The 288,358-nt window shown below is 36.0% G+C and overlaps 1 protein-coding gene and 1 long non-coding RNA gene across 2 annotated transcripts; both read left to right on the forward strand.

The window, feature by feature from the left end:
• The first annotated feature begins 21,256 nt into the window (after positions 1-21,256).
• Positions 21,257-113,981, forward strand: LOC138709943 (uncharacterized). Its single transcript, XM_069840630.1, has 4 exons — positions 21,257-21,401; positions 27,870-28,094; positions 64,533-64,670; positions 112,854-113,981. The coding sequence occupies exons 1-4, from the start codon at positions 21,294-21,296 to the stop codon at positions 113,979-113,981; spliced, it is 1,599 nt and encodes a 532-aa protein (XP_069696731.1). The 5' UTR covers positions 21,257-21,293.
• Positions 113,982-123,996: 10,015 nt separating this feature from the next.
• Positions 123,997-157,543, forward strand: LOC138710209 (uncharacterized). Its single transcript, XR_011335173.1, has 5 exons — positions 123,997-124,080; positions 130,866-131,061; positions 139,391-139,526; positions 152,489-152,561; positions 157,319-157,543. It is a non-coding gene; the product is annotated as an uncharacterized lncRNA (long non-coding RNA).
• The last annotated feature ends 130,815 nt before the right edge of the window (positions 157,544-288,358 follow it).

The raw sequence follows: 288,358 nt of genomic DNA on the forward strand, positions 1-288,358 counted from the left end.
ACTCGTAATGAGTGTACCTCTGTACATAGTGCATTGGAAATTGTGCCACTGTCATACAGTACATGAGGGTAGGCACCAAAGGTAAAACTGAGAGACAGAACTTAAACTGAGGGGATTCGACCTGGCATTGGAACTAGAATCCGGTGTGGCTTAGTGGATAAAGTGTCAGCACGTAGAGCTGAAAACCTGGGTTCGAGTCATGGTGCTGAAGAGAATTTTTCTCTGTTCCATCCTCCTTCATCGATACCATGAGACAATTGCATTGACGTATGCACAGATGAAGCAAAGACCATGGTAGGTCCTGTTGCTGGCACTGTTACAAGGGTCAAGAAAGTTTGAAAAAACTGTACAAGTAGTCATTGTGCACTACACCGACACGCCCTCGCAACGAAAAAAAAAAATACCAACATTATTAAAGCGAGTACTAGACGTCGTCTAAATTATCAACTTTGTTAAGGCATGACCTTTGCAGTGTAGGCTACTCAAAATCCTGTAGGAAGATATGGGAAGTATACACAAGTCATTGTTATTAGTTATTTATTACACACAGAGGTGCACTGGTTGTCGCTTGATAAGCATTGTCTTCACTTTTGAATGACCTAAAGTGTTTGCTAGCAGATTATTTGAATGATTAGGAATGGTTGTGCAAATTATGTTACTTGACACACATTAAAAAAAAAAATAACGAATTCAGCACATCCATACATGGGAAACAGAAGACTATATTCAATGCTAATGACAAATTTGCCGCATTGAAGACAAAAATAACGTTCTACATTGAAAGAGTCTAGAATAAGGATCTGACATGTTTCTCATTGACTTCAAACTTTATAGAAGAAAATAACATAAAATTAATAACTCATTCATAGCAATAATAAAATAGCACCTTGATAATTTGCTTCAAAATATGAATTCATACTTTCCAAGGGACACTTAGGAATCGTTTCGAAACAAATATGAGTGGATAGTAGATCCATTTCCAGTGAAGTCAAAACTATCAGCCCTCAATGCGGCAGAAAATGAGGTCCTTATAGACATGGTTTCGGACAGCCACTGTCAGGCATCATTTAAAAGCAAACCACTTCCCGAATTTTGGGCTGTTAGGGGAGGAACTTTCCATATTAAGTTCAAAAGCTAAATTGTTTGGATGCAGAAGACGATATGCATCTTCAACTGACTTCTTTGACACCAGACATTGTTGTAAGAAACAGGCACATTCTTCACATTAATTCGGGTTTAAATGTAACATTGTAACATTTTCTAAATATTGTAACGTTTTATTTACTAACAACAATGTAACTTTGTTCTCTCAACAATAGGATTTGCTCTCCGCACAGCAACACAGCGTTCGTTATTGCACTCCACAAACGACAATGACAATTTACTTGGACTATTACGAACAACAATGAACTGTTAATCTTAACTAATATTTACAAGGCACTATTTACAAATCAGAACTGTCAGTTCTCAGTTCACAGTTCTTCTAGCTCAGTCACTCGAGTTCACAGTATCTCAAACCACAGACCTTCAGAGACAGTTCACTGCACTCGAACTCAGGTCCCTCCAACTGCGGTCCACTGCACTCAAACTCAGGCCTTCGGATGCTGACACAGTTGCGGACGCACACTCAAGTCGTACTCCGGTACACAAGACTGGCTGGCTTGCTCTGTTCACTGGCTTACTGACTGAACTAATCATGAATCACACTGAAACTGCTCAAGTTCGCTCGCGTTTCTTCTTTTATAACCACAGCGACGTAGCCTGGAAAGTTCGACGCGTGTCCTCTCGAATTATCTGGATATCTCCACTTCGGACGGACTTCTCTGGAAGATTCGGGAGTTTCCGTTCCCCCTTCACTCCGTAAGTAGCAGCTGCGCGCGCAGCCTCCCTCGCCGCGTAGGCCCTTTCCCCTCTCTTCTCTCCGCAGCGCGCCGTCCCTCAGTGCTCCGTGGAGCCCGTGTCGGCTCACGCGCGACCTGCTCTCTTGCGGGACGCTGGTCGTGAGTTCGAATCTCATGTCGCTGTTACAATATCTTAACTACCGGTACTACTTATAATTATCATTTTATAGATTTAAATAATATTATCTCCAGTTCGTTTTCACTATTGTTTCCTTTATATATATATATATATATATATATATATATATATATTAGGGTGTATCGAATTTTTTTTTTTTTTTTTTTTTTTTGAAAAATGAAAGTGGCTAGTGCGGAAAAGTTGCGACTTGTAGCAGAAAGAACGTAGAAAAAAAGAAAATGGTAATTCGACAATATCCTATGTCTCTGCATCAGCTCTAAAGTTTCGCGAGCCTAATGCTCTATGTCTGTTTTCAGTTTTTTTTTTTTTCTGTAGTGCAGCTCTTCGCTTATTTATTTAAATTTACACTCAGAAATAACCCAGGACTCACTACGAGAAGGTGGCTGCACTTCCAGACCCATCCCTCCACCACCCTCAGTAATATACTCTGGTATCAAATGTTAGTTTACGCTGCATAGTCAGACTTCGTTCTGAATCATGGTATTTCTTAGCTATGCACACTGAATTATGTGAAGGATTCCTACAGCTCACACAAGCGGAGAATCCTACAAGCAGTTGTAAGTCATCGAGATTGAACAACTGGCCCTGATTTCATCCTTTCAAGCTCTATCGGACAATGGCCAGAATGAACGGCTTGGGAGATCCCCAGAAGATACTCCTGATCAGTAAGCCTACTAAGATCGGAGATCTGTTCCTCGTTAATTTTGTTGATCCAGGGTACTTTAATGACTTTGAAATTCGCCACTGATTTTGCCTCATAATGGAGTAACTCTGTCCAGAACGTGTGCCTGGACCTTTAGTGATACCAGCGAAATGTTTCATGAGATAGTGCAGTGGAAGCTCATTTCCATGGAGAAGACAAATTAATCGTTGAAGTGATATGCCGATTTTCTTTTCGATTTCCAATCTGGTCTCCATGTTCAGAGGAAGGGGATAGGGAATATAGTTCTTCTAATAAAGTTATAATTATGCTTCTCTTCTTTCTCTTGGCGATATAATCGGCTGTCCTTTTTCTCCTGTGTTTGTGCCTTGTCCTTTCGACCAACAAAATATACCGCTCAAATGAACTTATTTTTAGGTGTTTCTTCTTTTTGAATTTTATCTCCAATCTTCATTTCTCTCACGATCATCTATTATAAGACCCTTATTCCTAGTAGATATTATTCTCGCGTCTTGTAACAGCTATCGCAATTAGAGCCACATCTCTCCTCGAGGCGCCTGTCCTGAAGGCTGCTGAAGATAATTTTGGTACAGACAAGCGAGCCTGAGCGGCAGAGGGCTTAGATTCGAAGTCAGAATCCGCACTGGTTCATTGCTGTTCCAAGCGGTGCGAAGGCGAAGACTCAGAGCTTGTAACTGATGTCTGTTATCTCTTCCTTGGAATCCAAGTCGCACTTCTTCAGATCGATGGCGAATGGGCCTCTTTGCTTTTCTCTCTTCACTCTTAAATGGTGTCTTGGTCGTCATAATGTCGATATTATCAATAATATTTCGTTAATTCCTCTGGCCTATTAGAAAGGATAGTTCTATCGATGCAACTTTTCTACTTAACTCACATTCTCAGAGGCTTTCCGGGTCCGGGCACTTACAAGTGCATATATCAAACAATTTTCAACCTTTATTAATAAAACCTGCTCATGCGCCCTTGAGATTGGCCTACTTCGTTAATGCGACTTCAGAATATTCTGATATTTACTATGATACAATTTCATCTTTTCCACTACTCTACGTTTGCTGATGGTAGGAAGGCTTGCTGTTTTTCAAACCTCGATAAGTTTTTCGGTAGTAACATGAGCGATATCTTATATTGAAAGGTATTTTCCACCTAGTTCGTTTGTCTTTAACTTTCTGATCTAAAGAAATTGTGTTATCACATTCTTATAGGTTGGAAGTTGCGACTCTCTTATCAGTCCTTATGTACCGAACAAAGGACTGTCAGCAGTACGGCGAGTACTGAATTATGTTTTCCATCATGACAACACGATGCATAAGAACTATTGCATTTACCACTAAACCACTGATATGATACACTATTTCACAGGAACAACAGCGTTACAAATCTGGCCAGCGTAGCTTACCAAATACGACTGCTGGGCAGACGCTACCCTGACTGCCAGCATCCCTCGCTTCTCTCATCCCACAGAAGATACTGGTGCCAGAGCTTTTCTTCTTCTTGTACTATCTTCGCTAACTTTTAAAAGATCTGATTGATGGGGGGTAGCTGTGTAGGTATGCAGACTGTCGTTATAATAATTTTTACAAGTATGCGTTATAAATTCGAATCTTCAGTATGGATGCGGAGACACAAGATATTGATTAAATTTAATTTTCTTTCTCCTGCAGTCTTTCTGCCACTAGTCGCAACTTTTCCGCACTAGCCACCTTCGTTAAAAAAAAAATATATTTTTTTTTTTCGATACACCCTAATATATATATATATATATATATATATATATATATATACACACACACACACCTTATTATTCATACTTTCGTATATATATCATGTGTATTATGTTTCATAGAACATATACATACAGAACTAAACACTAAACATTTCTTGGGGCTCCACGAGAAACTTTTGCTTGAAAAAGCGCTCCGTGGCTCAAAAAGTTTGGGAACCGCTGCTTTAAACAATGAGGAAAGTTTTCTTAAAAAGGTACAGAGGGTGCGGTAATGACAAGATGAAGTTCAGTCTAATCATATCCTAACACTTGGCATTCTGGATATGAATTAAAAAAGAGTTTATAATTATTGAGGATACATCATACTGTTGCCCTGATCGGCACAGTTGGTATGGCGCTGGCCTTTCTGTCTGAAACTACGAGATCGATCCCGGCCCAGGTCGATGGAATTTAATTGTGCTTAAATGCGACAGGCTCATGTCACTAGACTTACTGACATGTTAAAGAACTCCTGTGGAACAAAATTCTGGCACATCGGCGACGCTGATATAACCTCGGCAGTTGCGAGCGTCGTTAAATAAAACACAGTAATTTACAAAAATCATAATTGATTTTTTAGAGTGTAATAATTGAAGTAAATCCGATTTGAAATATCAGTGTTGTTCTATTCCACATCTGAACTTCACCCAAGCCTTTCATATATGAACAATTGTTGGGTCTGCATTACCGTGTCAGTACGAGTTCCAACTTTAATGTTATAGATGGAAGCTAAAGAATAATTTGTATGCATATTCAATTACTTAATTCTCTCCAGATTACATATCATACTTGAAAGCACGAAATATCAAGGAAATAATATACAAATTATTCCAGGGAAGAGGAAAGTACCCCACTGAAATGTCAACACACAGCACTATATCAGTAGCTAATATTAAATTTGGTCGCATTGACGTTTGAACCGAGCCTCTAGAGTGGAAATTCAAATAAAAATAATTTCCTAACTAAATCTAAATGCTGCTCGTATATATCAATATTATCCTTGTATTTATATTAGGTTTACTATAAATTCACGATAATATTGAACGTGGCTGAGATAGGGAGTGTAGGATGAATTTCTAGGCGAAGTAGAAATACTCGGAAAAATTGATCCAGAATACGCTGATCACCTCAAACATCATTCTTGTAACTTTAAAATAATAATGGATTTATTTTAAAATAAGCATTAATTATGAGACACTGTGTGGGCATTCAATTACAACTATTATTTTATTATAAAAAACACACAACATTTAAGCACACGAAGAGAGGTATAGCTTGACGCTGGGGGACCGGGTGCTGTATAACCCAAGTGACATTTTTATATTTTGTCATTCTGAAGATGATCGGAGAGAGTAACGAAAATCAGGTAAGTAAATTCAGTAAATATATTTAAAGGATAATTATATAATTCTTTTTTGGTACAATGTCCATGCTCCTCCCTGACCGTATTATCAATGGCAGCAGCAGTAGTACTTTTTTTTTATTGGGTTATTTTACGACGCTGTATCAACATCTAGGTTATATAGCGTCTGAATGGTATGAAGGTGATAATGCCGGTGAAATGAGTCCGGGGTCCAGCACTGAAAGTTACCCAGCAGCAGTAGTACTACTACTGACGATATAGCAGTAATATTAGTGAAGCAGTGGGGAGCGCGGTACCATTGCAATTAATAACTAATGCTGCAAGCCATAAGGTCACGGACTCGATTCCCGACGGGGTCATAGACTTTTTCCATTGGTCTAACCCTTCCAGCTGCACTATGGCCCTGGGGTCTACTCACGTCTCACAGGAATGAGTGCCAAGGCTGTTTCTAAATTCTCTCATTGCAATGTTGTTAACTCTCTGCTTTTCTGATTTCTTGGCTGATCCATGGGTTACATCTTGGAGGAAAGTGGATCGACAGTATAGAAAAAGCCTCCATGAAGAACTGCAGGCAACATTGTTCCTCCGCCCTATGAGCTACATACGTCGCAGATGAGGAGTGTGTACGTATGAATGGTAGTCTCTTAAGGGACGTCCTTTTCAGAAATAAATGGCAGACTATGAATTTTATGATCTCATGTATGTCACTCTGAACAATAAATTCCTAGTTAATGAGCTGTTCATATAGCTTATAGCCATCCGTTCCTCAGCCGGACTCGTCCAGTACAAGAGGGGAAACTGCGAGCATCTGGAAATAGAACTTACACGTGCAAATATAAACTTCATCAAGAGATGTCGGGAATGCATGAACGCAGATGGGAGCCACTTGAACAACTCCTGTGACGCAGTTTAGTACTCATTATTATTAAATAAAAAAATAATTATGATCATGCTATTATTAACCAAAGTTATATGAGTAAAAATGCGCGGAAGTTACAGATAGATAATGACGCAATCAACGCCGACCATGCGCATGATGACTGTGGGCACAGCAGAACATTTTTTTATTATTTTAAGGATATGCTGTAGGAACCAAAATGAAATCACTTTTTCTTTCTTATAAGGAGGAGGGACTTGAAGGCTTACACTGCACCCTGAGGTTTATTGTGCTTATCTCTGAACGACTGTGCAGCGCTCTTCTACAGAAATGTTGAGCGGCTCGAGTATTTTTCTAAGTCAAAGAATGCCACACTGCGCATGCTCTGGTTCATACCATGAACAGATATTCGTCTCCCCTTTCTGTTTATGTATTACATATCTATGGTGAGGAGAAATTAAAACATGGGGGGGGTTACTACATTTTTAATACGTATACAAATATATTGCCGTAAAATTCTGTAGATTTTAGAAAAAGAAAAAAAAAACAAATCTGAAATACGCAGAAGAGCCGGAAGAATTTCACCACGTTATGAAAACAACTAATGCTACCAGGCGAGTGAAGTGGTCTAAAGCGTATGCGTCTGCAGTGCTGATCAATGGTTCCAATCCCAACACGATCCATTATGTGTTATATTTATAAAAATATAGGCCTTCATATTAACCCATTATATGAGAGATTTTTTTCGATTTTTTTTGTGAAAACTCTCAGAGATTATTATTATATACTAAATAACAATATAAAATATAAAATAATTCGAAATAGTGTTATTTAGGCCCTTTTATTCTATGTTTGATATATCAAACGCTGGGCGTTGGTGTATAGCAATGTTATTTGGAAGGTTGGAATTATGTGGGATGTGACAGGGTAAATAACTGTTTTGGGTTATGGGGATGTTTGGAAAGGTTTCAAGCATATGTAAAGTGCACTGAGATAAGTGGAACCCATAGTTTTCTACGGTGAAAGTGGAACCTAACGTATGACAGTGCCAGAGAATCAAATATGAAAATGAAATTTAATGCATATAAATTCCAATTTCCTTTTTGAGTTCATTATTACCTAATAGTTTCACCAGCCTTTAATAGTTTTAACGTAACAGCTATAGGTTCCACTTTTCCCAAGTTTCCACTTACCCCATTGTACCTTATGTAAAATAATTTACACTGAATTTTGCAAGAAACTAAATTATTATTATCATAAATCATAATGGAATAAATTGTAACATAAATAGTCAGAAATTGTGAACATTTATAGTTGTATTTTGCATTTTTCTTGCATACTCCACAGCACCTTTGAGTGTCCTGACATTGCACCAAATGATTTTTTCCATCATACCGCAATTCAGTTGGTATCAGTGATGGTTTCTTTGGCAAAACAGACGTCCTTGGGGAGCTCAGATTTGGTGTTTAAAGTGTTACCAATGTTATCCTCCTTATGAATTCCAACAAAGGATACCCTGGAACATTTTTTCTGTACAGTAACCACATGTTTACTACCGTCCCATTCAAACAGAACCTGAAAAGTGCCACCATCATTTTTTTGACCTGATTCGAATTCGATACAATCCTCGGTGTTGATCGATCAAATCAACACCCCTCATATACTTGTTGTAATGTTTGATGATTGTCGGTTCAGTAACAGCAACACGTTTCTTTTCACTTGCATTCCATCGTTGACAAGTTCCGTAAGCAAGTGTCACATTTTCATCTTGAAAATTAGGGCCCATAGTCACTTCATTGTTATCTTGCCATTTGATGAACATTACTTTCTTGTCTTTTGATTGAAGGGTGTGAGTTGCACCTCTTGACTGTTTTCCTAGGTCTTTTAATGGTGCATTTCCAGTCCTATCAGCTCGAATTGTTCCTATTACATTTAAGTTATTTTGTAACATTGTGTTGAGGAGTTCTAAAGAATTGAAATAATTGTCAATGAAGACAACTGTTAACAGGAATAAATCCAATATAAATACTTTGAACAACTGACAACCCCAATGATTCACCTTGAATCCCACCTTTTTTCCCTGCTTAAAACTATTATTCACAGTCGAGGGACCATTATTACCTATAGTATTCTGGCAACAAATATTTCTTCGCAGTTGAAACCAGTAGCAAGTTATCCCTAACATTCATGCTCTTTCATTAAGAATTACATTTTTATTGTTTTCCTGCTACTTATTGGCATGAGGAGTGGATAAGCAGGATGGGGGAACTATATGCTACACTCTGACTTAAAAACTTAAGTGGCTTACCTAAAACTTCAGTCCACTTACCTGGCTATAGGAGAACGAAGTCAGATATGAAAGATTCTGCTTCTTTGGTGTTGCTGTTGCTATGACTATCATTATCACTACTCCCATCACTATAGACCTGAAAATTTCGCATTTGCGAAATCTACGAATTTTTAAATTGTGAGGTAGAAAGTATTTTTCTTCATCTGTAAGGTGATTTAGCATGAATTTTTATCAGAACTGAAAGTGCGAAAAAATACGAATTTCCTGTCGAATTTCGAAATCACGAAGAAAAATGCTATTTAATCAGTCAAATACTGTTTTTCAAGCGAAAAGCTCATTTTATATACATACACACAAAAATTAAAGGCACTTTTTAAATCCATTGATGAAGCTACAAGCAAAGATATGTTTTCCAAAGCTGCTCAATCAGCAAAGAATAAACTGTCAATTTTGAAGAAAAAAAAGGACTCTGGCTGGCCAAAAGAACTTTGAGGCTATAGTGAAGACATTCTACCCGAAGAATATAGTTCTGTTGAACAATGTTGACAAATCAAATATTGACATGTTTCCAGGATTTTTTATTATAATGAAACAAGAATTTCGAAGTGCATACAATTCATTTAAGAAGCTTATTTGAACAGCAGGTGAAAAATTAAAAATGTGACATAGTGAAAATATTTAATGCTTTAAGAACAGAGAATAAAGCATTTTCATAATGTTGTTTGCAAATATTGTGGACACCAACAAACAATGTTGACAGTGAACATGTTTTATTACAGTATGGTGCTGTTGTTTCAGACAGACGATGTAATTTGAAGGAGGAAAACGCTGAACTTTGCACAGTGTTATCTTTTGAGAAATGAAAGGTAGAATGCACAAAGTTTTCTTTGGAAAAAATAGATGCTAATTTCAGAAAAATAGATGCTAAAAATTCAGGTCCCTACCCATCACTCATGTCATTGTCATTGATGTCCAGATTGTTTACATTTTATGAAGTTGTCTATAACGCCTTTCAGTATTGCATCTTTCTCTCTATAGTAGTTTTTAATGTTAATCACATGTTTGCAGTATGCAGTCCATTCTTCTTTAATTACAGACTTTAGTCCTTCTGGCACAAGTACTTGAAGTCTTGTCAGAGACATATATATATATATCACCTGTAGTGTTGTGTGACCTTACACAGTACTTCAGGCTAATTCAATAGGATGAGCTTCGGTACATCATAGTAATTCAATAGGACTTATGTGACACATATGAGGCTGTAACCTGATGACAGTGTGACCATCAATCAATCTTCTTAATGTATCCAGCTGTTTGCTGACAACATAAAGTCCACTATAGTCCACTGTAGTCTATTCAGTTGTTGTTTTTCACGAGAAATGAGGGGAATTTTGGTCGGTGTTCATTATAGATGCCTGTTGCTAGTAGCCAGAGGTGGGGTGTAGTCAATATATACTGCAGGGCTGTGTCTTCTGCAACTGGTACTGATGATTTTAATTTACTTCTTTTGTGGTTATTGATGGACAGTATAGAAGAATGTGTTCCAGATCTTCATCATGATTATTACACCACAGACAAGTAGGATTATCAGAAATGTGAAATCGGTGTAGGTACAATTGAGTCACAAGATCTTAAATGGATCAAACCATTACTGGGACCAGATAATCAATGAGGTAATAGAGATTAAACAGGAGAAGAAAAACTTCAACAGGGATGGCAGATCACAACTGAGTCAGGCTTGGACTCACACCTTGAACCGACTAAAACCTAATGGTCACCTTTCACTGATTTTCAAATATTGTGTCGATTTGGTACACTATTTCCTTGGAACAAATTTATTCTTTCAATGAAAAAAGAGCGAACTTCCTCATATTTTCTTCACATGGCACTCTATGCTTTCGAAAGCAGTCCAACATTTCTTATCTGCCTTATCTAATAATTGAGTAGCTTAATATCAAAGATGGACATCTGACCTCAATCGAAATTTAGATAGCAGTGGCTTTTTATACAATTTTTCATGCTCTTTCCAGTTATAGTGAAACCATATGTAAACTCTAACACTACATTTATAAAATAAGTTGTGTTAAATATTACAAAGAACACTGTGAATTAAAAAATTGCCTCTAGATCAAAACTATGGAGACGACAGATGTCCATCTTTGATATTAAACTACTCAATTGTTTCCTATGATAAAGCGCATTGTCCATGACGATTCCATATGGAGCAGAAAAATTGGGAATAACTGAACCTTTACTTCGAAATTATTTGAGTTCATCTGTCTATGATAATCGCCATGTTGCTGTTCCCACTTTGTATGCTACATCGCATCCCTCAACAAAGCCATTAGCCTCCATCCAGACGAATAACATTAAGTCTCTTTGATGGTTTCACAGGCTATCAGCCGAGTCGAATTGTTGATATCTTTCAAGCTTTCGGCTACTATCTCTGCAGCCATCTTCAGGGATACTGATGGTTGTGACAAGAAAGTCATGTCTTTACTAAAATGTAAAAGTCAGATGGATAATTTAAACCAATCAGAGGTAAGCAGATTACTGCTGTAAGATTGTTGGTGGGCGACAAGCCATGTCTCACTGGTAGAAGTTGATCACCAGTCTCAGTCCACGGCTTCCCTGTGTTTACTGCAATAGAATCAAAGGACCTGTACCTCTGTCTCACCAATGAAAGGTGACCATTAGATTTTAGTCGGTTCAAGGTGTGAGTCCAAGCCTGACTCAGTTGTAATCTGCCATCCCTATTGAAGTTTTTTTCTCCTGTTTAATCTCTGTTACCTCATTGATTATCTGGTCCCAGTAATGGTTTGATCCATATAAGATCTTGGTCTGATCAAACATAATTTTGTGTCCTTTGTCAATACTGTGTTGCACCACAGCAGATTTTTGGGATAATGGAGCCTGAGATTTTGATGTTCTTTGATTCTGTCCTCCTCCATGTGGCCAGTTTGTCCAATATACATTTCACCACATTCACAAGGCATCTGTAAATACCTGGTGTTTTCACTCCTTGGCTACCTTTTACCTGGCATAGATGATGTTTGATGGCTCTTGATGTTTTAATTTCCAGTTTCTGTAGGATTTGGATTATCTTGTGTGAGATTGTTTCTATAATATGGAATGAAAGCTTTCTTTGTTGGTTGGTTCTTGACTACTAGACATTTCTCTTTGATTTCTTTTTGAACTGACTTATTTCAGGGCTTTATTGATTTCCTTTCTGCTGTAGTTATTTTATTATTATGAAGTACCGAAGTACATATATTTCCGTGCAGGAATTCTGCATTATCATATGATGAAGGATGGGTGGAGCAGAGAAAAATTCTCTCGTAATGAGTGCACCCTTACACTTAGTGTGTTGGACATTGTGCCACTATCACACATCTGTGACACAGTGCATGAGGGTTGGCCACAAAAGGGAAACTGAGAGGTGGAACTTTAAACTGAGACGATTCAATCTGAGATTGGAACTGGAATCCAATGTGGCTTAGTGGTTGAAGCATCAGAATGTAGAGCTGAAAACCCAGTTTCGAATCCCGGTGCCAGAGACAATTTTTCTCCGCTTCACCCATCCTTCATCATGTTGTTGCTGTTGTTTTCTAATGCCAGGCGTTTGACAATAAAGTCATTTGACCTCTTGCACTCCAATATTTTTCAAAGATATTATCATGACCAGCCACTGAAGCACAGATTTTGAGGTGTTCCGAATCCATTTCTTGGTTTGAATTGCACAATGGGCAATTACTATAGTAGTATCATGTAGTATAGAAGATCTGTTTCTGTGGGCAAGTTTTTAATATCCGATATGATGTAATAAGCTAGTTAAAACTAACTTTTTCTGCGGAGGATGGTGATGGCTGTGTGTATTTAGATAAAGATCTATATACGTCGGCTTCCTATAGGCACTGTGCAAGCTCCTCTGGTGGCGACTGTTGTTACTAACTGCAGGACAGCAGCGATAGAGTTGTGCTTGAAGCGTATGAATATACTTAACATCTCAGGTTAAATGATTAGAAATATGGATGATCCTAAAAAGCGGAATGGTAACGCAAATTGCTGTGTTCTTGAGTGTAGTAATGCTTATAGGAACACACCAACCGATATTGTTTTTATTCATTCCCAAAACAGGAAACTGAAGCGCAGCGACAATAATTGTGGATCCAAGCAGTACGCAGACGAAAGTAAATAAGGCTACACTGCTTGTAATCATAGTATTATTATATATTAGGCCTAATATAAAAAAAGAATGTATATAGTATTATGTTTATAAATAACCATTAAGTTATCAACGACAGGAATTTATAATTTAAATTTCAAAAAGTACATAATTACTGAGTTCTTTACATATATATTATGTATAATATTAGCAATAATAAATAATACACTTATTTTTAAATGTATTCATATCGATATTTAATTCTTGATTTCAAGTGTTGAAACCAACACCTGCAACAAGAATTTGCAGTATTCATTTTATTGGGAACGAGATCAGGACACCCCCAAAACTAGCATACCGTTCCCAGTATTTTTCTAAAAGATTACGAGAAAAAGACTGCCTCATCTCAACTAGCTCCCCAAAGATACGAAAGAGACGCAAAAAGAAGAAGAAAAGATGAAAATTTAAGTTTTATGGAAGGCGAATGCTCAACAAGTGTTATTTATAAAAATTAAGTAAACATACAGGCAGAAGTAAATGAAACCATTCTTAGTGATTTTGTTTTTTTTTTTTTCACAATTGAATTGTGAGAATTGTCTACTCAAGTGTCTATTCCATTACATGCAGAACTGAAGTCACATAAGAAATGTTATGACAAGAGTTCAGGAACAGATGATATGTTTAATGAAATGCAAGTTTTCCGAGATTATTCTACAATAAAATATGAGAGAGAAGTACCAGACTTAATGGAGAGTGACATTTGTGGTTTTGAATATATTGTTAAAATGTCTGCCAATTGAAACACAATCATACCTGTAGAATTATAATAAGAAATATTTCCAATTCTATCATTTAACCCAAAAATAGCTACCATAGATAGTCGAAACGCCCCAAGATGTAGACCATACATATTCTTTTTTTCCATTTTTATTAGTGGATTTCACATCGAAAGCTTTCGAAAAATTCTGTCCAAGAGTAAGATTAGTAAAGAAAATCGTCTACTCATATTTTCAAATTAAAATGAAAACTGGATTGTCGTATTCTGCTATGAGGGTAATGTTTGGAGTTAATCGTACAATTATAATTAGGATGTATTTTTACCGCCACTGTAATGTTGTTGACATCCACAATGGTTACTGTAATTTTTGGTTTTGGCCTAGCAGAGAAAGTATTCAGGAAACAATGCCTGCAATATTGAAAAATGTAGAGTGACAATTAATTGTTCAAAAGTGGAACAGCCACCCAATGTGGATCAGATGGTGGCCTTCAAATCTAAATGCTACTGTGGCAGATCGAGTGACACATTCATAACAACTGATTGCGGATTATTGACGTTATTAGAAGGTGGTGATGAAGTCAGGTTTTCCCGGAATAATAACAAAACTCTCGGAAAAAAGGGATCATTGTTGTTATTCCATCGTATCTGCATGATGGTAAATTAACAGCTGAAGAAGTCGAAACTACTTACAGCGTTGCCAGTGTTCGAATTCATGTTGAAAGGTGCATTCAGCGAATTAAAATATACCGGTACAGTATAACATTTTACACAAACTATCAATTGAACTGCTTCAGCATGATGATCTTGTTGTTTATTCAACTGTCCAAATAGAAGTCTGAACCTCACAAGTGATACCAACAAGGCACCACTTATGAGGCAACTAGGCCAGAATATCATGGGATAGAGTGGCCAGTTCCCTTTCCCTTCCATTGCATATATCGCCGACTAGCTACAAATTACACTAGTCAGACTTCATATGCATACAAACAATATTGTTCTTCCTCTGACACATATTGTCAAGTGAGATATACAGCCTGATAATAGATGTACATATCAGTCAGAACCTCAATCAGAGGTAGTATGTTGATGATATTGTTCATATGTGTTGTGTTTTAGAGAATTTGCAGTCGCCCATTATTCAGGAAGTGTAATTAAGACTATTTTTAGAATTAAATCACATTAAAATACGTAATTTATAGACACATTATACACACATAAATATTACACACGTCATGACATCAAATATAGCTAAGTATATCAATGTTTTCGTAATATGATTGTTCACCCTCATTCAATGGTCTGAAATCTGATTTAAATGCCAAACAACTATACTGATATTTCAGGAACTTTGTAGTTAACATTTTACACTCCTCTAGCAGTACTGAACTTTTCACTGAGTCTATTAAATAATTAAAGACTGGAGATTGCTAGGTTTGCAGTGAAAGACCTGCCTTTGGGCAGAACACTATGAATCAATGAACCCATTCTTACTAATATTACAACTTCTTATCGGCAGAAAGCTGCATGTAACTTCTACATCACACATGACTAGTGAATGACTGCGAGCCTGTAGTTAATTAGGAATTGAGACACTTTGCGGCACTACCAGTACGATTTTGAGACCCATGCACAGTGCCTATATACTGTACATCATGTTCAAGAGTACCATCTAATTTGTTATAAATATGAATATTCAAGAATGAAAATGAACTATTGGACTCCACCTCCATGGTAAACTGAAATCTTGTCCATGTGGCCAGACCACGAAGGTGTCGTCTATGTAACAGAAGAAATAGCTGAGTCTGGTGTTCAAAATGCTGCAGGTACAGTTTGGCAATAATAGGAAACAGCAGAGTCCATTGCTACATTGTTGATTTGTTGATGTAGTTCCTTCTTTTTTTGCTTTCATTTTTTATTGATTGACTTTAAAAAAAATATTCCTCCACATGGGTTGTCTTCTTATACATTACTCTAAAATGTGGCTATTCTTTTGTCTGTAGAAACTGTGTGAGCAAGTATGCTCTTGTAGTGCTGCAGCATTCAATACTTCTTAATTATTGTTGTTTCCCATGGCTTGATAGGTTTTACTCTATTTTGCTTCGGGTGTCCCAGTATAATACTTCCTAATTATTTTGCCACATATGAAGCAGCTTACTATTTCTTTATGAGGTGCATTTGAAAAATCCGTGATTTGACACGCAGATGACATTGAAAACATGTTAACAATGCCGCCATTGTTAGTGACCATTTTACATTAGTTGAAGCACTGAAAATCATGATTTTCTGTTGACTACATTTTGTGTAGTTTAATTTTGAAATAAGTACACCGAACAGATTGGCAAAAACGGAAAATGTCGAGCTTTGTGCTGTCATTAAATATTTCGTAAAAAGGGAATGAATTTGACAGAAATTAAAGCAGACATGGATGTTATACTAGGGAATCTGCTGCAGCATTTTCGACTGCGAAAAGATGGGTGGCACTATTTAAACATGGTCGAAAGAATGTGGAAGACGACCCCTGCAGTGGTCGACCAGTAACAGCAAGAAGTGGAGAAATTGCAGAAAAATCCACGATATACAGTAGTGTTGGATGACCATCAACTGAAAGTGCGGGAATTTAGTGAGATTATGCGTATCTCAATTGAATGAATGGGTGTGCCACATCTTAGTCAATGTCTTCGGAATGTCCAAGTTCTCCACAAGTTGGGTTTCGTGTTTGTTAATCCTGGAACAAAGCATGTCCTCTGTCTAATTTCGAGGGATTGTCTGGTTCGATTTGAAAAAAATTAGCCTGATTTTTGCTATTATTATAATAATTTTTGATAATATAATTATGATAATGGAATAACTGATACTCCAGCATGTGCAATACCTCTTGCTAATGATGGATACACTGTTAACCTGCACCTCTTTCTACTATACTACTAGCTAGTAATAAAGTTAATGAGGGTGGTAATAATCAGAATCTCATATTGTTCATTCGTGGAAATGCTATATCTGGAGCTCCTAATATGTTGTTGTTTTCTAATGCCAGGCATTTGACAATAAAGTCATTTGACCTCTTGCACTACAATATTTTTCAAAGATATTATGGCCAGCCACTGAAGCACAGATTTTGAGGTGTTCCGAATCCATTTCTTGGTTTGAGTTGCACAATGGGCAGTTAGGGGACTGATATATTCAAATTCTATGCAGGTGTTTGGCCAAACAGTCATGGCCTGTTGCCAATCTAAATGCAGCTACAGACGATTTTCGTGATAAATCGGAAATTAACTGTGGATTATGATGCAGAGAGTTCCATTTTTTCCCTTGAGATTGTATTATCAAATTTTGTTTGTTGAAGTCTAGGAGCTCCTAATATTAGTGGTACTAATCAATTGCCAAACCCTCCAATTATAATTGGCATTACTATAAAGAAAATTATAATGAATGCATGAGCAGTAACAGTTTGTGACGACTGATGAAACCTGGATCCATTTCTACATAACAGAGACAAAACAGCAGTTAGAACAACGAAAGCACAGTGATTTCTGCCTCCAAAGAAAGCAAAAGCTGTTCAATTGATTGAGAAAGTCAAGAAACATGAAACATGAACTGGACAAGGCTGAACCTAGTGTTTTCGAGAAACCAAAACCAAAGTACATTAAATATGACGAGAGGTATTTGGACTTCGGTTTCATCTGTACTACTGTTGGTAATGAAGAAAGACCTCAATGTGGCATTTGTCTTAAAGTTTTGGCAGCAGACAGTATGCTATCTAATAAGCTGAGGCGACATTTTGAGACTGTACACAGCAGTTTGTGAGGTAAGGATCGACAGTACTTTTCCTGTAAAGGAACGGAAATAAAATGACATAAAAGTTTATTTTCTCAAGAAGTGTCTGTGTCAAAAAGATCATTATTACTTTCGTACAAGTAGCGTATTGTATGGCACATTGCAAGAAACCCCATACCATAGCCGAAGAACTGATTCTGCCTTCAGCAATTGATATGGTCTCGATTATGATTGGTGAATCTGCTGCTAAACAACTGAGAAGTATCTTTGTCCGATAGCATGATCAGTCATAGAATAGCTGACCTGGCTGTTGATATACAGGAGCAATTAATTAAAGAACTTGGGCGGGGGGAAGGAATTTGCTCTCCAATTGGATGAGGCAACTGTTAGCAACAGTGATGTGTACTTGATCTGGTATGCGAGATTCATAACCGAAAACAATACATTTTTTTAAGATCTTCTATTTTGTGAAAGTATAACACTCGGCACAACAGCAGACGAGTTGTTTGGAATTGTCGACAAGTTCATGGAAAAAAAAGTTCATTTGGTAAAAAAAAAACGCAAGTCTTTTACAAGACAGATCTCTCAAATATGTTACAAACACATTTCTTCGTTTAGTTATGTTTTAGGGAATAAGGGTCATGTTTAAAACTCCTTTTTACTTAATGTTGAGAAATTCATGAATTGACAAGGGAAAAGCATGTCTAATATTTTGTAAACCTCCACGACCCTTCTACAGAACCACGACAAATTAGGTCTTTATAATAGATATGGTTACAGCCTTTTAGTAAACTCTTCACCCACACTGTACTTTCGATTATTACTGACGAACAATATTGCCTGTTGAAAAACCGACACAGGAATAAAAGTTTCCTTTATGGCACTGCTATAAATTTTCTTCTCATGCATATTACAAATGGAACAAATGTGTTGAAATACGTATGTACAAATGGTGCTCGTGCCATGTCAGGATGTTATAGCTCTTATCTGTAAGAAAGCGCCTGATGCATTGTGGACCCACTTCATTATTCACAGGGAGTCCCTTGCTGCAAGGAACCTCAGGAATGAGTTACATGACGTATTGTCAGTCGCAATAACAATTGTAAACTGCATCAAAAGTCGGGCCCAAAAAAGTTAGATTTTTTTCACAAATGTGTGTTGATATGGGAGCTGAGTACACTTCTCTTCTGTATTATTGCAACTCATGTTGGTTGTCCCGTGGTAATGTAATCTCCCGTGTTTTTTAACTGAAACAGGAACTGCACTCATACCTTACAGAAGAAAATCATGCCTATGCCGAAAAATTAATTGATAATGACTTCATCCACTAGTTGGCATACCTTTCTGATATTTTTCAGAAACTAAATATCCTGAATGTATCTCTAAAAGGGAATGAAACAACATTCTACATCTTTCAGAAAACGTGTCAGCTTTCAAAAGGAAGTTATTGCTTTGGAAGAGGAAGAGTGAAGAAGAACACATTGCTGATTGTTTTCCTACATTGAGCGTGTTATTAGAAGAAACAGAACTACAATTATTAAATAAAGAAATCAAATCTGTGCTTGTACAGCATTTGTCTCAACTTCATGTCCACTTCGAAAAGTATTTTCCACAGGACACAGAGCACAACTGGATTAGGGATCCATTCAACACAGATCCTCCATCACATTTCACCACAGCAGAAGAGGAGAAGCTTATTGAGCTTTTATTAGACAACACAGTGAAGGTGATATTTTTTTCTCCAAAACTACTTGAATTTTGGAGCTCCGTGATGAATGAATAACTCCAGGATTAAGTAAGAAGGTCCTGCACATTCTGCTGCCTTTCGCAACGTCTTATCTTTGTGAAACTGGATTTTCACCCATGACAGTGATCGAGTCCAAATGTAGATCAAGAATAAATCTTCAGAATGAGATTCACCTTGCCATTTCAAAATTTGAACCCAGATTTGATAAACTGTGTGAAACCAAGCAAGCTCATACATCCCACTGACTTGGCTGAACATTATGCCAGTAATGACATCTGTTTTTACTGTGGTTTGTGATTCTTCCATCGTTAAGTGAATTAACAGCAAGTGATAAATATTAAAAATTTATATTTTTTAAAATTTAATAACTCATATTTCATATTTCTGTGTATCAACAGTAAATAAGCTTGATTATACATCTTGATTACACAACTTTTAACACTATATCACTTCGGAATATGTATTATATGTCTTTTTTGTGTTAAATTCTATAATATCTGGTTAACAGACCGAAAAATGTTAACCAGGTACTATAGAATTTAACACAAGAAAGAACTATAATACATATTCCGAAGTAAATAAGCACATGAAAGACATTTTTGTCTCTCATTATTGCATATTAAAAGTTAATTGTCGAGAGGGGAGGCGTGAGCTGCTTTCCTAAACTCAGGAGATCCATGACAGCAAAAGTTTGAAAACCCCTGGTCTATATACTTACTTACTGGCTTTTAAGGAACCCGAAGGTTCATTGCCGCCCTCACATAAGCCCGCCATTGGTCCCTATCCTGAGCAAGATTAATCCATTCTCTATCATCATATCCCCGTCCACACCTGTGGAGTAACGGTTAGTGCGTCTAGCCGCGAAACCAGGTGGCCCGAGATTGATTCCCGGTCGGGGCAAGTTACCTGGTTGAGGTTTTTTCCGGGATTTTCCCTCAACCAAGATGAGCAAATGCTGGGTAACTTTCGGTGCTGGACCCCGGACTTATTTCACTGGCATTATCACCTTCATCTCATTCAGACGCTAAATAATCTGAGATGTTGATAAAGAGTCGTAAAATAACCTACTAAAAAAAATCATCATATCCCACCTCCTTCAAATCCATTTTAATATTATCTTCCCATCTACATCTCGACCTCCCTAAAGGTCTTTTTCCCTCCGGCCTCCCAACTAACACTCTATATGCATTTCTGGATTCACCCATACGTGCTACATGCCCTGCCCATCTCAAACGTCTGGCTATAATGTTCCTTAGTAAGACTGACAGTATACAAGTGGTGTATGAAAAATTTGTATATGGGCGTAGAAACAGTCCATACATTAATTTTAAAGTGTTTTTTCAGGAGTTGAGTTGAGTTTTAAATATTGTCACACTTCCAAAGCACTGAAAAGTTTGAAAACTATGGGAATAAAATTTGTTAACATCTTGCCTCTTAATGCCTCTTAATACCAGTGTCAAAATTTTCGATTTTTTCTTTTTAGTCTCATATGAAAGAACACACCTTTCTGAACATAACCCTAAATTTTTATACTGAAATTCGGTCATATATTGGAGATATAGAAGTTTAAATGCCAGTATGTGCATCAGGTGGGCGTGGCGTTAGCTGTCAGAATCAGTAGTTTTTTGTTCTTAACATTTTATCAATTCTCTGCTATTATGAGAATGAAAATGGCTGCTTGCCATGTTCTAGATGCCATGGAGATACTCTAGTAACCATGGAATTGAAGTTCATAAGTTGGTATACTCTGTTTATATTACTTTTGTTTGTATACATTCCCACGTGCTTCGAAATTGTGTTATTGTGTGGTGTAAAATGGGCAAAAAGGGAAGCGTTGCACGACGTAAAAAGAGGCATTTCCAAGGAAATCAATTCACAATAAAGAAGAAAGAAGAAAATACTATTCAGAATTCTGAATCCCCTGTAAGTTCTTCTGCTAAGAAACTTCGATTGGACTTGGAGGTTATGTCAAATACAGATGCACAAGTTCATTCCGTAAATAATGTAGCTGTGGGTTATAGAATTATTCATATTCCTACACTTATAAGTGCAATTAGTGATAATGTGTCTTGTAAAATATGCCATGGTGAAATAACATTAGTAGAAACTTCAATTCAGGGTTTAGCCAGCACTTTTAAATTTGAATGCAGTGTTTGTGTTGATAAACGACAATTCTATAGTAGTCCTAATAGAAACAATAATGTTTCTGAAATTAATAGAAGGATAGTGTATGCCATGAGATGTCTTGGACAAGGCTTGACTAGTATTCAGTTATTTTGTGGCCTCATGGACCTGCCTCCACCAGTCAAACAGACTACGTATGCTCTAATTGTGAACAGAATTCTAAGCGCTTCTAAGTTAGTGGCAAAACAGTCAATGAAGAGGGCTGTAGAAGATGAAATTAAGCTTACATCAGAACCTGAAAAGCGTGAAATCTCCATCTCTGGAGATGGGTCATGGGAAACCCGTGGTCATTTGTCACGTTATGGTATTGTGTCTGTAATTGGGGCAGAGTCAGGGAAAGTAATCGATGTGAAGGTGAAGTCATCATATTGCAGAACTTGTAAGAAATGGGAAGGTCCAAAGAAAGGTCCTCAGTATGAAGATTGGATGAAAAAACATGCCCCCCTGTGTACAGCAAATCACCAAGGTAGTGCTGCCAGTATGGAGTGTTGTGGATTGCAAGATATTTTCAATCGCTCTGAGAGAAAATATGATGTAAAGTATGTTGAATACATAGGGGATGGTGATACAAAAAGTTTTAAAGCTGTACATGACTCCATGCCCTATGGACCACAAGTAGATATCCAGAAGGTGGAATGCGTGGGCCATGTACAGAAAAGAATGGGCACCAGACTTAGAAATTTAAAGAAAAAGTTGTTAGGAAAAAGATTAGCTGATGGGAAAGGTATTGGTGGTGCTGGTCGTCTCACTGATTCTGTTATAGATAAGCTGCAAGTTTATTATGGCAATGCCATAAGGGGAAATAAGGGGAATATTGAAGACATGAGGAAGTCAATATGGGCTATTTGGTACCACGAATTATCAACGGATTCTGAACCTTTACATTCTATGTGCCCTTCAGGAAGAGAATCATGGTGTGGATATCGTCGAGCACAAGCAGGTGTTGAAAAAACCTACAGACATCCCCATCCTATTCCAATGGCTGTCATGACAGAAATTAAGCCTATATTCAAAGATTTAGTAGCCACAGACCTTCTAAAAGGTGTCTCAAAGGTCATACGCAAAATCCAAATGAATCTTTTAACAATAAAGTGTGGTCTATTTGCCCTAAAAACACAAACTGTGGGTACAAAGTGGTGAAAGTAGCTGCTGCTGATGCTGTGGCTACATTTAATGAAGGAAATATCAGCAGATTACAAGTGCTTAAGCACTTGGATGTGACAGTGGAAAAGTTTGCAGAGACTGCTCTCAGACAACATGACATCCTTCGTGTAAAATATGCTGAAAAGTGGCTTCGTGAATCCACTAAGGAGGCAAGAAGGACCAGGAGGAGGCTAATGCTTGAAGAACATGGCAAAAACATCACAAAGGAGGGTACAACATACGCTGCAGGAGCTTTTTAAACTTATATGTAAGTTGGAATGCATGTTGAATTTTCAAAGTCATTTTTCCATAACTTAATATTTTCAACACAAAAAACACAATATCTCTGAAAGTAATGGTCCAAACTGCATGAAATTTTGCACACACATAGTTTTTTGTGTGTTCTAGAGGATAAACCCAAATAGTCAGATGTATTTGCAACACAAGATCATTTCACTTGTGAACATGATGTGAAAAAATGAAAATAATTTGATACTAAAATTTTAAAATCCCTGAAAATGATATCAGGCTTACCACAATATTCATTGATGGTTTATCCTCTAGTTTATAGTGTCAGCTATGAATAAAAAAAAAGATTACACTAATCTTTGCAAGAAATCATGTTTCTTAGAACAACCGGCATACTGAAAAATAAACAATTTTAATTTTTTAATATCAACCTTCATATTTGCCATATTACAATAACTTTTACGCACATTTCAAGCCCAAAGTGTATACGTCTTATGTCCAAAATTTCACATTGTTATTGCAAATAGTGTTGGAGATATTGAACTTATGCTACAATGCATGCCCGATCATGGTTTCTTGGTGTATGAGCCCCCTTAAAGTGGTTAACCTATATAGCTTTTTATACTGTTGACATGTTCTTTAATTTAATGTGGTGGGGAATGATTTGTATTTTAATTTGTAATGTTTCCTTTTAACGAGCTATTGTAATTTATATTATTTAATGACCAATATTTTCCAGTACTCTGCAACAGTATGGACACAGGTTCTATGCTTTTCAAATTGACTGTTTAATTAAACATAGCCGCTACAGTGATCTAGTGACTAGAGCACTGGACTTATAATCCTGTAGACCTGGGTTCGATTTCCGATGTACCGGTACCCTTGATTTATAACTTATGTTAGGCAAGTCTGTTGTCCAGTAACACAGGGGTTTTCTCCAGGAGCTCCGGTTCCCCTGTGGCATTCCAACAGATCATCACCTCATCTCATCACGTAGGATGATCCAAAACAATGCCTATTAACTCTATGGAAATTGAAATAAATGTTGAATCTCTTATCTACCACATAAAAAAAAGAATATTCATAAAATTACAAAAAAAACTAATTAACATCACCACATCATCCACTACATGCGTTGAATCCAGACCCCAAAGCTCCAAAGCAGTCCTTCAAATATGCAACCAGTCAAGCACCCACCATAATGAACACAAACAGCATAGCAAAGATCCCAGTGACTCATGACATACCTCCCTCAGAATGGAAGAAACCAAGAGCCTTTCTATCTCTACCAAGCAACAATACAAAACGAACCATCTGTGAAATATTAAAGACAGAAGTACTTGAAATAATTGATCACGAAATATGAAGGGTACACAGGAATAACGATCAAGGTCCATTTTAGAAAGTTTCGAGAAAAACGAATTTTAAAGTTTAAGCATTTAATACTTTCTTATGTGTGTATTTAATAGAAATTGACGTAGTGGAATGTCAAGAACGATTATTTCTTATTACTAGCTAGACCACATGATAGTACTTCCTTTCCACTATAATATGGTATTATTAACTCAATTTCGATTTTTGATGGACCTTAATCGTTTTTCCTGTGTACCCTTCATATATGATGATCACTTTCGTATATATATATATATATATATATATATATATATATATATATATACACAGGGTACACAGGGTATATATATATATATATATATATATATATATATATATACATTTATTTTTGCTATTTGAGATGAAGGTGTGTGTCTAGAGACTATTGATAGAATAGCTGCTTTGGAGTCTGACAATATAACTGCATTTTTAAATTTATTGATGTGGCAGAGAAGATTCTTGAGACTTTCACTTATTGCAGTGATTTCTCCATCAAAACTTGTTGTTCCATATCCAAGAGATCTATAAAGTGAGAAGAGACAACACGTAACACCTGCACCGGCATCTTGCTCCCTGGAGATCAAGGATCCATCGGTGTATAAATGAAGCCATTTTTGTGGAGGATACCTAATATTAATTGTCTCTAAAGACAATTGTTTCATTATTTCAGTGTTTACTTCTGATTTCAGTATTTCTTGTGTTAAATTTAGATTATACTCTATATTTAATTGTGTTAAAGGGTTTGGTTTAATTCGTAAGTTTTCTTTTAAATTTGGGATATTGATTTTCTGTTTTAATGCTTGAACCATGGATATGAAACTTTTTTGAGTTTTTAATCTATGGAGAGGACTGTATGAATGCCAATTGTTTCCTGGTAATCTGATAAGTTTTTCATATTGAATCAGTGCTTTTTCTTCTATCATCATTTTGATGCTTTTAATATTAGTGAGGAATCTCATAGAATCTATTGGAGTTGTTTTGATTCAACCAGTAATGAGTCTGAGAGCTTGGTTTTGAACATATTCTATTTCGTTTATGAAAGGTGAAGTAATTAAAATTTCTCCACAGTACGTCAGCACTGGCTGTATAAACATTTTGTATGTAGTGTTCAAAGTATTTCTAGAGCAACCCCATTTCTTTCCTGCTAGTCTTTTCAGAAGGGAGAATCTTTTACGAGCTTTTTCAGAAATATATTTCAAATGGTTGTTCCATGTTAACTTACTATCGAAAATAACTCCAAGATATTTGGATTCATAAGTCCTAGGGAGGTGTTGGCCATTGTTATTTTGGCTAGTTCAGTCTTCTTAGATGATGTTATACCACCAGCATTCCATTGTAAGATGTTTAGTTGATTCTGTACCATTAAAGTAGTCCCCTCCCGGAGATCCGTTGGGAGACTATTTTACCTCCGGATAATTTTACCTTAATGGTACTCATTTCATATTGGAGTGAAAATGGCAAGTTGTAGCCGATTTAAGTGAACACTATATTTTAATGTTTTGGTGGCTACTTCGTTCACACACAACCCCCAGAATGTCTGGAGGACCACACCTGCTGTTGGTTGACGGGTCCACTGGACCTAGTTAGGAGATCTTGTTGATCACCAACTTTACCTCCTTAAGCCACTGGAGGACGATTTTAGTGCCATAGCAGGTCAGCACTAGGAAGAGAAAAGTAGGAAGGGTAGGAAGGAAAGGGAAATGAACCCCTAGCCTCGAAGCTAATGACACTCAATAAAAGAATTGTATTCCAATGGATACCATCCCATTGTGGAATCCTTGAAAACAAGAATGCGGATGCTTTAGGAAAGAAGGGCAGCACTGCTACTTACAGACCTGTTACTAAATCTACGAATTCCTCTGTGAAAAGATTTATTAAATCTACATACTTAGACTTCAACAAACAAAATTTGATAACACAATCTCAAGGGAAAAAATGGAACTCTCTACATCATAATCGACAGTTAATTCCCGATTTACCACGCAAATCGTCTGTAGCTGCATTTAGATTGGCAACAGGCCATGACTGTTTGGCCAAGCATCTACATAGAATTGGAATATATCAGTCTCCTAACTGTCCATTGTGCAACTCAAATCAAGAAATGGATTCGGAACATCTCAAAATCTGTGCGTCAGTGGCTAACCATGACAATATCTTTGAAAAATATTGGAGTGCAAGAGGTCAAATGACTTTATTGTCAAATGCCTGGCATTAGAAAACAACATATATACTTACAGATGGATCATTATCTGAAGAAGGCAAGTCTGGAGCTGGATTCTACATCCCATCAACACACGAAAAATACGTCATCCGATGCTCTTCTGTTTCAAGCCTTGACACAGAGTTACTTGCTATTGATGCACCTCTCCAATACTGCATAGCTTCTCATTATAGACAGATCTGCATATTTACAGACTCAAAAACAGCCCGTCAAACAATAACCAAATATACACCAACTGCTTATGCTTTCATAGTTATACCTATTGTGCAATTAATAAATATGCTTTCTAAAAATGGTAAATATATAACCTGTCAATGGATACCAGGTCACTGTGGAGTGCAAGGTAATGAGATAGCAGTTGAAATAGCAAAATCTGCAACATACCTTTTACCAATATCACAATCTACAGTTTCCCTTGACAGAACAATAAATAATATTCATAACATGTAAATAAGCAATAGACAGAAGATTGGTAAAGTGGACAAACAGGAAGAGCACTATGGAAAATTTTGAAACAACCCAACAATATTAAAATCTACTGTGATTTTTCCAGACAGGTACTAACTTTTGCTGCACGGACTAGAATTGGACACCTTGTTAAGGAAACTTATCTGTATCACTTTAAATTATCAGAATCATCATTGTGTAAAAGAATGTTTAACAGAAGAAGAAACAATAGAACACATCCTACTTCAATGTAATAACACCAACAATAAACTGCAGGAAAGAATGAAAAACCACTCGTTATATGAAATTCTCACCAATCCACAGCTCTGGAAAATTGCATATTAGATTTACAGTGGACATTGTGTAATTAGCTTATAGTTGGACGTATTAAGAAGTAAGAAGTAGGTATCTTATCTCATCACAGGAGTAGTGTAGACCAGCCTCCTATGGTGCACCCTGTGCAACGACTCTGTCTGTAAATTGGTCTATACAACTAGTTTCATATGAATGAATGAAGAACAGTCAAATACCTGCCATTTAGTAAAAAAGAAAGCTAATTAAAAGACGCGTTGTTGATTAAACTTAAATTAAGAAATAGTACATTTGTGACATTTCCATATCACATTGTTATATTTTTGTAATAAAATCTTGCTTTTGATATACAAGCATTGTAACTTCTCTCCCTCCACCCCAGAGGCCTATCACTAAATTATATCTTTTCTTGTAAAATTAGAATGATTTCTCTTCCTTTTCAGGTGCTATTTGTTGATTATGGAACAACAAGCAGAGTAAAAAAGAAAGATTTGCGTTTTATGCACCAGGACTTCGGATCGTTTCCAATGCAGGCAATCCAGGCTAGTTTGGCAAATTTAATACCAGCTGGTGATGGGAAAAAATGGCCCTGTGCAGTCAATAAGCGGTTTCTTGAAATGGTGTCAGAAAAGACTCTCATTGCTGTTGTCTCATCTGTAGATCATGAGGTAAGTCATTGAATTTTTTATGCTTTTAACTACTACAATAACTGCTTGAATAATAAACGTTTCTTGGCCTTATAGAACTAAATTGCATGTGTTTATACCCATTTGCACGTTTTCAAGCCATCCTTGCACCTCACCCACCTAAGACCTGCTGTCTCTCAGCTGTGGATGCACTGCATATTGCGCAACTTTGTTTATACTAAACCATTTCAAAATTCTGTATTCAATGTTAAGGTGACACAAATTCTTGATTGGATTACTGCTAACCTGTTGCGTTTGTTTAAACATGTAAATCTTTTTTTAATGTAATTCAGCACTGCCTTATTTATAATGTAGTGGGATTACACATTACTTGTTCATTGGTAATAACTAATATTAAGTCTCTTAATGAGGCTAGGAAATATCTTGTGCAAGTCTTATTTTTGTTGGGATCATCATTACAAGAAATTGTCTTGCCCAAAGATGTTCTTGTGATGTGACATTGACCTGATCCAAAACTCACCTGGTAGAGTTACATATAATTTTAGTATTACACTGAATTACAATTTTCCCTTTATTTTATATGAAGTAATTTGCTATTATGTTATCTTAAATTGAATTTCTTTATCTCTCCTCTTTTGATACCTTTCTTTCTTCTCCTTTCCTCCCCACCTCACTCTCTCAAAAGGTATACGGTATGCAGTAAAACAGAGCATTTTTGAACATCAGTCATTAATTTGAATTTACCACTCCCAACTATTTTGAACTGTGCAATAACTTTACATTACACAGTTGTTGCATCATATTGGAAACTTAAATAGAAACTGTTTTTCTTATTAATATGCTGTGAAATAATCAAATTGAATCAATTATTTCATTATTTTAGGATCTTGTTTTAATATAGTAGTAGCACAAATACTGAAATGTCTTCTGTGTTAATATATTAATATGTTCTTATTACATAGTAGATTTGAATTATGTTTATGAATTAATGCAGTTGTACTTTTATTAATATTGTCGACTGTGTGTGTAGAAAGTTCATTATATAAAACTTCATTTTCTTAAAAACTGATTTCAAGCATGTGTGAGGAAGCTATGCTCGAGATTGGGCTGTAATGCTATTATAGTAGTAGTAGTGGTGGTGGCAATGGCAGGGGCGGTGGCGGTGGCAGTGGTGGTGGTCGTTTTTGCTTAAAATCTCTTTCCATTTAATTCAGTCTGTTATAGATAATTATTTCAACAACTTAGAAATTTCAGTTCACGTATCACAAAATAAAAATAGTCGGTTTTAATTGTCAAAACAAATGTGTAATGTGTTCCTTAAAAAAGAGAGAAATCAATTGAAGAGAAGTATTATTATTCTGGCACTTAGTGGAGCAGGTATTTGCAGAATTTTCCTTGCTCTGTTGCCTACAGATCCAACAAATTGTGAAATTAGTAATATTGAAAAAAGCATTTCCAATTTGTAAATTTGCTTGCTGCAAGGCAGGAAACAGATACAAGGCAATAGATGATTGGATGTTGGTTTTTCATTATTTACCTTCCCAGTGCAAAAAAGAAGGGGGTGGAGTGGGGGGACTTTGAATCAGGTAGAAAGCAATGGTGAATTTACAGAAGTATTATGTATGCTTCTTCCATTGTTGGTGTTGAATATAGGGCTTCTAAATATTTTGAAGGCTGGGTCTACCTTCGTCTTCAGCTGAACAAAATATTGGAAGGGTAGGAAGGATCCCCTACTTGGTGGGCTCATTTTACACAACCAAATCCACTCGACACTGATCAGCATTAGCAGCAGCTGTGATGATGGAGGTAAAGGTAAAGGTATCCCTGTAACATGCCATGAAGGCACTTGGGGGGGGGGGGGCATGGAGATAGAGCCCCATGCTTTCCATGACCTCGGCACTAGAATGAGGTGGTGTGGTCGGCACCACGCTCTGACCGCCTTTTACCCCCGGGAAAGACCCGGTACTCAATTTTATAGGAGGCTGAGTGAATCTCGGGGTCGTTCTGAAAGTTTGGAAACGAGAAAAAAATCCGTCACCACCTGGGATCGAACCCCGGAGCAGGAACATTTTTGTTACACTAGGGGATATCTGGGAACGTTAACAATTATTTTTGGTGTATTTCTGTGGTTAGCTTTCGAATCTGATGCATAAAATTGTTCATTTGATCCCAAATGTTTCATGTGGTGAATTCCAAAATGTAGCTTTGAATTGTTTCAATACAAAGAGAAAATAAAATGTGTTACTGTATTTAGTTGTGTAGTATTTAGTATTGCAACATTAGTTAAGTGTAAGACATTTGTACTTTTTTAGATACGAGTTTTTGCCATGAAAAACGAAATATCCCTTTGTATTGTTATTGATAGCCTGCCTGGTGGACGAAGTAGAGATCCATAACAATCATAGCAAGTGGTGATTATTCAGTGATTTGTGAACATTAACTTTGAAAACAGTGTTGCTTCTCAAAGGCAATATGATATTCCGTTCAATCCTGTTACTTGATTTGTGGGTTAAAAAAAAACATATTGAGTGTTATACTTCTTAAGCTCACAAATTACAAACAGTTTGTATCTGGAGAGCTTCCAGTATTTGTAGATCCATCATGACAGAAAAAAATGTTTGTGTGAAATATAGCGAAAAGAGAGGGAAGCTCACCCCATTGATAAAGCAACATAAATTATATTCCATTAGTAGATTCTGTAAAGATTCTTCTGCCCACATGGCACTAAAAAGAGAAATGTACAAATTTAAGGTGCTGGATGTAGAGAAAAGTGGTTTTAGTTACTGTACTTTAGTTAAGATACGCTATCCTTGGACTTTGCATTCATAAAATTGAATTTAATAGTATTCACACCAATAGATGGAATTTTGTGAAAATGTTCGTCATTTCATATGAAACTTGGTAATGACCTCTTCTCTATAATAATAAGCAACAAAGTGATTTGCGAAGGAAGTCTCTCTATTGGGTTATTTTACGACGCTGTATCAACATCTAGGTTATTTAGTGTCTGAATGATATGAAGGTGATAATGCCGGTGAAATGAGTCCGGGGTCCAGCACCGAAAGTTACCCAGCATTTGCTCGTATTGGGTTGAGGAAAAACCCCGGAAAAAACCTCAACCAGGTAACTTGCCCCGACCGGGATTCGAACCCGGGCCACCTGGTTTCGCAGCCAGACGCGCTGACCGTTACTCCACAGGTGTGGACGCGAAGGAAGTTATTTGTGACAAATAATGATGAATTTTCTGATAAGAGCTCTGCTGAAGAGGTTTACAATGTTAATAGTGAATCTTTACCAAGGAAAGATGATGTACAAACCGATAGTACCGTGAATGATATAGATCATGTGATGGTACAGGTAAGTAATGACATAAGTGATGGAGACTTGTATTATATGGATATATTATTTTGGATTTAAATTGCAAGTATGAAAATACATCAATAACTGATATTAACCTATTATTTTTAGGTTTTAGAACCAGAGTTAGGAACTAATAATTCTGAGGAACAAGAAAGGAATTTTTTTTTGTCTCAGAAAGAAAAATATGTGATTCTGATAGTATTTTTTCTCCTGAATTCAAATATGATATTCCCCCCCCCCCCCCATCACGCAAGGTTTCTGAGAGACAGGCGTTTATAACTTCAAACATTTTAATATTTTCTACACTCTTAACTACACAATATTCAAACATTCTGACTCACCTAGAAAGTAAGAAATGACAATTTTCGGGAAAAACGTAATACGGCAAAGCTCCGCCCACGTCCCCTTTCCACTTTTCCCCTACAAGCTCACCATACACCCTAGCGGGAAAGAGTGGAAATAGGGGTTTAGGGTGGGGTGACATCTAGTGTAGGGAAGTGGAACAAAAAGAGTAACGACATCTACGAAGCAAAAGAGGAACTTTGTCCTGTCTGTCTCTCCTCTCTCTCCCTCTCTCTCCAGCCTCTCCTTCTTTGTTCCTTCCTTCATGTCTCTCTCTTTTTTTTTTCTTACGACTTCGCAGGGGGGGAGATTCGATCCGAGAAAGTTCGTAACTAAACCTAAACGCACGCTTTTTGTTCACGCTTTAGACCTCTCGGCTACCGAGACGAGTTGGGGGTAGAAGGGAAAATGAATCTATTTATGTTTAAGGCAACTGCCATAACGTATTGTAGAAATGCAATGTGTGTCGTTGGATATGTCTTAATATGTATTTTGTTGCCCTGAAAAGGGCAGTTTGGTGTTGGAGCATGATGTACTCCTAAACTTCATCTCTCAAACTTACGACTCTATGCAAAATCAAGTCGAAAGTGTAATAGCGAGATCTGAATTCCGCATCAGTTTCCAGTCTCGCGTAGAGGGAAATGTAATGCCTCTCGTGTTTCGGTTGTAATGCTTTAGTGAATCTGAGAGTCTGGAGTAATAGGGGAAGTGAAGTGCCATTCGCGAAAGTGAAAAGGGCAAGTTTGAACCTTTGCTTATAGTGCAAGTTTTTCGTCCAAAATAACTTTCGTATCCATTTCGGCCACGTGTTAGCAGGGCCTATAACATCTTACAGTATTGTCCAAGGATTGTTGCAAGGATTCATAACGGGAGACAATGATGGAATGGCGCGGGGGGACAATGACCGAATGGCGTGGGTAGAAACTGGCGGGCTTGTGAATGTAGCTTGGTAGGGGTTGACTACGGGGGTGTCATAAGTGTTAACGGAGCTTCATTGTATCCGTGTCCAGCTTCGGGTACAGACGTAACCACGTATAGTGATGAGCCATACCAAAGACGTGTACTTCTTCCTGAAATTGTCCAGGTTACTTCGAGGACAGTGCAAAGTTAACAGGTGAGTGTTGTTTAATGAAAACCACATTACATTGTGTTGTGTTGTGTTGTGTTAATAGTACATGTTGTGGACAGTTGTCTAATGCGTATTGTCTAATGCGTATTGCATTGTGGTTGTGGACAGTTGTCTAATGCGTATTGCATTGTGGTTGTGGACAGTTGTCTAATGCATATTGTCTAATGCGTATTGTCTAATGCGTATTGAATTGCGGTAGGCAGTGATCCATCGGAGCGGGGCAAATAGTAGAGAGAGACAGTAGAGAGAGAGAGCATGCGAGCGAGGTGCCGAGCGGCGCGGGTGGGGATAATTTCCCCTACTGGCATTCGCCGTAATACGTTTTTGCCCAATTTTCTGCTATATTTCACCTGTGGAACATCCCTCTTGATGGTCCAACAATAATTGGCCAGCATATTAGGATTCCATTTGCCTTGATATCCCTTTTCCATAGCTGAAATCTCCTGATGAAAGTGTTCCCCATGCTCATTGCTCACTGCGCCAAGATTTTCCGGGAAGAAATCTAGATGCGAGTGCAGGAAGTGTACTTTTAAGGACATATTACAACCCAAATGTTTATAAGATGTTATAAGATTGTTGACAATATCACGGTAATTTTCTGCCTTTCGATTTCCCAAAAAACTGTGAGTAACTTTTTTGAATACTTGCCACGCTGCTTTCTCCAGTGGATTCAATAGTTCCTCAAACTTTTCATCATGCATTAGTGATCGTATTTGTGGACCCACAAATATCCCTTCTTTAATTTTTGCTTCACTAATTTTAGGAAACTTCTGTTTTAAGTACATGAAACCAGGAGCATTGTCCATGGCTTTGATGAAATTCTTTATTAATCCTATTTGATATGTAACGGAGGTAGATACACATTTTTAGGATTACACAATGCGTCATGTTTCGCATTTTTTTGTCTAGGAGTGAATGATTCGCATTTAGGCCACTTTTTTCTAATGTAATGGTTTTTTCTGTCCCTACTATCCCAGTGACAAAAAACAACAGTACCTTGTGTAACCAAGCTGCAAACCAAGAATAAGTGCAGTTACCTTCAAATCACCATAAATATTCCATTCATACACTACATATTGAAGCTTTTCCAATATGTTGTTGTTGTCTAGTGCCTTGCATCTGGCAATGAAGCCATTAGCAGTCGTGCTTTCCAATACTTTTGAACTGTAGTTTCTTCTGATCTTAATGCTTCACAGGTCTTCAAGTGATCTTCATTAATTTCTGCTGGATCATTACACAGGACACATATTGGTGAAGCTGAGATACCTATTCTGTAGAGATGACTTACTAGACAGTCATGATTTGTCAATAGTCTGAAAGCTGTAACTGCTGTTTTCCTTGGTCTCTGGGGGATTATATCTGGGTTAGAAAGTAGTGTAATCCATTTTTTGTCTTTAGCATTTGATTCTATTTCTTGTAGATATGAATGAGAAAATTTTGTAGTGATCAAGTGTTTTATTGAGGAATATGAGAAATTAAATTTAGGCTTTTGTTTTATTGTTGTGCAAAGCTTTTCCAATATAAATTTAAAGTTTTGATATGTTTCTTTCATACTAGCAGAGTGAGCCATAGGTTCTGATGGGAATTTAATACCATTATGCAGAAGCACAGCTTTTAAACTAACTTTAGAGGAATCAATGAACAAGTTTTAGAGGAATCAATGAACAAGTGCCATTTTGTTAGGTTATGTTCAATACCAAATGTCTCCATAAGAGAAGAATTGTCATTACAAAACACTAAGCCATTTTCTTCAGAAAAAATGGTCTTTAAATTGAGAATGACGATTATGATACATACATATCTTTGTATTCTTTTGAAGAAGATTCCATCCTTTTAGCCGGGAAGCAAGTATTTCAGACTGTGTTTTGGATAACATTAAATCTCATATGAGATCGTAAGATCTTCTTGAGTCAATAAATGAAGCTCAGATGAACAGCTTTGTTCAAAAGTTGTATCACCAAACTCTGTTTCTTTTTCTTCCTTACTTCCATCAGAATCTGAGTTCTCTTCATCTAATGTCGCATGTTCTGGAGGCTTTGATATGGGCAATTCTTCGCAGTATGGAGCTGGTTTCATTGCAGATTGCAAGTTACGATACACCACTGTAAGTTTTGATTTTGACGTAATCCTTTTAATGTTGTTGTTGTTGTTGTTTTCTAATGCCTGGCATTTGACAATAAAGTCATTTGACCTCTTACACGCCAATATTTTTCGAAGATATGTTTGTTAAGCAGAAATAACAGTCAGAGGAGTGATCTGGGTTCCCTCCAAATCATAGGGATAGCAAATGGCATGTGACGTGTGCCACAGTGAGAAGCCTAGAACATGATAAACAACAGATATGTGGGGCCCAGGCCCTTGTTTGATACCCCACTTTACACCCAAAATAAAGTTCATAACGCTTTTTCGTTAATGGAGTAAGGTTTCGCCTTTGAGACTTGAGCGTCACTTCACTACATATTATATAACAAAAGTTGTTAGAATGATTTAAACAAACTCTAGGCATTTTGTAACTAGCGACTAATTAAAAGAAATAAATTTGTAAATATTGTGGCGCCATTTTGGAAGATCTGGTTGCCTCGGAAGTTGTGCACACATCTAGTGCAAGGGAAGGCGCAGGGCAACGCAGAGCAGAGGAAGCGGGGGTGGGGGGGACATCTAGAAACGTGTCCCTCTGGAAGTTTCGCAAAGCCACATGAACCGAACCAAAGGTTCGAGAACGTGCGATTTAATAAATAAAAGGGGTGAGTGTGTGTGAGTAGTTAGTCAGTGAGCTGCAAGAGAGCTAGTTAGCGGAGACGTATCCAGTGGATCTGAGTTCGAGGTGCAGTGAACTTGAGTGAGTAACTGTGGCAGCGTCCTGGCGAAGGCAACGCATGTGGAAGTCTTGGGTTCGAAGTACAGTGAACTTTATCTGGAAGGCTTGGGGTTCGATGTACCGTGAACTTGAGTGAGTGAGCTAGAGGAACTAGCCAAGGCAAACGAACTGTGAACTGAGAACTGACAGTTTTGTTTTGTACATAGTGCTTTGGGAACATTAGTTGAAATTAGGAGTACATTGTTGTTCTTCTCAATAATACACGGAATTGTCATTGCCGTTCTGTGGAGTGCAGTAACGATTACTGTGTTACTGTTTTGAGTGGATACCCATTGTTGACAGGTGTGTGGTTAAAGTTAGAAATAAGAAGTCACATATTGTTGAATTAAATTTGCAATATGTAATACACAATAATTCGAACACACAAAGCATTCACAATGACGTGTTTACTGGTACACTGCTATCTCACAACTAGCATCATTCTGATGAATATGTGCTACACCAGTTCACGTTTGTGCATGTCTGTACATGTCTGAGGATGCGTATTCAGCAGGTGGTGGTCTGTACATGTGTGAACCTGTACAACAGTAGCAATGGTACCATTGGTTCCAATAATGCTCTAGGAGCTTTTATTTGACAATGGACAAATTGACGAAGAAACATTTATTTTATAAAAATTGAAGTTGAAATTAAAAAAAAAACTGTGGGTGATGGAGAAATTCCGAATACATATTTGAAAACAAGATAAAAAAACTGAATTAAGTACAACTATTGGTACTCATGAGACAAAAATCATGTTGACCAGTGAATGTGCAATCTGATATGGGGATGAGAAGTAGGAAATGTAAATGTAATGGAAGCAAACATCATCTAGTGAAAAAATAGTAAAGATAATACAAAGAAAAAGGTGAAATAATTAAAAACAAAGAAGCGGGTCTAGATTTCAGATGTCCAGTGAAATGTTCTGACAAATATAGTGAGAAAAAAAGGAAAATAATATTTATTAAATTTTGGAAATTGGGTTCTTATGATGAACAGAATACTTACATTGTTGGACTTATTTGTGTTTCTCCAAATAAAAGAAGGTGTACAACGCCTATTCAAGGAAAGCAGTCAAACTTAGGGTAACCAGATGTCCCCTTTTGTCCGAATATGTCCTCCTTTTTAGGTCTTTTGCTGGGTAACTTTCGGTGCTGGACCCCGGACTCATTTCACTGGCATTATCACCTTCATCTCATTCAGATGCTAAATAACCTAAGATGTTGATAAAGCATCGTAAAATAACCTAATAAAAAACATTTTAGGCCTTTGTCCGGGGTATGGGTGGATTTTTAAAAAATCAAGAAATGTCCTCCTTTTCATAATTTGTATGCCTGATATTTTGAAATTATCTGATTTGATGCCTTTCTCAAGTAATTTTCCTGTAGATGTTTACAGCATCGACAAAATATACTCTTTATCAATTATCATAACTCTCTTTGCTCCAACTTGTTATGGTCATTGCTTTCATATGTAAGCTTACTGTAAAATCATTCTGTATTATTTTATATTATTAAGTTTTATAAGTATGCTGTAATAAAATAGATATTGACATAATTTTAAGTATAATATAGGTCTAAATCTAAATCTAAATAGATATGTCGTCTTTAATATTTGTAGTTCCCTTGACTTTCATATGTAGCTAACTGTAAAATCATAATTATTAAGTTTTTTCATAGTTATTTTGTAATAAAGTAGATATTAATATACTTTTTAAGTATGATTTAAGCCTAAATCTGTACTGTAAATATTTTGTAATAAAATAGATATTGACGTAATTTAAAGTATAATAAACCTAAACACATTTTTGTGTCCTTCTTTTTTTTTCGAACAATGTCCTCCTTTTTGAAGCTTTGTCTACTCTTTTTATTGATGTGAATCTGGTCACCCTAGTCCAGCGTTTCTCAAACTATGGTCCGCGGATCACGTATGGTCCTCGAGATCTGCCCTTGTGGTCCTTCAAAAAAGGCAGAAGAAAAAATAAAATTCAAACGAATTGTGTATCACTCTATAGCTGAAAATCTCAGAGTTTGGAAATGACACATGGCAATTGCCTTTCACTTTTTCTCTCAGTACTGATATTTTATGAAATTTATTACCCTATTAGTATTATTAGTATTAGTATTATTATTTAAAGTACTATGAACGTGGTGTTTCTCGCCATCTTTTCACTGAACATCTGGCGCCGCCCCTGTAATTCAGCCAGGGATCACCCGAATTCATAAGAGGACCAAACCCTTTTCATGTGTTTATGACTTTCTTAATAGTTTTGCCGACACTCAGTCTGCACATTGAAATGGTCGCATACTGTACACAATTTTAAACTTATTTTCCAAGTAAATATGACGAATTTTCATGGGTTTGTGATCACTTTCTTTGCGATATTGAAACTAAGAAACTTTCATTGAGTGAAAGAGAACAAGTAATTGAACTCTCAAATGAGACCAGACTTAAAATGAAATTCCAAGCGGAAGGTATGGTTAATTTCTGGACCTCATCATAAGTGGAAAGAGAATATAGTGAACTGTACAATGGTGCTTTAGAGATTATAATTCAGTTTGCTTCTACATATCTGTGTGAGAAAGGGTTTTCATCACTAACTCTAATAAAAGCAAAGTACCAAAATCGACTCGATGTATGTGATGATCTCTGACTTAAGCTTACCAGCATACATCCAAATATAGAACAACTGTACAAGAATCGGAAGGCTCATCCATCTGATTAATATGAGTACCAACATTTATTTATTTTTTTTGATTAATAAGTTAAAGATTATCCTAACTCTAATAGCCTTATTAAAGAAACAAAAATGAATTTTCTTCGATTAACATAAGCTTAATTAGTTAATAATAATATATAATTAATTAAATTCATTTTAATTAATTAATTCTATTTTAAAATATAACTATATTGATATTAAAATATGCTACAAAAATGATAAATTTGCTTTCGAAGGGAACAAGAGTAAGGTGGTCTGCAGAACTGTTCTGACTTAAAAAAGTGGTCCCCACTTCAAAAAAGTTTGAGAAACGCTGCCCTAGTCAAACTGTAAAATACTGCTTAAATCTGGAATGTGGAAGCGAAGTAATTGATGTCTGAAAGACATTGTTTCTTACTATTCATGGACTTAATAGGGATAATGTTGAACAACTTGTAATGAAAAGAGTGGTATCAGCACACCATTTCCTGATGAAAAGGGAAAACATAAGAATTACTTCAATAAATTTTGTGAGTCCGTGACAGCAGTGAATGAACATATTTTCTTCCTTCCTCGGAACAAGAGCTGCTACAGGCATAAGGACAACCCTAATAAAGAATATCTGTTACTGAAATACTCAGTAACAACTTGATATGAACACTATTGTGACTACTATTGCAACAAAAGGAATATTGCACCTGTTTCTAGTAACAAATATGGAAGAACACAATATTTCAAATCCTCCAAAATGGACAAATGCAAAGCATGAAAATTGAAGAGCATGCTTAAGAAGCCCATGTATTGTGGGTCCGTATCACCACGGCATGGCGCGTTACATTAAGTTTTGGTTCTCCAATGAGAAGTTTGGTCTGTCTCATAGCTGGTTTAGATCTCCATGCTCCTAATAAATCCTTCGTTAGGTTGTTCTTTAGAGCCCGTTTATACTTTGAGATGCCATAGCATTGGATAGTAGTTCCATGCTTGGCCAGTAGGTCGTCTTATTCATTGTCTTGCACTTCACAAAATATACTTGGACTTCTCCAGATGGATTGACACACAACCAAATAGATCACATCTTGATAGATAAACGGAGACATACTAGTATAGTAGATATTCGAACTTGCAGAAGTGCAGACTGTAATTCTGACCATTATTTGGTGATTGGAGAATTAAGAGAAAGATTATCAGTAGCCAAGCTAGTAGAGCAACAAGTTAATATTACTAAATTCAATATTTTGAAATTAAAGGACGAGGAAGCTAAGCAAAATTATCAGGTCGAAATTTCGAATAGGTTTGCCACTTTAGAAAGTTCTGACGAAGTTGAGAAAGAATTAGATGTTAATAGCGTGTGGGAAAATATCAGAGATAGTATCAAAATTGCAGCTGAGCAGAGCATAGGTTATTATGAAACTAAGAAAAAGAAACCGTGGTTTGATGAAGATTGTTGCATGGTAGTAGAAAGAAGGAAACAGGCAAAATTGAAATTCTTACAGGATCCAGTTGAGGAGAAGAGAGATAATTATTTCAATGAAAGACGGGAAGCAAGTCGTACACGTAGGAATAAAAAGAGAGGTTACTTGAAGGAAAAACTGAATGAGGTAGAAACAAATAGTAAGAATAAAAACATTCGAGATTTATATAAGGGTATAAAGGAATTTAAGAACGGATATCAGCCAAGAGTAAACGTGATCAAGGATGAGAATGGCGACTTGCTTGCAGACTCTCCATCAATCCTAAACAGATGGAAAAACTAATTTGCGCAAGTACTAAATGTACATAGGCCAAATAGAAATGATCGGGACGAAATTGAAATACAAACTGCTGAGCCATTTATACCCGAACCCACGCTTTCAGAAGTCGAAATTGCGATAGAAAATCAGAAAAAGTACAAGTCTCCAGGTATCGATCAAATTCCAGCAGAATTAATACAAGAGGGTGGAAGTGCATTATATAGCGAAATTTATAAACTTGTACTTGCTATTTGGGAAAAGAAAATTGTACCAGAACAATGGAAGGAGTCCATAATTGTACCTATTTTTAAAAAGGGGGACAAAACCAACTGTGGTAACTTTCGAGGAATGTCACTTTTGTTGACGTCGTACAAAATTTTGTCCAATATCCTTTTGAGAATATTAACTCCGTATGTAGATGAAGTTATTGGGGATCATCAGTGCGGTTTTCAGCGTAATAGATCGACTATTGATCAGATTTTTTGTATTCGACAGATAATGGAGAAAAAATGGGAGTATAAGGGTACAGTACATCAGTTATTCATAGACTTCAAAAAGGCGTATGACTTGGTTAAGAGGGAAATATTATATGTTATTCTTATTGAATTTGGTATTCCCAAGAAACTAGTTCGATTAATTAAAATGTGTCTCAGTGAAACATACAGCAGAGTCCGTATGGGCCAGTTTCTATCTGATGCTTTTCCAATTCACTGCGGGCTAAAGCAGGGAGATGCACTATCACCTTTCCTTTTTAACTTCGCTTTAGAATATGCCATTAGGAAAGTTCAGGATAACAGGCAGGGTTTGGAATTGAACGGGTTACATCAGCTGCTTGTCTATGCGGATGACGTGAATATGTTAGGAGAAAATACACAAACGATTAGGGAAAACACGGAAATTTTACTTGAAGCAAGTAAAGCGATCGATTTGGAAGTAAATCCCGAAAAGACAAAGTATATGATTATGTCTCGTGACCAGAATATTGTACGAAATGGAAATATAAAAATTGGAGATTTATCCTTCGAAAAGGTGGAAAAATTCAAATATCTTGGAGCAACAATAACAAATATAAATGACACTCGGGAGGAAATTAAACGCAGAATAAATATGGGAAATGCGTGTTATTATTCAGTTGAGAAGCTCTTATCATCCAGTCTGCTGTCCAAAAATCTGAAAGTTAGAATTTATAAAACAGTTATATTACCGGTTGTTCTGTATGGTTGTGAAACTTAGACTCTCACTCTGAGAGAGGAACATAGGTTAAGGGTGTTTGAAAATAAGGTGCTTAGGAAAATATTTGGAGCTAAGAGGGATGAAGTTACAGGAGAATGGAGAAAGTTACACAACACAGAACTGCACGCATTGTATTCTTCACCTGACATAATTAGGAACATTAAATCCAGGCGTTTGAGATGGGCAGGGCATGTAGCACGCATGGGCGAATCCAGAAATGCATATAGAGTGTTAGTTGGGAGACCGGAGGGAAAAAGACCTTTAGGGAGGCCGAGACGTAGATGGGAGGATAATATTAAAATGGATTTGAGGGAGGTGGGATATGATGATAGAGACTGGATTAATCTTGCACAGGATAGGGACCGATGGCGGGCTTATGTGAGGGCGGCAATGAACCTTCGGGTTCCTTAAAAGCCATTTGTAAGTAAGTAAGTATGCTTAAGAAGCAATGGTAGTTGCGTCAAAGAAGGGCAGAATCTGGTCAGGAAGCCATTTCTGACTATAAAGAGGAAGCCATGCAAGATCCGGATCTACACAGCAGTGTTACATACTCCTAAACTTTTAGCAGGTTCAGAATTTTATTGTAGTAAATATTTTACATACAATCTTAATATACATGATTGTGGTGATACTGGGACATGTTTTCTTCGGGACGAAACAACAGCTAGTAGGGGCTCAGAAGAGATTGGAAGCTGTTAAAAGAAGTACTTCAAAGAAATCTCTCTTCAGGTTAAAAATTATTGTTTTTAGTGGCAATTGCTGCTGCCAAAACAAAAATTGGACAGTAGTTTCTTTCTGGCTGTATCTAAGAAAGGGCCACTTCGATTCAGTTCAGCACATATTCTACAGATTGGTCACACCATGTTACTATCTGATACGAATTTTGGATTAATTGAAAATAATGTTCAGCGTTACTATCAAAATGTATATTGTCTAGAACAGTGGGCAGAGGTAATTGTCAAAAGTTCGAAATGTGGAAAGTTGCAGGTGGTAGAATTGGGAATAAATGATTTTTTTTAAAATGGAGCTATTCAGTTACATTAAGTTTTGGTTCTCCAATGAGAAGTTTGGTCTGTCTCATGGCTGGTTTAGATCTCCATGCTCCTAATAAATCCTTCGTTAGGTTGTTCTTTAGAGCCCGTTTATACTTTGAGATGGCATAGCCTTGGATAGTAGTTCCATGCTTGGCCAGTAGGTCGTCTTATTCATTGTCTTGCACTCCACTGTGTCCTGGGACTCAAGTTATACTTTATTTCTTCTGAATAAGCTTTCCAGGGTAATTCTACGTTCTTCAACCAGCCTTCAATCAACTCTGTGTGCACCAGAGGTCTGTATCAAATGTTTTCGCTCGAGCGCCAAGTAGTTCATAGCATAATCTGTAGGTAGCGTACATGCATGATGGGTAAAATTGTCACGAGTGATAAATCCTCGAACGGTGTAAGCCGAGTGTTAGACATTCGTTCTTGTTACAGTGATGAACTGTGTAGTAACATCATAGATGTTTATCATTTCAAAACTTTGCAGTGTTTAACTAACCTCTCAATAGTACAGCTACAAAACTTGCTTTAAAATGTAATATAAATGTTGTAGGTAAATGTTCCCTCCCCCCCCCCCCCCCCACACACACACAGGAGTGATTTTGTTTTTGCCACATCTGTTAGATGTTATTGGATGTAAATGTAATTATTATAAACGGAGAAGACACTCACAATAATGCAAGAACCGTATCAAGTTTTCTAGTAATAATAATAATCTCTAATAATTAATGTATCAATCTTTGCGTCTGTAACAGTTGTGCAGCATGATTATTCGTTTTATTATATTTCCTGTGACGTCTCTGTACTAATATTGCTATTAATCTACTGCTATATCAGTAATATTTTGTGAAACGTTTCTACATTGTCGCAGTATATAGGCGGAACACTGTGTGTGGACCTGTCATATTATATATGTGGTAAATCAAATATTGAATAATTATTAATTAGAAATAATAACTGTATATCCAAGTTTTTCACACTATGTTATTTATAACTTCATGTTACTGTTTTGGTACATTCCATTAGACTGTTCCATTAGACGTTTGTCATAAATGCAGGAAATAAAGCCTTATTTTTACCATATGAGCAAAACATATGTGCATCTTATCTGTCGCCTTCCATACAAGATAAGACATTAGTTATATATAATAAAAGTAATATAATACAGTTATATGAAAAAAAAAGTGTTCATATAACTGTATTATATTACTTTTATTATATATAACTATCTTATTCATGAACACTGTTGCATCTGACCTAACTTATGTAATTTAAGATAAGACATGTCGGTGAGATGACCTTGTACTGTGCTTCTATTTATTACGAGCGTATCACGATCAATCTTACCTCACTCTAGAGTGCGACATTCGACCGAGTTCAAGCGAGCGATTTAACTCCAATGCAGCACTCTGGTGTGCACCCAATGCAGCCTGACTATCAGAGCAGATGTAGATATTCATGTCTTTACATGATCTATTTAAATAGGTTTCCCTGAACACAAGCTAATATCGCAAACACTTCAGCTTGGAAAACAGTAGTATATTGATCAAGTGGGATAAATATTCTAGCCCTTGATAGATTTTTATTGAAAACATCAGACCAACGAATTTTGTAGACCACAAGGTCTTGAATTTTTAAAAACAGAATATTCTGAATAAGAAATATAATACGAAATTATAATTGAAAGAATAAAATAGAAACTCAGCATTTTGAATCAACATAATAAAATATTTAGTAAATATGTATAAACCTAGAAAGTAGTTTATTTAATAATGTTCACGTATATAAAACAAGAGGTAACAAATCAAGAATTGAAATAAAGGTGGTGATTCAAAATGCTTAAGGAGTCTTTGATGATGCCAAAGATACATACATCATAGAGATCTGCTCCAGCACTACTGTTAGTTCTGTGAACTTTATCTAGGATTATCATATGTCTACATTTTAGGTTCAAATACAATTTTACAATTCCTGTTTTTAGTCCACATTTTCAAGTTTTCTATTTTTCTCTATTGCTGACATCTAGTGTTAAATTTGGAAGGCAGGCATTGGCTTTCTGGGAATGTGAATTCAGTATTGAGATGTATCACGGAAATGGTAGTATTTAGGAAAGGAGGCAGGCTCACCGAAGGAGAACAAGTAAAATGCAACGATAAATTCCTAAAGAGAGTAAACAACTTCAAATACTTAGGTCTTACAATACACACAACAGGGAAGAGTTTCAGAATCCACATTAGAACGAGAACGGTGGCTGCAATCAGGGCCATGAACGAGATCAGGAACATCAGACTGCTATCAATGGACACCGCTATGGACCTATCCAGGCTGAAGATAGTACCTGTTCTTACGTATGAAATCGATCTGGTATGGGAACATCTCACATATAAGCAGCTGGAAGAGATAGAAAGAGTAAAAGCCAGATACCTCAAGAGGGTGGTAGGAGTATCGCAAAGTACAAGATCGAGACTGGTGTACGAGCTCACCAGGGAGACCTTCCTCATAGAAGATCTGCGAACTACACTACTGCTGCCATGTAGTGAAGCTTACAGAACCTACGTGAAAAGAAAAGGGACATACCACCGGAATTCTATGCAACCTGTGCGATGCAAGACAGAAGCTGGACTCAGACGAACTACGAAATGCGACATGTGACTACAAGACTGGCAATCTATGGTTTCCACCACAAGCTGTGCTCCAATAAGACATTCAACGATCTGGATGATATGTGCATATGTGTTTTGTGCTCAGAAAAATGTGAAAAGTACCATATATTAAAGTGCAAGAAATGCTGCAGATCTATCGCTCCTTATAGCAAGGACAATTAAGATTATATTTACATCTACTCTTTGCACAGTAACACAAGCCCTTTTAACCTATGAAAAATTAAGAAGGCTTCCAAATTGGGATAAATGGAGTAAATACAAAGATTTTAAATTTACATTGAGGACCCAAAATGGATACATGCAAGAGGTAGAAAAGCTTGAGCAAATTCTAGAAATACCAAGTGAAAAGGAAAACTTGATGTCTCGATATAATCCACTTAATAACTTCAAAGTAGATTGCTGCCTTGATCTTGATGAAGTCTTCAACAAAAAAGATATAAATCCAGAAATAGGAAAAGCCATTGCCCTACAAACAATTAATAGAAAATATCCACAAAAGGACTGGTTGTACATTTACACTGATGGATCTCTCATGGATCAAAATGAAGGAGCTGGAGCAGAAGCTACTTGCCAATATTTTTCTCTTTATAAAAATGTTGGCAAGTACACAACAAATTTTGATGGCGAAGTTGAAGCCATTTATACATCACTTCAAAATGTATTTGTGTGGCTAAACCAGTGCAAAAACAGTCATCCTGTCTAACTCCAAAACTGCAATCCAGTCCATCAGCTCAACTACATCCCCTAAAATGGAAAAAGTAAAAGAAATTCATTGCATGGTAAAACAAATTCAAATGCTAAATAAAAAAGTGGTCTTCCAAAGGATCCTGGCCCACTGCAGACTGAACGGTAATGAGTAAGCAGATATGTTAGCAAAGAAAGGAACTTATATCAACTTAAAAAAAAATTTCAAGTTCCCATATAAATCAATAAAGCGAGTCATAAAAAGAATAAGTTACAGCGAACAGGCAAAACATCAAAATTCAAAATGGAAAGAATCATTCAAAGATCCAAAACTAATTCCTGATCTACCTCGAAAATCTGCCGTGGCCATGTTTAGATTGATTACTGGTCATGATTGCCTCAGTAAACACCTCCATCGTATTGGAGTACTGAATTCACCTAAATGCTTACTGTGCACCAGAGAAGAGGACATGGAGATGGAGCAGCTGGCTAATTGTGAAACTCTTAGGACATTTGTGGACCTTCCATCAAAATATTGGGAAGCAAGAAGGATGATGACTTCATTGTTAAATCCAGAGCATTAGACACACACACACTCTTTGCACAGTTTGTGCGCAGTTCTCGTTTATTATAGATGTATCACATACAGTATATCAATGAGACTAGCGAGAGTACAAAGATATATTACTTAAAATCAATTTATGAGACTAGCGACGGAGCTTTTCATTTGCTGTTTGTGTGTGTTACTAGCATGTTCGGAACTGGTTTCCAAGTGCTGTTATTCATCCAGCTGCATCTTATTAAATTACGTGCTCTCTTCTCGTCTTATTAGGTAAGTTGAAATAACATTTTAATAATCATTAAAATATGAATTACGGACTTTTTTTTAATAGGTTTATGTTTTTTATATAGATGAATAAAACATGTTTTATCTTGTGTTTTTAAGGTGATTTCTCATCATGACGAAGAGACATGACATTTACAGATAAACTCCGAGAAAAATATCCATGTTTTCATCCCAGAAGATTATAATGGGAAGCAGAATGTATGACTTGCTGCCCAGACACCTATGCTTTAATTGCAAATCATGCCACCAGTGATTTGAACTCAACATTAAAACAGAGAAATATATTATGAAGTGTGTTAGGAGTGCAAATTCATCGGTTAAAGTGACAATAAATTTTTTATTTGTGAAGCCCAATTGCGAACTGGAAGATAATATAAGTGCTGCTGAAAGCACACTTATTGTATTGTATTGTATTATATTTATTAACATTCCATGGTATTCATACATGCTTACAGCTAGAATATGGAACAAGTCAAAAAACTTAATACTATTATAAAGTCTTAATTTATAGTCACAGTCTAAATGAAATATATACAGACGAGATTTACAACATAGTCTACTAATACAACACAAAGTTTTAGTATCAATTTCATGAAGCGTTATTGAATGTCATGAATTCCCCTACAGAATAGAAGGCGTGAGAAATTAGGTACTTCTTTAATTTGGCCCTAAATAATTTTATGTTTTGAGTTTCATTTTTTATATCGATAGGGAGGCTATTAAAAATTTTTACTGCCATATAACGCACTCCTTTTTGATAGCATGATAGACTTGCCGATGGAGTATGAAAGTCATTTTTTTGACGTGTATTTATGCTATGAACTGTTGAATTAGTTACAAAGTTTTCACGATTACATATGAGGAAGATTATTAATGAAAGAATATATTGACAAGCCATGGGCATTATTTGTAGTTTTTTTTAAATAGTCCTACACGATTCCCTAGATTTGGCACCTACTATTATTCTAATTACTCTTTTTTGTAATAGAAATATATTCTTCATCTTACGATGTTTGGTGACGTATACACGTCCGTTGATGTTAAATTCAGAAATATATTGTTACTATCTGTGGAATTTCCCCAGAATATTATTCCAAAACTCATTACCGAGTGGAAGTATGCAAAGTATATTGTTTTTATAGTATTGATATTTACTATCTTTTGCATAGATCTAATAGCAAAACAAGCTGAATTTAGTTTGTGGGTAATTTATTTAATATGATTTTTCCAATTTAACACATTATCGATTTTTAAGCCAAGAAATTTCCATATCGTGGCATACTATGGATTGTACTCCTAAGACGAATTTTCCCTGACTTCAAAATATCTACAAAAATATTTTATGGGCGAATCAAAACTGAAGCTATAGTAAACTCAGTTTTTGCTCCTCATGCAGTAGAATGTGTAGTTAAAGATCTCAAAGACATTCCCTTTGTTCGTGTAGATTGACAGATGCAATCAACCATGACAATTTGAAGATCTTCCCCATTATGAGTCCGCCGCTGTGAAGTAACGGTTAGCATGTCGGACCGTGAAAGAAATGGGAATGGGTTCAAATACTGGTCGAGGTTATTTCCAGGGTTTTCCCTTCAATTCATTTAGAACGAATTCTGGGTAACTTTCGGTGTTGAACTTGGGACTCATTTCGCTGGCATTATCACCTTCATTTCACTCAGATGCTAGATAATCATCACAGTTAATAAAACATCGGGGGGGGGGGGAGAACAATTTAACCCACTATTGTTCACTATTTTTATCACAAGAATTGAATTTGAAATTAAAGTAGTCAGTATTTGAAAGTAGGTCGAATCAAACGGCAGAAACAATTCTGTGGCCAGGAGGAAAAAGGTCTTAAGTAAAAATTTTATACTTTTCAGGAAAGCAGTAGAAAGATTGAAATTTGTGTCAATTATAGAGTTTTTTTAATTAAGAGGTGTTTCCTCGATATTATTTGTTTATATTTCTTCTAAAATAGATAATGTTGCTCATTTAATAATTTTCTTGATTATTTCCAAAAATAGCCACACTTAAGCCCTTTGAAGACTAGAAGCCAAACTGAGCAGAAGGGACTATTAAACATAAGACCTTTTTCATGTCAAAATAAATGAGAAATATAAATTATTAGGAATGCAAAATGGGTCTTAAACAATTATAGGACTGTTTACCCTGGTGCTTAAAGTTTTAAAAGGAAAGGGCATCAGTATGTGATAAAATGGCTAAAATACAAGTTAGACCTTTGTAATAGGGAAGCATGGAAAGTAAACATGTGATGGTTTGTAAGGAATAAAGTATTAAATATACTTAAGTCATTAATCTGTGTGTGCTCGATTCAAAAAGTACTTAGGACATTTGGTAACACTCTATAAATCCAGTCTTATTTGACTTTAGCCATTTTATCAGATTGTAGAGAATTGTTTCCGTTTTCAGAATATATAAAAATCTAATTTTCACAAAAAATTGACTGAACACCTTTTTCCTCCCAGCCACAGAATTGCAACTTACATCAATGAGACTCTTAACAATTTGGAAATACAGAACAAGTGCGTGGCTTTTGGGGGTGATAACTGTACCACAATGTTTGGTGGTCTTACAAGAGGTGTTGGCAATGATGTTTTTGCTACAGTACCTGAAGATGTTGATTAACAGGTCATTAATTGGTGTGGTATGGCCTGGTGATATACCGAAAAACTGCATCCAGCATGGAACTGACGTACTTCGTATTGACTTACAAAGAATAGTGAATTGCTTTTCAATTTATGCTGTCCATATTGAGTTCCTAAAGAATTTTGTGAATTTGGTGGAATAGAGTATTAGCAACTTCTCTGTCGCATCGACAGGATGGTTGTTCGTATTTTCAGTTGTTCAGAGACTTAACAGAAATGTTTCCTGCTCTTGAGTCCTTCCTATCTCAGAACAAACCTCCAGCAGTCCTAACAATTTTTTGTGGACCATTTTAGTGAGATACATTTATGTTATGTTCAGTCCTTAGTATATTTCATTTGTGTATCAGTCAGATATTAATGATCTTCAAGAAAGAAAAGCAGGTAATCTCAAGTCTTTGAGAATAAAAGAGAGGTTGAACCAAATGGAATTTTTTAAGTGCAATGTTGAAATCCTCTATGAAGGATGTCGAGAATATGTGGATGCAACCTTTAAATGAATTTTCTTGTTTTAACTGACTAGAAGATGTACCTTGGGAAAATGTGGGATGATCTATGAAGTTGTTGGGTAAAGGTGTTCTTGAAATTTGAAGAAATTCATAGTCACATACGGTGGGAAATCTATATTGAACCAGAAGAAATGGTGCCAGTACATTGACTAATGTAGGAGTGAAGAACAGTTCAATGAGATTGTTAAGATAGTGCAGTTCTTTTTTCAGTGTCAGCTCATAATGCTTCTTCTGTTGAAAGATTATTTGATTATTCTCTGTAATACAGGCACAATGGACAAAGGAGAGGAATAGACTGACTGTTGATTTTGTGAAAGTAAAATTTAACTTCAGGCATTTGATGTGCAGAACATTTTTTGACTATTTGTGCCAATACAAGGAATTGTTAAAAAAAATTCAATCCAGTGAGAAATATACTTGGCTCTAAAATAATGCAATATTGTAAAAATTATCTTTCTAATGTTTGAGTCATATGTGTCTTCATATGTTTTAGCTCACATTCATTCCATACTAAAATGTTTGTCCAGGATTTTTTAAATTATTGTAAGAAGCTTTCAGTTCATTGAACTAAAATGTATCAGAAATAAAATATACTGTCAATTGGATAATGTATAATATATTACAGTTTCTTTCATTCAGTATTCAGAAAAATAAGTTGGTTGGTGCCGTTGGAGAAGGTGGTCCTCATTTCGGGATTTCAGAATAGGGTAATCATAACCATACCATACAAATAGATGGGAATTGATTAAGATAATCTCCTTTTAATTCTTCTATATCAGGAATAATACAAACAGGAGGATTTACATATTGAGCAGGGGTAATACTATCCTGTCTCATGCCTTCAACGGGATTGATACTTGTTGCCATTTTCCAAATATGTTTATGGCCTAGTTCTCCATCCTGCCCTACCCATTGGTCTAGGCCTTGGAGTCCAGAGGCAGCTAATATGGCTTCGTTTTGAATTACCAGATTCAGAGGAGGCAAACACAACAGGGATTTGAGGGCCCTGGTCGTGTAGTCCCAATGGTTCCTGTGATGCCTAACACACAAGCCATTGTATGGGATTCAACAAGTTCTCAGACCACCATACAACTGTTGCGTCATCTCCTCCCGAAGGAGGAATTTCATTCATGATTTCATGATATAGAACATATGGAATTAGGTTTTAAGAATTTCATAGCCTAGTGGTGGGAAAAGTAGCTCTTTTTCCAGAGTTGTTTCGAGTATCCAGGTTCAAAGACAGTACTATTTCCAAAGAACAGTTCCGAAATAACAGCAAGTTTCTGACAGAATGTAATAATTACCAAAATGTTATGTTGTTTTGGAAGTAGTTCAGTTTCCAAAATCCCAGATCGTAATACAATTCGAACCACGACACTGTTACAGTCAGATTTGTGTGCAGTAAATTATAGAAGCTAGAAAACTTTCTAATTTTTTTTATCATTCCTTCTGTTAAATAAAGAATGTTAATATTCTGTGATATTAGTCTTTTAATTTTATTTATAATAAACATTGAGGCTAGTTGAGCTACATTTGTACTCTTATGTTATTGCCATATACATTTTTATAATTTTTTCTTCATTAGATATAGTAAAACAATGACTTTGGAATAATAACAGACAGAATCTTACAGTTTAAAGGGATTTTCCCTCAACTCAATATGAGCAAATGCTGGGTAACTTTCGGTGCTAGACCCCGGACTTATTTCACCGGCATCACCTTCATCTCACTCAGATGCTAAATAACCTAAGATGTTGATAAAGCGTCGTAAAATAACCTACTAAAATAAATACAGTTTAAAATTTTATTTATTCTTGTTGCTACGTATATTAATAGCAGACCATGTAAAGGAAGCTGACTGGCCAATTGGAGTGATTGTTTAATATTGAAACGCACCCTGCCAGTTCATTGGAATTAAAGATTTCCGTGCTCTCCCCATCATACTCACCTGTGAAGCAACTACTGTACATCCAAGGAAAACACTTTGGCTGGAACAGTAAAATTATGGTCTCTGAGAAAGTATTTGGAGCATTCCAGATAAAGTGGTTGGAAGGTATGTTAAATAGTGCTCAGTTTGCATGAGGAACAGTCCGTCAGAAACTCCTACTGTTATTTTTTATTTTATTTATTTATTGGAGCTTCCTCAATTTAGAGGCTGCCATTAGACAAAGGATACAAAACAATACAGAACAAATAGATGATGAGAGCTAAAAGAGTAAGAAAAAGGGCAAACAAATACACAAACAAACAATGGCAGTTTACAGAAGAAAAAAAATTTCAAGTAAAGAATCAATGAAAGCTAAGAAGGAAAAAGAAAAATGATAATGGTGCGTCAATTTTTTCCATACACTGAATTAGAGTCCATATAGGCGGTTCCGTAAAAGTTTGACTGACTCTTTAATTATGAGGAGGGCCAGTTCATTCAGAAAAGATTTGTGCAGTCCCAGGGTCTTACAGAATTTAGAAGAGAAGTTGGATATCGTTCCTCTTGCTCCAAACATCAATCCCGTAACACTGATATTGTGAAGTTGGTATTTATCTTTATAATACGGGATGGTTGGAACGTAGATTGCTCGTTTCTCCTCATGTACGTCTTCGGGCTGTCCTTTGTACGTTTCAAACCTGATGGTGGGGTCGATTATCATACCCTGAGACAGGGATTCGCTAATGGTGATTATGTCAATTCGTCTGTTACTGCCATTGTCGGTGGTTCCGTGGACTTCTTCATAGACGGTGTATTTTAGTTTTCTGAGGGCATCAGCCAATTTAGTTCTAATTGCATGGTGCCTATGTATACGCAATGTTTCGCCATAAGGGCAGGCTCCCAGGACATGTCGACCTGCTCTTCCTTTTTTGGAACTGTTTTTTTTTCTCGGAACTGTTCCGAAATTACTGTTATATTATTTTACCCTATCTCTATCATATACCGATTCATTGTGAATGAAGACTGTGCTCCTGCTGAGCGTCAGCTAAAAATTACAGAGTTAAAGTTACGTGGTACCTGCATACTGTACATGTTTGGATCCACCTACATATGCGAACAGTTGTTTTTGTTAATGAAAATAAGGAAATCTTAACACAGAAGTAATTCATCTGACTACAGTATACAAGGTTTCCTCAGTTCATGCACTACCCTGATCATAATGCCTAATATTGAGCAATTAATATGCAAGAAAGGGCCCAACAATCCCGCAAAACTAGCATTACAAATGATCAGTAAATATTTTCACTAAATGGTCCATTACTGCATTTGTGTTTGTTTTATTTTAAGTATTATATAAATATCATTTAATGAAAGATGGAGTGCAGTTCACCGGTAACAGAGTTCAATAATATGTTTATTTATTTACTAGAGCTTCCTCAAATTAGAGGCTGCCATTAGACAAAGCATACAAAACAATACAAGAACAAATAGATGATGAAAGATAACAGAGTAAGAAAAAAATAAACAAGTACACAAACAAACAAACAATGGCAGTATACAGAATAAAAAAAAAAGTTACATGTAAAGAAGCGATGAAAGCTAATAAGAGAAACAAAAAAGATAATGTTGCGCTAGTTTTTTCAGTACACTGAATTAGAGTCCATATAGATGGTTCCGTAAAAGTTTGACTGACTCTTTAATTATGAGGAGGGCCAGTTCATTCAGAAACGATTTGTGCAGTCCTATGGTCTTACAGAATTGGGAAGAGAAGTTAGGTATCATTCCTCTTGCTCCAAACATCAATTCCGTAACACTGATATCGTGAAGTTGGGATAGACTTTCATTTGCCATGTTTTGTAACTTTTTCTATCACATATTTTGCAATGAAGCACACATATGTAAAATACATAAACTAATATATGTTTTTTGTATTTTATGATGTAACAGTATAAAAGAAAAAGTGGAAATCTAAAATGCAGTATTTAGTTTTATTCGACTTTCATTTCGTTCCTAAAGTAACAGTCTATTGATTTCATACATGTAAATACTTGTTTTAGGCGTTTACATTACTTTTAGTTTAAAGTGATAAATTTGAGAAACAATTATCACAAAAAAGGAGCTGCCACTGCAAACCGCCCATGTCCAGCTTATCAGCACAGAGCCCGCTGCAGCGAAGCATCAGTGTAGCAGGCGGCACGGCACACTGTGGTGATGTAAACCAAAGCCAGGTTCTGGCAAATGTCAAGTGACTGACTGCATAATGTAGCTTATTTTATATTTGTTTCTATATTTTAATGGAATGTACATTTTAAATTAAATCTTGTAAAAAGTTTCTTTAGTTTCAGTATGAATCTATTGCTTTGATAACGAAATAACTTCTTCTGAATGTTTTTTAATGTACTAAACTCCTAACCCTCTTTCGTAGACAAAACAAGGCCGATTGTGCAGCATGAAGCCTCTGGTTGCTATTGTACTTGCAGTGGATTTTAAGGTAATTCGAGAGTTAGTACAAGATGTGCTCTATATGTATGTATTTCATGTTTCATTTTTTGTTTGTTATTAATTGTCTAAAGTTATGCGCTGCTTCTGAAAAGATGAAGTGGAGAATAACATTTTCTTATTCTAACAAGATATGAATATTTGATTGTACAGACCCAGAAACAAAATTTGTCCACCTGAATTTTCCAAGTTCCAGTTATAACATACTGCGCATGCTCAGCTCAGTAAGCAGTGCTCTGTAACTGGAACTTGGAAAATTCAGGTGGCTCAAATTTTGTTTCTGGGTCTGTATCTTTGAACAAGATATTTCGTGACTGTCAAAAATGTCGTTCACATGCATTCTGACAAATTTACTACGATTTTTTTGTACTTCATTTAATGAAAATGCTGTTTTGGTGATTGTGTTAAAAGCATAAGTAACAGTGTGATATAAATTGCATATATTTTATCATCATAAATGCTACTAAGTATAAACCTACTAGTATTGAAGGAAATTTTATGAAAAATTATGGGACATCTGATGTATCTGGGAAGAAATGTATTTTTTTCATGTTAGACATCAATTACAGAAACAGTGAATTAGTGTGCACCAAACTGACAGAAAGCGTACTTCAGAAACAAAACACTGAACATTATATCATTTAATTTGTTAATGCTATAATGATTAACACACAACATTGGTGCAAAGTTGATTGCCACTATTTCAGTATGATTTTGAAAAATGCACCACTTTTTGCCTTATCTTCTAGATTGCTAACATTGGACATATGCTGCTTTTTGCTCTGTCGTATAATACTAATTTTCTGAAAAATAATTCATGTAGATAGTTGTAAATATATTAATTGTGTGTGAGGAATGTTTTATTGGACTCCTCATTTTGTAGATGGTAACTTATTTCTGTGACGAAATATGTTCAGAATGTTGTTGGAGAGGTTAAATAGCATGTTGTAGCCGATTTAAGTGAACATCATATTTTAACGTTTTGGTGGCTACTTCATTCACACACAACCCCCAGTATGTCTGGAGGACCACATCTGCTTTTGGTCGACGGGTCTACTAGACCTAGTTGGGAGATCTTGTTGATCACCAGCTTTCCCTCCTTAAGCCACTGGAGGACGATTTTAGTGCCATAACAGGTCAGATGTTCAGAATTTTTTATTTATATTGCGTCATTTAACATATCTTATGTACGAAAACAGCTTGAAAAGAAAATTGTCCAAGCCAATTTTGAGTAGAATAACATTTTGTGCAAATGTAACATTTGCTCAGTGATGTAGAAGGAAATTCTGTATACAGATCGACAAAATGTCCGTAGCTTTATCAGCTGTCAATGTCTCCTTTGTTTATTGTTTATCCAGTTTATAATTCAGTTCACCCTGAAGGAAGTATCTCATTACAGGAATAGTCATTGGTGTATAAGAAGTGCCATAATTAACTTGAAATTACATTCGTGATCTACATTCTAAGTAATATTTTACTTTACTGAAGAAAAAAAATGTAAACCCATTAAATATTCTATTTCATTTGTCACTTTGCCTTATCAAAGAAATCTAACTATAAATTATGTTATAGTCAGTTTGGAGTAAATTGTCATTCTGTATTATCTTTAAAAAAAACTATAATTTTGTAGTAAAATAGATTGTTTATCTTCTATAATATTAGTCCCTGACTCTTGAATACTGGTACGTACTGTGAACAGAACCTGCCCAGTAATTTAGGATTAATGATTGCACATCGCATGCTAAAGTCTCATTCTAGATATCAGGAATACTGAAGACACGTGTTCCCATGAAAATTTCGAAGTATTTTTTACGCCATGATTCTTCACCCCTTCTTCAGAATATAAAAAATATTAAATAAAAATCTTTCTTCATTACATAGGGTTTAAATCAGGCCTGTCCAGTCTTTGAGCCCCAGGTGCGCTATTTAGCTGTGCCAGTGCGCCGACAAGCACTGCAGCATGCCGAGGCTCCACCACGCAACTATCAGAGTAGTAGTGGGGACAACCACAAACTCCAAAAATGGCTTGACTGATTTGGCGATTTTTAAAGATATTTTGTAGTTCGTATGGAGAGAGGCTCATCATTTCAGATTCCTGCAAAAGCAAACTCACTACAAGAGTGTCAAGCTGCCATGAGGGTGGTTGCACGCACAAAATGGACACAATTTAAAACCACTTACCTCTATGTGTGCTGTCAACTGTAAACCTGCTTAAGTTCGCTCAGCATCATTTCATGATCAACACCTACCAGAATGCCGTAAGCAGTGGCATATGCAGAATATTGTGAAGGGGGTGTGGTCATTAATAAAATTGTTAACAACGGAAATTTTAATGCACTAGTTTCCGAAATAAATGACTTACAGGTGATCTGAATCACCCATTGTCTTTTCGTACGTTTTCTCATTGAAAGAGTAGTAATTAATAAAAACGTATCTTATGAAAGTTGTTTGTTTTGAAGAGCTCTATCAAATGATACCATATTTGACCACGACTCTCATTTGAAATTTTAAAGTAATACGCCACTGACTCTACTGCCTGTTAAGGCTGATTGATGAAATCAAGCTCAAGTGAAAGTTCACATGTGCTTTAGTAATAAATATTTTTATCTCGAAAATTTTAATGCATTAGTTTCTGAAATAAATTACTATTACATGTGGTCTGAATCACCCTGCATATTTCTACTTTATATGTGTATGTTATAAATAGTAACCAATCAATTAGTGGAAAAGTGCATTGAAACAGATGGCCATCATTTCCAACACGGGTTACCACTTTTTACTTTTCAGAAATAGAAACAAAATTTATGGATTCTCCCTCCCAAGTTTTTTTAACTTAATAGCTGCGTACTGCTTTACACAAAACATCAAATTACTTCTTGTCTTAATAGGTAATGCAAAGAATTTTATGAGACACATTAATCTCTGCCTCTGTGCAGTGTCACAGTTTGTGGTGAGGGGATGAGAGATAGCAAAAGGTTGTACTAATCTGCGAGAAAAAGTATGTCTAAACTCTCACCTTACACTCAGGCAATCAGTGACCAGAGCATTGGAATGAAGGAACCAGGTATTTTTTGTTTTGCTTTTAGTACTATGACATCTACGACCAAAATAAGCTACTTGAAACTCAACAGCCAGTTGCTGGCAGAGATATAATGCAACATCTGTACTTTCATTTAACAGTGCTTCCACTTATTTTTTTATTTATTTATTTATTTTTTTGCTTCTAGCAGATTCCAACAGTTTTTTCTCAGTTTTTAACTTGTGTATGAAGTCTGAACAAGTCATATTAGTGTTCGCGTAGGCTTCCGGAGCTGGTGTACAGGTCTCTGGATAAACTTCGGGGCTTATACCGCGTTGTCTTGGTGTTGGTGGCTGATGTTTTGACCATTGTGTTGTGGTCATCTTCAGAGCTGTGCGAGCTTGTATATATATATATATATATATATATATATATACACAAGCTCGCACACTATTTCTTTATCCAACTTGCTCAGCTCTGAAAGATGACACAACACAGCAGTCGAAACGTCAGTCACGAACACCAAGACAATGCGGTATAAGCCCCGAAGTTTATCCAGAGACCAAGTCATATTAATGTTTGTATTGATGAGAAGTTCTGCTTTGATCGAATCAACAGAACACTTGTTCCTAACATTTGTTCACTTTAAAGTCTTATGAAAGAAAACCCTCTCTACATAGGCATTGGAGGGTGGTAAGGCAAGACACATGACACCACCTCTACCAAAGCAGGCAGGTGGCACTGCTTAAAATTCTCCATCCACTTCAAGCCCACATTGTTGCCCCCTTTGCCTTCTAAAACGTTTGACAGTACGTTTTTAAGACACTATAGTTTACACAAACAGGGCTTTCATATTGACACTAATTCGCAGTTCAGTAGCTGCTGCTTGAACGTTTTTAAAGAAATTCGATAGTTTCCTTTTAATGATAATGGTTCAAGTTTGTGTAGGGAGTTGTTTTCAGAAAAATCGAAGTTCTTCTGAAGATAGAAGATAGCATTTTCATTAGGCCTAAACTTACAAAATCACTTTCTGGTGATTTTATAACATTGGAGTCAGCTTTACTTCTTATGAGTAGGTCTATATATGCCCTATAAAGAACAGTATTCATGTATTAAAACAAATTACATGTAATAAAATGGGGGAAATTATTTTAGTGAATTAAATTATAAAAGTCCCAGAAATAGGGGCATTTAGTGTCCTGAATGACGTTCTGGTGGGCTCCAGACAATGAAGTCAAAATCGGTATGAGTGGCAAGCCTGTTTTCAACATATGCTGCAGCTGTCTATTGCAGATCATCTTTTAAATTGACCACTGTATTTAGCCATGCTTTGAATTATAAAAATAGCAATATTGACTGTTATTAATTTTTGCTGCTGCTGCTGTTGCTTCTGCTTTTGCTTGATATAAGGAACCCACCAAAGATACTGGTAGAACAAAAATTATTATTATTATTTTATAATTGAAAATATTCGAATGGAATTAGAAACTAATAGCATAATGGAAAACCATTGATAATAATTAATATTTCAGAATGGTATACGCACTTACAGAGAATGGGTCAAAGCTCTATGTCTTTAAAGCTGCTTCATTATCAACTCATTGGAACTACAAGAGTAGAAAGACCAAAGAAATTCTGTCAGGAATAACTGACGACGATGATGAGTATACTACTACTCCTACTACTACTACTACTACTACTACTACTACTACTACTACTACTACTACTACTACTACTACTGCTACTGCTACTGCTTTCAATATCAAATGATTAGTGAAAACACGGAAATTTTACTTGAAGCAAGTAAAGAGATAGGTTTGGAAGTAAATCCTGAAAAGTCAAAGTATATTTTTTTATTAGATTATTTTACGACGCTTTATCAACATCTTAGGTTATTTAGTGTCTGAGTGAGATTAAGGTGAAAATGGTGGTGAAATGAGTCTGGGGTCCAGCACCGAAAGTTACCCAGCATTTGCTCATATTGAATTGAGGGAAAACCCCCGAAAAAAACCTCAACCAAGTAACTTACCCCGACCAGGAATCAAACCCGGGCCATCTGGTTTTGCGACCAGACACGTTAATCATTACTCCAGAGGTGTGGACTCAAAGTATATGATTGTCTCGTGACAAGAATATTGTACAAAATGGAAATATAAAAATTGGAGATTTATCCTTTGAAGAGGTGGAAAAATTCAAATATCGGGAGGAAGTTAAATGCAGAATAAGTATGGGAAATGCCTGTTATTAATCGATTGAGAAGCTTTTATCATCCAGTCTGCTCTTAAAAAAGCTGAAAGTTAGAATTTATAAAACAATTATATTACCAGTTGTTCTGTATGGTTGTGAAACTTGGACTCTCACTTTGAAAGAGGAACAGAGGTTAAAGGTGTTTGAGAATAAGGTGCTTAGGAAAATATTTGGGGCTAAGAGGGATGAAGTTACAGGAGAATGGAGAAAGTTACACAATGCAGAACTGCACTCATTGTATTCTTCGCCTGACATAATTAGGAACATTAAATCCAGACGTTTGAAATGGGCAGGGTATGTAGCACATATGGGCGAATCCAGAAATTTATATAGAGTGTTAGTTGAGAGGCCAGAGGGAAAAAGTTCTTTGGGGTGGCTGAGACGTAGACGAGTGGATAATATTAAAATGGATTTGAGGGAGATGGGATATGATGATAGGAATTAATCTTGCTCAGGATAGAGACTGATAGCAGGCTTATGTGAATGTGGCAATGAACCTGCGGGCAGGTTCCTTAAAAGCCATTTGTAAGTAAGTTATGTTCAATATAATGGGACCTTTACAGTTGTGAAATCTTCTGGAAAAATATGCATATGTCAGAACTATAAGAAAATCAAGTACACTCATTGGCATAAGGTGAAATACCATACTAAAAGAAAAAAAGTTCGTATCATAATGATAAGTGAATTGTGGGTTTCATATTATTTTTGTGTTTACCAGCTATATTTAAATGGAGGGGGGAAGTCCTTTTATAAACAGATATATCCATTTAATTGTTGTAATGGTTTCATTTGTTTTCCCATGGTTTTTATGGATACTGCACATAAAGCAGTAACAATAAACATTTGTGATGGAGAACCTTAATTGTTGTATGAATTGCATCACACAGAATGTAAGGAAGTCGTAGGTTATTGTTAATACTGTCTTGTCATTTTGTCACAGATTCAGCCAATTTAAAGTGATCACTTCCTTGAAATAATTCTACGTCCTGAAGATGCTGCAAAAACAGTTGCATTAATTGAGGATGGAAGGAGCTTCAGATATGTCGCTCATACACTTGGTGCATCATTAGATTCCATCCAGTGGACTCTAAAACAGTATTGGGAACTTCAGGTCAATTGCAGAAGGCATGTTGAGATGGTAGTAGAGCACTACAGTGACAGATGATAGGTTATTCAACTGCAGGCTTTGGAGGATCGAAATACAACTCAGTAGTTGAATTGCAAAATTGTCTCCAAGTGTCAGAAGTCAGTGTAAGTGAATGAACAATAAGACGAAGATTATATGAATGGCGTTTGAAGGCCTGAAGACCTAATACAGGTTCGCAATTGACAAGACATCACGTTGCATGACTTGGATTTACAGATCAACAGCAGGACGGACATTGGTGCACTGGAATGATCTATTATTCACTCTTGAATCAAGATTCTGCTTAAGATTGCCAGATACGAGGGCGAGAGTTTGAAGGAGGACATGCAAATGATTTTCACCATGCACAATGTTGGACAAGATAGCCCACAATGCAGGTTTAGTTATGGTGTGGGATGAGTCAAATTCAGAGGCAAATAAGAGCTTGCCATCATTAAAAATGGCTCCTTTTCTGAGCATCTACTGTAGATCCTGAGTGAGCAAGTTGTGTGTATTTGTTTTTGGATGAAGTTGGTATTCGCTGTATGAATTGTCTTGCACATAATCCCTATTTCAATGTCACTGAGCACATACAGTACATGTTGGAAAGAGAATCCGTCATCGAAATTGTGTCCTTGAAAACTGGCTTATCTTAGAGTCGTACTACTGCAACAATGACAGGATATCTCATAGTGGACAGCATGAAATGCTTTAATGAATTTGATCAAGCAGAATGGAGGCTGTAATTAGAGCAAGAGGGGTGAACACTCATAATTGACTGAGTATGTCATCCAAAAAATCACTGCACATTTGAACAATTATGGAAGAGGTTGTCTAATTTGTGAAATACATTGAAAATGAACTATGTTTTCAGTAACAACAACTTACAAAGAACTCTCAGAAGTGAAAACAATCAGTAAGGAAAAAATCATGAAATTTGTTTGTTCATATTGTAAGCATAATAAAACAATATTATGGATTTATTAATTTGTCCTACAGAATAATATCTGTAATATTGACAATTAATATTAGAGGAGAAAAATTCGCTCCGGCACCGGGGATCGAACCCGGGTCCTTGGTTCTACATACCAAGCGCTCTGACCACTGAGCTACGCCGAATTCAATCCACAGCACCGGGTTCGATCCCTGGCGCCGGAGCGAATTTTTCTCCTCTAATGTTAATAATCAAACAAGTTCACAAAAAAGTATTTAAGTATTTTTTTTGGTGATAGTATAAAAATAAAGTAGTTGAAAATTGGAAGAACAACATCGGTTGAATAATGTAAATATAGATCACATGCTGCTGCATAAAATTTACATATTTAAACGCTCTTTATGGTAATTTTACAACTTCGTTTGTAATTTGCTGAAGCTAATAGCATGGCATTGTTCCTTGTTCAAAAAAGCCGAAAATACTCTTGTCAACATTTTGATCTAATGTAATTTTCCTGAATATTAACATTTCCTTTTTAATCAATGTGTTAATGTGTCTCAATCTAACCACTAGGGAATGTGACTTGAAATTTCTAATGCAGAAGTAAATAATCTTAATTTAGAAGAATTGTGTGCACTTGAAAAATTGAAAGTAGAAATTCGAGAGTTTGAAGCCAGGATGCTCTTTTTTAATACTATTTACTGCATTCTTATAGTGTATTTTATTGAAATTTCAAATAGATTTATTGTACTATATTTTGTAGGCTACAATTACTGTACATATTTAATCCCAGTTACTCTATTGACCTGAATATAAGATGATCTCACATACAAGACAACCCTGAATTTTTTTAAGGGTATCTTAACAGTGTTTTAAATGTTAGGCTGCATTTTAAGACGAGTATAATTTTTATAAGTACCGGTATATTTTAAGGTAAAAAACCTTGTATTATATTCAGGCCCTTATGGTGCATCAATTTTCTTTTTCCTTTCAATTTCACATAACAATTCAATTAAACTACAATCTTATTCAGAACATAAGAAAATTTATAACTTTTTATTAAATAACAAATACATACAGGAACTGTAGATGACAAAATACAGTACAATATTTACTTTGAATTTTAATAGGAAATATTACATGGACACAGTGAATAGTATAAAAGAGGATATCGTAGTTTCGAACTTACGCTTTCAATTCTTCAAGCACACATACTTCCACTTGGCCAAGCTTACCTATCTTCTGCACTAGTGTTATTAGTCTCAAGTTTGTTAACTGTTTCATTAGACAGTGATGTCATGTCACTCAAAGTTAAAGTCTCTTTTTAACAAAAGTAAGTCTCTGGCTTTTTTTTTTTTAACTAATGGCAGGTATTTGACTGATCATCATACACCCATGTGAAGGCAGTTGTATAGACCAATTTACCAGCAGAATTATTGCCCAGGGTGCACCATAGGACATTGATCTGTGCTACACCGTGATGAGATGAGATGATGATGGAGATTTGTTGGGATGTCACTGGGTAACCAGAACCAAAATATTGATTACAGTATTTTCGAATTGATTTTAGGCAAGGAATAACATTGTGCTGCTCTCTTGCACGAATTACGGACCTCTTATCTAGTAACAAACAATGTGTATGTCGCGAATTTTTTATATCCTTAAGGTTTTTTTTAAATTTACTGTAACTCATTTGGGTGCTTTTTCGAGCTGACATTAAATGGACACTTTGTGGGACTCTGTGACCTGTGGCCTGCATGATGCACAGCCTCCCATTAAGAAGGTACTATGTATATTGACAATAGAAGAAAACATTTTTATCCTAGGTAGAGTAAACGCAAGAAGAGCTTGCCACGGAAAGCTGCACGAACTTCTGGAAATGTTCGGGTACACTCGACCTCGCTTCGATTTGATTGGCAAACTGTCGACAGTTCTCAGTCGTCTGCTGGCTTGATGTTTCGAGTGAGATTTATCACAGCGCATGTAATGGAACCTAAACCTTGTTGTAGAGTAGCTAATAACATAACATTGTTGAAAATACAGAAGCACGAATTCTTTTACATATAAAATCACTGAATGAAATTACAAAGGTGTTATAAGAAATATGTGATCGTGTAATAATTGATATTTGACATTGTAATAAAATACTAATAACTAATACTATGTGATTTTATTAAAATGTTCCGATAACTAGCGTGGTACTATGGTCGATTTATTTTAATCTGTATATACTCCTTACGTTATGAGCGGTGCCTGTTTCGTTTTTCATACATTTATAAACGTTATAAATAATTCCCTAGTTTGTGTAACGTTTTATTAGCACTTCCTAATTTAGAGCCAACGGGGGGCATTGTTAAGTACATAGAATGTTATACAGAACTCTTTTATTTTACAAACACACTTTAAACTATATAAAAATCCTGATATGAGGGATAAAATGCAGAATATGTAACGCATACGCTGGCTTCTACCCGCTCTGCACAATACATTTCACGATACAAACAGCTCAAGATCGCGCTTTCAAATGTGCCCTGTAATCAGTATTACGTCATTCATAGCAGCCCTGTGACAAGCATGACGGCATGAGGACCGAATATCGTTCTCTGTGCATCAGTCAAATGGGCAAGCTTTCTTTGCACTTCCTCTAGGAAGGTTGTCGTGAAACACTGAAACTGCATATCGTAACTGTTGTATATGCTTCAGCAAGTTATTAACAGTACTAAATTGGTGGTGCAAGTATGAGCTATTCACAGCTGGAAAACCTTTTATCTGTCTCCATGCTTTTATATACTTTCTTGATATCTTTTGCCTGTTTAAGTTAATGCATTATTGTGGATGCACTTGACTTTCCTTAGTTTGTTATATATTTTCCTTGGTGAAGTCTTAAAGCAGAAAGTATTAAACCATTAGATTTTCTCCACTTTAAATAGATTAACTGTAAATGTGCATGTTTATTTTCAGGCACATAAGGTGGAAGTAGCTCTGGTAGATACTAGTGGTCCAGAAGATATCCACATCAATGATATGTTAGAACGTGAAGGACTGGCACAGTTTATGACAAGCAGACAGCCACAGCCACCACCACCCCCAGTCCAAAGGGTAACTCTCTTGCAACAAATTCTGAAGTTTCGTAATAAGTAGAATTTTAATGATTTTTAACAATTATTGCCGTTTAATTTTTTTGAAGTTGCTGACTTTCTAACAGAGAAAGAATTTAGAATTATGTAACTCCATCACTAAACAATTAACACATTCTTTCTCTTACATTTTATTCAGTTTTCTGGAATAGTGATTTTCAGAATGATTGACTGCTCTTCACATGCAGAATTATACAGTTGTTGTGAATATAATGTTGAATTGACATTCTGTATGTTTATTTTCAATCATGTTATATAATCTATTATTAAAACAGCTCCAGTGTCTACTTTAGTTTTCTAGAACCTTTCACACTACAGCAGAAAGAAGAAACTACAAAATCAGAATTTATGCAGCATATGATTATCTAGCGCATCACATATACTATATCAGAATTCTTCGCTCCTATAACTCTTATGAATGCTCAAAACTTATTATTAAATATATCGATTTAAAGAAAAAAAAATTTGAGCTAGGCAAGTTCATACCAAGAAAGAAGGGAAATTACGTAAAAGTGAACTACTACGTATTATTCAAAACACACAGACTATTGGAATATTGACGATCAGAATAACTCTGTACCAATCCATAATGATATCAAGTGGCATACAAATAGAATTGGTACAACAGTCCTTAAAAATAAGAACTCACTTCCTTTCATATCTGGTCTGTACTTATAGTATTATGTCCACTAAACGTTCTTCCTCATTATCATTGCAGAGTTTGCATTTATAATTGAATAGCTAAATGGAAAAATGTCGGAAGCACCAAATTAAAATTTTACAGTAACAGAAAAAGAAATATTTATGCTTAGCATTGTAACGTTTTCTTACAACCTCCTAGATTTTACAGCCTATATTTAAGGTTGCATTTCAATTTTCAATCAACAGAGTTCACACAGTATAATATAGAGTACATGCAACATGTTTATATTAAAATATTGCAGTAGGAAATAAATTGTCTCTTGCAACATCTTTCTGTTTAGCCATTCAATTATTAATAAAATGCTGTGCAGAAAGTTGGAATATTTTCTTAAAGGAAAGGATTGCCTTAGATACTAACATAGACAATACTTGCTGGGTGTATTCTACATATTATTCATAGAAAATTTCCATTAAATTGCATATTTTTACATATTAGCAGTAGCTTTGCTTCATACTAATAAAATGAATCATTTGTTAAGTTCTGAAATTTAAATTTTGGCATTCTTATTGAATATTGTATTGTAGTGTTCTACTTCTGGTGAAGCATTAACAGTGTATTCTCAAGTTGAACAACTTCGTAACACATTTATTGAAATAATTATACCTAATGATCTGTTAAGTTATTTAAATAAACAACTTTTAAACTTGATTATGTTAATATTAAACTGAGATCATATTTCACATAGTAGCAGTAGTAATATATTTTATATCTTCGGCAGTTGGATGATCTCCATTTGTTGTTGAGCATCCTAGTAATATTTTGTCATTTTCAAATTGTTGATCCTTCTATCTTTCTTATATTAGGGTAGAAAGAAAGGTGGACCTTGTCGTGTTGCTTTATAGCTGACGTCTCAATAGGGCCTCCTCGGAGCACTTCCTCCTCCTCTCTCTCTCTCTTTTTTAATGTAAGAATGGAACAAGATGCGGGAGCAGTTCATGTATCTCCGGATGACATCATTGACTGCGACGTTTGAATAGACATCTACCACTACGATGTTGTCTCCATCTCCGAGGAAAGAATGTCTTTATTACCGCAAATGTATGAAGAATTAAAAGCTTTATTAGACAAAGTGAAATTGCGGGAGTCCCAAGTTTCAGTGGGTAAACTGTTACCGCTTTATTAATCTAAAATTGTTACCTATTTTGAATCAAGACCAGTGTAGCAAATATAATGAAGTACAGAAGGACTTGAGAAAATAATTTGAGACCAGATTTAAGATTTGGATAGTTCTAATTTAAAATAATTGTGAATTTCTAAGATGTTTTGGTTATTGTTAATTATTGAAAACATTACGAAACATATTATTTAACTATTACTGTAATTAATATATTAATATTGACGTATCGTAAGAATACGTACCTTAACCAACAAGTTTAATTGTAATTTAATTATTATTCTTTAATTGAATTTTATTTTATTAGATATAGTATAAACTTACTACGCTATCTACATTTGCTCTCTGTAACAACTTTTATGTGTTGGCCTTGAGACGCCTGCTTTATAGTATGCAATGTGGAGATATAAATATGAATACTTTATGCAGATGGGCTGCCAAACAATCATGTCCTATATGCAACAGGAGAGGGCTACTGCTTCACTGCGTGGGAATTCAGGAATTATGACACTGTCATTGACTATATTCTGCTATGATTTACCTGCACTGGCAAGTTATAGGGATTCTTGTAAATGAATTTTTTTTGCTGTTTTTAATCAATCTCTTAGCTGAATAGAAGGAAATTTTACGACTAGTTGTATGTTTTATTCTTGGGTCTTTTTTTTTTCTAGGATATCTGTCCTCACATTTCCTTCCAATCTACAATGTGAAGTGTCGACTGCAAAGCAATTTGTTTTTGTAGTTGTGGTAATAGTTTTAATGACTGATGAATTTCACATAGTTTTAAAGAGCTGGCTGACTGCTGTTTGATAGTTTGAATGGCTGACAATGAGTTAATACAGATCTACGGCTTTCTTCAAATACTAGATTCGATATAGTAACTCATTGATTAAAGTTCTCGTTAACACTTTGTTAAAAACATAAAATTTACTTTGTCATACGTTAAAAGTGTTAAAATTGTTAAAAAAGGTATATACCTTCGACAGACGGCCCGTTTCGACGAAAAGTGTTAAAATTGTTAAAAAAGGTATATACCTTTGACAGACGGCCCGTTTCGACGCTATGTGTCGTCGTCTTCAGTGTCTCTTGAACCACTAGTGATTTTGACTCTGCGATGTGCAGTTGTCGATGGTGGGGGTGGGGGTGTGTTGCTCCTATGGTGGGGGTTGGCTGTTTGTATGTTATGATGTATTATGACGTCAAATAATGTGTGCGTATCGAACTGTAGTTGTGTGTTAAGTATATATTGTGGGTGTGCTATTGTATTTTTATATATTTCGTACTGTTCTAGGATGTTTAACTGTGAACTTTTTGGTGTGATGTGTAAAATTTCCATATCTGTTTCTATATTATTGTAGTCATGATTATTGTTGATAATGTGATCTGCATAATTTGATGTGATGTAAGGTTTGGTTATAGCTTTAATATGTTCATTATATCTTGTGTGAAAGGATCTTCCTGTCTGTCCTATGTAAAAATGTGGGCAACTATTGCATTTTGATTTGTAAACTCCAGTTGAATTATATTTATTTGAATGTTTAGTGTGGTTATTTAAGTATTTCTGTGTTGTATTATTTGTTTTGTATGCAATTTTGTACTTTAGTTTTCTGAATGAAGTTGCAATTTTGTGGGTATTGGTATTGTGATATGTTAATGTTACGTATTTATTCTCGCGTGCTGTTTGTGTTGGTTTGTTCTGTTTTTGTTTTGCCTTTTTTATTAGTGTGTCTATTATGTTAGGGTTGTATCCATTGTCTTGTGCTATATATTTTATTGTGTTTAATTCTTCAGTGTAGTTGTCATTGTCCATTGGTATATTAATTAATCTGTGTGTCATTGTACGGAAAGCTGCATGTTTTTATTGTATGGGATGATTTGATGAATTGTGTATATGTGTTGTGGTTGTGATGGGTTTCCTGTATATTTTGAATTCGTGTCTGTTATTTGTTTTGGTTATGGCGATGTCTAAGAAGTTTATAGCTTGCTTATGTTCCATTTCTACTGTATACTTTAATTTAGGATGTATTTTGTTGAGTTGTCGATGTAGGTTTTCTATTTGTCTTTTGTTTCCATTATATAGGACTATTATGTCATCTACATATCGATGCCAGTACATTATTCTCTCTGCGTGTTTGTTGTTGTCGGTGTTTAGTATGTGTGTCTGTTCTATGTTGTAAATAAAGATTTCAGCTAATATACTTGATATAGGTGAACCCATTGGTAATCCTTCAGTTTGTGTATAATATTTATTGTTATGTGTGAAATAATTTTGTTTAGTAATAATTTCTGTGATGTGTATAATTTCGTTAATGTGAGTCTGTGGTATGTTATTTTTGATAAGCATTTTCCGAAGTATTTCTAGTGTTTCTGTTACTGGTATGTTTGTATATAGATTTACGATGTCAAATGATGCTAATGTTGTATTGTGTGGAATGTGTTTGTGTTTTATTTTGTTAACTAGGTCTATGGTGTTGATTATTGTTGTTGTGTTTTCAAATTGTATACTATTTCTTATAATGTTGTCTATATATTTCGCTAATTTGTATGCTGGTGCATTTTTGTAGTTAACAAACCAACACAAACAACACGCGAGAATAAATACGTAACATTAACATATCACAATACCAATACCCACAAAATTGCAACTTCATTCAGAAAACTAAAGTACAAAATTGCATACAAAACAAATAATACAACACAGAAATACTTAAATAACCACACTAAACATTCAAATAAATATAATTCAACTGGAGTTTACAAATTAAAATGCAATAGTTGCCCACATTTTTACATAGGACAGACAGGAAGATCCTTTCACACAAGATATAATGAACATATTAAAGCTATAACCAAACCTTACATCACATCAAATTATGCAGATCACATTATCAACAATAATCATGACTACAATAATATAGAAACAGATATGGAAATTTTACACATCACACCAAAAAGTTCACAGTTAAACATCCTAGAACAGTACGAAATATATAAAAATACAATAGCACACCCACAATATATACTTAACACACAACTACAGTTCGATACGCACACATTATTTGACGTCATAATACATCATAACATACAAACAGCCAACCTCCACCATAGGAGCAACACACCCCCACCCCCACCATCGACAACTGCACATTGCAGAGTCAAAATCACCAGTGGTTCAAGAGACACTGAAGACGACGACACATAGCGTCGAAACAGGCCGTCTGTCGAAGGTAAACACTTTTTTAACAATTTTAACTCTTTTAACGTATGACAAAGTAAATTTTATATAGTGACTGTTTCAATGCTGATACTTTACCTTAACTAACTACTTTCGACGTGGTGTTCATCATCTTCTGAATTCTAGTAGGGTTCCACACTATCTTCCGGTCTCTTGTGTGGTATGTTTATGATTAGTAATGTTGTGTTGAAAAAGATGTTTGTTCTGAAATTCAATTGAGTATTGAGGGTGTTGTATGTGTTTTTGTATGTCTACAACACATCACAACCATACTAAATCACACAAAAATAATTCAACCTACACAGAACACATCACAAACTCCATCACAACTATGGCAGTGTAGAAACAGACATACAAATCCTACACATTGAACCAAGAAAAGCCAGGAACTCAACACACTAGAACAGTGGTCGTCACACTCACTGAAATGGGTAAAGTGTATGCGGTGCAAGGAATTATGCTCCATAGTGCAGAAGGGATAGGGAGACAGCATACCGCCAGCAGCCACGGTTGCACGCTGGTGCTGTAAGAGACTTGCAGGTAAGAGACACTAGCCCGAAAGTGCAGTGTGCTGATGACCGTTGCACTAGAACAAAATGAAATTTATAGATATACAAAAACACACACAACACGTCCTCAATACTCAACTGAATTTCAGAATACACCCTTTTCGACACACTATTATCAATCATAAACATATCCCACTAAGAAACCGGAAGATAATGTGGGGACATCCATTAGAATTCAGAAGATGATGAACATCACTTCGAAACTATTCAATGAAGGTAAAATACCTTTATAGTTTAATATGAACAGAGTGAAATTTATAAGTCATTTATTGAAATAACTTTATGGATCATTAGCGATAAATAAGTGCTTTAAAAGAATGTAGTCTGAAATGAAGAATCAAGGAAAATACACTGACTGGCAAAAAAGTGGGTCATATCATAAAAACTGAATCATTGTCAATAAACCACCAATTTAGACAGAATATTATTAAATTTAATAAGTTTTATGGCTAGAGAAAGAAGTATTCAACATTTTTGGAGTTGAATACGATGTTAAGATGTCATAAAATGCCTTGCTACCCTTACGCATCAGACTATGTGCATTATGGTTTTACAAGACAGACCAATAATGAAACCTTTCAAGTTTTACAATTGTGCAGTGGCTGCTATTGATGAATTAGCACATTTTCTGTCATATCTCTTATTCTCTTATTCAAGAAGACATGGCAAAAGCTCTTGCATTAGTTGAGGGTGTATGAATCATTTGTTTTGTGACTAATGCCATCACTGTGTCTTTTGGAAGCATCCAACATGCTCTATGGCGATTCTGTGAGCTGGGTACCTACTACAGACATTGGAATCATGCCATGATAGGTCCACATTCACCAGAGATAACAGGTTTCAGGTTCTTCATATCTTACGATATTTCCACACGACCACAGTCCAAGCCAGAAATCGTCTCGAAACAGTGAGGAAGAGGAATGTTAGACCAAGACTCTGGGAAGCCAGTTCGACCTCAAGAAGACCTGCAGTTTCTCCATAGCTCACCCCCAGCACCAGGCAGCAAGATTATAGTTTGGGCATCAACACCAGAATTGGACTGTGGACTAGTGTCAACAGTGCTGTTCACGAATGAGTCGCTGTTTTGCTTCCCCTCACCTGATGACAGAGATAGAGTATGGAGAAAGTATGGGGAGCGATATTCAGCTTGCAACTTCTCCAGACGAATGCTGTTTGGAGATGGCTGTGTCATGATATGGGGAGATATCAGTTTTGGAGCCCAAACAGAGCTTGTTTTCGTCGATGATGACACTCTGAATGCACACTGATACATGCAGACAATGTAATACCCTTCCTCAGTGAAAATTTCATCCTTATGCACGACACTGCCCAACCCTATGCTGCTCGCTGCATGACTGACTACCTTCGCAACATCAGGACTGACCAGCACGCAGCCCAGATTTAAATTCTGTTGAAAACCTGTGAGATATGCTCATCCAAAGTGTCCGACATTGCAACTTCGATGTCCTGAACGAAATGCAGGTAGCATTGTAGAAGTGGAATCTCATCCATCAGGAAACATTGCAAGACCTGGTGGTCAGCATGGCATGATGGAAAACATCATCGCCACTAGAGGTGGTTGTTTAGTCAACTGTCCGAAGACAGGTTTGGACCTCACATGTGATATCAAGAAGGCACCACTTATGAGGTAACTAGGCCAGGAGTTCCTTTCCCCTTCCATTGCATACATCTCTGACTAGCTACAAATTACATTAGTCAGATTTCAGATGCATACAAACAATATTATTGTTCTTCCTCTGATACATATTGTCAAATGAGGTGTACTGGCTGATAACAGATGTACATATCAGCCAGAATCTTAATCAGAAGACACTAGGAATGATAACTCACAATATTAGGGCAAGATACGCGCACAGTGGCAGTTTCAGTGGCATACTCAAGTGCTAATGCAAGTCATTGCCTCAATAACTTCATGAAATGCATTACTTGAAATTTTGCATAAATTACAATACTTTAGAACTTCAAAATAAATTGCAAACAAAAAGCATTTTCATGATGGGAATGAAGTGCACAGGGTATATGTTTACTTCATTTTATAATATGCCTTTGTCAGAATGTAGAAAAATAAAGTAGAAGCTATAAAATTATTATAATTCTTTAAAATATTAGGTGATCCACTTTTTTTGCCGACGAGTGTAATTATAATTCGTTAATTATATTTATTTTAATTCTAACATTCGACACTAAACAGATCACTTAAGTTATATTAGATATGACTATTGTGATTATGGTTATTCCTAATAGAACATCATGATACATGTATAATTTTATTTCTATTATGTATTAAAAGTATCTATTATATTTCAGTAACTGGAAAATTGTATAGAATTTGACGTTATGTATAAGTTAAAAGATCACGATATATTGATTTATACTGTATATTTCAACTTTATGTTAGAGGATATTTGTATCTGTAAAATTCATACCTTAAAATTTTCGTTGTTTTTTTTTTTTTTATATATAAAACTGTGAACTTCAAGTACGGTAATACTGGACTATTGACATTTTTAATGTATTAATTTTCTTTCGTGATTTGAGGAAGTAATGTGCATATATGTGTCAATTAATGTGACACTTTATTATGAGTGGAACTCACAAATGATTAGTTGAAAGTGCCAAGTTTGACTTAAGGTTGTGGCAGAATCTTCCAATTATTACAATGCAGTCACTTATGAATGGATCGCACAGTCTGTGGAATAGTGTCATGCTTTTTGTTAGGAGCCCTGCATGTTTGCATCAGATGTTGGCTTTCATTTATTCAGTGCCTCACAGTAATATTATGCACTGTTAAGTTCATTAGAGCAGCGTTTCTCAAACTTTTTTTAAGTCAGAACAGTTCCGCTGACCACCTTGCTCTAGTTCCCTTCAAAAGCAAATTTATCATTTTTGTAGCATATTTTAATACCAGTATACTTATGTTTTGAAATATAATTAATTAAAATTGATTTAATTCAATTGATTTTATATTAGTGTTAACTAATTAAGTTAATGTTAATAGAAGAAAATTCATTTTCGTTTTTTTAATAATTGAAGGCTATTAGAGTTTGGATAATCTTTAACTTAGATTAATGAGATGGATGAGCCTGCTGATTCTTGCACAGTTCTGTATTTGAATGTATGCTGGTAAGCTTAAGTCGGAGATTGTCACATACATCGAGTCGATTTCGGTACTTTGTTTTTATTAGAGTTAGTGATGAAAACCCTTTCTCACTGAAGCGAACTGAATTATAATCTCTAAAGCACCATTGTACAGTTCACTATATTCTCTTTTCACTTATAATGAGGTCTAGAAATTAACCATACCTTCCGCTTGGAATTTCATTTTAAGTCCGGTGTCACTCGAGACTTCAATTAAGTTAACTGTTCTCTGTTTCACTAAATGAAAGTTTGTTATTTTAATATCGCAATGAAATGGATCACGAACCCATAAAAATTCGTCATATTTACTTGGAAAATAAATGTTATATTGTGACATGAGTTGTATTATTGGTGTGTGACGCACAGTCCGTGACCATTTCAATGTGCAGACTGGGTATTGGCAAAACTATTAAGAAAGTTATAACTACATGAAAAGGTTTGGTACTTTGATCCTCTGTTATGAATTCGGATGGTCCCTGGCTGGGTAACAAGCATGGCACTTAGATGTGCAGGGAAAAGATGGCGAGAAACACTATGTTCATAGTGCTTTAAATCTCTCTTTTGTTACTGAGAGTAGAGTGGGGTAATAAAATTCATAAAATGTCAGTACTGCGAGGAAAAAGTGAAAGGCGATTGCCATGTGTCATTTCTAAACTCTGAGATTTTCAGCTATAGCGTGATACGCAATTCGTTTGAATTTTATTTTTTCTAACGTTTTTTTTAAGGACCACAAGGGCAGACTTCGAGGACCACAGGTGGTCCGCGGACCATAGTTTGAGAAACACTGCATTAGAGGATGTAGTGTTGGTTAGTAGATTTGGATACAGACTTTTTCAATAGTGCTGTTAGCAAACTGACCGACTGTTGAAAAAAGTGCACAAAAATATTTAATTATGAGGAAACATAGTTCATGTTCACTTTTTATTGATATAATTTCAATATTTTTAGAAATAGATGGTGCTAAGATGATTAAGTGGTTGATTCTCGATGTCTTAGACTTTTTCTGTCATTTATGACTTTTTTTTATTTCCATTACTGAATTTCATTTCTGAACTGTAAGTGCAGTATTCTTTACCCCAAAGATAGGATAAGTAAAGATTGATGAAAAGCAGAATCTAATTTTGATTTGTGTGTGAAACAGTTGGTTAATTTTTACTGAAACCATCTCATTTAGGGGTAAGATTATTTTGTGTGCTATAGACTTACAAACTCTTCCAAATGAAGTTATGGTAAGGATTTGTGCAGTTTTCAGTCAGGTTTGAGCTCTTGTGGCAAGCATGGTAACTAAGCACTAGTTCAGTTAAAAATTGAAGACGCTAGTGCAGATAAGTAACATTATGGTAAGATGGGATGTGTTGCCATGATTCAAGTTCTTATGTTCTGTTTGGTGAAATGGGTGATAAAATTCTGTGTTACTTGACGGATTATTTAAGAAATCATACAAATTCTCAATTCCTTTAATAGTGAGTCTTTGACAATATTGTAGTAAATAAATATAACGATAGAAGGTTTATTACTGTAAGCAGAAGTGGTAGTGGTAGTGGTAGTAGTAGTAGTAGTAGTAGTAGTAGTAGTAGTAGTAGTATCTATATATATAATTTGAACTGGTAATGGAAATTGCGGGAAAACGGCTGAATGGATTTTAATAAATGACCCATCATTTTGAAGCTTGGAACCCAAAGTTTTTCAGAAAATAGTAGTTTTCAGTGAAATATCAATTTTCCTACATTATTTTCCTGTTTTCCAAAATCCATCTTTCTTCAGTTTTGAGAACTAATTGCATTTCAGCATGGCCGTGATTTCAGAATAAAACAAAACACACACTACAATAAACAATAGCTATTACACGAACGCCATGACCTGCAGGATTGCTGACATATTTAGAGTTCAAATTCAATTGGTTATTAAAAACTTCAAGACTTGATAAAAGTAATTTACATGTCTGATTCTGTGGTGTGTAATTTTCTGAGTATAGCTGTGTATTGGATATTGAAATCTACAAAACTTGAGATGGTTTGATGACATTATTACCATTAGAAATGAAATTGCATTACAGTTAATGCCATGATGTGACTATTTTTCATTAATTATACATACTAATGCTATACTGATGATATAAAAGTGAAACATTTTGGGAATATATAAGTACGATATAGAGAATGTGTTAAATTAGATCTTCATTTCTGTAATTTACTGAGTGGCAGCTATTATATATATAAAACTACAAAACTTACGTAAGATAATAATATTGTTATTAAAAATCAAATATTTTTATAGTTATTAATCAAGTGGGGCTGGTGTAGATACTTCTATCCATCATTCTCTTCAATATTGGCTCGAGAGAGCGCAAAAATTACAGTTCCCAAGGAAAGAAGGTATTACTTACTGATAAAACAAGAGGCCTACAAAATGTTGTAGTCTCGCGATCATTTCAGCAAGATATCTTAGCAGGATAAAATGATTTTACCCTCTACATTTCAAGCTCTACATGCAGCAGCTATACCAAAATGCTATGTCTATTGTTCGAAAGCATAGCAAACTTGACTTTTACAATCCACAATGACCTGAAATAGCATTGCTTTACTCCCACATGAAAAACCCATTGATCGCTCTGACATTGTTACTTGCGTTTTCGCGTTGAAACTCAAGATACATAGGATACATTTGGTTCAAGAAAAAGTATTTGGCATAAAAACCATTGAGAGGGAGTATGTTTCATTATTATAGAAACAAATAACTTTCAAAATGTCTGGTATTTTTCATTGAAAATAAATCTGAAAAATTTTTATTTGAACTTATAATGAACTTAGTTTGCAGCATTTGCTGCACAAGCCACTAGTTATTATTATTATTATTATTATTATTATTATTATTATTATTATCATCATCATTATTATTATTACTAAGAATTAGAAATTAAGTCTATTTTAGGAAGGTAAGAAATTACAAACAAATCTGGATACAGCATAATATAGGCTATACTAAGAATGGATGGGAAAAGAATCTCTCTACACATTTCTAATTACTGACTCAGTGTAAAAAAAAATTAAAAAGACATTTAAAACATTTGATGATTTCATTTTGTATGCCGATATTGACCAGTTTGTCTAGAATAATGAAGGATAATGATTACTACTACTGTTACTACTATGCTGCTACTACTACTATTACTACTGCTACTGCTGCTGATGCTGCTGCCGCCATCACTGCCACCGCCACCAAAGCTACCACTTCTAACCACAACCTTCAGTAATTTTTTTTCTGTGTACCGAATTTGGAAATATAATATACTAAATCCTCCACTACAGTTGTTTTAAATATACATATAGGTAGTAGAATTTCTATTGTGAATGTTTTTGTGACTTTTGTGACCTAAAATCGGAATTCACATGTCTAATCCATTGTTTTTTCTCCACATTATAAAATTTAAGGATTTGTAATAAATATTTGATTTTGCTAAAACTTAATTGCATGGATGAATGTAATAATGATTAGAGACAGGCAAAATATGAATTTTCATATTCTAAACTATTCCTCCTAGCAGGTTGAAAACCAGTTATTTTTCAAGATTCACGATGTGTATAACGTAATTAACGCCAAAGTAATTGTCATATTTTTTTTAATATTCTCACAAAATGTTCATATTTAACAAAATTCTTAATATATATATATATATTCGTATTTTGCATGTTCGTTCCCCTAACAGGTTGCTGATAGAGGAAACAGCCTCCAGATATGAAGAGTAGCTGCGACTATATTGAATAAGCAATCGCAGACAGCCAATAAGGGGTGGTCCTCCAGCTTGGGGGTTGGGCGAAGGGCTAACAACCCATCACTGTAAAAAGAGCTTGTTACGAAACTCCAACATAAGTCACTTAATGGAACTGATTTTTTGTTAACCTTTGGGGAGGCTGAGACGTATATGGGAGAATAATATTAAAATGGATTTGAGGGAGATGAGATATGATGCTAGGGATTGGATTAATCATGCTCAGGATAAGGACTGATGACGCCCTTGTGTGAGTGTGAAAATGAACCTTCGGGTTCTATAAAAGCCATCTAAGTAAGTAGTACTTACTTAAATGGCTTTCTAGATATTATGAGATAATAGAGATGTTATCCAGAGAACACTTGAAAAACCCAAGCCAGACATTCCACCAACATTCCGGAATCCCCAAGGGCAAGAAAAATCTCCAAATTCTCTTTTAGAGTCGTTTAACTTCTAGCTTCAGTGAATTCGAGAAGCCAAAATAAAATGAATGATTGCATTTACACCTCTGCTCATTCTTTAAAATCCAGTGAGAGTGTTTTTAGATTAGATTAGATTAGATTAGATTAGATTAGATTAGATTTATTTATTTAACCTGGTAGAGATAAGGCCATCAGGCCTTCTCTGCCCCTCTACCAGGGGATTACAACTATAACATGAACAATAAGATTACAATTAATATTAAATTTACAATGACAATTACAATAAAAATTAAAGTACGACAAGAATACCTGATTAATGAAAGCTAGACATTTTATCATAGAAGTTAAGAACACCTACTTTTATACGTGTAAATTAATGTTTTAAACAGGTTTCAACCATCAGCTTTGCTATCTATTTAATTTCTCCTCTTTTTCCAACTACATGGTCTTTCTATTGTACAAAACAAATATTAACTGACAGGAGATGTAATCTTTTGCCAGAAAATATAGAAAAGTTATTTGTGTTGTATGTAACAAGTGTTGAGTAGAGCCAGTGTAAAGACTTTTTTTCTCACTCTCTTCAGTGTAAAAAATTGAGTTACCCAGTCCTTGTATTCGGGTAAGGATTTGATGATGCTGAAAAACTCGGTAATTATGCAGATTTTTTGTATTTTTTTTTTTGGTAGCATATTAAATATAGATAAAACTATCACTTAATATCTAAAGATTTATTTTGTAAATAATTGTGTAAACCTGTTCCAAATGGTTTAGGAACAAAGATATTTTAACAGTGAAATATTTATTTCATATTTTGGAAAAATTTTCTTCATATTGTGCTAGTCTCTAGCATTATTTTTCTATTACGTTTAGTGGACAGTAATATTGACATATAGATTTGACATTTCAGTAGGCACATATTTTCAGTAGTCTTTATTTTACTTGACAACTTTTCACAGGACAAATGGAAGAAAACTCAGGAATAGTACAGTAAAACCTCTATTATCCGTGGTAATGAAGGAGATGAGCTGAACGGTTAATCTGTACCACAAAAGATTTTCGTAAATTTAGTGAATAATGCTTTCACTTTGGTAATTTTCTCTATGGCCTTGTATTGAACACGCTAAGTAGTGGATCAGAAGTTCACTGATATAAGTCTGATTGCTAACAATTAGATGTTAGGGAATAAGGAAATTTCTTGTAATGGCCATCTGTGGAAAGATAGGAATAGTGGAGGTCTCATATTGTAGATTTACATAATTTATATACTTCATCCTTGATTTTTATTAAATTGCACACAGTTGTGACTCCAGTCTTGTATTCTGAGATGAACCACAGTTTCTCGTTTCCCGAAACCACCCATTTATGTGCACTATTTTATACTTAGCACAACACAATTTCTTTGATACTCGTGGAAGACATTTTATATAGAAGTTATACAATATGACAACTCGAACAGTAGACTATACTGTGTAAGGATAAAGTCTTGTAATAACCCTCTCTAGAAAAAATAACGTGCTGATATAATGTACAGTACATACTCCTTATTTTTGTATGAAAAAAAGCGAGAGATAGACAGTTGGATAATCCACTGATCGGTTAATAGGGTGACGGATAATTAGGATTCTACTGTATTAGTAATAAAAAATGTTGCTAGAATTTATTAAATGTTATGCCTGGTTATGTACGTGACTAATATCGTATTGATATTGTACTCGTAAATACATTAGTTTATATCATTCTTTTCCTTAAAAATTCTGCATTTGTTTACACACACTTGCTTCGATTGCAGTCTCTTGAATAACAGCTGAAAATCAAAATCAGTATTAAGAAGTCTTCATTTCTTTTTCGCTTTTCTACCAGTTGGCATATAAATGATATGTTGAAAAAGGATTGTAACTCCTTGTTGCAAGTTTCCCTACATTTAAAAACAATTTATATTTAGAGATGGTTGTTAATGCATTGATTTAACCAGCGAGTTCTTTATTGTTTAGTATTATAGAAATGCTACATTTTTAGGCAAAAATAGTATTGTGAATTTTATTAGTAACAACAATATAATTTATTCGTCACAACAATAATTCCTTTCTACAATTCACCTTAAACGCTCTTGTCAACAATTGGATCTTCACTCAACACAGTATTCGTTATAGCACTCCACCGACGACAATGACAATTTACTTGGACTATTACGCACAACAATGAACTGTTAATCTTAACTAATATTTACAAAGCACTATTTACAAATCAGAACTACCAGTTCTCAGTTCACAGTTCTTCTATCTCAGTCACTCGAGTTCACGGTATCTCGAACCACAGACCTTCAGAGACAGTTCACTGTACTCGAACTCGGGTCCCTCCAACTGCGGTCCACTGCACTCGAACTCAGGTCCCTCCAACTGCGGTCCACTGCACTCGAACTCAGGCCTTCGGATGCTGACGCAGATGCGGACGCACACTCGAGTCGAACTCCGGCTGGCTTGCTTGCTCTGGCTTTCTCACTGACTGAATAACTGAAAACTGAAAACTCTAAAACTGCTGTCGTTCCTTCGCGACCGTAATTTATAACTACAGCGACGTAGCCTCGTAGGTTCCACCCGTCTCTAGAGATGGCATTCCAGAGAAATCCAGAGCCCTCTCCTCTCTACCAGCACCAGATGCGCGCGCAAACTCGTCGCGTGACGTAATACACCCTCTCTCTTCTCTCCACCGCGCGACGTCACTCAATGTTCCGTGCAGCCTGTGCGATCTGCTTTCATGCGGGACGCTAGTCGTGAGTTCGAATCTCACGTCGCTGTCACAGTATAATAAATTTATTCTGTTATTTAATTTTGTTCTTTCACTTGTAAAGCAAATAATTTAGAAAACACCTAAGTTTGAAGGTTGTATGAGATTTTTCAATACAAAACTGGAAAATAATATTGTATATGAAGAGTTTGCAGGAAAAACGATGAATGTCACAGTTTTCTTAAGGTTGTCGTCATTATCTAATTCAATGGATCACTGCGAAATTTAATGTTGTTCTTATGAAAAATGGTAAAAAGGAGAATTATCACCACGAATACAGCAATCCTTTCCTTTATTTCCTATAAAAACAGCACTACATCTTGCAGTTATAGACTCAATTAGATCATTATCTAATCCTTAATAGAAATGTGACATTCATCGTTTTTCCCGCAAGCTCTTCATTTTGTATTATTGACTCTTTTGGTCATTACCTTGGAGGTAAATTTTACATAAATCTACTATCATACTTGAATTCTAATTATTTCTGAAAAGATGTAGAGAGAAACATTGAGGGAGTACTATATATATATTGTGAATTTTATTAGTAACAACAATGTAATTTATTCGTCACAACAATAATTCCTTTCTACAATTCACCTTAAACGCTCTCGTCAACAATTGGATCTTCACTCAACACAGTATTTGTTATAGCACTCCACCGACGACAATGACAATTTACTTGGACTATTACGCACAACAATGAACTGTTAATCTTAACTAATATTTACAAAGCACTATTTACAAATCAGAACTACCAGTTCTCAGTTCACAGTTCTTCTATCTCAGTCACTCGAGTTCACAGTATCTCGAACCACAGACCTTCAGAGACAGTTCACTGTACTCGAACTCGGGTCCCTCCAACTGCGGTCCACTGCACTCGAACTCAGGTCCCTCCAACTGCGGTCCACTGCACTCGAACTCAGGCCTTCGGATGCTGATAGAGTTGCGGACGCACACTCGAGTCGAACTCCGGTACACAAGACTGGCTTGCTTGCTCTGGCTTTCTCACTGACTGGCTGACTAATCAACTGAAAACTGCTGTCGTTCCTACGCGACCGTAATTTATAACCACAGCGACGTAGCCTCGAAAGTTCGAATTCGCGAGTCTTCCATTTCGACGGATTTCTCGTCCTCTCTAGGCAAGCAGAAGATGCGCGCGCAAACTCTCTCCACTCTCTCGCCGCGTTGGCCCTTTCCCCTCTCAGCCGCGCGCCATTCCAAAGTGCTCCGCGCGATTTTCTCTCTTGCGGGACGCTGGTCGTGAGTTCGAATCTCACGTCGCTGTCACATTGCTCCCTCCTTAGGGCTGCTCGTCCCGGGCAGTCCCTTGGTAGGCTGCTAATCGGTCCAGATGCATCACCATCATCTTCCCTCGAGGTTGTCGCTGGATGCGGTACACCACGTCGTTGATCCGGGTCACCACGCGGTATGGTCCATCCCAGGCACGCTGCAGCTTTGGTGATTTCCCTTTGGTCCTGGTAGGTCGATACAGCCACACCAGGTCGCCCTCATGGAATCCTGCAGAGTTGGCTAATCTGTCGTAGCGCACTTTCATCCTGTCGCTAGCCATCTTGAGGTGTTCTCTGGCCAGTTGGTGAATTCCATTCAACTTCTCGGTGAGTTCTGCCACATAGTCAGTCGCTGGCTGGTCGGCGCTGGGTGGCGTGCCAAACAGCAGATCACAGGGCAGGCGCAGCTCTCTCCCGAAGACCATGTTTGCCGGTGTCATCCCTGTTGTATCGTGGACCGAAGCTCTGTAGGCCAAGAGGAACAGTGGGACTCTGGCATCCCAGTCTCGCTGATGGTTGGACACCACCTTCCGCAGGTGCTCCTCCACGGTTTTGATGTATCGTTCCACCATGCCGTCGGACTGTGGGTGGAGGGGAGTGGTCCTGGTTTTATGCACCCCCAGACGCTCGAGCAATTCTCCCATCAGGTTGGATTCGAAGTTGCGCCCCTGATCACTATGCAATTCTCGGGGCACCCCGAATCGGCAGATGAAGTTGTCAAGCAGCGTGTCGGCCACCGTCGAAGCCTCTTGGTTGGGAATCGCGTACACCTCTGGCCATTTTGTGAAGTAATCCATGGCGACTAGCAGGTAGCGGTTCCCGCGATCCGTGACCGGGAACGGTCCAGCAACGTCGATGGCGATCCTCTCAAAAGGAGCTCCCACGTTGTACTGCTGCATGGCTCCCCTGCTGCGTGTCCTTGGTCCGTGACTGGCAGCACAGGTGTCGCATCTTCGGCACCATTGTTCCATGTCGGTTCTCTGATGCAACCAGTAGAACCTCTGTCTTAACTTGTCTAGCGTCTTGTTGGCTCCCAGGTGGCCTCCAGTCACTCCAGCATGAGTCTCCTCCAGCACTTCCTTCACCTTGCTCCTAGGCAGAACAAGTTGTTCTATGCGGGTCCTTCCATCGGCCGACTCCCAAATCCTCTTCAGGATACCGTCCTTGACAGTGAAGGATTCCCACTGGGCCCAGTAGCTCTTGTAAGTGGTGCTACGGTTTGCGATATCGGCCCACACTGGTCTCTGGCCGGACTGCACATCACGCAGTAGCTTTCCAATGTTTGGGTCCTCCAGCTGCTCCCTCCTTATGGCGGCGTTATCCCATCCTGGGCTCGGCTGGGCGGCAATTACTCGGACTGCGTGGGCGCTATCCCGCTCTTCTACTTTCAGGCAGTGTTTGCAGCCATCCGGGCACGGACGTCGTGATAGGGCATCAGCGTTGTAATGTTTCTTCCCTTGTCGGTGTTCAGAGGTGAAGTTGTACTCCTGCAGACGTTGAACCCAACGGGCGGTCTGCCCCTCCAGATTCTTGAAGCCCAATAGCCAGGTTAGTGCAGAATGGTCTGTCCTCAGATGGAATTCCTGGCCATACAAATACTTGTGGAAATGCTTCAGGGCTTCCACAATGGCAAGAAGTTCTCTACGCGTCACACAGTAGTTTCTCTCAGCCTTGGATAGTGTTCGGCTGAAGTAGGCAATCACCCTCTCTTGCCCGTCCTGTTCCTGAGAGAGTACTCCACCGATGCCTACGTTGCTAGCGTCCGTGTCGAGCGTGAACTTCCTTCCAGGGATGGGATATCCCAGTACAGGAGCAGTGCAGAGCGCCTCTTTCAGCGACTGGAAGGATGACTCCGCCTCGTCTGTCCACTGGAATTGTCGTTTCTCCTCGGTCAGCTGAGTTAGAGGCTTAGCGATGTTGGCTTACCCAGCTACGAACCTTCTGTAATAAGTGCAGAGGCCGAGAAAGCGGCGCAGCTCCTGCTTGTCCCTCGGTCTCGGCCATCCTCTGACGGCTTGTAGCTTCTCCGGGTCCGTGGCCACTCCGTTGGTCCCTACTACGTGTCCCAAGTAGTTGACCTTCTTCTGGAATAGATGACATTTCTTCGGGTTCAACTTCAGTCTGGCTTGTCGCAGTCTCTGGAACACTTTCCTCAGGTTCAACAGCTGTTCGCCGAAAGTCTTGCCCACCACGATGACGTCATCAAGGTAGAGCAAACAGGTGTCGTATGTCAGGCCTCTCATTACGGACTCCATTAGTCTCTGGAATGTAGCCGAATGTTGCAGAGGCCGAACGGCATAACGGTGAACTGCCATAGTCCCTGGCCTGTAGAGAATGCCGTTTTCTCCTTGTCCTCAGGATGTAGCGCCACCTGCCAGTATCCTGACTTGAGATCCAACGTCGAGAACCACTCTGCTCCGGCCAGAGTGTCCAAGGTGTCGTCAATTCGTGGAAGGGGAAAGCAGTCTTTCCTGGTGACGTCATTCAGTCTTCTGTAGTCCACGCAGAAACGCAGGTCCCCATTCTTCTTCTTCACCAGCACTACAGGTGATGACCAAGGGTTGTCGGATTCCTCGATGACCCCTCTTGCTTTCATGCCCTCCAGTTGGCTGTCAATCTCCCTCTGTTTAGCTAGAGGGACGCGTCGAGGAGGTTGTCTGATTGGGCGAGCGTTTCCGGTGTCGATGCGGTGCTGAACTTTCTCCGTTCTCCCGTAGTCATTTTCAGACAGACTGAACACGTCTTGAAATTCTGTCAGTAGATCGTGGACTTGTCTTCTTTCTCTTTTGCTTAAATTCTCCGCCAATTCTCGAGCCAGCTCTTTCAGTGATGGGTCTAGATCTGGACGTGGTCGATGACACTCCTCGTTATCTGTCAACGACGTCACAGACACAACCGGCTCGACGTTACCTAGTACAGTTCCACTAGGCACCTCCTTGTCCCGATTGGTGACATTCAGGACCCTCACCGGTACCACCTTCTGATTCGGGAGTAGGGATCTGGCCACATAAACCCCATCTATCGGAGTTGTTTGCGAATCAAGGAGCAGGTTTCTCTTAGGTTGTCCGTCCAGTCTTGCCGTCACCACCATCTCGCAGCCTGCCGGGATTGTCACATGATCCTCCAAGGTGAGTCTGCTGGCCATGGGTTGGTCTTCGACGTCCCTCAGGAACACTTCATCCTGACCAAAACGGAGGATACGGCGCCGGACGTCCACCGTTGCATCGAAGATCCGCATGGCGTCGAGTCCCAGGATGACGTCTTCAGTGATGTTAGCGACGAACACCCACATCTCCAGTCTCCTCTTTCCCAATATCAGATCCAGGAAAACCTCCTTTTGGATGGGCAGGTTCTCGCCTGAGGCAGTACGTAGCTCATACCGGCGTAGCGGCGTCCTCCCAGGTAGTCCACGCACGACTTCCGGTCTGGCGATAGTGAGCGACGCCCCGGTGTCTACCAGTACTCTGCATGGGCGGCCTCTTATCCATCCGTCAGCAATCAGCCCATCGTCGCATCTTCTGTTAACCGTCTTCAAGATCAGCCGAGGGGATGGTGATGACGGCGCCGACGTGCCCCTCGTCGCATCGGCCCCTTTTAGTTTTCCTGTTTGTGACCAGATCGGTCACAGTCCCTCCTCAGGTGTCCAGGCTCGCCGCAGGACCAGCAGGTGGGCACTCCTCGTCTTCGTCGCTCGGGTGATTTCGGTTGACGTTCCTCGACGTCGGCCGCCGCGACGCTCCTAATCCGGTGCGATGCCGAGACGTTCGCCGTCAACTTGGCTGCCTCCATCCTGAGGGCCGCCGCCAGAGCTGCATTGATGGTGCGATGCTCTGCCAAGAGTAGCTGTTGCTTTATTTCCGGGTCTCGAACTCCGCTGCCGAAGGTGTAGGCCGCCTCTCCAGCGATGAAGTCATTAGGTAGGCCCCTGAGCGCCTTATGGGCCAGTTGTTCCACCGCCATCGCGAATTCTTGCAGGGACTCGCCTGACTGTTGGACCCTCGTTTTCAGTTGGGTCCTGAATGCTGCAGCAAGTTGATGGTCACCATAACGTCCCTCCAAGGCCGCCATTATCTCAGCGGCTGTCCCATCTTCTGGAACGCTGTGAAGAATCTCCGACGCCTGTCCCTGAAGCGCGGCCAGCAGCTGAGTAGTTTTCTCTGCCGGCGTCCACCCATTGTGCTCTGCGATGGCCTCGAACTGGCGACGGAATATCGCCCAAGACGTCGTACCGTCGAACTTCGGCGTCTTGACGTTGTAATGCCTGGCTGAGGGCGATGGTTCCACATGGCCACTACATGAGGTCCTCAATTCTGACGTCGATCTTTCCACGGCCCGTTGAACTTCCTCGGCAATTATCTGTTTCTGTTCTCTAACCTGGCGATCCACCAACGCGAGGATGTGCTTGTTTTCTTCAGCATGTCGGTCCATCAACGTGAGTATGTGCTTGTTTTCTTCGGCGTGTTTGTCCATCACCTCACTCGTCTTGTCCAGCAACTCGCTCGTCTGCTCTTGACGACGCTCGAGATCGCGGATTTTGCCGTCGAAATGGTCTACCTCCTGTCTCAGTTCGGCTACTGTCTCGTTTATGGTTGTAAAATTCTTGTTTAGGTTGTCAAGATCGGCTTTGAGTTCTTCTTTCACGATGGCGACAATTCCATCTACGTGGGCCGAAACGCTTTCAATTTGCGAAGTGACGTCATCTTTCACTCCGCTTATGTCACTTTTCATCACCGTTTTCACTTCACTTATGTCGCCTTTCACTTCACTTATGTCACTTTTCATCTCCGTTTTCACTTCACTTATGTCGTTCTTGACCTCACTGATATCGTTCTTCATTTCTGCTTTTACTGCACTTAAGTCGTTTTTCAGTTCCGCGATGGCTTGCAGGATCAGCTGTAGGTTTTCCATTGTCGATAATGTCCCGGTTCTGACACCAATGTGAATTTTATTAGTAACAACAATGTAATTTATTCGTCACAACAATAATTCCTTTCTACAATTCACCTTAAACGCTCTCGTCAACAATTGGATCTTCACTCAACACAGTATTTGTTATAGCACTCCACCGACGACAATGACAATTTACTTGGACTATTACGCACAACAATGAACTGTTAATCTTAACTAATATTTACAAAGCACTATTTACAAATCAGAACTACCAGTTCTCAGTTCACAGTTCTTCTATCTCAGTCACTCGAGTTCACAGTATCTTGAACCACAGACCTTCAGAGACAGTTCACTGTACTCGAACTCGGGTCCCTCCAACTGCGGTCCACTGCACTCGAACTCAGGTCCCTCCAACTGCGGTCCACTGCACTCGAACTCAGGCCTTCGGATGCTGATACAGTTGCGGACGCACACTCGAGTCGAACTCCGGTACACAAGACTGGCTTGCTTGCTCTGGCTTTCTCACTGACTGGCTGACTAATCAACTGAAAACTGCTGTCGTTCCTTCGCGACCGTAATTTATAACCACAGCGACGTAGCCTCGAAAGTTCGAATTCGCGAGTCTTCCATTTCGACGGATTTCTCGTCCTCTCTAGGCAAGCAGAAGATGCGCGCGCAAACTCTCTCCACTCTCTCACCGCGTTGGCCCTTTCCCCTCTCAGCCGCGCGCCATTCCAAAGTGCTCCACGCGATTTTCTCTCTTGCGGGACGCTGGTCCTGAGTTCGAATCTCACGTCGCTGTCACAATATATATATATATATATATATATATATATATATATATATATATATATAGACACATAATGTAGAAAAACTACGGACATCAACTTAAGGTAGTTTATCACGCAAATAGGGCAAAATGAAGTAAGGATAATATTCACTCCACAATCAAGTTACTCCTTAATGATTTTCTGTATTTCACAATTTATGCATGTGTAATGTTAATCTATTCAGCTTCTATTTCCTAAGCAGGAGGTAAAATGGTGTCTGTTTGCTATTGTATAGCTAAAATTAAATTATGTTGTACGAGTCAAATTTAGAAGCAAACAAAATAAAACCAAATGAAATAATTTCACGACCAAATAAGTAAACTAAAATTTGGAATAAGAAACCAGTTCCATGGTATTGTTCTGATATGTCAAGCATTCGGTGTGTGCAGTCAACTTTCTGTTATCCAGGTATGGAATAACAAATTTGTGGACTAACCATGAAGGTTCCCTTGCCCCTCCTTCTGGAGATATTTAGATGAGAAAGGAGACAGTTTGGTAGGAGATAAGTTAATGTTACACATGCTTTGCTCTGTTTGCTCCAGTGTCCGTAAGGAAGTGAAATCGGTCAAAAAGAAAAGATAAAGTGTCAGTGGACTATTTGTAGGGTATAACTCTCCTTGAAAGTGACAAAATTAAATTAAATTGTTGGTAGTTTTGTTATTGTGGTAAAACAATTTATAACCTCTGATTGTGAATGATTCTAGTGCTGCAATTTTAAATAAGTCTCAATTTTATGACATTTCATATTAACCGTGTTTTTGATTTTCCATGAAATGACTCCCACCCATTACTACAGTTAATCAAGAGTTGACTGTATATGGTATGTGATATGATATATGGTATAGATTGCAGGTGAAGGATGGGTCAAGCCTATGCACTCTTAGACCACTGATATGATTCCATTGTGCCACCTCCAAATTTTGACATGGGCAAGAAATGGCCAAAAATTTTGTCTGAAGTTCTCTGTCAGAAGTAGGGTCCTTTCGTATGCTTTACGTCTCTCCTAAGCTAGCCCTAGACAGGTTTAAACACACGAATCTCAGATTCATTTGCAAGCATTGTGACCACTAGACTATATTTAAATGTGAGGACTGGGCAGTATTTGAAATACATTTGTATTTTGTAATTTGTAAGGATTTTCGAAAGTATTTTGTATTTTATATTTAAATACATAACATTGATGTATTTTGTATTTCAAATACTCAATATATTTTTTTCTTCTTCTTCTTGTCCTTCAAGTTTTGGATTTGGATTCGAAGAATGAACTTTTGTCTTATTTGCCTACCCATTTCAGATGTGCTAGCCATACATTTAGTTTTCTTGCCACAACTGATTTCCTTAATGCCAAAAAGAAATCTCCAACAGCATCAAGGATCCATCACCCACCACTTGCTAAATGTTCAGCATTATGGAATGTGTCTAGGAGACCCAAATCCTCAGAAATTAGATCAGATGTCTTGAAATATTCATTAAAGTTTCCTTGCCCAACTCGATGGAATTCTCTTTATGACTCAATCTCGCAAATATTGCAATTCAAACATGATATAAACAGTATATGTGAAAAACTGGGATTGCCAACCTTCAAAGATGTTGAGTTTGAGTACCTTGAAGAATATTGTGCAGTTCTGAAACCCATTGCCGTAGCCCTTGATTTAATGCAAAATGAGAAGACATGCTATTACGGCCAACTTTTGTCCACATTAATTTCCCTCAAAAACAGATTACATATTCTGTTATCTAGCAATCTACACCATCATTTCAAGTAACTCCAATCCTAATAAGTTCGCTTTCATCAAGATTTAAAGTGATATTTGATCTGACCCCAGAAGTAAATTGAGCTATTTTGGCAGCTTGCTTCCATCCATCATTTAAGATGGATGGCTACCTGACACTGCCTCACCAAATGATAAGAGGATATAGAATATGTATGTGAAACCAGCTGAGCAGTTCTCTGCTACACCTTTCGTCAGTTCAGACAATGAATATGATAAAAACAATTCTTATGTTTTCAACTCAAGTACAACAGACTTTGAAAAGAACTTGTCTATTGCGGAGTATGAGCTCATACAATTCTTCAATGGCAAAGGGACAATCCTGTGCACTCTAGAGAATTACCCAACTGTGAAACAAGCTTTTATAAAGAATAATACAAGTTTGTGTTCCTCTGCTCCTGCAGAAAGACTGTTCTGTTTTGCAGGATTTATTATTTATTCATTCACAAGCAAGGGGATTCTTATCTGATAAACTTCTTGAAAAACTGTTTTTTTTTTTTTTAAGGGAACAGTAATTATTCATATGTAGCATAATTTCATTGCTGACTGGGTAAAGGAAGAATGTTCAGTTATAGTGTTTATATAAAACTTCGAAGTAAAATACTTTTAATGTTAATATAATATTTTAGATTTTCAGTAATATTCTTATTTCTTTAGGCCTATATATTGTATCGAGTATTTGAAATACAAATGTATTTTGGTTAATTTTTTAAAGTATTTTGTATTTGTATTTCAAATACAATTTTTTGAAGTATTTTGTATTTGTATTTGAAATACTTGGATGTCAGTATTTTGCCCAGCCTTGTGTGTAATAAATAGTGACGGATGGTAACATACAACAATGTAACTTTATACATATAGGACATTGTATTGTATATCCGTTCTTTGTGGTTATGTTACAAGTAAGCAAGAAACATGAACCACATATATTGGAGATTGTTAAATTCCTAGAATCTTAGTCAAAACCTTAGTCTTGTCATCTAACTATCTTTCTGCTGTTAGAATAGTTCTAATGTAAACACAAGCAAGTGGCTGTCATACCCGTGATTGGCTACTAGTCGAAACACTCACACAATGCAGGAAAATATAGTTCAGTATTTGAGGGCCATAACCTTGCATTTATTTTAAAAGAAAATTTGAATTTCAGCAGGTAAATATGGTAAAACATATAACTGGATTCATATGTACAATGTTATGTAAAAGAATAGGTACTTTTATATTTGTTATTTACTAAGAATTTCCCAATGAAGCAGCTGAATACAAAGATTAATACCAAGATAATCTGTTCTTGTAACAAGCTGGTGTCACTTGACCTTGAGCCTGCTGTCTGCGTCAGCATGTGGTATTATGGCTTCTACATCCTCAGTGAAGTATAGTTAAATACAAGAAAAGAATAATACATTAGTCCAACAGCTATTGATCTTAAATGAAAGTTTAAAATAATTTAATTAAATAGAAAGTTTCCTAAGCAAACAGATGCATAGTAGTGACATCAGGCCTACTTTGGCGAGTAACAGGAAATGTTTAATGTGAAACAGAATATACAGCAGTGGGCGGGATCACACACTGAGAATCGGCGCCAAGCAAGCCTCATTTCAGTCACATGCTATTGTTTACTCTAGGATTATCCTAACAGCAAAAAGATTATATTTGAGACGATCATTCTCCCATGATCTACTTTCAAGGGAAGATTGAGCCTTTCAAATGTTTCCTTCTCAATCGTGTAAGAACTGTGAACCAACATTAGATATTCACAAGGAGAAGGATTTCCTGGTCATTTGGTCAGAATTGCGCAAGGCCACCACATAACACAAGACAAGGTACATACACGCATTATTATTGGAATGAAACTGTCTTGGAAATCAAACCTGAGTTGCCGAATTTGTAGCTTTGGATACTACTATACAGAGTGTTTAAAATAGATTGTAAGAACTTTCATGGGATTGCAGAGCAGGACATTTGGAGCTACTTAAATAGGGAATGCATATCTGCTGAATCTCTTTTCAGAGCTACTTCATTGTAAAAGTTCTAACCCCTGCAGATAGGCAAGTTGCTTGAAATTAAATACTCTTTTGGTGCCTGGTAATTGTGTCTGTGCAGAAAATAACAAGCAAACATTAGTGTCTCTAGCTTCTGATTATATTATTGGGAGGGACACTCAGATTTACTCCAAACCTTATCTGAGAGACCAGACAGTCATCCTCATCAGACTTGTTCTGCATTACACTTAATTGAAATCAAATATATACCAATAAGTATTTTTCTGTCCTTATTTATTTTTATTTTGTCATTATTTTAGGATCTCCATTGGTTCACCTAAATTAGAATTCGGATTTTGTATGAAAATAAAGATAATTCACAAGTACTAATTAACTACATTAATAACTGCAATTTATTTGCAATGAGTAGACATGCTATTACACTGATCAAAAACTTCGTTGTTAACTTGTAAATACAATACGAGGTGTGATCATTAAATTTCGAGACTGTGTCTGCTGAGGGCGAGGGGATCATGTGATTGGCACACGCGCACAGCAGTGACACTAGACAGTCTTGAAGAGACGCGACACAAAGTTTCAAAGCCCTATCTTTATTGAGACCAGTGTTACACAAGGTTTTGTTAGCACATGCATCTGCGCATTTGCGAAATCATGATGGACTCGAAACTAGAGCAGAGAGTCAACATCAAATTATTCGGGAAATCGGTAATTGAAACCCAAGGAATATTGAAGAAAGCCTACGGGAATGAAGCATGAGTCAGGCAAGGTGTTTTGAGTGACATCGCGTTCCAGAAATGGCAGAACATCGCTGGAGGACGACAGAGGCCAGGTCAACCACACATGTGCAACAGTGCCGAAAATGTCGAAAAAATTCGACAAATTATGCATAATGATCCTCACGTCCATTTTGAACATGAACGACCACAACTGTGGACAGAGAACAAATGGATGCTTCATGACGACAATGTGCCAGCTCACAGAGCTCTCGCAACACTTCAGTTTTGCACCCATAACAAGATTGTCGTCATTCCTCATCCCCGTATTCACCAGATTTGGCCCCCTGCGATTTTTTTTGTTTCTGAAGATGAAATTGAAGCTAAAGGGTCACCATTTTGACGTGGTGGAGGAGAGCCAACTCGAATCGCAGAAGGTGCTTGACAGGCTTCAAGAACGCGACTTCCAGGAGGCATTCCAAAAATCGTAGAAACATTGGGATCAGTGTATAGCTGCCAAGGGGACTACATTGAAGAAGATGGCAGCAAAATTTAAATCAGGTAATTTTATTTCCATTTATGGGAATTTAATGATCACACCTCGTAGTAACATTGCCCTGTTTAATAGTAAAAGGAAAAATACTGTTTTCAGTCCCGAATATTTCCAAACACATATTTCCTTGCATCATTCTTGGAAACTAAAATGTTGCAATCTTCCAATGCGTGTTTGTGATGTGACACGCTGTTGCATGGTTAAGAATTTTTTTTCAGTCATAATTGACTGCAGGTAAGTCCTGAGTCTGCGTAGTGTACTGATGCTTCTTTCTGTCTTACAGATAGATATATCTGTAAAAGCCGGACAAGATTTTTCCATATTTCTGAATGACACCTGACTCTTTCATCATTGACCTCAAAGTTTCTCTAGCATCATTTAAGCAAAAATTGTTGTTCTTTCGTTGGAACATCTGTATTTCCACTTTTAATTATGATGCGTTAGCACCTTATCCTGAAATAAACATATCGAAATTTTTCCCTTTTATCAGAACATTTTGTGGAAGAACTTTCGTTATACCATTTTGATTGAAAAATCGGTTTTGAAGTCCCACCACAGCAGTGTCTATTACTTCAAAGTATTGTTGTTGATAGTATTCTTCATACGATTGATATGCATGTGACTCAGACTGTTCCATAAAATTTTTGTTGGCTTCTTATGCCTTGGAAATGTTAACGGTTTCCAACCAAAATACTTAATCTTCTCATTGCAACTTTTTAAAATAGACTGCAACTTTGCATTAGACCTGAGTTCGTTTAAACCATCAACAGATGCAGTAAGACCTGCCATAGTATTTTTCTTCCCCTGGAAAGACTTGTTCAGAAGTTCAAGTATATCAATTACCTGCTTCCCCATCAACAAACCAAGATATGTCACTCCATTTTCAAACACACTGAGTAGATCTCTGGCTCCCTCGTAACTTTCTTCTGACACTCATTGTTTTAAAGACCAAAATTCATACTTTGTCAGAATGTCCTCTATGTGATCTTTGGTAGATCTATCATGTGTGACAGAGGTGTGATCCTGGCAGTATTTTCAACTGGTCCTTGGACTGCTTCTCATGGATGTGGGTGATTACAGATTTAATTTTTTTGTTAGAAAATAGAATTCTCAACCGATGCCCATTTCATAGCACATTTTACTGTTCTAAATGAATTACAGCTCTCTTTCATAACGAAGTTACAACAATGAGCAGCACAATGCACATAACTAACTAAGGACTATTAATGTACTTACTGGCTTTTAAGGAACCCGGAGGTTCATTGCCACCCTCACATAAGCCCGCCATTGGTTCCGATCCTGAGCAAGATTAATCCATTCTCTATCATCATATCCCACCTCCCTCAAATCCATTTTAATATTATCTTCCCATCTACGTCTCGGCCTCCCTAAAGGTCTTTTTCCCTCCGGCCTCCCAACTAGGACTATTAACGTATAAAATTAATAATCAAAGGCTGTCAATATTATGATGATGATAATAATAATAATAATAATAATAATAATAATAATGATTTATTTAATCTGGCAGAGTTAGTCTGAACACCTTTATTGATCCCACTCATGTTTTCAACTCCATCATAAGGCTGTAATCCCAAGATTTGCCAATGGTAGTTGTATCTAACGACAGCATCACAAATGAGTGATGCTATTGCTTCACCAGTGGTTAAAACAGTTTGTAAAATTCCACAAAACAAAGTTGGGATGCACTATGCATGCCTCCAATTCAAAACATATTTTTCGTCTTCTTTACTGAGTAAATAGGTTTCTCTCAGAACTACCTATTTTTCGGAAGATTATTGGGTGGGGGGTTCCTTTGCTCCCCCCCCCCCAGGTGTGATGCCTATGCAAAGGAAGAATGTGTAAGCTAGAATTAGATACATTTGGAGTGTTGTTGTTTGCAATAGTGCTCGAAAGTGGTGGTAATACATCCGCATTGTCTCTTACACTGAGTTTAGACTGTGTTGACAGTGCACATTGAATATGTCATCATTGCTCATTCCTACTTCAGGCCAATAAGTACTGCATCTTTGTTGTTTAGTAGTACAGTCATGGAAAATAATAATTTTAATCTTTTTGGTATTACTGTGGACAGCACACTTACTTGGGCAGACCCAGAGCCTTCTTTAGTTACAAGCCGGGGCCATACGTCGGCAACACTGTAATTAACTGTCACCCGGAGGCTGACCGTACAGTACACGTGTTTGTGCTAATGCCGATTTCCAATGCAAATTAATGTTACAATATAAGTGTGTGTCGATGGAATTATGTTTGCGGTCGTACCAAACGTTAATTGTTGATGTATTATAAACTAAATGCGTGTTGGTGATAAAAAAAAACAAGACAATAAATGAAAATAAAATGGTTGCAGTCTTTGGGAATTTTTACGGTTATGGATGACAAAGTAATTGACTATTCTATTAAATATTGTATAACCACATTTTTATATTCTTATTTGTGATTTGTGTGTATCAGAATTCTAGTCAAATTGTTGGGTCTCGCCTGCTATATCAATAAAGTTACGCCGTTGGTTTTCAAAGTCATTGTAAACAGCTGTTTTGTGATCCCATAAATATTGCAGTTTTGTTGAAGATTCGGAATGCCTGCTATATGTCAGAACTATATAATTTGTACATGCATATAATCGCTTTGTTGGTTTGGTCAATGTTACTTATGTCCCGCCCACTATAGAGACATAGGCCAATTTTACACATATTTAGTATAACTTGTTGCTTCTTTGACAGGTTAGGTTTGGTTAGTTTAGGTTTTTGTTATAGCCTACCTTGCATATACGATTATAGCGCAACATTGGCAGTGATAAAAGTGAAATATTCGTTCAGTGGACGTTGGATACTCTACATTCACCCACTTGATATTTACAGGATTTAAAGTCCACTGAGTTTACGCTAATTGATACGTACATGTACTTAATAGATAATGTTGCGTTTTGTTACGTATTATGTTGAAGGGATGTGTTTTCATTTTTTCATAGATTGTTTTACTTGGCTTAACTGTATTTACATCCTCATACTTTTATTATAATAGGAATGTCAATAGTTTCTTCTGTTTACATTTTATTTTAGGCCTATTTGCATAATTCACATTCTTAGCTTGTTTTCTGTAGTTATATTTATTTAAAATTATATTTTAAAAAGTTTATAACAAATAATTTAGGATAACAGTATTGTTATGGTGACTGGCCAGGTTCAAACTAAAACTGGCTTCCTGGACATCTGAAATATTTATAGAAAAGCACGACATAATCACATGAAATTAAAATGCATATGATATCCTACACCTTTCATGTGAGAGGTGAAATAACATTAAGCGGCAAAACATTGTCAATTTACTAGCCATATAATGGTTAATTGATTGGAATAGGGTATTGCGAAAGTACGTCATTATTTTATTTATTTTTGGTACAAGTAACATTTCTTTAAGTATTTATTTATTTTCCCTTGTACCATCAATAAAAAAACAAGTATGTTTTTATTATTTTTTTAATTATAAGTGTAGTTGCTACGACACATGGGCACACAGCACTTTCTAGGCATCTGAAATATTTGTAGAAAAACACGATAGATAATCGCAGAAGATAATATTAAAATATATCCTAAACCTTTCACAGATGAAACACCATTAAGTCGCAAAACATTGTCAATTTGCTAGCCACAAATTTGTTAACTGAATGGAACTTAAGAATACTACGTCTTTATTGCATTATTGATTCTATTATTTTCGATGCAAGGAATATCTTTTTTATTTATTTATCTATTTATCTTCGTACTATCAATAAAAACATGTTTTTTTTGTAATTATTTTAAGTGGCAGCCTTTGTATGTAAGTAGCCTACTTACGCCGTATTCTGAAGTATAGCTAATTGATTGCAATAAAACACTATTTTCGAACACATAATAATTTACATCACTACTCTGAATCTTGATCTTACCTTTGAGCATGAAGTAATATTGAAAAAAATACGTGTTACGTATAACGAAAGCAATGAGCAAACTCAATATCACTCTAAAATCTCCCGCCTCCACTCTGCGTTGCCAAACCTACCCATGCCCCGGCTTGTAACTAAAGAAGGTTCTGGCGGACCATGTTGATTCTGTTTGTAAAAAATTGTCAAGAGTAATATTTCTTCTGCGAAATTTGAAAATGTATGTTCCGAAGAATTACATTAGAGTTGTCTATTTTTCTTATTTTCATAGTATACTTTCTTATGGACTACTTTTATGGGGTAATAGTTCTCACACTAATAAGGTACCTATGTTACAAAAAAAAAGCTATTAGAATTATAACTAATTCATCAATGAAGGCATTTATCAAGCCCTAAATTTCTTCAAAGAAAATTCACATATGTTGACACATAGGAATGATGTTCATATATGTTGTTGTTTAGTGCCTTGCATCTGGCAATGAAGCCATTAGCAGTCGTGCTTTCCAATACTTTTGAACTGTAGTTTCTTCTGATCTTAATGCTTCACAGGTCTTCAAGTGATCTTCATTCATTTCTGCTGGATCGTTACACAGGACACATATTGGTGAAGCTGAGATACCTATTCTGTAGAGATGACTTGCTAGACAGTCATGATTTGTCAATAGTCTGAAGGCTGCAACTGCTGTTTTCCTTGGTCTCTGGGGGATTATATCTGGGTTGGAAAGTAGTGTAATCCATTTTTTGTCTTTAGCATTTGATTCTATTTCTTGTAGGTATGAATGAGAAAATTTTGTAGTGATCAAGTGTTTTATTGAGGAATATGAGAAATTAAATTTAGACTTTAGTTTTATTGTTGTGCCTTTCTTTGCAAGTGTGTCTGCGGTTTCATTCCCCATGACTCCACAGTGTGCTGGAATCCATTGGAGATGGACAATGTTATTAACTTTTTGGAGTTGTGTTAGCATTTTGTAGCATTCTCTTATTTTTGTTGACTTCTTTGTTGCATTTGAGCATATTCCCTGAATTGCAGCTTTAGAATCTGAAAGAATTACTGCCTTGTTATATTTATTTAAGGGAAGATTTAATAATTGTCGGAGAGCAATGTGTATAGCCTCTATTTCACCATCATAATTTGTTGTGTCTCTGCCAACAGAATGATAAAAGGAAAAATGTGTACATGTAACTCCAGCTCCAATAAGGTTTTCTGTGATGTTCATATATACAACACCAGAAACTGTGACCTTTTTGACATACCTAAGTGTAGGCTAACTAAAACAATGAATAATTATCTTATTATGTCTTTAGTCTTTAAAAATAGCAAATAAATTTCCGACATATCTTTTTAATCGGGAAAGGAAGTCTTTTAACTGACTTGTCTCTGGTTGGTTAATCAACAAACCATTTTATGAAATTAATGAGTTTTTTAATGTCAATGCTGTTGAGAGTTTTTGAATTAATTTTATCGTTTTGTTGTTTACTTTTTATTACTGACTTTGTCAATTGCACTATGTTGTGTGCTCTGACTGTAAAAAAAAAAAACGGAGTAGGGACAGGAGAAAACTGTTACATTTCATTTGTTACGAACTGAGACAGTTTAAATGTATTTCAAATCAGAAATGTTAGTTTATAACACAAAACAAACAATGTACAGTATTTTATGCACAACAGATGCATATTCTGAAACATGGGCCTCTAAACCATGGCTCTGAACATTTGTTCCTTCAGGTCAATAAGTATGTGGAGCAGTGACAAGAGAAGAGCACAACATGTGAGTTGTTTACATTTCATTTATTATGAACTGAGATATTTTAAGTGTCTGTGATGCTCTACCATAATAGAGAAATACTGGACAGCAAGAGTGCTAATGGCTTCACTGCCAGGGACCAAGCATTAGACAAAAACAATAACATAATAGAGAGTGATTTATATAGAACTGACACATTTCTTTCATTAATTGTTTCAAAACGAATTGTGCTAGCGACAACTTATTATACCTAAAATGTAGAGGAATTTTGGGAGATTATTTACCTCTATAGCAAATGTTGAAAATGTCCTCCATCCTGCATAAGGCACAACTCAACACGTCGTTCCATGTTACTGGCCACTCGTTGGAGGACTCTGTTGTTAACTTGAATCTCCTGTGTGATGTTGTGCTTCAGATCATCCAATGTCTGGGGACGTGTGGCGTAAACCCTGTCTTTTAAGTAACCCCATAGAAAGAAGTCCGGCGTTGTCAAATCCGGAGATCTCGGTGGCCACAGGTTCCTGGAAATTATTTGGTCGTCACATAACCGGATAAATGGAACCATGCTTCATCTGTGAACCATGTGATGGACAATATGGCAGGATTTTGCACAATGAACGACTGAAACCAACGACAATAATTCAATCTTTTATCCTTATCTGGTTCCTGTAGCTGATGAACAACCGTAACCCTATATGGCTTTAGGCTCTCTGACACATTGAGTAGGTGTATCCTGTCTCCTGTGACAAACGTCTTAATGATTTTTTGGGTGACTGCTCCAGTCGTGCTCTTACGTCAACAACAACCGTGGGAAGCCTAGATGAACGATGCTTGCCCTTTTCACTCACCAGAGATCCAGTTGTTTCCAATTTGTTTACCAGTCCCAGTATTATGTTTCTTTTGGGAGGATTGCGAACACCAAATTCTCTCTGGTATGCCCTTTGAGTAGCTGTAATTGAATTCGTAATCCAGTATTGCTTCACAAGGAAGAATTGTTGATTTAATGTGTACTGCATTTTCACGTTGACACAAAATGTCGAAAACAGCTGCCAACAATAGGAATAAAACATAAACATCTGCGCATCTAGTGACAAGGAATCGAAACTCCGGAACATTCTGCTTAATTTGGTGCTAAAATTGGGTCATTGAATGAATTTCCAACGGAATAATTAAAGAAAGAAATGTGTCAGTTCTATATAAATCACTCTGTATTTTAAGTGTGTTACAAATGCACGACCGTAAAATATGGGCCTCAAAGCAAATACAAGAATTGCTCTGAACATTTAGTTTGTACAAAATACTGTACATTGTGTTGTGTTGTAAAACCAATATTTCCGATTTGAAGCACATTTAAAGTGTTTCAGTTCGTAATAAACGAAATGTAAACAGCTCACTGTGTTGTGCTCTTCTCTTGTTGCTATTCATACTTATTGGTCTAAAGGAGAAACTAGCAATGATGCACTGTCAACACAGACTACAACTCAGGATAAGAGATAATGTGGATGTACTACCCCTACCAGAAGCACTATTGCCTACTACATTAACTTAAATGTAATGTACCTAATTCTCGCCTACAGTATTGTTTGTTGTTTCTGTACGAACACAGTTATCAAGCACCAAAAGGACCTTTAATTTCAAGCAAGTTGCCTATCTGCAGGGGTTAGTACTTTGTTGCCGTAGCTCTGATAGACATATATTCCCTATCTCAAATGGCTCCAAATGTCCTGCCCAATAACCCGATGAAGATTTTTACAATCTTTTTGAAAAACACTGTATAGAAGGAAGATAATTTCAAATAAAGGTAATGGGACAAACTGTTTTAAAGGTTTAAGATTTGATTATAAATGTTATATCTTAATTATTAATATGTTGTCTTGTTAAATCTGAGGTACATTTCTTGAATAGTCTTACAATTAGATAAATTTTTCATTCCATCAGATCACTTCATTGTTTGATATTTCTGACATTATGAGGCTTCCATCTTTAGGATTGTGTTGTTCATGACTCAGAAGGATTGTCTGTAATACTTTATTGGGTTCAAACATAATAGACCGAACAGGTTTTCAGCAATAAACCCCTAATTATGAACACTAAAGTAGTTCTGAAATATTAAAAGTACTAAATTCCAACATATAGTTGAATAACCCAAATTCTAAGTATGATCTATTGACATATGAGAAATTAAGATAGTATTATGGCTCAACAATATTGTTGCCATACAGTAACTTCTTGATTGAGAAATTTAAAATAATTCAAAGTAGGTACAGTATATGAATTGTATGATGCATAATTTTTATGTTGGAAGATAGAGCATTTTTGTAATTTTAAAACATGAAGCAACCAACAAAACTGTGTTGGCCATCTTTGCCAAAAAGAAAGAATGAGTGTTGAATTTTCAGTACGGTAGAAATGCTCTGCAACGATTTATTTAAGTGGTTAGGGCCAGTACATTATTTTCTACCATTGTAAATGTTCACACTCGTAATTTCAAACCAGACTCAGTTTTGTGTTGGGAAAAAGTGTTTAATCATAGTATAGTGTTATAAATTTAGATTGTAAATTATAAAAGTTGTGCTTTGTACAATAATTAGAATGAAATAAAAATATGTTTTTGGAATTTTTGTTTTTTATTTATATATCATCTTTTTTCCTTCTATATTCTTAAATAAACATTTTTTCCCAACAACAGTTGCAGTAAAATTCTCATGTATGTTTTAAGTGTGTTCGTAATCACCCATTGTCTCTTAAATTATGGAAATCATATTCAGTACAAAAATATACTATTGAGGATGACATTTATTTGTGCTATTCTTAATAATTTAAAGGCAAAAAAAATAGCTTTTCTACTTTTTTGTCGTTCCCCTTTAGTCATTTAGATAAATATTCCAACAACTTCAGTAGGACAATCTTGCAATATGTCCTAATTTGTTGCAAATTACTTATTAAAAGTTTTACAGTCACACTGCAGATTTATACTCAAATTTTTAGCTGTATTTATATAGTACATAATTGCTTTAATGTAAACTTGTTTTGACGTCTTATCGTTGGGAAAAGAGAAAAACACTTTTTCAAACACCTTGAAACTACATAAGAAAATATTTTTTTCTACTCATATCTTATCTGTAATTTTGAAAGTGGTGCAATTTATTTTGATAGCTGACATCCTTATAACCTCTTTGTCCTGAATTTGATACAGAAATTGTAATTCTCAGGCTTTTCGTTTTACAGTAGAATGATTCTGGAGATTTTAGGTCCAGTAACTTAGTTATACACTACGTAGAGATTGATGGATGTGATAAAAGTATACGGATAAATTTTGTTTTTGTGTAAAACTTCAAATTCCGGTGCTGGAGAGAATTTTTCTCCATTCCACCCATCCTTCAAAACATGCATTTGCATATACTATAAATCCGATGTCTGCCCATTAGCTGTTCATCATCACTTCTCATCTATAAACCTATAATCTCCCTGCAATAGATTGCCACCTGTCTGATAGAGTAGTGCACTCAGCAAACCTGCACCTGGTAGGTACGACAGTAAACCACTTTAATGTGGAAAATGCCGGAAAATATTATTATTATTATTATTCTGCTACGAACTGTCATGCGGAGTAGACGTGTTTGCTCGTAGCTGCGCTGGTAACAGTGTTTATAGTTGCGTCAATCGGCCTACATATTGTTATACGGTGAAAATCAGTATGCCGGCAAGCAAGGATACCTGCCCGGCTTGTAGTGCTGCGTTCTTCGGAAGGCAGAAATTCTTGAAGTGTGCGGGGCCTTGTGGCTTTAGATATCATCTTGACTGCACAATTTGGGAGATGCAGAGTATGACTTATACATGGAGAGAGGCAACTCATCCTATAATTGTGAGCGTTGTATTAGTGCTTCGAAGACGTCGCGTGGTGATGAAACTCCTGTGGGTTCTAAAAAACTAGTTTCTCCTGTGAAGAAGGTTATCTCGCCTACAAGAGAACTCAAGCTGCCTTCTCTGCCTTCTGTGGATTCTCTATCTGTCCAGGTAGAGACTGTAAGGTTGAATAGTGTGACCATATTGGATGCTCTTAGTGACATATTGGACTATGTTAAAAGTCTTCATAATGAAATGTTAGAAATTAAGAATGAGAATGTGGCACTGAAAATTCAGATGGCCGAAATTTTGGACAAAAGAATTTGCTCTACAAATTCGGATCAATCAAATCCGAAAGTAGTTCAGCAGGTTAATGCTAGTTGCATCAGAAAATCATACAGTCAGGTGTTGTCTCAATCAGCACCTGCGTCATCAAAACAAAGTAATCCAGGTACTGCTAAGTCAGCGTCTGCTTCAAATGTTGTGACTACGCAACTTACGGCTAATGAGGTCGGATCCCCTATTGACGGTGAGGGATTTCAAGTTGTAGCAAAAAAGCGCAAAGTTCGTAAAGTCACTCAGGGTGTAACATCTAGTGCGCTGGAAACAGTTCCAGTTAGAGCTAAAATGAAATCTCTTTTTGTTTCTAGATTCAGTCCGAAAGTTAATGGTAAAAGTATTGAGGATTCTCTAAAGAACCAACTTACGCTAAGTTCTCTGGTAGTAACCAAATTAAAGACAAAATATGAAACTTATTCCTCTTTCCATATCTCGGTTGAGGAAAAAGATTTCCACTTAATTAACAACACTGGTGTCTGGCCAGTCGGGTATCTTATCGCACCTTTCTATGGTAAATTGAAACCGGAGCAACACTATGCTTCTACTGCTAGAGAACCTGAGGGATCCAACGGGAATGCCTCTTAGTTTTACCATTGATATACAATGTATAGTTCAAGCAACCATCTTGAAATATATTATCAAAACGTCAGAGGTTTAAACACTAAAATTGATGAATTTTTCGGTAATGTTGTTAGTAATGCTGACACTATTATCTGTTTGACAGAAACATGGCTTCAAGAGCTTGTTGAGTATAATAATTTATTCCCTAATTATTATACCATTTTTCGTGGTGATAGAAAATTTGAGGATACCAATAAAACCCGTGGTGGTGGTGTCTTAATAGCTGTCAACAATCAAATACCTGTAGTATACCGGAGACATGACTTAGAATTCATTAGCGAGTGTGTATGGGTTCAGATTCCTATGGAAGACGGACTCAATTTGTTAATTGGTAATCATTACTTTCCACCTGATACTGATCCAAAGTTTCTAAAATCTTATCTAAATTTTCTTGAAAATCATCTCGATACACACAATAATAGAGTAGTTTTTCTCGGCGATTTTAATACTCCTGGTATGAATTGGTTATCTGGTTGTTGTGCTAATAACATCCATTACTACTCCAAAATTAAGGCTCAAGAGTTATTTTCATCTTCTTGCTTTCTTGGATTGAAACAAGTAAATTCAACAGTTAATAACAAAAACTTACTTGATCTTATATTTACAAATTTAACCGAGACTGAGGTCAATCTGGCCACTCACTCACTAGTCTTACAGGATGACTATCATCCTCCCTTAACAATAACTCTTGAAGTCACACTAAATTTTTCTCCCCAGAATCAACAAAATTCTTTCCCAAATTATTCTCAAGGTGATTACTTGAATTTATATTGGAGTCTATATAATTACGATTGGTCCTGTGTTTACCAAGCTGTCGATGTTAACGATGCAGCTAGCTCACTATGTTCAGTAGTTAATAGTGTCATATCCCAGGCAGTTCCTGTCACTCGAGTCAAAAGGTCTAGTTATCCACAATGGTTTTCTAACACCTTACGTAAACTTATTAGAAAGAAAGACCATGCACATAAAAAATATAAAAAATTCAAAACTGAATTTTATTATCAAACATTTTCCTACTATAGAAAACTTGTGAAATCTAAAATTAAATCGGATAAATTATCATGGCTTCAAAATATTAATGAAAATCTTAAAACGGAACCAAAAAAGTTTTGGAAATATGTTGAATCATTTCGGAAGACTGATAATTATCCCTCTGAATTAATTCTTAACGATAAACACATCACAGATCAGTTAGACATTGTCAATGCTTTTGCTGATCACTTCAAATCTGTTCAGACTAAACACAGCCATACATATGAAAACATTATTACGAATATAACAGACTCATTACCTATACCTAAAGTAACACATGATGACGTTCGTAAAGCAATTAAAAAACTTAAACCAACAAAAACAACTGGCACTGACGGTATTCCAAATTTTATAATTAAAGGATGCTCTAATATATTTATTCCTCTTTTAGCCCACATATTTAATATTAGTTTGAAAAATGGTGAATTTCCCTCACTATGGAAACAAGCTGCAATTATTCCTATATTTAAAAACGGAAAAAGAAATGATGTCAGAAACTACAGACCTATCTCGATCCTAAATAACTTTTCAAAAATTTTTGAAACCATTATTCACAGACATATATCGTTTTATGTAAAAACAAGCTCAATTCTTCACAACATGGATTTACTAAAACTAAATCCACTGTCACTAACCTGGTCACATATCTAAATCAAATTGTACCAATAATTGAAACGCAGGGACAAACTGATTCAATATATTTTGATTTCAGTAAAGCTTTTGATGTAGTTCCGCACTATATCCTTCTTCATAAGTTAGGAAATATTGGCCTTTCTGTAAGCTACGTAAAGTGGTTCGAAAATTATTTAAGTAATAGAGTTTCATGTGTAAGACTGTTTAATATACACTCTTATTCTTATAATATAAATTGCGGAGTCCCGCAGGGATCTACTTTAGGACCTCTCCTATTTATTATATTCATAGATGATATATGTAAAAGAATAAGTTCTGACTGTTTATTATTTGCAGACGATTTAAAAATTTTTCGTACAATCAAAAGTAGTACTGACTGTCAATCACTTCAGTGTGACATTAATTCAGTCGCTAAATGGTCGGAAGACAATGGTATGAAAATTAACGTATCCAAAACTAATGTAATAACCTTTTCTAGAAAAACTTCTTCACTGAAATGTAATTATTATCTAAATAATGTACTAATTAACAGAACGGATTGCGTAAAAGATTTGGGAATATTCTTTGACAGTAAATTGTATTTTCATAGTCACGTTGATTACATTTACAATCACGCAATCAGAATGCTAGGAATAATACGGTCAATAACTTATTCTTTTTCCACGCCCGATTCTCTCTTAATGCTATACTATACATTGGTGCGATCGAAACTCGAATATGCATCTGTAGTTTGGAACTCGATTACAACTACAGACTCGGGGCTAAATTAGAAAATATACAAAGAAAATTTATATCCTTATGTTCATTCAGATTTTTACCCATTAATTCCGGGTATAGTTATGAGAGAAAATGTGAATATTTTAATTGTCAAAATCTATATGCTAGACGCCATGAGCTAGATTATCTGTTCTTTTGTAAAGTCCTCAAAGGTGATATATTCTGTGACTCTTTCTTAAACAATATTACCTTATGTATTCCAACAAAAGATATGAGAGCCCACAAACTTTTCTATATTAGAAATTCGAAATTTCTTTCACCAGTCTCCAGATGCATTAAAAATGCCAACATGCATGGCTGCGAATTCGATCCCTTCAATGTATAGACTTTGTTTGCTCTTGGCAACGATTTATCATTTATGTATTATTTTAGGCATTATACTCAATTAACATTGTCTCATAGTATTCTTAGTTATCCATTCATCGTCATTATTGTAATTAATTGTAATTATATTTATGTGTAATAATTATTTTTGTTTTATGTTTTTTGTTATATTTGTGCTGAACTGTAATTGGCCACTGGCTGTTGTACAGCACATTAAATAAATAAATAAATAATAATAATAATTATTATTATTATTATTGTTATTTTTATTATTATTACTGTTATTATTATTATTACCATTATTATTATTATTATTATTATTATTATTGTTATTTTTATTGTTATTGTTATTGTTAAATTCTGACATAAACATTTTCATGCTAAAACATATCTGACCTATAGTCATGAAAAAAAAAAAAGAATAACTTGCTTTTGGAGTTCATATTCCAATTCCTTGTAAAGTAGGTCCCTTTTCACTTCACACATTTGTCTTAGAAGTTCCTTACTGTCCAGAAACACTTTTCAAAGATTTCTAGCAAGACCTTCGTCACATAGATCTTGATTACGTCAAAGCGTTCAAATCTCGAACCTTTCAGTGACCTCAATAGTCTGAGGAACAGGTAAATTCGCAAGAAGTCATGTCTGGACAATATGAGGCCTGTAGGGTTGGGTGTTTGGCAAGAAAGTTCGCAATAAGATGTCCAGAATGGACGAGAGTGAGTTATAATGAAGCTGCCAGCCAGCCTTCAACAATAGTTCTGGTCTCTTACAGTGAACATCATCTCATACGTGAAAGAGAACTTATAAGTAGTACACATTTTTTTTAATATTTGACCATAAGCTACTCATGATGAATCAAACTGTGATGGTCGTAAAGCAATGCTAGACATTCGTCACTCTTAACTGACTTTCCTTGGAGCAGTGATACTACTTAATTTGTGTTTTTCCCATAGCAATATAACAAAAAGCCTTCTTAATATTTTTCAATGGTCTCTACTTGTACTGTACATCACTGAGTTAATGGCAAAATTTGGTGCAGATTCTCTGATTAACGTGTTTGTAACAAAATGTATGCTTATTTTCTGATTACTGCACACAGTCATGGCTGTACGAAACAAGAATACGACCATATAACAATAAATGCTGACTGTCTACCAGTGACTAGGTTGGATGTCAGGCGTGCTAAAATTCTGTTATGCAGAGAAATGTTCAAGGTGACATGCCACAAACTTTCACTGTCATATTGAAAGTAGTTTAGGAGTAAATGAAGTCTGATAAGTCTGTTCCAAGTCAGAAGGAAAGTTCTGGCATGTAAGCTGTGTGATAGGGGAAAGAATGAGCTATCAAAAAGAGAGTTTGTTTCATGATGTTTAATATTATACGAATCTACTAACACGAGAAAGTTCATCTCAGACCAAAATCCTATCTTCCTCCATACCCATTGGTCATACAACCACAGCACCTAAGGTTGCAGAACAGGTCTTGCCTCCTCTACTGTACCTTTTGATCAGACTCATAAGATGTTTAGCTTCTATTTCTTGTTTATGCCGAAACTTAAAAACATTTCACTCAAGCTGTGACCCAGAAGTCAGATTCATAATTTCTTCTTGTTACATGTTTCCAGTAAACCAAAGGTAGATAATACTTAGGAATATTCAGAAGCAGTCACTTTTTTTAAATGCAGGGTAAGAAAATCATAGATTAATCTAAGATAAACTTCGAATGCCATATCAGCTAAATGTGTTGGATTTTTTTCTCCATTAGACTACACAGAATTCATTGTGTGCTGATTGTACATTTTAATGGCCTGCCCTGAATACTGAATTGTTGAGACTTTTTTTGTGTTAAAGTGATGTAGTTTTTCCATAGCATGACCATGCTTCCTAAAAGGGATGTGTTTTAAGATTAAAATGATTGTGATATTATTCTTCTGTAGTTAGATGGCCTTTTATTGCATATGGTGCAAGGATTTCGGTGTGTCATTAATTTCTTTGGATATGTACAAATGTGCGTGTGCTTTCGAAGTTTATTTCGAGTTGCAGTTACACACAAGCTGAATGGCATGGGTCTTCATTTTAAATAAAAAAAAAAAAAACACGAAATGGTGATGAACTCGAAATCAGCTGAAACAGTTGTCTTTTAAGTCCTGTTTCTTGCATAAGATGAAATAAATTAAATGATCAGCCCCAGACCACTATGTTTCAGAGAAATTAATTATTATGTAAAGAATTAGGCCTATGTGTATTTTCGTTGCGAATTGTTTTTAAATCCAACAGTGAACAGTTATGAAAATTGGAAGTCATTATTAGAGAAATTTCTGCTCGATTGTGAAAACATTTGTTGCACATTGTTACATAACATAGAAAAATGTTAAAGGTGGAATGAAGAGATGAATCAGTCTTTTAAACTTTTTTTTTTTTTAATTGTGCATTACTTAATGATCCATCCTCATATTTTAGTAAATTCTCTGGTTTAGAAGTAATACACAGTACACTTAGAGTGTCATCTACATCAGTTTAATTCAAGAGAAAATGGGTATGATTCTCTGGATGTAGAAACTATGCAGGTTGGTCATATTCCAGTGTGTGTTCGTATTCGTAATAAAAGATAACTGAAACATAACATAGAACTTTTTAAATTCAAAACGAATTAAATAACATGCTTTCAACATTCTGTGCCATTGTTAAGATGTAAAGGTTGTATTCTAATGAATTCTGTAGTCCTATTTCCTGTGGTGTTAATTGGATGCCTATTAAAAGAGAAATTGTTTTGTTCCCACTTTCAGTGTTTCTGTAACATTTATATGTGATACATCTTCACGATTCTTAAGTAGATAAGGTAAAGGTGTTAACCTTGAGACACCATGAGAGCATAATGGTGACATTAACGTGGAGTTCCAGGTTTTCATGACCTCGGTACTAAACTTGAGGTGGTGTGGTCATCAACACCATGCTCTGACTGCTTTTTATCCCCGAGAAAGACCCAATACTCAATTTGACAGGAGGCTGAGTAAAGCCTGAATCCATGTTGGAAGTTTGTTAGTGAGAAAATCTGCCACCTAGGATTGGAACCAAGACCTTGCAGTCCCTGGAACTTGTGTGTATCTGTTATTCAAAATAAACTTCGAAAGTTATACAGATTCGAACATCCCATTTGTAAACAAGAACTGGAGAAAGTATCACAGTTCACATTTTTGTTTTCATTTTAAGAAATCAAAGCATCTTCTTTTAAAACATTACAAATGTCGTAATTTTATTTGCAAATAACTTGTCACTTGTGTTTTGTGTTTCGTAATAACAGTATTAAATACCTGTTTGGTTGTATGAATATAATTTAGATTGTATCATGAAAGTACCAACTTATTTGATCAATAAACTTTTGTGGCATTTTATAAACAATAGTGGTTATATTTCAAATTCTTGAGGCAATTTTATTTCCAGTTGAGTTGCACACCTATATGAATTGAATTAAAATTACGTTATGAGAGCTGTAAAAAGTTCTTACTCCACATGCAAAAAAAAAAAAAAAAATTCCAAGAGTAATTCATTTCATGTTCTTGCTTCTGAAAATATTTACCTTATTTGCAGTGAATTCTACAGTGGAAATATAAAATTACAATTCATGTAGATGTTATTGTCGTTGTTGTTTTCTAATGCCAGGTGTTTGACAATAAAGTCATTTGAGTTGCACAATGGGCAGTTAGGGGACTATTCATGTAGATGTGGAACTCAACTACAATTAAACAAAATTCCCTGAAGAATATGCAATAACAACTACTATTGAAGACTCCAATCTTGGAACTTGCGAGGTGAGGTAGCGGGGAATCAAAAACAACAGATAATGTACTGAGACTTTTGTATCATCATTGCATGTGTTCAATATTACAAGACGTTCTGAAAATAATTTCACCCATCGTAGACTGGAGATCGAGGTACTATCTGATGCAAATGAATTCCGGAGCAAGGGACAATCAGTTTTTTATATAGACGAGATCTGGGTGAATATCAATATGATATTTCGAAAATTTGGTAAAATGGGAGTGTAAGTGTCCACATGAACTGAGAAGAATTCTGTAGACACATTGAAAATGTAGGAAAATAATGGGGTACCGTGAAGATCATGGACTCCAATCATATATGATTAATAAAATTATTAGGCTTGTAATGTTGGGGACCGATTATACAAGTTGACTGCAGTATTGTACATAGACCGAGGACGTGAGCTAGTACAAGGACATTGACTTGATTCTGCAATCGATTACACGAATAACAAGGTGCACATAAACAAATCTGGACAGGTCTGAAAGTAAATATACACTACATAGCATTACAAAGATATATTTTTACGTACCTTTCGTTATGTGCAGAAGAACTATCATAGAATTATTCGTGGGTTTGAGTTTTCTCCTTTATTTTCTTGTGCTACAATGTCTTGTATACAGTATAATATCGCTTGTAACCTCGTAAATTTGTATTGCATAATTTACGTATAATATTCCCGTCATTCATTTCAAAACTCTCACCAAATTCCACTGCAAAATATGCGCCTGAGAACCTTCAACCTTTTGCATTATTATTCAGCAGGTACACTGTTTATGCATGCTACTGTAGTGACTGGCAAATGGAGTATTCAGCAGGTACATTGTTTATGCACTAGAGTACTGACTGATGAATGGATAGTCAACTTGAAACCACGTAACGCATCCTATTGGTCCCCAACATTACAAGCCTAATTATTATAAATTTAAGGGGGCTTACGACAGTGGTAGTGATAGTGATAACATTAGTAATACTGATGACGGTGATGGCAATAGGGGTAGTGAGAAAAGTGACACTGCATCTGAATGTGATGCAGACATGACTTGCTCAACAGCTTCCGCTTGAGGTAGGAACAGAACACAATTTTTAGACATCTGGTTGCAGGCTAGCATTACTAATAGGGGTCACTATCGCGAACTGTAGGGTCGCGTCGCATTCCTGTCAGGTTCCAAGATTAGAGCCTTCAACATTGTTTACAAGGTGTTATTATAGAGCAAATATGGATATATTATTTGTTACAGATAAACCTAGTTTTGATGTGGTCACTGTTGTAACGTCTTATTCAAAAGTATGATTATTAATCTCTAGAAAGATCTTCTACACTTCGTACTAAATGTCTTTAAGTATATCACAGATAACATTCAGATTAGTTTTATGTTACTGCCTTCACTTATATTTGAAAATCAGTTAATTGAAACTCATCAGCAGCAGTATCGGTGATTACATCAAATTGATCCATTTTACTTTTAGATAAAATAAGTCATTCCAGTATCTTACTGGGCATACTGATATTCTTTATTCTTTTGGTCAATGTTCTTGGGCTATTTTCTGTAGTCAAATGTTTACCATTCGTAAAATATGATCTTTGCAATTCTGTGATGTTTGATCAGAACATGTTAACTCCTAAAAAGCTGTTTTCAGATAAAAGCACTTTTATTTTCACCTTTCCTTTAAAAGTCAGAATTCTAGTTTACTTACAAATGCGAATGAAAATAACATAGATTAGGGCACTATTTAATTGTTATATGCACATGCTCATGCTTTTCTATAGCTTCTAAGTAGGTGTGAATAGCAGAAAATGGCCATTTTTGGAGTTAAGTTTTGACCAAACACCACAGAATTATTCTTGTTTTTCTGAATGATGATAGCTCAGTTGTCAGTATCTGATTTTTGTCTTACATGTTAATTTCGTTTTCTATACAATAGTTTTAGTTGTGCTACTGGTCTCTCAATTATGAATCATATTTCTGCTACTTCCATGTTTTTATTAATTTATTTATTTATTTATTTTGCGTCTTTCACAACCATTAGAGAAACTTTGTAATTACTATAATTTTAAAAAGTGTAAGAGTTATTTCCAGTTTAATTTATTTTTGTATGTTTTAGTGCCCCACCATTTTGCCTGAATCTATTTATTTTAACATATTGGTAACCATCTTTGCCATCTCTGTAAGCTATCTCAGACTAATGTAGTTATTTGTTGAGATTATTTTCGTTATACAGTAGACTCCCTCTATCTGGCAAATATGAATCAATGCCAGCCTGTATAACCGATTTTGCCAGTTAATTGGAAAACAGTTTTATAGATTATTTAAAGACATACTGGTACAGTCCTGTTGAGGTGCTGCCATTTTGCAACTGATGTTGCTACCCAGTTCACTAATTGGCTACCTCAAAAGCTTTAGGACTGAGGCCTTTGAATTAGCTGTTCTGCCACTTATGAACAGGCAAGAAAGTACGTATTACTCACGTAATAGCTGTTCGTGCAACCAAAATCATCACATAACATTGACATTTTGTGATAACATCACACTCAGTATATATAAGACTTACTGCACATCATATAACAGAAATCTGAGAACCCAACACAGGTTCTTGCCTGTTTTAAAGATGGCGGTTTTCGACCTCACTTCCTCATGTGTAGTTAGTGATCTAGATGGCTGTTTCTTAGTTTCACTTGTGTGCACTTCGATAATATTGCCATCTAGTAGTGATAGCTTCAGGTACCTCATTAAAAATGTAGGACACTTTTATTTTGTAACTTATTTACTGACTGTCCCTCGTATTTTCAGTTTTCTACTTTTTATTTAAAAGTGCCATTGTTTTGAAATTGCTGATTATTTGGGTGCCAGATACGAGGAATTCTACTGTAATTACTATGGGTTTCATTTCATTTAGTGTCCTGACTAAGGGCAGGTCTTTCATTGCAAACCCAGCTTTTTCCAATCTTTCCTATTTTCTGCCTTCCTCTTCGTTTCCTCATATGATCCATATATCTCAATGTCATCTATCACCTGATATCTTCTTCTACCCTGAACTCTTCTCCCGTACATTATTCCTTCCAGTGCATCCTTCAGTAGGCAGTCTCAATCAGTAACCCAATCAATTCCTTTTCCTCTTCCTGATCAGTTTCAGCATTATTCTTTTTTCACCCACTCTTTTCTTGCTATGGATGTATACATTGTAAAAAGTGTCAGAGAGATTAATTAAGAAGTGGAAAAAGCATTGTCAATAACAAATTTATAAATCTGTATGTTTTGTATTTTCAGACTGGCGTAGATCTTACACTACCTACTGTCACAGTTACCAGACCACCACCAGGTTTCACTTCAGACACTAGTGTTACGAACAAGCAGCCTTTACCAGCCGAAGGACCATCAGCTTCAATCCAGAAGGCTGCAGATTTTCGAGATGTACAAAACCCGACATTTCCCCAATTACAAACTCCACATTCCAACATCAATCAGCCAAATTACTTAGTGCCCCAAACACCATGTGTGAACCCAGTACAGATGTTCCCAGGCTCTTATTTTCCGCAGACAGTACCTGTTCAGCAGCCTATGTTTTTCTCTGAACAACTTCTACAGCAACAAATATTACAAATAATCATGTTTAGTAACCCTGCATTGGCGATGTTAGTCTCTTCCCAGATGGCTGCTAATCATATCAAAGCTGTAGCAGCTATGAATACTGCTCTTGCATTTCCAGTACTTAATCCTCCAGTGATGTTCAACCCAGCCCCAGTTAACCCTAGAACCACTGTTACTGAAAGGGCAGCAAATTTAGGACAATCAGAGGTAGATATTTCAGAGATTTCCACTGCCTTATGTAAAGATTCTACAAGTCAATATCAGCCAAATCAACCAGTGGTTTCAGAACCATGTACCCCAGAACCAATAGTAAATTATCCTGCTTCTCCAGAAGAGACAATGACACATTCCAGCATCCAGAATAGAACAGCAACCACTAACACAAGGGAATCTCGAACTTTTTTTACCAAACCTAAAAGTGATAAAGTTGATCAAGTAACTCAACACATGTCACAGTTGTCGGCTGGTGTCCAAACAACTAAAGACTCTACCTTATTGAGAAAAGAAGTGGAAACAATAAAGATGGTCGAAAATAGTCCTTTGATTCCACCTACCTTATTGAGAAAAGAAGTGGAAACAATAAAGACAGTCGAAAATAGTCCTTTGATTCCACCTTCGATTTCTGTCAAACCTGATTGTGATAAAAGTGACCAAAAAACTCAACACATGTCACAGTTCTCGTCTAGTTTTGAAGCATCTTTTAACCTTTCTTTAACAAAGGACTTGAAAACAGTAAATCCAGTTCCCAGTAATGACTCAATGGAAAGTGCTTCAAGCTGTTCAGAAATCATAAACAATGTACGTTAAACCAAAGGTCCCGGGTTCGATACCCAGCTCCGGAACAATTTTTCCCTCGAAATTATTCAAATCAACTTTACAGGGAGTTATACCTGAAAATCTTGATTTGCATAATACACGTCACTGTTCGTTAACAGAAAACCACCATTTAAGTCACACGGAGTTAGTGTGCACTCGAAGTTGGTTGCTTGACAGTTGTCAGCCCACTTTGAGGTCTGTGGATATGGAGGGAAAAATTGGATCGGTGTCGGTTAGAGTTCCCGAGTAGCTCAGTGGTAGAGCGTTGGTACGTTAAACCAAAGGTCCCGGGTTCGATACCCGGCTCCGGAACAATTTTTCCCTCGAAATTATTCAAATCAACTTTACAGGGAGTTATACCTGAAAATCTTGATTTGTGTAGGTAGTGTTTGCTTTTCAAATGCAAATTCAAATGAACACTCTCAACCATTATTTACAAATTAGAAAGCATGCTTCCACTAGATTCATTCTCCAGTCTTTGTGTTAAAGTTCTGAATGATGTGAATAGGGCCTCAGAATTGTTCTGTTCTATGTCACATACATTCAAGTATGTGTATGTGTGTGTGTATCTAATGCTCTGGATTTAACAATGAAGTCATCATCCTTCTTGCTTCCCAGTATTTTGATGGAAGGTCCACAAATGTCCTAAGAGTTTCACAATTAGCCAGGTGCTCCATCTCCATGTCCTCTTCAACATTCAAGTATACTTGGTGTAATTTTTAACTTTTAATATCTAAGAATCCGGTTTCTATTCATCACGTAGCATGTTAGATTTAGATTATCACTGGGAATGTTAACTTTTTTAACAATATACATCTCTTGGTTATTCATACACTTCTGAATAGCTAATGTTGTTATCTCAGTAATGTTTCTTATACAATTTCAGGACTTTCATAGTAATACGTGAAGTCTTTTACTTGTTGGGAGAATGACTTCCAAAGAGTATCCATCTTCATTCTTGAGTGCTTCACTCTCCAGTCTTGTATTACTTTCTTCCTGCTTGAAAATAAGAAAAATGTTTCATACATATCCTAGACTGGCCATGTCCAGTTTTTAGTTCAGTAGCTCTTATAACATGTGTCAGTTTGGACAAGAGATCTCTAAGAGAGGGATCATCTATCTAACACAGTGTATAAAGAACAAGAGATATTTTTAATAATCTAGTGTTGTTGTAATGTAAAATATAACAAATTGCAAACAAGATAGCTATAAGAGTAAAGGTTTTCTCTTTAGATGCCATGAAGGTGCATGGGAGACATGGGAGTAGAGCTCCATAATTTCAAGACCTTTGCATTAGAATGAGGTAATATAGTCAGCGCTGTATTTTAACCACTTTTTTACCTTTCGGAAACATCCAGTGCCCAATTTTACAGAAGACAGAGTGGATCCTGACTGAGTGTAAGTTTGGCAGTTACTCTACCAACTGAGCTGCTGGGACGTATTTTTGTTTTCTGTGAAGAGAGTACCAACCTCTTACACTACCCTTAACGTGGAAGACCAGGGAATTAAATAAAAAATTTCAATAACAGTAGCTCCATATAACATAACTATTAAAGAAATTTCTGAGACTCTGAAAACATAAATCTTTGTCTTGGTTCCTTGTATGCCATACCTGTGTAGGAAAGCATGCCAATACAATCCCTATGGAATTTACAGTCAATCTGCTTTCTAGAACATTCACTGAAAACATTCCAGATGACCTCCTGGATAGCAGTTTTTCATTACTGCTGCACCAGTGATAAATACGATTATGAATTATGGAGAAATATCTTGGACATTTCATGTTGCGTATTTTAGTATATTTTCGGGTTTCCATATCTTCTTCATATCCCATAACATGTGAGGGTTACATCAGTCTGGCGATTTCGATTGTGAGGGATATAGGGAGCAAGTCTAGTGGTAGGGCTGCTATCTCTAAGTCTCTAGACTGAATTGAACAGTATTTCCTATGTTCTGGATGTCACAGTTATACTGCTGATGCTTGGTTCATCAGGGCCTCGTTTGTAAGAACAGGGAATCGGAGAGGCTATGTTTTTGTCTCAATAATAAATTATTAGGAAGAGTGAACATTGTCAACTACCTTGGATTTTTATCATCATTTACACATGACCTTGACATACAAAATATAATTATCGAATTTATTAAAACGTTATGCATAATAAATTCAGTTTTGAAACTATCATTAGTTCAGAGGAATACATGAATCAAAATTTATAAAACTCTTGCCCGACCAGTTTTATCTTATGGATGCAAAACTTGGACCATAAAACACGTGACTCCTCAAGAATAACTGCTGCTCAGATGAAGTTCGTGAGACGCTCTGCAGGAGTCACAAAATGGAACCTCAAAAGAAAAGATGATATCCTGAAAGAACTCACAACCAAACCAATATTACAAGTTGTAAACAATCAAAGGAAAAATTTGGAAAATCATGTCAGAAGGATGGACAGAACATGCATCCCAAAACAAATCCTGCAGTATGCTCCTTATGGAAGATCTGTTGGTCGCCTAGATAAAAGATGGACTGATGTGAAACTGTAACAGACCACCTGGTCTAATATATGTTTTGGATGATGATGATTATTGAGAAATAGGATACGGCAGTGATTACAAAATTACCCTGAGGAAACATGTCCCATTACATCGTGGACTCAAATCTCCAGTGTGGAAAATTGATGCTCCAACTGTTTGGCTAAGTGTGCACAAGACCTTAACATAAAATTAGCTCCTTACTTGTAATGGGACCATTATCTGAAAGAAATTGAATCTGGCAGATTGCTGACTTCATCTGCGTGAATACATGCATAATGGAATGTAATTGGATGCAAATTAATTTTGTAAGTCTTGAATGTGAAAATAAGACTTATTTTCACTTGAAGATGGATGGAAAAATTCCATTTGTGACCCACAAGGATATATTTTGTCTGTCCTCTAGTATGTAAATATTATTGATTGTAATTGATGACTTAGTTTAATATATGAGTTTAATTCATAATTTTCCCCAGCTTTGCCTACACCCCTTTTTCGTACTTTTTTTTTTTTTTTTTTTTTTTTTTTTTTTTTTTTTTTTTTTTTTTTTTTAGGAAATGAACTTTATCACTGAATATTATAATGAATTTACAGTATTTCAAATATAAAATAATATGTAGGTATACTGTCAGCAAATACCTAATCCAATTAGAAAGTGTACCTTTTCATTTTCTTCATCAAAATCCGGAAATTTATCTCCAGAGCTAAAGTCACTTGAAACCTCTTCTAAATCAGAATCTGAGTTAATACAACAAATTGTCTTGTGCATTAGTCAGTGCATTACTAATGCTACAATTCTTCAATGATTTAACCAGTCTCAGTTTTCACATGATTCTTTGACTCATTCACAAACTCAGTATCAGTGTATAAGAGGCACCCTATTTTTCAGACCTATTTTTTTAAGAAAAAAAAATGTGTCTTATATTCCAGGAAATACTCTTTTTTTGAGCCATAGACTTATGACATAAAAATATCATATGCTTGTACAGACACACTCTTTCAAGCATATGTGATGTTTGGACTTAAATGTGTATATTGAAGTGATCAAGTGCTGTGAGGAGCATAATAGTAAACAGACATATGCGTGTTTGAAATGCTGACGACAGATGAAACATGTCACTTGTCCAATATGAATGGCAGTGTTGCACTGTAATCCACAAGTGGTTGATGGAAGTGTATGATCAGGACATGTCAGAGGAAAGATTGCAGGAATGATATCATGCTTTCTATGATGAACATGAGAGTTTGAAAGACGAGCAGTGTTCTGGACATCTATTAACATGCACTGGAGAGAAAAACACTGCACAAGTGGATGCCTTGATTTGCCCTAAAGCTTGGTTCAGATGCAACAGCTTACTTGATGTTTTACTTGCACATGCAAAAAGATGCAAGTAAGGAATGTGTGGACTGTAACACTGAGCAATTTTTAGAACTAAACAAAGACTGAACACTAAGTTGGAGGCATTCAGTTCTAAAAATTGCTCAGTCCACACGGTTCTTCTTACTTACAACGTTTTGCATGTGCAAGTAAAATGCCAAGTAAACTGTTGCATCTGGACCGGGCTTAACACAAGAGTGTTTGTCAATGAAATTATTGCAGAATTGGGTCTCAATCATATGCAATAATACTGCACCATCTTTCAGAACTCCATGAAATTCAGAACAAATAAACCATGCAACGGATACCAAATTTTATTATACTGAAATAGAGGTAAACTCATCGAGTTTTTTTTTCTTCACGGATGCTCAATCTTTCCATCTCTGCTGATATGGCAGACATCTATGTGATAACTGATAATCCATAATAATTCCATGTGTGTGTCAGCCTGATCGGATTGAAGACTCAACAGACTTACAAACAGAAGTTTCCTCTGAGTGACTCGGAGGAAATTTCAGTGGTGAAATAGTGAAAAGTGATCATCTTGGTAAGAGTTTAAATGTCTTACAATATAATGTACAAAGTTTCAAGAAAAAGACGGAAGAGATGGAGGTATATTTAATTTCTAAATGCATTGATGTGTTAAGTGTTTGTGAGCATTGGATGTCAAGAGATGAAATTGAACTTGTGCATATGGACAGTTACAAACTTGCTAACAAATATTGTAGAGTTAATTCATTACAGGGTGGTGTTTGTTTGTTTCTTAGAACAGATATTGATTTTAATATCATAGATTTAGGAAACATATGTCATGAAAAACATTTTGAGGTAACTGCAGTAGTGTTACCTACATATAGATTAGTAGTTATTTCAATATATAGAACACCTGAAAGTGATTTTAAAATCTTTCTTGAATGCATTGAGCACTGCTTACAAATTCTGTCTTATCAGTGGTTAGGATATAATATAATAATAGGTGGTGATATTAACATAGATATAAGAATGAACACTAAAAATTCTAGAGATTTGCTTAATGTGCTGAGATCCTATGGATGCTACTGTACAGTTTTTAGTTCAACAAGAGAAGCTGCATGCTTAGACAATATTATAACTAATATAAACTCTAAATCTGAAGTAGAAATAGTAGAACCCGGGTTATCTGACCATGTGGCAATCCTGTGGAAACTTAATCTGCCTGACAACCAAGATCAAAATATCTCAAACAGTTATATTTATAGAAGAGTATTCTCTCAAAAAGGTATTGAGTTTTTCGTTAGGGAAGTGAAGCATAAAGATTGGATTGCCAGTTTAGAATCTCACTATAGAAATTGCAGAGGCGGTGATTTGTTTGATGTTTTTTTTTTTTTTTTTTCATATTTTTATTGACCTTTTTAACTTTTATTTTCCGGAAGAAGTGAGGAAGATTAAAAGAACAGAAGTACGACACGACAAAAGCAAATGGTTTACAAAGGAACTGGAATATATGAAAAATAGGATGATACTACTGTCGTCCATATATAAATTTTCTGGGAAGGAAGAAGACAGAGTTGAATATAAGAAAGCAAGGAAAACTTACAAAGATTCATTAATAGAAACAAAAAAACAGAGAAATGCTATTTTCATTGAATCATCCAACAACAAATGTAGAGCTGCATGGAACTTGATAAAGACAGAATGTAACAAAGGTGTCAAAAATCAAAATATACCAATTGAACTCAATGAAATGAACAGGTATTTTCTTGAATCTGTGGAGCATATCATTTCAGAGATCAGTTCTTCACATATAACAGCAGAAGTTCTTCTAACAAGCACACCTGTGCAAGTGCCAGAGATGGGTTTCAAATGGCAGTATACATCATGTGAGGATATAGTTAATATTGTGAACAAAATGAAAGCATCAAACAGCAAAGATATTTATGGAATATCCAATAATTTCCTGAAGCAAGTGATTAATTATATCGTATATCCATTGACAGTGTGCATCAACGATTGCCTGGAAATGGGGATATTTCCAAATAGTCAAAAATACTCGAGGATTTGCCCAATATACAAGAAAGGTGAGAAAGAGAATCCAACTAGTTATAGGCCGGTACCGTATCTATTATTCCTATTTTCGGAAAAGTGTTAGAATGTGTAATGAAGACTCAATTGGCAAATTATTTTGAAGGAAATGACTTATTGTGTCATACGCTGTTTGGTTTTCGTAAAGGTAGAACAACAGTTGATGCTATTTTATCACTGCTGGAATCAGCATACAATGGTTTTGAAGATAAAATGTACTCTGAGATCACGTTATGCGACCTAACAAAAGCTTTTGATTGCGTTTCAGATGACATTTTAAGACTTAAGCTACAATACTATGGTATAAATGGAAGGGAGTTGGATCTCCTCTCATCATATCTGTCTGGTAGAAAACAAATAGTAGAAATTCAAGGGATCAGGTCTTTTGAAGGAGAAGTGCAACATGGTGTCCCACAGGGTTCCATCTTAGGACCTTTCTTATTCCTAATTATTGTAAATGATTTAAGTTACAACATTATGGCCAAATCAACATTATATGAGTAGCTTAATATCAAAGACGGACATCTGACTTCAATAAAAATTTAGATAGCTGTGGTTTTTTTATACAAATTTCCATGCTGTTGCCAGTTATAGTGAAACCATATGCAAACTCTAACATTATATTTATAAAATAAATTGCCTTAAATATTACAAAGAACACTGTGAATTAAAAAATTGCCTCTAGATCAAAACTATGGAGAAGACAGATGTCCGTCTTTGATATTAAGCTACTCATATGCAGATGACACTTCTTTTATAACATGTTCGACTAGTGCAGCAGAACTGCGTCAGCTAACCTCAAATACAGTTTTGGAAGCAGCAGAATGGTTCAGAGCAAATAAGTTAATTTTAAACGAGGAGAAGACTCAAAAATTAATTTTGTCATTGAAAAAAGAAGAAGGGTCTGAAGAAAAGGCAGTAAAGTTACTTGGTATCCATCTTGATACAAAACTAACCTGGGATTGTCACATTGAATACATCTCTCGGAGACTGTCCAGAGTCCTGTACCTCTTAAGAGTAATTAGAGATAAAATACCCGGGCAGTACCTAAGAAGTGTTTATTTTGCTTTTTTTCATAGCATATTGAAGTATGCAATCCTGGTGTGGGGAAACAGCAATAAACTTATTGAAGTCCTACTCATTCAGAAGAAAGCAATAAGAATTATCACAGAAGTACCAAGCAAAGCACATTGTAAACCACTGTTCATACAGGAGTTCATCTTAACAGTTGTTAATGAATATATTCTGGAACTCCTTCTTTACATCAAGAAAAATCTTTATGGCTTCACCAGTAGGATGGATAAACATGAGTATAATACTCGGAATAAAGAAAAACTGGACATACCATTTTGCAGGCTATCCAAAGTTAAAAGTAGTCCTAACATGTTGGGCTGTAAAATGTTCAACATGTTACCACAGGAAGCACAGGAAGTGTCACTTGACATATTCAAAGTCAAAGTGAAAACGTGGCTTCTTAGAAACCCATTCTATTCTGTACAAGAATATTTTGAATCAGAAAATCAAGCTGTTGATATTTTTTAGGTTTCTTTCTCTGAATTGTATTATTATTTTGTAATATATTAGGAAATTCTCATAAATTGTTAATTAAATCAAATAATATTTGTGATCAGTGTGTTACAATTTTCATCTAGATATTAGCCTATTTTTGATGATCTTGACTCTCAATTGTAAACTCTAAGGAGTATTTCTGATCATTTTGTTTTATGTTTAGTGTTGTAATAGAATAATTTTCTTTTTTGCACTATAATTTCACACGTGTAATTTGACAATGTCATTAGCTTTTGCTATAACGACAGCTAATAAATACTATACTACAGAGTCGACCAGAGCCACAGCAGTAGTAATACAGTTGAAAATTAGTACGGAGCAGAGGCACAAAGACAGTGTCCTTCACAAACCTCTGAGATACCCTTGTAGGTGTCTGTAGTAATGAGCCAGACAGCCGACTTGTTGAAAGATTTAATCATTACCCCTGTCTTCAATCAGCTGTGGCATCAGCCACGTTTCAAACATGTTTATACAGCCGGTGCTGACATACTGCGGAGAAATTTTAATTACTTCATCTTTCGTAAACGAAATAGAACATGTTCAAAACCAAGCTCTCATGCTCATTACTGGTGGAATCAAAACAACTCCAATAGATTCTATGAGATTCCTCACTAACATTAACAGCATCAAAATGACAATAGAAGAAAAAGCACTGATTCAACATGAAAAACTTACCAGATTACCAGGAAACAATTGGCATTCATACAGTCCTCTCTGTAGATTAAAAACTCAAAAGGTTTTATATCCATGGTTCAAGAATTAAAACAGAAAATCAACATCCCGAATTTAAAAGAAAACTTACAAATTAAACCAAACCCTTTAATTCTATTAAATATAGAGTATAATCTAAATTTAACAGAAGAAATACTGAAATCAGAAGTAAACACTGAAATAATGAAACAATTGTCTTTAGAGACAATTAATATTAGGTACCCTCCACAAAACTGGCTTCATTTATACACCAGCGGATCCTTGATTTCCAGGGAACAAGGTAGCTGTGCAGGTGTTACGTGCTGTCTCTTCTCACTTTATAGATCTCTTGGATATGAAACAACAAGTTTTGATGGAGAAATCATTGCAATAAATGAAAGTCTCAGGAATCTTCAGTAAATTTTTAAGAATGCAGTTATATTGTCAGACTCCAAAGCAGCTATTCTATCAATAGTCTCGAGACACACACCTTCATCTCAAACAGCAGAAATATCTAACATGCTCTCTCAATTAATATCACTCAATAAAAGAATTGTATTCCAATGGATACCATCCCATTGTGGAATCCTGGGAAACGAGAATGCTGATGCTTTAGCAAAGAAGGACAGCACTGCTACTTACAGACCTGTTACTAAATCTACATATTACTCTGTGAAAAGATTTATTAAATCTACATACTTAGACTTCAACAAACAAAATTTGATAACACAATCTCAAGGGAAATAAATGGAACTCTCTGCATCATAATTCACAGTTAATTCCTGATTTACCACGCAAATCATCTGTAGCTGCATTTAGATTGGCAACAGGCCATGACTGTTTGGCCAAACACCTGCATAGAATTGGAATATATCAGTTCCCTAACTGCCCATTGTCATTGTACAACTCAAACCAAGAAATGGATTCGGAACACCTCAAAATCTGTGCTTCAGCGGCTGACCATGACAATGTCTTTGAAAAATATTGGAGTGCATGAGGTCAAATGACTTTACTGTCAAATGCCTGGCATTAGAAAACAACAACAACATAATTGAAAGAGAAAAATTCTATCCTGCCAAAATGGTTCTATTTGTGAAGTTTTCTAGAAAAAGGAATTGTGAATGCTGACAGATGTTACAGCACTGACATGGATGAAAGCCGCCATTTCAATGAAAGAGGTCATGCCTTCTCAATTCAGACATCATCCCCTTTGATGTCAATGTAAGACTCTGCACAACAGCAAACATCTTGTCAAATTCGGTCACTCCACTATAGTCCCAACATCATGCCCAGCACCTTCCCCCATCTTCCCAGTTATGCAAAAGTTAATGAGAGGGTAGCATTTCATCAGCAATTAAGAAGTTAAAGAATTAGTTCGAAAGTTAGTACATGTGCAGGGCACAAACTTTTAGGAGAAGAGCTTCTTATACTTCGTGAAGTGGTGTGATAGCTGGTGACTTATTTACAAATGGCTTTTAGAGAACCCAGAGGTTCATTACCACCCTCACATAAGCCTGCCATCGGTCCCTATCCTGGGCAAGATTAATCTAGTTTGTGGTGACTGTGTCGAAAAATAAATGAAGAATTTCACCTCCAATCCATAATGTATTTGGTCTCCAAAATGAAAATTCCTATTGATGGCAAACCTGTGAAACTTATTTTCGGACTACTCTTCATATTTTTGACGAATTATTGTGCATTCAGTTTAAGTAGTTCGTTGCAAATCCATATGCATTTAATCTCTCTCTCTCTCCTTTTTTTTTTTTTTTTTTTTTTTTTTTTTCAGGAGCGATGATAGTGAAGAGATTTCAGATACTCCACCACCTAAAGTAAAGCTAGAGCCACACTATGTTAAGAAAATAGGTACATTATTGTCAGTATATATTTGCTTATTTTTAATAATTTATAGTGGTTACAGGCAAAGTAAATCTCTTCAATATTTCCTGAGCACATGGTTATATATCCATTTGATTAGACTTGAGCTATAATGTGCCCAAAAGAGGTGAAACTGTGATTATAATATTTGACCAATGTTTTTAAATTGCAACTACAGTATTATCTTTTAACTGCTTCGTTACTTGACACACAACTGACAGATTTCTTCTCCTTCCCTGTGTAATGTGATTGTGTGCCACTGCGCAACCAAAAGCCAGAGCTCAGGTCCTAATGAACAGCCTGTAAAATTACGTCCATATTGTACACAGCCAAACTTTGCTACTGCTTTTGTTTGTGTTTGGATAACAACCCCGCCCTGCTATCAAGTCCCTAAGTTTGTATAACATTTCCAAGTTGTTTTTATGCCTTTCAACATAAGCTTGCTTCTAAAAAAAAGCAAGGGTGGCTAAAAATTTGGAGGTTTACTTTTATAAAATCAGTAATTATACAGACAGCCCCAACAAAATATGAACGAATTTATTTTGTTAATATTGAGAAGCTATTAGTTATTTGTTCATGATACTGTTGGAGAACACAAAGCAGGCTTGGGAGTTTATGTTAAAATGGTTTTGACAGTTTTGCAGAGAATAAAGATTGTTTTATTCTATGTTGAAACAAAGTCTTTGATTCAGATGAAGTGCCAGTACCGTCGATTTTTTAACTGTAGAAAGGCACCAACTTCTGGATCAATTCTCCAAGTAGTGAGAAAATTCAAAGAAAATGGAAGTGTTCTTAACTTAAACAGCGAATTCAGGTACACCAAGAACTGTTACAACAGTAGAAAATATTGAAGCTGTGCTGCAGTTACTGGCTCGGAGTGCTCGTAAAGGATGACACAGATGTGCACTAGAAGTTGAAAATGAGACCGATGTCTCTGAGAAGAATTAAAAAAATTGAGTGAAACACATGTTAACAGCAAATGACAAACATATCTGCAACATCATGTGCAGTAACTTCATTTTCAAGATGGAAGAAAATGAGGACTGGATTCAGAATGTTTGATTCATGGATGAAGTGCATTTTCATCTCAATGGTGTCGTGAATCATCAAAACTGGAGATTCTTGGGTTCACACCCACCAGAAGAAATGTGGAACAACCACTTCATAGTCCGAAATGCACTGCTTAGTGCGCTCTAAGCACGAAAAGCATTATTGGTCCCTTCTGGTTTTCAGATGAAAACAGGAATATGCTGACCGTCAACAAGGAACAATATCAACATATCATAAGAAGATTCATAGAAACATTAGATGATTTCGGGATCCAACAGGATGGTGCAACATCACATACTGCAGACTCTATAATTGTAGTCTTGAAAGAACATTTTCAAGACTGGATGATTTAAAAGAAAGGGACTTTTTTTGGGCTCCTCACTCATCAGACTTAAGCCCTCTTGATTTCTTTTTATGGGGATATACAAAGGACAATGTTTATGTGCAGAAGCTTAGAATCATCTGTGAGCTGAAGAGAAACGTGAAGAACTTCATTGAATCTATATCTGACGACATATGGCAGAGAGTTATTGACAATTTTAAAGAATGTTTAAATCATTGTATTGCCATTCATGGTGGTCATTTTGAAAATGTTATTCATCGTGCATGAATCTCCCATGTCCTGTTTTTAACATGTGCAGTAATAATTGAAATATATAAAATAAGTTCAAGATTGTTCATTATTAAAATCGTTCATATTTTATTGGTGCTCTGGTATTATAGATCCTATCTAGCCAGAAATTATACCATTATTGCATGAAATTTCAGATTTTTCTTCCAAAGTGCGTGCTGAAAATGACAGAATAAACACTGTATAATATTAATCTTCATTAACTAAAACACGAAAGTCACCTTCAATCATTTGTCTTCCACAATATAGTAATTAGCTCTAATTAAATATTTCCACGTGATGAAAATTATAGTCACTTCGTACCTACTGTATAGGCCCAAAAATAAGCCGCACGTTATATCCAAATTTTAACTGTGAAAAGCTGAGGTGCTGCGTATATTCGCGATTCTGGTAGTGAGCACAATGGGAGGAGGTCCGCATTTTAATAAACAGAATGCCCATAGAAGCGAATAGATGATGTTAATATTGGTTTTGTGTTTCATTCTTTCGGGTTTACCAACCTTTTGTTATTTTTATATTGTAGGAAGAGCTGTGACATCATATCTCCGATGCCATTAAGTCATTCTAGTAAATATGTTGGAGTGCATATGACATGAGTGGAATGTCACCTTGATGTCTGCTGTGTGCAAACCTCTGTGATTGTAAACAGATTTAGTGTTGCTGTTGTAGTTGTATGTTAAAATGGAAAAGCTCAAAAATATTTAGTGCATACCTCACAGACATTACTATTTCCCTCCTCTGTATTAAGAAAAAAGTTTACTTATTACTAGACATCGGATTTTTAGGCACTAAAAATTGCAGTTTTAGACGCCTAAAATAAGCTCAAAATTTGTCAAATTAGGCTCTATTTTAATGAAAATAGGCATTTTAGGCACATCAAGGTATCATACTTATTTCTTTCACTGAAATTTTTAGTTATACAGTAAAATACGCACAAAAAAGTATGTTTAAACATTAAAAAAGAATATTATATTATATTTATAAACAGAGCTGCACAAATTTAATATATTGAAACTAATGAAATAATGATTATTGATATCAAGATTACTCATTTTAAGTTATTGAAATTCAGTTACATGCTCAGACTTTATTATAATTATCTGCACAGTACACCACCAGAATTTTTTCTAAATTCTCCACAGTTAACCTTTGCCTTTTGTCACTGAGAATCATTTTGAAAGCAGAAAAACTTCTTTCAACCGAAACTGATGTGAGAGGCGCAAATTTTAATTTAGGTACAATAGAAACATCAATACTTACTGGAACATTTACACTTTCCCCCGATATCACTCTTGATACTTTTTCCAACAATGAAAATCCTACATTCTTATTTAATACGTTGTCCCACTTATTTTTAACTTTTTTCCCAGTTTCGCCCAAAGCAGAATGTATGTTCACTTGAGCTTCCTTTACTATTGCTATTTGGCTACAAAGAGATTGTTTTTCACGTTCTAATTGTTCAATGCTTGCAGGTATGAAAGAAAAGTTTGATGTTATGTAGGCAATATCGTTTTTCACTCGTGAGTCATTCAGACAATCTTTCACTGCTTTCACACACGCTGCACTATCAGTTTCAGGTAATTTATCAATAACTGTGACCACTTCTTTAAAATACTTAGAATAATACACCACTGACTGAATCCAGGTTCCCCATCGTGTAACAACCGGCTGAGGTGGGAGTGGGATATCTGGAAAGTTCTCTCTGAATATTGAAATCCTGGATGGGGCTTTACAAAAACATTTTTTTGTGTTAGAAATAAACGAATTGACAAGAGGAAATTCATTCCAGATTGTTTCAGAAACCCTGTGAAGGCCATGTGCTAGACAGGTTACATGCGTGAGGTTAGGATAAAATGTTTTAAGAAGTGGAGCTGCAGCAACCATGTATGAGGCAACATCAGTACAAAACAACAGAACTTTAGAATCGTCTATATTACCTGAGTATAAAGACTGTAGGCCTTTATTTACAAAATAAGCAATGGCTTGGCTATTCACTTTCGAAAGTTCCTTAACACATACGAGGTGTGGAAACGAAGGTCCATCAGGACTAAGTTTTCCTACTACCATATTTGCTATATACTGTACCTATTCATAGGATCTGAGGTTTCATCCACAGAGAATCACCTATATCCTCCCGAATGGAAGCTAAAGTTTCATTGTATATTCTGTCTAAGTAATTTTTTCTTAGGGTCGACTCAGATGGGATATTTTGTTTGCAGTATTTTTGTAAAAACTGTCTTAAAACCGGATTTTCAATTGCATTCCAGGGAATGTTAGCAGCAACAAACGCTCTGGTTAAATCAGCATAGAAATTGCTGCTGAGATTGGATGAAGTAGGCTGTGTTAGTAAAGTTTGTTGCAGTTGATTTTTCTGCTGAGCTTTAGCCTTATGAGCCGCTCCTTGCACATGCTGCTTTAGGTGGCACTTCTTTTCTTGCGAAATCTAAAAATGTAAAGTAAACTGAATTAAAATAAAATCCTAATTGTTGTATTACCGTATTTCTATCACAAAGTTAGTGGGTTCGAACAATCAAAATTTTAATGACCTGCAAATACTTTAACTATCGGAATTTAAAAGGTTAAAGTGTAGTGGTCTTAAAAAGAATTATACCTCAGGATAGCTCAGTCAATGTATAAATATTATAGGCCTACTCATTAAAATTAATAGAATTTATATATTTCAACTATTGTTACATACCTGTTTGCTACAAATCTTGCAGAATATTATTTTTCCATCATAAGTGAATTCTGAATATTCTGTTAGCCATTGCCGGATCAATGTAGATTTTGCACTTATATTTTTCGGCATTATCGCGTTAAACTTCACAGGAAAACATCCTACCGCTCAAAACTTCTCAACACAAATAAGGTGAGGGAAAGAGCAACTGTTAACGAGCATTCAAATGAACCGTTGTTATTGAGATTCAATTGGACAAAACTACAAAGTTCCACTTATTGTTGCATTTCCTGGTAGTGTTAACACTAGGAGGGCCATTCTTTTAAATATTTTGTAACGGTTTACCCTACTAATTCGCAGTTTTATGACTTTTCATAAATATTTCAAAAACACTCTTTCTCCAAAAATTGTGATTTTATGACACTCTGAAGGGCAGTACAGCTAATCGGTTTCAGACCGAAAACAGTCATTATTATAGTACCAGTATAGTATATCTCTGAATCGGTAGCAGCACATGTTGTGATTTTTGCCTGCTTCAAAACTAAGGTTGGTTCTTTGTCGGCATTTATGCCTCCAAACATGTTAAATTCGGTGAAATCTATTGTGGGTGTCGTGAGATTCAAAACATTTTGTTTCCTTTATCAATGGTTTCATGGCCGGTGTGAAGCAAACTTTCTACTTTTTAAATGCCTTAAATTTCGCAGTGAATGCATGTATAAATTATAAAAAGAAGAGTAAAATGCGAAACTTTACAGTGAGTTAGGCATTTTTAGGCGAATATTAACAAATTAGGCTCTAATAACCGTTTTAGGGCATTTTAGGGCACTATAAAACTCTTTGAATACCTTTCAATTTCCATGAGACACAAATATTAATAATTATTTTTACTTTTCTCCTAAAGAAACAAAATAGGTATTTGCCCTAGAATCCGATGTCTGCTTATTACTATTACAGTTAATAGTGATTGATACCATGCCTAATAAGAAAAGAAATCTGTTGAAGGTAAATTCTGTTGTATTGTTTTTCAACCAGAAGGAGCAGCAATGAATCAAACTATTTTAAAAATGTTATCAAGAGTGAATGATTAGATTTATTTACCTTTACCACAGAAAAGCACAAAGTATACATGTTAGCATTTAGCCCTGTCACAGTTACAGCCTTTTCCCTCTCATCGTCAAAGAAGTACGGACTTACAATTGCAAAAGAAGATATTGCGCACCATACTGTTACTTTCATACTGTGAAGTGGTTTCTCATTAATTTCTTGTGGCTTTGTGGCAGACCAATAACGGAAATTTTGTTTGTTAATAAACCTAATAAATGAAAATGGGCTTCATCGCTCATCAGTAAGTTGTTACTCATTAACTCATTCTGATTTTCATTAATTAACTGCAGAAGAGTCTGACAGAATTGAAGTCTGTTTCCATGGCCCTGTTCCTGTAGTGCATGAATAATTTGAATCCCATGAGGGTGGAACTGAAGATCATTGTTGTTGTTTAGTGCCTTGCATCTGGCAATGAAGCCATTAGCATCATTATGTAAAATCCGACAAATGCTGCGATGGAAAGCCCAAGTGACACAGAAGGACGACACGCAGACTGGCATGGACTCTGTTCAATGGCCTCACTCACTGCCACTATGTTGTCAGGTGTACATACTGTTTTCACACTACCACCTTTTTTTCTTTTGTATAGAACCAGTAGCCTCAAAGTTACGAACCCAGATCTTCCAGATCTTGATGGCATTAGCTGATGAAACAGCATCATTGCGATGAACCCCAAACACTCTCTGAAATTCATGCTGAGTGATTACGTAACTGTCACCATTGTAACTGAAATGCTTTAAAGTGTTCTACCAGATGGCAGTAGCGTCATTCTCCCCACTCAAGCCAAATCAAAATAAGTGTTGTTGCAAAATTGCTCGATTCATTGCCGCACCTTTTACTACCCTAGATAGGTTGGATGAAATAAAATTGCATATCAGTAATTTTTCTTCCCCTCAGTCTCTCTGATTATTGTCTTTTTTATTTTTCTCCCTCGACGAATTTTAAGGGTGTGGCCTATTTTTGGGCCAATATGGTACATTAAAATTCAGATGTTAGTAATCATCTTATCACTGAGAAAAATGAATTCCTTATCACAGGCTGTATCCAACAGAAAAGAGATTCCACACTGTTGACTAGCAGAGTAGAGTAAAATCTAATCTACTGTATGTGGAACCTTTGGAAACCAAGCTTTATTTTTAAGAAGTATTTCATAATACAGTATTGTAGACAGCTTATCCTATCAGCAGCTATATCTTTTCAAACAATATGTTTTAAAACAGGAAAGGCATTTTCACAGGAATTGTATAGTTTTTCTATTAACGCATTCAGTTATATAACTACATCTGATGTTCTTAATTCCTAATATTTCAGAAATGGCAAACAAGATCGTTCACTTGATTAACTTTTCCAATAGAGCGTACTTAAGTGTTGACGAAATAGTGCGAGCCTTCACAGACTTCAGTGGACGTCACGTAATTATAAAAATATTGGATGCAAAGGGTATTCGACTACCATTCTCTGAAATAGAATGAAGAAAGGAATCCACTATCTTCGAGCCTCTTGATGGGTAAGTATTTTTATTTCAATTATCTCTCAGATTTACCAGTACATCCACATATGCTGTAAAGTATAGAAATTATCGAAATGAAGGCATACACTTTAGAAGTCCAGTTCATTATGACTTTTCACTTTTTCACTATACAAAGGATCGAGAGAAATCATTGTAATGCTGCAAAATGTATGTTTCGAGATTTAAATATTTTCAGCATCTCTGATACTGAAAAGGTGATTTTTTGGCATTCTGCTTGCTTCTTTGTCCATCCATTTGTGTACAGAAATTTTTCATAAATTATTGGACAGATTTTGTTAATATTCAGTATGTAGGCTGTCAGTTCATCGACGAATAATGCATATGGGCTATTCCATCTCAAATCGACCGAAATATAGAGAAAATTGACCTTGCAATTTTTAAATACAATGACACTTTTTCTGTCCGTTGACAACTGTGATACAATGCTTTGTGCAAAGTTTGAGGCATCAGAACTTCATAGTTTTTAAATTAAAAATATTTAAATTTATTGTATTTTCATAAAATTAGCAACTTTAAACTGTTGTGGCTCCGAAACCCTTTCACCCAATGATCAAAATCATGGTTTATTTTGATGCTGAGAAATTAAAGTTTATATTGACATGTAAACAGTTTTTCTTGCTTTTTATGGAAATGGAGAAATTTAGATTTTTCTTCATTAAGACGTCTTTGCCCACGAAAAAATATTTTTAAAATATATGGTTATATTCCGCTTTGAAGGTACAAATAAACACATATTTTTTACTGGTGCACCGTTGATAAGAAAGTATTGAAAATATCAAATAAAGAAAATAAATAGTATGCGCGTGAACTAACAGCTGACTGTGAGGCGGGAGTTACCCTAGGCAAGCAAGGCCAGGAGACAAACACGTGATGTTTTGTCTAGTAGCGCATAGCTGGGCTAGCTTTATCACAAGTTTTCATAAACACAGGAGTAAAATGGCGCCCAACGCTCGCTTATCTCAGCTCTCGGCCAGTTCATGCGGTATTGCATCGTTCAAGTCTAAGCATGTGAAAATAATTTATTTAATACCCTCGAAACTTATTGCCGAGCCACTAAGCAAACAATGCCGAATCCCTCTTAATAATGCAAGGTTTTTTCTCAATATTTTTTACATTTTTACAAATGGGCAAAAAGCCTAAAAGTAAGTAAAATCAGATTATCTGTCACTCTGTATACAATAAAAATAAGGATTACTTCTTAACATAACCTACCAAATGTCTGCTTCAAAATGAGCTCTCGTTCAATGTTCTGCATTAAATGGTTCCAGAGTTCTGAGTGCTGAAAGAGGCTTGTTTTTATAAAATACGCTAAATTTGTCGCTCAATAGTATGAAAACCGTTTGACTTTCGATAGTATATTTTTGAAAATGCACTCGCCTCAGCACCTTGTATAAATAGGGAAAAAATTAGAGTATTAAAAAAATGCGAGGTTTTTTGCTGATCGATTTCATATGGAATAGCCCATATAAATTATGGTAATTTTTGTTTTAAAAATTAATGTTTTTAACAAATAATGTAAAAAAGTGCATTTCTGAAAATCACCTCTTTGATTTTCCAATTTTATTTATACAGAAGATAAAATGACAAATGAAACAGTATAGACTGTAGCCTATTTCTTTTAAATAGTTGTTTCAGAGAAATTATGTATATAACCTTGAGTGATGGCATAAGTAATATTTACTGATGACTTTCCTTTTTAATAAATCTACCAGCTTTTGGGTGAATATGTTGGAGGCAGTATTGAATTGTGACTTTGTTAGCAATGATGCAGAATTATCTCTCATCCACTTGAAAGTGGATAAATAATTTTTATGTCGAAAATAACAGAACAGCTATAAATCTTGAAGATGCATGGGTAAGAGAGTCCAATCCATGATGATGATGATGATAAAAAGTAAAAGCAGCAATCCCATACTTTTTCCCCGAATTTTAAATGCATACAAATCTTAAGCAGGGTGACCAGGAGTCTGGTTTTTGAAGGACATGTCCACCTTTTTTGACCTTGTCCTCCTGTCTACCAGGCATTTTAAAATTGACTTTTGTCTGGCATTTTTTAAAACATGACTTGAATATTTAGTTCTTTATAATTCGTGTTATTGATTGTTATAATGTCCTGTAACCAATGACAAGAGTATTAATAAATAAAAGAGAAAAGCACACACTCCACATGTTTCAGAGACAGAATATATAATGTTTGCAATCAGTACTCTTTAGTTCTTCGTTTGGTTTGTGTTTTCACTGAACTTTCGTTTTTACAGCATGGATAATGGATATAACCAATGCCACAGTCAAGTCAGCCATTTTTAATAGCATCACAGCCAAAATAGTATGTGGTTACAATTTGTAGGATATCTGTGTTTACGACCATGTTGCAAAAACGAAAATGTAAATGTACTGATAATTTGAGAGTGAAGTATCCATGCTTTATTAAAGAACGGATCATCCATGAAGCAAAGTGTGAAGTGTATGAATGTTTTATTGCTATAGTATTGGTGATTTGGATTCCTATGTGGGAAGTAGGTAAGCACAAATCTAACATTCACAATGCAGTGGAATCTTCAAGAGTCACATCCAGTAGCAGCCTGCAGTTACAAAGGTTGGCAGTTCTGCATGAAAAAATAGTGTAATTAGCAAACGCATGCTGTTCATTGCATCTAAATCGTATAATGCGTGTATTTACAGCCCCTTCTCGAAGTTGAGTGTGCACTCGAAATTGAACTCCAACAATCCATGTGCTTTACCCATTCCATAGGCTACACCTCTCCCACCCGATAGTCATGTAGTGGAGATATGCCCCACATGTTGATAACATGAATGAACAACTATCAAGAACTTTCTATCATTCGAACACTTTTAACTCCTACCGAATTTCGTCACGTCAACTTTTATAGCCTACACCCGTTCTGGCAGATGGAATTAGGCCTATAAGACATTATCACGTCTTAAATGGAAAGAATCATTCAAAGATCCAAAACTAATTCCCGATCTACCTCGAAAATCTGCCGTGGCCATGTTTAGATTGATTACTGGTCATGATTGCCTCAGTAAACACCTCCATCGTATTGGAGTACTGAATTCACCTAAATGCTTACTGTGCACCAGAGAAGAGGACATGGAGATGGAGCACCTGGCTAATTGTGAAACTCTTAGGACATTTGTGGACCTTCCATCAAAATATTGGGAAGCAAGAAGGATGATGACTTCATTGTTAAATCCAGAGCATTAGATACACACACACACACACACACACACGCACACGCACACGCACACACACACACACACACACATTATCACGTCAGAGAGCTGGGAGTTCCTACAGATTTGCAATAAAGTATCATAACTTGAATAGTTTGTGAACATGTTTGCTGCATTATTAAATTTAATTCTTTGGCATAACAGTGCAAGAAATCAACTGTGGAACACACAATACAAATTCTCCGTGTTTCCCACTCATTACGTTAGCCCCGCCATTAACCAGCACAATTAATTTATGTGGTTCAATTATGACTGAATTTCCGTTAAGCCTATATTCCATTAAGATAGTTTGCACTAAACTTTCAGTGTCATGTTTTGATGGCAATGAAGATAAATTTCCAATCATTTTATTGCTATCCAGCAATTCATTTTGAATTGTTTTCGTAGTTCCTTTGAATTGTGACGAGCCTTATAAATGATCTTTGAAAGTTTAATCTAAATGTGGAGTAAAATCAGTCAAACCCCGAAATATACCGCAGTTTGTTAAATCATCTGATTCGGCAAGTCCTTGCATCATTAATTCAAATGCAGCACAGAATTTCACACAGTTAATTAATTTAGATAGACCATATCTATTTTTATGAAAATTTTCATCTTGTTTCTGAATGTTAATCCAATATGCAGAATCAAGCTGTGTTAGAATATTTTAATATCTGTAGCAGTAACAATTTTTGTTCGACTTGAAATGAGTTTTCGAATTTTTATGCTTTCTATTTTTTTAAGTCAAATTAACTAAATTCTTCATTCTGGTCTTTGTCCATGTATTGTCTCCTCTAAACAGAAGACACGGGTGGGGGAGAAAGCGTTTTCATGAGCGCAGCAAAAAACCAATCGTTTCCATTACACATTTCGGTATTAAAATGACTAGTAGGCTACACGATTTCCTCGACTTTTTCCAGAAATTTCAATATTTAAATTTAGTGTAGGACGTCCTAATTTCTTAAGTTAACGTGTAATTTCTCTTTTAATTTCGAAAAGGGTTGGTCGATTAGGTTTTCATTTCATTCATTTTTAATATAAAATATTTTCTTAGACACACCGATTAATCACATCACACCACCCACAGTACTGTATAACACACTGAAACTGTAATGATATACAGCAAGTCCAGAAGCCTATGTGTTCTCCTAACGCAGAGATGAGGATGTTGGCAGTTCTTTTGTATATTTGGAGAGAGCTGCTTCGGTTACAGCTCTAATGCAGTCTTATGGGACAGTCAAGAAAACCAATTTTCTGCAGCCGACTATCCTACATTGAGCTCGAGGACTGCCAATCACAGATCCGAAAAGTACACTACAGATAAAATTCTCGAGCAGTTCAAGGTTCCTACAGATAGTAAATTCTCGAATCGAAGGAGAATGAATTGGAAAAATAAATGAAACAATGAACTAGATTACATAAAAGCACGTTGTACATTTTTATTTTACTTGTCCATGTAAATGGCGGTTCTGCAGCTCTGCAGTTCTTATTGTAGAGTCGCCCCTGGTCACATCTTTCTTTGCTGTTAAGGAAACAAAACTAAATGAAAAGTGAGTGCTGCAGAAGGTGCCCTAGCATTTCATACTGTTAAACATCATAATAGCTACTGGCTACTGATCAAGTAACTGCACTTCTAGTCTTAACCAGAAATTGTTTGATGATTCTGAAGTTGCAAAAAAGTTTCCTTGTGCTAAGACAAAAATGTAAGTGGTAGTGAATCAGGTTCTGGCTCCACATGCTACAAATATTGTAATTCAAGCGTTAGGTGGAATTTCGTGTTTTGAGCTTGCAACAGATGGTAGCAATCATAGAAACTTAAAAGATCTTTCCTATTCTTGTTCAGTGTTTTGATTATAATGCTGGAGGATTCAAACAAAGATTTTAGAACTCAACATCAAACAAAATAGTTGAAACTATTAGCAATTGCATATTAGTCATTAAATATACTAAATCAGTATGGTTTACAATAAAAACTTGTGCATTTTCAGGAGACAATGAAAATGTGAATTTTGGTGGTTGAAGAGAAAACCGGGGAATAATGTATTTAGTATTTGCAGGGAGACTTGCAGAATAAAAGATTGTTGGAGATGGATGTCCTGTTCACATATTTCATAATTGTTTACATCATGGGTCTGATCTTTTCCTTTGATGATGAAGCAATAATAATTAAGATATTCAACTTTTTTTTTTCAATTTACACAGTTCGTACAGAGGAACTTAATGAGTTTGCAAGTTTGTAGATATTGAATACCGAAGTTTCTTGGTCAATGTAAAACACGTTAACTCTTTTCCCTGCTGTGGATACAATTGAAGCACTGTGTGCTAAAAGTTGTTGTTGTTGTCTGCTAATGCTGAATTTCTGACAATGAAATCATTAATTCTCTCGCTCTCCAGTATTTTTCACTCAAGGACGCCAAATTGATAGTAGTTGGGCAGTGTTGAAGATTATTTTGATCCATTTCCTCTTGAAGATCATATAAGGGGCAGAGTGGTAAAGGAGATATTCCAATCCTGTTGAGATGCTTGGCCAAGTAGTTGTGGCCCTTGAACAGTCTAAAAATTGCAACTGCATTCTTCCTTGGGTATCCAGGGATATTTTGGGTTGAGACAGATTCCCATCTTTTATTTTTGGAAATTTGGAGATGATGATTTGTTATAATTTTGTGACATTGTGAAATAAATATTCTTTTTGTTGTATAATAGGATAATTGTGTAGCAGGTTTTTGAATAGTACCACAGCCCTTTTTTGGCAAGATAATCAGCAGCGTCGTTGTGAGTCAATACGCAATGTGCTGGTATCCATTGAAAAACTATTTTTTTCTTTAGGTTGTTGAGGTGAAATAGCATTTCCAGTACTCAAGAATTTGTTGACTTTTTGGTGTTAAAATGGATGTTATAGCTAAAATGGCTGCTTTTGAGTCAGAAAGAATTATTGCTTGCTGGAATTGAGCTATTCTGTATAGAAGATTTTGAAGTGTCGTACATATGGCCTCGACTTCTCCATCAAAATTTGTAGTACCAAATCCAAGGGGTTTGTAAAAGGAGAACAAGACGGCATGTAGCTCCAGCACCTGCTCATTTGATTTGTTAGCAAGGAGCCGTCAGTAAAAATATGGAGCCATTGTTGTTCTGGGAATCTTGTATGGATTGTTTCTAAGGCTAATGATTTCAGTACATCTTTTGGAGTGTCATCTTTTTTGACATCCTCCAGTAGATCTGTATAATGTTCAATATCTAGCATTTGTAACAGGTTTACTTTAAGGCAGGCCTGCAGAACTCGCAAGTAGGGGAACTATGACGTCAGCCTCACTCCACTTCTATTGGGGATGATCGACTTCCGCCGCAAGAATGAATGTTGATGCAGCCGAGCGTAACTAGAACACCATGACCACACAGGTAGAAAAGGGGGGTAGGGTAAGAAAGGGGAGGAAAGAAGTCGCTCTCAGGAGCTACAGTTCTGCAGGTCTGCTTTAAGGAGTAGATTTTCTTTGTTAGGAAGAAGAGTTATCTGTTTTTTTATACCGGTATCGCAAACTTTAGAGAGAAAACTTTCCTATGTTTCCTGCGTGCTGAAAGTTGATAAGTCCATTTTCGATGATTTTGAAATTGGCAGTGCAATGTGTTGTTTTACCCATGTACTATGTATGGGGAAAAAGTTGTGTGAATTAAACGTTGATAAGTCCAGTTTCTAGACTGTCTTGGATGAGACATGCATATCAATGTGCGGATCAGATGTTATAAGTCCATGCCTTGCGAGCTATATGTTGATAAGTCCATACTTGACAGCCATGTTTTTGTACGTTTCACAAAGCATTGTTACCAGTTATTAATGCTAAAGTGTTTTCCATTATATCTAGTGGCTTTAGATCTCCATCAATGGTAAAATTGAATTTTCGGGGTTAAAATTCTCTGAGTAACAACCATGCTGTCAGCATTGTGGGTCAGTTGAGTGGTGATTGTACGGACTTAATGCTTGACCGTATTATCTTATTGTTTGTCATTTTCTGTATTGAAGTTCTCACAACATTAACACACAAAAATCGCGTACCTACTAGAAAGGAATGATACCTGTACAGATCGTATGTTGCACAACCCTCGAAGAAATCAGGTTTCTGATTATCAACCTCACCCACGCAATTTGACAGCGACAATGTGGATAGAACATTTTGTAGCATTTCCGGGGTGACTTTAGCACAGGCTTCAATGATACGGTTCTTTAAATGTTTCACATTTTCAATTTTCTCTTCATCCTATCAAGCCCTTTATATAACCCCAAAAGAGAAAATCAAGAGGTGTTAAATCTGGAGACCTGGCCAGTCATTCTACCGGTCCATGTCAACCAACCCAATGTTCAGGGAACTGTTCGTCCAGTCTGCTGCAATATTTCTGTGGCTTAACCTACCAGAATGAAGAATGATATCAATTCTTACCTCTTTCGATAATGTCATCACGAAAATCAAGAAATTTGTTATAGGAAAGCTTCAAATAATCACAACAATGCATTGAAACTGTCACAGGTTAACCATACAGTAAAGCAGGAAAAGTTGATTACCAGAATTGCATAAAAATACCTTTTCCAAAGCCTTCTTAGTACTGTACAAAATATCTGTAGATGCAGTAACTAATGTTTGTGTCATTATTACAGTTATCTTTAAATAACTTTAAAACAATTAGAGATACTCAAAACGGATTGCACCATTGTTTTTCTCAGAAAATTTCACATGATTTTCAGTACCTACATTGACCCCCTTTCCATTTAAAATTTCAAAGTTGGATTCAAAATAGCGGCCTTTGAGATAGCTGAGGGATAGAATCGAATGTGTCACTGGTAGAGCATTTGGTCTTACAGATACTGTTAACACCAATAGTAATCGAAAATCAAGCATAAGGAAGATATTTATATGGTTCCAGACTTTTGATTCACTCTGTATTTTGCTGCCAATACTCCGAAAAGTAACAGGATGTGTTACTCAGGAAGAATCGAGATATGAAGGCTGTCTGTTAAGTATTTCATTGCTCCAAAATAATCAAGTAAGGTGTAAATATTTACAATTTGTTTTCCTTCTTGTAGGTGCAACATTATTGGGCTTCCAAGGAATGCTAATGGATATATAGTAGGAAACGTCAGTCTCATTCCACTGCAGTCGGTGACTCAGTTGCGGTCATTGCTCAGTGTACGGAATAAAAGTTTATTTCAAGCCCTGCAAGTAAGTCATTTATAATTTCTTACATAAAGATAAATTTCCTGCTTGTGTTTTTGATGCATTGTGTAGATCACTAAATTATAGCTGTCTTGTATGCTGGTAAAAACTCGAGTATCAGTCTCTACTTCAGGAATCCTCGTGGTTGCTTGCTGTATTAAATGTTTAGTGTGTTATGATGTCCTGAGGAAGATGATACAGTGGAGTAGTTTTCCAGAACTGTTGCACCATTGGTGATTGTGAATTACCATATAGCCTCCTGAGTCCTGAGACATTTGTTGTTTAATTTTAAGGTTCATTATAATCCTGCACTTCAAAAAAAGTCACTGACATGAGGAAAAATGCTGAAATAATTCTGCAGGTTAGTTAGGACACAAATGCAGGTATATTATACCATACTTCGGGTCTCTGCACATACATCTTATATCATAATCATGTAAGAAGTATGGTAAATAGTACACTATACTCTTAGGACTCAGGAGGATAGAAAAATACTGGAATGTTGCGAATACCCTAAGTAAATCAGCCCCCAACATTGTTTTTGTACACCACTTACGTTTCTGACATGCATAACTGACATTCTTGGATAATGATACACAAGATTAAAGTCTATCCAAAACTAGAAAAGTATTGAAGTTCAGCTGCTTCAAGGTATCACTGCTTGAACCAGCCAATCAGAGTCCATGGCGACAGGTTGGCATTGCCGACTGTTTCACAGTGAACATATTGTAGCCAGTTGTTTTGTTTATTCGGAAGTGTTGGATCTTCATTGCTGTGTTACAGCGAGTATTGGGTTCTGTCGTGACTATTGTTTTTGTAGTTGTTTTGTTGGAGGTAGAATTACGAGTATTTTGATTTTAATTTTAAATTTAATTTAGTTGTGAGTGTATTTGTAACCTGATTTATGATGTCCGTGCACTTAATTTGTAAAGAGTGCGGCATCCTTCGTAGCCCATTTTTAACCTCATAGCATAAGTGAACAACTGCCATTTATTGATTCTGGTTCACGTTAACACTTTGTTTAAAAAACTTAAAATTTTAATACTTTTAACGTGTCGTTAAACAATTTTAAGTTTTTTGACTGCCATTTATTTAGTTCTCTTAGTGTCAAATACAAGAGAAAAGAATGCCATTTACGTGCCAGTGCTTGAATATGACCACTGGCAAATACTCACCACACCATACATTCTTCCAAGCAATGTTGGAAGTTGTCAATTACTCCTTTCGTATATATAGCCAGGGATAGTGTTGACTGCAGCTCTGATAAGGTTCTTCAATTCCAAGCTGGTGATAGGACGTGTTTGGAAGACTTCTTGCTTGAGGCACCCCCAAACCCCATGAGAAGAAGTTGACAGATGTCAGATCCGGGACCGGAATGGTCAAAAGATGTCATCATATCGAGAAATTACTTACTGGAAAAGGTCTTTTGTACTGTCCTTTCCCTCCGCCCTGTTTTATGATTACAGGCAGATGCTGTGTTTCTAAAGGAACTAACTCACATTGCAATGGTGCAAGCATCTGGCACTTTTCCATGGTGACCAAAGTTGAAGTGTCGTCTGAATATATGCTGTGTAGCAGTTTAAAAATCATTCTTGAAATAGTTCTCTATTGTGAAAGCACATTGCTCTGCCATCTACACTTGCATATTATAGATTTATTAATTTGTCCTACAGAATAATATCTGCGATATTGACAATTAATATTTGAGGAGAAAAATTCGTTCCGGCGCTAGGGATCGAACCCGGATCCTTGGTTCTACGTACCAACCGCTCTGACCACTGAGCTACGCCGAATTCAATCCAATTTTGTAATATTCGTTACAAAATAAGGTGAAACTTCGATATCTTCCCACACCACACACGGAAGGAAAAACATACTGAAATAATGGATAATAATATCAAATAGTTGGTTTTTATTTTCAGTCAATCACTTATCAGGTTAAGGCAGCAGAAGTAGATTCTGTTACATCAAATTACAATATATTAATAAGCATCACGAATATTTTCGACTTTTTTTATAGTTTACTAATAAACAAGTACAATTGAACGTAGGTGAAAAAGATATAAAGATACAAAACACATATAAGACACAAGTAAAAGTTTAATCTTGCTTGCTTTTTTTAGAAGTTAAATGGCGTACATAGTATTAAAATAACATTCAAATAAAAAACATTCCAGTAAATATAGTTATAATGTAAACAATATATTAAAATGGCAAGCAATGTGCCAAAGTTGTAAGATTAAAATAGTTTAAAAATTATGTTAAACTGAAGGCTAAGGCTTGTTCATTATGATGTTCAACATGTTGGAAATCTGTAGGAATAGATGTGAAAACTATTTTCGGTCTATTTGCTGCAGTGAGAGACATTAATACGAAAGGTGTGCAGTAGAGGTTTTCAGAGGTTGTGGCCTTCTCATCTTGGCGTTACATGGTACCATGGTATCGTTTTTATGCACGAATAATTCTTTTAACATGTTTCTAATTTAGTCTTGAATACATTCCTTAATAAATCAATTCAAACCAATATGAATATAGCTTGGATTGTGTGTGAAGGAAATTTTTTTCTGTTGGTCCCATTGCACATCTTTGTTTACATAAATAAAAAGACATTAAAGTTGACATGATACACAAATATTATTTTTTAAGAACCATAGGAAACAAATGTGGGTAAATGATGATCACAAGAACACCATTTCTTGATAGTTTGTAAAATGACATTGATGATCTAGAAAATGAACAGCTCCAGTGAGCTCCAAGGTAAAATACTGTTTTTTACTCCTTTGTATTTTAATTTTGATCCAGGGAAAATACTCGTCTTTTACGACAACATTTGTAAAATTTCGATTATGTTCCATGGACAAAAAAATAAAATGCAGTAAAAATTAATCTTTGATGTGGACCAAATAAAGTTTAAGTATACATTATCGTAGTTCACTCAAGTGTGTAATTAAGCAATAAAAATATGTACCGGTATCTTACTGAATAATTAATACTAAATATGTGCCGTGTGTGTATTTGTAAAATTATTTCATCTCTGACTTTCATTTGTTCATAAACACAATGCAAATCAGACATCAAATTTTATTTCCTTCAAATAGCATTAGATTTAACTACATATCGCTCATTCACCTTTAGTTTCAACAGTATATAAAGTTTTCTGTGCTTAAAAATCTCTTTTAGTCCTTCCTTATGATGCGTTTGTGCCCTGTCCTCAATTCACTTCTCTAATGAATAAAGCCTATGTCCATCTAAAGGAACTATACTTTCCAATGATGAAAAAACTTTCCAGATCGGTTAAATAGTTTTCTAAGATTGCCTCATACAAAAACACAAACGCCCTCTTTTTATAATTGAATTTAGTATAGATAATAGTTATTTATGGTACTTGTGAGGTAAGTGCATCTTTATTGCGCGAATGGAAAGATTTAAGCACGAGGCGTCAGCCGAGCGCTTAAATTACACGAGCGCAATAAAGATCACGCTCACAAGTACCATACGTAATTTTGTCCATGACCATAACGAAAAATTATGTTTTATAAAAGAAAATATGTTGAAAATAAGTCCTCATATAATCACGTATCATTGCATGGATTTTAGAATCGATATGTGTACTAGATAGGTTATGATGTAGGAGGCCATGATTAGTGAAGAATGGTATCTAAGGCGTTGGATAATAGTTATTTATGGTACTTGTGAGGTAAGTGCATCTTTATTGCGCGAGTGGAAAGATTTAAGCACGAGGCATTAGCCAAGTGCTTAAGTTACATGACTGCAATAAAGATCACGCTCACAAGTACCATACGTAATTTTATTCATGACCATAACGAAAAATTATGTTTTATAAAAGAAAATATGTTGAAAATAAGTTCTCATATAATCACATATCATGGCATGGATTTTAAAATCGATACGTGTACTAGGTAGGTTATGATGTAGGAGGCCATGATTAGTGAAGAATGATATCTAAGGCGTTGGATAAATAACAAATTATAATTAACTATATAATTTTAATATATAGATATATATATATATTTTTTTTTTCATTTTAAACGTGTATTTTTGTCTTTTTGAAGTTTCAGGTATTATTTAGAAGTGTTCATGGGACTAATGTGGTTAAAATAATTTCTTATTTTACTTCTGTAAACTTAAGAGGCATATTAAAACGTGGTTTATCATCATGTCTATTTAGCTCAGTTGGCTAACGCGTGTTGTTTTAAAATTTTAAAATCCTGTAAACCCAACTTCGCAGGTTCGAGTTTCCTCGCATCCCAAAAGGTAAATTATTACAAAAAAAAAAAAAAAAAAACATATTAGATATGAATGCAATGCACAAATTACGACGTAATAGAGATTGAGTGTAAGTATATTTAAGAAATGGTAATAAAGAAGTAGAGGTAGTGACATCTAGTAACTAATATATTAACTTCTTGAATAATAGTTGAATGGAAATTATACATGTGTGACCGGGTACTAGCAAAATACTAGTGAACTGTGAGCTAAAGTTCAAACTGTGAGGTAAAGTCTTTATCTCACTAGTGGAATAAAGTAATATTGAATAAAAGCCTACTTTACAAACGCGAAAGGATTTAGTAAAGGCATGTTTTTCGTTATGGTCATGGATAAATAACAAATTATAATTAATTATATAATTTTAATATATATATTTTTTTCATTTTAAACGTGTACTGTCGTCTTTTTGAAATTTCAGGGATTATTTAGAAGTGTTCACGGGACTAATGTGATTAAAATAATGTCACATTTTACTTCTGTAAACTTAAGAGGAATATTAAAACGTAATTAATCATCATGTCTGTTTAGCTTAGTTGACTAACGCGTGTTGTTATAAAATTCTATAAACGCAACTTCGTAGGTTCAAGTCTCCTCACCTCCCAGAAGGTAAATTATTACAAATTAAAAAAAAAATACGTATTAGATAAGAATGCAGTGCACAAATTACGACGTAGTAGATAGAGAAAAGAGAAGGAGATTGAGTGTATGTATATTTAAAAAATGGTAATAAAGAAGTAGAGGTAGTGACATCTAGTAACTAATATATTAACTTCTTGGGTAATAGTTGCCCAGGTACTAGGAAAATACTAATGAACTGTGGGATAAAGTTCAAACTGTGAGGTAAAGTCTTTATCTCACTAGTGGAATAAAGTAATGTTGAATAAAAGCCTACTTTACAAACGCAAAAGTATTTAGTAAAGGCATGTTTTTCGTTATGGTCATGGATAAACACATGAATGTCATAGAATACAATGAGATCTGTATAAAAAGGGTTGTTAAATTAATATTTTCCAATTGTTGTGCAAGGCCGCCTTAGATAAATACAAAGTCATTTGTTTTATCTTTATTACTCGTATATTAGTCTGACAGGTGGTACTGACATAAAAAGCATTATTATTTTAAAACTCATATATCTCGTTATATATTGTATCAAAATTTTGCACAGAACAAAAGTTATCGGTAAGATCTTTGTAGCAACTTTTGTTATGTAACATCCTAAAAATCAATAATAAGCTAGATAATCAATTTATTTACTTCAGGCCTCCTTATAACCCCCATTTTAAGAGAGTATTTTGAATAACATTATGCCTAAAATCTAAGTGGGAACTAACTTACCTTACATACCAATTTTCATAGAAATCGGTTCAGCCATTTTTTGAGTGAAAAGGTAACAAATACATAGATATACAAACGAAAATTAAAAAAATGCGATTTTCTGTCTCAGAATAGTTAATTATACTCGTTTACACAAATTATTTTTGCAAAAGCGATAATTACCAGAAAATTTTTGGTTATAATTTTATTATTAGTAGAGATATTGTTATACATTTCTAATGAACCCATGAACTTAGAATGTTTAGGAAGATATAGAACCCTGCAAAAAGAAGATTCTATACCTCAAAAATACTGGAGTGCAAGAGGACTAAGGACTTCGTTGACAAATGTCTAGGCATTTGAACGACAACATATTTTTATTACTGATGGAAGGAGCATCTTATTTTAAAAAGCTAGCTGCGAACTTTGCTACGAGATGTGGATCTCTTCCATGGCAGTGTTTCTTCCCTGCTCACTGTCATATAGAATTTATGTTTTAAATGTAAAAAAAGCAATGGTCATGTGTTATTGGAGAGAACTTACATTGTTACCTGGTGATGTGAATTTTTGAGAGGCATGATGCAGAAGGATTTTTCTACTGTTGTATGGCTGGATGAAACACAGTTGAATGACAGCCACACTCTAAGTAAAGGTGGGACAGATGACACACTGGAAAGTACCTATTGGAAAGGAGGGGAGAATTATTGTACTGCATTCAGAAACATCAAAAGGGTTAGTTGAAAACTGCCTTCATGTTTTTAGATAACAAAAACTGTCGACTACCATGAGGAGATGAACATATAAAATTCGAAGAATGGTTCGAAAGGTGCTTATTGAAGAACATAGAGAGACCGTTGGCAGTAGTAATGGACAATGTTCCACATCATTCCATGACTATGGCCAGTAGAAAGGAATCACCCATTGGTTTGCCTCACACAAAATATCTGTCAACAAGCACATGAAGAAAGCATAACTCCTACATTTAGCAGGACAACACAAACCACAGTGTCCAAAGTATGTAGCGGACGAAGTGATGAAGAAATACGGTCATAATGTTAGCCAGTTGCCACCATACCATTGTCACTTCAATTGTATTGAAATCATATGGGCCAAATTAAAAGACATGTTGCTACGAGCAATGTTCGTTGTACAGTGAAAGAAGTGGAAAAACTATTACTAGATGATGTGGAAAATGTCAGTTCAGAAGACTTGAATAAAGTAGTGAACCGCATGGAACATGTTATAAAAGAAGCATGGGAAATGGAGGGATTAATTGAAAACTGTGTGAAAGAGATTAACATTTCTCTTAGTGATAGTGAGAGTTGTGTGGACAGTGGCAGTATATCAGACATCAGCGCCATATGTTCATTACAATAGGGAACACTTCTCCATGAAGCATTATTGGCTGATTATGTGTGGTGCACGAAGAGTTTTAAATTTATTAGCATGAAATCCTGATTACGGTTTGTATTATATATATATCACTTGCACATTATGTACCATATTCACATTCATTCTTCATTTATTATTATTATAATATTATTATTATTATTATTATTATTATTATTATTATTATTATTATTATTATTGATCTAGATTCATTTTCCGGGCTGAGAGGCTGTGGTCTGATGGTTGGTTTTCTACCAGATGTTTTGTCTGCAACTGCGGCAGACGTCTTCAGTGGAGTGGTATCTGAGGTCGCAAAACTCTTCTCGGCATACCTGAGGCAACTGATCCTGTGGCTGGTTGTGCGGGCATATTTATAGTGCAACTAGCAGACCGAGGCCTGTTGTCGCTGCAGTCCGCGCCGCTTTGTTCACTGCTCCTGTTCTGGGTTCCGTCCTTCTGTTGTAGTGGCTTATCTGTTCTATGTAGGACCGGGTACCAACATTTGTTTACCTTTACGCCTTCTTCCTTGCGATTAAAGTTGTTGTCATGTTTATAGATTTCGATCGCTTCTCTATGTAGATGGGAGAAGAAGTGTGTCGTCGTGCTCAAGATGTCCATGTCCTTAAATCGTATATTGTGATCGCCCTCTTGATAGGCATGTGCTGCCACTGCCGATTTGTCGATATGTCCTAAGCGGCAATTCCTATTGTGTTCTGACAGTCTCGTCCTGACGCTCCGCTGTGTAGTACCGATGTAGACCTTCCCACACGAACATGGAATCCTGTAAACTCCGGCAGACAGCAGCTTATCTCGTTTGTCCTTGGATGACCTCAGCATGCTCTGGATTTGCTTACTCGGCAGGAAGGTCGTTTCCACTTCATGTCGTTTCAGTACCCTGCTGATACAGTCTGTCACATTCTTTAAATACGGTAGGAAGACCGTGCCCTTCTTAGTCGCTCATTCTTGTGACCACATAGATGGTGTTACTCTGGGTCGTATGGCTCTCTTTATCTCCGGCCTTGAGTAGCCATTTGCCATGAGTGCTGTCGATACATGACTCAGCTCCTGTTGGATGTGTTGTGGCTCAGCTACCCACCTGGCCCTGTTGATCAGAGTTTTCATTGGCCATGATGGGCCACAGGATCAGTTGCCTCAGGTATGCCGAGAAGAGTTTTGCGACCTCGGATACCACTCCACTGAAGATGTCTGCCGCAGTTGCAGACGAAACGTCTGGTAGAAAACCAACCAACAGACCACGGCCTCTCAGCCCGGAAAATGAATCTAGATCTATAGACTCCGGCCGTGAAAGCCTACACTACAAGATTATTATTATTATTTATATTAGTCCAGTCAAAGAGTACTGCATGATACAAATTTATGAATTTACGAGTTCATATCAGCTGCTCAGTTTCAACATAACAGGCAGGCTGCATAATCAGCCACACTGCACAGCTTCACAATGTTGTTCCTCTTCCATGTCTGAGAGAGAGAACTGTCAATATCCTTCTAGTTTTGTATAGTCTGTATACAGGAAAATCGTTGTTCAAGAAAACCAAGAATCTTGGTTACCAGCATAGGCTTTCTTTTTTTTCTGGCAAACCAAAGGATTGTCTTCATAGTCACATGTAATATTTCTACCACTTGTTGATATGTAACACAAATTTGTTACTTTGAAGTTTACTATAAACATCATGTCCACTCCAGTAATTGAAGAATAATCGGAAATGGAATAGAAAAAAGTCTGTATTTTACTCTTTCTTCGTGAACAAAATACAGAATTACTTTGACCGAAGATTGCCCTTTGTAATGTTTCAGTTGTTTACAATATAGGCTCTTCCACTAATTTAATATTAATCTGTCATGAAATAATGAAAATTGTATGTCTTCAAAAAAATACAAGATCATATTGCATAAAATGTAATCATATTGGTGTAAAGGTATTCGGTATTTTCCTTAGCTGTAAACATTATACTGATACAGTAAAACCTCATTTTAACATTCCCCTTTTAAGGAGTGATTTCGAAAGTCCTGGGAGAACTACCATAAGATAATATAATTGATTCCTCCTTTAAAGAAAATTCTTCTAAGAAGAATACATTTGAATGTATTTGCTAATACATAACTTGTTTTAGAAAAATTCCCACCTATTCTAAATGTTTGTAATCAATCTTTTTTACAAGGTATGATCATACCAGTGTGGCACTAGCAGTAGTACTGGTATATGCGATATTTATTAGATACAGTAGTATACATTTTATATCTGAATTGAAAGTAAGTTTGTAGAAAGTTGTTGTGTGTTCAAATTGTAAATTTAATTACAATACTTAAACAATATTATAGTTGTGAAAATATATTGTGTGTTTGAGAAAGTTTATTGTTAATGTGTTTGCTAATACCAAATTTAATGGGTATATGAGGGGCAGTCAAATGAAAATGAGTCAGATGCCAAAAAGTATAATAGAACCTTTATTGCCTCAAAAGTAATCTTCAAAACTGTTTATACATTTTTCCCACTGCGAGACAAGACGATCAATCCCATTACTGAAAAAGCTTGTGGGCTGTCTACTGAACCAGTTCTTTACCCAGTCACACACGTTTTCGTCCAATGCAAAAAGAAATCCATGAATGTCTTTCTTCAGCTCTCCAAAGATGTGAAAATCGCATGGGAAGTGATCTGGGCTGTAGGGAAGTGGGGGGGGGGGGGGTGTTGAAGCATTTCCCAACCAAATGTTTGAATTGTATTTCTCACGGAGTTGGCAGTATGTGGGCGAGCATTATCATGAAGAATAACGCTGTTCAATAGCATTCCAGGGCATTTAGACTTAATGGCATGGCTAGTTTCTGTAAAGTTTCTTCATAACACTGTACATTGATTTTGACCTCATGCTCGAGAAATTCAACAAGAGAGACCCCCTAGAATCGAAGAAGAATGTCAACATGATTTTTGCCGGGATTTGTGTGTATTGCTTTGAACTTTTTCTGTGGAGGAGAATTCATGTGTTTTCATTCTTGACTCTGCTGTTTGCTCTCCGGTTCAAATTAGCGGTAGCATGATTTGTCCCCAGTGACAATACGGGACAGAAATGCATACTCTTCCTCGTTCCTCGTGGTATCATTGCAAGTAACTCAGTGAAGCAGCCATTCTGTTTGTTTTTTGTTCCTCCGTCAACTGATGTGGAACCCATTGCACGCAGATTTTCAATAATGCAGGTGCTTCGTAGCAATGACATGTATGGAACCGTGACTTATTCCCACCATACAACGAAGTTCTTCCACAGTGATCTGTCGATTTCCCAATATCAGACCATCACCTCAGCAATAACAGCAGGAGTAATGGCACGATGAGCCTGTCCTGGGTGACCATTGTCTTGCAGTGACATGCATCCCTCTTGGAATCTCTTGTGCCATTCCAGTACACGCGAACATGACATGCTGTGTTGGCCATAAACAGCAGACATGTGATGGTGGATTTCTCGTCCTCTTACTCCTTTAGCAGTAAAAAATCGCACTAGATCTTGCTGTTCTTCTTTACCTGCCTCCATTAGTGATGCTGGACGAACACACGTATCTCTAACCTCACTTCCAGCAGTATAAACGAACGACTAGTGTGTAAACAGAGGTTGTAACTGTGCTTTCGCGAGTCACTACCAGATGTCAGTTCAGCAATCAAATTCCAGTGGTACCAACTTACCCGCCATGAGATATACGGATGATTACCCATTTTCATTTGACTGCCCCTCATATATTCAGAATTAGATTATATATTTATTAAACCTCCATTGTTATACAGAAGCAAAGCACTTACTACATCTGCAACATGGTTGCAAGAATTAGAAACTGTCCAAGATCAAAGAATAATCACTGGACAGTAAGTCATGCAAATTATTACAGAAAATGATCCTATTTTATATGAAAATAAAAAACAAATGGATTAAAATACTACATCTATTCCAAAAAAATTGTTAACACCACGATCCTCACTTGAATACATTTATTTGGAATATAATCTTGAACTGTCGTAAAATATAAAGAAAAAGGAATATGAATACAGAAATAATGAAATTGCAAGCATTAGAAACTATAGATATCCAAAATCATAGTGGTTACACATTTGCACACATGAATCTCTGCAGCAAAATAATATTGCTGGAGGGGATACTTATTGTGATATTTTTTTCTTCACCTTACAGCAGGAAAACACACTATACACTACGATTGTGAATTAGAAGCTATTGATACCAGTGTACATTAATTAATTTACAGAACAAATTCATTTTTCAAAGTAGCATGTTTTGTGATTCAAAATATGCAATTCAGGCTAATGTTTCATTAACAGAGTGAGAGAAATCTATACCAAAATTATGTTTCTACAAAAACAGACAAAATAGTTGCTTCACAGTGGACACCTTCTTGTGTATTGAAAGGAATTGAAAATGCAGACTTTTTTTTACAAGGAAAGGAACCATAATCCAAAAAAGATTTCATTCTGAAATTTTGCATTATTCAGAAACCACGGACTAGGATTCAACAGATGCTGAAAATAACATCGAAACTAGTCATTCGGATACAATGACATCATTATTTAAAATGTTAACACAGTGAAGTCGTTATTTATTAATTTAAATAACTTAATAGCTAATCAGTGATTAAATGATAATGATAGTGACAATAAATCTCTTTGCAAATTTTTAAAACTATAAATTTGATTCCTAATTCTCCAAAAAGAACAGTAGGGGCCGTCTTCAGACTAGTAATTGGATATGATTGTTTGGCAGCGCATCTCTTTAGAATTGGAATTTATATGTCACCAGAATGTATTCTCTGCAGAGAAGAAGATTCAGCTATGAACTTGCAGCAGATACTACACTACAACATTTCAAATAAAAGTGTCAATAACATCACATATACTAGGGAGGATTGGAAAGTAACGCACAACAATTTCTTTATAATATATTATTTTGGTTAGGATGTTCAAAGTTGGCAGTTAGCCTAGTTAGTTTGAATCTTGCACTACAGACAGCAATGGCTTGAGTAGGTGTCACCCTGGCGGAACGAGCGGTAACTACTGAGTGAAGATGGAATGTATGCTAGCATCGTCTACTTGTGAAGAACAGTGAAGTGTAGTCCGTTTTTTCTGAGCAAAACAAAAAAGCTCAAGTGAAATCCTCAGGGAAATGTTGAAGGTGTATGATGCTGATTGTCTGGACCATAGCAACATCTCCAGGTGGTGCAGATTCTTCGAAGAGGTCCAAGTAAATCTTACTGACAAAACACGTTCCGGCCAACCAATGACCGCTGCAACTCCACCCAATGCCAGAGGCATTAAGGTGGCAGTCATCCACCCTACAGTCCAGACCTCACACTGTCTGAGTTTCGCCTCTTTGGCCCAATGAAAAAAGTCCTAGGTGGCTAATGCTTTGGTTCGGATGAAGAAGTGAAATCAGTCATGTACAAGTGGTTATACACCCAGAAAAGGAAGTTTTATGAACAAGATGTACTGAATCTGGTGTCACGATGGGGGAAATGTGTTCAGAGACTTGGTTCCTATGTTGAAAAATAGGTAAAACCTGTAGCTTTTTTCTGATTATTTCGTTTTGCTTACCTATTAAATACATTGCCACACAAAGTTGTTGTGTATTACTTTTTGATCCCCCCCTCATATTTACTGACATATCAGAAAACAAATGGAGAACTCCAATGTTCTGAGCATTTGATTAATTAATTCATTTAATGGGTATGAAGAAACTGTAAATATAAAATAGTTAAATGGTCTAAGGATGTTTCAATTTCTGCTTTTAGCGCTTCCTTGCTTACATTAAGTGAAAACTCCCTTTTAAGAAAAATAACATTTAAGGAAAAATAATTAGTTCCATAGAGATTTGTTGAAAAGGGGTTTTATTATATTTTCTGTGTCATAAATTACTAATTAGTAGTATTTTGATAAAGATCTTTACCATTATATGTAACTTTTTTAGGAGGAGATCGAGAAGTTTAATCCATTAGATGAATATTGGACAGGCAATTAGTGAGGTGTGGAGCCTCGGCCAAGTAAGTATGACAAGAGTTATATAATCATTCAATATTGAAGTTGGTAATTGAAAATCATCCTTTTTATCTCTACATACACGTCCACATACGCACGCGCGCACACACACACATAGAGGAGGATAGACAAAACACAATTTTCAGGTGCTAGCCCCTTTTTCTTCAGGAGCCATCATCACATTTTAAACCATTCGAGCTAAGATAAGGATACATTTACCAAAATATATTAAACAATGTTATAATTAATTAATAGAACACATGACACAATCGAACTTCTTAAGACTGCTTTTGTTAACATTATATATTAGTGAGATAGAAGAAATTGAAGTCTCGAAAGAATTTGAACTCAGAAAACTCAGGTGCCACCTACAAGGTTTTTGGTGCCATAGGGTGACCTGGTGCCCGGGATTTGCCTACCCCTGTGCATGTATATATGTATATATTTTAACTTTCTACCTTCCTTGAGTGTAGAAAGATAAAATGTACACACACACACACACACACACACACACACACACACACACACACACGCACACACACACACACACACACACACACTATATATCGGGTGTTTCATAATTCCTATTACAAACTTCTAGAGGTTGTAGAGGGGACTAAATAGATAAAGTTTTGTTTGGGAACCCATGTCCGGAAATGTATAATTTCGATGCAAAATAAGTTTGAAGATCGATTCGATTTAAAATCTCCCGCTTCACGGTACGCAACAAGATGGGCTGAGGGCGACTTCTGCAGTCCCCTGATATGTGTGTCTTCTGTTTATAATCAGTTCTACGAAGTCGGCTTTCACATGATTGTGATTCAGTCATTGAGCAGTACAGGACGAGCAGAAGATATCAGGGGACTACTGTCTCATCCTGTACTGCTCAATGACTGAATCACAACACACAGCATCCGATGGCTGCTTATACTGCCTGCTTATTCAGTGGTCAAACATAACATGAATAGGAAAAAATTGCCACTAGATCAGCGGAAGACAGTTTCAGACTGTGTGACGTTCGTGGAGGAAGAGCACATCCCTCATTTCGTGTGATGTCAGGTGAGAGCATCGTAATGCAAAGTTGCCTACATAAACGGCGTTTCTTTGAGTTAAGAGAAGAAATAGCATTATTCATGACTAGTCTAAATCAGCCTGTCCCCGAGTTGCAAGAAAAAACCTGAATTTGTGACTTGGCTTTCCATGCGGATTTAATAGATCAGTTAAATGATTTAAATACCTTACTTCAGGGCAAGGATCTCATCATAACAGATATATATTATAAAGTTGAAGCGTTGAAATTGTCATTGGCTCTATGGATAAATCAACTGCTGGCTGGAAACTGTGCATTTTTCAAAATTATCGCAAGTGCATGATCCGGACATTAGTCTTTCATAAGAATATGCTCAAATTCTACAAGATCTTCTTCGCCAGTTGAGTCGAAGTTTCAAGATGTAGAACCGTTTCTACTATATTTCAGCTCTTTGCAACCCCTTATTCCCCAGATGTCAAAGATGTTCCTAGCAGGTACCAATTGGAACTGTTAAATTTACAATGTGACGATTTGTTGAAGGACAAATATAAACACAAGGACTTGGTTGACTTTAACAGGAATTTCTACCAAGCCAAATTCCCGTGATTGTATGCATTTGCTGCACAGGTATTATGTATGTTTGGTTCGTATGGTTGTATGCGAACAATTTTTTCTGTTATGAAACTTGCTAAATCTAAATCAAGAAGTATCTTGTCAGATCACAACCTAACATACAGTCTTAATTATATATTGCCCAGACATTGTGTTCCAATATTGATAAATTAGTTAAAGAAAAAAGAAACAAAAAATGCAGAAAAAATGTCAACATAATTAATCATTCTGTGCCATCTTCCAAATTACAGAGAAAAGAAAATGTAGTTTGTATGTATTTTTTCATAAAATACAGCAAAGGTTTCATTATTTCTAATTATTTTTAAACACGTTGTGTGATTGCAGTCATTGTAAATAAATAATATCTTGACGTACAAATGAACGTGCATAATAAAAACTTGTATTATTTTAGTATATATTTGTTTCGCCAAATTAACTGAAATGAAATACTACGTGACTATTAGATACAGGAAAGTGTCCAGCATATGAGACTGTCTTTGCTACAGATTGATTTTCGCATAATAGAGCAGAAATTTAATTATTTATAATCAGTACACAAGGTGTGCAATTGAGTTAACATTACCATTGGGATATCCAGGCATTAAACTGTGTTATGAACGCAGATCACTTTTATTTATCGCCTATATCACGGCTACCTGCACGCCAAATACCCTCTCCACCCTCCCTGCAAACTGCTGACCACATTTCACAGACCCTGCACAGATGTCGAATGCGAGACGGCAGAGCGGAGAGAGGTGATGTCACAGTGCTGTATCCTGTCCTGGTCTGCACTAGATGGTAGCTCCTAACAGCCTTTGAAGTCGCTTGTGGACATAGGTCTTATGCTTTAAATTTGTATTGTGTAATTAAAATATTACTTTGTTTTGCAACTCTAATAGCATCGTTAATCCATTATATTTCTTGCTCTTGAAACAAAAGGAAATACAACTAGACGTGCATAAACAAAATTTAAAATATGAAAGCCAATGAGCTGGTCAGTTATAAAACTCGTATGTGGCAGAATTAAGAACAGTTTTCAAACTAAACTTGCAAATTAACTACTAGGAGGACATTTTATGGGACTTGTAAGGTTAATTAAATATTTTTGTTTTTAAAAAAACTGCAGGAGACCATGATCTGTTCATGTGCTGCCAGTTTTTGGTGATTTACAAATAAATGTATGAACTTTTCAGTTAGGGACTCTTCCAACTAAGCAGTTCAATAAAAAAAAATGAATGAGTGCCCCAGAAAATTACAGCTTCAGTACTTTCCAAAAAAGGGGTTTCTTCAAACAAGAAAACTGGACAACTTTTTTCTGTGTAGAACTTTCTACATTACTAAGTCGAGGTTTCACGAATTTATTCACAAGATTTCTAACACAAGTTTCTGATGATTATTATTTGTAACCCACTTCATTATGTCACACTGACACAAAGTAGGTAGAACAACGTTTTTTTTATAGTTTGAAGCACACATACAGATGAGCTGGTTGGTGCTGCACCTACCATTGGAATTTGGATATACACTATTTCAGTGAAAGCATTGTTAAAATGGTCTTATGAGCAGGCAGTAAAAGCAGCCATCGGGTGCGTTTGAGCAGGTGGCAGGTGAAACTAAAACTGTAAAATTACAATCAATATTTCACATGTGTCCACACCCCATATATGAATTGCTTCATAAAGAAAGGGCATCAGTCCACTTTAGCTAAGTTGTGGGAGATGTCCGAACCGATGCCCTTCCTTTACAAAATGCTCACATTCCAATCACAATATAACAATGAAGGAAACGTTGAACTGACTTCCTTTCTTGATAAAACGATGCGTTGAACATTCAAGATGGGAAATTCAATGTTAATTCAATTTCGAAAAAAATGTGACTGATGCCCTTTCTTTATGAAGCAATTCCTATTTAATCTTGTTTGTAAAAGCTATTCCTACACTTATAACAAAAACTGAAACTTGTACATGGAAAAATTATTTGAAAAATGATCCCCAAAACATAGACATTGATTATAGTGAAAACTTGGAACTATTCACACTTCCTTGAATTATCAAATAACCTGAACTTGACAAACATAAATGGCTCTCCATTCCTGATTCCCGATAAAGGAACTCCGAAGAACAATGCTGGACAACCAACAACTGATTAATTGATGTTTTGTAATTTTCTAGTATATTCGTGTTTAGTGTTTTCCAGTGGTGGCTTCTCAAAGGGGTTGCAGGTTTGTACACTCCCCAGTAATGTTCCTAATCTTCCGGCTTTGTTACTATTAAAAATGTAATTTTATTTTACAATTTTAATTCATGACTGTCTGCAGCTGGCATCTTGTTTTGTATGTCTGCAGGAGCCTCCGAGCCTCTTGGTTTGCAAAGATGTTGAAAACCTAGGAAAGGTAGTTTATAGAGATGTTCGGTTAATGCGGGGACAGGGGGGTTAGAGGCGTGGTCTATTGCTTTCCTCATTGAGAACGGTTTGTCGCACTCCCTGGCATGGACATCAACGTCAGTGCAGAAGAAACTAAATTCACTGGGAAAGTATCTGTTTCAACTAGACATTTGTCCGAAGTAATGAGCATGAAAAATGTATTCATTCGGCTTGTGCAACGAACAGTCGCATATTTCGCATATTACTCTCTCAATCTACATGCACACAAATGGCACAATACATAAAGGAGCTTGTATTTTTCTTTAAAGTTCTAAGAGTTATCGTTCTGACAATAAGTGCTGCTAACTCCCGACAGTCTACGAAAGCTGCATTTGAATTTTATGAACGAAAACGTTGCACTTGGTACTTGGTAGCATTCTGATGACGATTCTGTACTCAAATGTTTTTCATGAGGGTAAATTGCAATATAGAGAGTTCTGCCCACAACCCTTCCACTTTTGGACTTCCTGTATAAATAGGTATGCTTGTATTTAGTAATTTTACTTATTAATTGCATATAAATTAGCTTTATATGTATACGCCCTCAGGTATACACGGTTTTAAACTTTGAAGTATGTTTAACTTCTCTTGGATATCCATTGTGCACCACCATATTTTCAAATCACGAGCCGCCACTGGTGTTTCCTGAATCAATTATTTTTACTCCAATAATGTCTGTATTTTTCTCTGTTCCAGGTAAACTGAAAATTTTTCTCAGGAAGCAAGACTAATTTTGTACTTGATAGCAAATGAGAGAATATGTGTGAGAAAAATTAATACCACAGGAACATAGTGGCAAGTGAAGCGAATGATATAAGCGTGAGTTTTTAGTTGCATATTATGTTTAGAATGTTATGCTGTTTAGAGTTTCGGGTTGTTAATATTAATTAGCACTGAGAGGAAATTTGATTTGAGTATCTTGTTCTTCATTCTTCAATAAATTGATAGCAGTAGTGTTATATTTTTATAATAAACAAAAACATAGTAAAATATATATAGTTTTCATTAAACCCATGTATTTTTTAAGATAGTAAATACACTTAAATTATTTCCGTTTTTCCCTTTATTATATTTATTAAACTCTACTATTATCCTTGCCACATAAGAATGCATGCGACTGTGAGTATGCCATAGCAACAAAGTAGTCACGTGCTCCATAAGAACCAATCATATTCAGTCCAACTTCTATTCTTCCACTGGAAAGTTCACTCGTGCAGCGGTTTATTCTATTGTTTTTCTATTTTCCTATTATATTATAGTTAGTTTTGTGTTAAGTTATGACAGTATCATACTGTTAGTGTTATGCAGTAATAGTTTAATGGTGGCTGAAGGAAATTTCAAGAGAGAAGTCCTGAAAAGTCAAACGAGGAGGCTTGTGTGCCATGTGGCAGAAACTGGTCTACCAGTGATCAACATTGCCAAGTGTCCAGAAGAACAGCAGCCTGTAGTATCAGTATTCGGACTGTGTAGCAGATTGCAGGTGAAGTGGATAAGAGTGATGAATATTCCGGTATTGTCAAATTCTTATCCCGGCAATTAAGCAAAATGAGAGAAAATATGTCTCCAATTTAGATGATTTCGACAAAAATGTATTGGGGCGCAAGATATTTTAAAGGTATGAGACAGTAAATATCCAGCTGCAGAGAAAACGATGATGGAAGGACTCGGTCTGAATAATGAATATAATGGATATGGGATTCAGGTATCAGAAATGCAATGACAGAAGAAAGTTTTTGGTGGAATGAATCATATCACAGCTGCTCAAGTCAAGTTTTTCAGGACAGTGCATACCATTTGACAGAATAATAATGTGCAGATTACTACGTCACACTACTTTTGACCAATAAAACGGTATGAAAGGACGTCTTTCAACCAATCATGGCTGCTTATCGCACAATTTTATCGCGTCCCTAGCATTTGTTTAATTTTATCGCATCCCTAGCATTTGTTTATTTTTATCACTACCCTAGCATTTGTTTCTTTGTTTGCCAACATTTCAAACTGGACTGGTCTGAACGTCAAAAAACAGAAAATTACAAACCACTCCAGTCGATGCACAGCACTTTCAAATATGACTCGCATTGGCATTCAAGAACAAGAATTAATAAAGATCACTGGTCATAGCTATGCATCTTCCCTGAAACCCTGTTTACAAATAAATGAAGAGCACCATTCGGAAATTCTGAATAATTTGAGGGATACACCATGTACAGTTATCCTTAAAAAGAATGAGACGATTCTTGCTCGTCGGAAGTTAAAGTTCTACAGCGCAGTTCACTCGATATCGACGTAACAATACATACCATGATAAATAGTACAAGAATTGTTACAAGGACCACAACAAGGACAAGGACCAGAATAAGGATCACGAAGAAGACTGCCATTTAAGGCCAGGATTTCACAACATAGCTCGAGTCACAAAATATCATTGCTTCACTGTACCGAATGGCAAATGTCTGCTAAGGGATCTACATTCTGGACTGCTGCTGTCACTGTCTTGTCTTGGTAGCTCATATAGTAGCGTGTTGGTTCCACTGTATAACCAAAACGTCTCGTGTTCGATCCCGGGTAAAACTTTTTTTTATTGAGGTGTAATTAATATGTTCAGAGTTCCTCGACTGTCTAATTTGTCGAAAAATATGGAATAATTTATGCCCAATTTCTGGGTTTTACAAGTTGGCCGAACCTCGTCAAAAAAAATAAAACTTACTTGGAAGTTAAAAGTATTCTTCCTCAAACAAAAATCATAAGAAACAAAAAGAGGCATGTTAACTTAAAATCTTGTCCACATGCCATCAGCTTCTAGTACAGCTCTAAGTCGATCCGGCATGGATGTCACGAGATTGTGGAATAAGTTCTGATCCCCGGCGAGATCTTCCCAGGTGTCAACAACTTGATCCCACAATTCGTCTCGATTTCGAGGGCTTTGGTGGGCATAGGAGCTATCCTTCTCTTTTTCAATTCCGCCCATAAATTTTCGATGACATTCAAATCAGGTGACTTCGGAGGCCAATTAATGATTTCGATCTCGGGTCCCCTTTGAAACCATCTTTGAATGCTTGCAGCATAGGGCACGGGATGGTTATCCTGCTGGAAGAGCAATGTTCCTTCGGGAAAACGTTCTTGGGCGGAGGGAAGGAATATATTTTCCAGAATGTGCTTGTAAGTTCCCGCATTAAACCGGCCATAGATGCGTTCTATAACGCCAGGTCCATTGTAAGACATCCACCCCCAACACGATATGCTAAAGCGCCCCGATCTTTCACGTCGGTGCACATAGCGCTGGTCATGTCGGAGACCATCCTCACGATAGACATGGACAGGACCTTCATAATCACTCGAGATGGTTGTTTCGTTGGAGAAAATTACATTTCTCCAATCGAAATCCACTCAATTGGTAGCAAAGGCAAGACGGTCGACAGCTTGTACTTCCCCCAATATTTCCATTTGCGCAGCCCTCCAGCTCCTAATACCGCGGTTCCTCAACCTGCTGATCATAGTCTGTGAAGAGCCGGGAAAGTTAGATACTACTCTTATTTCGTTAGCAATCAGAAAGGGGTCCTGTCGAACTGTCTCAAATAAGAGAACATCCTCTTCCAATGAAGAAATCCGCGGACGCCCATGAATAGGGCGATTTTCGACCTCCCCTAAATTTTGGTAACGATAACCCACCTCGCGGCTGTACTTCCAGGAACACCAATCAAATGGCCAGCAGATCTAGCCCCATATCCAGCCTCAACTAGAGCTATAACTCACTGTCTCATGTCACGTCGGTTCGCCATTACGATGAGAAATGAGGGCTGACGATAATACTTTAGTGTAGACAATGACTATTTAACGTGATATAGAATTATTGAAATAAGAGGCATCTTGCATAGGAAGAGTTAATAAATCAACCCTAAATTAAATATCTAAATAACAGGATATAACAGGAAGTCCAATTGTTGCGAAACTAATCAAATTAAATTTAAGCTGAAGTAGCACAGCCATTGATAAATGTTTCGTACACAGAATTAGACTGAATTCCTATTCGACAGAACCTATAATCAATAGCTTGTCTGAACATGATAAACAAATCCTAAATGTTTCCAATGTCACTGAACAATTTCAAAATATTAATTTAAAAACTATGAAAGGATCGTAAATGCTGTATCTAGTGATTATTTACATTTATGTCTACAAAATGAATCTTGGAAAAACGTATATGATACTGGTACTACTGATATTAAGAGTTAATGTATTGCATTTTTCACTTAATTTCATAATTACTTCAGTGTATGTTCTCCACTCAATGTTGTGAAAAAATTCAAAAGTAAAAACATGTAGATAACGCAAGGACTTCAAAATCTCATGTATTAAAAGGAAGAATCTATATGTAATGAGTTGCAATGTAATGATCCTCATGTTCTTAAATACTGCAAGGAGTACAGTGTAATTTATAAAAAATTATGAAAGCGGGAAATAGAATATATTTGAATAGAAAAGTACAAAATTCAGATAATGCAATTAAACCTATTCGGAATATTATTAAATTTAAACTTGTAGATATCCTAAGAAAGAAAATATTTTTTCATTAAAACCAATGATTATAAAGTAGAGGATCCCAAATCTATTGCAAATTCTTTTAACGTATTATAGTATATAGTACAGAAATATTATTGACAACTTAAACATTCAAGATTTTGCAAAAGATACTGCAGTTGGTTACTTAACAGATGCATTTAATAATTAGTATTAATATATGTAATTAGTCAATAACTGCAACAGTGCTTTTCCATTCAATCATAACATAAATAAAATTGAATGCATACTAAATTAAACACTATTGCAAACACGTAGATAAAATAGTTAAAATTAACTGAAGGTGTGAGAATGAAATAATCCAAAGCCATACTTTTAACAAAAATTGTTTTGTGCGAGTGCATTTCTTACACATATGGGAAAGCTATTAATAAAATATTGTAATAATTACTCAACAAATGACACAGCCTAAGGACTCTAAACTTTGTAAAAGTTTGTCTATTATTATATATATTTTTTTAATTTCATTTTAATTGTTAGTTTTTAATATATATGCATTTACATTGTATATGTGTGTGTATAAATGCATTCATTAGATTAACGTTTATAATATTATAACTTGTAATTTTGTATTGTTTGCGATCATTAACACTTAATCTCAGGACTTTGTAAAACTCTATTTCAACGTTACTTAGCTATTTCAACGTTATTTAGACAAAAAAAAATCGTTGTGTAGACTAAGAATCGAACTCGCACTCTTCTACACAACACGCAGAAGTCTCACCGTCTGAGCTATTGAAACGACATGAAAGCTTTCCTTTCTGTGTGGAGTGTCGATCTAGTCATGAAGGTCCGTTGTCGATTTAACTACACGATTTATGTATATATTTATCTTTCATTTACGTAATATTATCAAATTTTTTGCAGTTTTTGAAGTGAATTTCGGAACGATGCTAGTAACAAACCAAATAGCCTGAATTTAAGTAACTCAATATTCGTTATCTTGTGTATCAGTGCTCTGGTCTCCGATCATGCGCAGTGTCTTACATCTGAGACTTAGGAATATTCAATCGTCTCATCCTTTTTCAGGGAAACTGTACATCAACGAGTTCACTTTTTTTACACACACGTCCGATATAACATCAACTGAACCACCAACCACTAAAACATTCAAATGTGAAAATTATACTTTCAATAATTGTTTCTTTTAAAATTATTCATGTTTATTTTTTATTTCATCATCATTAATTAAAACGTTTCTTGTTTATTTCATCATCCCTAATTAAAACTTTTCTAACACTTGTTTATACGATTTAGATTATGTTATAGCCTCTGCTATATGATATTATGAATAGTCACGTATCAGAGATTGTTTAATACTAAGATTTATTGAAAATCATCTATCAAGTGACATTGATTACTGGGATCTGGATAATTGAAGTGGAATGCAACTGTTTTAATGAAAATGAAACTGAATCAACAAAGCTTTCTTGACCAGTAACCTTCCAAAGAGTTCAATGAAGATTCCATAGTTGGCACAACTGATACCAAGAAAACAGCTAATAATAACACAGTACTGCCATCTACTAGCGTAATATTTATAATGTTGAGATGGCACAAATTTGAAGACAGTTTTGTATTTTCGTAAGTGAATTAATATTTTATTATATTGGAGTACTTCGTTACTTCTAATCTTTATATAGTTTCTTCTAATCGTGTAATAGTCAATTAAATCCCACTCGAGTTTAGATTTTCTCTAGATAAATCAAAACCTCAAGTGAGATTACTGTTGATAAAATGTGTTCAGTCAAAACTGTGCGAAAAAAGTATTGTTGATTGGTACACATAGCAGAGGGCTTGAAGGTTCTACTGGTAAGAAAAGGAGATTAAGGGGAATTGGACGTTATCGCATGCAAAGTAATGGTAAAAATAGCTTATCTTCAAGCAGTCATAAATGTAATACTATTTATCACAGCTATTTCATTTTTTTCGTGATATATGTATACACATTAAACTTTAAAATGAAAAAGAATGGTTAGTCTAGTGTAAATCTTACCCTTAAATTAATTTTTGAATTTAAACATATGTTTTATATAAATTCACTACATACCTGTGATTAGGTACACTCTATTCACTTATCATAGCACACATTGAATTAAAATTTTGGCCACTTACTGCTAACAGATACTAAAACATACCCTACTAAAATTATTAAAATATCTGTAATATTATTGGCATAGAGCTTATACTAATCTTCAATTTTTTTAAATTTATTGACGGTGATGATTACTATAAGCCCTATGCCCATAATATTACAGATATATGAATAATTTTAGTAGGGTATGTTTTAGTATCTATTAGCAGTAAGTGGTCAAATTTTCAATTCTATATTTATTATAATAAGTGAATAGAGTGTACCTAATCACAGACATGTAGTGAATTTATAAAAAAAATTGTGCTTAATTAAAAAGATTAATTTAAGGATACAGATTTACTCTAGACTCACCATTCTTTTTCATTTTAAAGCTTAATATGTATACACACATAGCTAACAAAAATGAAAGACCACTGATAAATAGTAGACTATTATATTTATGACTGCTAGAAGATAGGCTATTTTTACCATTATTTTGCATGCGATAATGACCAACTCCCCTTAATAATATGCCATGCAGATTGCATTGCTATATACTTTGTTCAAAAAGCAAGTTGGTATTCCAATGGAAGTCAAATATGTCTCCTCTTGCATGAATGCATCAGACATCCGAAAATCTACAGGAGGAAGTTTCTTTAAAGAAATAGAACTGAATTAAATAGTGAAGCCCATATTAAAAGTTTGGAATCTGATTCCGACAATGATATTGAGAAATTTTCTATTTTATTCTTGTCAGTGTTGCTTATCAATTCGAAAGTTGAATAGTTTGTGTTCCAGTTAAAAGTAAATATCTATTAACACGTGATTTTATGACATTACCTATTTTTGTGTTGTATAACACTTCTTCAAAACTTCATAAGTATGTATTATAGTTTATGATATTCATCTTCCTTTGATGATAATATTGAACCTCAAATTAATTTTTCAGAAAATTATGACATTTCTCCTTTTTCTGCAGTGGATTTTTTGTGTGTGTGTGCGTGCGTGCGTGTGTGCGTGTGCACGCGCACATGGTAGGTCTCTCTATAATAAAGATAGCATTTTTATAATTCGAAGAGTTTGATATTTTGCCCCTACCTTGTATTTACATTCTTGAAACAGTCTGTTTCATCCACCAAAATTATGATAGTTTTAAAATAAACTCTGATTATCACAACTACAGCACAAGAACATGCAATAATTTACATTTTAATCATCATAGGTTATCCAAAAGTCTCAATAGCTTATCACATACAGGGATAAGACTTTACAACAAACTCCCTGTTGAAACTAAAGCCCTTAACTATGCTAGATTTAAAAAGTCAGTGAAACATATTTTACTTTTCCACATGCCTTTTACTGTCAATGAGTATCTTAGTTTAGCACTCCAAATTTAGCTTACAGTAGTTAGTATCTCCTTTTGTGTTTACTGCTCTTCTTTTCTATCTGATTCATGTCTGGGGTGAGACTGCCCAAGAAGATAAGGAAACCAAGAACCTTGTACAGGTAATGGTCTGAAGAAAACTGTGGAGAATTGACTTCATTACTGAATGTGTTGATTGTATATTATTTGTATATTATTGTAGACATCTTGTATGTCGGAATAACATGTATGTAACCGCATATTTATTATGTATTCACTCTGACGATGCCATGAAATCATTGTATTTCCTAAGGCTAATATCTATCCATCCATCCGTCCGTCCGTCCGTCCGTCTGCCCGCCCGCCCGCCCGCCCGCCCGCCTGCCCGCCCGCCGCCTGCCTGCCTGCCTGCCTGCCTATCGTGCCGCAGCATCAAACATAGGGATTATATTGAAGGATGGGTAGGAGGACTATGCCTTATGTCGATGTAGATTTTGTTGCTCTGACAGTGAAAAATTAGAGAAGGGAAAACGATTGTGGATAAAAAAAATACTCAAATCTCTATATGTAAGTCTTTTTTTTAAGTTCAAGGAGGGGAGATTCAAACCCGGTAACCCCCACCCCCCTTGTGTACACCCTTGATGTAGACTTAGATACGCAACCAAGGCTAACTACAACAGATTGATAGCTGGACTGACCCACACAAGAGGCTCAGTTAGAATTAAAATTAAATGTATTAACTAATATTTATGTGATTAACTGATAGAAGTGAATCAATACAATATTAAAGGTCGTGGCTGTTTTATGGTATTGAAATAATAAACAGAGATGATATTATAATCATAATAACAACGAAAAAACTGTCTTAACTCTCGTAACATTAATTCTTCGAATGTACACAGTACTGGGAACTAGTACAAAATGATGCCTGAGTCAGAATATCAGAAAGATGACAATAATATTGTACAAGATTCACACAAGTTAAATTTTTCTGCAAATTGTTCAGTCGGCCCAAGATGATTTACCGAAAATTTAATGTTTGGCACCAAATGAAAGGAGAAACAAATTATTAGATATAGATTGTAGTGGATTGAAAGTTAATAAAAACCAAATACTCTCCTTCACCTATGTGACATAAAACACGAAAATCACTCTGTCATGTTCAATCAAGTTATTGGAATCAAAGTTTTCAACTGATACCAAATACTTTTATAACAATAATACTGGAAAGCTTGCCTGTTTAGCATTGCAAGAGGCGGTGAAAAGTGACTGTGCTGCTATCTAGCAGCTTGGATTGTTTATACACTCCTTGCGGCATGCTAGGTTACATGAGGAAAAACGGAGAAGTGTTAATTTGATGTAAATTAAAAAAATACAAATCAATAGTTTTATTTAGAATCAGAAGATTCACAACATTTTAAATTAATAAGAAGTTACAAAGTTATTGGAATAGAAATGAAATGAAACAATTCTCGTATTTTCAAATGTAATTATGATTGAGTTGTGCATTACTTTAGAAACTTTCATAAATTGCATATTTCGTTCCTTGGCTAATGGTTATCTATTTAATTTTTTATGTAACAATTTATTAGCACATTGAAATATTAGTCACTGAAGATACTGGCACAGTCGCTGCTTTAGGGATAAAGTCTGTATCTTATATTTTATCTTTTACATGAAGCAGATGTGATTTTAAAATTTCTGCAGGCATTGTAACTTTTGATAGAAAATAACTTATATGCCTACGTACTTTGCTTTAAAATTTTGCACATTCCTCGAATAATGAAAACCAGTGCTTGGTTTGCAAATGGTACTTCTGAAATTTTTAAGTCAGTTGAAGTTTGTTGATTAGGCCTATCTATGCCTAATTCATTGAATCCCTCAAAGTGTCTGTTTTAGCATTATAAGTAATGTTTTCCTTCTTCAACAATAATAGTTACAACCTTTTCATTCAATGGTACAATATCGGATTTTATTTTTAATAATTAATTGTAGAATGGTGCAATTTATACCGGGCCTATACCAAATTCATGAAGTCAATTGTTGAGAGATCTGTTGGTAAACATAATTTTCTTCTTAGAAATCTTTTGTCTTGAGGTGAACATTAATAGAACGTTGCGGCATAACTTTTATCGTAACTGGAATATAGTTTCTCCATTTCCTTTTTTTAAGCACACTTGTGACTAATGAATTCATCATCTTCAACAATTTTAATTAAATCGGCATTTGGACTGTGTTTAGAGCTGTTATTTCCTCTTGAGCCAGCTTTTATCTTTTAGGATTTCTTGCATCATAAAAAAAATTATCTTAATTTAGTGAAATATTAATAATGCCTTTAAAATATAGGACAAGGCAAATTATTTGTCGAATAACTACCTGAATCACTTATTATTAAAAAGCATGAGTCCACTTTCTTCACAAAATCAACAATTCACATTTTTATGTTACGCATCCCAAGACACACTTTTTGAGTAAAAAATGTAAAGACTTTCAATTTTCTATATGGAGAAACTAGGCTATAAAGAAATTGTGTTTTATATCAACAATGTAAAGTAGATTTATGCAGTTTAGTAAGTTTCAGTTAACACAGAGAATATGTCATTGCTACTGTACTATCTCATTACACGATGGAGGAGTATGGTTTGTTGTTTCTGTCTAATATCAGAAAACCCGCAGCTTCCTCGATGGAAGATCTAATATGTTTATTTGGGATCTTCGCGATTCTTTCATTGTGCTTTGATTTTGACTCATATTTTCAGAAGTAGGAGCTGTTAAATTCAGTGAAGGAATAACTATTATCTTCAGTCTGTTATTAAAAACAAGGTATTAAAAATTTACAGTCCTACGACTGATTTCAAACTTCGGTATACTTTTCCAATTTATTACACTCTATTTTTACTTACCCCTAATGTTTCGAATTATGGTTATTGAAGTCCGATAATCAAAAGTGATCTGAGTATATTTTTTGTTTTTTGTGCATAATATATTCTATCCCTCTAATTTTAAACGTTTCGTCTAGAACTGTTGATAGCGTTTTTAATTAGTGCTCGCATTTTCCTTATGATATTGTTTGTGTTTTGTTTTTTAAAGAAGTTTAGATAAGGACGCAAATAGCGATAGTAGCTGACGCGCCCTATTAAACCTCACTAAAGTCTGTCTACGTTTATTTACCTATATGAGCATGGCACACCTAAAAGACGAAAGCAAATAACTGTAGTACCGGTAGTAGAAGCAGTAGTAGTAATAATAATAATAATAATAATAATAATAATAATAATCATCATCATCATCATCATAATCATCATCTTGTAACAGAAAAGTAATATTCTACTGGTGATTACATTACTACTCCCAATCTCTATCTTCTGGAAATCTGAAGAAAGATCTAGCATATTTTACTAGGCATAGTTTTTACAAAACATAGAACAAACATTTCCACATTTAACTGACATTGTGTAGGCTACAACTATAATGAGAATAATCCTTAGGACATCATATGTTCTTGAATAACAAAGCTCATATCACAGTTCAACACGGCATTCGTCACGTCATCCTCGCTGCCTACAATCCCTGCCGCTAGACTGCACTGGCGAGTCATTCGCCACTTTTACAGTATTATCATTGTAGAGTATTTGCTGATACCCAGCCTAGCCTCAGGGTTAGGCAGGTAACCTCTCTGAATGCAGATTATGCTTCCGTCAAGAATGGAAGACTATTGGCAGACTAAATCATATATTCCAGCCAGAGTATCAAACTAATATTCCGTTACACTCATTTGGCACCATCCAGGGGGCACATGTAGCTTAAGGATGCTACGGATGCGAGTAACTCTACCCCTGCTAAAACAGTATTTCAGACACAAAATTGTCTGTGAAAATATACTAGACAGATTGAATGATTTGGGTTTCATAATGAAATTACCAATACATTATATTCTTTATTTCTTTGTCAGTAGAAATGATGTATCTATGAATCCAGAGGGAGCTGTGAGTCTTTCTTAACATCTAGGGTAAATACATCTTTTAACCATCTTCTTACATAATTTTACCACGAAAATCGTCTGTAGCTGCGTTTAGATTGGCAACAGGCCATGATTGTTTGGCCAAACACCTTCATAGAATTGGAATATATCAGTCCCCTAACTGCCCATTGTGCAACTCAAACCAAGAAATGGATTCGGAACACCTCAAAATCTGTGCTTCAGTGGCTGGTCATGATAATATCTTTGAAAAATATTGGAGTGCAAGAGGTCAAATGACTTTATTGTCAAACACCTGGCATTAGGAAACAACAACAACATAATTTTATATCAGATTGCTGGGATAACTCACATTGACCGTGACATTGAATGGAATATCTTTTTACTAAAAAGTTATTTAATTTTAGGTCCAAATTTCTCTTTCAGTTTTCGAGAGCACAGGACCACTAACTTGAAAATGTTAGGAGGAAGGGAGCTAGATAAGCATTGATCCTATCCACTTCGGCTGGTTTTCAGTTTCTCCATAGTCTTGTTAATAGGAAATACTCAAAGAAATAAGTGGACAATGAATAAACATTTTGCCATTTGTTTCAATTGCTTGATAATATTACACCACTGCAGACTTATGTTGATATAATAAAGTATACACTCATTTGTTCGTAAATAAAATTTAGTTTACATTTTTACAGCTAAAGTTGACTTACATATTTCTGTGCTAGATGTGTAGTCATTAGCTACAGATTTCATGTTCAAGGAGTTGGACTCCTCGCAATGAACATTCAAGATTGCAAGATGGTTTAAGCACATCTGAGTATTGTTGATCTCATGGAGATGGTTTTCAGTCTTCTCAGACTCGAAAATGACTTTTCTGCTGTAGAAGTTGGTATAGGGATTGTTAGTAGATATTGAACGAATTTCAACAACAATGGAAGTATTCAGACTTGAATCAGGTCGTAACACACTATGATCATATCAACAACTTCATTGAAAACTTGGCAATAGTCTTCTGGGGTGTGCATTATCTATTCGGTGGGGAATTCTTTTTCTTGGTTTAGTCGGCTGTGAAACAGACTCTCTGATTTGTCATTGAAGATGTCCAAGAAAGTTTTATACTGCGTTCTGAGTACTTTTAAAAGTTGAAGCAATGTTGAGATCATTTCTGTGGCCTGCTGGAAGTAAAATGATTGTGCTTGAAGTGTAGTGTCGGAAGTAGTGGTCGAAACCTTACAAAATAGAGAAAGATGGAAGAAAAAATCTAAAGTTGTTATTTGAGTGATAAAATTATTGGTTTTTCCATCAGCATCCGATTTTTCTGATTCTACTTAGTCCTTCATTAAGTTTAGAGAATTCTTATAATTGGAAATAATTGATGACAGAGAATGAAATCAGACTGTCCACTGAGTTAGACATAAAGGATGCAAATTCTTTGATGGTCCATCATCTACATCACTTTGAAGCTTCTTAAAGATGCTGAACCTTTTTGAAGAGTCCCAGATGAAATTGATTCTTTCTCGAACCAAGCATAGTACCTATGTGGGTTGGTACAAAAGTGATGCCTCCTCTTTTTTTTGTCTTGCAAACCTGGCAACCCATAATGTTGCGAATTTCATTTAGTAGCCACAAGATGTCTTAAGTTTCACCACATGGAACAACTATGCAATGTATCACATAAAAGCAAAACAGTAGCTGTTAAAAATGGTGGATGTTTTCAATATCTCTATAAATCAAAGAGCTATGTGATGCAGTAAGCATAAGAAAACAGCTTTGATAGCCATCATTAAGAAGCTTGGTTACAGAAAGGTTTGCTTCCGGTGGATATAGAAAATGTTGACAGGTCCAGAAAGACATTTGTTTGAAGTATTATGCAAATGAGGAGATATTTTTCTGTCATGCATCATTACAGGAGATGAAACTGGGTCCACCATTATGAGCCTGAGGTGAAGATATAGTTGGTAAAGTTATGGCAACTGTGTTCTGGGACAAATATGGAGTACTCCTTGTAAATTTTATGGAAAGAAACATACAGTTAGCTCACAACAATATGTGGAAACACTAAACAAGTTGAAAAATTACATTTGCAGAGTTCAACTCGACAGAAATTTGAATGACATCCATCTCCTCCATTATAATGCAAGACCTCACATCAATTTGCATACAAGGAAAGCAGTTGCAAAAATAAGATGGTCCGTTCTTTCTCATCCTTCTTACAGTCCGGATTTGGATTATCATCTTCTTGGTCCTTGACAGCAGGGCCTGATTTACAGTTTTATAGGCCTGGAGCATAATTTTTTTCATGAGGCACCTTCTTTTCACACATGACAACTAGACATATTTTATATTTAAACATAACTAATGAGCTGACGGAACAAAGTAACCCTAACATCATTGAATAATTTTGAGGGACAAATTGTTCCGGGATCGGGCATCGAACCCGGGACCTTTGTTTAAACTCCACCACATGCATTATGTACGTTGGTACGTTTAACCAAAGGTCCCGGGTTCGATGCCCTGCCCCGGAACAATTTTTCCCTCAAAATTATTGAAGTCAACTTTACAGGGAGTTATACCTGAAAGCTTGATTTGCATAATACACATCACTGTTCGTTAACAGAAAACCACAATTTAAGTCACACAGAGTTAGTGTGCACTCAATGTTGGTTGCTTAACGGTTGTCAGCCCACTTTGAGGTCTGTGGCTATAGAGGGAAAAGTTGGATCAGTGTCGGGTAAAGTTCCCGGGTAGCTCAGTTGGTAGAGGTTGGTACGTTTAACCAAAGGTCCCGGGTTCGATGCCCGGCCCCGAACAATTTTTCCCTCAAAATTATTCAAATCAACTTTACGGGGAGTTATATCTGAAAGCTTGATTTGCCTAGCATCATTATCATCATCCTCTTTCTCATCCCATTCCATTCCTCTCTTTCTCATCTGAACAGCAACAATAACAGTAACAACAAGAACTCACCCAGAATTATGTTTTTCCATGATGTACGAGTATTTACTTATTTTTGAAGAATTCGTTACTTAACAGATAAATGTTTGAAGTCCAGTGCTTTCATTAAATCATTTACAATACACAGAAGACTAACTGTAAGAGAGACAGTTTCTCCTATGAGATGCTACCTCGAAATCAATTGTTTTATCCTTTTTAGGACTGAAAATGACCTTTCACTTGAACAGTTGATGCACAGTAAAATGAGATTCAATGATAGCAACACTGTCTCAACACTTGAAAATATATATCCTAGGCCTGTTTTTCTCAAATACTGCAGTTTAAGTGATGAGTTCTCTGATGTTTTCACCAAATTCATCCAAAAAATTATCTTTGTTGCGCTGATTAAGCCAGAAGACAGGCTACTCATATGGCACATGTCATAGAGCAGCGTCCACACTTGTGGAGTAACGGTCGGCGTGTCTGGCCGCGAAACCAGGTGGCCCGAGTTTGATTCCCAGTCGGGACAAGTTACCTGGTTGAGGTTTTTTCCGGGATTTTCCCTCAACCCAATATGAGCAAATGCTGGGTAACTTTCGGTGCTGGACCCCGGACCCATTTCACTGGCATTATCACCTTCATCACATTCAGATGCTAAATAACCTTATGTTGATAAAGCGTCGTAAAATAACCTACTAAAATAAAAAAAAGTCATAGGGCAGCAAATAAATCGCGTTTACTAACATACAAAGTGCATGTAATGCAGGAATTGAAGGACCAAGACTTGCAACAGCGAGTGTGTTATTGTCAATGGTCCCAGGCTTTTCTTACTGTAAGCCCAGACATTCTGTCCATAATGTGGTTTATGGACGAAGATAACATTCACGAGGATACATTTCGAAAAATGTCACAGAATATGGTGCGACAGGTATTTATTGTATACATGTATATTCATATATGAGGTCTCTATTGATAATATGAATGAGAAGAGTTCGGCCGGCACCATGGATCGTGTCCTGGCATAGCTCAGTTGGAAAGAGCGCTCAGCGCGCAGAGCTGAGAGGTCCCGGGTTCGATTCCTGGTGCCGGAACAAATTTTTCTTAATTTAATAGATATAGGTACTTATTGTGTTTGGCTATAGATGGAAGACATTTCCAACATAGTTACTGTTCAATTCAGGGCAATGTTGAACTTAAGTGGTCTACGGTTGCACCTATGTGTTGTTTTTTGGTCAATGTTATTAGTGATTAAAATGACAAATGTTTGTATGGCTCGCCCTGTACTATTCCTTGCTTCGTCTAGTACAATTTAAGAGTATAGAGGAATTTCCATTTTCCCTAAATTCAGATTTAGACATGCTTACCTTGTATTACGATGTACTGAAGTACATATGATATTTCCATGCAGAAATTCTGCGTCATCATATGATGAAGAGAGAGTGGAATGGAGAAAAATTCTCTCTGGTACCGAGATTTGAACCTGGGTTTTCAGCTTTACGTGCTGACACTCTATCCACTAAGCCGCACCAGATTCAGTGCCAGAGAGAATTTTTCTCCATTCCACTCTCTCTTCATCATATGATGACGCAGAATTTCTGCATGGAAATATCATATGTACTTCGGTACATCGTAATATATGATATGCGAAAAATAATCAATGTGATTTAAAAGATGGCGCTTATTCCATCGGATGCTGGCCGCTTAGTCACTCATAAGAGTGCACCTCTGCACACTGTGTGTACATGATACCATGTCACACATCTGTGACACAGTGCATGAGGGTTGGCCACTAGAGAGAACCTAAGAGGTGGAACTTAAACTAAGAGGATTCTGTCTGGCATCGGAATGGGAATCCAGTGTGGCTTAGTGGATAGAGCGTCAGCACATAGAGCTGAAAACCCGGGTTCAAATCTCGGTGCCGGAGAGAATTTTTCTCCATTCCACTCTCTCTTCATCATGTGCTTACCTTGGCTGTCCACAAAATAAATTAGTAGCTATTGCAGATCGTTGTCCCTGTATGCCAAAATCTTCTTCACTAGTTTGTATTAAAATATTCTTAACTTTTGAAACTGGAGGTCTCTGTGGGTAAAGGAGAGTTACTGCTAGTAACATCTAAAGAAATATACAGTGAGGAGCATTTATCATGATCCGAAAATAAGTGGTGCCAAGCTATGGCTTGGTTACCCTGAGACTTGTGCCCATATCCCGCTCACTAATACGACACTAATTACAATAACAGTTGTAGAATTTTAAATTATCTAGCTCACATTCGTTGCTAAAAATGTCCCCCATTTGCTGCAATGCATTGTTCACATCTTTTTATGTTATTATTATTCACTTTCACAGGTTCTTCGACACTGACTGACTCTATAACAGCTCTTATGTAGTCTGTAAGTTCGTTTCTGGTGTGTGGGTTTTAGAGAAAAAAATTGGATAGATTTCTCCTGAATTGACTCTGCAAGATCCAAGTACAAGAATTTAGTCTCTTTTAATAGGGTCTTAACTCTTGGACTTCGGGAATTCTGTATGGCTTTAATTTAGGTAAATTTGTTCTCTACCAGCAGAACATTTGCTTATTCCAGTCTGCGCCAAACACCTGACATTTTTTAAGGATGTTTTCTAGTCTTTCGCCAATCTCTTCTAATTTTTCTTCTGTAAGAATATGCCATTTTCTGTGTTTTTTTTTTCTTTTATGAACCGCATAAATACTTTATAGAGTGCTGTTTTTATTATATAGGTACTAGACACAGGACTGTCAGAAAATTTTACTTGAAATTTTCGTCTTGTTACTGCACAGGATTTTCTTTTCCGTATGTATGTATGTATGTATTGTACAGATCCACTTTCATGTAACGAATATGGCATTACCACAAAATGCACTGAACAGAACATCCTTTCAAGAAAAATAGCTTCAACTCTCACTACCGGCATAATATTACTTGCAACTGATTTGAAAACACCAGTGTCCATGTATCTGCACCCACACCTTGCACTAGTGCCAAGCAGGTCCTCTGCCAAATAACAGGTTGCTACCTCGGATTTCGATAAATGTTTTTCTCTGTACTACAAGTATTTGCTGCATAACCTACCTCAAAGTACATTTTGATTAAAGAGACAAACATAACCTAATTCGATTAATGAAATATGAAGATAACCAGCTGCTTCATGTTATGACATATGTGTTGTTGTTGTTTTCTAATGCCAGGCGTTTGACAATAAAGTCATTTGACCTCTTGCACTCCAATATTTTTCAAAGATATTATCATGACCAGCCACTGAAGCACAGATTTTGAGGTGTTCCGAATCCATTTCTTGGTTTGAGTTGCACAATGGACAGTTAGGGGACTGATATATTCCAATTCTATGCAGGTGTTTGGCCAAACAATCATGGCCTGTTGCCAATCTAAATGCAGCTACAGACGATTTTCGTGGTAAATCGGGAATTAACTGTGGATTTTGATGCAGAGAGTTCCATTTTTTCCCTTGGGATTGTGTTATCAAATTTTGTTTGTTGAAGTCTAAGTATGTAGATTTAATAAATCTTTTTACAGAGTAATACGTAGATTTAGTAACAGGTTTGTAAGTAACAGTGCTGCCCTTCTTTGCTAAAGCATCCGCATTCTCGTTTATGACGCATTATGACGTATGTTTATTGATACCGGTATGTCACTAGTAGCAATTCATTGCATAATAGTCCTATATAATGGAAACAAAAGACAAACAATAGAAACAGAACATAACCAAGCTATAAACTTCTTAGACATCACCATAACCAAAACAAATAACAGAGACGAATTCAAAATATACAGGAAACCCATCACAACCACAACACACATACACAATTCATCAATCATACAGCATAAACATGCAGCTTTTCGTACAATGACACACAGATTAATTAATATACCAATGAACAATGACAACTACACTGAAGAATTAAACACAATAAAATATATAGCACAAGACAATGGATATAACCATAACATGATAGACACACTAATAAAAAAGGCAAAACAAAAACAGAACAAACTAACACAAACACCACGTGAGAATAAATACATAACATTAACATGTCACAATACCAATACTTACAAAATTACAACTTCATTCATAAAACTAAAATACAAGATAGCATACAAAACAAATAACACAACACAGAAATATTTAAATAATCCCATCAAACATTCAAATAAATATAATTCAACGGGAGTTTACAAACTAAAATGCAATAGTTGCCCACATTTTTACATAGGACAGACAGGAAGATCCTTTCATACAAGATATAATGAAGATATTAAAGCTATAACGAAACCCTACATCACATCAAATTACGCAGACCACATTATCAACAATAATCATGACTACAATAACATAGAAACAGATATGGAAATTTTACACATCACACCAAAAAGTTCACAGTTAAACATCTTAGAACAATACGAAATATATAAACATACAATAACATAACCACAACATATACTTAATACACAATTACAGTACCCACACATTATTTGATGTCATGATACTTCATAACACACAAACAACCACCCCCACCATAAGAGCAACACACCCCCACCCCTACAACTGACGAATGCACATCGCAGAATTCAAGATCACCAGTAGTTCAGGAGACACTGATGAAGACGCAACATCGCGTCGAAACGAGCCGTCTATCCAAGGTATATAACTTGAAAAAAAATTTTAACACTTTTTAACGTGTGACTAAATGAAGATATTTTATTCATTGACAATATTATTCTTCATGTTTTTAATCATATTACTGACGTAAATATTACATTATTTCTGGAATCTGATGGAGCACTCAGCAGGGTTAGAATTGAAACCTGCCTTCAAAGGAGGAAATGTTTTTTTTGTGCGCTTGGGGAATTATTTCAGTTGATGTGATATTAACTTTATAAAATGTTGTAATACATTACATTGTCACTGCATAGGTTTCAGTTCGATCCGAAGGATGTTACGGTTGTGCATCTGAGGGATCATTTTTTTGTGGAACAAAAAAAAATGAGCTCCTCTAGCTGAAAAATGAGTACAAATTAACTACTTAATGTTTTAACAAGTATAAAAAAATGGACGATTTTGTGATTTCCCCAGAATCAGTGTCGTTTTTTTTTTTTCATTCTTTATATCTTGGTCAACTTAATTCATTATGCGTGGATGTCCCTGATAATTAATTTCTTAACATCTACGTTTACAAAAAAAGGCAGTAACTTATATTTCCAATATAAATTAATTATTAACAAATTTGCACAGCTTTTATATTTCTTGTTGTAAAATAAAATAACTTGTCGTATTGCTATATACTATACATTCTTTATTGGTCTGTCTTCATCAGAGTTGCAGCTTCATATTATTCTCAACAAGTGAAATAGGCACTGTAAACCGTAATGGCTGATTCTACATCACATCAAATGTCCACCATTGAAAGAAGCCACGTATGTCAAATATCTGGGTATCATTATTGATCAGAATTTACAATGGCCTCATCACATTACTTATCTTTGTAAGAGGCTTCGTAAAACATTTTATAAATTTGTTAATCTTCGATGCTACTTACCCATAAGAGTTCTACGAAATGTTTATTTGGCATTATTTCAGTCTATCATTCAATATGGTATAATTGTTTGGGGTGGAAGTACAAAAATTAATCTTAGTCCATTAAATTTACTACAAAAACGAATAATTAAAATTTGTTTGAAGAAACGTTTCGATTATCCAACTAAATTAATTTATTCTGAATTTAATGTATTTAATATTGAACAAATTTATAAGTATACACTGTTAAAATTTTATCATAAAAATCGTAATAAGTTTGTATTACAGACACACAATTATGACACAAGACAAAATATTAATTCAACATTAGTAGAACCTAAATGTCTCACATCTGCTGGTCTAAAGCATAGCATAAATTTTGGCCCTCGGTCGTACAATGCTTTAACTAAATTACACCCAGAACTTCTAACATGTAACCCACTAACATATAACAAGAAAATTAGAAACGTGTTAATATCTTCAATTTGATTAAATAAATTTATAGCCTATGTTTATGAATTAATCAACCTATATTATATTTGTATTCTATAATTTTGAAATATATATTAGTCCTACTTTTCACGTGCGATATTATTCTTCTCTAGTGTTAATATTATATTATATAATTCCATTGCCGCTGTAATTATATTGTAGTTCCTATTTTATTTTACTTATTTATTTTTATTATTATTATTCTTTTTATTTTAATATTATATCTGAACTGCGACCGAACACGAGCGCTGCTCATTCGGTCTCAAATTTTGTTAATACTATTGTATCTTCTTTTTATATTGCTTGTATTTATTTTATTTCTATTTCTTTTGTTTGTTTTGTAATTATATTCTTTATTCTGTATATTTAAATTTAAATAAATAAATAAATAAAAAATCTCCTCCATGCTGTGACAGCCGTTCGAAATAGTTCGGGTTCAGCATTCGTGGCGGACACATTACTATCTCTGTAATATTATGTAGCATTCTGCCTTACAATGTAGAATTTAATAAATAACGTCCAACTAATAGATATTCATATAAAAGTTGAATATTTACAGATAATAACATACTAAATTTTCACCTAAAATATTGCCTGCGATGAGTAGCCTATGTTTTGAATTAGAAAGATCGCAACAATGGGTTTCAGTTATTCCTGACTGTATGATGCGTTGAGGAAGATGGTAGTGGATACACTGTTGCCAACACATCGCCCTACAATGTCGCTAATTTTTCATCAAAAAGTAGCTAAATCTCTCCAAAGTTTATTAAAATATCCCCAGAAATGTCGCTGAAAATTAATAATAAATATCAGTAAAGAAAAATAAGAAAAACATACTTATGCAGGGAAAAACATCATTTTCTCGTCCTCATCTTCTTCTGTGGTGTTTGGCTGTGCTGTTAACGGCTATGATGTAGAGTTGGAAGGTGTGGGAACGGCTGATTGTGAATACACTGCACTTGATCCAATCACTGACACTACACTTTCTGGCAAATTGTAAGTGTGGAAATTTTCACTTAAGCATTTAAGGCAGGTATGCTCAAAATTTTAAAAGCGCCGATTACACGGATGATGCTGCACTGCATAACACACACAGTGTAGGAACTGGGCTCCGCAACTACATTGCAGCACCGCCCGTGGCATCGCTCTCACTGTCTTACAATTACGGATAATAAACTGGATTTGAAAAATGAAATATTCAGTTATTACATTATTTATTATATTTTATACAGTTATGATACTATTATATCATAGATAACGTTATTTTCATATTCCACATTCAACATGTGTAGGCCTATTCTTTTCTGCAAGTAATCGGAAATCTATTTCCAACGAATTTACTGCAATGCACAAAAGATCCTCATCTGTTAATCGGGATCTATGTTTGGATTTTTGAATTTAGCAACCTTCATTCTCGAAAATAATTGTTTGCACACATATTTCGAGTGACAGCGAATAAGCTCATTTTGGGATATTGCGTTTTGTTCATTTTTGAATACTTCTATGCTTGGAAAGTCATATTCTCCGCATTTAGTTCTGAATTCTACGTGACTCTGTAAATCAATTAACTCGTCCTGGAACTGCACTCTCACGGATTGTACTAAATGTACTGTGAAAGGATTAACAAAAAGATTAATATCATTTTCCATACGTCTAAAATCATTAAATCCATCTTCTGTGAATTCACATTTGAGCTGTTCCAGTAGAGAGATGTAATTAACTATATTTTGTTCAGGCACCATAGATTTCTTTACAAGTTCACCATCCGTGAAGGGTTTTTAGTGCCTTAGCTAATTCCCAACATACTACATAACTTTGCTCCTAAACGTAGACTCTGAATTGTTCTACTCTTTTCAATTTTGGCCTATCATGAAGTGCTTTCAATTCTTGAAACTGTAGTGCACGTTGCACCTCTGAAAAATTACTTTATCATAACATGTATTTCTGTTGGAATAAAATCACCACAATAACAGTAATTGTACTAGTAATAATAATAATAATAATAATAATAATAATAATAATAATGTTGATATATGAATACATATTATAGAAAACAGCTTCCCTGTCACTTCGGCATGTTCTGGATGGCAGAGCGTATAATGTTTTATGTTGCTCAGTAGTATTCCTGACAATACCTTACAACATAGTAAACACTTTACGTTTTCACAACAAAAATAGTCTTCCTCCCACACTGTACGGAATGATCGTTTGCTTACAGAAGGTTTTGACTGTGTCATTGTCCCGCACTGTTCGTGCATTCACTAAGTAATTGAACTACCTTCCGCAGTCATCCGTCGAGCTTCGAACGAGGAACAGCACGCTCTACATTCGAAGGTTGCGATTACAGAACGTAATCGGGAGTCAGAGAATGAGCATACCTGATTTAAGGGAATTCCTAATGTGTAATATAGATGTCACAGTTTCCGTATTCATCTTATTTCTTAATTTAGATTTTACAATGCTAAGCTGGCTAAAAAGTCTTTCCACTTCTGCGTTTGAATGTGGAAGTGAAGGACCTTCATTGCAAAACCGCTGCGGTGCGCGAGCTTACTTTTGAAAATGATATTTTACTTTGTTTCGACGAACAAAAAGGGACTGCTCTGACTTTGTACTTTTTTGTCTCAGAATGTTTTTTTAAGATCATTGAATTTGGCATACAGTTCAACTTTGCAATAAACACAGTATGTTTATGTGTTATTTGAATATACGGGCCGTAGCCAACTATATTGCTGTTCCCACATATATGCTTGACTACTACGAACTGTCGGCACAGAATTCCAAAACTCAACTGCCACGTGTCAGTTTGAAGTGGAAAATAGAGATGGGTAAAAAATAACACAACAGTTATTTTGGAACTGTTCCGGTCTCGGAACTGTTGCAAAAATGAACTGTAGGTCGGAACCTCCTGTTCCGAAATAAGTGTTCCGACTCGGAGCTGCTCACTTGCCCAGCTGTTGTGGGCTCGCAGTACCGCACAGCTTTGCCAACCTGAACACGAGCGAGTCGGCTACAAACGTCCCGAAATTCAGCTACAAAGACTGAAATTAAGCTACGCTCAAAACTTGAAGAATTTGCGTATATGTTGTTCAGTGTGCTGTGTTTAATGATGATTTCATTGCCCGTTATATTAATTTAATAAAAATAATTCGAAGAAAAAAATAATATAATTATTATTAAATATTATTATTATTATTATTATTATTATTATTATTATTATTATTAATGGGGTTATTAATGTTAATATTTATAATAATCATTATTATTTCTTACAAACAGAAAAGTCAATACATAGGCCTAAGCATCAACACACTTCTATAGGTTTGGTAAAGCGTTGCTCAACTCAGTCTATAAAGTATGCAGTAATATAAAAAAGGGAAAGTATTTATTAACTCACCTAATGAAATCTAGTTGATCCTTTTGATAACAATTGCTAACACAAACAAAAAAAATGTCACAGTGTCCACGTTTTATATATATAATTATTTGTCTACGTATTCATACATATTTACAGTCAAAATTTTGTAAACACTAACTAATACACATTGAAGAAGCCATCAACCTCGTCTTCTTTCTGTTGTTCGTCATTTGGTCCTGCCTTAGGATATAACACTGACTTGTCATTGATCTTAGCATGCGATGATAACAGGAGACCATTCTGTGTGTTCGTAGCAATCTTATTACGTGGATTAATTTCTATGCGGCAGGCTTTTCTTCCTCGTGGATGATTGGCACTCACTGTCAGATGTATCAGAACTCAAGATGAAATCACAACACACTACACTAAACTGCACACAAAAGTTACATTTACAAAGTAGGTCCTATCTTAGTGGAACTCGACTGACTGGAAATCAGACACATGTAAGACTGTTTTCCTTATTTCCAGTATACTGACGAGGGAAGACGCCATAAAAGAAAATAAATAATAATGAAAGATGAGACTCACACATTTTAAAAACTGGACCTTCCCGGCCTTCCCACTCATATCTATCTCAGTGTCAATTTGTTGCGACATTTTGTGCAAAACGTTGTAGGCCTAAACACGGTGTCATCGGAAGACTATTCGTATGTATGAAAATAGTTAAGATTTTAGAAATTTAGACATAGCCCTTATTTTTTAGTAATAAATAGAACAGACGATCAATGTTATAATGTTTACAATGTTTTGCACAAAGTGTCGTAATAAGTGGACAATGAGATAGATATGCGTGGGAAGAGCCACTTTTTAAAATCTAAGAGGCTTAATTTTCATTGTTATTTGAAGCCGGAGTACGGTTATTTTTGCCGAGTAGGCAACCCCTAATAAAAACTCTGCTGTGTGCCGGGAAGTTCACAAACAGAGGAAGTTGGCTCGCTCTATGCATCCCCAGTTAAAGACAGAGGCTACCGCACGCTGAGCGGTTGTCTTTTGAAGTAAGACCGCCAACAGGACCGCCAACCTTTTCTGCCCACTCGGGGGATGGGGTAATCTCTGTTTCCGCCGCTTTCTGAGGCAAACATAAATGTTGCCAATTCTCCCCTGAATGCTAAAACTAACTGCAGTCTTTCTTAATATGTTCAAACAATTCACAAGTGCTTTTGCTCGCTGTTTGAAAGTCTTCTGTAATTTTATTATTATTATTATTATTATTATTATTATTATTATTATTATTTCGTGGAGTATATTGTAAATTACTTAGTTGTTTACAACCCCAAGATAGCAATGATAGATGAACAGCAATTTTAAAGACATAATTAACTTTATTAGGACAATAATATAACCTTGCCCAACCCCATACCTATCAAGGGAGTTATGTTGCAGGATATCAAAACAGCCATGCAGTAAGAAACATGCAGTGGAGGAGCTCGCAGCCTCATATGGACACGTTGCGTTACGACTTCCTCCGTACCACTGTGTTCTAAATCCTTTGGGAATGTTAAATGTTATGTTTTATTTAACGACGCTCGCAACTGCCGAGGTTATATCAGCGTCGCCTGTGTGCCGGAATTTTATTCTGCAGGAGTTCTTTTACATGCCAGTAAATCTACTAACATGAGCCTATCGCATTTAAGCACACAAACGCCATCGACCTAGCCCAGGATCGAACCCGCAACCTCGGGCATAGAAGGTCAGCGCTATACCAACTGCGCCAACCAGGTCGACCTTTGGAAATGATCTGGCATCAACTGAAGTCTAATGTTAGGAAAAACAATATTATCGCGACTTGAGTCTAGTGTGTTAACTTCTGCGTGAGGGAGCTGCAACAATCGGTCCTCATAATCGGTCCTCCTGTGTTGAACATGCAATTAAAACGGAAGGGAATTATATGAAGCACGGCAGGGACAGTAACCAAGAGAGATTTGTGATTCATTAAGGAGAGAGTGACGACGAATAGAGGTAAGAGAAGAAAAATGTCATATTTTATTACATAACATTTCAGATTTCGCTGCGAATTTAGACACGAAACACAAATTGACAATATTCTTTCGGTGTTATTATTATTATTATTATTATTATTATTATTATTATTATTATTATTATTATTATTGATATAGTCTAAGTATGAAAATATATTAGTTTGAAGAAGTTGACCGTACAGTGATTCTATAACGGATTTATGCACACAGTAACTCAAAATTAACCATTCATTAATTCGTGATTGATTGCATGAAAGTACAATTTGTTGTATAGAAATAAATATGCGATTGTTTTCATACCCACGTGGCGAAGTCAATGTAAAACGTGACAACTGCGCGCCTAGAAATTTCCGCACGCGTCCCTTAATGACCGGGGTGGACCGTGCGGCTAAGTTCTTCTAGCAACAAAAGAGACCGACTGGGGATCCTTTGAAAAATCCTACGGTTTACTTTTGTTAGGTAGGCGACCCCTAATAAACCGCCTGACGGGTGTCTGCAAATTCACGAGTACAGAAATTGTCAGTTAGGTAATAGCCGCTATTCACATAACAGGAAAATAAAACTGAAAATAGGAATGCTGCCCTTGCCATAAATGCAGGTCACATTGTTAAGAATTCAGTCTGTGACACAAAGTTTCAACCGGTATGTTTTCGTATTTTAATGAGGAAGTGAGGAAATTCTGGTGGGTATTAGTATGACAAAATAAATTTGTTAAAATAAAGTGTTTACACATGGTCGCTCGATCGAATCTCAATTCGGCTACATTTTGACATTCGGCTACGACCATTCTGCTACAAGCTACATGACTAAAAATTAAGCTACGTTTATCCGAATTCGGCCACGGTTGGCAACGCTGGGCCGCGTTGCACAAGATATGTTCCGACTCCGAGATAACAGTCGGAACGTCGGAGCTCGTTCCGATGAACCAATGACAGCTGCGGTTACACTGTTCTCATTGTTCTTTATTTTGTACTTGGAACTTCGTTGGATGAAGTTAGTACTTGAAACTCTCACGTGGTTTGAGGGGGACGCATGGAAATTGAAATCCTTGCGGTGGCGCGAACTTTAATATCAACAATTGGAAGACTGGCCAATCATCTGTAATGTTTAGACATCGGATTTTTAGGCACTAAAAATTGCAGTTTTAGGCGCCTAAAATAAACTCAAAATTTGTAAAATTAGGCTCTATTTTAATGAAAATAGGCATTTTAGGCACATCAAGGTATCAATACTTATTTCTTTCACTGAAATTTTTAGTTATACACTAAAATACGCACAAAAAAGTATGTTTAACCCTGCTGTTCTGTTACATTTTACTATACGAATGTACTGTTCGGGTTAATATGACCCGACCTATTAAAATTACATAAAAAATTACAAAATCATGTTTGTGAACGTTTGTATGACTACAATAACATAGTTTAACATTATTGTTATTGTTAACATTACTGTTATTATTTATTATCTTATTTTATTATAATCTTACATTATTTTGCTTTTTTTACTATTCAGTTTTGTTATTTTATTTTGCTATATTATTCGTTATTTTATTTTTGTACATTCTTACTAAATTAGTAACAACAAATTGAAGAAACATTTATTTGACTTAATTGTTTATCTTACAATACAACACTAGACCATGAAAAATTATAGATTGAACTAAATGCTCGTGATATGTTACAATGATTAAATTCTGTCTTATGCTTTGCGTAACATAAGGAACTAGTACACATGATGTACATTTATAACACAATTCTCTCTCATTGCTTACAATTTGGACATAAGTATGTGACATGACCTTTACAAATATGTTTTCTGTAGCTTCGTTTTATTGTCATTGCCTGATGGATAGAACTTACAGCGTGCACGTTTCACAGTTTTTCCTGTTGTAGACTCTGATACCGATACTGTCACATTTTCAGGATTTGAATGTCGAAAAGTACTTTCTTGATGAAATATGTTCCTTTGTCAGTGATTTTTCAAGTTCCTCTAAGAATAATCTCCTTCTAGTCAATTTATTTGCATTCCAATCTGGGTCAATCGAAGTTCACAAGACATACGCATTGTAAGCAGGTACATCAAGAATGTTGCAGAAAAGTATCACTGGCCATCTGTTTGTTTTTCGTTTGCAAAATAATATGTATATATTACTTGATCAAATGTATCTACAGCGCCATTGGATGCGTTATAATCTGAAATAATTTTAGGCTTCTTGTCATTCCTGTTGCTGACTTCATTGTCATGATGCAGTGTACTCATTAGCACAACATTTTTTTTCTTTGGAATACAATTGACCACAGTAATATAATTTGTGAATTATAATGAAGAGCTATGTACTTCCTTGTTGTTCATTTGCTGTGGAAATTCTGACTTATTTTTCCGTATAGTCTCCAACATAGTCAATTTTTTCAAAAGTATTTGTTCCAAATTGTAAGAAGTGAAAAAGTTGTCACAAGTTACATTTTGACCCCTTAGGTCACTGGTAAGATCGCAAACTACCCTCATACCCTGATTTTTTCTAGTGCTCCATATTCTTTCTCTGTATAAACTTGTGCTACCCATGCATATGAAATTTTGCTGTCATATTTTTATTCCATTTTTCGATGGTTTGCTGGGAATATACACCTTGAATGGACAGCAACTTCACAATCCTAGTAACTGTTTGACAGTCATACTTTCGCCAGAATTGAATAATTTAGGAAGGATCTCCACCTATTTCTCCCAAATGCAATGAATAGCAGCAAGTTTATCAGTGCGTCTTCGTTATTCTCTAATAGAATTCTTATCAAATCGCAAGACACGCGATATCTTGCAAAAGCTTTCAAGTGACATAGTTGCCCGAAAAATATTTCTGTCCGTTTTCTGATACCATAAACTTCTTGTTGACTCCCCATGAGATCGAATAACACTAGAAGAAGCAGGAGTCCTACACAAGCCTGGAGAACAATATTGTCGATATTTGTCCATTGCTAACCGTAAACTCACCGTCCTTCTATGTTTGCCATCTATATTATTTCATTTTAAATTCTTGTAGAGAGTATTGCTTCAAACCAACTTTTTATATCAGTTATTCTAGTAACTCCCGGTGTAGTCTTGATGATGTTCGAGGAAGAAAGATTGCCCTGTTGTGGAGGTGGATTCAACTGCCATTCTATAGCTTGATTTTTGAAAGAATTGACTGAACAATATTGACTGTCAGAATCGTCATCACTTTCACTTTCAGATTCATAACTTAACATTATCTTCAAATTCTAAAACAACTCTTCACTATCGGAGGAATTCACAATTGATACTAACTGAGTATTACTCAATTGTCTTTCCCTCATGTCTGAACTCAAACTCAGAAACAACACTGAAATATTTATTCAGGTAAAATGTCACAGCTTAGAAGGAATTCATTCAGAAAAATAACAGGAAACCAGTCCATTGTTGTAAATGAATGTATCTGATTGTTGGCAATAATTGAATTTCTACACATTGTAATAAAAGTAGGCCTATGATACAATTTCTAGAAAAGTATTAATACCACATTAGAAAGTAATAAAATCTTATGTTGGGTCATATTGACCCGAACATTACATAAGTAACAATTACAAATTACAACAAATCTATTTGAAAAATTTAAATTATCTTTGAATCACAAACGTATATTGCGTTATTAGACAAAGTCACTGAATCTCATAAGCATACCTTACTATTTCAAGACAATATTAAGGAAACAATATTCACTTCGGGTCATATAGACCCGAACAGAACAGCAGGGTTAAACATTAAAAAAGAATACTATTTTATATTTATAAACAGAGCTGCACAAATTTAATATATTGAAACTAATGAAATAATGATTATTGATATCAAGATTACTCATTTTAAGTTATTGTAATTCAGTTCCATGCTCAGACTTTATTATAATTATCTGCACAGTACACCACTAGAATTTTTTCTAAATTCTCCACAGTTAACCTTTGCCTCTTGTCACTGAGAATCATTTTGAAAGCAGAAAAACTTCTTTCAACCGAAACTGATGTGAGAGGCGCAAATTTTAAATTAGGTACAATAGAAACATCAATACTTACTGGAACATTTACACTTTCCCCCGATATCACTCTTGATACTTTTTCCAACAATGAAACTCCTACATTCTTATTTAATACGTTGTCCCACTTATTTTTAACTTTTTCCCAGTTTCGCCCAAAGCAGAATGTATGTTCACTTGAGCTTCCTTTACTATTGCTATTTGGCTACAAAGAGATTGTTTTTCACGTTCTAATTGTTCAATGCTTGCAGGTATGAAAGAAAAGTTTGATGTTGTGTGGGCAATATCGTTTTTCACTCGTGAGTCATTCAGACAATCTTTCACTGCTTTCACACACGCTGCACTATCAGTTTCAGGTAATTTATCAATAACTGTGACCACTTCTTTAAAATACTTAGAATTATACACCACTAACTGAATCCAGGTTCCCCATCGTGTAACAACCGGCTGAGGTGGGAGTGGGATATCTGGAAAGTTCTCTCTGAATATTGAAATCCTGGATGGGGTTTTACAAAAACATTTTTTTGTGTTAGAAATAAACGAATTGACAAGAGGAAATTCATTCCGGATTGTTTCAGAAACCCTGTGAAGGCCATGTGCTAGACAGGTTACATGCGTGAGGTTAGGATAAAATGTTTTAAGAAGTGGAGCTGCAGCAACCATGTATGAGGCAGCATCAGTACAAAACAACAGAGTATTACCTGAGTATAAAGACTGTAGGCCTTTATTTACAAAATAAGCAATGGCTTGGCTATTCACTTTCGAACGTTCCTTAACACATACGAGGTGTGGAATCGAAGGTCCATCAGGACTAAGTTTTCCTACTACCATATTTGCTATATACCTATTCATAGGATCTGAGGTTTCATCCACAGAGACCCATATGTAAGAATCACCTATATCCTCCCGAATGGAAGCTAAAGTTTCATTGTATATTCTGTCTAAGTAATTTTTTCTTAGGGTCGACTCAGATGGGATATTTTGTTTGCAGTATTTTTGTAAAAACTGTCTTAAAACCGGATTTTCAATTGCATTCCAGGGAATGTTAGCAGCAACAAACGCTCTGGTTAAATCAGCATAGAAATTGCTGCTGAGATTGGATGAAGTAGGCTGTGTTAGTAAAGTTTGTTGCAGTTGATTTTTCTGCTGAGCTTTAGCCTTATGAGCCGCTCCTTGCACATGCTGCTTTAGGTGGCACTTCTTTTCTTGCGAAATCTAAAAATGTAAAGTAAACTGAATTAAAATAAAATCCTAATTATTGTATTGCCGTATTTCTATCACAAAGTTTGTGGGTTCGAACAATCAAAATTTTAATGATCTGCAAATACTTTAACTATCGGAATTTAAAAGGTTAAAGTGTAGTGGTCTTAAAAAGAATTATACCTCAGGATAGCTCAGTCAATGTATAAATATTATAGGCCTACTCATTAAAATTAATAGAATTTATATATTTCAACTATTGTTACATACCTGTTTGCTACAAATCTTGCAGAATATTATTTTTCCATCATAAGTGAATTCTGAATATTCTGTTAGCCATTGCCGGATCAATGTAGATTTTGCACTTATATTTTTCGGCATTATCGCGTTAAACTTCACAGGAAAACGTCCTACCGCTCAAAACTTCTCAACACAAATAAGGTGAGGGAAAGAGCAACTGTTAACGAGCATTCAAATGAACCGTTGTTATTGAGATTCAATTGGACAAAACTACAAAGTTCCACTTATTGTTGCATTTCCTGGTAGTGTTAACACTAGGAGGGCCATTTTTTTTTAAATATTTTGTAACGGTTTACCCTACTAATTCGCAGTTTTACGACTTTTCATAAATATTTCAAAAACACTCTTTCTCCAAAAACTGTGATTTTATGACACTCTGAAGGGCAGTACAGCTAATCGGTTTCAGACCGAAAACAGTCATTATTATAGTACCAGTATAGTATATCTCTGAATCGGTAGCAGCACATGTTGTGATTGTTGCCTGCTTCAAAACTAAGGTTGGTTCTTTGTCGGCATTTATGCCTCAAACATGTTAAATTCGGTGAAATCTATTGCGAGCGTCGTGAGATTCAAAACATTTTGTTTCCTTTATCAATGGTTTCATGGCCGGTGTAGAAACTTTCCACTTTTTAAATGCCTTAAATTTCGCAGTGAATGCATGTATAAATTATAAAAAGTAAGAGTAAAATGCGAAACTTTACAGTGAGTTAGGCATTTTTAGGCGAATATTAACAAATTAGGCTCTAATAACCGTTTTAGGGCATTTTAGGGCACTATAAAACTCTTTGAATACCTTTCAATTTCCATGAAACACAAATATTAATAATTATTTTTACTTTTGTCCTAAAGAAACAAAGTAGGCATTTGCCCTAGAATCCGATGTCTGGTAATGTTATAGTAAGTATTTAATAATCTGTAATATTCATTCCTATTCAATTCCGCGGGAATTGTTAATTCCCGCTTTATAGTTTATTTCACCATTAGTTGACTAATTCTGTTTTATAAACATTCTACAAAGTCAAAAGTACGCATACTATTATTAATTCATTCATCAGCTGATTCTCTACATGTAAGGTTAAAGTCGTAAATGGTAATGAGTGGTTTAGTTACAATGTCTGTATCTCATTTGTTGAGGTTAAGTCTGACAAGCACTAGTTTTTGTGATACCTTCTCTGTTATCAAAGAACGACAAAAATGTTGTAGCATTATTTGTTGGAAACTGCCCATATAAGTACTGATTTGGAGAGCAAGGTTTAATGCGAAGTTTAAATTACACTTTGGTAAAGATGCGTTTCCAACATTTTACTAACCCACTGCGGGGTTTCCAGGTTTCAGTACTGCAAATATATCTTTTTTATTATTTATGAAATTGTAATTATTATTATTATTATTACTATTATTATTATTATTATTATTATTATTATTATTATTATTATTATTATAACTGTGTATTAAGAAAAGTAAAAATAAAAATTAATGATTTGTTTTTTTTTATTATGTAATAGAGAGAACAGAAATTACATACCATATGTTTTAAATGTCATGTTAATATTTTTAGTTGGCTACCATGTCTTTATAACTTTATGTACGAAAACAAAGTGTTGTATTCTGTCCTTGTAGTCAACAGCTGTTTAATTACTAACATTAAGCTTTTGAGTTCTGTCCGCATGCACAGCAATTTTCCAAAATCAATTCGAATGTGCATTGCAGTGCCATCTATAGATAAGAATGTGTACTATGTCATGCCTATGAGTGCTCCAGTGTGAGCTGCATGGTGAAGAGGAAGGGTACTTTCCGTTGGTTTGAAAGACTCCTCGAAAGGAACAAGAGTCAAAGAGAAGGCACGTATCAATGAACGACTCCGACTCATCACCACTGGTGACTGTTATTTCGGAAATGTTATTTGGAACATAGTATTTTTTCGGAACCGGAACCGTCGGAACTGTTCCGGGAAAAGAACAACTTCGCCCATCACTAGACTGGAAAATCTCCGCGTTGCGCGGAGAAGAACCAAGATTACATCAGCTGCAGCTCGTGACTCGTTGCGTGTCAAAGTTCCTACCACCCTCAGTAGCAATGATAGAGAGAGAGGAGTGAGTGAGAGAGAGAGAGACCTAACCCGTGAGAATCATTGAATCGGCATCTTTCACTATGAATCATTAGACTACCTACTAAGTTACGCAGAGTGTTCTAAAATTAAAAAGCGCAGGACTTCAGTTGAATTTTTAAACTTGAAAGAAACAAAAAAGCAAAAGGATATAAAAATTGGTCGAAAAGTCGCTAATCGCATTTTACAAAATTTGTCGCAGAGACTGGTTTAAAATTCCCTAGATTTAGCGACCTATCGCTAAATATGGCAACACTGAGTGGATAGCCAACTTCACAAGGCCGAAAAAGTAAACTCGGGCGATTCTGTCTTCCGTTGATATCTGTATAAAAGTAAATAAATAAATACAAATAGCTTACAGGTAAATGAGAAATACTGTACTATTTGTACCAGTTATTTTTACTCCATTGACATACAGTATACATACCTTAAGGAAATGGAATGATTTTACAGAACATTACGATATTTTGGTACTACTGTAAAATAATATGTTGAACGTTCTCGTCTCTTTGTGTGATTAAAAGCGCGGACACGCGGTGGGTGATATTTCAGTGAATGGTGAAGTGTTAACTAAATATATATCATGCAAATATATCGTAAGATATGTGTGTGGTGAAAAATTAGAAAATACAGGGCTGCAAAAGAATCTCTTTGCGAGTTGAGAGGTTAGTTTCATGTTTATTATTATAAAAAATACATGGTTCCTGTCTGAAAATAATTGTGAAATCTTAAGTTGGAAGATTACCACACATATATTACACAGTATGACAGATGTTTAATATATAGAGGAGCTACTTTAAAGTATGTTTTTTCTCTCTATGTCATTGATTTCTATGTACAATTTACGGTGGAAACTTTGACAGTAAATGAATCGCTCTATGCAAAAAGGACTTCAGTACTTATTTTATCGAATATGAGTTATTGTTGAAAATTGGTATGTTACCCATGGTTACATCGATCTGTGATCATTTATGGCTATACAATAATACAAGTTGCTAGTTTTAAGTGACATGTGCAGAAATGGCCTCAGTCCAGGACTTTTTGCATATAACTCGGCATGTATTACAGACTTAGAAAACTAAATTGCAGTACGTAACCAGCGGAAGTGAGGAAATTTAACTGGAACTACAACAAAATAACAGTCTGACGCCAGACGCGAAGTAAGCATCTAAAGAGCTCACAAAATATTGATTTAGAAAACAAAAAATAGTTAAAATTGTTACAAATTTTTACAAACTGTGTTATTTCTGTGTCAGGAGTCGGTCATGCTAAAACTTACAGTAATCACTTTCACTGGATACTGGATTGCTCACTACATGTATTGAAACAAACCTGCCAACAATGGTAGCTATCAAAGAGGCCAACTCAAGTGAAGTAAACATGACACTCGTACACAAAGTATCACTTTCTGTCTTAGTTACGTAAATAACTATTGCTAAATGAATATTAAAACATATTGATAACTTAGGGAGTTGTAAATATATCGATGGCGTCCTCATCTCCTTGTGCGATTAAAAGCAAAGGAAATTTTCAATTCTACATTTGTTCGGATCAAATTTCTGTACATTTAAAGGACGAAACAAAAACTATTTCATTTACTTATCACAATACACTCTTCTCTTAAATTGATTCAGCATATTGGGAATTAAATCAATGGGTTTCCCAATGAAATGTTTCATATGAAACAATTTTTGTCTCTAAAAGGAAGCAAAAAGAACAACATTGTATTAAACTTTTTTCTTTGAAATATCTAAAAAAATAATACACTGAAATTAATGACATCACTTACGTTTCATCCTCTTGTAAATCTTATGTTGTCCCTGTCTTAAGATACTCTTTAGCATAGTAGATTAGCTAGAATCGATGTTCACCTTTCGCTTGCAAGGTTTAGTGACTGGAAACAGTTTTTCGAAACAAACCGACACGGAACTACATTGTTAGGTTAGCAGTCAAGGTTAAAAAACTTAATAATAATAATAATAGTAGTAGTGGTAGTGGTAGTGGTAGTGGTAGTGGTAGTGGTAGTGGTAGTGGTAGTGGTAGTGGTAGTAGTAGTAGCAGTAGCAGCAGTAGTAGCAGCAGCAGCAGCAGCAGCAGCAGTAGAGACCGATATGGAATATAATTTATTTTCTAATCCTATCCTCTAAAATATTTTATGCTCGACCATGCCGAAATGTAGTAATTATGCACTTGGTAGCAGCCCTTTAATGGAGCTCATTAAAGTACACCTATTCATTAAAGTTCAGGTGTTCCACCAATCAGAAAACACCATTGTAGCAATATGAAAGCGCAAGTATCGATTATTTTCGGATATGCAATCGAAAAACAACTAATGAAACGTCACGGAGGCTGGAAGTCTAATACTGTCGCAGAAAGTTATGTTCTGTTACTATAATAATTAGCGTTAATTGTAAATAATTTTCAAATAAAATCAATTTGTCATCTCGTTTTTCAATGTCTAAATCAATTTCAAGGTTATATCAAGATTAATGTTCATTTTACTCTCTAGATTATATCAAGGTCAATGACATTTGTTCCTCGGAAAAAATCAATGCTTTCGCGTCTGCACACATCTCACAATTTACTAGATATTGCACAAAGGGTCAGTTCCGCTTCCCAGTCAGATAAGAATAACATGAATACTTATGAATAATTTCAAGTTAGAAATATGGTCGAACATAAAAAGTCGTATGAAACTTGCCTATAATGGTAATTAAGACGCTCGTATGAAAATTATGAAATTCGCTTGCGTTCGTTTCATAAACATACTCGTCTTAATTACTACCATTATAGGCTCGTTGCATAATGTAGTATCTGTGGCAATACAGATTTTTTGTGGTAGTATGTACTACATACATATTAGGCTTGAGTACATCATAGACGTAGAAAACACTCGATGCATGCCATAAAGAAAATTTTAGAAAGACTAAGATAGAATAAAGGAAAGGTTTATGGAATAGAGAGGGATATAATGTATTATTCCACATTATGGATTACCCATGAGAAAACCATTGAAAATAATATCACTGATTAACGTTATAACTTCTTTAATGTTAATATTATAAAATTACCTGGCTGACTGGTTTCGACGTGGTGTCCGTCACTAGGCTTCGGACAATGACGGACACCACATCGAAACTAGTCAGGCAGATACTTTTTATAATATTTATAAAGTAAAAAAGTTACAACTATAATCAGTGATTATGCAAATGTTAAAAGAGTACTTTATCCAAGAGCGAAGATTAAAATATTATTAAAAATGATTCACATTCTGCGCACTCTTCATGGACCACAACTCACATTGATACACATTATCCAAACGTCTTCACTGGTATTTTCAACAAAATTGACTGCCACAAAATATGTCGTCTACATTGCAGACTTCCAAAATTTTCATCACACGATTCTTTCAACTTTACTTCACGATGGTTTGAATTTGTTGTCGAGGGCTCCGTAGCTTTCTGCTTTCTGATGTATTCATAACACCCGCCTCAACCAGTAACGACTTAGGATTCACCCCGCCGTTAACTTCGCTCGCAAAGATCAGTTTATACGTCATTCACAAAAAAGTTTAACTGCATTATTTGGAAGCACATGTCAAGCTCTTCAAGACAAGAATGAAGAATCAGACAATTCACAACAGTATTATTTTGTTATATAATTTTTACAATTTTTGCAAAAAAATTTTCCAACCACGAAAGACATTTTCTTCTATTGTTGTAAGACCATTTTTGCCAAAGCGCACCTGCCACGTTATGACGCTAACTCAAACGTAAGGAAGAAGTTACGAGATGGAAGAACCAAATAGTGATGATTTGCCGGCATTCCAAAACCGCCTACTATTCCATATCCCCTCCTTTAGTCAATAATAATAATAATAATAATAATAATAATAATAATAATAATAATAATAATAATAGTAGTAATAATAGTAGTAATAATAATAGTAATAATAGTAATAGTAGTAGTAGTAATAATAATAATAATAATAATAATAATGATAATAATAATAATTTCCGTGGCGCTACAGCCCGTGAAGGGCCTAGAGCAACCAGCCGGCTGCTGGCCTCACGCCCACATGCCGAAGCAGAGGTGGACGATCATCGAACCAGAATGGAGGTATCGTGTGGTTAGCACGATGATCCCCCCAGCCGTTATAGCTGGTATTCGCAACCGGATTTCGCTACCTATCGTAGCTCCCCAAGTGCATCACGATGCTGGGTGGGCACCGGTCCCATACACTGGCCGAAATTTCATGAGAAAATTTCTTCTCCCACGCGGACTCGAACCAGCGCGCATTCCGTAACGCGAGTCCTAGGCAGGATGCCATAGACCGCGACGCCACGGCGCGGGACCAATAATAATAGTAATAATAATAATAATAATAATAGTAATAATAATAATAATAATAATGTGATAAAGTATTTTCGTATAAGGCTAATATAAAGTGTTTTGTTTTGTTGCAGGTAAGCGACCCCTCCATGTGTCCAGCTCTGTGGACGTCGAATGTAAGGTAAGTTTTTTTTTTTTTAATAGTGACTGGGTATGCCGTGTGGAAAATCTGTTTATAGATGAATGTCTTTTTATGAGAACAATAAACATATTAATTAAAAAAAGCATTTCCAGACACTCTATCATCATGAGATGTTTAGTCTTCCTTTTCGATGGAAGAAACTAACCGTATGACATAAGTTGACGTGTGACTTAATTACCGTAACACATAACATTTAGAGAAACAGCGTCTGAGCTGACTATACTCGTATTATATAGAACGACGTATCTCGTATATCGAGCCGTAATCTATCCGTTGCAGTACTTCAAAAAATCTATTTCTGTATTTGTAGGCAACGATGTTAATATTCTGGTATTGGAATTCGTTTGAAATTTCCCCATTTAGTTGTGAATGAAACCACTATGTGACAGATATTGAAATACAGCCGTAAAATCGACTGTGTAGGCTAACCTTTTTATCGGGTTAGTTGGTGTGTACTCATTGGATTGATTGCAATGTTCCTAGTAGGCCTATATCCTGGTAGTGAAAAGTTTACATTTTCCGTTAAATGCGTTCTACTATCAATGTCAGTGAAATGTGTCACAGTGCCAGTGAAGTGAGGAAGTGAGATGAGAGTGAAGTGAATGTAGTGAAAGAGTATCAGTGCCAAAATTATATACATGTGCATTTATGAATATATATATATTATATATATATATGTATAATTATATACTAGGCCTATGTGTACACGGAGGAGAATGAAACGTGTGGAATGGACAGACAGAATAAGAAATGAAGCTGTGTTGGAAAGAGAGGGTAAAGAAAGAATAATGCTGAAACTGATCAGAAAGAGGAATAAAAGGAATTGTTTGGGTCACTGGCTGAGAAAAAACTGCCTACTGAAGGATGCACTGGAAGGAATGGTGAACGGGAAAAGAGTTCGGGGAAGAAGAAATCGGATGATAAACGATCATGTGCAGAGATTAAGAGGAAGGCAGCGCATAGGAAAGATTAGAGACAGCTGGATTTGCAGAAAATTATGAATGAATGAAATATAATATAATATAATATAATATAATATAATATAATATAATATAATATAATATAATATAATATACATATGAATTGTAATGGCAAATTAGATTTACTTTAATTAATGTGGTTACATTAAAATATTATTATTATTATTATTATTATTATTATTATTATTATTATTAATTGTAATTATTGTGTGTAATTATGTTACCAGTGTCACAGGGTGTTTGAACATTTTCAGTTTGAATAAACACATACAAATAAACTCTATATTGACTAAGAAGATACAGCCGTTCTCCCCTCATCGTCTAATTTAATATTAAAGGACAGTGACTTGATCACACCGTGGCTTTGTTCCCATATCATCATCAAAACAAGTACTGACAATACAGATGTGTAGGAATTCTAATATTGCATCTGTTTTGTGAGTAATTCACTCACCTGAATCACATGGGATGTGAATAATTTTTTTTATGCTAGAGACGTCCTTTCGTTGTCTGCAGAAATTTACCATATCGGGAAAATATAATAATTTCTTTGGATATAAATAACTTTCAGTATCTTTGTAAGAATGGAGAGAAATATTTCAAGTTGACAGTAAATATTGAAATGATATTTGTAGATTAGCACGTTTTACAGTATAATAATTAATTCTACTTCTGGTACATTAAATAGCGTACCGTATTCCTTCAAGTTTAACCATTAGCTCAACTGATGAATAATTGTAAATTGAATCATCTGCTTGCTATGTACTGTATATTTTTTTTTTGTAGAGCCAACAGCGTAGCTCAGTCGACAGACTCGCTAGCCTGCTGATCTAGAGCTGCGCTAGAGCTTGGGTTAGATTCGCGTTTGGGCTGATTACCTTATTGAGTTTTTCCGAATTTTCCCCAATCATAACGCAAATGCCGAATAATCTACAGCGAATCCTCGGCTCATTTCATCTGAAAAAAAAAAAAAAAAATTGTAAACTTGTAAAATCTTCACTTGTTCCACATCTTAAAACTTCAACGCTAATGTAGATATATGGAATACAATAAGTGAAAAGAAATGAAATGAAAAATATGCAGATCCGAGCGATGTAGATGAAGCCTGTTGCATGGTTTCCTCGCTGAGGGAAGTAAGACTGGGACGTCCGTGCAGAAGATTTCAGACACGTGAAAGAAATCTGTACCTGTTGGAGTGCTTTGGACTTACACATTGAATTTGGACACTGAATAGCCTCTGCAATAGAGAAGTGTCGCTGTAATAAATGAAGTCCGATATTGCTACTACTGTCGCTATTACCTACGTCACTACCACTATTACATTTGAACCATAATCTGTCAGGGAGTAAAAAGAAGTATTTATAGAAGACTTGTGATCTTATAGAAACATTGAGGTTTGATATTTGGTTGAAGCGCTTATGCAGATTCTTTTATTTTGAAACAAAATATTATGCAATATTTGCATTGAGTGTTACAAATTAATGGAATCATATCACTTCATTACTTGATATTTTTCAGTTATGCAGAGCTTCTTGAAATAGTTTCTTAATTTTGTTTCGGGCTGTAGCTGTCTTTTGTAGAGATACTTTTCTTTGTGTTCAAAGTGAAGATAGAACTGATCCATCTCCGAGTTACTCCTTGCAGGTCTACTTAAATATTGAATCTATTACAAGTGGCACATGTATGTGACTTCGATAACTTGAATCCAACATTAAAATTTTCGCAAAAAATTTGCCGGAAGTTGTCGGAACTCACTTGTGGTTTCTCTTTTCTTCACACCACTTATGATAGTGCCCCAATAAGAGAGGGTTAATGGTAAGATTACAATCTAAATAAACTATATGTGAAATTTGTTGCCTACTATAGTGGCTTTGATATTTACGGTAGATGATCTATCAAAGTTTCTACAGATTCTGTTCAATTTTTCTTGTACCTCTTGTTGTGCTTGCCTCGTTGGTCACTATGCGAAGCTGTGCTGCCATCTTAATCTGCTTCTAGATAGTCTTTATTCTGGTAGAGCTGGGATGTAATCTATGAAGAAGCGAACATGTGCTTGCATACGTTTGTTTCAACTCCATTTACTTTCACCGTATACATAAATAACACAATTCATTGCGATTTTCTTTTCTTCACGTACCTGTATTGGAAGATACAAAAATAATAGAATAGTCATAGAAATTTCTAAGACCACAGTATTAGAACAAGGCCTACATGTATGTCTCAACAATGTTTACTTACGATTTTTATTGCTTACATTTTTATTGCCTGAAACAAGTACGTGTTCTGGCCAAGATGGCTTCTCATATCCCAAAAAGAATTCAGCCTTTGATTTAACGTATTCCAGTACTGGTTTTGACAATCACATTGTGGCCAAAGTTATTTTCCTGGAATCACATTTCCGTTAAGAGCTCTCTTATGTTCCAGGTCTAAATTCACTTTGAGATTTCTTTATTATTATGATCTACATTTCTCTCTCTCTCTCTTTCTCTCCATCCTACTCTCTCTCTCTCATTTTTCAACTCCTCGTGAAAGAGTTAATCCTGAAAACTGAAAGAAAGTAGGCGTATGTGTTTCTACTTTATGCACTCACATTCCATGTTGCACAAACACGGTGCTCCTAATCACATAATGATTAAAACATACCTTTCGATCGCTGTCTGTCGGGTCGTCTGGTCCACACCTGTGGAGTAACGGTTAGCATGTCTGGCCGTCAAACCAGGTGGCCCGAGTTCGATTCCCGGTTGAACTAAGTTACCTGTTTTCAGTTTTTTCCGGGGTTTTCCATCAACCCAATATGAGCAAATTCTGGGCATGTCTGGCCGTCAAACCAGGTGGCCCGAGTTCGATTCCCGGTTGAACTAAGTTACCTGTTTTCGGGGTTTTCCGGGATTTTCCATCAACACAATATGAGCAAATTCTGGATAACTTTCGGTGCTGCACCCAAGACTCATTTCACCGGCATTATCACCTTCATCTCATTCAGACGCTAAATAACCTAAAATGTTGATAAAGCGTCGTAAAATAACATACTAAAAAAGAAAAGAAAAACATCGTCTGTATCTGGGTTATGATCAGGATCTATATCAATAAAATTTCCAAATTACACCACGAGACTTTACAACTGAAGCAGAAGAACATCAGTCCTCGGTGTGTCTATTACGCTGAATGCCGAAGTTGTGCTGCGCACTATAAATGAGTGAGAGCAGTGCTGCTCAGAGCAGCTGCAAGAAATCCAGCTTTTAAATAGTTACCAACAGAAGTCAGAAACTACTCAAAACACATATTATCTTGTATCAATCAGGGTAAAACGTAGCAGCACATAAATCAAATTGCGCAAAATGGTGAGTTAGGGCAGTGTTGCACCGATTCATTCAAATATTAGACTAAATATCGAAAACGTTAAATTTGTGGATACGTGCAATTTTTTTAAATATAGCGTTCATTGTTCAATATGTACAGGGACATCATTTTATTTTTACTTGCATTTTTATTGTACCTGCATTTCTGAATGTACTTCACTTCCACCCCTTCACTAATGTCCTTCTCCCCTCAGACACACAAACTTACGGCCGCTGTTGCATTCGAAGTCTTCAAGCAGGGAAGTAAACACTGCAGTGTATAGTGTATTTCATAAATATGGTTGCGTTTTCTATAGAAGAAAGAACCTATATTAATAATATCGTACTAAAAATTATATTTAAGAAACGATAAATTCAATTTCAGAGAATATGCTTCAAAATGTTTTTAATAATATGCGTAAAGAATTGAAGCCTGCATTGTAATGAACGGCAACCATTTTCAGCAACTTGTTTAAAAATTCAGATTAGCTTATTTTGAATTGAGGTGGCTAGAAGCAAAGGAATGCTAGTGACATTTGTAATAACATGAGTTAAGTGCATGCAGTGCAAGCAAAAGTATCTAAAATGTTAGTGGCAAAGGGATATTTTAATCGCATCACACATTAAAATTTAAATAAAAATTTCACCGATTTTACGAAAGCTTAAATATTTAAACCCCATTTTCTCAAAAGTAACTTAAGTGCACTTACAGCCCTTTACTTATGAACCCCCAGTTTAAATGCACTCTCTATATTGTATGTTAACACGAATAATTAATTATGCTAAATAAAGTAGACATTACATAACGAACATAGCCACCTGAAAAGTTGAGTTTTGAAAAAAAAAATGCTACTACTCTACTGTATTTTGATAAATTCCGTAAAAGTGATGATCAAACTGAAAATCGTAATATCGTATTTCCCTACAACATAAATGGATACACTACTTTTCTCTCCTCCTATACCTAGTAAAATGATTTGTTTACATATTGCACTAGTAACATCAAACTCCTGTAATGGAAGGGGGCAACAGTGTTTCCGAGTATAGCCAGGTTAATGTTAAAAATGTTGGTAAAAATAAAGTGATGTCCCTGTATTTAATGCAAGTATTATAGTTATCTTAGTACAGATGCAATGAGATACTGGATGGCGGTTGGAGTAGCTCCAGATATTCAAATTAGAATCGTTACGAAAAATAGAAATTATATATTGCTCCTGAAAGCCCGGCGCTGTAGACATTATGCGAAGATATTCCGTCTCGCGGAGTAGTCCAATTGTTATCATTAAATCAGAAGGGGGATAGCAATGGCAAATGCAGTTTTTAATAGAAAAAGGAGCTTCTTCTGCGAACTTCTGGAAACGTAACTAAGGAAGAGACTAGTGAAGTACTTTGTGTGGAATGTGGCATTGTATGGTGACAGAAACATGGACATTACGACATGGAGAAATGGCTGGAAGCTTTTGAAATGGGGATGTAGAGAAGAATGGAGCGTGTGAAATGAACAGGCAGAGTAAGAGACGAAGCTGTCCTACAAGAAAGAATGATGCTAAAACTGATCAATAAGAAGAAATTTCCTACAGTTTACTGAAAGATACGTTGCAAGGAATGTTGAACCGAAGGAAAGCTCGAGGCAGAAGAATTTATCATAAGATAGGTAATATTAAGATACATGGATCACATGCGGAGACTAAGAAAGACTATGGCGGAAAATAGGAAAGATTGAAGAATGCTGGATTTGCAGTAAAAGATCTGCTCTTGAGCGGAACGCTATGAATGAATGGCATGTAGTTACCTCATTGGTAATGTATTACGATATTATTTCAGTGAACACTGCTTCACCATGGTCATTCATTTTTTCTCTGCTCCGAAGTGTCCACATGGATTGCTACGGAGAACAAGAGAAGCCTGCTATAACGTCACAGAGCATGTAGTTGGAAATGATCATTGCAATAACAAAAATTCTAACGAATAAAAAATTTAGAAAGAGTTTGCAATTTCAGGCGTAATCAAAGGTTTATATGTAGAGATACGAATATCATAAATTAGTTGTAAATTGATTAATAATCTATAAAATTCCGTTTGTATACAAATTTACAGTTTGAAGGTGTTTAAAAATGTACAATACATTTTAAATTATACAGTTACCCATATCACGTTTGACATGATACCAGTTAATTTGAAGAAAGTGAACTGAAACTCCAGGCCAATGTTTTAATCTTAAACCTACATTCATAGTATCTGATTTTCATTTGGTTTCAATCTTCAAACACTGAAGTTGTGAAATGTTACAAAGTTAGTGTACGTACAGAATAAATCTACAGTTTTTTTGTCAACAAACTGCTTTAACCCATCTTGTTTTGCGACGTGCACAGTAGAGCTAGTAACAGATACTGCTGCATACAGATTAGTAGGTTAGGTTGCCTAAATAATAGGCGCTGGGGAAAAGCAGACTTATGGTCACGTGCACCAATGTCGGTTACTGTAACCACTGGTTAAAATTAGCACCAAATCCCTGGTTAAGCATTTTTATGGTGCATCGACCTACGTTAGGACTTAAAAAGGAGATTAACTACGGTAATCTCTAACCGGCCGTATTCGAGCGGTTAAAGGAAATAACCAGTGATTAACAGACCTAGTAAAACAAAATGGCTATCAGAGCTACAGCTAATTATTTCGTATAGGGATGTTGATGAGGTGAAGATTTATTAAAGGAAAGAGAGTTCTTACTGGGAATTAAGTGACGGAAAATTTCATAAGCAATTTCGTTTATCAGAATCTATCGTGTCATTTCTGCTGCAACAAATGGATCATCTGAAATGACCCACAAATAGTTCCATTCCCACATGAATCGGCTGTTTACATTGTGATTCTATGCAACTGATATTGTCAGTATCTCTTTTCCTACGTCACAGACTGAACGAAGAGACGTTTTGGATGGATATTAGGATATTTCATACCGGTACTTCCCTGATATAATTGCGACCTTGGATTGTACACGCATTCCTACTAATATTCTTCATCCATTTCCTTTATGAATATTCCTTTTTTTAATACGAATGTTAAGGATTCCCCATATTTAAATCTAGTAATAAAATCTATCAATACTTCAGACCCACATTGGGATATATAATCATTTTCGCTTTTAATTTCCCATTTTGTACGAGTCTAACCTAACAGCACTAAAAGACAAAGAAATACAGTGCCTAATGACAAACAAATCCAACGCAAAATACGGTATACTGTATAACACATTCCTTTCGATGTAGACCGGAGTAAGCTTATTCGTTTGACTATTATCTTCGCAGAGGTATGGATGATTTACTTCGGTAGTTTTGTATAAACTGTGTACCCCCCACAGACTTTACCCTGGTTAAATGAGGTGTAGGGCAACGATGTTTAAGTAACTCGTGATTGTGATTTGTACACTGCTATTACATTTTAACCATAGTTATTTTCTAATCGTGGTTTCATAAACCCTGGTTACTACATTTTCAAGGTCGACCTGGTTGGCGAGTTGGTATAGCGCTGGCCTTCTATGCCCAAGGTTGCGGGTTCGATCCCGGGCCAGGTTGATGGCATTTAAGTGTGCTTAAATGCGACAGGCTCATGTCAGTAGATTTACTGGCATGTAAAAGAACTCCTGCGGGACAAAATTCCGGCACATCCGGCGACGCTGATATAACCTCTGCAGTTGCGAGCGTCGTTAAATAAAACATAACATTTTTTTACATTTTCAACCGACGACGTGATGCACGTGTTCATTACTGTCTGAGCCCCTGACATGTCGGCAACTTCACTGCTTTACGTGTGCAACGGGACGATGTGGTCTAAAGGCGAAAGCTTAGAGTACAACATAAGAAAAAACGTAAATAAACAATGCAATATTTTGTTATTGTGTAACATTTTATTTATTTAATATGTTCAAAATAACCACCCTGCTGTTCTGCACAAAGCACTGTACGTCTTATAACACTTTCTTGCATCCTTGACAGCATGACTGTTGTGACATTTTCACTTCCTTCCGTAATCCTTGCCAAAAGACGATCATTGTTTTGGGGCGGTGTTGCGTAAATTTTGTCGCTCATATAGCCACATCAAAAAAATCCGGCGATCTTGGTGACCACTCATGCAAATGGTTATTAAGACCAAGACGAGGATAGTGTTCATATTTTTATAAACTTTGACAAAATCTTGTTCTGTGTGCTGGATGGCCACTATGTTGGAAGATAATATTCGCTCGAATATCAAGAGGGACATTGTCGAGTAATATGACCAAATGCTGAGTCAGACAACCGACTATTCCGTGCCGGTGACATTTCCATCGATAATATAGGACCCAATATTCTAGTCGTTAATGATACCCATCCTAACATTGATGGAGTCCACACCCGTGGAGTAACGATCAGCGCTTCTGGCCGTGAAACCAGGTGGCCCGGGTTCGAATCCCGGTAGGGGCAAGTTACCTGGTTGAGGTTTCTTCTGGTTTTTTTCCTCAACCCTATACGAGCAAATGCTGGGTAACTTTCGGTACTGGACCTCGGACTCATTTCACCGGCATTATCACCTTCATTTCATTCAGAAGCTAAATAATCTAGATGTTGATACAGCGTCGTAAAATAACCCAATAAAATAAAAAAATAAGTAGAAACATTGATGGATAAGCAGCCTTGAATATGCACCTTCTTCCTATAATGTGGAGCGTGACGTATGCGTAGTGGTGTTCCTTGGTATTGCCCTCACTACCGAATGTGCTCTCAGTCGTCCACAAAATTCATCTTAAGAAGTCTTGATTGTCCATATCTACCTAAACGATAAGAAAAATAAATTATATTTCGCCAAAAAAAACTAATAATTATATGAAATATGTTTTTGTTTCTTCTGCAAAAATGAAGTCTGGGAAGTTAAGGTCCCTTTTCCCAAGGATTGTCAGAAATTTGTAAAGCAAAGATAGTAGATGTAACTAAGATAGTTCTATTTAGGGCCTATCTGCACTCATGGAAAGAAAAATGAGCGGCTTAGAGAAGTCTTCATGGTGGCCATGGAGTAGAGCTCTACCGAACTATCTTCGTGATCCCGCTTAGTCTACTGTTTTACTTGCCGCGCCTTTACGAACAATCTAACTCTATTCTCCCGTCGTGCCTCCTAATCTAGACAATGATATAACTCACGAACTTCCAAATACACGAATTTAACAAAGAATAGATTTTCCAGCTGCCCGGGTATAGATGTGGAATGGAGATCGACAAAGCTTGTAGTCTAAGTGTGTCATAGCTCAATGGTATAATGTTTTATTATTTGTCGGTACCAAAGGAATGTTATGGTGTTCGAATCGCGCTCATTGCTTGATTTTTATAAGTTTTTATATAGTTTCATGTGATAGTAATTTTATTCCACTATCGGTACAATCTCACGTTTGACTGACACTCCATCGGTGTGCTTCTGGTCGACCAGTTTTTTATGATACGTGTTTTATTGTTAGCAATCAGCAATTTTATTGGTTTTTAGGCTCGACGAGATGTTGAATTTGACAAAAGGAAATGTAATATTAAAACTTATCGCTATAGAAGAATAATATATTAATTAAACAAGGACGGTAAATTATACTTTGATGCGACAATGAAAAAATGAAAATTTTACTTTAACTTCCACTAATAGCCTTCCTTATAAAGCCATTCTGGTTTATCAGTGCAGAGATTATTCCCTCGTGCACATGCGATGTTACAATTACATTTTAATTAATTATTATATTTTCTCTTTCATTCAACAAGTTGTAAACATTATTTCAAAATGAGAGTAATTAAATTTACGTACTAACTCTTTTATATGCATTTTATTACAATTTATTTTATTTTATATTTCGTCATTAACATTTTTATATTAACGTTATGCAATAATTCTAGTTGTGAAAAATACCAAATACTTTAGATATACTATGAGTTTTATTTAAAGAAAAAGAAAGGTTTAGGTAAATTGTAATTAGACTAACTAAGTTGTTCAGTCAACTGTTCGAAGATGTCTGAACCTCTAAAGTGATACTAACAAGGCAAGTAGACCAGGAGGTAATGGGGTAGGGTGGCCAAATTCTTTTCTCCTCATTCATATATATCGCCAATTAGCTACATATTACACTGATGAGACTTCTAAAATTCTAGCGGACACACATTATTTATAAGAATGGAACAGTTCTATAAACCAGATCAGTCGTCTATATTTAGTATCTATGATGTATGACTAGCCTTATCATTACGTATTCCACTCCACAATGAATGAATGACGGGAATACTGACAAAATAGTTAGCCCGTGGAGCTACGTAATTAGCCTATATGACGATATTATTTAACGTTTTAAGTATTTTGTCCGTAATCTTACAAATAACATGCTTCCGTGAGTAGTGATAATTTCCTTATTCTTTTCCATTCAACTATAAGAAGCCGCTCACAACAGAGGACATTGGTGTTCATATTGAATGGACACTCAAAAAGAACTCATTTCAGGGCTACATAATTTTTCACAAATGTGTAATAAAATAGTATTCAAGAAAAATTGTCATTTAGACCTACCATAAAGTAGAATTATTAGGATATAAATAGTAAATTACTTAATTGTGTGAATATTTTAAAGCTCAATCTGCAACATAATGATATTATCTGCATTGCTGTTAGTAGTAGCCACCGGCGTAGCTCAGTCGGCTGAGGTGCTTGGCTGCCGAACCGGAGTTGCGCTCGGGCTTAGTTTCGATTCCCGCTTGGGCTGATTACCTGATTGGGTTTTTCTGAGGTTTTCCCAAACGTAAGGCGAATGTCAGGTAATCTATGGCGAATCCTCGCCCTCATCTCGCCAAATACCATCTCGCTGTCATCAATTCCATCGATGCTAAATAATCTAACGGTTGATACAGCGGCGTTAAATTACCAATAAAAAGATAATAAATTAATGAGCAACAATAAATTAGTTTAAAATAATGAAATGAAGAAAAGAAAAGTTGAGCTAAGCTTCTGGTGTTGTATTATTAATTTTCTCGATGGATAAATTTGCAAAAAAAAATATATTGAAATGGCGAATATGGACGAGGGAGGCTTTGGTAATTCGTTTGAAGACTATGTTTACAAAATGCTTTATGAAAGGCTCAGAGCCAAAAGCGGCCAACCTACATTTTTGTATTCATTATTAAGAATTTTTCAAAACTATACATTGTTGTTATAGATTAATGATATTTTTTGGCTCAGAGCCAAAGGCGACCAAACCACAATTTTGTATTGTTCATTATTAAGCCTTTTTTCAAAGCTATACATTGTTGTTATAGATTCATGATATTTTTTGTTTTTATTCAATGTAGACCAATTAAAATAAATTGTGAAACCAATCATTTTTATCAGGATTCTCTTAATATCAACTCTTATTTACTCACTTTGTAATTGTGAGTTAGTCGCCTTTGGCTCTGAGCCCTTCATATATTGTCAATGCAAGGCAGGCGAACTCCTTATAAAACGATGAATTTGCCATATAACGTGCAAATTTGCATCGCCATAGTTCAGCAGTAAATTGCCGAGCTTAAAACTTGTAACGTAATGTTTGTGTCGCGGAAATTCTATAGTTAAAAAGAGCATGGTTTGTGTTACAATGTTGAAAACTACTTCAACTGCGGCCTTTTTCTGCTATTTCGGAACTCGCCTTATGCTACGGCCACTTGCTTCCCCCGAAACTTGCGGCTCTATATATTGACTACATTTATGCTCTGATTAATCCGCCACTGCAGAGAAAAATCCTTCTGTTTAAGATAAGTGATAAATAAATCATTAAACTATTGAGTAACAACGGACTCGTCTCAATAGGTTTGTTCCAGCACTGACTGCTCATTTGCAGTAGCCCAATGTGTGTTGCAACAACACTAGAACCGATCTGAACTCCCAGATCTCTGTTCCAACGTGCTTTAAACGAGTGAAATTGGTCAATCTTGAGTGATTTGGAAGGTGGTAGTGATATAGTTTATGACAAATGAAGTTCGGAAGATGAATATAATTTTAAAATGAGAAGGAATTCCGAAGGCCGTGAAAGAACAGTTCAAGAAACATTGCAACAACGTAAAATTCTGAACTAGTTCTGACACCGTACACAACTGGCGCATGTGTCGAAAGAAGTTCGGAAGGCGTTCTGAATTGCTTGCTGGAAACAAACCTATTGTTTTGGCTGCGATGTGCTTAATCATAATGCATTCACAACAGAGCCTATGTGGTGCGTTGCCTGGAGACGTTCCTCAAATCATAACACATAAAGATGTGGACCTCTAAGTTCATTTTAAGTACATTGGCGAAATCTTTGACCAAAGCGGGGACCGTTAGTAAACTGGCGGCCACCGGAGGGGCTGCAGTTGGGGCTTACATGCTCTATAACAACTGCAGAGAAAAACAGCCCTTCCGGGAGATGACAACACTCTATATTTTAAAACCGAATCAGGATGGAAAAAGCACTCCAGGTACTAGTGGTCAAAAATCTAGTGCCACGAAAGCCAAGAAAAAGAAACCTGGGAGTGCTAGCACAAAAGACAAACCAAGTGCACCCAAGAGTGACGGCACCGAAGACACTAAACAACCTGCGAGTGACGAGACAGCAGAACCGGGAAGTGCTGACTTGGGAGACGAGGCAAGTGGACCGGAGAAGGCCGGCACGGAAGACGCCTCGGATGAGGGACCAACGGTTGACGATGATGGCAAAAGACATGTAACTTTTGCCGATCCTCTAGAGGAAGTCCTTGGAGAAGAACCTCCACCTACACCTCAACCGGAGGAGACCCCCAGCGCACCAACAGATGCCCCAGCGGAAGAGGAGCCACGAAATTCCTACGAAAGGCTGCTGGACGAAGTGTGCCGCATGTTCGGCACACGTAAAAGTTAATCCGGTAAGTGCAAGACCCTGTTTTGTAATTGAACCCTCTTTCCAAAAGGGCTTCATTCCATCTTTTCGAAAAACGAATTTTCTGTTGGAATTGGCAGTTTAGGAGTCGGTGCATCATTTTACAACAAAATAACTTCAGTCCAGTTGATAGTTATATGTGAAATGTGGGTATAGAAATGTTGTTCTGTTACAAATGGACGTTAGTCCTAGACTGTTGCCCGTTTGGAAAAAAAAGAAACTATTGCCAACCAAGATTTGCCTATGGCACTGGATTGATAATTATAATCGAAATATATCTAACGATTTGTATTGTAATGCTCTGTCGGTAGTACTGTGACTATTGTATCGTTATTGAAGACATTCCTTGTTCATTTTGTAAGTAAAAAAGTGGATCAAGATAGGCCTGATGCTTCAAGAATAGTGAATCCTGCAATTTACTGATGTTCTGCAAAGGAATTTTACAATGTTACATCGTAGTTACTTACAAATGTCTTTTAAGGAACCCGCAGGTTCATTGCCGCCCTAGCATAAGCCTGCCATCGTTTCTGCATATCTAAAGAAAAATAAATAAATTTCTTTCAATCATTTGTTATCATAGTGACTGATCTCATAAATTGACTGAGCGTATTTGGAATTAAATCAATTTCTTTCTCAAACACGCTATGAAATGTTTCATATAAAACAATTTTTATCTCGAAAATGAAGCAAAGACAAGCAAAATTCTATTCTAAATTTGTTTGTATTACATCAAAGAATAACCCTTCATTATTGAATCATATTTTCGCACAGGTACTGTGTCCGTTTGGTTACGTCCCTTCCCGATTTCCCACTCCCGTTTCTGCTGACCCCTCTGTGAAGGCTAGTGGCTGGGCTGTCTTAGCTTTTTTTCTTCTGAAAATATTTGCTCTTAGGAATTGGACGTCTACGTAAAAAATCACAAAGAAACATTACATGCTAACATTTCAATTGGCTTTATCCAATGTTTAATATCATTTTTATGTACAGTACTTCATTCGATATGTAAGTATAAATGTAATTAGTACACCTGTATTTCAAATGATCCTGATTCGCTAATTTTGTAAAGATTAAGAACGACTTTATATAAAAACACACGAAGCTATAATATCTCGCACAATTGAGGCGGGTTCCGGAATAAGGGCACATGGGCGTATGTGCCCCTTTTCCAAAGATTGCATTAATTGACTGCTCGAGTTCATAGGAATACACATACTCCAATTTCCGTTTCTTAATTATGCTTCAACGAGGCAGGAGAGTTGTTTATGCAATGATGCTGGGGGTCAGGATCGAGCACTCCATGTGCATCGGCAGTTCACTGCTCACAGGTATACCATTCTGTCCGTACGCCGTTGTGCAGTTGGGTCGACGGTTTACAGATTGAGACTATAGAGTAAGTGCTTATAGGTGATATTGTTTTATGTGCAACAATTTAAAATCTTATCTTGTAATTATTGTTAAGTAATAGAAAATACTTGAAGTAATTTTGTTCTATTGTTGCTTCATGGAAATTCCTATTTTTATTTTTCATGGAAACTCAAGCAAGAAAGAATGCTAATTCAGTGGCATCGTTTTTGTATGACTGCCTTCAAATAAATCTTAAAAAATGTCCTAACGTGGAAACTGCCATAATGATGTCTGATGTCGCAGGAGGACAAAATAGAAATTCGAAGCTTCTGAGGTTTTCTGCTTGGTTCGCCAAGGTATATCAGATAGAAATAATCCATGTTTCCTGTTAGCCACATTTACACAATGTGACAGAATCTTTGGACTCGTGAGATCTGCTATGAAAAGAAAGAAACCATTGGAACTGCAGAACCATGGTTAAAGCTATAGCAACATGCAGAAAACATCCTAGTAACTTTGAGGTGTAATGGGTCATACTTTACAAAAGAGTCGGATATAGCTTTAACGCCCTATTTCATGAAGACTCCATTTCCTACACGCAAATTTACGATTATGAAGTATTTTATAGTGCGATACAAAGTGGATGGTACTTTTGTGTGCTCTGAAAATTACAATCCCTTATGGATTCCCTTCAACTATTCCATCAGACTGAATAGAAATAGGTATAATGATATCAAACCTACGATTGTTCCATTCCCAACAATCAACCAAACCATGTTTGACGACATAAGATCTCTAAATACTTAAACGAGGACGACGTGAAATGGCTGAAATTTGTCCTCGAAGAATCTCATAACGTATAGAAAAACGAAGGTAGGGGCCATCACACCCACTCGTGACGTCATCTGCCGTCAAGGACTTTTAACATGCCTCGTACTATGGAAAGCAATGCACCGAAGATATTTATGACTCATAAAGATGACATTGTGATCGCAAACACTTTTTCAAGTATTGTGGGCTCTTTAGACTTCGTTAAAACACTTATGTGAGGATATGAAAATAATACAGAATGACTAAGAAGAATATTATGTGTTATTGTGCTCATATTATATAGTTGACGATTTTCTTAATTTTCTTCGCTGTTTTACGGCTAGTTGTACCTTTCTGCCCTTGCCGGCGTTTGTTGAGAGCTTTCATGATGACCGAGTTGTGGAGTATCATTCAATAACGAATGGATCTATAGGTCTACTAGAGATCTTTGCGTTCAGTAAATTAGCAAATGTTTGTGCAGACTGTCCATCACCTTTCACGTATATTTTGTCCCAGTTCGAATTCCGATCTTCACTTAATATCTGTTTAGTTGGGCTGGTCGGTATTAATCCATGTCAATGATTTCCTTCAATTTCCCTACTTTCCAGTTTGTGCGATAACTGCGGTTGCTTCATTTATTTGTCTCTTGACCTTTCTTCTTCCTCACGATTGTAATTCCATCAGTTTGCCCATTCGTACGTTGTGCCTCGTGTCTTCAGATGTCCTCTGCTCTTTTGCATATTGATGTTCTCACGTCTTCGTACTTAATTCATATATTGGATGATCATCATTTGGTTTACAGAATTCTACGTCATAGAATTTCCCATTGATTTTTAATTTGTCTTCATATAATTTTGCAAAGTGTCCATTCGCTCTTGCCGCCTTCATGATGGCTTACTTTTACATATGATTTCGTAGCTCAGGTCATTTTCAACTCTCATTCCCGTTCCTCGCACTCTGTGTAAGTTCCTTAATATTTTTTCTTTGGTTACTATATTTGAGAATCTTATCACAATAGGTATTTTACATCCTAATCCGATTCTATAAGTCTCCTCGATGTCTTCTGCTCTTACCTCCAGTTTGAAGATCTCGTAGCATACTCTGCGTACTGCCTCCCCGGTTTCTATTGCGAATTCACGTCCCTTTTCCTCTACTCCGAAGAATAACAATTTCCTTTTTCTTTGACTTATTTCGTACCGCTTAATTTTCCTCTTCATTTGTTCTATTTCTTGTCTCAACAATTCAAATGTTAAGTGTTATGTTTTATTTAACGACGCTCGCAACTGCAGAGGTTATATCAGCGTAACTGGATGTGCCGGCATTTTGTCCCACAGGAGTTCTTTTACATGCCAGTAAATCTACTGACATGAGTCTGTCGCATTTAAGCACACTTAAATGCCATCGACCTGGCCCGGGATCGAACCCGCAATCTTGGGCATAGAAGGCCAGCGCTATACCAACTCGCCAACCAGGTCGACTCAACAATTCAATCTTCTCACTGTGTCCCTCTATATTTGTCTTAGCTCTTTCAATCTCCTGTCTGTACTAGATTCATTATTAATTGTTCTTTCTTCATTATTAATTTAGATCTCCTTCTTCCGATCTACTAATTCTTTCGCCCCTGCTAATATCTCCTGTTGTACACTCCTGTGCATTTTCACTTTCTTGGATTGAATCTCCTTCCCGAATCTCCACTTGCAACGTCAGAGCCGCTCAACTTACGTCCGTTCACTACCAGTGCTTATTGACAACTGTGGCTTACAGTATATAATAATGAACTCGTCTCCATCTCTAGCAGTTCTATTCTCTGTTACTAGACCAGTGGGCCCCAGTCTTTTGAGTGTCACAGACACCGTAAGTTTCATATATCATTTTGACGGACCCTCTAAAATGTTTTGCATATTTTAGGCCCAAAAAATGTGTTCTGCTTATATTTTTACATAATCTAGTGAAGTAAGCATCCTTAATAAATCTGTAGAGAAATTAAATTTTGGTTTTAGCTTTTGAATATGATCTGAAGTTGCATAGGTAAATAGAAATGTGATATATTTTATGCCATCCTAGCATTATAAACAGGTTGTTACTACATCCAATATCGTTCGAAATTGGCTGATTATAGCACGCGTGCCAATAAAAACAATGACGTATTCGCTATGTCCTAATACCAGAACGCTTGCTGTCTTGCTTACCACTACTACGCGCGACGTAACAAGAAATGAAATGCAGGACAGAAGGTAACATATCATTTATTTCCAATATTTAACAATTTTGTAATATCACATAAAACAATTCTGTGGTTTAGAGAAACTATCTATAGCCTATTGACAAAATAAAGGAACATTTGTAACATAGCTTGCAAGGTCATCCATTTCTCTCTATTCAGTGTCACTGCCAGGCGCAACTAATCGATACGAACAGATGAAGGCTGTCAGCTATGGATCCCGAATTTCTTTCATAATTTATTTCCTACAGTTTATAATGCTAAGATGCCATAAAGTGTTGTATCCAACTCGTGGATAATCTCATTATGACACTCACTAGCGTTCGTACGAAAAACATGCACTCTTGCCATAATCATCAAGATTATCCACTTTCTGCATAAATAACTATTACGTTGCATGACATTTCCTGAGAAAAATGAATTTAGATTTATATTTACCATAAGGTTTTTAATGTGATGGTTGTTATCGCATTACAGCTGTCAGTTCTAGGGCTGCCTATCCTCCCGTATTTCCCGGGATCTCCCGTATTTGGCCCTAATTTTAACCCGTACTTTTTCTTCTTTTCGAGCATATCACACTCTTATTTTTCCATAATGTACGAATCATTATTCTAAACACTTGATTTTGCCCTGAATGATGATTGTTTATATGATGAATTTTGTTGTTCAAGAGATGCATTAAAATGTGGAGTCTTTTTAGAAGTAGGGGAGATCGGGGTAAGTTCGGCATTAGGAGCAACTTCGTCATAGCATTTGTTTCGAAGACCTGAGCAAATAAGGGCTTGTTCAGAGGGTAGTATATTGAGAAAACATGGCCTCTTGCTGTGAATAACGCTTGTGTGGTATGGAGCGATAGTTGCAGATCTGACAGGTAAATATATTTTTTAACTCATGGTTTATTGTAATTATGATATTGTATGTCTTAAAGAACCCGCAGCTATAACATTGACGATATTAGTGAGTGGCATCATTATTTAGAATGACTAAATCTGTATCAGAATATCAGCTTGGCAAGCTGGTTGCAAGCCCCTAGTAAGGGTACTGATGAATATATTTTTTTCTTGCCAATTGGGGCAACTTCGGCAGGAAGCTGCCGATCTTGCCCTATGGAAAAGAGGAAGAGGATAGTGTTTCTGCATTGTTTGTTAACTATATAAAATAAATATATATATTATTTTAATGTACCGAAGTACATATGATATTTCCATGCAGATATTCTGCGTCATCATACGATGAAAGAGTAATGGAACGAAGAAAAATTCTATCCGGCACCGGGATTTGAACCCGGGTTTTCAGCTCTACGTGCTGATGCTTTATCCACTAAGCCACACCGGATACCCATCTCGGTGTCGGACAGAATCGTCTCAGTTTAAGTTCCAACTCTTGGGTTCCCTCTAGTGGCCGGAGAGAATTTTTCTCCGTTCCATTACTGTTTCATCGTATGATGACGCAGAATATCTGCATGGAAATATCATATGTACTTCGGCACATTAAAATAATGTATATGATATGCGTAAATCACTTCCTGATTTAAGACTGCGCTTATTCCGTCGGATTCCGGCCAACTAGTCACTCATAACGAGTGCACCTCAGCACATGTGTGGACTTCGTCCTACGTGCAGAGGGCGGCCACTAGATGGAACCCAAGAGTTGGAACTTAAACTGAGACGATTCTGTCCGACACCGAGATGGGTATCCGGTGTGGCTTAGTGGATAAAGCATCAGCACGTAGAGCTGAAAACCCGGATTCAAATCCCGGTGCCGGAGAGAATTTTTCTCCGTTCTATTACTCTTTCATTATATAAAATAAGTAATTATAACATTTAAAGTAATTTAAAGTAATTATTCGAAGGTCACTCCAAAAGTAACGCACAATATTTGAAAATTACATTTTATCCTATAGCTAAACTATTTTCACAGAACGTAGATACATCCTTTAGGATCAAAATGTCACTTTTCCACATAATCCCTGTTCCTTTCAACTGCCTTACTGCACATTGGAACAAGGGCCTGTATATCTACACGATAAAAGTCTGAACCACCACGTTTGAGCCACTCTTTAGCAGCGTGCACGAGGGAGTCGTCATCTTCAAAACTCGTTCCGCGAAGAGATTCCTTCAGTTTACGAAAGAGATGATAATCGCATGGTGCCAGTTGAGGACTGTAAGGCGGATGTTTCAGTGTTGTCTATCCGAATTTTCCGATCTGGTCTGTGGTCTTGTGACTGACATATGGCTGTGCGTTGTCGTGCAATAGCAGAACATCCTGCTTCTCCCGATGTCGTCGAACACGACTCAGTCTAACTTGAAGTTCCTTGAGAGTTGCAACATAACTTACCCGTCAGAATTAATGGTGGTCCCGTGTGGCATGATGTCCACAAGCAAGAGTCCTTCTGAATCGAAAAACACATTAGCCATAACGTTTCCTGCCGAAGGTGTACTTTTGAATTTCTATTTCTTTGGTAAATTTGCATGATGCCACTCCATTGTCTGCCTCTGCTTCCGGTCCAAAATGGTGGAGCCATGTTCCATCTTCTGTCACAATTCTTGCAGGAAAGTCATCTCCACCATTCTCATACTTGTCCAAAAGTTCCCTAAACACTGTTTTTCGGGTTTCTTTGAGGGCTTCTGTCAACATCCTCGAAACCCACCTGGCACAAACCTTGGAGTGACAATTCTTTCACTGTTACTCGTTTGTCAGCCACAACCATGTTGTCAAAACGCTGCACATTGTCAGGACTTCGTGAAGTGCAGAGTCTGCCGCTGCGAGGAGAATCCCGAATATTGGCTTGTCCTCTTTCACCAGATAACCTGCTTGCCCACCGATTAACCGTACTGCAATCGACAGCTGCATCTCCATACACCTTTTTCAACCTCTTATGAATTTTTCCCACAGTCTCGTTTTCACAGCACAGGAACTCGATAACAGCACATTGCTTCTGACGAATGTCAAATACAACAACCATCTTGAAGGAGTGCTATTATGGAGGCGCTAACGAGAACGACTTAAATTAAAAATGAATACAAACGGGAAGGTCGTATATATGGCCTCCATAAATTGCAAAGGTGTAGAATAAAAAATGAATCTAAAAAATGTTCTGCATTACTTTTTGGAGTGACCCTCGTACACTTTAGTTGCCTGTTTATTACCAGTTAAATGGTTCTAAATTACAAGTGGAAAACTGAAAATAAATATGACCAGGACGCACTCAAGAAAGCTCTATGTGAGCATAATAAGAGAAGATAAGCCTGACATCTGCCGAAAAAATTATAGAGTGCCATGAACTACACTTCAGTATTCGCTGAAAGTAGATCTTTCAGCACCAGATGTATAAAATAAAGTAAGGTTTAAAAGAGTGTTTGCTTCAGATATGGCTGAAAATTTGAAGCAGCATGCAATCAATCTGCAGAAAATGTTTTTTCGCAAAGTTTAGAGTGGAATTTCAAAGATTAGGCTTCGGATTCGCAGAATCCAATCATAGAGCATCCTTTCAACACAAACCAGAAGATGGCTGGATCTGCCTGGCTTGAGACTTTCATGAAGTCAAAAAGCTGTCTAAACAAGGATTAGCCACGCATATGATGGGCATATGAACATGTACAGACATGGAAAATTTATTTGGGCACTTCATTTGTGATATGTTCAGATATTAAATTTAGTCCTATGAGAGTTTGTTATGTTGTAAATCAAATCTGAACTCGGAAATAAGCTATTTTTTTGACGATACAAATACTGACGAAGTTGCCCCAGAGTGCGGGGCAACTTCGGCAAATGTAGCGTCTTTAATTTATTTTTGTTTTAATTCAATGCCTCACTTTTTTGTAAATTCTGATCTATATATATAATATAAATATATCAAGTGTATTTATCATTAAGATTTTGAAACATAAATTGTCTTTTTATTGTATTTACGTGAGTGTTTAGCTTAACGTGCCGAACTTGCCCCGACCTCCCCTAATACTAGCTATAAATGGGTTTTAGTGCCATCTCTTTAAAATCAAACAATATCAGTATTATGAATTTAAAAAAACTGGCTGGTTTTGTTCCAAGCATACCAAGTACTAATGCTCATAGAAAGAGGATGTTTTTTACTCATGAACAATAATTGGACAAATGTTCGAAACAGGAGCACGACACATCTAATCAAATCACAGTAATGAACTGCAATTTACTTCAGCTATTACGCGAGACAAAATCTGTCTCAAAATACTCTTAATTTAAATCTAGTTATCGAAGTGCAGAAAAAAATTGTTTTATAGTAACTGAACAGAATAATCTGTCAATTTACTATGTGAAATTTTATCGATTCCTTAATTTCTCGTATTTTCTTAAAAAAAAAGTTGGCAACCCTAGTCAGTTCTGAGAAGTCTGTTTCAATTGTAGGTAAGTCTAGCTCAACATTAAATTTACTTCTATGTTTGTTTTTCAAGAAGACCAAAGCAGAAAATGTACAAGTACGCAATTGACATTTAAATATTGTATTGTAATTCGAAAACATCGGGCACCATGGTGGTGCATGGAACCAAGATTACATAAGGTTAGTTGTAGAAACCATTTTTAAGCTGTACCCAGAAGTTAATTCTAACAGCTTCTCTTCTTTGTAGAGCAAACTGTTTTTATTTTTTTCACCAGGAAAGTGTTTTCACCCAATTATTTTTTTCAGTTAGAAGAAGAAAAATATTTCATTAATTTCAATGCTAATTAATCATGATATTCTTTATACTTTCTGCGATATCGAACAAGAGTTCATCATTATTTCTTGCTAGAAAGTCACTTCGAGTGGGAAATCAATCGAATTCTCTACTGACAACTCAGCGACGCAACAAGTTTAACTTCTTTACTGTTGCTTCAATCTTATCCAGAACGGTGAACACTTAAAACTGAACACTGAAAACTGAATTTATAAAAATTAAAAAACTAAAAATATCAAATAGGTATGCAAGATTTGGGAGCCAAGAGAAGTCCCTCAAGCGATCTCTCTTCTGTTAAACCCTGCCTGTCAGAAGTCTGACAAAAGCAAACAAATAGTCCCAAAATCTGAGAAAAATCAAAGAACATGTTAAAGTTAAGTTTAATCAGTGATGCGGCTCGTGACTTTTCGTCGTGGGTGTGCATTTTTCATTTTTTTTAATATTACTAAATATTTAAATAAGCATACATGAAAAATTACTATAATATTAACTCTTGAATATTTAAAAAAAAAAACAATAGTCCGTAACTTTAGTATGGATGCTTGCATGAAAAGTTCACCCTTTTCTCTTTTACTGCGAACTTATCCATTTTTTTCTCATTAAAATTCTGGATGACCCTCAAGTTTATCATAGCCAACGCACTAAGTCTGTCCTCAGACTTCGTACAAAATAACCTATTCGTAATTTCACACCCTCAAATCCAAGACTTTTTAATATACATCGACATTACATTTTCGATTCAGCTCCCCTGCCTTTGCACATACCGGTACTACTTTGTAGGCCTGCTAAATTTACTGATGTCTAAGTCCTCCATTATTTTTAGTAATCAATTTTTCTTCCATAATTAATCTAGAGAAATTTATATTTTTCAGTTTCATAACAGAAACTTATAAAACACTTTACCATTACAGCACAATAATGAATAATTGTTAACAGACTCCTCGTTCTTCCGAAAACAACTAGTTGCCGCTAATCTGCACATCCCAATGTCGTACGAGAGTAATAAATAATATTGACATCTCCTCTCAAGACAGCCGACATGGTTGACAACTTTCATTTTACTTAAAACAGAATTGAGTAATATAAAATCATAAAATCTCTAATTCAAAATATATATATATATATATATATATATATATATATATATATATATATATATATATATATACATAGACAAACCACTCAATAAAAAATTCGAACATAAAAAATCTATGGTTCCAAAGCAAATGTTTGGTGAAAGTAACATTTTGCGATATGTGATTAAGGGTTGTCAACTGTGGTAAATAAAAATACCGGTCATCTTACATCTGCAAGTTTGCATGAGTAAGAGTATATTAATATGCTAAATACAGATTCGACTAATGAAAAAATTTCGTTTTATTGAACCTGGTGAGGCATGTCTGATATGAGAAATACAAATGTTTGACAAAGAGCAATTTTCCTTCAGTGCTCCAAATTCACTTTTAAAATTTCTGTTTGGAGCATGTTGCCACAAATTCAAGAACTTGTTTTTCTTCTCCTATAAATCGCCACTCTGCACAACTAAATTTAAGGCTTACCATGTCGAAATGTTCAGCTTTTAGTGTTTTCACTTTCATCATTGGATTAATATGTTATTTATGGTACTGAATACACGCTCCACAAACACGTTTGAACTGCTACTCTTACCTCTGAGACACCTTCATCCTGAAAATATTTATACAGTTTTCTAAAACTTGTCAAATGTTCATGTCTGCCCCGCCAGCCGGGCAGCCACCATCTCTGCTCCTCCAGCTCACCATCATGCCACGCCGGGCAGCAACCATCTCTGCTCCTCAGCCCACCATCATGCCACGCCGGGCAGCCACCATCTCTGCTCCTCCAGCCCACCATCATGCCACGCCGGGCAGCAACCATCTCTGCTCCTCCAGCCCAACATCATGCCACGCCGGGCAGCAACCATCTCTGCTCCTCCCCACAATCATGCCACGCCGGGCAGCAACCATCTCTGCTCCTCCAGCCCACAATCATGCCACGCCGGGCAGCCACCATCTCTGCTCCTCCAGCCCACCATCATACCACGTCGGGCAGCCACCATCTCTGCTCCTCCAGCCCACCATCATGCCACGCCGAGCAGCAACCATCTCTGCTCCTCCAGCCCACCATCATGCCACGCCGGGCAACCACCATCTCTGCTCTTCCAGCCCACCATCATGCCACGTCGGGCAGCCATCATCTCTGCTCCTCCAGCTAACCATCATGCCACACCGGGCAGCTACCATCTCTGCACCTCCAGCCCACCATCATGCCACGCCGGGCAGCAACCATCTCTTCTCCTCCAGTCCACAATCATGCCACGCCGGGCAGCAACCATCTCTGCTCCTCCAGCTCACCATCATGCCACACCGGGCAGGAACCATCTCTGCTCCTCCAGCTAACCATCATGCCACACCGGGCGGCAACCATCTCTGCTCCTCCAGCTAACCATCATGCCACACCGGGCAGCCACCATCTCTGCTCCTCCAGCCCACCATCATGCCACACCGGGCAGCAACCATCTCTGCTCCTCCAGCTAACCATCATGCCACACCGGGCAGCAACCATCTCTGCTCCTCCAGCTAACCATCATGCCACACCGGGCAGCAACCATCTCTGCTCCTCCAGCTAACCATCATGCCACACCGGGCAGCAACCATCTCTGCTCCTCCAGCCAACCATCACGCCACGCCGGGCAGCCACCATCTCTGTTCCTCCAGCTAACCATCATGCCACGCCGGGCAGCCACCATCTCTGCTCCTCCAGCCAACCATCATGCCACACCGGGCAGCAACCATCTCTGCTCCTCCAGCTAACCATCATGCCACACCGGACAGCCACCATCTCTGCTCCTCCAGCTAACCATCATGCCACACCGGACAGCAACCATCTCTACTCCTCCAGCCAACCATCATGCCACACCGGGCAGCAACCATCTCTGCTCTTCCAGCCCATCATCATGCCACACCGGGCAGCAACCATCTCTGCTCCTCCAGCCAACCATCATGCCAAGCCGGGCAGCCACCATCTCTGCTCCTCCAGCGAACCATCATGCCACGCCGGGCAGCCACCATCTCTGCTCCTCCAGCGAACCATCATGCCACACCGGGCAGCAACCATCTCTGCTCCTCCAGCCAACCATTATACCACACCGGGCAGCAACCATCTCTGCTCCTCCAGCTAACCATCATGCCACACCGGACAGCCACCATCTCTGCTCCTCCAGCTAACCATCATGCCACGCCGGGCAGCAACCATCTCTGCTCCTCCAGCCAACCATCATGCCACGCCTGACAGCCACCGTCTCTCCCCCGCCAGCGAGCCAGCCAGCCAACCTAACCTGACTGCCTGGAATTCCACATCACGACCAATGCATGCCGCGAATCCTGGCCGTGCCCTCAGCACTCGACACCCTGCGAGTCAACCCTCACCAGGCCATCACGTCCGTGGGGCAGTGCTGCAACATCATGGACACGGAACACGTGAGCGACAACATCACGCACTTCATTAATACTCGTATAAATAGGATAGCATTTATTTAACGTCTCCTTTAATATACTCTATTGAGACGTAACGTGGCGAAAAGAGCAGTTCTTTCATAAACGCCCATTCGAAACTACAGATACTCCGGTTATTCAATAGAAAGAGGTGATCATTGTAATTATATACAGAGTGTCTCAGGACGAAGGTAAAATACCGGTAGCTGAGGGTAATGTAATTAGGATTAACCTACATCGGTTTAAGGGGGATATACAGGTTACGGGGAATAGCTCCCCGCGTGAGTCTTACCGAGCTACCTCTCGCAAGATCACGTGAAATGATCAGTACAAACTCCGAAAACCGAAAACTACTATTCAGTTCATTATAGCCCACTTGTGAAGGGTACTCTGAATGCACACGCTTTCTTTGTTCGAGGAGTCGCTGCCATGGTATTACCTCTCTTTGACATTATTGTAATAAAAACCTAAACACGAAAGAAATTAATTAAAATGTGAAATGGCATTTCTATCAATCACCGAAGTACATATATCACACCGTATGTTATATTTATTTACACTTATCCGACTATAATCTTGAATTGTAACCACAACAAAACGCAGCATATAAAATAACTGTTATACATTAATATTAATACTGATATTAATTAATTACTAGTATGTTCAAATTTCACTAGCTTCCAGTAATCGGCTCAGAAAGCTAGAACAATTTTAATTTTATAAAATTTCACTATTGTCAACGGCTGTTATTGCTGCCAGCATAACAGTTAGAAAATCACTACTAGTTGTTGTATTTCTCAGTACCGAAATTCGAAACGAAGTTGGCAAAAGAAAATTCAACCTTCAAACTAGAAAAACACCATAATCCACTAGCATATGTAGTACTGGGGAAAAAATGATTAGGTTTCACCCTTACGCTATTAAGTAAGGTGATGCGGACTATAACATGCGCACATGCAAATAGCCAACATGGCAAATGCAAAATGTACAACTTCATGTCGTTTTGGTTACATCTGCTTCAATGTGAACAATTATGCGGAGGAAAAAATGGAGACTGTTGCTTACTATTTTGAAATATTTTTTTTCTCGAAAACCATTGAGAGTAAGACGTAGCCTATATTTATATAATGTTTTTGTTTTAAAATCACACATACTAGCACCTTCAACGTGCACGGTCCTTTCCTGCGAACCAACCTGTATAAAGCTATTGAGGGTGTTGTAATGTGGGTCTTGAGTAATAGGTAAAATTTATTAACTATGAAAATCCCGCTCTACATTATTCTTCACAAAAGAATACTGATCTGGTGGGAATCAAACTATGATGGGGCGTTCATAATAGTGTATCAAACAATTATTAATCTTTAACCTTTTGTCAAACTGTGATATATATTTGTTTGTGTGTTCAGGTGGAGGTACGCGTGATGTGTCTTGATGGAACACGGGACCTTGTATTCAAATCCGCCAAAAGCAGCTCCTGTTATCACTGCAAGAAGGACTGAAACGGCTGCTGAGACGGACTACGCCCCCTGACTGCCCCCGCTTCATTAGCTTCTACTCCCTCCCTCCCTTCCCGGATTTGAGTGTTCCTATATAACTGAACCAGCGAGGACATGTCAACTATTGCAAATGTTCACAATATTTTGCGCGTTTGTTGACATGCCTGGCCTGTGAATGTGTTGTGGGTTCCATTTCAGTGTATATTCTCTCGTACAGATTGAAATAAAATTGCATTGTTGATATATTTTAAATCTGGTGGCCGAAATATATTATTTTCCATATAACACCTCTTATTTTCTTGTATCTCTCACGAGAGATGACCACGTTGAAAACGGACAGTTGAAATTCTGACAAGCTTCTCATTATTTTAAAGTTTATCTGAAACTGTCATAACTTCTATAACATAGGGCTAAGGCTTTCCCCCCCCCCCCCCACTATCAAATAGTTCAGTAGGTGGCCGCTATAATACGCTCACCATGTGGTTAATATCTCAAATTTGCATCTTTATACTAGGGTTCTTACTTTTTTAATTCCTTCAATTAAAATGCCACCGGACTAGCTCAGGCGGCAGCTCGTTTGCTTGCTGATCGGGAGTTGCGCTCGGGCTTGGGTTCTATTGCCGCTTGGGTTGATTACCAGGTTGGGTTTTTTCAAAAGTTTTACTCAATCGTAAGACGAATGTCAGGTAATCTATGGCCTCATCTCGCTATCATCAATTCTATCGTCACTAAATAACACAGTAATTCATATAGAGTCGTTAAATAACCAAGTAGACAGAATTAAAACATTGTAACTTAAATCATTAACGAAGCAGACTATAAATTAGGCATACGCGGCAATTTTAACGTCCAACAACAGCTGAATACAACTTTACTGATTGGTTCGCGAGATAGTGTGCACGCATGCGCGCAAAGTGTTCTAAACAAAACTGCTTCCGTACTTGACAGTACCGGTAACTAAAATTTAATTTCTTTGTGGGCCTCAGTTTCTTATTGCTTTGCGTTTGGAGATTATAGCAATTATTTAAAAAAATGCTGATTGAAAATTCATCCGATGTAAGGATGTAATGTAAATAACATCTGTAACGAGATTCTATATATCAAACAAAATATTTTGTATAAATTTTCAAATATATAATTCTTTATTTTCACTGATTAACTTTATAACTTCTTTACAGTGTTAAATTACCTGGCTGACCAGTTTCGAAGTGATATTCTTCATTGTCCGAAGCCTAGTCTTTATTTTATATTTAAAAGACGAATATTTATATAGCTTATAGTAATCAAATATTCTTTATAAATAAAAGTCAAAAACATAAATTAAAGAAGAATAAAAAAAACAATGAGATAGTGTAAAACATGATTGAAACTAATCATGAAATATGCTTCCGGTTGTTTTCTCTGGATCAAACTTTCATATTATCATCGCAATATGGAAATTTGCTACAATCTAAGGTTGAAAGTTCTCGAACAGATCCATTACAGCCCCGATTTTCCTTCTTCAGCCTTCCGACTATTTGGAGAATTGTAATTATACATGATAACGTTTTGTCTCTGATATGAATATGGTAATTGGAGCAGGGAATTAGCTTAATAACGTAAGAGACAAAAATTTTAAGTAGAAAAAGAAATAATTCATTGATACTCTGTAATAAATTGGTGTAACTCTTCGGTGACCGTGTGGAGGATTGAGTAGAAGTAAGATTTGTAACAAGTCTATTGATTAAATTAGTTTTAATGTCTGTTTAAGTGACTCTTATTGTTGCAACTTCTCTCGTATTTCATAATTTCAGGAGCTACTACCACACTAGCTATGTAGTAAGTTAATGGGATAGAGGTCATGTTCCTGATTTTCGACTGCTTTGAGAAGTTAATTACAAAACAACTTAATAGGCCTACTTGATCATTATCGTAATTGTCAGTAGAACCAGCGTCATCAATACCACCACCTCTCCATGTATGGGACATATTAATTATGGTATTCTACCAGTGTTTTGGAGTCTTCCCAAAAGTCATTCACCTCTTTGCAATTGTCTACGTAGACTTGCTGTGTGTATAAGGGGTATAAGTGCCATTATTTTAACTGATGATTATTCATGTCATAAGGAAGTAAAAATATACTTACAATTTTTTTCTAATTGCAATATTTAACTAATTATTCAAATTTACAATATTAGACGTTTTGAAACGTTGCTGGATGGGGAGGAGAGGGTTTATAAGTGCACAGTACAGCTCAAGCAGGAAGGAGGGGGGTTTATAAGTACACAGTACAGCTCAAGCAGGAAGGAGGGGGTTTATAAGTACACAGTACAGCTCCAGCAGGAAGGAGGGGGGTTTATAAGTATACAGTACAGCTCAAGCAGGAAGGAGGGTGTTTAGAAGTACACAGTACAGCTCAAGCGGATACAGTCATACCGATACATATGCTCTTTTCTAATGCAGGAGCGATCCATGATAATACTGTTTACATAAAACGAGCAGCAAATACAAACTTTCAATATCATTAATAGAACATTATGGTAAATTTACATTTTATGTAACAATATTGCTCAATTTTTATTGTAGTCTAAAAATAAACAATAATGATTATCTGCACAAAATCACATGTACTTTTTTTCTAATGCAACATTTTAATGTCTCCGACTTCCGTAAAGCAGTATCGTTTGTAAACAAATTTCTGATTGTGTGATTTTCGAAACGAGGTAAGAGTTTCTAGTTTCTAATAACTGTTGAGAAACTGCTGCAAAAGTTCGCCGATTAGGTAACCTTCTTTGAGGAAAGCGTTGACGGTACATCCTTCTTGTCTCACTTGAATTACGACGATTTTCTCTATAAATTAATACCATGTGATATTCCTAAACTGTGAATGACATTGTAAGTTGTTTATCGAATACCCTGTACTGAACTGTCATCCGCTCGGCAGTAGAGCTATGGACAGGGAGCTTGAACTCAGCTGACTCGTACTTTCGTCTGTGCATAATACTGCCTGCTGAACACGTTGCCACGTCTCTCTCTCATGTCAGAAGATTAACAAATTTAAGCATGCATTTTTATTTAATTTCATGGAAATATTTATTTAAACTAATATTAACTCTTTCATAGATATACCTACTGATGTAATTGTTTTCGTAATTTTACTAACGATACAAGCAGTATAATGCAAATAAAATAAGAAAATAAATATTTTTTTTTCTGGGAAAACTATAAAGTTGTATGTTGTATGTTGTATGGACATTTCTGATCCTGTAGACCGTCCCCGACGAATGTGAGAAGAACGGTACTTATGCCCCTTACACACCCTATATAGAGAAAATTATTGTTTGCAGGTTGAATAAGCAAAACTTTTACGTGGAATATTATTCAATAACTCAAGAGTTAAATGGCTCTAGAATTAATAATATGGTTAGCTATGAATAATACAGGGCAAGTCAAAACTAAGCCTTACGAAGAGATCGCCAGTTGCCGAGGATAATGTGCTCTCGTTTCATGGCACTACAGTCTGATTTTTCGTGTAACTAGTGATTTAATTAGTTAAGGAAAAGGAGACATCTTTCTTTAATTTCAGACCAATTGCTTAACATGTCCTGTCCCTCTGATGTATGAAACTTGCGCTAACACAACTCGCATGACATTATCAGTAGGTACGTTACAACGAGAAAAATGCGATGTTGTATCTAACATTAAGTAGGTTTAAAAATACGTATTTCTCAACACAGTTCAGACAGCCGACTGATTGGGGTTGGCAATGTAAAGTGCTAGCAAAACTGAGTACCTCAATTGACAAATACCAAAATTTACCGAATTTAATTTTTTACATAACATATATGTTGTGTTTTGCATAGGCTATCATCCTATAGAATAGAATATCCTAAGTTCGACTCTAAGCCTGTGTTTTTTTAATTACACAAATATATATTTCAATGCTATTTATGGCAAGCCTATGTAGTTTTCTTCCTCTCCTGAGCTATTTACTTCAATGGACTTGGTACTTTTGTTAATCAGGTCTTCAATTGTGTTGTCAGCGCAGTGCAATAACTGATTAAACAAAACCCACGCATTGTGTCCTAGATAGGCATTAAAGCAGACCTAAGTTGTCGATAGGCATTCTTACCGAGCTAAGAGATTGCTGTGGTGCGTTGTGTTACCAGATCTTATACCTATAACGTAATGGAGAACATTTTGAGCAACTACTCAGAAATCAAGTTAAGATTGTCTTCCTTTCCTTAAATAAATAATTCACAAGTTACGAGAAAGATGACTTTGCCACACTGCAGTGCCGTGAGACGAGATTTACATAATCCGCGAGATCTGGCGATCTGTTTGTCAGATTGTAGTGTTGATAGGCGGCAGAACCGCACTGAATTTTGTGAACATACGTTGGTAAATCTCAGGCGTTGTTGCATCTACCATAATAATAATAATAATAATAATAATAATAATAATAATAATAATAATTTTATTTATTTATATATTTTTTTATTTATTTACTTTTATTTAATGTGCTGTACAACAGCCAGAGGCCAATTACAGTTCAGCACAAACAGTATAACAAAAACATTAGCAATAATTTACAATAAAAGTACAAAGAAATAATTAAATTAATGGCAATTAATTAAAATTATAATTACAAATGAAATAATGGAATCATAAATGAAGAATGGAATCATATAAAATAGTATTACAAAGATATACAATACAAGATTATAATACAACGACAATAATGACAATGAATGGACGGGATAAAATGGATGACTAAACTACATAGCATAATGAGATTAAATGTAATTGTATTTGAAAATGAAAGGATGGAATCAAGTAAATTAATAAATAACGAAATGATATGAAAGTTAGCGAGAATATTTAAACAAAAGATATAAATGAAAACTGATATAAAACTTCAAAATATATACTACACATTAAATGGATCCAAGTTTGATCCATGCAAATTAGCATATTTTATACATCTGCAGACCGGAGAGAGAGATTTAGAATTTCTATTGTAAAAAATTTTATGATATCTTAAACCCTTAGCAGGAATACGAAGACTGATATTGCTTAGGAAAGATTCACAATCAATATCACCCTTAAGAACTTTACAAAAAAATAAGTAATCAAGATCTTGACGTCTGACAAATAAACTACAGCAATTAAAATATTTGCAGTTAATCTCATATTTATAATCATCAGAATTAGGTAAAAATCTATAAGAACACAGGGGAAATAAATTTTCTTTGAATATTCTCTAGCTTAGCTGAGTCAGTGGAAGTAATAGAGTTCCATACTACAGATGCATAGGCCTATTCAAGCTTGGATCTGACCAATGTATAGTATAAAATTAATAAACACATAGGAGTAGAAAAAGAATAAGTTATAGATCTAATTAAACCAAGCATTCTTAATGAATGGGTATAAATATATTGCACATGATCATGGAAATATAGTTTAGAATCAAGTAATACACCAAGATCTCTAATAGTATCTTTCCTAGTAATTATGGCATTATTAAGAGTATAATTAAATTTTTGGGAGGTTTTTTACGTGAGAAAGGAATAGCAAAAGTTTTGGAAGGATTAATTTTCATTCCGTTTTCAACAGTCCAAAGTGCAATTGAATTTATATCCTTTTGAAGAATTTGACAATCAGCCAAACTACTAATTTTGAGAAAGATTTTGAGATCATCCACAAATAAAAGAAAGCTAGAACTTATTCTTTTACTTATGTCATTTATAAATAATAAAAATAAGAGAGGCCCCAAAGTAGACCCTTGAGGGACTCCACATAAACAATTAAATGGATCCGAAAGAGAATTACCTAGTCCAACACAAGATTGTCTATCTGTTAAATAGCTTTCAAACCATTCACGTGGAGAGACCAAAATTACTTAATTTGTTTAATAAATTTTTGTGAGGAACAACATCAAATGCTTTGCTAAAATCAAAATAAATTGAGTCAATTTGACCTTGAGTTTCGACAACAGGCATAATGAGATTCAGATAGGAAACTAAATTAGTAGTTGTAGATTTCCCTTTAGTAAAACCATGTTGGGCTGAATTGATCTTATTTTTGAAATGTGTTTGTGTATAATTTTTTCAAAAATTTTAGAAAAATTGTTCAGGATAGAAATAGGTCTATAATTAGTAACATTTTTTTATTACCATTTTTAAAAACAGGAATAATAGATGCTTCTTTCCATAGTGAAGGATAAATTCCTATTTTTAAACTAAGATTGAATAAATAAGTTAAAACAGTTATGAGAATATCAGAGCATCCCTTAATTATAAAATTAGGAATGTTATCAGTACCTTTAGATTTATTAGGCTTCATCTTTTTAATGGCTTTAGTTACATCAGCGATTGTTATTTTAGGTACGGGCAAACAGTCAGTAATATTAGAAACGTAAGTAATGAAATTAGAGTTATAATTTTGTTGAACAGATTTAAATTAACTAGCAAATGCATTAACAATTTCAATTTGATCCATGATGTGAACCCCATTTATTAATAATTCTGTTGGATAATTATTAGTTATACGAAAAGACGCAACGTATTTCCAAAATTTATTTGGTTCATTCTTTAAATTATCATCAATCGATTGCAACCATTTAAATTTGTCCAATTTAATCATAGCTTTGAGTTGTTTTCTAAGATTAGAAAAAATTTGATAATGATGATCGGTTTTGTATTTTTTAAATTTCCGATGCGCTTTATTTTTTTGCTTTATGAGTTGACGTAAATTGTTTGAAAACCATTTAGGATAGTGTGACTTTTTTCTAACAAAAGTGACTGGGACAGACAGAGATATAGCATTATTTATAACTTGTGACAATGAATTAGTGGCAGCATTTACATCAGTGATCTGATAAATACTGTTCCAATCATAATTTTTCAGAATAGAATAGAGATTCAGGTAATCACCTTGAGAATAATTTAAGTAGGAACTATTATTGGAATTATTATGATAATATGCAGGTAACGATAAATTTAGTTCAAGATCGATTGATATAGATGGGTGATAATTATCCTCAGGAAGTAGAAAGTGGTCAGCGAGTTTAACTGAATTATTATAGATATTAGTGAAAACCAAATCAAGTAAATTTTTGCTAGAAACAGTTAAGTTGATTTGAATTAAACCAAGAAGGCAAGACGAGGAATATAAATCCATTGATTTAATTTTAGAGTAATAATGAATGTCATTAAGATTAAATCCAGTAGACCAGTCCATACCAGGAGCGTTAAAGTCCCCAAGGAAGACGATTCTAAAATCATGGGTGTCAAGGTTTTTCTCAATGAAACTGAGACAAGATTTTAAACGATTATGATCTGTATCAGGTGAGAAGTAATGATTTCCGATTAATAGGTTATAACCATCAGCCATTTTAATTTCAACCCAATCACATTCATTAATAATTTCTAAATCATATCGGCGATATGTAAAAGGCAAATGGTTATTAATCGCTATTAGGACTCCACCACCCCTTGTTTTATTAGTATCTACAAACATTCTGTCTGTACGAAACACAGTATAATTGTTTGGAAATAAATTTGTATTTAGAACTGAATCAGATAACCATGTTTCAGTGAGACAGATAATGTCATCATTATTACTCACTATATTGTCGAAAAATTCGTTAGTCTTGGTATTCAAACCCCTGACATTTTGATAAAATATTTCAAGATGATTACTTGAATTGCACATTGTAAGATGGTTAAGTCAAACTAAGAGGCATTCACCCTAGATTCAACTGGAACACTAGTAGTTGCAGAGCAAAATGCTGCTCAAGTTTAAATTTTCCAAAGAAGGGTGCAATGAGACGCCCGGCTGGCCAGACATCGGTGTTGTTTATTAAGTCAAAATCCCTCTCGTCAACAGATATATGGAAAGAGGAATACGTCTGATATTTAGTTTTTAATTTTGTAACTACAAGTGACCTTACATTCAGTTGACTTTTTAGTGAATCCTCAATGTTGGACTTATTAACATTAGAACTAAATCTTGAAACGAATAAAGATTTAGTTTTTATTCTCTCGGGAGCCATGTCTAATTTACTGTTGACCAAAGTTCCAACTCTGTGTTCGCGATTTTTATTTCTCTTACGTGTTACAATTTGGAAATAATCAGAATTCTTATTACCAGATGAAACATTGGCCTGAATACCGTTACAATTAATATCTTGCTGAGTCGCCATACTATTGTGTGGCAACATCGTACGAGACGCTGACCCAGCGGAATTCGCAGTGTTTACATTCTCGGATAACACTTTACTACATGATTTCTTAATGCCAGATTGACTAGACAGCTGACCCATTTTGGGTTCGTATTCAATTGATTCAGAAGGGACATTTCCCTTATTAGTGAGTACGTTAGAAGTTGTCTTCACCAAAATTTCGGCCATCTGAATTTTCAGAGCCGCATTTTCATTCTTCAGTTCTATCATCTCCTTTTGGAGACTCTTTACGTATTCCAAAATGTCACTCACTGTATCAAGAATGTTCACACTATTTAATCGAACAGTCTCAACCTGAACGGAGAGTGAATCAACTGAAGGCAGGCTCGGCAGGTTGAGCTCCCTTGAAGGTGAAATTACTTTTTTAGTAGGCGAAACAGGCTTTCTAGAACTTACCGGAGTATCGTAATAATAATAATAATAATAATAATAATAATAATAATAATAATAATAATAATAATAAATAAAATATCCCAAATTAATTGTAAATATAATGTGCCCACTTGAAATATAAACACAGATTAAACAACGAGCAATGATAATGGTTCTTGTAATCAAATGTAAAAAACTGCTAAAATGTTCAAATAATGTGAAATCAATTGTATGAACCATGCCCATTTCTGTAAATAGGTTGGTGTGATAGAATAGAGAATCAATAATTTCCAGGGACACTAGTCGAAATTTGACATCAACTTTTGAAAAGAATATTGATGAGAAGATTTTTTGGAAAATAGGAAGGTAACTATTACAGACATGGATTTAAAATTACGTACAGCGTAAAGATTGGTAATATTATGATATGAGTAATATTGTGATGGTTTTTCTTGAGAATTTATTACAACGAGAGGAAGATCGGATTTTTGCGTCACCGTATTAAGGGAATGTTCGTGGACAAGTTTCTGCATAAAACCGATCCTTCTCTCTCTCAGTAAAATTGCAATAAATTCTGAAAAAGATCTATCAAAATATTACTCGTATCACAATATTACTAACCTTTACCCTAAATATGGAAATTATTCATTCAATTGTCCATAATCCCCTTACCTATCATAAAACTTGTTGAAGGTGATTTTCGAAGGAGCTTACAGATTAGAACAAAGAAACGAGGCAGAAGAAATTCAGTGGTCTGAAGAATAGCTGTTTGGCTGAAGAAAATAAGTTCACGTGCAGAAGTATGACGTGTGATGAATTGTGGACATAATCATCATTTCGAGACAGAATCCATTTGGTACAACATCAAGTGGAGACATCCATTCCGTTGTTTCTGTTACGAAATTTTAAATCTTAACCATCTAAATGGAAAGAGATAAATGATGAATATGTTTTGTAGTGTTAAAGGGGTAATTTACTGTGACTTTTTTTAAGATCGCTGTACTGTAAAAAGCTGTCGTCCATCCAATGTAATATCAGATTTTAAATATTACTCCGCATACGTTTTCGACTAAAGACTGGTCCACAATAAACCGGGAACGGAAACGAGAACGGAAATATTGTTCAAATAAATGTATTTAAATGTGAACATTCACAATTAACTTCCATGTTCCCGTTCCCGGGCTCCGGCAAGCTTCTCATTAATTCTGAATGCTCACATCTAAATACATTTATTTTAACATTATTTCCGTTCTCGTTCTCGTTGTCGTTTCTGTTCCCGGTTTATTGTAAACCAATCTTAACTCTACGCCAACCTGTTGTAGCTTGTATTTTTCGCATCTATACGCCTCTGTTCGCAATATGGAATCTACACCCAAATAAAAACTTGACGATACGCATTAAACAAAATATTCCATCTGATGCATTTTTTATAATTGCTGACTCATTCGACAATCAATATTTCTCCCCAGGATATTTGTTATACATGCAGTACGGACGGAGTTATTTCGACCGGCCAGAGGAGGGTGTAACTACTGCAATCAAATTCATTACAAGAAGTGAAGCTGGGTAGCATATCCTTAATTAAGACTTTCTGAAATTGTATAATCTGCAGAGAATCTTTAAGAATTTTCGAGATGATTTTTTTGAATTTCAAAAGATGGTATTGATAATTTTTTAGAAAAAATATATGTAAATTTTGGTAAAGAACTCCGAGCACCAAAAAAATAAACCTGTCACTGACCATTTGAAGAGAGGGATGTTATACTTAGCACTAAGATAGGGAATACAAGGTTCATAAATGGCCCTCTTTTCATGATCAACCTGATGAGCTTGGCTTAGATCTCTCTCCATGCGTATAGTTGGATCTATGATAATAGCCTTTTGTTGTTGCCTGTTTATTGCTATTTTTTTATTTTACTTAGTTATTTAACGATGCTGTATCAACTAGGCCTACTAGATTATTTAGCATCGATGAGATTGGTGATAGTGAGATGATATTTGGCGAGATGAGGCCGAGGATTCGTCATAGATTACCTTCCATTCACATTATAGTTGGGAAAAACCCAACCAGGTAATCACCCCAAGCAGGGATCGAACCTACGCCCGAACGCAACTTCAGACCGCCTTAACCGACTGAGCCACGCCGGTGGCTTTTATTGCTATTATATCTGTTCTTCTGTGAGAGTCGTCTTCAGAAATACAGTGGACCTCTTCATGAACTTCTTTTAATAAAATCTTTTATTTATAAGTGTAATTTTAAGGTCATCTTCTAAGATTTTATTTTATAATTGATAATCAACGGTGCTTAAATATTACATTTTGTTTTATAACTATATTCATATTTAATTAAATATATTTTATTTACTATTAATTTCCGGATCCTCGTGGTCATCCTTAATTAAGGCAGGACGATTTATTTCTCTCTCTCTCTCTTCCCTTGCTTGTCACTCACTGCACTGATTCTATCCTGATTTCACTAACACTTCAAAACCATTTCACTGTTCAAATACTTTGCACAGCTACTATGAACTATGGAACTTCACTGACACAACCACACTTCACTTACACAATAGACTTCACTGACACAACACACTTCCTCACTGATACCACACTTCAATAACAAAACATCAATTACACCATTTAAATAATGTGTATAATATACTACTGTCTATTAGTAAAGTCCTTAAGCCTATTTTTAAATAAGTACATTTTTCGTTATTGGTAAAGCCTTTAGTAAGTCTGTAGGTAAACCATTCCAGTCCCTGATAGTACGACAGTCCGTCCTCTGTCTTCTTTCCCTCAATTTATATGAGTAATTGTTCCTTGGAGAGTAACTTGACGGTTGAAACATATTTCTTATTTCTCTCCAGGCAGGCTCACCTCTGTATGTTTTGAACATTGCACATAATAGAATTCGCGTTCTCCGGTCCGTGAGTGTGTCCCATTTTAATGGTGAATTATTACAACACTTGAGAGCCCGTTTTTTAATCTTTTCCAGTGTCTTAATATGTTCTAATCTGTATTGCAGATTAGAACATATTAAGACACTGGAAAAGATTAAAAAACGGGCTCTCAAGTGTTGTAATAATTCACCATTAAAATGGGACACACTCACGGACCGGAGAACGCGAATTCTATTATGTGCAATGTTCAAAACATACAGAGGTGAGCCTGCCTGGAGAGAAATAAGAAATATGTTTCAACCGTCAAGTTACTCTCCAAGGAACAATTACTCATATAAATTGAGGGAAAGAAGACAGAGGACGGACTGTCGTACTATCAGGGACTGGAATGGTTTACCTACAGACTTACTAAAGGCTTTACCAATAACGAAAAATGTACTTATTTAAAAATAGGCTTAAGGACTTTACTAATAGACAGTAGTATATTATACACATTATTTAAATGGTGTAATTGATGTTTTGTTATTGAAGTGTGGTATCAGTGAGGAAGTGTGTTGTGTCAGTGAAGTCTATTGTGTAAGTGAAGTGTGGTTGTGTCAGTGAAGTTCCATAGTTCATAGTAGCTGTGCAAAGTATTTGAACAGTGAAATGGTTTTGAAGTGTTAGTGAAATCAGGATAGAATCAGTGCAGTGAGTGATAAGTGTAGTGCCGAAAGGTACTTGTGCAGGTATGAACCTATCATACTCGTTGGTCTATTTCGAACTTAGGGTTAAGATACAAATTAGATTTACTTTAAATGTTATTTTAAGTGACGATGCTTCATTTAATTTAGGAGTCGACCTGGTTGGCGAGTTGATATAGCGCTGGCCTTCTACGCCCAAGGTTGCGGGTTCGATCCCGGGCCAGGTCGATGTCATTTAAGTGTGCTTAAATGCGACAGGCTCATGTCAGTAGATTTACTGGCATGTAAAAACTCCTGCGGGATAAAATTCCAGCATATCGGCGACGCTGATATAATTTCTGCAGTTGCGAGCGTCGTTAAATAGCAGAGTGCTGCATTGGAGTTAAATCGCTCGCTTGAACTCGGTCGAGTGTCGCACCCTCGAGTGAGATACGATCGGTCACGTTACGCTCGTAATAAATAGAAGCACAGTACAAGGTCATCTCACCGACATGTCTTATCTTGTCTGGAAGGCGACAGATAAGATACACATATGTTTTGCTCACACGTTAAAAATAAGGCTTTATATTCTGCGTTTATGACAAACGTTTAATGGAACAGTCAATGGAACTTACCAAAACAGGAATATAAAGTTATAAATAAAATAGTATGAAAAACTTCGATATACAGTTAGCCTATTATTGCTAATTAATAATTATTCAATATTTGATTTACCACATATATAATATGATGTCGACCTGGTTGGCGAGTTAGTATAGCGCTGGCCTTCTATGCCCAAGGTTGCGGGTTCGATTCCATGCCAGGTCGATGGCATTTAAGTGTGCTTAATTGCGACAGGCTCATATCAGTAGATTTACTGGCATGGAAAAGAACTCCAGCGGGACAAAATTCCGGCACATCCGGCGACGCTGATACCTCTGCAGTAGCGAGCGTCGTTAAATAAAACATAACATTTAACATTTTATAATATGATAGGTCCATATATAGTGTTCCGCCTGTATACTGCGACATTGTAGAAACGTTTTACAAAATATTATTGTTATAGCAGTAGATTAATAACAATATTAGTACAGAAATAACGTCACAGAATATACAAGGACATCATTTTATTTTTACTAACGTTTTTAATGTTGATGTGACTACACCTCTGGATCAACGCCGTTTGCTACCCTCTTACACGATTGGAGTTCGATGGTACTGGCGTAATATACAAACAAATCACTTTACTAGGTATAGGAGGGAAGAAAACTAGGAAATATCGCGCTTTTGAGTTTCATCATTTTCATTAGGTTTTTGTTCAATCAAAATACCGTACAGTATTGACAATGAGTGTTTTTACTAACGAACTGAGCTGTCCATGCGGACGTATTCATTATGCAGTGTATATTATATTCTCTACAGCACATTAGCGTACAATATAGAGAAAGAAGTTAAATTGAAAAATAAACATAATATGGATATTTAAACACATTTTTGAAAATGGTGGCCGTTCATTTCGATACAGACTTCAGTTCTAATGTGCATATTATCGCACTATAGACTATTGTACCTAATCCGAATTACCAGTTTCGTCCTTCGTACTAGTAAATCATGTTGAAATAATTCTGTACCTACTCTATAAAAAGTACCTTACTTACTGTAAGTTCAATATTCACTTCTGCCCGATCAGAAAAGACAAAAATTATTTAGACATACTATCTACTGTCCATCCAACTGGTTATGTCGTAGGGTCGTAAAAAGGGAGGAAATCACGTGAGAGTAAGTTACTTAACGAGGCCCTTTTATTTAAGTTATTTTAAACAGTTGTATAATATTACGTAGACGTCCAATTCCAACAGAAATTATTGTTCTTACAAAAGAGCTAAGACAGCCCAACCACTAGCTGGCGAATTAAAGCTGGTGGGGAAACCGGAATACGACGTAGGCAAATGGAAGACAGAACCTGTGCGAAAATGATTCAATATTGAAAGCTCTTTCGTCACTGGAAAATGCAAACATATTTTTTAACGTACTGTTTACTATGACCGTAATTCTACTATGACTGTATATGCGGTCTTGTTTCTGTGTGGAGGACGGTTGAACTTCATTAGTAGAAGGGGTGGAAGTGAAGTACATTCAAAAACTCAGGTACAATAAAAATTGGAGTAAAAATAAAATGTTGTCCCTGTATAATAAAACGAATAATCATCCTGCACAACTGTTACAGACGCAAAGATTGATACACTAATTATTAGAGAGTATTATTATTATTATTATTATTATTATTATTATTATTATTATTATTATTATTATTATTATTATTATTATTTTACTAGAAAATTTGATATGGTTCTTGCATTATCGTGATTGTTTTCTCCGTTTATAATAATTACATTTACATCCAATAACATCTATCAGATGTGGCAAAAAAAATCACTCCTGTGTGAAAAAAAAAAAAAAAAACATTTACCTACAACATTTATATTACATTTTAAAGCAAGTTTTGCAGTTGTGCTATGGAGAAGTTAGTTAAACACTGCAAAGTTTTCAAATGATAAACATCTATGATGTTACTACACATTTCATCACTGTACCAAGAACGAATGTCTAACGCTCGACTTATACCGTTCGAGGATGTATCGCTCGTGACAATTTCACTCATCATGCATGTGCGCTACCTATCGGATCATGCTATGAATTACTTGGCTCTCGAGCGAAAACTGTAGTGCCGAAAGGTACTTGTGCAGGTATGAACCTATCATACTCGTTGGTCTATTTCGAACTTAGGGTTAAGATACAAATTAGATTTACTTTAAATGTTATTTTAAGTGACGATGCTTCATTTAATTTAGGAGTCGACCTGGTTGGCGAGTTGATATAGCGCTGGCCTTCTACGCCCAAGGTTGCGGGTTCGATCCCGGGCCAGGTCGATGTCATTTAAGTGTGCTTAAATGCGACAGGCTCATGTCAGTAGATTTACTGGCATGTAAAAACTCCTGCGGGATAAAATTCCAGCATATCGGCGACGCTGATATAATTTCTGCAGTTGCGAGCGTCGTTAAATAGCAGAGTGCTGCATTGGAGTTAAATCGCTCGCTTGAACTCGGTCGAGTGTCGCACCCTCGAGTGAGATACGATCGGTCACGTTACGCTCGTAATAAATAGAAGCACAGTACAAGGTCATCTCACCGACATGTCTTATCTTGTCTGGAAGGCGACAGATAAGATACACATATGTTTTGCTCACACGTTAAAAATAAGGCTTTATATTCTGCGTTTATGACAAACGTTTAATGGAACAGTCAATGGAACTTACCAAAACAGGAATATAAAGTTATAAATAAAATAGTATGAAAAACTTCGATATACAGTTAGCCTATTATTGCTAATTAATAATTATTCAATATTTGATTTACCACATATATAATATGATGTCGACCTGGTTGGCGAGTTAGTATAGCGCTGGCCTTCTATGCCCAAGGTTGCGGGTTCGATTCCATGCCAGGTCGATGGCATTTAAGTGTGCTTAATTGCGACAGGCTCATATCAGTAGATTTACTGGCATGGAAAAGAACTCCAGCGGGACAAAATTCCGGCACATCCGGCGACGCTGATACCTCTGCAGTAGCGAGCGTCGTTAAATAAAACATAACATTTAACATTTTATAATATGATAGGTCCATATATAGTGTTCCGCCTGTATACTGCGACATTGTAGAAACGTTTTACAAAATATTATTGTTATAGCAGTAGATTAATAACAATATTAGTACAGAAATAACGTCACAGAATATACAAGGACATCATTTTATTTTTACTAACGTTTTTAATGTTGATGTGACTACACCTCTGGATCAACGCCGTTTGCTACCCTCTTACACGATTGGAGTTCGATGGTACTGGCGTAATATACAAACAAATCACTTTACTAGGTATAGGAGGGAAGAAAACTAGGAAATATCGCGCTTTTGAGTTTCATCATTTTCATTAGGTTTTTGTTCAATCAAAATACCGTACAGTATTGACAATGAGTGTTTTTACTAACGAACTGAGCTGTCCATGCGGACGTATTCATTATGCAGTGTATATTATATTCTCTACAGCACATTAGCGTACAATATAGAGAAAGAAGTTAAATTGAAAAATAAACATAATATGGATATTTAAACACATTTTTGAAAATGGTGGCCGTTCATTTCGATACAGACTTCAGTTCTAATGTGCATATTATCGCACTATAGACTATTGTACCTAATCCGAATTACCAGTTTCGTCCTTCGTACTAGTAAATCATGTTGAAATAATTCTGTACCTACTCTATAAAAAGTACCTTACTTACTGTAAGTTCAATATTCACTTCTGCCCGATCAGAAAAGACAAAAATTATTTAGACATACTATCTACTGTCCATCCAACTGGTTATGTCGTAGGGTCGTAAAAAGGGAGGAAATCACGTGAGAGTAAGTTACTTAACGAGGCCCTTTTATTTAAGTTATTTTAAACAGTTGTATAATATTACGTAGACGTCCAATTCCAACAGAAATTATTGTTCTTACAAAAGAGCTAAGACAGCCCAACCACTAGCTGGCGAATTAAAGCTGGTGGGGAAACCGGAATACGACGTAGGCAAATGGAAGACAGAACCTGTGCGAAAATGATTCAATATTGAAAGCTCTTTCGTCACTGGAAAATGCAAACATATTTTTTAACGTACTGTTTACTATGACCGTAATTCTACTATGACTGTATATGCGGTCTTGTTTCTGTGTGGAGGACGGTTGAACTTCATTAGTAGAAGGGGTGGAAGTGAAGTACATTCAAAAACTCAGGTACAATAAAAATTGGAGTAAAAATAAAATGTTGTCCCTGTATAATAAAACGAATAATCATCCTGCACAACTGTTACAGACGCAAAGATTGATACACTAATTATTAGAGAGTATTATTATTATTATTATTATTATTATTATTATTATTATTATTATTATTATTTTACTAGAAAATTTGATATGGTTCTTGCATTATCGTGATTGTTTTCTCCGTTTATAATAATTACATTTACATCCAATAACATCTATCAGATGTGGCAAAAAAAATCACTCCTGTGTGAAAAAAAAAAAAAAAAAACATTTACCTACAACATTTATATTACATTTTAAAGCAAGTTTTGCAGTTGTGCTATGGAGAAGTTAGTTAAACACTGCAAAGTTTTCAAATGATAAACATCTATGATGTTACTACACATTTCATCACTGTACCAAGAACGAATGTCTAACGCTCGACTTATACCGTTCGAGGATGTATCGCTCGTGACAATTTCACTCATCATGCATGTGCGCTACCTATCGGATCATGCTATGAATTACTTGGCTCTCGAGCGAAAACTGTAGTGCCGAAAGGTACTTGTGCAGGTATGAACCTATCATACTCGTTGGTCTATTTCGAACTTAGGGTTAAGATACAAATTAGATTTACTTTAAATGTTATTTTAAGTGACGATGCTTCATTTAATTTAGGAGTCGACCTGGTTGGCGAGTTGATATAGCGCTGGCCTTCTACGCCCAAGGTTGCGGGTTCGATCCCGGGCCAGGTCGATGTCATTTAAGTGTGCTTAAATGCGACAGGCTCATGTCAGTAGATTTACTGGCATGTAAAAACTCCTGCGGGATAAAATTCCAGCATATCGGCGACGCTGATATAATTTCTGCAGTTGCGAGCGTCGTTAAATAGCAGAGTGCTGCATTGGAGTTAAATCGCTCGCTTGAACTCGGTCGAGTGTCGCACCCTCGAGTGAGATACGATCGGTCACGTTACGCTCGTAATAAATAGAAGCACAGTACAAGGTCATCTCACCGACATGTCTTATCTTGTCTGGAAGGCGACAGATAAGATACACATATGTTTTGCTCACACGTTAAAAATAAGGCTTTATATTCTGCGTTTATGACAAACGTTTAATGGAACAGTCAATGGAACTTACCAAAACAGGAATATAAAGTTATAAATAAAATAGTATGAAAAACTTCGATATACAGTTAGCCTATTATTGCTAATTAATAATTATTCAATATTTGATTTACCACATATATAATATGATGTCGACCTGGTTGGCGAGTTAGTATAGCGCTGGCCTTCTATGCCCAAGGTTGCGGGTTCGATTCCATGCCAGGTCGATGGCATTTAAGTGTGCTTAATTGCGACAGGCTCATATCAGTAGATTTACTGGCATGGAAAAGAACTCCAGCGGGACAAAATTCCGGCACATCCGGCGACGCTGATACCTCTGCAGTAGCGAGCGTCGTTAAATAAAACATAACATTTAACATTTTATAATATGATAGGTCCATATATAGTGTTCCGCCTGTATACTGCGACAGTGTAGAAACGTTTTACAAAATATTATTGTTATAGCAGTAGATTAATAACAATATTAGTACAGAAATAACGTCACAGAATATACAAGGACATCATTTTATTTTTACTAACGTTTTTAATGTTGATGTGACTACACCTCTGGATCAACGCCGTTTGCTACCCTCTTACACGATTGGAGTTCGATGGTACTGGCGTAATATACAAACAAATCACTTTACTAGGTATAGGAGGGAAGAAAACTAGGAAATATCGCGCTTTTGAGTTTCATCATTTTCATTAGGTTTTTGTTCAATCAAAATACCGTACAGTATTGACAATGAGTGTTTTTACTAACGAACTGAGCTGTCCATGCGGACGTATTCATTATGCAGTGTATATTATATTCTCTACAGCACATTAGCGTACAATATAGAGAAAGAAGTTAAATTGAAAAATAAACATAATATGGATATTTAAACACATTTTTGAAAATGGTGGCCGTTCATTTCGATACAGACTTCAGTTCTAATGTGCATATTATCGCACTATAGACTATTGTACCTAATCCGAATTACCAGTTTCGTCCTTCGTACTAGTAAATCATGTTGAAATAATTCTGTACCTACTCTATAAAAAGTACCTTACTTACTGTAAGTTCAATATTCACTTCTGCCCGATCAGAAAAGACAAAAATTATTTAGACATACTATCTACTGTCCATCCAACTGGTTATGTCGTAGGGTCGTAAAAAGGGAGGAAATCACGTGAGAGTAAGTTACTTAACGAGGCCCTTTTATTTAAGTTATTTTAAACAGTTGTATAATATTACGTAGACGTCCAATTCCAACAGAAATTATTGTTCTTACAAAAGAGCTAAGACAGCCCAACCACTAGCTGGCGAATTAAAGCTGGTGGGGAAACCGGAATACGACGTAGGCAAATGGAAGACAGAACCTGTGCGAAAATGATTCAATATTGAAAGCTCTTTCGTCACTGGAAAATGCAAACATATTTTTTAACGTACTGTTTACTATGACCGTAATTCTACTATGACTGTATATGCGGTCTTGTTTCTGTGTGGAGGACGGTTGAACTTCATTAGTAGAAGGGGTGGAAGTGAAGTACATTCAAAAACTCAGGTACAATAAAAATTGGAGTAAAAATAAAATGTTGTCCCTGTATAATAAAACGAATAATCATCCTGCACAACTGTTACAGACGCAAAGATTGATACACTAATTATTAGAGAGTATTATTATTATTATTATTATTATTATTATTATTATTATTATTATTATTATTTTACTAGAAAATTTGATATGGTTCTTGCATTATCGTGATTGTTTTCTCCGTTTATAATAATTACATTTACATCCAATAACATCTATCAGATGTGGCAAAAAAAATCACTCCTGTGTGAAAAAAAAAAAAAGAACATTTACCTACAACATTTATATTACATTTTAAAGCAAGTTTTGCAGTTGTGCTATGGAGAAGTTAGTTAAACACTGCAAAGTTTTCAAATGATAAACATCTATGATGTTACTACACATTTCATCACTGTACCAAGAACGAATGTCTAACGCTCGACTTATACCGTTCGAGGATGTATCGCTCGTGACAATTTCACTCATCATGCATGTGCGCTACCTATCGGATCATGCTATGAATTACTTGGCTCTCGAGCGAAAACGTCCGATGCAGACCTCTGTTAAATAGCCTAAACCATAATTTAAATTTCCATAGATGGGTCCTGAAAATAAAAATCATTATTCTTAGGTGCGAGACCTCAATAGGCGTGGGTCCCAATTCAGATAGATTGGTCCAAACTGCTTACAGGCGGCCCAGGTCATATTTATTTTATAGTTACTTATATTATATTAGTTACTTTATACACTGCACGTGAACAACACTGATATATCATAATATTTAAACTACAAGAATTTTCTTTACGTACCATGCATAATATTGTCCCCATAATTGCATTCTGCACTGAAACAAAACTGACAGACAGGTGGGTTTTACCTTTTAGTCTTCCTGCAGTGCCTGCTGTTGTGATTTGGTGTAAAGAAGTCGCCTATGGCAGTTCGCGGAATACCTTCACTTAGTTAAATTTATTTCTTATTCTGCTAAACCTCCTTTTTATCCGACTTACACACCACTGCGGGTAGGTTCACAAATTCGGACCTTCCTGAAAACGGTATCGGCGTGACTCAGGGCCACCACCGCAGAGATATCGCAGAACAATCACAAGACAAGTTAGCACATGCGCTATCCATATAGGAACAACGGCAGACAGTGATACTATGCGATAAGAAAGATTTGTATTATTTAAGCTCGATTTGAACGAATAAATACATAGAATTAAACGTTCATAGTTGTAGCCTTGAAAGTTAAATTAAAAAGTATATAAATATACTTCTTATTATATGATTGGTCTATCATGTGATATTTAGAAGCTGCGAACAGGTTAAATGCTGCACGCTACAGCTGATTCTCCTCTCTCCCATGCAGTGATTTGACGCTTGTTTGTAACAGTCGTGGTTGTGGTAGCCACATAAATGTTTCAGTAATTGCTCCCGGAATGTATCCACGAAACAATTTTATTTTTAAACTTATAAAATCGGTATAATAAATGAATGCCCAGCTATTACATTTTCATTTAAAATACGTGTATTTATTGGTTTAATCTATCCATGATTTACTGAAATTTCACTTCTTAAAATATTGACTGTAGGCTATTGGGAATGTTTTCACTTGCAAAGAAACAGAACGCAGAGTGAGTATAAAGTTGCTCCTCATTGGATGATGGAATGCAATAGAGGGAGTGCAACGATATGGCCAACTTAATATATTTGAAAACAACTCAGATGCTTAGGTAAATTTTCAAGTTTTCTTCAATATTTAAATAAATAATGGAATAGGAACACACATAAATGGAATTAACTGCGCTAATTACATCGATTTACTTCATGTGGATTTACTTAGCACATCGCAGTGCCATTTTATTATTTTATTAGAAGCTTAACACTGTTGGTACTGCTGAATGATATGATACCGAACACCCCTCATTTTAATTTCGAGCGGGGATCGCAGATATGCAGTTCGTGTTTGTTGTGACCGGTGAAGTGTTGTGTACGTGGTTTAATGTTAGTGTTGGATAATGGAGGATATGAATAAATGAACGGCCTGAGAATGTCTTCGCGGGTTGAAAGGTTAGTTAGACATTTTATTATAGACTATATTTGACATTTTCTAAAGATGAGTGTTTGTTAAAATCTTCCGTTAATTTAAAACTATCATTTGGTAGAATGATAAAGTTAGTTCAGTATCATGTATTGCATTACTTTGCATGTAATACAACCGTTCAAAAATAGATCTGTTTGAGGTTCAATAAAGGGTTTTGCAGTGCTTTTGAATCCCGTTGTACTGGCATGCGTGCAATAACGTCCTAGCAGGGATCGCTGCATTTTACTATTGCCGGGATCTAATACATTCCTTTAATTTATTTACCTGCGATCTTATACTAGTTGTAGTTTTTATGCATGGAGACATGTCTGCGTGTGCTTGTGTATGTATGTGTGCGTATGGTAAAATGCAACGCCGTTTGACTCGGTTATTTTCAGAACCAAAGGTAAGTAGGACTGCATTGGGAACTATATCCGGAATGTCCTCCATACCACACAATGTAGTGTTTAAGAACTTTCGTTAGCCAGTTTTGCGTTTGTGTAAGAGATGATAATAATCACGAAACTTGAGGTGATTTTTTGCATTTCTCGCGGTACAATGCTCCAAGCGGTTAGCAACTGATAGTAGTATTCGTAGGAACAATAGACTGTGCGATAGTAGCGATCCTAGTGGCTAGCAAATAAATTTCAACTGTAATTGGATGCGTATTTCCTACGTATTGCGCTTCATGACTGAATGTACTAGACTGTGGTATTATGAAATACCACTTAATTGGCCAGTTTATTTTTCCAATCTGGCTTTCTCAGATAAGTTATGATGGAATCTTCTTCGATCATGAAAACAGAGGAGCCATAATAAAATTAGGCCTATTTTGTATAAGCTTTCATCTTGTTACATTTTTTAAAGTTACTCATTAATTCAAACGAGTTTATTATAATTTTCGAGGTTTTGGCCTATTACTCGTCCTTATAGTTAACATTCCAGTTGTAAAATATAATGCAATAGTTATTCGAGATTCCTCTTCATTATGTATCGTGAAAAAATATTGAATGTTTATTCTTACCATCAAAACTGGTTCATCAGTGTTTAACCATGTCGTAGTGGAGTATTTCTTTCAACCGTATTAGGCGTCATACCTCGAAATGCAAGGTTTATTTCACATTGAACTGTTTCATTCATATAGTGTTCTGCCCAAGGACAGGTCTTTCACTGCAAACCCAGCTTTTTCCAATCTCTCCTATTTTCTGCCTTCCTCTTTGTCTTCTCATATGATCCATATATCTAAATGTTTTCTATTATCTGATATCTTCTTCTGCACCGAACTCTTCTGCTGTTCACCACTCCTTTCAGTGCATCCTTCAGTAGGCAGTTTCTTCTCAGCCAGTGTCACAACCATTTCCTTTTACTCTTCCTGATTAGTTTCAGCATCATTCTTTCTTCATCCACTCTTTCCAACACAGCTTATAGGCTTAATACACCCCAAGTATTTGAAGCTATCCATTTGCTCTACTGACTGTGTCATTTAGAAATAGCAAGATTAACTTCTTTATTTTTCTTCCAATGACCATGGTCTTCGTCTTATTTGCATTTATCTTCATCCTATACTACTCACAGTTGTCAATTAGCTATTGACCTGTCTATTAATTAATTATTTACAAAAGCGGGATGGCCTATTTAAATATATAATTATATATTTTGGTTAGTATTTTATACTCATTATGAAGAACATTTTCACTTAGATTTGGCGCTCAAGTGTTTGTTATGAGTCAGTTACCCTTAATAAAGCTTCATTAAAGCTACCATATGTCCGTAGAGAAGTAAGACTTCTCTCGAGCTGTCCGGCGTTCATTTGACGGTAGGCAAGTGTTTCGATGCATGTTGTAAACCTAAAGTTTTTATGAATAGATATCAGGTTTTTATACATACAGTCTACAGAACTAGTTAGGCGGCTTCAAGACGTCACCATGGCAACCGCTGAAACCAGTCACCCAAACAGAGTCCATGCTGACAAGTCCCGACTTTTTCACGTTAGCACGTGATAGCCAACTGTTTTGTTCGGAAGAATCGAATCATCGTTACTGTGGTAGCTGCAGCAAGTATTGGTGTTCTGTCATGGCTGTTCTTTTCGTAGTTATTTTGTGTTGATGGAGGTAGAATTATTTTGAGCCTAGTTTTAAATTTAATTAGGCTGTGTGTGTATTTCTAACACGATTTATAGTATTCGTACATTTATAAGATATTGCAAGGCAGCAAGCTTTTACTCCCTCAGTTAACGGAAGTTTCACAGAACAAACTTTAGAGTGTAGAGTGGTAGAGTGTAAGAGAAGGCCCTATGGCCATAACTCTGCCAGTATAAATAAAGAATTATTATTATTATTATTATTATTATTATTATTTTACTTAATTATAATAATGATCCGAGGCACGACAGCCCATTGAGAACCACGACCGACCAGCCGGCTGTTGGCCTCGCGTCCACATGCCGAAGAAGAGGTGGACGATCATCTAAGCAGAATGGAAGTATCTTGTGGTTAGTACGATGATCCCTTAGCCGTTATAGCTGTTTTTCCTAATTACTTAATTATACCTCGGAAAATAAATGTATTACCTGCGTGAAATTTTAAAATCATTCTCCTTATTTTTAATAACGTAATTTTATTTGGTAACTGGATCGCGAAGGGATTAATTTTATTATCCATCTTGTAGAATCGTCAGAAATAGCATCACTATCATCTTTTGCCACATATACGTCGTCAGGATAAACTGAAATAGGCCTGATTTCGTGTCATTATTAGATCTACTGATACTAATATCTGAAATCCCTAGCTCAGGTAAACCACACGGACCACTACTTTTCTGTGCTGATCACCACACTGTGCGACATTCTGATTTATGTAGGCCTAACACTTCTACACGAGACATTATTAACTGATGTGAGGTGCATTTTCCTTTTGTAACTGTAAATTTAGTAGCATGAATTCTTGATTACAATTTATACTATAGGCTATATTCTTTGCACACTATGTACTATATTAATATTCACTCATAATCTATTATTATTATTATTATTATTCAAAACACGCCAGTTCTGTGTAATTCGCGGGCCTATTCCAGTAGTGCAGCGGTGGCGAAAATGTAATCGTGCGCAGAGCCACTGTGTAACCTGCAACGTGCATAGCACCTATGGAGAGAGGCGGACACCCGAAGTGGAAGTGAAGCAACTGAATGACTTATTAACGGATTTTCATTTTCCTTACGTCAAGCACTTAAATATAATTTTATACAGTACAAGGCTACAAACTAATATTTAGTACGTGTAGCGAAGAAAGAAATGAACTATATCACAATCTAAAATTAACTGTCTTCAGAATGTACCTGCGACAAAGTTTCAAAATCGGAATTATGTCACTTACTGGCAGTCGTAGTTGATCACGAAGGTATTTATCTGTTAGTCGTGATCTAAATTTGCTTTTTACTACTTTCATTGTTGAAAATAATTTTTCACAAACGTAAGTTGTAGCGAACATGGCTTCAACAGAGCAAGCGAAAGAACGAAGCTTCGGATATTTATTTTTTGGCAAAGATTTTAAAGTTCAACATTTGTCATGTCCTTACATCTAGCTTTCATTTGACATCACATAGTAAATCGTACATCTGCTGAAAAAGGGTCAACGTACATAGATGATGATGATGATGATGATGATGATGATAACAACAATAACACTTAGCCTTTTAATGTTTCATCAGTAACATGTAGTATAATGCCGTTTTCATTCATCATTCAGCAGTTGAAGCGTGCAGTCGTGTCGGAATAACTCCGTAAGGTGTTGACGCTGACGCGGCAAGGCAAGGTTATTTATTACCCGTAGCGTGCGGTTTTCTTAAGTGCGATTGTGAGTTATCCTTTGCGAGAATAATATTAACCGGTGTATTGTAGTTTATAAATAGAGATTGTACAAGGCGTTGATAGTGTGATTATATTCAGTTGTGAAACTTATAGAGCAAGTGTAGCGCATTCTACGTGTCAAAATGAGTGTGGACCTGGGAACATATAGAGCAAGAATCGGCAGATTTAATGCGAGAAGATTGAAAACAGGAACAAATCAAGTGGCAACAAGTGATCCTCAGTTGTTATGGACAATAGGAACTGTATTAGCGGTGTTGCTCATAATTGGTGGAGTAGAAATGAATCCAGGTCCCAGAACAGGAGAAGAGTCATCAAGTACGATGGCTACAAAGGAAGACATTCAGCTAATGATGAGCAGTTTAAGCAGTTTAAGCGAGCAGTTAAATGAGAAGCTAAATAAGATTCAGCTAACGGTAGAAGGGCACATGGAAAATATAGACAAACTAAATAAAGAAGTAAGTTCTCTGCAAACTAGAGTATATAAGGTAATTAACTTTAAAATCGAAGACCGATCGTTAAGCAATCATATGGCTTTAAGTACCGAACTAAAAGTAGAAGCACCTATTAGAGACTCAAGAGAAGAGGGTAAAGAGATCAAATATGGACGGGGAATGAAAGGGAACAAAAGAATCGTGTGGAGAGAAGAGGAAAAAGTTAACTTTAATAATTTGTTAGGGGACAAAATGAGCGTATTATTACAAATGGGAATACAGGAAGCAATTGATAATAACTTTGATAAAGCAGTCAAACTACTCTACCACAGTATCGAAATAGCTAGTAGAAGTATGATGCAAAGCTTAAATGGGCAAAGGAAGATAGAAAATGAGAGTTGGTACGATTTGGAATGTAGAGAAAGCAAAAAGCGATATAAGAAGGCATACAGGATGTGGAGAGGGAGTAACAGTAGAGATGATAAAGAAGCTTTTCTAAATCTGAAAAAAGAATATAAAGACCTACTCTTAGTAAAAAAGAAAACTTTCGCAAAGAATGAGCTTAACAAGCTGAATATACTAATTAGCAATAATAACATATCAGCAGCATGGAAGGAAATTAAACGGCTGGCGAAGTGGGAGAAAAAGAGAAGAAGATGATTGGCTGAACGGAATGAGAAAAAGGTTCAGGATCCCTGACTCGTGGGCTTCAGCAATACTTGTGCCAATTTACAAAGGGAAAGGGGACGAGAAAGATACAAATAACTATAGGGGCATATCACTCCTATCGTGCTTAGGAAAAATTTATACAGGTCTGCTAACAAGAAGGTTAAAATCATGGATGGAGAGGTATGATATCATCTCTGACTTTCAGAGCGGATTCAGGGAAAAGAGAAGAACAGGTAATAACATATTAATAATTAAAACCATAATTGATAAATATATAAATTGTAAAAGAGGTTGTAGGCCTATGTACTGGTGCTTTATTGATTTAGGAAAGGCTTTTGATTCAATTAACAGAGAGAAATTGTGGTACAAAATGGAAAAAATTGGTATCAGTTCCTTATTTTTAGAAAATATAAAATCAGTGTATAGAGGTGTGGGTTTTAGGATTAGGCTAGCAGATGGAAATCTGTCCAAATTGCTCGAGCAAACGAGAGGAGTGAGACAAGTTTGTAACCTGAGCCCTTATTTATTTAACATATTTATTAATGATATTTTAGATAATGTAGCAAATGTGAATTCTCATTGCCCAGTGTTAGATAACATAACTATTCCGGGACTACTTTTTGCAAATGACTGCGCTATCACTAAAATACTATAGGGAGGTTAAGCAGTTTTGGGAACAGGAAGAATATGTTAGACTAAATTCAAGGGAAGAGAGAACGGGAATGGCATGGTGGAGATTAGGTATCTGGAGACTCAAGAATAAAAGAGGGAACGTAGAGAAGGATAAATGTCCTTTGTGTGGACTAGCTGAAGACGCAATGCATATTGCGCTGAAGTGTCAGGCAACGAATGATTTGCGACACAGTTGGGTAGATAAAAAATTTCTACAAATAAACGCTATAGTAGCTTATAAAAAATGGTCACCTAAACGCCAGCAATTTGCATAAATTAGGAAAATTTATTTTTAGAGTTAAAATTAGATGGGAAGAGAAAGAGAAAGCGCTAACGGAGATGGAATTATAAATGTTGAGTAGTCACACGGTAAGAAACTACGAAGAATAGTCAATGAAGTTAACAGAATAATTCTTAAGAGATTGAGCATAAAATGAAAAAGCTAGGGTAGGAGTTTTAAATACAAGAGCTATACTTAGTATTAGGCCTAGTTGTGTATTATTATTATTATTATTATTATTATTCTTATTATTATTATTATTATTATTATTATTATTATTATTAGTTTTATTATTGTAAACAGAGGAAACTTATAGGTTCATTATGTATTACTTTGTGTTATATTTGTATAGAGAGTGATGGCGGATTAAGAACTGGAATACATCTAATCCGCCATGACGTGAACAAAGATTGATGAAATAAATAAATAAATAAATAAATAAATAAATAAATAAATTAATAAATAATGCCGTTTTATGTTATACAACCGTTTTCCTCGTAATACTTGTGAACAAGTCATACATTTAATATTCTCATCATATTGACAGCAAAAAAATACGTCCTCCCATCCTACTTGGAACTTTCGTACAAGGTTTCGAGAGAGACATATGCCACTCGCAGGTCAGAGACAAATACAAATGCAACGGAGTTTGACTCCAGTGAGTGAGAGGGTGGGGTTGGCGGAGGTTACAAGCAAGCGAAATGCACACCTATCATTGCGAGCCACAATGTCTCGCGAGCCATGTTCTCGCCACGGCTGCGGTAGTGGGATATACTCTTCATAGGTTGGCAGAGTTAGAAAGGCGGCCTAATATGTCCGAACTTTATTATCGCGTACCACTGTGTATGCTGTAGGAATATTTCCTATTTAAGAAACGAAATAATTTTGGCGGAAGAATCGTCACACAGCGTCTTTCATTGGTTATTATTTTCATGGGTAGTGATTAAAGGATATTTTTCAGAACCTACGACTATGCGTCTCGGAAAAATCGTACCACGACAATTCGTCCCAAACTGTTTGTCAAAACTCGTTTTGATACAGCTACAAGATTTTTACCGTGACATATCGTTGCAAAGTATTTGCCTCAACATGTTTTAATCCCACGTTTGTGCCAAATTAGTCATAGATATTGTCAGTTTACTGTCGGCATTGAAAGAGAGGAACCACTGTCTGCCGTCCTTATTAATTTGGAAACGCTCTGGTATGATTTCCAAATCATACGGGGATTTAGGATCGGAAGGTAAATTTTCTTTACGAACTCTTTGCACCAAACGATCTATCGTTGATTTTTTTGGAAGTTTTAAGTACGGATCACTTGACACCTCACTGACATGACGATTCATTATTGAAGATGTTGCTTCGTTGGATGACTGCTCTGACTCTTTGATCTCTGCTCTGCACTTGCCCCAATCAGGAGCATGCGTACGATCACTTTCTGTTAGATCTTGGTGTGACTACTTCTAAATGAACTCTAGCAGAACATTCTCCTCTTCTTTCACATCTCCCTTCCTTCCCTATGCTTGGTGTACAAATATCCTTTCCAAATTAATTTGGTTTTGCCTTTCTGAGATACGATAAGATGTGGAAGTTCCATGATTTTTAACCAATTTGTACAACGAATTTTGATCTTGTTTCAAATTTTCGCCTTGGGACAATGGGACAATATATCGAGGTACGTCGTAGATTCGGGACGAAATGTTCTTGGAACAAATTGTCGTGGGACGAATGGCATAAATTATATTCTTGGGACAAATTGTCGCGATACATATTTCCCGGTACGATTTATCGGGCTTCCTATTTTTCATATGGCACGTTGGTGCTTACACATATTCAAGTTTCATCGTATTTATTATTGATAACGTCTGTTTTGTAAGTTGCTGAGTGTTTACAGAATTATAGTATATTTCTGAGATTTCAATAAAATGTTTAAATAGTACAAAAATAAAAATTAAGAAAAATAAATTGTAACGTAGTTGAATCGATAGTTATGATAAAACCAATAAAACATACGAAAATTAACTAAAAGCAGAGTCAATACTGATAGTAGAGAGCTGGAATATATTTCAGTTCTAGCGAGCCCTGACGGCGCCAAGGTAATATTTTTCAAGGTAGGGCAGCGCCAGGACACTTTTCGGAATTTCATATTAACGTTAGATTTTGCAGTTATATTAAAAAGTGATGTTTTATTCGTATCTAAACAGTTTCATAGTAAGGTGAACTGCCACTTTATCTAAATTTGAACCCGTGCATTTCCGTCTGATATTTCACAGGTTTTCTTTGGGGAATTTATGGTGGTGGTGATGGTTATTGTTATGATAATGTGGATGATATTGATAATGAAGTCGACGACGAAGACAACTACCGCCTGTAGGTACTACCTAAATCCGAAATTCCAGAGCCAGGGAACTTTTTTGTTTAGAAATATGCTACTGGTGGTGTCTACATTTTGAGTTTTTTTTTTAAATTAAAATTCATTTTTAGTTTTCGTTACAATGCTCTTCGAATGTGCAATAGCCTATTAATTTTTTATTTGGTTGTTTAACGACGGTGTATAAACTACTGGGTTATTTGTCGTCGATGGAATTGGTGATAGCGAGATGGTATCGGGTAAGATGAGCGAGGATTCGCCATAGATTACCTGAAATTCGCCTTACGATTGGAGGAAAAAGCCGAACGAGGTAATCGGTCCAATGCTGGGATCGAACCCACGCCTGACGCAAGCCCGGATGGCGAGACAGACGCGCTACTGCTACGCCGCTGCCTGGCATTAAATTTAATGGTCACAATTTAACAATGAAGTCACTACCTTCCTTGTCTTCTAATATTCAGACTACTACCGTGATACTTCAATATTTTCAGTACATTTTTTTTCGTTCCTGACATAAATGTAAGGAAGAGTAGAACGACTGAGGGAGACAGACAGTGCCATCTTTTATACTCTTGGAAAATGAAGGCTCGAAAACGGTTTTACTTTCCCTTGTTTCACAGATCATTTTGCTGTCTCTACGTAATGTACTGTACGTACTGTATATACTGTTGTGAAGTGATACCCTAAGTACTGGGTAGAGTGCGGCGTTATCTAGAAATTGCGTTTTCCCATGCGACTGAATAACATTCATGCAATAATATTTTATGTGCTATTCATTGAATAGCTTCTTTTTATGTTATTTTACAACACTTTATCAACATCTTAGGTTATTTAGCGTCTGAATGAAATGAAGGTGATAATGCTGGTGAAATGAGTCCGGGGTCCAGCACCGAAAGTTACCCAGCATTTGCTCATATTGGGTTGAGGAAAACTCCGGAAAAAACCTCAACTAGGTAACTTGCCCCGACCGGGAATCGAACCCGGCCCATCTGGTTTCGCGGCCAGACGCACTAACCGTTACTCCATAAGTGTGGGCTAATTTTTTAAGAAGTGTGTATTGAGACTACTATGAATGTCGAATGCTACATACGTCTTAAGGGTCAAATCTGTAGTAAGATTGTACAAAATATTGTTTTAAATACGTTATTTTATTCTCCGGGCTAGTCGTGGTGTACGCAGCAGCTAAGGCTCGAAACGTCAAACAAGCATAGAATAGAATTCGCTAACTTTCAGATCTCGCCTAGGGCAAGGATGTTTATTCCGTCCTAATGTCACGTGTTGTCTTAGATCAGCGGTGGCGAAAACGTAATCGTGCGCCGAGCCACTGTGTAACCTGCAACGTGCATGGCACCTAGGCGGACACCCGAAGGGGAAGTGAAGTAACTGTCTGACTTATTAACGGATTTTCATTTTCCTTACGTCAAGCACTTAAATGTAATGTTATACAGTACAATGCTACAAACTAATGTTTAGTACGTGTAACGAAGAAAGAAATGAACAATAAATGAACAATATCACAACCTAAAATTAACTGTCTTCAGAATGTCTCTGCGACAAAGTTTCAAAATCAGGAATTATGTCACTTACTGCCAGTCGTAGTTGACCACGAAAGTATTTATCTGTCAGTCGTAATCCAAATTTGGTTTTTACTATTTTCATTGTTGAAAATAATTTTTCACAAACGTAAGTTGTAGCGAACATGGCTTCAACAGAGCAAGTGAAAGAACGAAGCTTCGAATATTTATTGTTTGGCAAAGATTTGGAAGGTCAACATTTGTCAAGTCCTTACATCTAGCTTTCATTTGACATCACATAGTAAATCTGTGAGTTCAAATTGAAGAGTTAACCGCATTATTCGTACATCTGCTGAAAAAGGGTCGACGTACAGAGATGATGATGATGATGATAATGATGATGATGACTATAACAACAATAATAACACAGCCTTTTAATGTTTCATCAGTAACATGTAGTAAAATGGCGTTTTATGTTATACAACCGTTTTCCTCGTAATACTTGTGAACAAATCATACATTTAATATTCTCATCATATCGACAGCAAAAATATGCGTCCTCCCATCCTTCTTGGAACCTTCGTACATGGTTTCGAGAGAGACATATGCCACTCGCAGGTCAGAGACAAATACAAATGGAACGGAGTTTGACTCCAGTGAGTGAGAGGGTGGGGGTTGGCGGAGGTTAGAAGCAAGCGAAATGCACAAGCTATCACTGCGAGCCACAATGTCTCGCGAGTCACGTTCTCGTCACGGCTGTCTTACATGAAGGAAAAACGTAGTGTTGACGCTCGTCGCGTGTGACCCATGGGTTATCCTTGCACCATAGAGTTGAGAAAATCTGCTGAAGGCTACGGTTGAGAATGCCATAAGATTTTGAAAATTGTCTTTGCATATTGATGTTCGACGAGGTATATTAGACTCGAAGTAAGATAATGCAAAATCGAAGAAAAAATCGTGGCTTGGTTTTCATCGAGACCCTACCACGCAGTAGCGGAGAAGTGAGAAATATGTTCCCAAATTGAAGCAGCAGAAAGCCGCCATTTGTTAGGTAGAAAACGCGCGGGATTTCGAAACCGCTATTTGAATACGTGTTGTATTGCGTGTCCGAAAGCTAAATGTTTTTGTTTAAAGGAACAATACTTCCTTTGCGATACTTTTAATACCGTGTCTCTACTGTCAGTAGAGTTGCTAGGTTTTCTGCGAGGGAAGTCGAGGTATCAGAAGCTAACCTAAGACATTAGACTTGTCAAAAATTTAGCCTAGCATAAGATTTATAGCAGTTTTCTGCACAGTGTTCACGTGCTTTTAAAAGTAGTATGGCTACTCGCCTCCGTAAGAAACACTAAAATACGACGGACACACAGTACAGTGAACACTACAATTATTTTTCCTCTTACTAACCGCGGATAGCCTATGTTTTAACAATTTGATAATACATTAATTTTGGAACCGGTACTGCAACAGTTTCACTGACGATGAATCCATGTTTAAACATAGTTCACTAAACTATAAAACGCAACAATTGTATGTCTCTGTTATTAGTGTAGAGTACGATATCAAAACGCTATCTTTCTTGCCAGTCAACGCACTTGAAATACACAATGTTTACTAATTGCGAGTACAGCGACAAGAATAATCAACAATGCTGTAGAATTAGAAGAAGTATTATTTTGCGAGTTTAGTTGCCTTACGACAATCAGCTGGGCTACCTCATAGACTTACTAAATATCCGCAGATTATATCTGTGTTTACATTGTTACCATTTGAGTCAATATATAAATAAAAATATCGGATAATGGGAAATACAGACTAGTTTGTTTAAATATTTTCAAGGCTAATATCTGTAAAATCGGGATTTTTGTCAATCCCGACTCCCTTTAATCGGGACTCAAACAGGAAATTGGGAGAATCCCGCCTAAATTGTTATACCCGACAACCCTGGCTGTCAGACATAGGTACTGTGTTCAGACTTGCATCATTTTCACAGGAACTCTGAATGTGAACATTCATAACCACGGTTAATAAAAGAATTAATATGTCAACTTTTTAATTCAATCTGTAGGTTAAACTGCTGTGTGAAGTCAAAAAAGTAGTAGTAGCAGTAGCAGGAATAGTAGTAGTAGTAGTAGTAATAGCAGTAGCAGCACCAATAGCATAAGAAAATGTTTAATTAATCCGTAACTAAGGAATTACTTTCAATCAGTTATATTAAATATATATATATATATATATATATATATATATATATATATTTTTATAATTTATGCAGTTTCTGTATGTTTAAGTTCAGTGAATAATTTTATTATTCATGTATGCACTGAAATAACAGCTGTTTGAAGAAAATGAATGATATAGAGTGAGTGAAGGACAATAACAGTGTATAATAACGTAGTTTGAAAGGTAATTACTATCTTCGAAATGAGTTGAACACATTGAATGATTCAATGTAGGTAGAAATTCTCTCTGCGGATTGCACCTATCACTTTCGGTTAAGGGAATCTTTACTCAGAGGAAACTTGAAGCATAAAGAGTCACGTGGCAAGTACAATAGTTTGTCTTCTGTAACATAATATGGAAAAAAAATCGTCGTAGAAATTAAGAATTAACTAACCAGTGAAATATAACATTCCTTCCATCTTTATCCTTACATCCGTGTGCATTGCTGCAATAAAAAGCAGTACACTAAACAAATGGTCGCTCGTCGGCTGTTCAATTTGGGAGCATAACACTAGCGCCAGTGAGCGGTCTAGCGGTTCTTTAGAAAGTCTATGGTTTTCATTGTACAATATTTCTCGGAGTACTCCCATTTACATCTTTGATTTCACCAATACTTTCCACTTCCTATCATTTCTTCTATCATCTTTAAGAGACTAATAGTAAAAAAAAAGAGTCATTCTGGGTGGCGCAGTCGGTATATTGCTGTTCTTTTGTGCCCGAGTTTGCGGATTGAATAATGTAACAGACATGAGATGGAGTAACATATCTGACAGGTATCAGACATGACAAAGCAAACATAAGCATGTCATAACCTGAAACTTTTGCTTAAAAATATTCAAAATAGGAATTTTACTCCACACGTGTATTATTATGTGCTCTTGATATTGACTTTATGTGTTGTTATTTGTGGAAAACACAACACAAACAGATTTGACAGAGTAAAAATGCACGCTTAGTCTAAAACACAAAGCAAGAGTATGACACACAAACTCGCCAAATCAAAATGGGTGAACATAGCAGTATAATCAGTCTAGTATATACAGTCACGAAGCTTGAGTTGTTGAGAGTACTAAGAACAATAGACTGTGCCGGTACTACTTCGCATTGTCTGTAATGAGTAGAGTCCGTGGATATACCAGAGTAGCGCAATCACCGAGTCGGCCGCCATTGTTATTCCTTTTCAACACGCTAGGGATAGGAATATTTAAAGTAAAACTAAGATATTTTTAATTTGAAGGGAGAAAACATCTGAAGGATCTTCTTACATTTTTAGAACATTATTGTCAGTCAACATACTAATGTATGAAAAAACTTTATTTAATAATCAGTGGCGGCTCATACATATTTAATGCCTAGTGCCAAAATCAGTGGTAGATCCAGGATACCCTAAGGGGGAGGGTAACTCTTTTTTCTACTATTTCCTCCCTGGATCCGCCTATGGTTTAAACCAAAGACAATAAATGAGCAATAATAATATAATAATAATAATAATAATAACAATAATAATAATAATAATAATAATAGTAATAATAGTAATAGTAGTAATAATAATAATAATAATAATAATAATAATAATAATAGTAATAATAATAATAATAATAATAATAGTAATAGTAATAATAATAATAGTAATAGTAATAGTAATAGTAATAGTAATAGTAATAATAATAATAATAATAATAATAATAATAATAGTAATAATAATAATAATAGTAATAGTAATAATAATAATAATAGTAATAGTAATAGTAATAGTAATAGTAATAGTAATAGTAATAGTAATAATAATAATAATAATAATAATAATAATAATAATAATTAGAGACAAGAATTCCTTGCAAATGCATGTTTTTATAGGAACATAGGACATGGCTCAAACTTGGTACTTATCCATTTCATTACTTTCCGGTTCAAAATATGTGTACTTTTCCCGTGCATATTTGCATGTTTTCGACTTTTTATGGATAAAAACATGCATAATGCATATTTAGGTAATTTTCAGCCTAATAATGCATATAATATAGATTACATTCAGTTTAAATGCATGTTTTAATGGTTTTATGTGGTCACCTCAGTTTCTCGATTTTATGTCCCATATGTTAGCTTCAGGAATCAGGATTGAAGAAGAAAAAGAAAAAAACTAAATAACAGAAAAATTAAATAAAATGTTAAGATTTTCACAATAAGGTGTTAGAGGACCTTTCCCTGGACGGAAGTCCACTTTTACAACACTTTACCGACGACCCTCTATACACTGCTTGTCATAAATGAATTTATTACGTTGGATATTTTGAGAATAGTAAGTAGAGAGGAAATATAGAGGGTTCAAGGGAATTGCCGACAAATAATTTAGGTCAAAAGCATCCTCTTTCAGGGAGGTTGTAAATTCTCTTCCTTTTCTAGTACTAGTAGCAATTTAGATTCAGCCACCGGTGTGGCTCAGTCGGTTAAGGCACTTGCCTGCCGGTCTGAAGTTGCGTTCGGGCGCGGGTTCGATCCCCGCTTGGGCTGGTTGGGTTTTTTTCCGAGGTTTTCCCCAACTGTAATGTGAATGCAAGGTAATCTAGGGCGAATTCTCGGCCTCATCTCGCCAAATATCATCTCGACATCACCAATCTCATTGATGCTAAATAACTTAGTAGTTGATACAGCGTCGTTAAATAACAAACTAAAAAATATTAGATTCTTCTAAAATTGGAATCACCGTTAAACTGTGTTTGCAGTGTGTGAATATCATAAGTTGTTAATGTGCTTGTTTATTCTGTTTGCGCGTGTTAATATGGTTCTAATATGTTTCCAATTTAAAGGTTCCAAAAGTGTACTTTTTGCACAGTGGATTACTGTAAAGGAAAAGATTTTATTAGGTCAGATGAGGATGTCGTATTTTGCGACTGTTGGAGTAAAGAGTTAAGCAATGCTGTTCTGTTTCCGAACTTTTATATGACAATTGTTCTTTGTAAAAAAATCACAAAACTTGTTCAAAATAATTATTAAATTACGATGTCCGTTTTTAAATCGTATCTAGGTAACCGTAAGGTCTATTATAATTTCAGATGAAATGTACTAAAAAAATTCAAGTCGACCAGCATGTCGCATCTGTTTCACATACTGCTAGAATGCAACAAAAGAAAGAATCTTCAAAGAATTTCATAGATCCCTCAGTTATGCCCGTGGGAAAGTGGATGTAGCGGCGAAAAACAAATTGGACAGGGTCATAAATGCTAACCCGGACTGCGGATTCTTTTGTTCAGTGAAGAATGTTATTTGTGACGAAAACTTGAATGAAGAATTTGACCTGACACTATCACAAATATGTTCAAGTTTAAACCCGTAACTTCTTGCAACATAGAGAGGTCATTTTCTGCGTACAAAAACATATTGACTGACAAGTGCAGGAACCTCACAGAAATCAATTCAAAAATGTTGTTAGGTTTTTAACTGTGCAAAAAGTGAAGTGAAATAAGACATTTGAAACAAAAATAAAAGTGCATATTTTAATGTATTTTTCGCTTGATCATGCATATTTCATTGTTTGATAGTGCATAAATGCATGCATATTTTGGGATTTTATAGTGCATGAAATTCTTTTCTATAATAATAATAATAATAATAATAATAATAATAATAATAATAATAATAATAATAATAATAATAATAATAATAGTAGTAATAATAATAATAATAATAATAATAATAATAATAATAATAATCACTCACCAAAATTCATACAACTGGAGCACTTGAGCACTTTTGTTGACCAGGTTAATATGCGCGATAGATAAAACCCATTCGCCGATCCTTCTGACTTGAAAATAAATTCATTATTTTTTTGTTGAAGTTGTCTATTTTGTAAACAAAACTCCTCAGATTCATCGTGCCCTCTTAGTGCTAAATCTACTGTCCCACAAAATCGTATGCAATTTATTATTAAATTTAACACATCTGTTTTTATCACCTTGCTCGTTGTGTTTTGCAATCGCTAGACTGTAGTGTGAATTTAACTGATTTTCAGTGTTCGTTTTACCCAGCATAGACAAACTGAAGACATTATTCATATTAACCTTTGACTTATGATGTGTTTTTATTTTACCCCATAAATGTACTAAATCTGTCACACCCACTTTTGACCATTCATTCATTCATTTATTTTATTCCATAGATCTTACATGAGCAATGAAGCTTTAAGATGTGGAACAAGTCAACATTTTACAATATTACAATTACAATTTTTACAAATTTTTATAGTTTTACAATTTAGTAATTTTCTACAATTTTTACAATTTTGTGCAATTTTTTACTCTTTTTTTTTTTTTTTTTTTTTTTTTTTTTTTTGCGAGATGCAGTGAGATGAGATGAGGTCCGAGGATTCGCCAAAATATTACCCGGCATTTGCCTTTTGGTGGGGGAAACCTTGGAAAAACCCAACCAGGTAATCAAATCAAAGGGGGGTAATCAAATCAAAGGGGTTGATGCCAAGGACTCGCCATAGACTCGCCATAGACCATCCGGCTTCAGTCCCACGGCTGGGGAAAACCCGGAAGAAACCAAAGACCAAAGGGGGATCCAACCCAAGCCCGAACGCAGCTCCGGATCAGCAGCCCAGCGAGTCTGCCGACTGAGCTACATCGATGGCTCTACTAAAAGTATACAATACATAGCCAATCAGATTATTAAATTTACAAACGCAAACGATCATTCATAAGTTGAGCTATATTATAATACAAAACAATTTAATTAAATTTAAGGCATAAACAATTCAACCAGTTGTGATATACAGAAATTGATAATACATATCATGCAAACTACTTCAAATTACAAACACAAACAATTTATCAGTAGAGCTATATAGATTACTATTCAATTTAAAGCATATACAATTCATCGGCCAAAACTATACAAATATATACAATACAAAGTAGCATACTTTCATTAAGCTATACAAATTTGTGCAATTAATATCAAGTAGATTAATTCAATTTATAACCATAAACAATTCATCAGTTGAGCTATACATATTACCATTCAATTTACAGTAGTTCTATACATAATTCATCAGTAGAGCTACACAGACTAATAATCATTTTAAGAACATATACAATTCATCAGCCAAACTACACAAACATATACAATCAAATTAGTTCAATTTACAAACTTATTTTCATTAAGCTATACAATTCATATGAAGTAGATTAATTCAATTTATAAGCTTAAACAATTCATCAGTTGACCTATACAGTATATTATTCAATTTACAGTACATACAATTCATCAGTTATGCTAAACAAAAAAATACAATACATAGTAAACAGATTAAGTCAATATAAAAACATATTTTAGTTGAGCTATATAAAATTGTACATGTCATTTAAGTAGAATAATTCAATTCACAAGCATAAACAATTCATCAATTGTGTAGAAGGTATGAGTATGTAGAAATTTGGTTAATTCTTTTCTGAACCTTTTCTCGTTGTTCTTCAAATCTTTAAGATAATTAGGTGGTGCATTGAAGACTGTTATACATGAATAGCGAACTCCTTTTTTAAAACAGCTTAGACTAACAGAGAGTAGATGAAGACCTGATTTATGTCTTGTATTAAAATGATGTATGTCTTGATTAGTACTGAATTTATCTTGGTTCTTAATATACAGCATCATTAGGGAAAGAATGTATTCACAAGGTAAAGTCAAGATTTCTAAGTTTCGGAAAATATTTTTACATGATGTCCTTTTATGCACACCGGCCATTATTCTTATAGCTTTCTTTTGTAAAACAAAAACGTGTTTAGCTTCAGACGAGTTACCCCAGAATATTAATCCATATTTCATTACAGAGTGAAAATATGCAAAGTATGAAAATATGCAAAGTATGACCAGCTAAGCTCACCTCCGAACAGAACACACGGGAAACAGAAGAACGCATTTTTCACATCACATCCACACAACCAGTTGTTTTTTAAATAAATATCTGGGTTGAATTTGCGAGATCTGTTAACTTTAGGACTTTGTTGCTTTTGATGAATATTTAAGTGCGGTATAGGTCTGCCTAATACGTTAACACGAAGTTTGTTTTCATATGTTAATGTTGAAAACTGAGATTTCAATAAAGCGCCAACCGAATTCATTTTTTCACAGTACACAACACGAAAACACGACCACTATTACGATGACAACCTCACGACTTAACAAGTTCATACTACATTTGGTACTGTTGGTATAAATAATAAAGTGAAAACTTTCTCAAGCCAAGTTTTCAAGAAACCGGGAGAGATTTTTATTATCTCATTGTTGCAGTCTTCGCTCTAAGAAACTTGTTCCGACAAAGTGGAAGCACAGACAGAGCGAGAGGTAGTAAGGGATTGGCGTAGAAAATGGGGATGTATACTGTTTTACAAGCATTGCAAAAGCCACCGGCAAATTGTGCCTGGCACATTTTAGATCGTGTTTTAGATGCTGAAAAGGACGAACGAACATGAAGATTGCGCGCGCATCCCATTATATTTCTTATGGAATGTAGTGCCTGGCACAGATCCATCCTCCAAACAGTGGTTACAACGTGTTTCGCTGCACAGATCATATTGACGGTAGAGTTTGTATAAGCGTAACTTGTTTCTCTGAAGTTTTGAGCGGAAAATATGAATTCTCCTTTTCCTTGTGTATTCTGGTAGTGCCATGGCACAACAGCACTACCTCTAAAGCCGCCCCTGTTAATAATTATTACAGCATAAATATACATTTAAGTGTTCAATACACTCCTTCATAAACGTCACAGTTAGGCCTATAGGTATTACAGCAGCATGAACTTAATAAATTACAAGTAACAAATGAAAACAATGTTGAAAATATAATAATAATAATAATAAAGGGTAAAGTATATAGTGATGGGCACTTTAAGCACATTGCAACACATATTTGGTTGGGAACATCTAATTTACATAGGTAGATTTCTCATTTTTTTCCAATAAAGAACTGAATATATTTGTGACTCTTTTACACAAGAAAGAACTTACAATAATGTGTCTGATTATTTTGAAATTACGTCAATATCGAAATAGGAGAAAAACATAGTGATGGGCACTCAAGCTTCTGACTCGGGCACTTTAATATTTGATACAAAAGTGAGACATTTACTTTCAAATTAACACTAATTTATTCGTTTTCAATTTCTAAGATGCCCTTGCCTCTATTAATTATGAGTCTAAATGTTTTTCTTTCTTACATCAATCTTTTAGGCTTAATCACTTTCACTGTCGTCTAATTCTCTCACACATTTGTTGCAAAAGTATACATTCTCATCTTCTGAATTTTTACCACTGAATTCGTTTTGAAGACACTTCTTGTGAAATACTTTAAGACATTTTTTGCAGGAAATACCAAGCCAATCATTATTTAAACACCCGCCGCATGTGTAACAGAGTCCTGATGAAAGCAGCTAATTCGGCTCTTCTGAAGTGTCCTTTCTCTTCTCTAATATGTTTGTACCAATACCGGAACTAGTAGTTGCTTGAACATTTTGGTCATATGAAAGGCTCACAGTTATTAAACTACTGTCTTTTGGATTCTCGTGAGAGCTCAATGTTGACAGTTCAGTAACTTTTCTTCCATGTTTTACGTGTTTTGTTGATTCAACACTTCTTTTACGCTTAGCTATTTTCCCTCCATTATTCATCTCCCTTTTCCTTTTTCTCTCTTCCTTTTTCCTTTCTTCTTCTGCTTTCTTTTCTTCTTTATTCCTAAAAAGAGCTCTCCATTTCTTCGATGTTAAAACGTATGGCATTCTTTCAGTTTTACGAATGTTTTTTCTTTTTGGAGTTTCAGGCCATATCAAGCAATCCTCCAATGTACGGACTTCTGATCGTCTCAATGTTTTCTTTTCTTCATTGCTGAGATTTTTTTCTGGTGTCTTCAGTAGATTATCTTCTTGAATACCCATATTAGCACCCACTTCTTCTGTCTGGAAATGTTCGTTACCTGCTATTTCTACTGCATCCACTTGACTTTGACTGCTTAACTGTCTTTCAATTATTTCTTCGTTATCTTCTGGCTGATCTCTTTCTTTATCTGTCACTACTTTCATGCTATCAACCGTTATTTCTTCTGGTTCTACAGGTGTCCCCTTTCTTTCAAAATATTTTTCATTCTTTTTAGCAAATACTTCGTACAGTCTAAAGAGAACATAGAACTCTTCACTGTTTTCTTCCTCCTCGTCACCTGAGAGAACAGACTTGGGACCAAATGTAGATTTACCCTGCCCCTTAATGTACCGTTGGAGTGTTGATCTTGGTACACCAAACTTCTTAGCAGATGTTTTAATTCTCTCACCATCTCGAACTGCTGCAACTGCTGACATCAACTGATGTTTAGTGTACTTAATTTTTCCAAAATTAGGCATTCTGAGACTGAAAGAAAAATAGGCATAAAATAGAGTTTGACTAAAGCTGTAGATCTACACGTCGGACTTTTATTACTATATACATATATGGAAATCATTAAATTTATGATATTGCATTTTTAAAGTTTACTGCAACAGGAACAAGTTGGAGGAAATATTTTTTAATTTAAATCTATCGTTTGGTGATGTCAGTATTTCTGAACTCAATAACATAAAATAAAACTTCTCTATATGTTGATTATTTGTTGTCTAGAATGATTGCTGTACTATGCTTTGGTGGAGAACAAGATAATGTCTCTAAAGCATTGTTATGATATTACATTTTCTTCCCATGTGACATGTCCTGACTAAGCAAACTATAATTAGAACGACTTCTTAGAAGTTATACCATGCAATTTATGAGTGTTTTGTTTTGTCGTGAACCCTTGGCCTGCAGCGAATGTTTCACTTCGATAACACAGTGAACTTAATCATTCCATGCCTGGTAACCATAAGCAATTCGGAAGATGAAACAAGGCTCCTTAGTAAACATATCGCTACGTAATGCCGTCAGTATGAAGTATACTCAACGTAGGAATTTTCAACTACTGACATCGAAAATAGAGAAAATGAATGTGATTTAAATTAAGATAATAGCCTATATTTAAATTTTTTGTGTATAGTTACGTGAAACGAAATTGATTAGATCAGCACAATCTACTGTGTATTTAGCCTATGCATTGTATTCCAAAAGTGGAATGAAATTATATGAAGAAAGAGCATATTTATAAGAATGTGCGCTTCTATTGAAACACAATGCATATGACATTAATGCGTTAATTTTTACCATTGGATATTTAAATTTTTAGCTACTCAAAGCGGTTCGTCCTGACTACGGAAATTAGTCCAGAATCTTCCGACATAAAAGGATTCTAAACATGAAGTAGTCTATGTCTGAGTTTTATGTCATTGCTCTAGTAATGGGCACTTAGAAATATTTAGTGATGGGCACTGTGCCCATTACTGTTTAGAATAGTTCTAAACCATCCGTTTTATAGTATTATATTCGTAGTACCAAGATCTACAAATATGCATGATGAACAACTTAAATTATGTAAAATTACAAAAATCAGTGATGGGCATACTGTGACCATCACTGTGTACCAATTGATTTTAGTACATAGTGATGGGCATGGGCCATTAAAGCACTAAAAGTATAATTTTTGTCGTTATGAACACTTACCTTTACTGAGATACACTGGACGGAGCTAATAATCGAGCTTCGAATACAGCACAAGTAACAACAGAACCTCCAAACACTATTTATGACAACAATGAACCTTAACGAATTATTAATTTTAAGCGACAATAATCATGGGTATGCACATGACCACAATCAATTAAAAAATGAAGCTTCCCACATCCTCTCAGGACACAGGTCATGCGCTAGAATGGTTGCTAACAGTACTGCCAATCATATAGAACAAAAAGTAACGACATACTAACCCGCAAATCCTTATTATTACAATAAATAATTCACTGTGCCCATCACTGTAGGGGTGCCCATCATAGGCGCCAGTACCCAATATAAACATTTCCAACTGCATTCCACGTGCTAATGCATATAAGGGGACACTATATTGACATTTCTCTAAGTTCATTAGTTTTAAGAGTTCACAACAGTGAACTCAATAACTACCATACTTACGAAGCTAGATTCACCAAATTTTGATCGCTGGTATATCTGCTTAATAGTGACAAGTGTACAAAATTGCACCCGCCTAGCCTATAATACGTGGTTTGTATTTTACTAGTTATTTCATTAAAATATTGAACCGCTTTATATAAAAAGTCGCTTGCACTAAAATTGACATTATTCTTAAGTAATATTTACTTATATGGCTCCTTACATACATGGAATCAAAGCTTACTATAAGGTTTTGGTGTAAAATTAATAAGTAAATTACTATAATTTTTTATTATAAAATATAAAAAAAAATTGATAGTCATAAAAATTCCTAGTAATTTACTCATTCGCTGTACAGAAAATTCCAATAGTAATGTTTGTTCCAATGTATATAAAGAATCTTATAAGTGAATATCAATGAAAAATAATGTAAATTGTGACGCAAGGGAGTTTTTGCATTAAGCAATACACTATATAATTAAGTTATTAATAAAATGCAAACCACTTATCAGAGAGAGAGAGAGAGACGAAATTTTGTACATGTGTTATTATCAACCAGATATACTAGTGATAAACATTTTGTGACTTTAGCTTTAAAAATATGGAAGTTAGTAATTTCAGTATAATGTCCCCAAGGATACACTGATGTGTGATTTTGTCATTTTTGGTAAAAAAAAATAGTTTCTTTGTTTTCATCTTTAAAAATTCATTTAGTCGACCTGGTTGGCACGTTGGTATAGCGCTGGCCTTCTATGCCCAAGGTTGCGGGTTCGATCCCGGGCCAGGTCGATGGCATTTAAGTGTGCTTAAATGCGACAGGCTCATGTCAGTAGATTTACTGGCATGTAAAAGAACTCCTGCGGGACAAAATTTCGGCACATCCGGCGACGCTGATATAACCTCTGCAGTTGCGAGCGTCGTTAAATAAAAAAAAACATAACAAAACATAACATAAAAATTCATTTATGATCTAAAGATGCCCTCTGCCAATTTTCATGACCATACGATCGGTCTATCAGCTGTTTAGGGTCACATTTTTAAAAGGCTGCGGGCTCTGACTGTTAATTTAAATTCTCCTTCCACGACCTCCACTCTGAATTCTGCGACCATTTTGGAAATTACGCTATATTTCATACATTATTTATTATATTAGATTTCCGATTGAGCCAGTGTAGCTTCTCGACTTCTCGAAATATTTTGTCATAGAATTCAACAGGTGTTAACCTACTTCAAAGGCTGCTTTCCTTTAAAAGATGTTCAGTTACAAAGGAGAGCACAAATCTTTTCTAAAGGAAAATTCCACTTGTTGCTAGTAGCCATAACAACGTGTTTTGCATTCTTGGTTTCTGTTTGTGATACAAGAAATATTTGCAAGTTTCTAACAGTTTTATTATTAGTGTTATAATAGTGTCTACAGTCCATAGTGATTTGTAAATAATATTGATCTATTATAGTGTTTTCATAAGATTACATAATTTTTTAATCATCTTTATTTACTATAGGTTAGGTGTGCACAGCGTGGTAATGTATATAAGGATAAGTTCTGCATATAATATGCTAGTTCTATATGTTTTAAAATGCCTAGAAAATAAAAAAGACAGAGACCTGGATCATTATTATTATCCCATACTTTTCAAGTCAATTTTCTCCACTTTAATTTTCTGTAAATTTTGCATTGCTAAAAATGCTACTCTTTCTTCAGATTCTGTACTACATGCATGATTTTTTGTAGGGATTTTTGAATATGTTCTTAACAAAACTTACTATTAATATTATACCTAACACTCATTTTTTATTGTTGTTGTTTAGTCAACTGTCCGAAGACAGGTTTGAACCTCATAAGTACCACGTATAAGGCATCACTCATGAGACAACTAGGCCAGGAGATAATGGGGTAGGGTGGCAAGTTTCTTTCCGTCTTCACGATTAGCTACGTATTCCACTAATCAGACTTCAGATGCTTACAAACAATTGTCCTTCCTCTGACACATACCGTCAAGCGAGATGTACTGCCTGATTATAATATATATGCATATCAGCCCGAAGAGGTATTTTTAATATTAATTTTTTTACGCTCGAGTTAATTTTTTTTCTGTTTTTACACTTCTAGTGCATTAAATATTTTTAATTATTTTTTTAGTAAAATGAAGAGGAAAATTGTATAGTAAGTTTCATTTCTCAAGGACTGACACGTATGTAGACAAAAATTCTGACCAAAATAGTAGCAATTTTTGAAAACCTAAATTTACACAATTTAAAATTACAAATTAAAAGTACAAAATTTCATAGATCTACCTAGAATAGTTTAGGAAATTGAAATTTCACATCAGTCTGACCTTAATAGGCTTTCTAGTTTCTACGGTCTTTGTATTTTCTAATCGAGCCAAACAATACAATCTTGTCTCAAGAATGAATTCAGAACTTCACAAATATATTATGTCATTCTCGCAAATAGCAAATAGTATTAAATTCAAAAATGCTTGATTTGAAAGGGAGAAGATGGTAAAAATTTGACACTGATCCTAATTGGTACGTGATTTTCATTTGTTTTATGTAGAAATATCACTGCTGAAACAACTTAAATTCTACATTAGTTTTATAAAAATACTTTGGGGCCCAAATTTGAAAAAATAAATATCAAAATACAGTCATTCATTAATCTTACAATGTATGCTCGCTTAGGTAGCAGGTCGTTACTTTTTATATTTAAAGTCACTTCTTTCCTTTTTCCTTATTTCTTTCACCTTGTCACAGAGAAAACAAATGTGCGCTTTCCTCAGTTCTCTGTGAACAGTTCTGAACACAGCAGCACTGCATTTTTTCGCATTTAAATTACATTCTTTCGCTATACAACTGTACACTGCATAGCGCGCGCTGGACTAACAATGGTGGATTTGTCGGCATTTGCCGGCTCAAACGATTGCGGTACTCTGGATATCCACGGACTCTGGTAATGAGGCGATAGTAGCGATCCTAGTGGTTAGCAACTATCTATGGATGCATATTCCCTACGTATTGAGCTTGGTAGCTGTATACAATAGACTGTGGTATAATCAAAGAGTTTGTAATACTTTTACTAGAGACACATACCCGTGAGTGGCAGGCAAGGAAAATGTCACAAATTGAATCGGCTAGAATCCGCCATTAAAGGGAGTGTTTGCGGCGCGAAATTCGGAAACAGTACCACAATACATTGATGTAGCCTGGTGATAGACACTGTTTTAAACATCTTTTACAAAGAATGAGTCGTGATGAAATAAACATGAATGGCAGAGGAGCTCTATATTTATTGAAGTGTTATATGATTCATCTTTGGCGATATTATAAAATCAATTCAATCACCCATATAAGTTTATATTTGGGATAAGTAACTGAAATATTGAATAATGGCAATGCCAACATGAATTTTCAGTATTACCAGTATTGTTTAAGTCCACAATAATAGATATCTACTGTAATATTTAAAATAATCTATATTTTAGTCCTTTCATGCAAGGGAAGAGAAAGATATATGGTGCTTAGAAAATGTTGTGGTGAAATATGAGATCATCAGAATTCTGGAAACCTGATTTGAAACATAACAAGAATAAATTTTTATCATTAAACAATTTATTAATTGTATAGCTGTCAGTACAGGCTTTTTAATGCAGTAGTAGTAATAGGCCTAGTAGTAGTGACATAATAGAGGTCTAGTAGTAGTGGTAATAATAGGCCTAGTATTGGTGATATTAGTAGGCCTATTAGTAGTGGTAAGAGTAGGCTTAGTATTGATGGTATAAGGAGTGATATTAGTAGGCCTAGTAGTAGTGGTAACAGTAGGCCTAGTATTGGTGATATTAGTAGGCCTATTAGTAGTGGTAAGAGTAGGCCTAGTATTGATGGTATTAGGAGGCCCAGTATTAGTGATATTAGTAGGCCTATTAGTAGTGGTAAGAGTAGGTCTAGTATTGATGGTATTAGGAGGTCTAGTATTAGTGATATTAGTAGGCCTATTAGTAGTGGTAAGAGTAGGCTTAGTATTGATGGTATAAGGAGCCCTAGTATTAGTGATATTAGTAGGCCTAGTAGTAGTGGTAACAGTAGGCCTAGTATTGGTGATATTAGTAGACCTATTAGTAGTGGTAGGAGTAGGCCTATTAGTAGTGGTAAGAGTAGGCCTACTATTGGTAATATTAGTAGGCCTATTAGTAGTGGTAGGAGTAGGCCTAGTATTGGTGGTATTAGTAGGCCTAGTATTGGTGATATTAGTAGGCCTAGTATTGGTGGAATTAGTAGGCCTAGTATTTGTGATATTAAAATGTCTAGTAGAAGTGGTAAGAGTAGGCCTAGTAGTAATAGTTGGCCTAGTATTGGTGATAATAGTCGGCCTAATAGTAGTGGTAATAGTATGCCTAGAATTGGTGGTATTAGTAGGCCTGGTGGTGGTGGTGGTGGAGATTGTAATAGTAGGCCAGTAGTGGTAATAGTAGGCCTAGTAGAAGTAGTATTAGTAGCCCTAGTAGTAATGGTATTAGTAGGTCTAATATTTGGTATTAATAGGCCTAGTATTTGGTATTAGTAGGCCTAGTAGTAGTGATGGCAAGGCAACTTGTGGTGGTGGTGGTAATAAATTTGTGGCCATCAGCTATATTTTCACGAATAAACTAGAAGTACCAAACGGAAATTACATGATTTTCCGTAATTTATACCGAAATAAAACACTTTTATAGAGATACTGTCTGAGGATTTTATTATGCACTTTGCTATTATAATCTACTGTAATATGATGGCACCTAACCCTTACATACATTGTTGAAATCAACCGTATAAACCAGATTAATATGCTTCTGGAAAAAAATCTTATCCAAGAAATTTTCCGACATTCTGTAAACACATTGAAAGAAGGAACTGCATTTAGAACATTTTTCCAAATATTAAGATATGTATGTTTTCCTGGGCATCCTACAATAGTAAGCTATGTTAGAACAATTATTTGCGGCGCAGTATTTCACCATTTTCTTATTATTTCTCTTCAAGTGTACTTATATTTATTCGTACTCCTCAATAAGCATGACCTGCTCGCACTCCCAGCGTAGCATCAACTCCCTTTAATGGCCGCCAAACATCGGTTCAAATTTGTACGCTACACTAGCGCCATTGGTGTCTCTAGTTATAATCTTACAAACTCTTTGGGTATAATGAAGAATACTCTTTGTGCATCATCCTGGCTTGTGCTGACATCTGTAGGATTTATTTTTCAACTTTGTATCTATAGGAACAGAATGGTGTAACAGACCTGACTGATTTACTAGAGTAATTATCAGGGAACGGATTTATATGGACTAAAAATATATGAAATATGTAAATATATATGTAGTTATTTTTACCAAAATATGGAATTAAATATGGATTTTTACCAAAATATGGAATTAAATATGGACTTAAAATTATAAAAAAATGACTATGTACGTTAAATATTGGTACATTTTAATCAAACTAAACAAAAAATATAATGGACGTACCTTATCTTCCAATGTAGTTTCAACAAAACACAATTTTTATTGTCTGTTACCATAACAATAGGTTACAAACATTTCTTTCAAGTGCTGAAAAGTGAATCTTCTTCTATTGTCTCTGAGGATAGATTTATACTGACTAAAAGAGCGTTCGACGTCACAAGAAGTAACTGGTACATAATTCAATTTCACAATGTCTGCTGGGGATAAGTCCAAGTTAATCTTCACTGTTGATTCACCACTCATCACAGCAACAACCTTTTGTAGTTCTTCATATCCAGGGTTTTTTGAAAGTACAGTGTCCACCTTAGCTCTTACTGCATCTGCAACTTTACCTCTACCACGATTCAGTTGTTCCACAGTACTATTTATAATTTCAAAACTTTCAGATAGTGAAAGGTGCCTATTTTGGAGACTTTTGAGCGTTTTTATGATGCATGAAAATGTATGCTGAATGTGAGCTAAGTCATTCTTCACACTTATGTCACAGGTAACTGTTTTCGCAGTATCAATTGAGACTGCATCTTCAGAGTCCAATGCAAGGAGAACATTGTTAATAGAGTCTATATGTTCGGCATAATATTCAACTGCTTCTAGCCATGTACCCCATCTAGTTAAAATTGGCTTTGGTGGCAATGGAATTTCAGGGTACATTTCTTTCAACACGTTAACTCTACTGGGAGCTTTGAGAAATACTTTTTTCACTGATGAAATCAACAAATCTACTTTAGGGAAATTGTCTCTGACCACTTCTGCCACACGATGAAATGCATGCGCCACACAAGTAAAATGAGTCAATTTAGGATATACAACAGATAATGCTTGTCCAGCTTTGACCATATAAGGGGCAGCATCGCTAATAAAGAATAACACATTATCGTACATAATACCCTTTGGCCACAGGATACCCATAGCTTCGTTGAACAGTTTAACTATAGTTTTGTTATTGCACTTTTCTAGAACATCACAATGTAAAAGAATTCGTTCAGAATATTGTTCACTTAACAAACCGATAACTACATTACCAACAAGTCTACCTTCTTTGTCGGGAGTCTCATCAATGGAAACCCAAATTGAACTATCTTTAATTTCATCTCTTATCTTCTGTATTGTCTCATCGTAGATGGATGGAGCATACGTCTTCCTAAGTGTTGACTCATCCGGGATTGTATGTTGAGTATATTTTTCAAGGAATTCCCTGAAGACCTTATTCTTTAGTTTGTAGAGAGGAATATCAGCAGAGATGAGAGAACGGCACAGGTCGATGTTAAACTCAGATCTTACATTCGATGTTGTTGGTTGTGTTAAAAACAATTGTCTCTGCTTGGAATTTAGTTGTTTGTTGGCCTGATGTTTACTAGTTGTAATGTGTTGTTGCACCAGGAACTTTTGTGTAGATGATACTGCACACTGACACAAATTACAAAATAATATTTTATTGTCAGTTGATAAACCATCTTCTTTAAATTCTGAAATGTAACTTGTTAGTTTTGATTTTAAATTGACTGAATGACGTACTTTTGGCATATTTACCGTCTTTATAGTATGATTTACAAAACTGAACCTATGTGTACTCTGACTGGCATTTAACTGTTGAGCTGCACAACTGAAGTCTGTTAAAAATTTTAAATTAAATTAATACAGTTTTGTAACTTACTTTCCCATTGTTGATAGGACTGCTAATTTTCAAATAACTCTGATGTTAAAGGGATTACTGAACATGTGTTTAAATCTCTATTGTTGAAATGTATTTTTAAAAGTTAATGGAATTTTGTTTTGTTTTATTGTTAAACCTAATATAATATGGACTATTTTTATATGAAATATGGAAAATATATGGAAATTAACGAAAATATGTACTAAACTCTAAAATATGGAAAAATATGGAAAATAAAAGTAGGATTTTTCAACCCTACACATTGTGAAACATAAAGATAATGCAAAATATAAATTATATTAGCTTTATAAGTAAATATGTATTTACATATAAATCCTTTCCCTGGTAATTATGCAATCATATTTAAGGATATATAAAATCAGACATAAATGAAGAAGTTTTGATAATATCAAATGTTTTTTATTTTTTTTTCTCAATTACATTATTAAACAAACCTTTATCTGAACATAATCATGCTCCATTTTAAATTCTTAACTAGTATGGACAGGGCATTTTAGACTTTAATATAAGAATTTTATTTTATTCTCGTGAATTATTTCACATAAAGGAAATAATTCTTGTGACGTGTACTACATTAGTATTGTAAGTACTTACTGTTAGGGATTTTATAACTCTAGCGTTATAAATGCAACAATGGGAAGGGTATGAATTGATGGACGTCATTTGTTGCACAAATTCTGCAAATGATGCAATGACAAACATGTATTTCTTCTGGAGAATATGTCACTTGCCTATTTTTGGATCTTTGACAGACTTTGTATCTCTTTTCCCCGGGACCTGGTAACTAATGTCACCTCTGCAATAAAAGTTGTAAACAAGTTAAATTTTTTCTTTTCTAATAGCTCTTTAGGACCTACGCTTACTGCTTTCAGTTTTTTTAAACGCAAATGTGACTTCCGAAGTTTATTTCATGAGAACAGCTTGCTGCTTCGGTGGACTTTTGAGCATTGACTTACACTGCTGACAGCCTTTCTGAGTAACTGAATGGACTGATATCAACCCAATGGCGAAATTTCTCGCTAAGCTGGCTGTTGCATGAAATAAAGTTTTTATCTTTCTGGACATTTGTTCTGACGACCATTGTCTCTTGCTCGCTAATCTTTTAACTTTTTAGAATTAGATAACAATTCACTTTTTTCTTGTTTTTCATCCCTTTTTCTTCCTGTCAATATGCAAGTTCCTGTCAAGTCAGAATCAGCCATTAGTTTCTTCCTCCAATCAACGACTCTATTACAGGAGGCATCTACACGCAGAAATACCAACGAGAAGTTGCATTATTGTAGGGACTTTATTGAATAAATCTACTTCACCTACTCTGCAATGAGTCTAGTACTATTAATAACGAACCAATATTTTAAGTTTATGCTTAAATCCGTAGACTAAATTCCTAGAATATCAGAGACCTTTTAAAAATTAACATTAAACAAACCGATTTATAATTTAAAGAAAAAAGAATTAATCATAAACTGAGTCTTTTCTACACTTGTAAAAATATATAGGGAGTCATTTCAAAGGCCTAGGTAGCTAGGCCAACCTAGGCCTACTCACATGAGGATAGCACAACAAGGCAAGCAACAATTCATTCCTGCTGGGCTTTCTTGTTAGGGGTATGACAGAAAATACATGATAAGAAACATTTAAAAAGTTTGACATTTCATTTTTTCGGGATGATAAACTCATTTCTAGCCTTACTTTTGACAATTTTAACAAACTTATTAACTTTAGGTTATAAACTTAACTTAATCACATTTTTCGTAATGGGTGTGACACCAATACATAGTCTGCTAACTTATTAAGTGCTGTAATAGGAAAGAAACTTACCTGAACAATTTTTTATCGCTTGAGTGATGAGTTAAAACTATGTACAACAACACGTGTATATAAAGTAGGCTATACAATTTTGACGTTGTATAGGAAGTTGGATAGGTGTGCCAATTTGACTTTTCCTAAAGCCGTTATACACAGACCACCAACTTCAAATACCTATGTATAAAATCAATAAAAATAAAAGTAAACCATAATTTTGTTTTCAATTCTTGCAATATCCTAATATATTTTATTACAGAATGAATTAGTAGAAATTATATAATAGTATATATTATTTTAAGATTGTTACTTTTTTATGGGAGGACACCTAGTTATACACTAAAGTAAAAAATAGTACTATTGTACAAATGCCTGCTTATCAGAAAGTGGCTCTCTAATCTGGACTCTGTACTTGATACACATAAAGTGATATCATTTTCAAGTTCAATGCGAGTTCTCGTTTTGTTTTGATATCAATCACAGACGAGAAGTTTATTTTGCGTAAATAAAAAGTTATAAATGGTACACACACACACACACACACACACACACACACACACACACACACACACACACACACACACACACACACACACACACACACACACACACACACACACACACATATATATATATATATATATATATATATATATATGAAGCGTCCAATTCCAAAACTGTCTAAATCTATTTTTAAAAAATTGATATAATGGCCGTTTCGTCATCTACCTAAATGTCTCTAGCAATTTTCTAATGAATGTTGTGCCTAAATTCCCTCTTCCCTTCCATAAATAAGCTTCAAATATGACGAACACTGCAAACAATTAGGAAAAAAGTTATCAGTTTTTGGAGTTTCCTGAAAATTGTTAAGAATGGATGTACACACTTTTGGAATTGGAGGTTTCATATATATATATATATATATATATATATATATATATATATATATATATATATTAGCCAGTTGAACGCAAATGTCTAAAAATGGATTTACTATCCATCTGTGACTGTTGTATTTTTTAGTGTATTCCGGAAAATATTAAAAATCTGTTTAGATTTTTGCGAATTTCATAGCATGTTCTCAAAACAAACTCAGTATATACCGTACCATACGTAGCTAAATTTTTCAATTAATGCACTGGGATACATCAAATTCCTTTTTGTCAAGTGATGTAGACAATAATTCAAGTTTCTTTACCAGTCCGTTTACTTTATCCTTGGCTTTATTATGCTAACATCTTGACTTTGCAAATAAGTACTATTTAAAGTGTTTGAAAATATCAGTAACGCAGGCTACTACGTGGTTCATGTAACATTGTGTCATTATTGCACCATATTTTTCTATTTTGGTCGTTCTTTGGGTCGTTTCAACTAATTTTGAGTAAAATTATCATTGTTTTCGATTTTACAGGGATTTGTATTTTTCGAAGGGGATTAAGTGCCCTACCAGTTCGGTAGTGGGGGTCGCATACAGAAATATTGCCCAAAAGTGAGTCGCGCCTTCAAAATATTTGGGAACCACTGACATAATAAATGAAAGTGCGTCGCAAACGGTGATATTTCTACAATCAACTCACGTAAATAATGTTCATTCAGTGCATAAATTTTCTGTTCGTTTACTTGTTTTAAAGAGTGCTACTAAGAGCTGTAAAATGAGTCCAGGTACAACATTTCAATAGGAAACAATGATTGTATCATGAAAGTGAGTAAGTGCGTTCGAATTGAATGTTGCGAGACGAGCAAAAGTTAAGTTTTTTAAATTAAGTCTATAACTTACGCAGGTGAAAGGAAGACCTACACGATTTGCTCAAACTTGACAGATGATCAGCCCTATGACTGTACTGAATACATATGCCAATTGTGACGAATGTCTTTTCCGTCACTCTGTTTTCCTACCTATTTCTTATTTTGTTATTTTTCTTTCTCGTTGATTCTTTGTGGTTTTCTTTTTATTCTATTTAATTTCTGTTTTTTTTTTTCCTTATAGTTGGCGGGGTTTTGGTTTTGATGTTCCCCGCTAGGTTGCGTTTTGGTATTCTCGATTGTGTATATTTAGAGACCCTGGGTTTGAGGTTTCATTTGTCATTGGTTGGTTTGAAAGCTGACGTACTTTGGTGTTTTCTTGTTTGGTTCGGGCCCCCTTGGAGAGGAGTCTCGCCTGGAACGCCATGGAGAGAACATCGTAAGGGTTTAGAGTGGGGGGCACATTCCCCGCGGGAGACATAGTGAATTTATTTATTTATTTATTTTTATTTATTTATTTAACCTGGTAGAGATAAGGCCATCAGGCCTTCTCTTCCCCTCTACCAGGGGATTACAACTACAATATAAAGAATACAATTACAATTATAATTACAATTAATATTGAATTTACAAATACAATAAAACTCAAAGTACTAAAAGAATTAACAGACTAATAAAACCTAGACAGTTCATTGTAAAAATTAAGAAGAGAGACATTTTTTTTATTAACTAAGTAAAAATTAAACCTACTCTACGCAGTAAGAAAATGCTTAATAAGTTTGCTTTTGAACGCTACTAAATTCCGACAGTCTCTGATGTCACTGGGTAGGGTATTTCACAAGCGCGAAAGCGAGATTGTGTATGATGATGAATACGATAAAGTCTTATGTGTTGGTCTGGCTAGTATGAGGCTATTTTGCGTGCGTGTGAAGAGATTATGATATGATGACAGGTAACAGAAACGGGAGGCAAAGTAGGTAGGTGTAGAGGTGTGAAGGACTTGGAAAAGGAGAACAAGAGAATGAAAATTTCTACGTTCGTTAAGCCGTAGCCAGTTTAGAGTTTGGAAAGATGGGATAATGTGGTCAGCGCGACGGACATCGCAGACGAAGCGAACACAAGAATTATGAACACGTTGTAATCTTTGCGACTGGTTGACATTGAGGTCGGTCAGTAGAGAATCACAATAATCGAAGTGGGGCATTACTAGTGTTTCCATTTGTATTTTCTTGAGTGATAGCGGGAGGAATTTTCGAATGCTGTTTAAGGAGTGTAGTATATCATTTCATCGCAGGGGAAAGGACTCTCGCCCGGAACGTCATGTAATGAACATTCTTGGAGTCTTGTCGGCTCTTGCCCTGACGGCGAGTGAGTTAACGTCGTCGCAGCGAACAGGAAACTCGCAAAGTGCGTCAGATAGTTAATCTCGTCGGAGCCATGGGATACTTGCCCTGAGAATGGGGCATTTAGCATCGCCGCAGTGATGATATTTGTTCCTGCACTTGTGTACAAAAACATCGTGGTTGTGATGGGAGTACTATCGGTTACGAAAAATAGAAATTATATATTGCTACTGAACGCCCGGCGCTATAGACAGTATGCGAAGCTCTTCCGTCTCGCGGAGTAGTACAATGTTCGGTTTAACGAATGTCCGAGTCTTTCTCGTGTGGACGGCTCTGGATCATGAAAGACAGATAATATTGAGCCATTCAAGAGTTCCAAGAATTGTTGCAAGGACGCGATTATCATCGTGTACCTTTCAATTGATATTTCCTCCTCTCTCCCGATTGATTGGTTGGTTGAATGGATTGATCGGCTCATTCATTCATTCATTCATTCATTCATTCATTCATTCATTCATTCATTCATTCATTCATTCATTCATTCATTCATTCATTCATTCATTCATTCGGCAATCCAGTTATTGGACAACATTCATCATGAAGCGAGAATAGTTAGAGCTTTGTTATCTCCTTAAAATGATTTATTAGTGAAATAATAATACATCCACTTAGAATTAAAAGACACAGGCTATATTAACAACTACTCTTTCAGAGGTAGCCTATGCATTTTGAGTTGAAGTATGAACGTTACAATAGTAAGTGTACAGGTTACTTATTTGCGCTTCTATTTGTAAGTAATTGTAATTTATTTTATTCTTCTATTTGTTTACATGTTAGATTTCATTTCTGCATTACGCTTATTTCCTTTGTTGTTACCGTGTCCATTAGTTGATTTATATATTAGTTATGAATATAAATGTACCAAAGTGTGCAATCAATTATAATCCTATTTCAAGCTAACACTTTTTTTAATTAGGAAAAGTAAATTTCCTTCAATTGTTACTCCATTGGCGTAGTTATAAAATGTCAACAGAGTTCCTGTATAATGAAGTGCGCTTGGTGTCCTGTCATATATATCTGTGGTTCTGTGTAGCCAGCAAGACATCAGACACAACCGCTTGAAACCCGGATATTCGGTTGGATGCTCACTAGGGTGGAGTGAAAAGTATAGGGAAAAAATTTTTTGTTGAATTTCAAATCGGCAGGGTGTGCAAAAGTTGTGTATTGATATAGCTATTATTCATTGACAATCTCAAGTTTCTATCTCAATTCTTTGATGCGCCCCAAGCGCTGTGAAGTATAGAACAAATATCGGAACATCAAACGGTTAAACTTTTTTTTTATAATAATCTACAAATTAATATCTTAAAGTATATTTCAAGTCACTTTAAATGTCTGATACATGCACTTCACTTACAAATACTAATTTAGGTAATTACTACTAAAATGCCCACTTTCCAAAAAAAAAAAAAATCTTCAATTCTAATGGAATAATTATTTACTTATGACAGCCCCTGGACAAATATGCATATTACAAATGCGTAAGTGAATATATTATACTATATTTAGTTAGTGATACAATTTGTGTAATGGTTTGCAACTTATTTTCCAAATTTCAAGGAGTATATTCAGACTTTGTATTGAATGATTTCATTAGCTACCTTGATTGTATTCCTGCAAGAACAAAACTATGTCAGCTGTCTTCCCCACAAACACTTTTGGATGTTTCTGTTATAAGGTGAAAATAAATCTCAGTCGCTAGAGTGTGACATGGAAATTTGAGTATGTCAATGTTTATCTCCTGTCGTGAATAAATTACATCTAATGTTTCTTCTTCTTCTTCTACATTCTTTGTTATTCTTTGTTACTGGTGGTTCCTGTCTCTGTGTTTCTTGCCAGTGAATGTGACTGCACCTTTGACTCCAGTGTTTATATTTGTTCCATCACATCCTATTACTGTGAGGTTATATAAGGAAATTGTCTGTTTATGGAAAAATGATAACATCTCTTGTAATAAATTTTTGATTCACCACTCGGAACTGTAATGACCTATGTATCATGAATACTGTTCTTGAACAAGTGTGTAATGATCTTCCAACTGAGTAGATGCATGGGACTTGAAACCTTTCTTAATTTGAACTTTTTTAAGGGCTTTTCTTCCATCGAAGTACAACCCATCAAGAGGGCGGGAATTTTCAGCAAATCTTTCCATCGCTTCCTGTCTAAACTTCTTCCTTTCTCTGCGTACTTTATTACGATCGATGACATTACTTGTCTCACCATCATATCCAACACCAATGTCTTGCAAACGAGCACTAGCAACAGAGGGAGCTGCTCGATCTGAAAGGTCACGCCTTGCCATGTTTGGGAGATGCAATCTCATTTGATTTTTCTTTATTCTGGTTATTGGTTTATTTCTACTTTTATTTTCTTCCCCATCACCTAATCCTGAACTGCTTTCAGAGGCAATACTTACCGATATTCTGTTGACACTCACCTCCAATCTCCTTTGTTCCTTCACCTTTCGTTCCTCATTTTTCTTAATATGCCGGGTCATTTTAAAGTCAATACCACCAATTACCATTTTCCTCATGATTCTCTGGTCAACAATGAACTTCGCTCACCACTTGGAAGCTTCTTGTCTTTTGGACACTTGCATTTTAAAAAGTCTGTACATTTGCAAAAGGCAATATCGAATAATTGTGAATTAGTAGTTTTGCAGTAGTTTCAACTTTTGTTTTGTAATTCGTATCACTTTCTCTACCTTTGAATGGTTTCAATATGTTTCTGTATTTACTGTGTAATAAAATTATGTTTCAACTACACGTTTGTGAGAAATGTGAGGAATAGATGATTTCCTCCACATCTTCTCAATATCTATGGAAACTATTTCTGCAATATCACTGATGTTTGGTTATTTTGAATGAATATCAAGTTTCATGTTCCATCTCACAGTTGACAGTTGCTCAGTACATCAGCACTGGTTGGAAGAACATTTTCTGATATTTTTGCTGGAGTGTCAGATATTGGGCATTCTGTTGTGCTCCTTGTACTTGGGGTACCCTTGCCCCTTTCCAATATCTCGCTACGACTGTGATCCATATCCTCTCTCAAACTGAAAATGAGGTAATATAATCAATTAAGTAATAAGAATAAAACAAAAGCTCATTTTTTCTTATTTTTAACTATTAGGAAATTGTCGAAACCTCTGGGGCGCATCTAAATATTAAAATAAATCCAAAAAATTTCGTACATGATCATTTGACATTAAATGACAACTTTTGAAAGGCCTGCCGAATTTAAATTCTGAAATTAATTTTTTCACTCCACCCTAATGCTCACCCTTGCCGGTTGTTCTGTGACCGGTCGAATATAAACCGATCTAAGCGCTGTTCTGCAGGTCTCCAATTGAAATACAGCAGTGATGTCAACGTTCCTGCCACCCGCATGACTTTGTGGTACAGATGAGGGGCAGAGTAGGCCTGACGGCCTTATCTCTACCAGGTTAAATAAATAAATACTAATACTAATGTTATGTTGGTATATGAAGTGCACGGCTATCTATCCAACAGGGGTACTGTTGTCACTGTAGGCGAGAGCCGTGTTTTGACTGATCCTTTCTCCGTTCTTACGCCTTTTTCTTAATTCGTTTTGATTTTACTATGCCCTTGAAGTCTAGATGAATATTGTTAGCAACGGATGTACACAAACTATTTCTCAGATTATTGTCACTCATTCTCCATCTTGTTGAATTTTTAGAAGTTTGGTAACAGAAAATGCCTGCTCACAGAATTATAGTATGTACTTTCAAATATGACTATTATTCTTGCAGCAATTTTCTTCAGCTTTGCGAATTGTGAGTCCGGAAGTGCTCTGTAGCATTCTATTAGATCAGTACTTGAGGTATTGATGAACTTTTCAGGAAGCCTAAAGACGTATCTTAGATCGGTCATTTCCATTTGCAATGTTGCGTCCTGAAAACTCTTAAAATCTACTGTGAATGAGGTACCAAGGAAAGAGAACCAGATTCAACTTAGCTATATATTATTTACTTTGGAGAATTCTTCTCTCAATCAATCTTGTAGATTAGTCCTTGCATCATTCTTGACATGTGCATAATCGTTCTTATGCTTGGTATCATAAAGTTTTTGTATATTATATTTTTTTACTTGCAATGTTTGATTACATAACAAACATTTACTATATGTTCCAAACTTCTGACATAAGAAAAGCTTTTCCCAAGCAGGATCTAAATTTTTAATACCACTTGACGAACAAGTTGATGTAGATGCACACGAAGCCGTCGCTTCCACGTAACTAGGAACAGAGTCAACAGAACAAATTGCACATATAACACTCCTGCGCGCATACAAGTAGTTCCTGTTCAGACCTCGATAAGTGCTGATAGCTTCATGGCTTGCCACGGAGCCATAGGTGAAGCCACTGCCACAGGTAGAAGAAATTGACAACGCTGAAATACAGTAATCTGATGCAAATCTGGCTTTCAGGTAAAGCTCCCTGTGCAACTGACATGAATAATATCCAGGGAAAAATTGTTCCGGCGCCCGGAATCGATCTCGGGACCCTTCGCGTAGCGCACGAATGCTGTACGGACTGAGCTACCCAGGAACTACACCCTACACCGTCCTAATTTTCACTTCTTATCCACAAACTCAAGTGTGCTAACAGGGCGCAAGAAATCCAACCTTGAGTGCACACAAACTCTGTGTGACTTGAATTGTGGTTATATACAGTAATCTGATGTTTAAAATGCAATGAATGTCAACATCACAACAAAACTATATTGCTAAATGGTATGTAATATTTTGGGTGAAAATTGCGAGAATATAGGAGCATTTATGTCACTTACGATAGGATTATTATGCAATCTCCAAATTTAAACGTGGTCGAGGATTGGCGGGAAAGTTTTACTAGGAGTTCTGTATTAGGGAGAAGATACTTTACTGACTATATCTACTACAGGGGAGCCCCAGCATTTATTTTCATGGCGAGCAGAGCCTTACTGAGGTACGTTTATCGCCATCACAGAGATTCATGTGAATAGCTTAAAAATAAACAGCGAATATTCCTAATTATGCAGGTCTGATCATAGAAATTCATCGTATGCACAGCAGCAGAACAAGAATCGTGCGGCTATTTGTGACTATTATCTTACTTGACATTACATTTTAGTCGGTAACAATATTAACTTCGCTAATGTTCCACTCAGTTTCAACGTGGCGGGGAGCTACGGTCCTAGGATCGGATCTTGTCAACGCGCATGGATATTTATTCATAGTTAATGTACTTTTCTGTTTTGTCTCGTGGAGATCGGAGTCGTACTGACCCCACAGCAGGACACAAGTCCGCCTTGGTCTATCTAGTGTAAAATAAAAACAAATGGAAGCCTCAGCTCTTCACTAGCTGTAGTGCCATGGAGTTATTTGTTCACAACAGCATGAAGATGCAACATTAATGAATGCGTGGGTCACACGAAGCTGCTCTAGAAGTGGCGCAACAGTCAAAGAATTATTGTTCCTTTCAGAAACTTGCGAACGAGTCCCTTCTAAGTCAATCTTGCTTCAGGCGTGAAGAGAGCTTCATCCAGTACAGCGGCTGGATATCAGTCGTTTCTCGATAGATTCACCGTCCAAGTTTCCATGCTGCCGGACCAGGTGCAGATGTCATCTTGAACAATAAAGAAAAAAATTGAACAGGACTCAAACTCGGAATTTCTTCTCTAGTCTTACGCTTTGACACGATCTACCGCTGTTATCTGACGTATTATTTATGTTGTAATGTAAGGTAGATATCTGCATTGCCTAGGAAGGCGACAGACTACAATTTTCAATACTTGTAATATCATAGTGTGTTAAATAATATGCCTTTTTTATTTTCCATTCTAAATTATTAAATTTCATTCTACACATTAACATCAGAAAGGCCTATGTGATCTCGAAGTGGTGTATTAAATATTGACTACCGGTAACTGTTTTAAAAAGTACAAATACTTTGTTGCAAATCTAGTTTTCAGATAAAGCTTCCTGTGAGGCAGACTTGAATAATTTCAAGGGAAAAATTGTTCCGGGGCTGGGTATGTTCAACCAGAGGTCCCGGGATCGATACCCGGCCCCGGAACAATTTTTCCCTTGTAATTATTATTCACTGTTTCACAGCGATCTTTACCTGAAAACTAGACTTGCATAATATGTACGTTACTGTAGGTACGTTAACAGAAAACTACAATTCCAAGTCACACAGTTTGTGTGCACTCAATGTGGGTCTCTGGAGTCTCGTCAGCCCATTCGAGTTGTGTGGATATAAGTGGAAAAATTGAGACGGTGTCGGGTAGAGTTCCTGGGTAGCTCAGTCGGTAGAGCGCTGGTACGGTCAATCAGAGATCAGGGAATCGATACTCAGGTCCGGAACATTTCCCCCCTTGAAATTATTCAAGTACTACGTTGTTGGTTTAATAGAGATATGATGAAAGAGTGATGGAACGGAGAAAAATTCTCTCCGGCGGCGGGGTTTTGACCCGGGTTTTCAGCTCTACGTGCTGATGTTTTATCCACTAAGCCACGCCGGATACAATCCCGACGCCGTTTAGAATCGTCTCAGATTAAGCTCCATCTCTTGGGTTCCCTCTGGTGGCCGCCCTCTGCACTACGTCATAGATGTCTATGAACGCAGGACCGAAGTCCATACATGTGTTGAGGTGCACTCAGGTGAGTGACTGATTGGCCGGGATCAGACGGTATGGGCGCCGTCTTAAATCACAAAGTGATTTATTACGCATATCATATAAATATTTTGATGTACCGAAGTACATATGATATTTCCATGCAGATATTCTGCGTCATCACATGATGAAAGAGTGATGGAACGGAGAAAAATTCTCTCCGGCGCCGGGATTTGAACCCGGGTTTTCAGCTCTACGTGCTGATGCTTTATCCACTAAGCCACGCCGGATACAATCCCGACGCCGTTTAGAATCGTCTCAGATTAAGCTCCATCTCTTGGGTTCCCTCTGGTGGCCGCCCTCTGCACTACGTCATAGATGTCTATGAACGCAGGACCGAAGTGCATACATGTGTTGAGGTGCACTCAGGTGAGTGACTGATTGGCCGGGATCAGACGGTATGGGTGCCGTCTTAAATCAGTCACTCACCTGAGTGCACCTCAACACATGTGTGGACTTCGGTCCTGCATTCATAGACATCTATGACGTAGTGCAGAGGGCGGCCACCAGAGGGAATCCAAGAGATGGAGCTTAATCTGAGACGATTCTAAACGGCGTCGGGATTGTATCCGGCGTGGCTTAGTGGATAAAGCATCAGCACGTAGAGCTGAAAACCCAGATTCAAATCCCGGCGCCGGAGAGAATTTTTCTCCGTTCCATCACTCTTTCATCATGTGATGACGCAGAATATCTGCATGGAAATATCATATGTACTTCGGTACATCAAAATATATATATATATATATATTAAAAGAGATAGATAATCTCTTTGGCTATTGTTAAACATTTATCAGAGCGGGCCCGATTTTCAATCCTAGTTGGGATAAGTTATCTGGTTGAGGTATTTTCCGGAGTTTTCCCTCAACTTGTGGAGAGAAAATGCTGGATAACCCTCAGCTTTGGACTCTGGACTCGTTTCGCTGGCATTATTACCTTCATCTCATTCGGACGCTAGATAACGCTAGCAGTTGTTAAAGCGTCGTAAAATAACCAATTAAGAACCATTTTTATCATTCATAACTTGTTTTAACCAAGGCTGAATTTCACGTAATATGATAATGACTATTTGCAATGTAACTCAGCTTTCTGACAGATCTTACATGACGTGTTCTCTTACTGTTGCACGTTTAGGATGTTACGTACAGTTGGGCTTCTTCAGGACTACTGGTCATCATGTACTGCTTTTAGAGGAAGGGTTTATGGAAGAATAATATTGATATTTAGAGCATTCTTTTATTTCTGAAAAGACTCATTTTTAGAAGGAGAAACTTGAATTTGCTTTTCGCTATTCCATTCACCGCAAGTATGAATCTTCCACGTGTACACAATGTTGACCGACTGCAAGAATAAAAATATCAGGTGTTCGCAATATGGCTATACTCTTTTAAAAAACTGTTTCCTTATCTTAATTTGTGCATTAAGGTATAGGGCTACTGGTACTGCGTGTTCAGTTCAAAGTGTGTCAAGGCTCGCTGTATGTCGTCATGTGGCTAGCCGATGAGCCTAGAGACTTCACTCTTCCTACACTTCCGCAAAGGCGTACCGGTATTACCTATGTGCCAGAGAAGTTGCCTAGCAAGTACGGCGTTCATTCTGAAGAGTACGTACCTATACGTACGGTAACACCTGTAGTGGCACGTACAGAGGTGAGTTTTTTCTTACTGTCGGGATATGTAGAGACTGTTAAGACAATTACTTACGTATTTGTAGACGTTAACACCGACGGTCAACATGGACACAGAGCATTTGATTTGTGTTGTGGAATGTTGCCGTACGCAACCGATGATAACAGCGCAAAACACAGCTCGAAAGAGGTTATGGTAGCACACAGACTGTACAGTCCGCCATCTGTTGCTACGACGTTGTTCAGGTTGAACGCCTTGAATAATAGGTAACTTCTCTCACATAAAAGCTGAAACTCGCTTCAAATCGCTGACTCACAACAGTGACGTCATGACACACTTTGAAATGAACACCCAGTATATACAAGGTGCAACGAAGTATACAGAAACATGTGCTTACGAAAGAATATATAACACACAGGGAACTTTTCAGAAAGAATATAAAACAATCTTAATAGAATTTACTTTCAAAATTTGTTCTATGTTTGAAAATTTTTGTGTATTATATCTGTTTTCTTTTAATCTAAGAAAACCTCAGCAGTGAGGAAATTACCAAATAAATAAAAACTGTCAAATAATGTCAATATCCATATTGCCAGAGATTTGTGTTTAGCTTCATTCCTAGCGGCAGAGTTCAGCTCGTAGGGACATTTTCGATGTGCTTACACTGGCGGAATCTTGCAAGATAACGAAAGCAACGGTTCACACTATGTTCGCTTTCTAATTGCCTGTTGGATGCATGTCAGTTTTTAAATTTTTTTATCTTTGAAACTATAGCGACAATTTATTACGGATTTAGGAAGGGACTATAATCTACCACTTGCAAATTTATTTGTGAAGCCACAGGCGTGGCTCGGGCAGAAGCGCGTTTGGCTGCTGATCCGGAGTTGTGCTCGGGCGTGGGTTCGAGTCCCTGTTGCGCTCATTACCTGGTTGTGTTTTTTCCGAGGTTTTCTCGAACCGTAATGAGAATGACAGGTAATCTATTTCGAATCCTCGGTTTCATCACGCTTAATACCATCTATCACCAATCCCATCGACGCTAAATGACCTAGTAGTTGATAAAATGTCGTTAAATAACGAAGTAAAACGTATTTATGATAAATAATTTCATGTGAGGTACGCACTAGAATCGAGGTTCAGTGCTGTGATGCAAGCTGGAAGAGAGAAGCTTATGGAGTTTCACCATTAATCTAATTCTAATCCATCTGGTGACACCAGAGTTATTTCCTTGAAGGTATATGAGACGAGCACATAGAACAGACATCCTACTGCTTCTAATACTTTCGCATATACAAAGAAACACTATTCACTTCTATTTTTGCGTACCAATACACTTGGAATTAGAAATTAACGCCAAAAACGCACCTGTTTAGCGGATACTAGACCGACACAACAAACCAAACAGAGCGCAAGCCCACATGCACCATAAGCCAACTTCAGAGTTGTGGATCCCCTTTTATGTTTAAGGCATGCTAGGACCCACAACTTTAAATTTTAGTATCTGCGTAGAATTAGAAGTTGAGACGTAGGTAGCAATATTAACAATAATTAAATTGAACATCTTACCTGAATCTAGATGTCATGGAAAAAATCACACCTTTTCTTGTTACGGACAATTCTTTCCACATCTAGTTCAATATTTG

Source organism: Periplaneta americana, chromosome 12, assembly GCF_040183065.1.
Source record: "Periplaneta americana isolate PAMFEO1 chromosome 12, P.americana_PAMFEO1_priV1, whole genome shotgun sequence".
Taxonomy (NCBI): domain Eukaryota; kingdom Metazoa; phylum Arthropoda; class Insecta; order Blattodea; family Blattidae; genus Periplaneta; species Periplaneta americana.

What these genes read in the sequence shown, in the direction of transcription:
- LOC138709943 (XM_069840630.1), top strand. Translation starts at nt 21,294, where the DNA reads ATGGGCAAAAAGGGAAGCGTTGCACGACGTAAAAAGAGGCATTTCCAA. An exon ending in TTCAGAATTCTGAATCCCCT is followed by an intron (nt 21,402 to 27,869) that starts GTAAGTTCTTCT and finishes CTTCCTTTTCAG; the next exon opens with GTGCTATTTGTTGATTATGG. An exon ending in CACCACCCCCAGTCCAAAGG is followed by an intron (nt 64,671 to 112,853) that starts GTAACTCTCTTG and finishes TTGTATTTTCAG; the next exon opens with ACTGGCGTAGATCTTACACT.